Below are 257,743 nucleotides of genomic sequence, written 5' to 3'. Positions count from 1 at the left end.
AAAAATGAGCAAAGAAAATGGGTGCCTTGACACAATTGTAGTGTTGCAAAAATAGTTGTCTTTTATTTTTATTGCAAAAGGTCTCCCCATGCAGCCGTGTGGGAATTAACAGAGTTAATTCCTCTCTTTCACTACATGAAACATGAATGACTCCATCAAAATTGTGTCCTTTTCAGCAATTGCTCAGAGATCTTTTTGCCCTGTTTTGTTTGCCCTGAAAGAGATCTTTGTTTGCTTCAGGTATACATTTCACATCTCATGATGAAGGAATCTGAATTATTGTATTCCCCGAACAGAGTTCGTAGGATACTATGGATTTGGCCTCGTTGCGCCGCGTCCGCGTCCACCGCGTCCGCCGCATAGATTTTCTTGTGAGCGCTCTACTGGCAGCAGTTCTTCTTCAATCATCTTCAAATTTGGCATGAAGGTGTATTATGGTAAGACGAAGAAGCCTATTGTTTTTGGTGATGGCGCCCTCGCTTGTTCCGTCTTTGTACATGAAAAGGTAAATTTGTAAGGGTCTGCTTGTGTGTGCGACGCTGGCCTTGTTTCTCGACCAATTTTTTTTCAAATTTGGTATGTAAATGTATCATAGTCAAATCTATACACCTATACACCTATATAATGCTGCCCTCACTGTTCCACCTTTTACAGGGTCAAAGGTCACCCTGATCATGTCAAAATTTGCTGAAGTGCTTATTTATGCAATAACTTGATTGTTACTCAATGGATTTTATTCAGACTTGCTAAGGAGATGTATGGGTGGTCATTCTACTGTACATGAAGGACACAACAGTTTGTGGTGATGGCGCCCTCAGTGTTCCGACTTGGATGCCAATGGACATTTCTTTTGTGTGCTCTATCAGCTACATTTCATATCAGATTTTCTTCAAATTTGACAACATAGTGAAATGAGGATGCCTATATTGTTTTTGGTGGTGGCGCCCTCGCTTGTTCCGCCATTATACATAAGGTAAATTTAACAGGGTCTGCTTGTGTGTGCGACGCTGGCCTTGTTTCTTGACCGATTTTTTTTTCAAATTTGGTATGTAAATGCATCATAGTCAAATCTATACACCTACACTATTGATAATGCTGCCCTTACTGTTCTACCTTTTACAGGGTCAAAGGTCACCCTGATCATGTCAAAATTTTCAAAAATGCATGCTTATTTTGGCAATAACTTGATTGTTACTGGATTTTACGCAGACTTGCTGAAGAGGTTTATGGGTGGTCGTTCTACATGAAGGACACAACAGTTTGTGGTGATGGCGCCCTCAGTGTCCCGACTTGGAGGCCATGTCACATTTCTTGTCGGATTTTATTCAAACTTGCTATGGAGATTTATGGGGAGTTATTCTAGGTAACAAAAGTTTTCATTGCCAACGCTCTCATTGTTCAAACTTTTATAAGTTGACATGTCATATTCCTTGTATGTGCTGTATATACAAGCCTCATATCTCTAGTGGGATTTTATTGTATCCTGCGACAGTTGCCATATTATACAACATTCTGGCCTAAAAAGTAATCCAGATGGGGTATGGGAGACGGGTTCGGGGGATACATGTGCTCGATTGCGAGTGCTCTAGTTTAAGATAGATTTTGAATATGCCTTGTGCATCAAGTGTGATGAGATGTATACGTAGGCATAGTAATATCTGTTTATTGAGAATCTTGATACATTTTGTACACTACATTATGATATCATGATATGCCAGTCATTTTATATGCCTCCGCCATGAAGTGTTGCCAGAGGCATTATGTTTTTGTTTTGTTTTTTGTTTTTTTGCTGGAGTATGTCAAAGGTGATGGCAATAAACTTGTGGAAATGACACAGGAGCAAAATGAGTTATAATTTGTGTCTGTGTGTTATTTTTGTGCATCTTTTCATAGTGACTGTAGGACTATGCTAGTATTAAACTATGGTTTTTCTGCTCAGGGATTTTAAAAGAGCACAAAGAGACAAGGGTTAATTTAACTCTGTGAGAGAAACAAACTTAAGTCATTGGAAGTTAATCTCTCACTGAATGTCATTCACCCTGCACTCTCTCTCTGTCTCTCTCTTTATATGCATACATACTAAATGTGTATATCTCCACCCTTCCGGAGTCTTGAGTGTCTATTCTATTCGGACTACCGTGGTATTCATGTTAATACACATACAGTATAATACATTAAAATTACAGTCAAACCTGCCTTAGCGGGCCACCTGTCTATAGCGGCCACCTGCCGTATATGGCCATTAGCAACAATTCCCCCGAGAGATAACCCATTTTGATGACCCTGTGTATAGTGGCCACCTGGCACCTTTTTCATCTCCCTTGAAGCAGGTTTGACTGTATGTGTGCATGTACAATTGTGTGTGTGTATGTGTGTGTGAACATAAATTGACAGCATGCAAGACCTATCAGTTTCAAGAAAGGTCGAGATATACTCATTTTGTATGTACACATATACTGATGTATAGATATTTCCTCTCCATGACATTTCTCAATGATACACACTACACAATAATCTTGTCATCCTGGGAAAGATTAAACCCTACATTGACACCCCCCCCCCCCCCCCCCCCCCCCCCCCAAGATTTCGGCCATCAGTCGCACGATCGTGGCAAAAATCAGCATGCACGGTGCCTATCAATAATCTCAATAATCTCTGAATTACGCTAATCATGCTGATTTATGTACAATATATTATATGCATCATATTTCAAGCTCTAAATCGCTAAATGAAGCCTCAAATAGGCTATTTTTTTCTTTAGATATTCTTAGTAGTAATATTAGCAAATTTATGTGAAAAAATTACAGTATCAAAATGAATTTCTCATGTATTTCATTGGGTTTTTTTAAATTTCTTAGATATTTCCTTGTTTCTAATTTGTTATGTATTTTTCTTTTTTATGTCTGTTTTTCATTGTTTCTGTCTATAGAATAGTTGATGATAACCAAAGGGATGTTATCTGAGAAAAATCAGGGAAAAACATTGATCTTGCACTTCTCGTAAAATACAAAAGTCATTGGAAACTGCCATTTTCGGTGACATTGGTCATGAAAATGTGCTATATCTCTACAAGCGTCGCCCCGATTTTCGTGAACAGCATCCCAAAGTGTGTATGTGAGAGAAGAATTCTCTCACATCTCTCTCTCTTGGGTTCTATGTACAGACATGAAAATGTCTTGAAATTGTTATTTTGTATAATAATAACATTTATGGAGTAAACATTTGTATATCCAGATAAACAGTGGAGAAACATTGAGTGAATCAAATTGATGTCTGTGAAAACTTTGCTTTGAACAATGATGGGAGGGTTTGTAAACTGTTTTTTCTCCACCATCAATGCAGAACATCTTTAACCACAGACAATTATTATTACATGTATAAGAATGCAGCCTTCCCCACTCTATCAAGACACATAAACTTATTACTAATTTTTGTGTCTAAAGAAATTTGAAACCTTAACCATTTTTCTCTTAAAAGAAAGACATGCAAGCTGTTCTGAAAGCATACTACAGTGCAGTGTGTGTTGAACTCAAACTGATTTGACCAAGATGATTAGAAAGAGAATGCTTATTATACATGTATTTGATGTAACTGGATTTATGTTAAGGTACTGAATTACCAGGACAGTGACACACAATGAATGTGTATCCTAATATTTTGACAATTTTGCACATGAGTAAAATTAACTTCTGTCATGATAACAAATGCAACAAATACTTTTGTTTCATTCTGGAATAATCATTAAGCAAATATAAATATATGCTTGATACAACTGACTTGAACACTACATACTAGTATGTTGTGATTTACAGGAACCCCGTAACAGTATACAGTGTACATTCCATTCAGGTCCTTGCTTGTTCTGAACACTATTCTATATCATCAAGTGCATTGCTTAATGTGGAAATTCAAAGAAAATTATAAATCACCCCTCATTATTTGCTGTGTTTATGGTAGAATCAAGTTTTACTGAGGTAATAAAATGGAACAATCTAACAGCAGCAGACGACATGTAACTGCTAAAACAAATATGATAAGTGCATTCATTGCTACTGAAGAAGAGTTTAAATTACTTCGAATTACGAAGTTTTAAAAGCCCGCCTAACAATGGTGACTGTGAATGAACAGCAAACCACCCAGCGCGGCCATGCGGTTGAATGCATAACTCAAAAAGTAGAAAGGCCAAGCGAATGCTGACAATGACTTTGGGCAAAGTATTCGGGGCGGGCAAGTGCATGAGAGAGATTAAATTTTACCTTGTATGTGATAGATTGTCGTTACTGTTGATGTTTTCAAATGACAGGGAAAAGCATTAGATTCACTTTGCCTTGGTATGGCATTTACCCAGGCTAAATATCAATACAACGCTCACCTAGGAAAACAGTTACACCTTTGAGTCTCTGTATTGTCTCTTAAATTTGATAGGATATAGTCTGCTTTTGCTTGCTGAGTCCATTCAGTTACGTCACCGACTAAATACTGGTTAGTGATATGGTTAGAGTAAAGATTAGGGTTAGAGTTTGGGTTAAGGTTAGGATTAGGTTCAGGATTAGGACTAGGGTTAGGATCAGGGGAAGGGTCTGGGATAATTGCCCAGGAGGTAATTGCCCTATACCCCCTTCTGCACCACCTTCAAACTTAATTTTCTGGAGTATTTTATGAAAGACTTGCAAAATGAGATGCTTCATCAAACTCGGGCAAAAAATAATATCATTGAAAATCTAGGCTACACATGTTTTCATGAAATAGAGATACAAAGAACAATATAAGCACTAAGACTGAAGGTCAAAAAACTTGATCGTAAAATGTGACAAATTCGAGGGACTGTTCATGAGACTTGTCAATATGAGCGCGTGGAGCTATGCATATACCCTAGCCTACGACTGTATGGCTGATCGGAATAGATATTTCATGGTCGAGATCCTTACTGACAGGTCGATGCCTTGGAGCCACGCCGTCGACAAGATCGTCGATGATGTCGGTAATGAACGAGGGATTAGATCCTCTCTTCTTGCCACTACGGGCGCGGTTAGTCACTTCATTTCGCTCTCCCTGGCAGTCTTTTTCAGGGCTAGGAACAGACCCCTGAATTAGCGCGTCGATGATCTCCTGTACGAAAGAAGAGGATCTCGTAACTTTTTCACTTTCTTTCCCAACGTCACTACCGCTATTGTGTTCAGCTACATCTCTTGACGACTTAACTTTCTTTGATTTCTTTTTTCGTCGGCCACTTCCCGAGTCATTCCTCTGAGGCCGTTCTTCACTGTCAAAAACTCTGATTGTCTTAGCCTCGAGAGCTTTTACGTCACCAGACGTATCGGAAGTGGAAAGATCCTGTTTCCAGTGCGATGTTGACGGTGAATGGTAGTCCTCCTGTACTTTGTCAGGTCCTGCAGAGCATGATCTTTCAAGCTCACTGTCATGTCTTTCAGGATGTTCCGGAATTACCGGAAGCTCCAAGTTGACAACGTTCATGTTTGAAGCAGATTGACGGTTATGGTCAAATTTCGACAACAGTTTGTCTTGGTCATTGTCATCTATTATTGCAGCAGTAGCAGAAGCTACACTTGGTACATCAATGAATTGTGCTTTCACCGCGTCCCCACATAACGATCTAGAAGTCATACCTTTCGGTCCCTCTTTTGTCCATATTTTATGTGTTAACAAGCAATCCGGTTTGTTTGTTATCTTATTAGCCTCACTTTGGGTTTGAGCAGCCTTTGCTTTCCTAGGAAGAAGGGTAATCTTTTCTCTTGCTAGGACTTTAGCTAATTCAGTTTCGGTGTCGTATAGTTCATCGAGCTTTTTCTCGATGTGCGTCATCTTCGTTCTCGTGTGTTTGAGGTCATCTGTGAAAGACCTGTTAGGCAGTTGTTCCAGCAGCTCCATGGAATGCGCTGGGAGAGGTCGTGGAAGCTCCAGTTGGTGAAACTTGACTTTGAGGTCAGACTTTTGTTTCAGAGAGTAGATGTAGAGACTTGTCAGCGGCTGAAAGGGTTCAAATGTGGGGAGGGGCTTGAAGTCATTTGGTAGTGACATGTGCTTGTATTGGTTGGACTGGTCGTATCGAGCATGGCGCTGTCGACGGTCAGACAGCACATTTGGAAACATACTGTCGTCTTGTTTTAGGGGCTTGGAACCATATTCATCAGGGAAAGAAATCCTCTTATCCAGCGGTAGTTTCCTGATCCAGTGCTCGACGTACGAAGTGTCGTTCGTCCGACTTGAAGGGATGCGTGCGGGGGTTGTCTGCATCGCAGCTCTACGTCTTTGACGCAGAACTCGATTACGTTTCGGTTCCACGGTACTGTCATGTGAGCGTTGGGCTGGATCCGTGGGATCATTAGCCTCTACACCAAGGACCCCTATTACAGGTAGATTTCCATCCGATTTCTGCGCACCACCCTTACCGGCTCGCTTTTCGATGGGTAGGAAGGGATCCATGATTTCAGGAAGGTAGGGTAGCTGTTGAAATGTGTCGGAAATGAGTGACGTTTTGGCAGGAGATTGAGAAAGTAGGCCTTGCTTGGACGCTCTGTAAGCTTCCATTGCTAGTGTGTTGTAGTCTTCATCAGAGGATGTAGATCCCTCTGTTCTTCCAGTAAAATCCTTAGTCTGGTCTTCCGAGCAGTCGTTTGTTTCTTTGGAGTTGTTCACGTGGAATGAATTACTGGTTAGCTGAAAGTCTGATTGATTGGCTCGAATGTTTTGTTGATCAGCTTTGCGCAAAAAGTTCTTCAAATATGTTTGTGTTTGTGTTTGTGTTTGCGAAGTGGAAGTGTCCAGTCCAAACTGGACTGACTCCCTTTCGTTCTCTTCCTGTAAAACAATATCATTTGTCCCATTTCGCATGGATACCAGACTCGTATCATTTGCGTCATTCTCGTTTTCATGTGTCACACCCAATGGTCCAAATTTGTCGTGTTTCCGAATGTCCAGCAGATCTTCAGCTGTCTCAGTCGGGACGTCTACAATCAGTTTTTTCTTTCTCTCCTGCGGTCGATTACTTTCAGCAGCCGTCGATGAATTTCCTTGCCTTTCCAGAGATTTCCCTTCTTGTTGTCTGTTTCCCGTGAGTACTTTCTCGCCAAATGCGGACCCACTGTTTTGTTTCTGACTCTCACGCATAATGCCAATGAGGTAGTCGTGCGTCGCGGAGTAATACCATTGTCTGGGATCGGTGAAGTCGGCAACGATTTGACGATGGCTGCGAGCTAGTATGTCGTCGGGCTTCAAATGGCCTTTACTGACGGAATCAGAAAGGCGACGTCGTAAGCTGTACTTCAGATCTTCAGTGTATCGATCCATTTTGGACCGCCTTCTGAAAGACCGTTGCTGATTGTAGGTAGACATTGCGTTCGACTTTTGCCCCGCTTGGTGAAACAACGTTTATATTAGCAAAGGAGATACCTGCAGAATAAAAACAAACAGATATACAGTGATTGAGAAATAGAGAAGAGTGGCTCCAGTCAGCTCATATGTATTTGAAATTTGTACGATGTACGATTACTATTCATTAAATATTGTAACATTTTCAGTTCTTCCTTTCATTCTCTATGTAAAGTTTTCTGTGATCAACACGTGACAAACGTTTCTGCGATATGCGACACAATGCCTCATCCTACTTTTGACACCATGTGATCGATGAATACTCTGGTATTTAATCTTCAGTAGTCTTGTTCTTGTTAGCTCTTCACAAATAGACAGGTTGGATGCTTAAGTGATAAACATCTTGTATTCCTTTCCTAGTCGTATTTATGTCTCAGTGATTATGTTCAGTGTTTCATGTTCACAGCTTCCAATCAAAAGGGTCTGCAAGTAATGTAGATTTTCCATCCCTATTGCATCAGATTTGCATTCAAATTCCTGAATATGCGTTCAAGTTAAACCGACTTTCGTCAGCAATCTGCTCCCTTGATTCATTTTAATTCTTTGAGCATTCAATTTTGTGTCGTATCATCCATTTAAATGCCATTTCATTCAAATTAGAAGTTTTTTTTAGGTCTGAGAAATATACAAATGGTGTACTGTCAGAATCTGGTGGATGTCATTATCTCTTTATGCTGCAATAGAGGTACAACCGCGTAGGCCACGTCTGAGAAGCTGTAGTCCTATAACCGCAATTAGACAGGATAATTCTGTCGTGTCTATATTGTTAATTCCGTAAAATCCATTTTCCTTTGTTCTGAAAAGGACTTCAACAAGCATATGATTGTAACTGACTTATGAACTGGTATCGTATCATGTTGAGTTAGATATTAATGACGTGAGTACAACAACCCGAGTAAATAAGAATTAGTGAGTGTTTATTGTTTGGATACTAATCAGCACTTCATTGGCGTTGCTATGTACAAACCTATCAAGCTATATTTTACCGACAGATTATGAGCGCACATCGATACATGCATGTACATGTAGTATATATTAATATCATATATGCATACATATACACACGGCACAATGAGGCCAGACACCCCAAGACCACGCTCAACCGTGAACAAGACCAAAGGCCGAAAGCTTGGAAATAAAGTGCTGTTGGCAAGCTATGTCACTGGATGACATCTACTTTATTCGTACGCTTTCATGCATTAATATAAAGGTATAGATATACAATGCACGTATTATATATGTATAATCATATGTATATACATATACATATATGTAATTGTGTGTGTGCGTGTTTGCGTGTGTGTGTGTGTGTGTGTGTGTGTGTACTGTAGCTTCCTTGGTATGTTGCATTTTTATTTCACCAAACTAAGTGTATTTTCATAAGTGCCCATCCTGCTTGAGTTTCAAATATCTCATAGATGTACAATAATATCTTTTTTTCCCCTTCATTTTTGAAGTGAATTCTTAAGAATCCCTGCAATGAAAGAATGAGAAACATACGTGCATGCATTCACCTCGGGCTCTGCAGAGTCGCGTTGCTATGCCGACTGGTGTGATGGGTGGCGTGGACTGGGAAGTACCACAGGGTAGCGCCCGATCGAGTCAACCCGGCTTGGTAAACACTCAATAGCGTCTGCTAAAGAAAGAAGGTTTAGAGAGCAAACATGAACGACAATAGAATCGCTTTCAAGTCGGAAAAAACTAGAAATAGCCCTAATGTCCTTCACACGATTACACTCTAGCTATACCCAGCTATACCCATGTAAGATAATGCCGGAGCTGAATCTTTTGATTAATCTTCAGAGTAATAAGTCTTGCACTCACACATAATACATGCATAGGGCCTACATAAACACATACACGCACGCAACCACGCACACACACACACACACACACACATCCACACATACGCAACATTTTTCTCGTACTTTTTTTTCTTCACAATCCTAGACACTCATCTACACAAGTATAGATAGTAATCAAATTTCTGGAGTTGTTTTCATAGATCTTCGAAAGGCATTTGATACTGTAGACCATAATATATTTTTACAGAAATAATAGGTTGCAATCATATTTAAATGATAGACAGCAAGTGACGTAGTTCAAAGGAGCCAAGTCGACCATCCTTCAATAAATTATCATATTTTTAGGTGTGCTACAAAGGTAAAATCTTGGTCTGTTATCTTCAATTTATGTTAACAATCTACATGAGTTTACTCCAGAAGGTGTCATAGATATCAGGTACGCTGACGATACGACCCTCACTGTCCGTGCTAATGATGCAGCAGTTTTGGAAGAAAAATAACTCTTGCACCAAATGAAATTATGACGTGGATCAAGGAAAATAGTCTCGTCCTTAAACACTGACAAAACTTGTGCCATGATACTAATCTCGGGAAAATTGAAAATTTCAGTATCTCATTAAACGATAGTTTGACTTAAAAGAGTTCAGTTCACAAAATATTTAGGAGTCTTAATAGATGAAGAACTGAAATGGTCTAACTAAATTGAAAATGTAAGTGAAATTACCCAGAGAAGTATTTGCATGATAAAGAGAACAAGAGCTTCTTCTTCTTCTTTTCTTTTCTTTTTTTTTTTTGCAAAAACAATCCTTACAGTTACTCTATAACAGTCTATAGTGTTACCACGTTTTGATTACTGTTCTGCTGTTTGGTCGAACAGATTTCAATCCCCATGCAACTAAGCTACAAAAAATTCATGACAAAAAATATTACACACCGTCGGCTGACTTATTCAAAAGTCTTAAATGGATGACTCTAGACAAACGTTTCGAGTTCAGTCGCGTTATGATGACAATTTTGCATAAATGCGTTCATGATTTAGCACCTTCTTACTTCAGGAACACTTAGTTAAGTCTAATGATGTACATGCACATCACACAAGGCAAATACTAGTAGACAAGTACTTGTGCCAAGAATTTGCTCTGATTATCAAAAGTGTAGCCCAATCATATCTTCTTTACTTGAATTAAACAAGCTAGATTACTCAATCAGATCAGCTTCTTCCATAGATTCATTTAAAAGATTGTTTTAACAAAGCTGTTATTTGTAAGTAAACACAACCAATTATATATATATATATTATATATATATATATATATTATATATATATATATATATATACATATATATATATATACATGAATCATTCCTGCACAATAGCAACTTAATTGATATTTCGGCATTCTGGTTAACTCTTGTTGTGGCATATCAATATACACTGTATCTTTTATGTCACTTTGCAGTGTATACGGTATATATGATATCTACATTTTCTTCTGTATACGTTTGGCACTTTAATGTACATAATACAATTATGTTCATCAATATCATTCAGAGCTCCATCGAAGACAACGACGTATTACCCTGACAAAAGGTGAGAAATAAATGAATAAATGAATGAACGAATGGATGAGTAGATGGATGGATAAGTAAATGAATAGATAAATAAACAAACAAACAAATAAATGAATGAATAGATAAATGAATGAATAAATAAATCTGAAAGAAACTATTATGTTCACTTCTTGTCCGTACATGCGAGTTTTGGGAATGCAGTACCATTCACGTCACGGATATACATGTAGTAACAAATTATAGGCATCCTGTATAATCGTTGCCACAAAACTGAAATAAGTAAAGATTTGGACTAAGATATTCAGTATGGGCGAGTTTCCGATATTATTGTTATTATCATTATTATTATTATTATTATTGTCATTATTATCAAAATTATTACGATTGTGTTAGAAATTCCTCATACATGCTTGATTCATTATAGAGGGGAGATGACTACAGAGATAACGGTGTGGTAATTAAGAAACTAGTAGGACTTTTTTAATCTGTAATCACGAAAAAGCCATACAATATGTCGATAAAACAAATCCTTACCTTCCAATATTGAAAAAAGGGATTATTAAATATTTTCATTTTGTATCGAGTGATTGAAATAATTCTGATGGCGTTATTCAGAATATAAGGAAGCAGGCACTTCACAAATTATCTAGAAGACTAGAACTAGAACGTGACATCATTGCCGTAATTACGTTGTCATGGAGCTATTGAAGTGAATAAATGCAATCCACGTTTAAAAACGATATGTATCTGGGATGTTGTACATACATGATGTAAGAAAAATCGGATGATATTCATTGAATGGTGACATTACAATGAAAGACATTGTGTCCATACTCATTTCTGTGAAGAGAGCAATTTATTTGTTATATAATTACTTGTATATTTAGAAGTTCATTCAATCAAATTTGGTGAGTCCTAATATACCCAATATTATTGTGTTGAAGAATGTTCTTTTTTACAACGTACCTGTTTCCGTTGATATATCACGAAGTCAAAGACAATAAATACGGATGGCATTAATCGCTGTTAATACTGATGTGCATGTGGATGAATCACCGACAGCTCCAAACAGACTGAAGAAATATCACAAAGATGTCAGCTGGCGGAACAGCAATTCTTGTTGTAACAATTTTTGTTAATCCTGGTGTGCATGCCTTAAATCGCCTTTCTCACATAAGGAACGAAGTCTCATGACGTTTTTTAGTTAATAAATATAGGGACACGCTTGTACAAGATCTACAGCAAAGCTCCGTACGACATTCCCTATAGCCGCCATATCATCCGCTGATCTTGTCCTGTTGTTAATGGTCGAGATGCCTCTCTACAAAGAGTAGCTATAATCCAATATTAAAGTCTTGCAGAGCACAGGCGATAAGTATGCACACCGCATTACAACAGTCCAATCCAGCATGACGTTTAAGGGTTGGAAGTTATCCCAACTGTTTTCAAACTGTGATTTGATGTGATTAAAATGCCGCGAAACCGAGCCTCCGCAGATACGCCTCAACAACTAAGGAGTTAGTTTACCAGTTTGTTTAGGATAATGTTACAAGGCATTTCTTTCCAGCGTAAAACCCCCCCCCCCCAAAAAAAAAAAAAAACGCACTATTGATTGGCACGATAGCTGCTCGAGACAGTGTTCAAAGTTCATCCTTTATATCAGCAAACGACTGTAACATAATTAAATTATGTTCCAACCAAATCCGTGATGCTCACGGGTACTACTTGAGTATGTAACTTATCAACAAAAGGGCGTAAAGAAGCATTGTTTGGCGAAGATACGCTATCAAAGAGCTATATTCGATGAACACGCTCCTTTAGTAGGCCTACATGTAATGTAAGCGGTATTTCGAGTGAAAATGCAAACAAAGGGGGGGGGGGACATTTGAAGGACTCTGCTACGACGACGAAGAGGGGGCTCTTCTTGGATAAAAGTATGCATTCAATCAGCACCGTACAAATAGGCTGGGGGAAAATATCATGAATCTGTTATTATATGGGGGCCTATGTGTTTCGTGTACAATGTATAAATTGATAGCACCCAGACAAGTATTTTCACATGAAATACTGGGATTTTTGAATGGGCAGGGGGGGGGGGGGCGTCAAAATCGGAAATAATGGAGATTTCTGAGGGATAAAGTGAAGCGATCCGATCGCAGGTACTGTCTCGGAGGGGTATGTATATAGAACTGTATGCGTGTAAAAATCAGTTGACACATAATCAGCCATGAAGAAAGAAAGTCTCCTTTGTGCCGAATACTTTATTTCAGTATTATCCTTCTGTAGGATTTGTGTTGTAAAAGATGCCAACCATGCACCTCTTTCCAATGGATCAATCTCTGGTAATGAATGTGAAGGAGTGCAAGCTAGAGACGTTAGTCAAGTTCATAGGCGTACGAAGAAATGTGTTTTATTTTGGGGTGCAATAATGAATATGTTCAGTATTTTGGGGGAACACACAAAACGAGGTGTATAGCGCAGCGACGGGGGGGGGGGGGGGTGGGGGGATTGGAGGGAGTACCCCACACTACTGGCGAATAATCCGTACCGAAGAGTGGGGGATGATCAGCGATAATCATCACATTGTAGCACGAACTTTACAAGCCCACAATACATACACGCTCGCGATGTATACGTATAGCTATGAAATTAAATTGAATTACAAAAATAAAGTGGTAAGGACATTTATTTTTGTATAATAATGTAGTATAGTGTTTTATTTCTATCAGATTTCCGAATTTGCTTAAATCAAGTCAATTACAACGATCATCCTCATGGGCGTTGAACTATTTTCCCGGGGGGGGGGGGGGGGGGACTTTGAAAACGTACAATGTGCAAGGAAGCGGAGGGACCGAGTTTGGGGGGGGGGGGGGAGGGTAGACTTGGAAAACAATTTGCGAGGAAACGAAGGACCGAGTGGAGAGATGGGTACCAACTCCAACACGAGGGAGATTTTGCATTTTCAGACCTTTAATTCAGAGATCTTGTGCACAGTTTTGGTGAAATATTCAATTTTTGTTTCTATCAAAAAAAAAAGTAAGAAACATTCACATTCAGGGCGATGTGCGGGGAGAGGGTGGGGGTAGGCCCCCTCCCACAAGAGGGAGATTTTACATTTTCAGACCTGAAATTAAGAGACGTGGTGCACACTTTAGTGAAACATTTGATAAATTTTCTGTCAAAAATACATGGTAATGATTATTAAGTTATAGTCAGGAAGATGTGCGAGGGAGGATGTGGAATATCCCCTCCCACAAGAGAGAGATTTTTGCAAGCGCTTTAGAAAATTATGAATACAAACCCATTAACCCTATAAAGCCTATAGGGGGGCACATTGTGCCCCCCCCCTACCATAATAGATTTTCGTTTGCCACTCCTACACCCTTTACCCGATTTCAACCAAATATGGTGACTTTTCCTAAAATCTTATTGAGAACATTTTGATATATGATAGCTATGTCCGATATCGCTGGTTGCCATGGCAACCGTAAACTGACAACCATGTTCGTCAGATTTTGCATGATTTTCTGTTCCATCTTCAGTTAACAATATAATAATGGATGAAATGGGGGTTTTCTTGGCTGTAATTTGCTGAAGGAGCAGAATGTGAAGTAATTATGCTTGTGAATTACCGTCAAATGGTCTTCTTAGTATTTCCTTTATTTTGTATGTTACATAGGCATCAAACAATTATCATGATTGAAATAATCGAAAATGCAGCATTTTCCAAAGACTACTCTTTTACTTTATGTTATTTTCACACAAGCTTTGCCTGTAATATCATGTTTTTATCATATTATCAATTTGCAGACTCAAAATTTCAATATTTTGGAAATATGAAATGTGATACCAAGATAATAATGTACCCATTCCAAGCAATACATCATAGGTTTTTTATATTTCTTTATATTGTAATGAATAGCGCCCCACTTCATGTTGACATTGAGAAATTTCAACCATAACCAATAGTGAAGGTTGACTTGCTTTTCCTTTGTGGTAAATATGAAAATGATTGATATAGAATAAAAACATATATACTGGGGATAAAGAAATAAAAAGAAACAACGTGATTAGCATATTTCCTGTGTATTTCTTTATAATTTGGTAAATAGCGCCCTCAGTGGATGACCTTGAGAAATTTCAAATGTTGGGTCATGTAGAGTATGAGTTGCTCCACCCATGTGCCAAATATGACGGTCATCCATCATGTAATAAAGAAGTTACATAGGAGGGCACAATGTGCCCCCCCCCCCCCCCCTTGGGCCTGGAAGGGGTCAAAATAGCTTGGGCTTTATAGGGTTAAAGATAGAATAGAGTGGCTCTGTTTAGCTCTCACTATAGACGGGCCTGCAAATGTAATATGCCGAAATCAATACAATCACGTTTCTCTTTTTCCGTTCTATTTTTTTTTTTTCATGTCAGGGGAGGGGGTTGTTTGTAAAGGCTATACCACCTCCTTCAGGAGCGCCGGGGGTGGGGGGGGGGGGAGGTGCACCCTTCATTCCTCCCCCCCTTTTTTTTACGCCCATGCCCCACACCCACACAGGGAAGATTTAGCATTTTTAGCTTTGAAATTTGATAAGCTGGGGCACACTTTTATTGGAATATTTGGAAAATTTTCAATCCAAAACGTAAGACGATAGGTTAGTTCCTTATTCAAGTTGAAAGAAAACCCAAACAAACTAAATTACGCAATATTGTTGCGTGATCGTCTCGTTTACTGACCATTCCTTTCTTTGAAAATCTTTATATGTTATCGGCAGCAGCCGAGTTGGGGATACCACCTCACAAACGAGGGAGCTTTTGCATTGTTATAGAATTAGAATCAACCAGGTATACTGCACACTTCTGGTGGAATATTTGGGAAATGTTCACTTAAAGAAGTAAGAAAAATACAGTAAACATTCGGGGGGAAATGTGAGTGGCTATTGATTGTTCTATAACCGCTGTCACCTCTGTGTGCATGTGCGCCTTCACTGTGCTAAGTCTGTATAGATGAATCTGACTTCAGACTGTCAGAGCAAGGAGGTTCGAGAAATGGAGTACGTCACAACAGTCTGAGACCCCGTTTACAGTGCGAGGCTCGTCCGCGGCGAGGCCCAGCCCCGCTTCAGTGTAAACGCGCAAAAGGCCAAATGCGAGGCCAAAATCGCATTTGGCCTCGCTCTGAAGGTGGTCTCGGCCGCGGCCTTTTCTCAGTGTAAACGTAAACTGGGCCAAATGCGCGGCCAATTTTAGTCTTGCTTCCAAACCCTCTGCCTTTACTATTTCGCTGTTCAGGATATTAACCCCCTCAACGTCGAAAACTAGTATAGTTTAAGGTGGCTTTGTCCTGCAAAGGATTTTTTTCCTTCGGCTAAGGCCTTGGCCCGAACGGCGACTTCGTCGCCACGGAATTCATTTGGCAAAGGGTCTGAAAACCAGACAATACCAAATTGCATTTGTTTACAAGTAGAGCGCCACTACGACAACATATTGAAAGGTTTGAATCAAAAGCGCGGCCGAGCATAGCCTTTAAACAAGGCGACTCGCTCTGCGTGCCCCCGTATAGCGCGTTTACCCCACAAACCTGTTGGCCGGCGAGTGGACTCCACTCGCCGGCCAACAGGTTTGTGGGGTATACGCGCTATACGGGGGCACGCAGAGCGAGTCGCCTTGTTTAAAGGCTAGGCCGAGCCCGGCAGTGTAAACGGACAAAATTGCGGGGCCCGGCCTCGCACTTGAGGCTGGGCTCGGCCGCGGCTACCGGCTCGGCCTAGCCCCGCATTGTAAACGGGGTCTTATTCACTTTGATCCCATGCTCGAAGCCGCCACTCAAAAATATTTGAAGTATGTGTCAAACTGGATCTGCAGCTCAGATGGGAAGACAATTGACTCGTGTCTCATTGCATAATCACCAGCCACTTTCCAAGGAAGATATGTCTTTGTGATGGTAATTACTTTCGCTATCCCTACTTACAAACGATGGGCGGGAGACAATGGTAAAGGCACGGGGGTGCGCGAATAGAAATTGCTCAAATATTGCTGGAATAGATATCAAAATCACTCGACTGTACGTGCCTGTACGCTAATCTGACATATTAATTTATAAAGAACTATACTTGAAGATGATACCATCATTTGGCGGAAATAAGGAGAAAAGTGATAAAACCGGCTTTCCATGAGGGTAGAATATCAAACACTTTCACAAAATACAGCTCAGATTTACACTTTTGCACATATTTTCGAACGGAATTGACTTTTGTTTTATTATCATTAGGTGAAATTTCATTGCTTTTGATATATAAACGAGCAGCATACCCGATATTATGTTAGCCAAGGCTCGACACTAACGGTGCACATGGCCCGGTGGCCCGGGGCCACCAAAAATGAAAATCGGACCACCAAATTTCAAAAAAGGGCAAATTTGGTGGCCCGCCTCGGGCCACCAAAATTTTTTGAAAAGTATGTCAATAAATTCGTAACTTTTTGCGCCGGAAATTTGCTGTTAAATTTGTTCAAAGGATGGATGAAAAGGACTGAATGAATGTCTGAGAGTGAGTGTTGCAAGTTTGTTGAAGTTTATTTATGAGTAGATATGTCCAACTTCTAATTCTTACTATCATAAATCTTAAATATTTGACTCATTAAAAAAAAGGACTTTTAATGTTTTTTATTGGGGTTTTTTCGGGACACCAAATTTTTCTCTCGGGCCACCAAAAATTTGAAATTTAGGATTTTGGTGGCCCCATCGGGCCACCAAACCAAAAAGTTAGTGTCGAGCCATGTGTTAGCGTTAAAAATGAATTTTCAGATTGCTCAGAAAGATGGCGGCTTCAAGCATCGAACATCAAGGCACAAATGCACCTGTGAAATTATTTTGTCCATCCATAGAAAACTGACAGCTGATTGAATATAGTCAGTTGTAACTCCATCTCTCGAACCTCCGTGGTCAGAGCACTGCAACTTGTGGCGGCCATAACTGGTGGGCTTCCAAAGAAGTTCAAAAACACTTTCAATGGGTTATGCAATGAGCCAGGTGCGCTGCTATGTCAGTGCAGAAATTATCTTTTGTTAGGCAAAAAATAACCTTATGAATGGGGTGATCCATTCATTAACAATAGGAAAACGTTCATGGGCCTAACTCACTAGTAGCAAATAGAAAAGGGAAACAGACGAAATTCTGGGGGTTGAAAATTTCTGGTGAGCAAACTGCCTGGTCATTGTCCAATTTGGATCATACTGGTTCTTTTGTCAGTGACGATGCACGATTGCACAATATTGTCATTTTTCCAAGAACCTGAATGTACTCATTAAGATGCATATAATCAGCTAGATATTTCGCTCAGCCATTTACTCGGAGTCAGACTTATTTCGTGGTTTGTTTTGTTTCTTTTCTTAATCTTTTCTTATATTCAATCATTAGGCGTTTTCACACCAGACCGATGTTTCGAAATAGCGCGCTATTTTGCTGACTATTTTCAGCGAAAAATATCTCGAGCTTGGATTTTTATCGGGCTGATGTGAAAACGCCTTCTGGAGACTGTCTCACTGCAGGTTTGAGTAATTGTTTTCTCGAGCATTTTTCCATGTCTATATGTACGGCATATTGACAAGGGAATGTGGGACCCTGTGAAAGAACAATAATAGGCCTGCATTTTGTAAATACGGCTGAATGGGCAGATGGGCTGTTCCTCCGTTTCTTTGTATACTAGCTGTAAGTATCTCTCTCTCTCTCTCTCTTTTTCTTATATTGTGCACATGTCATTGGATAATGTTAAAAAACAACTAGGCCTCCAACAACAAGACTCTTTAACCAGGCGATTAAACCTTCAAGGTTATAATCGTACGAATTTGACTTTGACTTCGAATTAAAAAAAAAAAAAGAGGCTGATTTATAACTCAATTCGACCATTCATAAAAAAAATTAAAAAAAAATTGCAGGCCAGATGATAGTCGTCTTTTGGCATGAACAATGCATGGATGAATAATGAATAGTAGTAAACCATACGTCGCCTCACCGCTAGGTAATTCAACTTCATCAGTCCGTATCGCTTTGGACGGTGGGTGTAAAAGGTCCTGCATGCATACGCAAAAGAAAGTCGAAATTAAAACCTCGAGATTATTGGTGAAGCGTTCACACGTTCTTGGGTTTAGAATCGCGATGATGATCGTGCTAATTTGTGGAGTTTTTGTGTCCACACGTGCATTGCGATCACGATGCAAATCTCAAAATTTGCATCCCGCTATGTATCCCGCAGGCACACTACACGACTTTCGGTCGCTCGACTGACAGACTTTGGATCCGAAATAAATCTTAATAGGCCTGCCTTCAAAATAAACACACTTGTTCATTTCAGGGGACCGTTTCATTAAACTTTTTGTCAGTGATTTACACTGACAACTGTTAAAAGCTACTGAAATCATTGCGTCTGATTGGCTGATACAGAGATGCCAAGTTCAAAAAACTTTTATGAGTGAGATTTTTATGACTCGGCATCTCGGCGAACGAGGGGGGTGTCCCCCTCCCATGGTAGGGAGCTTTTTTAAATTATTAGCTCTTAATGATGAGATCTGGTGCATACTTAAGTGACTATTTTTTACTAATTTTGAAAAGCAAAAGGGAAATATACCTTCAATTGCAACTATCACTTTAATCCTTTGAGCTATATGCTCCTTATTTTTGGCCCAAATTGCAGACTTCACCAGATGCGTGAGAAAAATTAGTGCCATGCGTGAGATCGTGAGACAGACCCTAAATGCTTGAGTCTCACGCAGAATGCGTGAGACTTGGTAGCTCTGCTGATAGCAAATTTGTCGGTGAAAACCTCCGACGAACTCGTTGATGAAACGCCACCCTGGGGACCGTTTCATGAAACTTTTTGTCAGTGATTTACACCGACAGCTGTTAAAAGCTACTGAAATCCTTGCGTCTGATTGGCTGATAGCAAATTTGTCGGTGAAAACCTCCGACGAACTCGTTGATGAAACGCCCCCCTGATCCGAAGTTGCTTAGTCAGGCGAGTGTTCTTATGCGACGCGACCGAAGGCGGGCTCAAGTTGTTGTCTGGTAACCAAAGAGTATAAAAGCTAAGAGGGCGTACTCTCGCGATTTCGCACGCAAACGGGTGTAGTACGCACAGAACTCTAGAGTTCTGTGGTAGTACGCCATGGAGCTCCACCACAGAACTCTAAGAGTTCTGTGAGCTCCACATGGAACCCAACGGCGGCCATTTTAGTAATAATACGGCGAGCTTCTTAACACGTGAGCCTATGGAGAAAACCCTACCCTCCTTACATTTTCTTCATTTTAAGGAAGCACACAGCGGTAGAATTGCGTTTCATACCTCAAAACATCACAAGAAGTATATTTTCTGTCGATACGTTAAAAAAAGATTGAAGTAATGTCATTACTTTTTAATATGTAGTCCCTCAAAGTTTGTGTTTGAGGTGACAAACGCCGTCTATCTCTCTCTCTCTCTCCCTCCCGAAGCATAATTTTGTCTACTTCAGCTCAAACTTTGTGGGACAGCAGATTGGAAAATGAATGACATTTCTTCAATTGCATTTCATGGTTAGACAGGAATGATACTTCTGTATGACAAAACGAGATCCTAAGTACATCTCTTCCCCTGTATGCCCCCTAAAAAGGGAAAAATTGAAAGGGAGACAGAAATACGAAGGCCCAGTGATACGGACTGATTATGATCACGTAAATTTACCCACGTAAATATACGCCCTCTATCGGTATGTTGCTTTCAATGGCGCAATGGCGTCCGTTTTTCGCCCATGAGCGTACTACAATGTACCAAACTCCGCGAATTCGCGGGAGTAAGCCACAGAACTCAACGTAGCTTGCATACTCTATGCTGGTACATGGTAACCGTGCGTTTGTGCGAGTTCAAGGACCTATGTTACACTCTATGTAGCTAGGATCAAGTTGATTATATGATCCTGCTCTGGGATGTCATGCCTCGACCCTACTTGTGATGCTGAGTGTCCTTTCAGACAACGTATAATACAGCACCCGTGTTACAATTACACCCAACCCAATATCTTATTTTTAAGGACACTTGTAGTTGTTCTCATTCAGCAGCAGCAGGAAAAGCCGGTAGTCGGCTACCTCAGTCCCACTTGTGTAATTTCCTGTGGTGTACACCGTGCACAATTGTCTAACACGAATGGCTACAAACGCTGATGTAGGGGATCACGCAGGTGGCTCCGGATCCGGCGCCGGGTACATTGGGCGAGATACAAATACAGATGGCGATGACGGTTTCGTCGATGAAGATGTAAGTCTTGTGTAGTACATGCTATTTATTAGTCTAGATTCTAGTAGGTAGTATCATTACCATGATTCAGCATCATGGCATGAATGATTACGACTTACGTAAAGCTATCCAGAATATTAAGATTTAAAATTTATATAGAGTCTACTAATAATATAGCTTAGGCTTAGCCCTAGGCAGCAGTTGGAAACATTACAAGCTTCAGTAACCGCACCGATGACCCTAATCCTGGGGCGCTCCGGTCCGTTGTACACAATAACACTGTGGGAGCTTCGCGTTTGCCCTGGTCGCATCGCAGTTACGGTGACCCCAACATGTTCGTTACTGGTTACAGCACCCCTGGATTAGGGCTTCGGCTTTCAGTCTAGACAGCGGGTAGAATTGTTTGAAAATAAGATACTAGTAATAGACAAGACTTCCTTATACCCCACCACTTGACAATGTTTGTGGGACTGTTAGTGTGTGCATTTATGCGTAAGCTAGCAAGCAAGGGTAGGGTAGTGTAGTAGTAGAGTGGTATGGAAAATTAGTGGGGTGGGGGACATAAGGAAATCTTTCTTAATTTAGGGAGTAAAGACTAAGTATCACTCATTTTATTAGATGATCAATGACAAAACAATGTGAGACACAAATGACCAATTGCTAGATACATGTACTACATATGTGTATCTTGGTTTCCTCTCTCCATATATCATGCTCTTCAGGAGCTATTTGACCAGCTTGAGAATGAGGATATTCCTGCAAGTATCCGTGAGGCCAGAATGAATCAACTAAAGCGGGAGGTGGATGCAGCTAAGGCCATACAGGAGCAAGGGTTGGGGCTGTACAGGTAAGAGCCATCTACATTTTATAATTATTTATTGTATAAGCTTTTTTTTGTGCAGGTATTTTCACAATTGGGAATGACAGAGACATTTTCGCGAGATGTTGTTTTGGGGGTTGTGACACTAACTAAGGCTATCTTAAGTGTCTGATGTCTGTCTGTTCATGATATTTTTGTGTGTTGTTAAAGTGTTGATTCACAATATTTGTGAAAATTAAACCCTGTGAAATTAACAGTTTTTATGCTGCATTGATACAGCTGCTGCACTTTTTTGAAAGAAAACACAAGACTTCATGCATTACGAGTGTCAAAGTCAACAAGAAAACCTACCACCATGTGATGATCATGCTGTAATCACTTCTGTGATTTGTAATTTTGCATAATAAAGTGTGACAAGACCACTTCCAATACCACCACTTCCAATACCAATGTGTGTGGGACTGAGTTTGTGCATCTGTGCATTTAAAGTTGTCGAGGATAGGGCAGTGTAGAGTGGTACACATGTATGGAACAATAGTGGAAGGGGGAGACATAAAGTCTTTCCTTAAGTGCATTTGCAATGCTACCAAAGCATTTTTTTCTTTAAAAATGGGGAATAGTCTATAGAAAAATATAAATAGAATAAAAATGAAATGGTAAATCATTATAATGATAACATTCTGCAGTATTGGGAACACTGCCCAAAGTGTGTGGGTGGGTGGCAAAAATATTTCAGTGGGATATCCGTATTGTGACTATGTAACTAATGTGTCAGTCATGGGTTGTGGGTCAGTTATGGGCAAGTCCAAGATAAGGTCCCCTCAGAAGGCAAAATTTCATCTTTGTTGAATATTGATATGTTTGGTATCATTTTGAAGCTTATGAGTTGAAATTTTGATTTCCAGGGAGGAAAATATGATATTATATAAATTTATGCAAATTTCAAAGGCTTCATTTGCATAAATGTAAAATACAGCATTATGTATGGGACATTTATAAAAATTCATATTTATTCAAAGGAAAGCAAATTGTATTTGATTAATATGTGGACATAAGAAGTTCATCAGATAGTTTAACTTGGTATGAAAATTTAGGGATTATGCAAATGATTATGCAAATTAGCTAGTGTCCTATCATGAGATGTCCCATACGTAACAAATTGAGGTCATTTTTTTAGGTTTTTTCTTAAATTTTTGAGGTTATTTGAATGCCCTTTTGGGAAGTTCTAATTTATTGTTTAAAGAAGATAACAGAAAGAAGAAAAAATGGTAAAAGAAATATTTTTTATCAGGCAATTAAATAATGTTACGTATGGGACGAATGCATTGTGTACGTATGGGACATCCTCATACATATTGCATGTGAATGCATGTAGCTAGCTAGGAAGGTCTCTCAGTACACAAATCGTCAATCATCCTGCAGAAAGCATCCCAACTTTGCAGCTACTTGACACTTTATAGACACTTGAAACAATACATGTACTTGACTGAACAATTTTCAGAAAAGGAGAGGGGGAGATGCCAAAATACACAATGAAAATCAGCATTAAAGGGATGGTATAGTTTTCATAGAAATGGGGTTTCAGTTTTCAACATTTTACAATATGATTGGAAACTACTTAATGAATTATTAAAGAGCATACAATTCTAAGACTAGAGAAATTTAAAGTTTATTTGATGAAGATCCAAAATGAAATGGCTGAGATATCAAAAAACAAACAAATATAAAGTAAAACGAAGTGGTTGTAATGAAAAATGTGACCAGCTTTCATTAGGACACCACGTTTCTGGATATCTCAGTTATTCAGTTTTTAGTAGTAGCCACAACAAAAATCCTGGGTATACATACTGAGGTATGACTTGAATCAACAACCTGATTTCTAGACAGACATCATACTGGATCACTGGGGTTCTATGCAGCAGGTATTGCATATTTATTAAAATTAATATTTCTTGTGTCAAGTTGTTTTTTTATTGAAACTGAATGGTAAACTGCCCTTCATCAGTGGAAGTAAATGCTTTACTATTCAATTTTTTAGTAGTAACTATCCTGATAAAGATACAGGGCATGCATACTCAGGTTGGTCATAAAAATATAAAATATGATTAAATATGATTATGATGGTAAATATTTGGGGAATATTGATTCCCATGACAATCTGAATCAGTATTTGAGTAATTTCAACTGATTGTACTTCAATAATTATGCAAAATACCCATAAACATCGTTCTCCACACACTAAAGGAATGGGGGACAAAGGGCGTGCATACTCCGGTTGGTCATAAGAATTATAAAATATGATTGGATATGATGATGATGGTAAATATTTGGAGAATATTGTTCCCTTGACAATCTGGATCACTATATGAGTAGTTTCAACTGATTTTACTTCAATAGTTAATGCAAAATATCCATGAACATGGTTCTCCACACACTATGAATGGGGGACAAACTGTCCCATACGTAACTGTCCCATACGTAACACGTCATGTCTGTCTTTAATTAGAACCTGTAATTAGTGCTTTTTGTCTTATGACTTGAAACTTTCCTCTGATGATCTTGAGTGTTGTGACTTTCATCACAGTGAGTTACAAGTCGTAGAATGAAATACTTTTAGAGAGTTTTGAGGTTGAAAAAAGTGTTCAAAAAAACAAAATTTTTCTGTTCCCATACATAACGGCACATATTTTCTCTTCTACAATTTAATTGTCATGGTCATTTTTCTCCATTTTTTACATGATTATACTTCTCCTAGATATCAGTCACCATGGTAAAGTTCAATATGATCAAAGGCCATTAACACTATTTTTCAGGTCATAGAAGTCTCTGAATGTCCCATACGTAACGCACGCATTATCTTGGACTTGCTCTTATCTGGTTTGAGGGGGCACATTGTGCCTCCAACCATATTTTCATATTTTGTCACTCCTACCTTTTTTAATCCAATTTCACCAAATCTGTTGATTTTTTTGTAATCTGATGTAGGCATTATAAAATAGATAAAATTGAAAAATGTATTTTCAAAAACAAATTATTTTGTGTTATAAATTTTTCACACAAGTTTTACCTGTAGTATCATATCATCAGTTTGCAAACTCAAAATTGTGGGTTCTGGGAAGTCAGACTGGGAAACTCAGACTGTTCTCTTTGGTGTCTGGGTGGCAACTTCTTTATTAAAAGAAAGAAAGATATTATTCAGAGGGGTGAAGGTTCAGGTGCAAGTTTCTTCACTTTGTCTCCCTCTACAAATTAGATTTGTTAAAGGCAGCCGATCGCCATCCCTAATGGTACGTAAACTCTGAACGACCGAAGTTTGTGCATGCAATTGCGCAATGCCAGACTCAGTGCCCTATCCATAAACGTGTGGAACAATGCTGCCAGTGAGACACGTGTGTGTGTGTGCGTGTGTGTGTACGCATCATACACAAACATTGTCACCGCGAGCTGCGGTGATTGGAGGAGAGAGGCCAGAAGACGTGTGTGTGTGTGTGTGTGTGTGTGTGCGTGTTTGTACGCATCATACGCAAATATTGTCACCGCGAGCTGCGGTGATTGGAGGAGAGAGGTCAGAAGCCGCGTGGCTCTTTTGGCCTCTCTTCATGCGCATGCGCACTGAGAGTGTGCGTCCATTCGGAAGCTCCCGTGGCTCGCTCGGACAGCCAGTTTGGGTTAGGAGATTAGCACAGAGAGCTCTCTTGTAGCCCACAGAACTCTTACGTTTTGTTCGCTGACCCATTGAGCCAGCGCTATTCTCATTCGGGGTCACTACATTTGATACAGAATGGGGGAGGCAGCGTGTTGCGTTCGTCTCCGTGCCGCACAAACCACTCACCACGACTGAGTGTCTTTAAGATCGCAACTGCTGATCTGTAAATTAACAAACATGTCGGGGGAAAAAAAAAACAAACTTTCCTGGTGGTAGTGTCGCTGCCCGCAAAGCAGTAGATGACAGGTTCAATCCCACTGGTTCCTTTTTTCCGACATGTTTGTTAATTTACAGATCAGCAGATAATACATGTGTGTTGTCATGCCATCCCATGCTTGATTTATGACATGCTCTTCACTGAAACAAAATGAAACATCCTGTTGAGTATTTAGTACTCATGTACATTGTGTCTTATGTGAATTACAATATTCTTATTGTCATCACTATTTGCAGTTTCATTATATAAACTCTCCTGAAATGAAATCCTCTGTGATAAAACTGAGCTTAAAATAAGTGAACAGTTGTGACAATTAATTACTTCATGCATTGTTAGTAATGACTCAATTGCTCACTCTTTTACACCAATCTTGTTCTTTCAACAGTGAAATAGAGAAGGAGGAGGATGTGTTAAAACAGACCACCAGCATCCCACGCATCATAATCCATTTTTACCACACAGACTTCAGGAGGTGTAGCATTATGGATAAGCATTTAAAGGTATCTATCAGTGGATGGAATCCAAGTAATGCTTAAAGGGTGTGTACAGTTCTGGTCGAGGTGAGGATTTAGCTTTTAACGTTTTGCGAGATATTCAGAAACCACTCTATAAGTGCCAAAGAGCATGCGATTCTAAGGGGTATCAAAAGTTTATTTGATGAAAATCGGTTTTGAAATTGCTGAGATATCCCAAAACAATGTGAAACAAAGAGATCCCAATAAAGTTGTGGCATGTCGCCTTTTATTATTATCACTTTTTTGGATATCTCAGCCATTTGAAAACCAATTTTCATCAAATAAACGTTAAATCCTTCTTAAAATTACATGCTCATTCATATTACATAAGAGGTTTCTCATTATCTCACTTAAGAATGTTCCAAACATGAATCCCCACCTCAACCAGTACTGTACAGTCCCTTTAAAGTCAAATGAATTCTTTCCTATGTGTTACAAAGAAAACTAGATAGATAGATAGATAGAACAAATAGATAGATAGATAGATAGATAAATGAATGAATGAATAAATAAATAAATGAAATAAAATAAAGAAAATTATGCGAAAGTCACATTGAGAGGTTTTTCTGTTAATTTTTATTCAAAATGTGAATGTTCGAAATCAGATGAAAGTTCCATAATCATTTAACAAAATTAAGAAAAAAAGTGCAAAATACGATAACATATACTTACATGAAAATGAACTAATTCATGAAGTATGTCTGAACTTTCAGATGTTGGCGCAAAAGTACCTGGACGTCAAGTTCTGCCGGGTGTGTGTGGACATTGTCCCCTTCTTCATTCAGAAGCTTCAGATACAGGTCCTTCCAGCTGTTTTGTGCTTTATTGATGGAATCGTAGCTGACAGGTAGGAAGTTGATTGATTAAAAAGTCATTCATATCTAATAGTGATTTGCTGTGAGATTCCCTGCTGAACAGAAACCAGGTTCTGATCATTCACTTAATCTAGTCAGAAATTATGGGGTCAAATGAGCCTAAAATTTATCACAAACTTAATACTTGATGACAGCACGAGGCAAGAGACTGGATTCAAAGATTTGTCAGTCACTATGATCGAGTAATGTGTGCAAATCAGTCAATTAACTACAATCACTGAAACAAAGGTCTAGAAGACAGGTACAAATTTGTACAGTACTGGTATATTCATCAAACAAGTCAACCTGGGTATTACTGTGGTGAATATAAGATGTCCACTCTTTCCATTAAAACAAACAAAAAAATAATAGAGAAGTATTAATCAAGTAATAGTGGAGAATGAAAGTCTACTTTGTTGTAAATGGGCTTCTTATATCTTTGAAAGAGCAAATCTCTAGCAAAAAGAGTGAATCTTCAGTCTAGTAGCTGTTGTAGAGTTTTGCACATTGAAAATCAAGTATCAAAATTGTCTTATGTCAGGAAGCACAGAGCTACCAAGTCTCACGCATTGTGAGTGAGACTCAAGCATTTAGGGTCTGTCTCACGATTTCACGCACGACACCCATTTTTCTGACGCATTGGGAGCATAGCTTAAAGGACAATTTCACCTTTATAGACATGTGGGTTGAGTTAATACAGCAATAGATTAGTAGAACACATCAGTGAGAGTTTGAGGAAAATTGGACAATCCATTCAAAAGTAATGAAATTTGAAGTTTCTGCTCAGTCATGGCTGGATGAGAAGACTACTATAGCTTGTGATGTCACATGTGTACAACGTTCTTAGGGTAATATGAGCCATTGGTCTGAAGGTGACATTTGTGCAGTTTTCTTTAGTCTTTAAAAACATTGCGTTGGATAGAAAACATGTTAACAGTATATGTTTTTATAATACAGTAATATGCTTGCACAAACTGGACTTTCTCTATGTAATTGTTGCTGAGGGAATTAAGTTAGATAGCATTCACAAAGTAAATTATAAAACAAGTGCAACCAGATGCATTGGTTAGAATTCTACATACAAGTGTATTTGTATCATTGTTGCTCTTGTGAATATGCATATGTAGGCCCTACCTGTAGACTTCATTATGGCAAGAATAACATGGTAAGTAATCTGGGAGTCCAAATCTAAGGATCTTCCATTGAAATAGCCCACCTTCAAAAGGAGAAGGGTATATGGAATTACAGTACTATAATCAGCAGGTCTTCCATACCACCCCAAAGGAACATGTTTTGTATTATGTACCAGTAAAAATGAATATGGACAGGATGTGTGCTATGTTTGTATCATCAGGATTGTGGGATTCGATGAGCTTGGAAACACAGACAACTTCACCACACCAACACTAGAGAAGAGAATGTCAAAATCTGGTGAGTCAAGTCTTTGTTGTAGCCACAATGTTTGATGTTGAAAATTCCTGAAAAAACAAAAAACAAAAAACAAAAAACTAACTGGTATATGAAGGAATGTCAAACCACTGGGCCATCTAAAAATTTTGATGTGAAAATAATTTGATTTTGTACATTGCGTGTGTGAATATGTTGTGGCATTATTGAAGCAGAAATTATGTGTTAGGAGCAAAGTGATGAAGGTGGGCAAGAATGTGATCTTTTCTTGATGACCACTCTTCTGTCTTGATAGCATGAATCATCTTCTCATTACTCAGTCATTTTTAGTGTACAATTGTACTACAGCAGCTGTACCCACTATGCAGTGACATACATTGGAATGGCGAACCAATTCAGTACATCCATGTCTGTGATGATTTTGTACAATTTGTCAATAACATAACCTTTCAGTATGTTTTTGTTTGATCTAGGAAGACGGAAACAGATATGAATTAACTTGATTATTAGAACTGCTTTGTCGCATGCAGAAGGTAGCATCTTTTCTAAGTTCAACAAGATTCTGTCCACATACAGTCAAATTTGTCTATAGTAGTCACCCAAGGGAGATGAAAAAAGTGGCTGTTACAGACAGGGTTGTTAACATGGCTTTTCTCTTGGGGGAATCGTAATAGTGGCCGCATACGGCAGGTGGCTACTAAGGCAGGTTTGACTGTATTAGCTAATGTTAACTTCCTTGTCGTATCTTGCCAACAATACAATAGCATGAATGAATTGATGTTTTTAGGTAGTACATGTGTATAATGCGTTGCGATGTCACCACATTAGAAATCAGCATTTTAAAAAGCTGTTGCACTCTTAGTGTAAAATTCATGGAAGGTGAAATAAAAGGTGAGAGTTTGCATGGCAGGTACACTTACATAGCACAACTGTTGTGTTAATACTTCATGGAATTATACACTGAGGGAATACCATACCTGATACACTATACTGCTCTCTGTATTCATTCACAGGAATCATCAAATTACAAGATAGCATCAGCTCCAGCAATAAGACCATTTTTGGCTTTGACAAGAGGAGAGGAGATGACAGCAGCGATGAAGACTTTTGATGACTGCCATGTTGTCAGTCTCTTTGTACCACTTCCAGTTCCTATATGTGCTGCTGTATAAAGTATACCATGAAATGACTCTTGGTTAGGTGTGGGCAAATGTGCTCTGGAAAGATACATGTATGTGTGGTACACTACAATTTGTATGTTCTGAAACTTAGCCATTGCGATCATTCATCATTCAGTGTTTGTCGTCTGTTGTGTGTGAACTTTTTACCTTTTCAGCTTCTTGAAAATCCCATAATGTATTTTCACCAAACTTAGCAAGTAGCATTCCTAGGGTGATTGGACCTCAATCTGTTCAAATGGGTGTAATGCTCCCCCACCACCCACTTCCCCTTTCAGTGTATTGCAATAGAATATATACAAATGGATGCCATGCCCCCTGGAGACCCCCCAAATCCCCCCAAATTTGCTAAGTTCTTCCTATGTAATACTCTGCATAAATACATGGAAGGTGAACTATAAAGCTAGTTCCACTGGGTCTCTTGATTTACATTTACCTAGTAAATGATGTTTATCAATGAGAGTATGCCAAGTTTTAACATAAATGCCTGGCACTTGATGTTTGGAAAGGTTTTGTTTTTGGTATGACAACAGGTACTGTGTACGGTATGGTATGGCCCAATGTTTCTCCGAAAAAGGTAAATACATGATACAGTGCACTCTCATTATAACAAACATGGTTATAATGAAATTTCCGTTACAACAGAAGTAAAAATTAAGGCCGCAACATTATCCACTCTATGTACTTTTATTGTTTATTTGTTCAGTTATAACGAAATTTTGATACAATGAAAGAGAACTGCCGGGCCCAAAACTTCGTTCGACTAATTATGTGCCATGCTAGAAATCCCCTGTGTGCCACGTTATTCTGAGACACCAAGGCTGTTATGCTTTGAAAAGAACATTCTGTTTTTCAAATCGATGTCACTTTTACATTTCTGTCAAAACCTGGTCATGTAGCAAGCAAACTTGTAGAGTAAATGGCAAGCCTTGCTTTGACGTAAATTGTGTGACAAATCTATGATTGTTTTACTTTCAAATGACCAGTAACTTCATTACTGTAAATGCATGACTTTTGCGCACAAAACAGTGATAGAAACTTACAATTTACGCGCAAATCCAGTAGGGAACACTGCGTGCTGGTCAGTCACCACATGAAATGCTACCTATATGTGAGGGGAATGGAATCGCGACAAACGCTTTCATTGTACTGCGGCATTTGGCAATTTATCGATCTGTTTTGGCGGTTTTGTGCATTTGAGCAGAATATGCGAAGTTGGCACGCCGTCAATTGAGTCTGGCGTGTGAACGTGGCACACAAAGAGTTAACGGGAATCCACTTTTCACATGGTTCACAAAATGAGCTCTGTACATTTACATGTAATATTGTATATAAAGTTTATTGATCAGGAAGCCTAGGTGGTAATATATTTGCCTGGCATCTAATGTTTGGAAAGATTTTGCTTTTGTTTTAGGGCAATAGTGATATTGTATAAGCTAGGTATACATTCCCAATATTTGAGTATGAAGTAACTCTTCTATTAGAGCTATATGACAATGTTCCCTGCAAAGGTACATGTATAATATAACAGTAGCTTTAGATTTTCGCGACGGGGACGTTCGGAAGAAAAAAACATGTTCTGCGCATGCGCAGAATAGTATATCAAAATCGATCTATTTATAGCTCGCGTCATCTGAGTTTAACTACGCATTCTGTGCTAATTTTACATCCGCTCAGTTCACGACGTAGAAAGCTACTTCATGTACCAATCATATGGGGGCCCCATTTAGGTTGCGTCCTAGCGTAATATAAAGCTACTTTTCAGCACGACGCAGGGATAGAGGAAATCGTCCAACACACTCGTCTCAAATGTCTGCGCCGCAACTCTAAAGCTCCCTAATGTTTCAGATGAGCTCATGTTGCATTTAAATGAAGTTGAATGTATTTATTATGCAGAGGATGTTCGAGTCTTGATGCTTGGGAAGATATGCTTTTGTTATGGCAACAGGTACATTGTGTGGGCTTGGTATTCTCAACATCTAGAACATGTAGCATGAAGCATGGACCTAGTACACTTGGACATACATCGCTCGTTGATTAATTCAAACTCGGGTTTCTGTCAAAAGCATCGCAAAAGCATTTTAAACATACTTACCAGCTTTGATCTCATCATGACCGCCGACAGCCAGCCTGGATAAAACAAGACGGCACTTTGAGAAATCTACAAACTACATGCGCAGAAGAAAATAACTCTATCACATCAAGAAAAGTGCATTATGTGCTGTTGTAGTTTATATTGGGAAATCATCGCCCAGCTAATTTCATTTGCAAAATGCACGTACATGTACTTTACTCGAGAAAGCAAATATTTTTACAGACTGATTGTGATTTGTAATCTAATTTTCCCCATTTTTTGCACATTGTTTCAGAGTAAACATGGACAGTAACGGTAGACGACATGTATGTATTACCATTAAGCAACATTACGTGCGTGTCCACAAGTACGTATCCACTTCAGTAACTTTGGAACACAAAATTTGTCATATTTGGAGGTTTGCTACTCCCCATCATCGATGTTGATTCAAAGCCAGTTGAGTCTGAAAAGACACCTCAGCCAAAGAAGACCGAAATGAGGGAAATGCTTCTTTTGTCAGTGACGATGCACGATTACACAATAATGTCATTGTCCAAACATCTTAATGTACTCCGATGCACATAATCAGGCGGCAGTAGTGATGATGGGACCAAAGAAAGACCTGCGTTCGTCATCGGTATGTGTTGTAGGTCCATGCATGAAGTAACTGTTCGCATGGTACGGACCAGTGTTCTCTGGAGAGATACACGTATGTACTGTATGATATATGTTGTTCTCAAAAAATGAACTGTTTTTACATTCAAATTAATTTATTCAAGCAGAGTATGTGTATAATGCCAGGTCATGACAGATTTACCTGACACTTGATGTTATGAAAGGTTTTTCTTTTGTTATGGCAACAGGAAATTTGAGCTCTTTCTTTTTTACAACCAACTTCCCTATTTCTTTTTTGTTTCCTTCTTGTCTACTCATGTGCATGCTGGGGGGGGGGGGGGGGAGGGGGAGGGGATGGGGAGTTGTGTGAAGGTGCTTGTGGATATTGTGGTGTAGGTCAGTGTGTTCGTGTGTGTGTGTGTGTGTTTGTTTGTTTGTTTTTTTTTTGGGGGGGGGGTCCCAGTAGAGAATGGTTATGTACATGTAGTAAATTTATCAAAGAGTCAGTCTATTTTTAGGTGTGGGAGCATGTGTGGGTGTTTTGAAGACGGCTGAGCTTACTTGAGTGTAAAATTGTAACTCCTCCTTACGCTCTGCATTACTCAATTGCAGAATCAGCTCTTGTATTGTGGATATGGCTGCCATAGTGTGTGTCATGTCATGCCATGATATCCAGTTCGTATTTTGGGTTTATGGCGATTGGGGAAGGTATAGGGGCCGGGTATCTTTGTTTTGTTTGTTTCATTTTGTTTTGTTTTGTTTTTTAATTAAAAATGCAAATCCCAAGTTATGGTATGTACAGTGTACGTATGTATTAAAGGGACTGGGGATGAGTGTTCGGTTGTGCAAAACATGCGAAAGAGAAGGTGCTTTGGGTATAAAATGAAAGGTAGATATGTAACTTAACATGTGTGAAAATATCTTGGAAATCGGAATCTTCTCAAATGTTTTAAAAAGCGAAAAACAAAACATACTTTTCTGGAAAAAGACCCTTCGATACGATGGCGATACGTATTTGAATTGCGGAATACTGCTTGTTGACTGCGAACATCAAGCCAACTTACAGCGAAATCAAGCCAACATGCCGAGTGAGCTGCGGAACTACTAGTAGTTATACGTAGAGCAATTGTGGCTAGCTCTACGGCTGGCTGTGCTATGGGCGCGGCGAGCGCTGGCCGCACTTCACTTGCCATAACTCGCATCATCATACACAGTGTCCAGTGCTAGTGCTTCTAAGCTCGAGCTGCTGTACGATCTTGCGTGTTTTCATTTGATGAGAGCGCTAACCTAAAATCAAAGGACTCCTCCTTTTCAGATTCACATGTCCTTCTTCCAAGATATTATGAGAGCTAGTTCTATCGTCAGAAGACTCGGTAGGCTACGTATCCTAAAAGCCATCAAACTCCATTTATTACAAGATTCTTCGTTGAGAAGTACCGAAAGCGGGATAGGTGAATGCGGTAAAGTAATACGTAGCCCGACCAGACGCCGGGCGGGCCTATATGTACAGCGACTGGGCTGTGCGTGTACGTACATATAGAAACTTTTCCGGGTAAGGACGGACACAGCCGGCCCAGCGCTAGGTCGGTACCATGTACGCAGTAACTGCCGTGCTTCGCACGGCGTCTGGTCGGGCTACGTAGAAAAAAAAAAAAATCAACGAAATCTCAATTTACAATAATTTACAATTCATGTAATTATTACATGAAACACAAACGGGTTGTGTTATTACATGTACATGCAATTCAATGCAATCTTCATGGCAAACCCATTTTTTTTTTTCTTCAAAGATTTGAAACACAAGTACCGAGTAGGCCAGAGAATTCGAAGTATCCGGTACAATGTTATATCTAAACTTGCATTGGAACTAACTAATAGTTCATTTTTATTACCGGTACAACTTGTCATGTATTTGTAATTTCATGTGACTTTAATAGTTGTAACATTTATTGTGGATGATTTTCTTCACAATTGACACATGCACATACTAGGTTAGAAAGTTGGTCATTGGTATGGCTTAGGCCTTACCTATTTTCTGTATAAATAGGGTTAATTGGAATTATTTCACAGATACACACAAAAATGTTGGGAATCAGATCATTTTCAGTCTTCTAGACTGAATAATGTGACACCTGTAATAGTCTAATAACCAATCCAACAATTTCTGAGGCTATCTTATACATTTTCTTATTTATCGTATGTACAATGCAACCATGCATGATGCAATGTCTTGTTCACCTATACAAGGAGAAAATCAAGACACAAGGAATAATCTGTTCAAGTCAATTATTTCCACATAGGTCAACAACATTCACTCAGTTTTATCTAGAACCCTGATTGGGTTTTTATCATCAGAACACATTTTTTTCTCATTGGTAAATTGACGCTTAACAATTAGCTAGGCCTGTATACACAGGTAATATCTTGTTGTGATATTTCAGTGAATTTAAATCTAACACATTACTTATGTAGGGCTAGGGTTCACTTAGCTCTCTAGCACTCATCACACTAAAAGCAAACTAGGGCAGCACACATGTGTTACTTGGAAGGAGTCCCCTGGCTAACTAACTTGTAGCCAGTTTATTCTTCACATAATTTGGCATGGGTTTACATGTAAATGTGGGTTGTTACATAAATATGCATACACAAAATCAACATAACAAAACATGCAAATAAAGAAACAAAGGTTAAAACTAAATATTCATAATAATATGTAAATGATGTGCAGGCTTGGGTGATTTAGGCATGATTTCAGTATTACAGGGAACAATGGGTGAGAAGTGAAAGAGTGGAAAATGTCATGTGATATGTGGTGTGTCTGTGATACAATTGTAGGTGGGGTGTGTGGATGCATGTGGATGTGAATACCGGTACTACTGTATGTGTGGGTTGACGTATTTATGTGTAGAGGGGTGGTACCTGTAATAAAAGAAGGGGGGATATACTTATAATAAAAGGTTCAAAATAAATCCCTACACTTACGTTATACTACCATGCATAAATACAAATTTCATGTGCACATATAAATTGCATGTGTACATGGGACCTACATTAGAAGTTGTGTGTACCAGGGTACACTGACCTTACATTTTCTTTTATCTTTGCATGTATATTTGCATTTGGTGTTGCATCATGAGCACAGGTTCTAATTGCAAATGTGCTACATGTATTTAGAAACTGCTCTCACAGTAATGTGATGTGATATACAATGTAGAGATAACAAATGTGTGCTGGCTACTTGCATGTAGGCCTATATCTTTTAAATATAAAATGTCATAATAGAAATAATTGTAAAGCAAAGATTGCCAATTGACACAGGTAAGGTAATCATTTGCAGAAAAAAAAAGAAAAAAGAAACTGCTCAGCATTCTGTCATTAGTCAATTTGGGCATCTACACATTATACTCCTATCATATTGAACAATTATGATAATAATACTATAACATGTAAATTAAAAGAACCTTACAAATGCAACCACTTTCAAATAACTTGTACATTTGCAGGGAAAAAATATTGAAGTGAAAGTCCAAGAATCAATGTCACAGGGTTAATGACTTCAAGTACAAAGAACACTATACCATTTCAGTGTGGAGACCTTCTACATATTGCATTGTCAAACCACAATTGGTTTAGGGTTTGAGCATATACAATTATATCAGAACATCATGTAGGGACCTACCAAAATGTATATTACAATGTATTTTTATATCTATGTGAATGAAAACTGAACATCTTGTTTGAAGCACTTCCAACACATTTGTTTATCAAAATTCATACTTTTTTTTTTTTGGCCACAAAATATAGATGCAATGAATATTACAAGGGCACAAACTCCATTTACCACAAAAATATTGTCCTCATAATAATGTGATTTGATAGAGTTATCACAAAATTTTGTGCTGAAAAAGTGTCTTCCAAAATGCTGATGGACAATGCTACTGTGTAGGACCTGCTGTGCCACTTGAATGTAACACATGGCATGATATCAGTGATCACATAAATGATGAGGATAATAATCATTATGAAGATGATGATAGTAATAAAAAATTAGCAACAACAACAATAGTAGTAGTAGTAATAATAATAATAGTTAGAGCAATAATGAAATGTGTGAAAGGCCCTTCAGTGATGTACACTGTTGTGCATGACAGCCCTGCTTAAGTTCACTTTAAAACACTGATGCAATATTTTATCGTAACGGAGTAATTGTAGTTTTTCACCTCTGAAACACCTGGGAAACACCGGGGGAAAAAAGACCAAATGAAAAACAAGAGACCCGCGGGTCACGCGCTCACCTGAGTATCGCAATTTCACCTTCCATGCATTCTTGCACACTCTTACCTGAGAACATTGGAAACTTTAGGTCTGCATATGGATCCCTCCCCCCCCCCTCAACTCGGGGGGGGGGGGGGGGGGGGAGGGGGCAGGCAGTCCTGGATCTGAATCTGCAATTAACAAACTTGGAACTAAAGTCATCAATGTTCAAACTCATGGTATTAACTTTGCTTTATCATTTCTGGTTCTAGAGCAGAAGATTTTAAATATTCCTCAATGTGGGGGGGGGGGGGGGGGGGGGTGGGCCCCCTAGGGGGCCCCCAAGAGGGACATGGTGCCCATTTGAAGGAATTGAGATTCTATCCCCCTAGGGATGCTACCTGCTAAGTTTGGTCAAAATTCATCTTGAGGTTTTCAAGAAGAAGATGAACATGTACAATTCAGGCTCCATTACAAGTGTTGGACTTCTCCCCAGCCCTCTCCTGGGTCCTAAGGGCGTGGGGGGGGGGGGGGGGGGGGGGGGGGGGGGGGGGAATGAATCCGCCAACCCCATGAAAAAAACTTGAAACTACAGTCATCAATGTACTAACTCATAGTATCATCTTAGCCCTATCATTTCTGGTTCTAGAGAAGATTTTTAAAGGTTCCTTAATTTTAGGGGGTTTGGCCCCCTAGGGACCCCCAGGTGGGCAATGGTGCCCATTTGAACAAATTGAGATCCTATCCCCCTAGGGATGCTACCTACCAAGTTTGGTGAAAATCAGATATGGCGATCTCAAAGTGAAGATGAAAATGTACAATTTAGGCCCCATTAGGACTCCTCCCCACCCCCCTCCCCTGGGTCCCAAGGGGGGCACCCCTGATTCCCCCATGAACAAACTTGAAACTACAGTCATCAATGTACTTACTCATAGTATCAATTAAGCCCTATCACTTCTGGTTCTAGAGAAGAAGATTTTTAAAGATTCCTTAATTTTAGGGTGTTTGGGCCCCCCTGGGGCCCCCCAGGTGGGCCATGGTGCCCATTTGAACAAATTGAGATCCTATCCCCCTAGGGATGCTACCTGCCAAGTTTGGTGAAAATCGGTCATGGGGTTCTCGAGAAGAAGATGAAAATGTAAAAAGTTTACGCACGACGGACGACGGAAGACGCACGACGGACGCCGGACGAAGAGCGATCGCAATAGCTCACTTGAGCCTTCGGCTCAGGTGAGCTAAAAAAGGACAAAACACTTTGTGCCTGGATATTGCAGCCCTTTCAGTTTCCAGTAACAGTTTAACGCACATGCAGTTTAGGAGTTTACAGGATTTATTTTCCCTACTTGCTACATGGGGCAAGAACAAATTTTCCAGGCAATCAATTCACTGTTTCATTCTGATTCACACATTTGAGTACTAACATGTTTGTTGTTACCTCACAGGAAAGACAGAAATAGAGAGTTCAGAGATATAAATGTAGTGTCATATCAGTTATCACTGCCATCACATGAATGTAGTCTATGATTGGAATTGATGTTATTCATGTTCAATGCGCATTTATCAGAATCCCCAACAATCCTGGTACAAAGGTGCAGCTTTTTCATTACTAACATGTCTTTTGCTATAATACACAATGAAGGCATAAATTGACAGTAGGCCTACAGGAAGAACTGGTGTCAGAGCTATTATCATTGCCATCACTTGGATGCACTCAACATAATTATGATATTGAAGTCATCCAAGTTCAGTTTTCAAACATTTGCCAGCCACAAAGAAGAACATGAGAGGGGATGTCACTGGCTTCATGGAGCTAAGTAGTTGGGAGGGCTGGTTCTGATTGATGAGAGGGGATGTCACTGGATTCACTGAGCTTGGTGGCAGAGAGGGCTGGTTTCCACTGGCGAGATGGATGTCACAGGTCTCACCGAGCTGCGTAGCCTAGAAGAGGCAGTCTTATTTGGCGAGAGGGGGTGTCACTGGCTTCAACAACCTGGATATCTGTGATGGCACTTGGATGTGATGCTAGCTGTTCCACTGCAATAGAGGCCAACAAGCACATTCTATTGATCTCTCATCTAATGACTGAATGTTGGTAATAAAGTAACTACTACACATTTACAATGAAAAATTATTTTACTACTCATATAGACTCAATTAACTATTCAGTAATACACATAGTAAATATTCTCTTTAAAGACTATCATTCAAGCAATGACAAGTTTAGTACTGATGAAAGCAATTATGTTATATGCTGAAAGTCCAATGAAAATAGCTCATTTTATTTATGATATTTACATAAAAATTCCCTAATATGCATGCCAAAGGGACGTCTTCATCATCTACTGTAAAAGTGGAAATTTCTTGCGGTGTTGGTTGAAATTTTCACGCATTTCGCGTAAGCCGAAACTAGCGCGAAAATAAAAGCATGCGAATATTTTTGCTCGCCATTTGTTCAAGTAGTTGATGTCTTGATTCCGCGGAACTATAAACATGCGAAGCTCTTCTTACCCCGCCGACCGCAAAAAATTAGTCGCGCTAAAATATCCACTTTTACAGTAACCTGTTATCTCCTTACATCTGCCCAGGCTCTGATAAAATCAATATCTGTCAGCACTCTCACCAGGTTTTGATCCACTTCAATTTGACCCAAGTCCTTTCCTCAGAGTAGCATTTTCCTCCACAACTAATTGGAGAAGGCAACGGCATTCATGAACTTGTCCTTTTTCCATTTCACAGGGGCATCTGGACTGGAGTTCATCTGTATATCAGACACAATGAAAGGCATTAACACGGACTTACAATTAGGATAGTCCCGTTAGTTCTTCACCAATCAGTAAATTTAGTCACAGAACTTGCTATCCCATGTATTTCAGTGTAGAGTCTACCAGGTAGCTTTATCTTGTAGTGCTCACATACATGCAACAGAGAAAACTCCATGAAATATGTTAGAAATAGACTGTCTACTGTAGAACTTAAATAGCAACTAGAAATGTCGCTATGGCGACTGGTATGCCTCCGCCATAATGCATGATTTTCCTAATAGGTCTAGATAGTACATGTGGACAATGTGTGATTACATTTTCACAAAACTGGCAAAATATTGAAATGACAACTTTGTCACAAATGTGTTGAATGTTCACCTTCCTTGACCTTGGTTTAATTGGATGAATAGGAGAGCATGTATTTGGGGATTTAAGGACTTTAACTTGACTTTGACCCATTCATACATTTATGCATTGAGTAATTTTCATGGTACCGGTATGGAGAAAAAGTGCAATTTCTGTACTGGATAGTAAATTGTTACCATGTTCATCTGGCCTTTGACCCTAAAATTCATAAGATACTAGTAATCACTTTCAGGTAGAACATGCATAAATATGCAGTAAGTTTCACAATAAACTGAGCCACTTCTGAGATATGGAGGAAAAGTTAGTTCAGCACTTTCACTTGATCTTTGACATTTTGACCTTTGAGGCAAAAAAAAAAGAAAAAGAAAAAAAAAACTCTCCAGAGAATTTCTATTAGGTTACACACGCATACACCAAGTGTAAAAAAAAATAATAATCCTGCTGGCATTGCATGAACATGAGGGAAATAGTAAAATTTTGATGTGCTGCACTTGACCTTTGACCCCTGACCTTTGACCCCATGAACCCTACATTCTCTAGATAATCACTGCCAGTCAGTACATGTATATACTATGTTCCATGAAGATACCTTGAACAATTTTCCAATTTACAGAGAGAAAAAAAAGAAGTTTTAATACTTTTACTCGACCTTTTGACCTTTGACCTTTGACCTCATGACCCAAACTTTCACCAGAGAATCTAAATTGGGTAATACATGTATACACTAAGTTTCAAGAAAATATCTTCTGGCATTGCATAGATATGGTGGAAATAGTGAAATTTTATGTATTTGACCTTGACCTTTTGACCTTTGACCTTGAGCACGTGCACCCAAAAGTTGATAGGCACAACTTCACCCCCTAATACACATACATGCCAAGTTTCATTAGGATACCTCAACAGGTTTTGATAGTTACCTTGTCCACAAAATTCATTACGGACGGACGGAAAGACGGACGGACGGACGGAAGGACGGAAGGACGGACGGACGGACGGAAGGACGGACGGACGGACGGACAACCCGAAAACATAATGCCTCCGGCACCACTTCGTGGCGGAGGCATAAAAAGGAAAATAAGACCTACAGAGACCCTAGCCAAATTTTTGATGAGTTGACACTGCACATGACGTCGGGATGACCTCAGCCTCTCATTGTGCATCTGGGTAATTCTGTGAAGTTGGGGCACGAAGTGTGACATTTTAGCATAACTCAATACTAATTATGCTATACATGTATTGTTTATAGGCTTTGCAGTTGTATTGAGACCATACATTTTCCTGGAAATTTTGTGCCATTCCGACTCAATTTTGATGAAATTATTAAAACGATATGTAATGGTGTCCTGTAGCATCGTGACGTGTCCATGTAGCATCGTGATAGTAAACATTTGGTCCTAAAAGACAAATTAAGGAAATTAGCTTGACCCAAATTTGATATAATATGCATAATTACTAGATTAGTCAGATAGCTAAATATCTTAACTCTCCTTTCCACAGTTTTACACAAAAAAGGACACCGCATAGCATCGTGATACATTTTGTAATTTTCTTTTAAAATTGAAACTGTGTACAGGAAATTTGAGATATTTAGCTATCTTATTCATACCTTGTAAATATGCATATTGCATCAAATTTTGGTCAAGCTCATTGCCATAATTTGTCTCTTTGGACCAAATTTTAAAATATCACGATGCTACGTGGACACGTCACGATGCTCCAGGACACAGTGTTACATATTGTTTAATAACTTCATTAAAATTGAGTCTGAATGGCACAAAATTTCCAGGAAAATGTGTGGCCTCAATGCAAATGTAAAGCCTACAAACAATAAATGTATAGCATAATTGATATTGAGTTATGCTGACATGTATTTTGTCAATATCACGATGCTACATACATGGACACTGCCCCAACTTCATGGAATTACCCATCTACAAAGTAGGCCCTATTTATTTATATGTTGTGTATACAACCTCATATCGGGCCTATGATGTCTTTCAATCCAGCCACATGCAAGGGATTTGGGGGTCTGTATAATTCCACATACAATCATATAGTAGGCCTATATGTGGCTGCAATGTACAAACTATGTAACTTGTAACCCTAAAAGTAATGATCAAGACAACTATAATCTTATTAACCACTACCACAGCTTTGGGTTTAAAAAAAAAATGTTATAAGTTAAATTACAGCAAGAATAAGAACAGCATCGTTTGAGAACACAGAGTTATCTATTCAATTTATTGATGTTTTGTGTACTAAATATCAACATTAACTTTCATTTGCAGGTTCAAAACAGTTGTTGGATCTAGGTGTATTAAAAAAGTACCAGGTACCCAGGTAATTAAAGTTAGTTTGTACAAACCTTTTGTACCAACGGAAGGGCTGGTCTCAATGGGCAAGAGGGGATGTCACTGGCTTCATCAAGCTGGGAGGGCTGGTCTTGACTGATGAGGGGGGACATCACTGGCTTCACCAAGCCGGGTATACGCTAGCTGGTCGAAACTGACGAGAGGGAATGTCACTGGCTTCATCAAGCTGGTTAGCTAGGAGGGCTGGTCTCAATTGATGAGAGGGGATGTCACTGGCTTCACCGAGCTGGGTAGCTGGTCAAAACTGACGAGAGGGAATTTCACTGGCTTCATCAAGCTGGGTAGCTGGGAGGGCTGGTCTCAACTGACCAGAGGGGCTGTCACTGGCTTCACTGAGCTGCCTAGTCAGGATGGTCCTTGAATGCGATGCTGGCTGTTGCTCTACAAAAGATACCCACAATAATATCTGACAGACCTTTCTCAACAATTAGCACCTACTGTGCTACAAAGCATACACCATTAACCACTACACTGTAGAGACTGAGTGAACTGCGCTACAATGCATATACGCCATTAGCCACTTATGTATGTACGCACAATAGATACACTTCAATCAACATTTTTGCAATGCCATGTGTACCGGAGACAATAACAAGGTACTGGTACCTTACCAAACATGTGAATTCACGTTTTTGGTCCGATCATAGCTGTGATGACAACATATACGGTACACAGTTGAGTCTCCACAAAGTATTTTGTAAAAACCGAGAGTTACCAGATTCGCTGACACTTTCATTCATTCAGTGTCGTTTCGTAAAATTGGATTTCTCGCCTATCGCCAATTTGTAACAAACGTCAGTTCTGATGAGTGTCGTAACTTTCTTATTTCGACATTTTGAGACCCATAATTTGACATGAAGGTAGAATAGGGCAACATAATCCAGAATACGGTAAAATAGGAATTCGCGTATTTACATGCAAAACACAAATAGCGTGCCATTTCTTACTGTGAACAGCGATTTATGTGTAATAGAGAAGCACATTTCAAAAAGGAGAAATGTTGAGCCAAATTTGGGATGTCATTCATAGGCAAAAAAATTTCCATGTTAACTTATGGTAACTATACACAGCCCAGTTGCTGTACGTAGGTACAAGGTACGGGTACATAGCGACAGGATTCGCACAGCGTACCGTACTTACAGCGTCTACCACTCCTAGTCCGAGGCCTTTTTTCTCTGCCATTATAGCTGTAGCCCGACCACACGCTGTAAGTACACTGTGCGAATCCTGTCGCTACGTACGTACAGCGACTGGGCTGTGTATACAAGTGTAGTTACCATAACTGGAAATTTTTTTGCCTATGAATGACATCCCAAATTTGGCTCAACATTTCTCCTTTTTGAAATGTGCTTCTCTATTAATTACACATAAATCGCTGTTCACATTAAGAAATGGCACGCTAATAAAGTGTTTTGCATGTAGATAATACGCGAATTCCTATTTTACCGTATATCTACTGGATTATGTTGCCCTATTCTACTTTCATGTCATTAAATTATGGGTCTCAAAATACATAGGTCTAAGATACCTACCATACCTCAATCGCATTCTGAATACACCTTTTTGTGAATCTGCATGTAGCCTTTCTCCACATATGTGAGTATTAAAAATCTCAGGCAAACTCTGATAGGCCTACAAGTATATCTTTTAGTTTAACTGGTTAATAGAAAAATGTTAGGGTGTGGCATAGGACACCTAACAAAATTACTAATCTAGGCCTACTATCAGTATTACTAAATAGTAGGCCAATAGTGTGTGTAGATCCTCTAAGTGACATCTCTATCAATTAATGTTACACTAACAACACTAAACACTGTAACAGTTGTTATAGGTCCTACTCACACTGAACTAGTATGACTATGAGGTCTTCCGAGTTTCACAAATTTATTACCGATCCAGCCGAAGTGAAATGACATCTCTGTCGTTCAGCCCCTTATCTTCTAGTGTCTTGAGGGGAATTGGGACTCTACATTTTATTTTTCTGTCACCATCTCCATACTCTGTCACTGGTTTTCATGGTCTTCCTCTTCTTGGAGACAGATCTCTCGCTCTCCACCTGCGGCTCCATTGTTTCGAATAGTGTGGATGGTATTTATACGCAGCCAGCAGATCAGAGTTCAAGCGGACCCGTGCCAGCTACAAGCTGCCGGGCGGATCCCGGGAAATGCACCGATAACGCTCGCTAGCCAGTGAACAGGCACCCGGGTTTCGCCTCGCAATTCTCATGGTCGGACATCCGGGTATTTTGCGTGTCACGGGGTCATGGATAGCGTTGGAGTGAAAACAAACCACTCGCGTGAGCCTGGAGTGAACGCTGTACGTGTTTTCTGCCGGGGCGCCCCGCGAGCATAGCGCTAGCGCACGCTGGTACTGTAGCTGTGCGGGCGGCAGGATTAGGCCCTAGGCCTACTCTAAATTAGACCCTACCCTAAGTACTACAGTACTAACGTTAGACCTACCTGAAGTTTCTATGAGGTACTAAGTAAGCGTAGATATCGGGGTAGGGCCTACTCAAAGAGGTTCTACTGCACATCTGGCCATTTTGTCGGGTCGTTGATCCAGAGTCCTGCCGCGATTTCATACGGGCACAGGTCCAGTCCGGCCGCCTTAAACTTGGCAAAATACCGGGACCGATCGATCGACAGGATCCAGATTCTTAGAATATTGCTGGCAAGACATGATGCATGTATCTCATGAATGATGGCACAAATGACAAAATGAATAATGAAAAACAGTCCCCATGTCTGAGCTGCGTAGAGTTGCACATAAATTATACGCGTCGCACATGCACAGCATGCAGTATGCGCATTTAATATGCAGGCTTAGCGCTTGCAAGCTGTTTGTTTTCACTCCAGTCGACCGGAAGTGACGTGTAGCCGACCGCAAGAATAGGGGCGATATCTTGGGCTTGCTTTTCGCCGAGGAGAAGGCAATACATTAACGCTGTGCCAAAATCGGACAAAAGAGGGAGGCAAAAACAACACTTGAACGGAGAGCCTCTAAGCCGACCCCCCGTGATTTTGACAAGCGTTACATGTAACGCTCTTCAAAAAATCATAGATATCTTCATAATGCCGTATTTTTCATCGATTCTTTTTCATTGCTTAGTCCTTTCATAGACATTGGTCCTTGTTTTTGCCTGTTTCACTTCATGAAATAGCACTTTTGCATTTTGGGTTCCAACACTCATCCCCAGTCCCTTTAAGGTTTTTTTATGCCTCCACCACAAAGTGTCACTGGAGGGATTATATTTTTGGGTTGTCCATCTGTCCGTCCATCTACCCGTCAGTCCTTCTGTCTGTCTATCTTTCAGTCCATAATCAATATTGTGAACTGTGTAACTTAAAAACCGTTTGAGGTGTCCTAATGAAACGTGACATACTGTAAAACCAGAAATGTTTGCATCCACTTTAATTTCGTGAATTTTGCACAAGCCAAGATTCGTGAAATTAAAATGCATGCGTAACTTCTTTTCTATACTATATGCATTGAATGTCAGTGACAGTTCGCAAAAATTTCATGCCGCAAAAGAGGCTGTCAGCTCCCTTTCATGAAAATGTCATGCCGCAAAAATACCGTACATGTATCATGTTTTACAGTATGTACAGCCCGTATATATGAGTAGGATAAAATTGTGCCTTTTTGGTGCACTTGCTAGAGATCAAAAGAGGTAATTGTCAAGTTCTTAACATTTCACTATTTCCTGCATATCTATGCAATGGCTGGAGATATTATCTTGAAACTAGTGTGTACATATATATATTACCTGAAAAGATTCTCTTGGAAAAGTTTTGGGCCATGAGCCAAATTTCAAGTGAAAATGCTAAGTTCACTTTTTTCTCCATATCACGGAAATGGCTCAAGGTATCTTCATGAAACTTAGCACATTGTAGGGCTACATATGCATATACTACCTGACAATGATTCTCGTGGGAATGAGGGGGGGGGTGGGGTATGAGGACTAAAGTTAAATGCAAAAATTGTACATTGCGTATTTAATGCTGAAATTACTTTTCTCCATACCTCGGAGATTACTCAATGCAAAAACTTTATCAAACTACACACTGTATGTACAATATTATGTATACGTGCATTACTGCTTAATGATCCTGTATGGAAATATTATGTGGCCATGGGGTCAAAGGTCGAATTAAAGTGTTAAAAAGTTTTTAAAATCCCCATATTTTCAAAAACGCTCAAAGTATTGTCATGAAAATGGATGTTACCAGTTTAGTGATTAGTTGAAGAATTGTGGACCATGGCGTCATAGGTCAAAGGTCAAATGAAAATGTTAACAATTCCCAAATACTTTCTCCCTGATACAATTTAGCCATCCATCCAAATGAAACCTAGTTCAAGGAAAGTAAACATTCGACACATTTGTGACAAACATTTCACAAACATTGCTGGGAAGTACTTCTGGGATTACGATGTATTGTTTTTGTTTCTGTGTAGCTTTTTTTTTTTGGGGGGGTGTCTTGTTTTTTGTTTGGTTGGTTGTTGTTTGTTTGTTTGTTTTTAAATGTTTTTAATGATGGATTCCCGTTCCTTCATATTTTCCTTGTTGAAATAAAACATGAATGGGAAGACAGAGAAAAATCACAAATCACCCTCTCTCTCTCAGTTAAGGATTTGTGTTCTACGCGGAGCTTTAGCGTATCCCTTCCCTTGTAGGGGAAGTACGTGTGGGAGAGTTGAGCCACTTTTTACATTTAGTGATATTGTTCAATAACTATACACAATTTATGGATTATTCGTTCGCTGGTATATACTACAACTATTCAGGCATAATATGATAGCCCAATAAGACACCTAGCACAAACAACTTGGGGGTGACACTTCAACAAAAATATTTTGCAAAATGGCTCAAGTCTCCCTTGATGTGGTGAGAGTTGAGCCACGGGGTTGGGAGAGTTGAGCCACTATGCTATAGGCCCTACATATCATATTAAGAAGTTCAGACTTATGAAAGAAAATGACTATGGAAACCTATCTAAGGAAGAATGGTGTCATGGCAACAGAGGGGGCGGGGCGTCTGTTTGACTTACGGGTCATCGGATGGATAATGTGGGTGTTGTTGGGGTCCACCTACGATCACATGATCAGGATTTCTAGATGCACCCTGATTGGATTTGCGTAATAAGTCAACTGTTGGTGTTAGCAGGGAGGTGAGACAAAAGAAACCGCCTGTAGGGCGTCATTCCTGGCGAGAACACCACATACCTTTCCAATATTCCTCTTCTCATCCAATTGCAGACCCGTTTCTTTTACCAAAAAATGACACTCATTGAGCCACTTGAAGGGAGGGTTGAGCCACTTGAGGGCTGAGCCATTGGAATACAGGGTTTAGCCATGGCACAACTCTCCCTCGACACGTTGGCACAACTCTCCCCTCAAAACCTACGAAAGTGACCGCACCAAACATGTTGAAATTTGCTGAAAGGAACAAATGATATACAAACTATCTGCTACTCCAACTGATTCGCACTTATCCTCTACCATAGGTGTGAGAGAAAACCACATATCTGACAAGTGGACATTCACTTTTGGTGACCAAAAATGGTTTTTCTTTGACTATTTTGTCATGCTTCGTCCAACGTCGCTGCCTCATACACTGGTATATAGTTAAATAGGCATGAACAAGAAATGGCAGCAGCTGACTGCTGTCAGTCACTATGAAGATGTGAGGTGGCCTGGATCAGGGAGGTGACGCTGGCTTTCACCTCCCTGCCTGGATCAACTCTCCCAGTGGCTCAACTCTCCCACACTTCCCCTACCTAATTTTCTCGCCAACTTTTTCTCGCCCCGTTGCTAGGGCACGTGCTAATGAGCCTCGGAAATTGGAGAACAAAAGGCTGGCGTGCACGGTGGCGGCGAGACTATTGGATGCTCTTTAATCTGATTATCGTAATTGTTAAGGTTCTTTTCATTGTAAGCGGATTAAACTTGACTATTCGCTAATTTGCGATAGTGTGATGTATGGGTTTCCCGGATTTAAAAAAAAAAAAAAAAAAAAACTTTGACCATGAAGATAGGGCCTACCTCCTGGCTTTGACTTTCCGATTTGTTGGGATGGGTTAGGCGGCGACAGGAAGAGAAATTTGGAAAAACAAAAACAAATCATACCCACCTTTGGCTCTTGTTCCATTAACTGCAGGGTATTCTTGCCACCTGACATAACCCATTTCATTTTATATCCTTTGTGATGAAGTCTAACAGTATTAGAGAAAGTGTAGAAAGTGATGTTGCTATATACTCAACGAATTCTTGATTTTCTAGTCCAAACAGAACTATCGACGTTCTATAATTGATTGGCGGGAGGTCAAGTCTGGGAAGAGTTTGCCTCTGTAGCGAAAATGCTAGGAGGGGATAACACATACAGTGTATTCTAAATGAGGAACAAAAACACAGCCCACAGAGTGTTCAAGCCATGTGCTGACTTCAATTGACTCCCTCTCAAACAATGAAAAATCCTTGTGTCTACGAATGATAACGAGCCATTGGCGTAAATCCCGGAGGGGGGGGGGGGAATGGCCTGTACAATCATTCCCCCCCCCCCGAAATTTGAGGAAAAAATGGACGAAGCAGAAATGTGATTGTATCAATTTTGGCATATTGCATGACGTTCGTACGCCCGCCTTAAGACAGGTAACAGAGCTGAACAGTATTCTATCTTGTAGGAAATGTATACATAATTTTCTCAAGTGCCCGCTCGCTTCGCTCGCTCGCGAAGAAAGTATTATCGGCATAAGGTATGTACCAGACGTTGACAACGTCAAATAGCATAGGCTTATATGTAACACATGCTCTGAAGCGAGCAACTCGGGACCATCTGCAAATTACGTACGAAAACAAACAAACAATAACAAAAACTCTACCGCCATATTATTGAACCCCCCCCCCTCCAGTTCCTGAATCATTCCTGAAACGATGATGACTCTGATACATCTATGGGCTATGGGCAAGAGTGTGCAGCAGATCTTTCACTTACAAAAGCTCCCTCTTATGCAGAGGCGTCGATGGAGGGGGAGGGGGATGGTTCCCCCATAAGTATTGGGGACAAACAGATCATTTTGCTCCTCCTCGTAACTCCCGAGATGTGGAAATGTTCTTACTTTTTTGATAGACATGATAGAAAACTGTCTAAATATTTCACCCAAAGATGGCTGAATGTCAATTCTGAAAATACAAAATCTCCCTCGCGTAAGAGGGGGATAGGCCTAACCCGGGCCCTCCCATACCTTCCCCGTTCAGTCATTTCTACTTAATACCCTCAAGATTGACAGATTTCAAAATGTTTCATCTAAAGTGTGCACCAGGTCTGTTACTTCAGTTTAAAGAAATGCAAATGTTCATTGGGTGGGAGGAGATATCCAGATACTTTCAATTAATGGAGGGTTCCCCCCCCCCTCAAAAAATAGTATACACTTCTGGGATTGAAATTTCCCTAGATTACATCATAAATGTGTTTACGAGATATTTTCATCTGAATTCTAAAAATGCAAAAGCACCCTCGTATTCAGGGGCATGCAGTTAATTACGGGGGGGGGGCATGTACCCCCCATCCGCTGGTTGAAAAAAAAAAAGACTTACCAAAATGGTAATTCAAGGGTTTAGTAAACTGCTTTTCAAATCGACATGAAAGGGTGATCAAGAAATAAGATATTTTCTGAGATTTCTTTTAACTATAATTAAAGAGGTATATACTGCGAAACATCGTTCAAAAAGCCCGGAGCCGACAAAAGATTGTGATTCAGCGTGATTCCTGGTTGGCATTCGGAATATAAGCAGGATGTGCGCAGTGTACTCAAAACATCCGAACGGCAAAAAAGAGTCTCTGCAATGTTGCGCAATGATCAGGCCCGTAGCCAGGGGGGGGGGGGGGGGGGGGGGGGGGGGGTGGGCGGTGCGTCGGGTGCGTACGCACCCCCCCCCCCCCAAATTCTGAAAGGTCCACTTTTTCATAATAACGGTTTTTAGCAATTCTCAAGATAACAATCCAAATAAATATAAAGACACATTATATGCTACGTAAATGTGGAAGAGTACGTTTAAAGGGTGTGTACAGTTCTGGTCGAGGTGAAGATTTAGCTTTTACCGTTTTGTGAGATATTCAGAAACCACTCTATGAGATGTCAAAGAGAGTGCAGTTCTAAGGGGTATCAAAAGTTTATTCGATGAAAATCGGTTTTGAAATGGCTGAGATATCCAAAAACAAGGTGAAACAAAGAGATACTAATAAAGTTGGGGCATGTCGCCTTTTATTATTAGCACTATTTTGGATATCTCAGCCATTTGAAAACCAATTTTCATCAAATAAACGTTGAATCCTTCTTAAAATTACATGCTCTTTCATATTTCATAAGAGGCTTTTCATTATCTCACTTAGGAATGTTCAAAACATGAATCCCTATCTCAACCAGTACTGTACAGTCCCTTTAACAATGTTAAAAATAATTGTATGAAACCCTTTTGTTGTATGAACCTGTAGCAGCACGTACCCCGTTAGTTTACCAATAAGTCACCGGCCGAGAGAGGGAGCTATTTTTATCGGTATAATCATGTCACTCTCTCCGGACGCTCCCCGATGGCAAAAAGAAACAAAAGAGCTAATTTTTGCTGACCAGTCCTTTGACCACGGTTATGTAAAAAGGTACACGTAGGCTTATCCCATAATACTTGCCACGTAGCCCCCTTTCCCTAACATTAACCGTGGACATAGCTTTTTCTCTCACTCTGGCTCCTCAACCTCCAAAGGAGATGGACATAGACCATCGCTCTCCTGCGTCCGATACAAAAGGGAGATGTTATATTATACTTTACAGAGTCAAGTCCATCCCGTATTGAGTCAGTTTTACATTGTACTATAATTCTTGGAGTTCATACAATACACCACATCGGTGAGGTGCTTGTTTCAAGCAACATTAATTCTAAATAGTTGTGGAACAATTATACTACGAAGATGAGATGCCTTCCTGTCATATTTGCGGACGCTGCATGAGGCTTGCATCAAAGCTCATCATCTCGCATCTCCTCCCATCGACAACCCCGTCGTCAATGACTAAGGATGAACTTCATCCATGTCCAGCTCACCACGAATTAGCGTAAATTTATTGTGAATCTCCAAGTGGGATCGCATCCTTAACAATCGATGTCAACGCTATTGATGTGAGTGCCGGGCGATGACGAGGCGGCGAACACCGGTCCCGTTCCAGACAGTGCGTGTACACGTCAGCATCTCGACCCGGAGTTCATCGTGGCAGTGCGCACTGCAGTTCGCGATCGCGATTGAGGTCCCCTTTGGAGAGTGACGTGGCCGCTATTTTACCCTGGAAGCGACTTGGGACTCTGTTCGGACTGTCGCGGTGGTTCGTAACTTATGCACCCTTTTATTTGTATTACCGCTCCTAATAATTATAATCATATGTATGTCCCCTCAATTTTAAGACCTCCTTTTAAACGTTTTGACCACATATAATTTGGTGTAATTGCTCACGGAGAGTCGTATATAACCAATACACTGATTGATTCATATTCTGGGGGAAATACCCTATGATTATCACCTGCGTGTGATATAATGATGTACACGACAATAAAGCGGGTATAGTATTGAAACTTAAATATTCTGTTGTCAACGCCCGTTATTACAATTAGTAAATCGAGTGGAATCATAACTCGAGACGTTGGAATATGGCTGTATGATGAGAGTGTGTTTGGTGTGTAGTTTGTTACATAACGATAATGATAATTATCTTGCCACGTTTAACACGTTCTGAGGCCTATCTTCCAACAAACCATCGGATCGTCCCCATGCACACAAACACAATGTTATGTATCAATTTGTGCGAGCTATTACATATTGAAACTTTCGGTCATCTGCGAAGCCGCGCTTCCGCGCGAACGCTACAACACGTAAAACGGGTCAAAAATCGACGCATTTTTCCACAAAATCTGCCATAACTTTTAAACTGTTTAAGAAGCAAACTTGGGGCGCCCGGATTCTGAAAGTGGACACTTTAGGGATTATTTATGTGTATATATCTTTATTGTAACATTTGTAGCAGTGACGCAAATTAGATCAGAAAAGTACCTTATGAGTAGAACAGTCCAAATTTGACGAATTTGAGCATATTTGCCGTCTTGCAATTCTTCCAGACGGGATATCTCGAGAACGGAAGATCGCACAAACTTGGGGCGCACGGTTTCAGAAAGTAGAGGTTCTGCCCATTTTTGTGACAGAAGAATCTTGTCCATTGGTTGAGCAGTCCTGACGCAAATTTGCAGTAAAGCTAGACTACCCATTCACAATAGCTGTCATAGGGAACGTGTACAATCCATACAGAACTATCACGTGACGAGACTACCAACGAAAATTTGAGCCGTTGTCAGCAGTGTGAATTCCTGTGATTTCAAGCTTTTGTTTCTCGCCAAATATCATTTTCAACGCAATATCCAGATACAGTTGTATGTGAGACATTATCTAGATACGTAGCAGCCTTATTGACAACATAACTATTAAGTTTGGGAGCAAAAACGACCAAATACATTCCACATTCCATCTCATTTTTCGATGATGGCTGTAGTCGGACTGGTGCATTTCCTTCGGAGGTGGTAATAATGTAAGTAGTTGCAACGATCACCTTGCCACCTGCTGTCTGCAATCGGGCGCTTATATATATACACGTGTTGTACACAGGTAATCAACTGAAATAATGTTGTAAAGGAATGATAAGGTCATAGACTATATATCATTTCAACTGTAGATTTAACCCGATTTCTGTCACCTACACACACATTATGCCATCAGCGGAAGTGTTTCCGCAGGAGTTGTTCCGATGGAAGCACAAGTACCAAACAAAACCCCCCCAATGAACGTCCGTCTACTGCAGCGGAAACAATAAAACAGCGTGATGCAGACATGTTTCCAAATGTTTTTACATTGCTAAAAATATGCTGCACCATCCCCACAGTAACCAGCTGCGAATGCGAGAGAAGCGCCAGTGCCTTACGCAGACTGCACGATTATATCTGAGGGCCAGCATGACACAAGACAGGCTGTCTGCTTTGGCACTCATGCATATCCATTACAACTTTGACGTTGATAACGAGAGGGTGGTGAAATTGTTCGCCAGAAAGCATCCCAGAAGACTGGAACTTCAAACAATGCTTAAAGACTAGAAAAAGACTAAGCGAAGATCACACTGCACAAGTGCACATTCAAAGGACCGGCAAATGCTCCCCTCTAAGTCCTGTTATGTAATCATCATTTTCTATTTTGGATGATTACTTGCCTGTCTCAATATATTGTTGATTATTAGTTATACATTTCTCATGTTGTGACAGTTCGATTGGTTCTCATTTTGAAGTGAGCCAAAACCTACGAACATTCTCACTTATAATTTCCAAAGAGTATTATGCAGGTATGCAAACTCAATTTAGTTGTATTTCATTTAAATGTAATGGGTAAGAGGGTATGAGAGAGAATGCTGAGCTATGAAGTAAAATGGTAAAGTAAAAAGTTTGTCAGATAGTATTACAAAAGCCTGAATATCGCAAGAGCTCCGGAGTAAAAACAGTCAGGGAAAAACCCTATGTATGATAGCATTGTGAGAGCGTTAGACTGCATTGTGACGCATCGTTATTTAATTTACATTCTTTATTGATATATTTTCATAAATATCTCAGGTAATGAGTCGGATTGGATTACAATTCTCACTTACAGCTTTGTTGAAGTCTGAGTCAACAGTATCACACAGTACTTCAAGACGTATTATAGTACAAACGATTTCTTGAGCCTGCACCGTTTCAGGCTCTGTTCTGGATACGGCGGTAGAAACTCATTCTTTTTTGTTGTTTATTTTATCATTATTTACTAATCTCTTTTCTAACTTACAGGTAGCAGATTTCTTTGCAGGCCAAATTCGGAAATGTAGTGTTGATTATTACTTATACATTTTCTCATGTTGTGACAGTTCTATTGGTTCTCATTTTAAAGTGAGCCAAAACCTAAGAACATTTTCACTTATAATTTCCAAAGAGTATTATGCAGGCACGCAAACTCATTTTAGTTGTATTTCATTTAAATGTAATGGGTAAGAGGGTATGAGAGAGAATGGAAAGTGCTGAGCTATGAAGTAAAATGGTAAAGTAAAAAGTTTGTCAGATAGTATTACAAAAGAAACTCATTCTTTTTTGTTTGTTTATTTTATCATTATTTACTTATCTCTCTTCTAACTTAAAGGTAGTGGATCTCTTTGCAGCCCAAATTCGAAAATACCTAGAGACAGCTAGTAACCAAATATGCTACTGTAATTTAATAAATAAGAAATAACCATTCCAGTATGTATCTTAGTGTGCACAGTAAGACAGATCAAATCAAATAGGAAAACATCTGAGCACTAAGCCTGAGGTCTGAATTTGCACTCAACTTCTTCCAATGGCTAACGGATGTTTAATTTTTGAATTTCACTGACCTCCAAATTTCACAAAGAAAACCTTCTTAGCATGATGGTTAATATGACATTTGACTGATATTGGAGATGTTTGCGAATCGGATCTACTACCTTTAATATTATTAGATCTAAAATGATTATTTGAAAGTTCGGAAATGCTGGAAATATCCTACCACAAGGAGGCAAAATATAAATGGTTCACATTTACAATTCATTTTGTTTTAAAAATTTTCTTATTTATTTTCGTTTTTGACAAACTCGCATACCAACGGCTGATACTGTATAGTAAAGTGAATGTTTCATCTTCCAAACAGCATCCAATGGGATGGAAAACTCCAACTGAAAGGTGGACACCGTGACCATACTCGCTAAAGAAAACGCGTAATAGGGGTCGTTTTTTCTCACGGATTAGATGGAAAGTGTGATGTACGAGCGTATATAATCAAAGGGTATTAAAAAGGCCGAAATTTGGGAAAATGGTATATTGTTCAATCATGATGAAGTACTTCTTTAGGGTGCAGGAAACATTTAAGGAATACTTGTTTTTAAGGCCCGAAAAAATCATATGATCATCAATGGTTTAGGGGCCATTTTGAAAGTCCATGTATGAGCATGGTGTCCACCTTTTAATTGTCGCTAGCCCTCCCGGGACAGTATCAAAGGACAGTTTTGTAAATTAACGCCATCCCCCCTTCCTTTAAAAATCCTGGCTTCAGGCCTGCTAACGCGGGTATACAATAGAAAAAATAAAAGTTAAAACAACACCAGGAAAATCACTATTCTCAATTTTGCGGCGCGCTACGCGCGCAGTCTCGAACACAATTAAACTTTGCAACTTCCTGGCAAAATGAGTTTTTACTATTTCCTAGATGAAATACCGTAACGCGATTGCATGCAACAGACAAAAATACAAATTTCCTCGAGACTTTAAAACGTCATTAAAACAGTCAAAATTCACAATTTGCGGCGCGCTTCGCGCGCAAATTCTTATACAACTTTTGTAGTTCGGTCGTCCAAAGAATATATATATATATATATATATATATATATATATATATATAATTGTGTGTGTGTGTGTGTGTGTGTGTGTGTGTGTCATCATTGGTATTGGTACCGAAGGTCCGTTTTTTTAGTGACCGCACCCCCCCCCCCCCTTGAAAAATCCTGGCTACGGGCCTGAATGTGATGTAGAATGTAAACCTTTGTACCTTACGCTTCGTTGTATCAAAGCTAGATCATTGATTTTGCATTGTTGCTTTACATACTTGTCTATATTAAAATGCCTTTCATTGTCAATAATAAACTTGACCTGGGCTATTTCCCAACTTTTCCATGCATGTAAAACACACACACACACACACACAAACACAAACACAAACACAAACACAAACAATAAGTGGATTCTCTAAAGTGCAGATTTTCGACATCCTTCCCCCGCTTGGTCACTTCGACGCCACCTCGCTGATCATACCTCCCCCAATCATGAACATAGACCGACACCCTTGACTACCAGTGGCGATCCAGGGGAGGGGGGGGGGAGCGCACCGGGCTCCCCCCTTAATTTCCAAAGCAAATAAATGTAGCTACAAACGGCAGTTTTAGGACTGTAAAATTTTCAAGCTAGCTCGCTCTCCTGATATTGCTGCCAGTAATTGCCAGCAATTGCGCCCGGTGCGCCCCCATCCCTTGATTTCCAAAGCGAAAAAAGTATAGCTACAAACAGCAGTTTTTGGACGGAAAAATGTCAAAATTTTCAAGCTCGCTCGCTCCGCTCGCTCGCATTTAATCGTTATGTCATTCTCCTGATGTTGCTGCCAGTAATTGCCAGTAATTGCGCCCGGTGCGCCCCACCCCCTTAATTTCCTAAGCGAAAAAATATAGTACAAACCGCCGTTTTTGGACTGTACAGTGTTCAAATTTTCAAGCCTCCTTGCTTCGCTCGCTCGCATTTAATCGTCATGCCATTTTCCTGTTGTTGCTACCGGGTAATTGCCAGCAGTTGCGCCCGGTGCGCCCCCTCCCTTAATTTTCAAAGCGAAAAATATAGCTATACAAACGGCAGTTTTTGGACTGTAAAATGTCAAAATTTTCAATTTTCAAGCTCGCTCGCTCGCTCTGCTCGCTCGCATTTTATGTCATTCTCCTGACGTTGCTGCCGGGTAATTGCCAGCAATAAGTTGCGCCTGGTGCGCGCCCATTCCTTAATTTCCAAAGCGAAAAAAGTACAGCTACAAACGGCAGTTTTTGGACGGAAAAATATCGAAATTTTCAAGTTCGCTCGCATTTAATCGTTATGTCATTCTCCTGATGTTGCTGCCAGTAATTGCCAGCAGTTGCGCCAGGTGCGCCCACCTCTCCTCAATTTCCTAAGCGAAAAAAATAAAGCTACAAACGGCCGTTTTTGGACTGTACAATGTCCAAATTTTCAAGCTCGCTCGTTTCACTCGCTCGCATTTAATCGTCATGCCATTCTCCTGATGTTGCTGCCGGGCAGTTGCGCCCGGTGCGCCTCCTATTATCCCTATTATCAAGGTGAAACGCGCTTGCCCACTTTATCGATCGATGAACCAACAAAAATTTTGAGAAAAACAATGAAGGGTCACCAGGTCTGGTAAACATACGAAATTATACATGTTTACGCTTTTAGAGTAAAATGTCAGTGATAATGTCGCAATTGTAGGTCTACTTTTATCGTATGAGAAGAATAGTATTAACCAGATGTGCTCGGATTTAATGTAGTATTGTGTACTTGCAAGTTTGCATGTAGGCCTATGCTAGGCCTATATAGATCCGGGGATGACCTCTTCTTGGCCGGGAACGACTTTGGGGGCATTTTTTTAAGGTTTTTTTTTTTTTTTTTTTAGTTTTTCACGTCTGATTTCCGTTTGAAAACTATTTTTGAATTGATATTTCTGCCAGTGGGATAGAATACTTTTACGAGTTAAAAAAAAAAGCAAACAAACAAATGATCGCGAACATCATGCACATGGTCTGCCCTAAAAGCTGCCCCCACCCAAGTCAATTGCTAGTAGTCCGCCACCCCCCCCCCCCCAATCTCTTTTGTTTCTCACTTTTCTCGATTCCCCACTTCCCCATCGAAGTTCTTTTTAAGAGCCAAAAGTGTGGGGGACTTGCTATAATAGCTCCCCCCCCCCCCCTCATACACACACACACACACACACACACACACACACACACATACACACACACACCCACACACACAACACACACACACACAACACACACACAGGTTCACTTCCTACGTAATGAGCTAAGCTGACAAAAACCTTCAGACGTAGGCCTATAGACACGTACACTAGTCATGTCATATCAGTGCTTGGTATAAGTAGGGTCTACATGGTACAGACAAGAGTCACCTCCCTGTACAGACGCAGGCGCAAGCTCGGAACCGTGCTGATGAGACGTTACTTCTAATCTAAGTTACTTTAAAGGTTATTTGACGATCATCCCACGTGTAAGTTTCTGTTTTATGTTTTACATAGCCGAAATTTTCGGCTTTTCTTCGTCAATCCAATTCAAAGTGTTATTTTCCCAATGAAATGATTGGTATAAAAATTACGGCATACGATACAATATCGGGGCTAGTCCCATCCCATTATATTTGTGTTGGTGGAGTAACATCACACATCTCTATATGCATGATTATGATTATGGAATATGATAGGTTCTACAACCAATAACAACTTGGGCATTCATGCACTTTACGGCGACTTGAGAGTCTGTTATTGAAAAAGACTTTAATCTCTGAAGGGAGACACGCTATTTTACCTTCCATTCTAGCCTGACCAGACACTGTGCTGCGCACAGGGTCTGACATGTGTTAGTGTTTCAACGTTGTAAACGACCGTCACTATTGACGGCAAAATCACATAAAATACCTTTTATTTTGTATGATTTTAGGAGTAATATAATTTGCAACACTTACCTACAGCGTATTTTCCTGATGGTTGAGTTGAATTCGGCGTTTTGTTGGTATCCAGACCTTATTGTTGAATTTTTCGGAGTAGATTGTGCGGTGGCATCTTTTCCTTCGAGAGCTTCACAAAAACAACAAACTACCACGCATGCGCATTCAGAAGTGGTTGCTTTTTACGTACGCCCGTGCGCCCGTGCGTTTCATGTGTTACGTAAAGCTTGTAGTAGATCCGCGCGTGCTGCACCGGCAATGATTTGAACTTCTTTAGTCGGGGTCATCCGACTATCTCATCACTTCCGCCCCGACTACCTATGTTGTAGTATACGAGAGTGAATGCTATTCATATAACACGCAGATGAGGAGTGAAGCAGTAAGGACGTTTACAGACCTGATTTCAGCCATAGATTTCAGTAAGTTTTAGACGTAATTAAACAAAAAATCGCATACCGGTTATTGAATGATGGTCATAGATTACGATTATTCCTTATATTTTAGTTTTCCACGATTAATAAAGATATTCATGAAGGAAACAGTGAACAATAACAACGTCCGCGAAGGAATAGAGGTGCAGCGCTGTCGCTTCGCGACAGCGCTGCGTGTAGTTACCTTCCATTCCAATTTAATAGTAATACCCCACCTAGACAGAAAGATCCGTCTGTCCGGAGGACTCTTAATTTTGCCATTAACGCTGTCCTCCGTAGACAGCGGAGGGGATCCGTACGGAGGGGATCCGTGAAGCCAGACGCAGTCTCCGCGGAACATTCCCTGACGGACAGATACAGACCGATCTTTCGGTCAATACATTGTACCTCGCCTTGCCTTGCTGGTGCATGGTGGGTTGATGTTTTGATCTAGAACCTCGAGGTCTCAAGTTTCTAACGTTAATTCTAGGCTAGTTAATTCTTCTACATCCAACTCTCTAAGTATATACAGGTATGGACAGCATGGTAATTCCGGACAAGCACATTCTGTGTACTAATGGCATTCAATACGTGCAGGGCTGTGTAGACTAGCCTCACAGTCACACATTCACAGAGCGTTGTACTTGTATGGACCGAAATCACGAAAAATGCCACACAAAAAAGTAAAAAAATGCTAGTTTAGATTAACCGTTAGAAGAAGACATCGATTTTTCACATGATGTGAATATGTTTGAAATGTTCATGTTAGACATTTTCCTGTAAAATACAAAATTTGAGTCTCATTTGCCAATTTTTTCTTTGTCGTTCGCTTGGTAGGAGAGTGTGTACGGTGAATTGTGAGTATGAAATATGATTCTGGTGCAAGGACAATATGCAAAATGAGGTCAATTATTCCATTACAAACATCATGTCCGGAATTATAATGCAGTTTTTCACTGCGAAAAAAGACAACTTTTTGAAGAGGGGTATATTTGAAGTCTATTCTCCCCAAATCGGAGTGAATAATTTTCACAATTTTGCCGAATTTCTAATTTTCAGGAATTTGTGAATAACTCCTGCTATTTTTGGTCGAAATATCATCCTCTGAGTGAGTACGGAATTCAGAGCCACGAAAAAAAAAGCGTCTGGTTATACGATCAACTCTCCTACTGGTAAAATTAACTGAGTTTAGATGTCTGGACTTGGACCTTGGTTGGGGCCAATCCATGCCCATACAGCCATGGCATTGGAAAACAGTTGTAATTTCGTTGCAAGTGTGGTTGGACCTACTGCACTTGTTACTGTAGTTGTACTTTTTTTTTTAATGAAATAGCCATCTTACATATTCTTAGAAAATATTCCTCAGTTTCACCTTTTATTTCATTCACTATGGCAGAAAATAGACCTCTAGCTCTACCACAGATTCATATCCTGACCAGAGCTCAGATTTCTAGAGGTCAAAATAGTTCCCCCCCCCCCCCCCCCCCCCCGCCCTTTTAATACTAGTGTAGGATCTTGGTTGGAATGTGGTCATAGACATTTGGGTGTGTGTGCAGTGTGTGTTAGTGTAGTAATACAATAGTCAATATTTAGTAGTAAACTTAAATTTACTAGAGAGTGTACTATCAGGGAGTAATTACATGTAGGATCTTTACATGTCTACAGTGTAAAATGTTTTCAGTGCAGTTGAAATCGATTATCAAGGAGTTGGCTCAAGTACATCTGTAAGTTATCCATGCAGGCATTATTTGAGTGTTTGAAAAATGCTTGCTCATCTACTACCTGTAAGAATGTAGCCTAAGGGTGCATTTATCATCTCACTTCTGGCATAGAATTAAGGTTTCTAAATGACTTTCAGGGAGATATTTGCAGATGATAAACACAAAGCTGCTTTGATAATGAGGTTAGAAATTGCCTTCCTGTGACGCAGAAAACTGTGTGATCTGAAACGCTCTTAAACCAGAAAAGTGTTTCTGTCAGCAGACGATAAACGCTTAGTGTTTATAGCTTGGACATACCCATGCCAACTTCTGGAATTCCACCTGTTTCCAATTTCGATACATTATCATTGTAAATAGCGCATACCATGCTCATGTATACAATACATATACCTATCAATATTCAATGCTGGGAATCATAGCGAGAAAACAATTCTTTTTCAGAGAATGGTGATAAGATTTTGAGATGAGGGAATTAAAACGTATTTCAGCTCAGTTGGCACTCAAAAATCAGGTCGACTTACGCGAGTTGTCGACTTATAAATGTCGACTAAGACGAAGAAATTTTCATGGAATAACAAAGGCAAAAATCGGGACTTTTTTATCGTGTCTACTTAAGCGAGGTTTACTGTATTGCCAGAAGGATGAGTGTACGAGATGCCCTGCCAAAGTTACAAAATTACATGGGTAAAAAGGATATCGGTATTTAAAAAAAACCACAAAAAAAACCAAAAAAAACCTACCGACCCTCTTAGGTTTTGACAATTAAGGGCAAACAAACATTTTTTTTTTTTTGCCTAATGGTGATAATGATATGGGATATATAAGTTGCCAAATCCATCTTAATGATTAAATGCTCGTGGTGCAACTTGTACAAGATATGAATTACATACAGCATACATAAAAGAAAGAAAACTGCAAAGTGAAACAGTACAGGACATACGTATCAAAATAATGATAACCAATTGTTATAAGCCAAGTTAAACAAATGCTTCTTGAGATTATTTTTGAATACTTCAATGAATGGAATTACATGTCAATTGAGGGAGTGAGTTCTATAGAGAAGACCCTGATGCATGCTAACATGGTCTCTGCTCCGGCTCCCCAGGTCAAACTACTAGTACTCAATGGAACTGCACAGTGACAAGGCCTTCCTCTTGACTCGTGATAAAGATGATAAATGCACCAACTCCAGAAATGTGATTTGAAAGGCATTTGCAAATGGGTTTTGGTACTTGGTATTATTTCAAACACGGGAAAGATGGTAAACACAGTCTTGATAGTAAATTAGATATAGTATTGTAACCACCCTATGGTACAATAGGTTAGGGAGGGAGACTAGCTTCTCTTGGAATCTATTATGACGTAAATTTTACCTCCTTACATTTCCTTATCGTCTGCTTAACTGCTCATACTTATACTTATCTCCAACCTTACTACGTTTAGCTACTAGAGTGTATACGTCAGTGTCAAAGAACTTCAATTTGCCTTGGCAATCCAGGAAGCATAACACTACTTCAGACAAGGTATAGTGGCATCTATTATTACAACAATAGATGACATTGATCGATTTATCATTATTGTGTCTTACTTCAAAATATTCTCTGAAACTTAGCGATTATCGTTAGGTATCACTTACCAGTGTTGACACTATAGTCACTGTATCCAGTTGTTGTCATTGTTGATGAATAGACTTTTATAGGCTCCATTAGATTTCACGTCGATAACTTTGATAATTATTGTTATAGAGTTAGAAACTTCGTTGTGAGGTATTATCAGGAAATTCCCTTCATGATAGATCCATGTGTTTAACGGTTTGACATTTCCTTAGAATAACGGAACCGCTAGAAAAGTACGTGTTTCTCCTTCGGAAGTAACCTTGAAATGACAGAGTTTACGTAGTAGTCGTTTACGCATTACACATTACGCGCGTCCTATAGCGGACAGTGCGCGTAGACTGTACAGTGCGGAGTTTTATGCATGAAAGCAGAGGTTGACTCCGTATCCAAAACCTAGAATATTAAAACTCATATTATTGTTTAAATTTAATCTTATACACTGAGGGAAGTATCTGGTTACCGACATAAATGATAATTCCACGGAAGTTTTTGATTGGATTAACGTACAGATATTTCAATTCTATGAATTAAGACATGTTATGACGGATCGGTTGTAAGCCCGTGTATAGCTATGTATTAGAGGCATGTATTGACGCGCATTGTACGGTAGTGAGGTTCGGGGAAATTTCCTCGTTATTGGCCTTACAGTTTGAATTTGAAGATTTTTCGGAATAATTATAGTAATAAGCTGAGAAAGAATGTTTTTTTCTTCCCTTTGATGTATGTGTAAGCAGCATAGGCTATTCCAGTTTCTGATATTAAGGAGGTTTTGGTAGTCAAAGAAACACATTTTAGTTCGCACTGCCAATTCTACGCGTAGTACGTACGGACTCCGCGTCCGCGTAGGAGTGCTCTCTCCAACGTCCGCATAAGGTGTATAAATACCGTACAATTTTAGGCAGCTCGGCAGAGCGGGGGAGAGACGCCGGAACTAGAAGAACTCTCTAGAGACGTGGAAGACCAATACCAATGTACGCTCTTAGATGACTAAGATGACTAAGATGGGAAACTATGAAAATAGCTAAGAGTTAACCCCCCCCCCCCCATACTTTGCCAGATGAATGGTCCCTAATAGAAGATGTTATAACTCCTCGGACTTAGACGTCGGAAAAATCCAAGAAGACGTGGTACTATAGGAATTTACAGATATTAGACGCCGGAATGCTCCGATGAATAGACGCCGGAATGCTACACGAGACGCCGGATAAAACTCTGAAGTCCACTCCATAAATATTAGATGCCAGAACTTTCCCCCAATAGACACTTAAGTGATAAAGATTTCGCCATTTAGTGTATCCATTTTCTTGGCTAAGTTCGGCTTCTCTTAGAAACTCTATCAAGTTTATTCAATAATTCCTCTGGGCTAATATTATATCAATTATAAACTTCCGGGCTTATATAAAGCTATAAGTTTGATTTGTAACAGTGGCGCATTACATATGTTGTATATTCTGTGAATAAAGTGTACATTTTTGTTTTTGTGTTGAAACTGAAATCTTAGTCACAAACCTTGAATGATTATTTTTGTGTCCCATACTCAAGTTTGTTATTGGATTTATACTAATTCAATTCGAACTAGTATAAATCACTTTCGTTGAAGTATACACTTAGATAACACAGTCCAATTTATAAGTACTGAGTAGCGAAGTACCTCTATGCATCAAGATCATATACTTTGATCGAAACGAACTTATTCATTTGGTGGATAGTGCCCCCTGTCATATTGCGTGAATTAGCTTCAAAGATTAGTTAAAGTCTTTCCGCTCGGGACTTAATAATCTTACACTCGGCCTGATCACATGATGAATCCTGACAAACGACAACACAAGATAGAATATGATACAACACTAGCCAAAGATGGTATAAGCTACACTTCCGAACCTCCAATAATGATGAACGAGGAGAACAACGACGTTGATGACAGAGTAGAAGCAAGAGGAGGCCGCCACAAGTTTGGTGTCAGGAGTGGGATGATGTCATCAGAGGTAGAAGAGGCTACAGACGAAAGTGACTTAAATGACTCCTCCTCAGAAGAAACATTGAAATCCCAAGATTCAAAGAAGAAAAAGAAGAAACATGGCTTGCAAACACGCATTTTGGCTCAACTAGCCCAGCTCATGGAACAAATGGCGATGACCCTAACGAAGAAGTCTAGAAGACGCAAGTCCAAAAGACGAGCCGGTTCAGACTCAACCACTGAAGATATGTCAAATTCTTCGGGAGATAGCGAAGTGGAACTCAACTTTCACAGAGGAACAATAGTGAAGAATGAAGAACAACACTTGGAGGAAGAAGAAGAGATAAAGGAAGACGATCATGAAGTTCACGCCCCAACAACCAATCTACAAAATCATCAGGAAATAAGACAACCACTGACAGAAGTTGATCTTAGATTCGCCCATCAGATGAAGATGAGAGAAAGCAACATTCGTCCATCAATAATGCCGGACAAATATGATGGCAGCACCGATTGGAAAGACTACTCTTCACACTTCGAATCTTGTTGCGAAATCAACAAATGGAAAGACGAAGAAGCAGCAAAATATCTGGCAGCAAGTCTGAGAGGACCAGCTCTCCGACTTCTAGAAGAACAGAGAGGAACTAGATGGGACTTTGAAGAAATGAAGAAGAAGTTGTCCTTCCGTTTCTCCTCAGCAAAGCAGGCGGAAAGTTACCTACTGGAACTTAGAAATCGCAAGCGACGACCAAATGAATCACTCCAAGAATTGGGACGACATATCAGAGAGCTCACAACTAAGGCCTACTCAAACTTTGATTCTGAAGGACTCGATAGATTGTCTAGAATTCATTTCACAGATGCCATCCGAAGTCCCGAAATCCGTATGGGCATATTTCATGCCAAACCTACAAGTCTTGACGAGATGATTCAAGCAGCAATCACAACTGAGACATTCATACAGACGGAAACCGAACGAAGTGGCTGGAAGAAAACTTCGTATAACAGAGTAATAAACTCCGACTCGGATGTAGAGAAGACTATCAGAGACGAGGTTCAGAAGGCCGTAGGACGTGCCATGGAAAGTTTCATAGAGAAGAACTCAGAAGTGAAAAGACCATGCTCCTCCAAGTCTTCGGCACAACCTCCAGACATGACAGAGTATGAGAGAAGAAGTAGGAAGAGGGAAGATGACAGAACACAGAGATGTTTCTACTGCGACCAACCAGGCCACTTTGCGAGAAATTGTCGGAAGAAGCAGGAAGATGAGAGAAGACGCAACTACCGGTCAAACGACCAGTGGTCGCCCCAACGGGTCATGGTGCGGCCAAGCGCCCAAAATTACAGAAGACCCAACCAAGAAAGTCCCCTAAATACCCTGAGAGAACATGTACTCCAAGCATAAATCCAAGTGTAGAAGGCCTCTACGTACCAGTTAGAATTCATGGGAAGGAATACAAGTTCTTAGTAGATACTGGTGCCTCCGATTCTTACATAACAAGAAGAGTTTATGATGAGATTGATAAAGAAGTAAGACCTCAACTTAGGCACAGAGAAGGAAGAGCACACTTAGCTGATGGATCATCCTTACATTTTGATGGAGATGTGACACTCGAGATGACAATTGGACCAAATAAAGGGTTTACCACTGTGATAGTAGCTGACGTCAGTGGAGATGGAATCCTTGGCCTAGAAACCTTAACGAAAATGGGAGCAAAAATAGACTTAGAAACCTTTGAACTCACCACGAAATGGGGTAAAGTAGAATGTAAAACGGAAGAAGGAGAAAAGCTAGTCTGCCGCGTTAGTGCCTCAGAAACTACCACGATCCCAGCTGGTCATGAAGCCATCATACTTGGAACAGTGAATGAAGGAACCAAGCCCAACGCATTAGGATTGATAGAGTCAGGGACACAACTTGAGAAGAAGGGTCTACTAGTGGCCAGAACACTCATCAAGACAGGGGAAGTAGTACCTGTAAGGGTATTTAATCCGTCAAGCTCAAACAAAGTTGTTCAGAAGGATACTAAGATCGCTTCAATGACAATCGTACACAAAGAAGATGTAAATGAGGATCCGAAGTACATGACACTCAAAAACATAGAAGTTCCCAGCCACTTGATGGACTTACTGAAAAGGAGTACAGAAGACATACCAGACCAGTATCACCATGACGTAGCGAAACTACTCGCAGAGTTTCAAGATGTGTTCTCCAGTACAGACGACGATATTGGAAGAACTAATCTGGTACAACACAAGATTGACACAGGAACACAACGACCAATCAAGCAACGACCACGCAAACACCCTTTCGGGCAAAGGGAAGAAATCAAGAATCAAGTCAACGAACTTCTTCAGAAGGGTCTCATAGAACCAACTGACAGTCCATGGGCTGCGAACATTGTACTCGTGAAGAAGAAAGATGGAACTCAGAGATTCTGTGTCGATTACAGACAGCTCAACGCAGCTACAGTTAAAGATGCCTACCCCCTGCCTCGAATTGATGAAACTCTAGATGCACTTTCTGGAGCAAAGTGGTTTTCAACACTAGACTTGGCTAGTGGATATTGGCAAGTAGGACTAGACGAAGATGCGAAGGCAAAGTCAGCATTCTTAGCAGATGGTGGATTGTACGCTTGGAATGTAATGCCTTTTGGTCTTTGCAATGCCCCAGCGACTTTTGAAAGACTCATGGACAAAGTACTCGCTGGACTTCATTGGGAAACACTGCTAGTCTACTTAGACGATTTGATTATCTTTGGAAAGTCTGTACCAGAAGAAATCAACCGACTGCGACAAGTATTTCACCGACTACGACAAGCAAACTTGAAGTTGAAACCAAGGAAATGCCACCTTTTCAAGACTCAAGTAGCCTACCTAGGGCATGTAGTGTCAAACGAAGGAGTTTCAACCCAAGAAGAGAAGATTGAAGCTGTTAGATCTTGGCCAACACCAAAGACTGTGACAGAAGTTAGAAGTTTCTTAGGTCTTGCATCTTACTATAGACGCTTCGTAGAAGGCTTTGCAAGTATCGCCAAGCCTCTTCATCAACTGACAGAGAAGGGTCGTGCCGGACAGTTCGTATGGAGTCCTGTCTGCCAGGCCGCTTTTGATGAACTTAAACGAAGATTGATAACTGCACCCATCTTGGCATACCCTAGTCCCGAAGGAGAGTTCATCCTGGATACGGATGCCAGCAAGGAAGGAATAGGTGGAGTTCTTTCCCAAGTACAAGACGGAAAAGAAAGAGTCATTGCGTACGGTAGCAAAGTTCTGAGCAAGGCAGAACGAAATTACTGTGTAACTCGAAGAGAACTTCTCGCTGTAGTCACATACCTCAAATACTTCAAGCAGTATCTCTATGGAAGACATGTCAGAGTTCGAACAGATCACGGAGCATTACGTTGGCTCACAAATTTCAAACAACCAGAAGGTCAACTTGCACGATGGCTCGAGGTAATCGCTGCATACGACATTGAGATAGTCCACCGCGCTGGCAGGAGTCATGGGAACGCAGATGCCCTGTCAAGGAAGCCCTGTCGCCAATGTGGAAGAGAATCTGAATGTGTGTTAGATGAAGGACACACAAGTCACACTCGTGTCATTCAGATGACAAATGACACCGAGAAGATTGAAGTGAGACGAGCCCAACTAGAAGATCCAAACATTAGACCGGTACTTGAAGCTGTAGAGAAGAATACTCGACCAACTAAGGAAGAAGCCTCCTCATGGTCCTTCAAGAGTAAAGTGTTACTTGAACATTGGGAGCAATTGGAGATTCGACAAGGAATTCTCTATCGGAAATGGGAGTCCGAAGATGGAAGGGAAGTGCGGTGGCGACTGGTGTTGCCGAAAGAGAAAATAGAAGGAGTCCTGACTGAATTGCACGCAGGTTCCTTAGCTGCTCACTTAGGAACAACGAAGACGTTGAAAAGTGTTCAGCGGAGATACTACTGGGTAGGGATGAAGGCCGACGTGAGGTCGTTCATACGGAAATGCTCGGCATGTGCCCGACGCAAAGGCCCAAGTAAGAAGAGAAGAGCACCCCTTCAGCAAAGGCTTAGTGGAAGCGCAATGGAGCGAATCGCGCTTGATATTCTCGGACCGCTTCCAGAAACTGAAGAAGGAAATAGATACGTGTTAGTCATAGGAGACTACTACACCAAATTTGTCGAAGCATATGCAATGCCTGATGAAACTGCAAGAACAGTTGCACGGATACTAGTCGAAGAGTTCATCTGTCGATACGGAATCCCAAAGGAGATACACACTGACCAAGGAAGGCAGTTCGAATCCAAGTTGTTCAAGGAAGTTTGCAAGCTGTTAGGAATAAGGAAGACAAGAACCACGCCATTTAATCCCAAGTCTGATGGAATGGTCGAAAGATTCAACAGAACCTTGTTGAACATGTTAGTCACAATGCTGGAGCCTGAAAAGCACCAGCGCGACTGGGACAGGCATATCCCCTTTGCAACAGCAGCCTATCGAAGTACGGAGCACGAGACAACGAAAGAAAGCCCAAACATGATGATGTTCGGCAGAGAAGTAGTTCATCCCCCGGATCTCTTTCTTGAATCGCCTAACTACGATGAGGAGACAGATTACGTCAAAGGACTAAGATGTAGAATGGAGAATATCTACTCAAGAGTGATGGCACACAGCACACGGAATCTCAGACGACAGAAGCGGAATTACGACAAAAAGACAGCTGGGTTGTCATATGAACCAGAATGTTTCGTGTGGTTGAAAAATGATCTTAGGAGGAAAGGAGTAAGTCCGAAGTTATCCTTTGGATGGGACGGACCTTTCAGAATTATGAACAAACTGTCAGACGTCACATACAGGATTCAAGCTACACCACGATCTAAACCGAAGATTGTACATTTTGACAGACTGAAGCCATACGAAGGAGCTACACCGGATGAATGGTCCAATGTAACCCAGAATGATGAAGTGGCAAACACAGCTCTGTCGAGGGAAGCGCCAGATCAACCAAGTTCATCAGAAACAGAAGTACAAACTAAAGAAAAAGAACAAGGGGTTCTTACAGATTCTGGTTCAGGGCGCTACCCTAAGAGAAAAAGGAACCCTCCCAACTATTTCTGGAGAATCGGGGAATGATTCTTAGGAGGAAATAGTGGAATAAGTTTGGATATTTCATTAAAAGAAGTATATGTTTAATGTTTTGCTTTTTTTTGTCAGATGGGCCGCTTCGAGCGCAAACTAATGACAATCAGCCGGAGGCCCCCTGCCTACCGATGTCGTTACTGCAATTATGTATCGACGATCATCGAAATGGTAAAAGCACACGAGAGTTCTAGTCACAAGCAAGAGAGGGCACCTCTGACTAAGGTCATTCCCCCTCGGAGACGCTTAGAAGTAGTAACAAGGCGACCATCTGAAATCAAGAGGAAGATGTCTACACCGGATCTGACGGCAAGGAAGCCCACAAGGCCACTAGTGCCGTCCTGCAAGGCCAGGAGGCTTGCATCACCCACACCCGTGCCTTCACCGGAAAACAACCCCTCGGAAGAGGCAGTCTCTACCCCTACGACCAACCGAGATGTCCCGCCTGAAGAAGAGACAGCCACGTCCATAAGCCTCCACGAGGACGACTGGACTGAACTAGAAGATGATGTCGATGAGTCAACACAAACAGAATTCAACACAACGGAGGCAGAGACTCAGACAGACAACGAGACCAGGCTCCTCTTTGATGAATGCCACGAAGCGCTTCATTCCCACTCATCTTCTACCCAGTCTTTTGCCCTAGGGTCTACCCATGGTCGTGCCGGTACATACGTCGTGGAGACGGTCCACTTGCCGGAGAAGGGTGTCGTTTACACGAGACACACGTATCACCACAGTGAGCAGTAGAATCTGCGCGAATGATATGATATTATGACATGTTTTCTCCTTCTCCTCTTTCTCCTCTTTCTCTTTCTGATCTTCATCTTTGAGAATTGTAACGCCACTGATGTAAATATGTATATAGGGATTGTACTTGTACAGGGGATTAGTGGGAATCTTGTGGAATCGCTCATCTTCAAAAGTTTAAATGATTTCAATAAAATATGTCCTCCAGTGATTGGGCATTTGGCTTATTAGAAGATGATATTGTTGTCACATTTCACGATGCAAATGTAAATATAAGGTGATTGTGATGATTACGAGATGATTGACGGTGTTGACTTGTTCATGATGATGAAGACTAATTACATATACATACGTTCTTTGGATGGATACAGTGAAATGAGACAACGGTAGAATTTTCTAATTGCCAGAATCTTTCGGTTAATGATACGTTTTTCAAGTTCCGGTCAAGCATGCTGGATTGAGCATTTCAAATTGAGCATTCCCAAGATGTATTTTTATTTCATGGGATCCGTTAACATTTATTGTAAAATGCGAGGACGCATTTCGTGGGGAGGGAGGCTGTGTAACCACCCTATGGTACAATAGGTTAGGGAGGGAGACTAGCTTCTCTTGGAATCTATTATGACGTAAATTTTACCTCCTTACATTTCCTTATCGTCTGCTTAACTGCTCATACTTATACTTATCTCCAACCTTACTACGTTTAGCTACTAGAGTGTATACGTCAGTGTCAAAGAACTTCAATTTGCCTTGGCAATCCAGGAAGCATAACACTACTTCAGACAAGGTATAGTGGCATCTATTATTACAACAATAGATGACATTGATCGATTTATCATTATTGTGTCTTACTTCAAAATATTCTCTGAAACTTAGCGATTATCGTTAGGTATCACTTACCAGTGTTGACACTATAGTCACTGTATCCAGTTGTTGTCATTGTTGATGAATAGACTTTTATAGGCTCCATTAGATTTCACGTCGATAACTTTGATAATTATTGTTATAGAGTTAGAAACTTCGTTGTGAGGTATTATCAGGAAATTCCCTTCATGATAGATCCATGTGTTTAACGGTTTGACATTTCCTTAGAATAACGGAACCGCTAGAAAAGTATGTGTTTCTCCTTCGGAAGTAACCTTGAAATGACAGAGTTTACGTAGTAGTCGTTTACGCATTACACATTACGCGCGTCCTATAGCGGACAGTGCGCGTAGACTGTACAGTGCGGAGTTTTATGCATGAAAGCAGAGGTTGACTCCGTATCCAAAACCTAGAATATTAAAACTCATATTATTGTTTAAATTTAATCTTATACACTGAGGGAAGTATCTGGTTACCGACATAAATGATAATTCCACGGAAGTTTTTGATTGGATTAACGTACAGATATTTCAATTCTATGAATTAAGACATGTTATGACGGATCGGTTGTAAGCCCGTGTATAGCTATGTATTAGAGGCATGTATTGACGCGCATTGTACGGTAGTGAGGTTCGGGGAAATTTCCTCGTTATTGGCCTTACAGTTTGAATTTGAAGATTTTTCGGAATAATTATAGTAATAAGCTGAGAAAGAATGTTTTTTTCTTCCCTTTGATGTATGTGTAAGCAGCATAGGCTATTCCAGTTTCTGATATTAAGGAGGTTTTGGTAGTCAAAGAAACACATTTTAGTTCGCACTGCCAATTCTACGCGTAGTACGTACGGACTCCGCGTCCGCGTAGGAGTGCTCTCTCCAACGTCCGCATAAGGTGTATAAATACCGTACAATTTTAGGCAGCTCGGCAGAGCGGGGGAGAGACGCCGGAACTAGAAGAACTCTCTAGAGACGTGGAAGACCAATACCAATGTACGCTCTTAGATGACTAAGATGACTAAGATGGGAAACTATGAAAATAGCTAAGAGTTAACCCCCCCCCCCCCATACTTTGCCAGATGAATGGTCCCTAATAGAAGATGTTATAACTCCTCGGACTTAGACGTCGGAAAAATCCAAGAAGACGTGGTACTATAGGAATTTACAGATATTAGACGCCGGAATGCTCCGATGAATAGACGCCGGAATGCTACACGAGACGCCGGATAAAACTCTGAAGTCCACTCCATAAATATTAGATGCCAGAACTTTCCCCCAATAGACACTTAAGTGATAAAGATTTCGCCATTTAGTGTATCCATTTTCTTGGCTAAGTTCGGCTTCTCTTAGAAACTCTATCAAGTTTATTCAATAATTCCTCTGGGCTAATATTATATCAATTATAAACTTCCGGGCTTATATAAAGCTATAAGTTTGATTTGTAACAGTGGCGCATTACATATGTTGTATATTCTGTGAATAAAGTGTACATTTTTGTTTTTGTGTTGAAACTGAAATCTTAGTCACAAACCTTGAATGATTATTTTTGTGTCCCATACTCAAGTTTGTTATTGGATTTATACTAATTCAATTCGAACTAGTATAAATCACTTTCGTTGAAGTATACACTTAGATAACACAGTCCAATTTATAAGTACTGAGTAGCGAAGTACCTCTATGCATCAAGATCATATACTTTGATCGAAACGAACTTATTCATTTGGTGGATAGTGCCCCCTGTCATATTGCGTGAATTAGCTTCAAAGATTAGTTAAAGTCTTTCCGCTCGGGACTTAATAATCTTACACTCGGCCTGATCACATGATGAATCCTGACAAACGACAACACAAGATAGAATATGATACAACACTAGCCAAAGATGGTATAAGCTACACTTCCGAACCTCCAATAATGATGAACGAGGAGAACAACGACGTTGATGACAGAGTAGAAGCAAGAGGAGGCCGCCACAGTATACATAAATGCAGGGTTCCAACTTGTACAAAGTGAATCAATTGCAGACTACTGTTAAAATGGTACTTAATGCAAGATAAAAATATTATGACCTATGTTCAGTTTTCTGACTTTTTACATCTGAAATATGAAAATCTGAAAGTAACCATTGTTGTAGAATAAGTAAGATGATGTTTCATCTACAAGAAATACAAATGTATGCAATGTGGTTTAAGGATGTTCCTCAGTTGAGTTTGTGCGCATCCTAGCTGCGCAGGTTTCAGTGACGTAACAAAGAGCGTAGAAGCGCACGCACGAGTGATGAGCTGAGCTAGCTGAGCTGAGCTGCAGCTAGTAGATCAAGGTAGAGTGTCTACGGAGTGTACGGATACCCGACAGCTCCCCACCGCTGCTGCGCTGTGCGGCCTCGCTCGGCTCGCGTGCCGACTGTACGTGTTACAATCTGTATACGTACTATGCAAAGTTCAGCGGTCCGAGCCGCATACATGGTAATGGTAGCACAACACTGATCGACGGAATCGGGAAGCTTGGAAGTGGAACAGAGCTGTTTCCATTTTCAATCCGTAGATCTGTTTTGTGACTTGCAGATCATTATCTGTTCATCAACATGGTAAAGTGGAGTGTTAAAGGTACCAAGAGCCTATAGGCCGTAGTCAGGGTCTACGCACTAGTCTACTGGGCTAGGTGTTAAAACAACAACAACAACAAAACAAACATATGACACACATTTCATCTTTAGGTCTAGCAGCTAAAACAATCTGAGTATCTCTGTTAAAATCTAAATTAGATCTAAAGTTGTCATTACTATCACAAAATATTGTTGTTTTTATTTTTGGTTACAAAATATAAGGTTATGAAAGTATTATCAAACAAGTATTCATCACTTTCACCATTCATATATTAACTTTTGAGCTAATTTGGTGTAACAAAAGGAGAATCAAAGATTTTTTTTTTTTTCAGGGGGGCAAGGTACATCTCCATAGCTTACAACACGCACTTTACCAACCACTGCAACAACCAACACATGCAATCTACAATGAACGTCATTGTATTAAGATTTGTTTTTCCTTTGGAGGACCGTCAAAATAATGCCAAAACTCCCATTTCCTTATAAACTATATTCTTCTTCCTCCATTATCAGTTTCTGCACATGGTTACAGCAAGTGGGTAAAACAAACAAACAAGCGTACATATCAATATGGAGTTTTCCACGCTTGCATCCACATAATATCATTATGGCTGTGTAAGGGAAATAATAACAAAAACGCACATGGACCTTCCTTTCTGAGTATTTCTCACCATATCACTGCAATTGTGACACGTTTTTTGTTTGTTTGTTTGTTTGTTTTTTGTGGGGGGGGGGGGGGGGGGTTTGGAAAAAAAGAAGAAGAAAATGGGGTTTCGAGTTACCCGCTTGAGATTCATGCATCCTAGCAGGGTATATCCCTGCATTGGTTCCTGACAATGATTTCTGTCAGAAGGATTCTCTGCTAGAACTAAAATGAGCACATGAACCCCCCCCCCCCCCCCATTTTTACAATTGTCTGCATTACAATGTAAGTAACCCTTCTTCTACAATTTGATAAAGTTTTGTAAAAATGAGATGGGTTTTGGATGTACAGCATGACATTTATGAACCCCACCTAATCAGCCTGACAGGGCATCCATGATAGGTTTATAACCAGATTTTGGGGTCCTAGGGTGATTTCTGTCATCTGGGGATGCTGCCAGCACAAAAACTAGGACATAAACCCCCACTTTTTATTGTTTTTCTGGAATTAGGAAGCCTTCGTCTACAATTTGGTAAAGTTTCGTGAAAATGACATGGGTTTTGAATGAACAGCATAAGTCTTATGAACCCATCTTGTCAGGGCATCCCTGCATAGGTTCATGACCAGATTTTGGGGGACTTACGATGATATATGTCGCATGAGGGCACTGCTAGTACAAAAAAGAGCACATGAACCCCCTCTTTTGATTATTTTCCTGGAATTAGTAAGCCTTCGTCTACAATTTGGTCAATTTTTGTGAAAATGACATAGGTTTTGAATGTACAGCATAAGTTTTATGAACCCACCTTGTCAGGGCATTACTGCATAGATTCCTTTTCAGATTTTGGGGACTTACGATGATATATGTCGCATGGGGGCGCTGCTAGCACAAAAACGAGCACATGAACCCCCACTTTTTATTGTGTTTCTTGTATTAGTAAGCCTTGTTCTACAATTTGGTCAAATTTTGTGAAAATGACATAGGTTTTGAATGTACAGCATAAGTTTTATGAACCTTGTCCTCTTGCTCACCCCTAACAGAAAACGTCGATGAGAAGGATTTGAGATATTTTGGTGTTTTCTGCCATGTGAGGGCACTGCTCACTCAAGAATGAGAGTGTAAACCCTAACTTTAAAACCTTTTCCTCGTTTTAGGTACCTTTTTCTCCAATTCTTGCAAATTTGGAGAAAATAACGTGGATTTTGAAAGAATTATGGGGATTTAAGTTTGTCATTGCAGATTTTGTTGCCAATCATGGTCTTGATCCTGTAACGCTATTATTTTGGTACAGGACGGCAGATTAGTCATATTCTTCAAAGTCCCATAAAAGAAAATCAAGCACATAAACCTATGGTTTCATTTACATATTTGGGCTTCGGATGGGTCAAAGTTATACGGTATGGAAAGTTTGAAGAAAATGACATGGACTTCACTTTAAATGATGAACGTCCTTAAATGATGCTCACAAATAATCCACAGCAGGCATTTAGTAGTCTTTGAAGACATGTTTTTCAAGATGATGAAGAGTGGCAAATACATGTACACTGTAAGTTCTGTTCACTCTATGCCTCTATCATCAAGGTAAATCAAAGTAAAATTGCCTTGCGCCCATATAGGGCACTAGAGTTACTCATATGTCAAATGCAAAATCACACTCCCCTACAGTGAAAGATTAGTATGGCTTCATGGTGCATTTGGCCTCAAAGTTGGGCTTGGTAATGAATGGAAAAGTGGAATGTCTGAAGCTGTTTTCTTAACTTGTCTCCCCAAAAGCCAGCTGAATGCATCCATCATTATTTTAACAAGCCAATGTGTTGGAAATTTTGAGTGTAGGTATGTGTGTTTGTTTCAGATACATGCAAACTACAGGTGAAGTGATCTGCATTTTACTGCATACGCTACATTTCGTTGCTAATGACTTAAAAGACAATTCTGTAAGTGGTTGAATTCGAGAGTGAGAAACCACAGTAATGGAATGAGTATTCAGGCTTTCTTTTTCAAGAAAAAAAAAGTTGGTGTTTTCCCACCTATGCATTTCATGTCATAGCATTTCTCTTGTGCAAAGTAAAATACTGTCAAGTCGTTGATTTTCGGAATACCAGTTGACTAGTAAAATTCTTGAAAATAGAAATCAAAAACAGCATGATATATAGCACACACAGTATCACAAAATATAAAGGGAAATTATAATTTGTTTATTTACTTGTGAACTTCTTTTCTTTTTTAATCCCACCATGCAATCATGAATGCAGTGAATGCACCTGTAAGCATTGGATGTAAGTGATACTGTGTCTCAAGTAGCAGCCCAGGTCCAGACCAGTTACAGCTTCCAATGGACAAACCAGAGGCGGACCAGGCCCTCGTTGGGGACAACCCCACATCCACAGATAATGAGGAGTCTGGGTCAACTGAAGCTGATGCCAGGACAGGGGTATTGACTACCCTGTCAGCATCACAAAATGCTGCCAGTAGGAGTCGAGAGAGAAATCAAGAGATGGTTTTCCAATTTCCTGGGTACGTTTGTCTCCACGTTCTATTACTCAATAAGTCAGGTGGTTCCAGTTCATTCAGCAACTAGGCAATATATATGACTGCTGAGCTAAAAACCCACAAAAAGTAAATTTTGGAATTTTCTAAAATTAGACCATCCTTACCCATCCAAAAAGGGATTGACATAAGAGAAGGTTAGGAGATGCAGTTATCAGAGAAAAGGGAAAAAAGAGGATTTAAAGATTAGGGTCACTCAGGTGTGCTGTGCAGAGGTACAATGAAAACATGTTCTATTTCACAGTGAAATCGGCACCTGTCGAAATAAATAATAATGGTTCAGAAAAAAAAAATTATCTCAATTTTAGTTTTGTTTTAAGCTGCCAAATTTGGATAGAAAGTAGAGAAAAGATTACTCTCCCAAGTGAGATAAACTTTACAGATTTGAGTTAGTCAACCCAAATGTTATAGTTGGTTCATTACAGAGATTTCTTATCTGCAACTTTTTGTGGGGTTTGAGCTGGGCGGTCACATATAATAAGGATGATAATGAAGTTGCCTCATCTACACTATGTAGTCAGTATTTAAATCCATTCAGATTATAAATGAAAGTTATGTAGTGCCTGTAGTGACAAGATTTCCAATGTTCAAGGTGCATTAAATCTGTAGGCATTGTTCTTTTTCAGATGGCTTAATGTTCCACTGTACATGTTAAGCATGGATGAAATGCAGACAGTTCTTGACATGGGTGCAGTTCAAATGGCGAACACACTATTGAATCCAGGATTATGTGAACTGCGGAAAGGTTGTATTTTCTGTTGAAAGTGTTTTAAAATTGTATAGTAAGACACAATTTATTGACATGTGGGAAATGTTTCGTTCTTTCTTTTTTTTAGGGGGGGGGGGGGGGGGACAGTGTAGGATGCATTATTCAAGGGTGTATGATGGGTGACACGACATTTGTTCATGCGACAGTTGCTCCAGTCTGTTTTTAGCTCACCTGAGCCAAAGGCTCAAGTGAGCTATTGCGATCGCCCTTCGTCCGGCGTCCGTCGTGCGTCGTGCGTAAACTTTTTACATTTTCATCTTCTTCTTGAAAACCCCATGACCGATTTTCATCAAACTTGGCAGGTAGCATCCCTAGGGGGTTAGGAACTCAATTTGTTAAAATGGGCACCATGCCCCACCCAGGGGGCCCCCAGGGGGGCCCAAACCCCCCAAAATTAAGGAATCTGTAAAAATCTTCTTCTCTAGAACCAGAAGTGATAGAGCGAAGTTAATACTATGAGTTAGTACATTGATGACTGTAGTTTCAAGTTTGTTCATGGCAGAATCAGGGGTGCCCCCCTTGGGACCCAGGGGAGGGGGGTGGGGAAGGGTTCTAATGGGGCCTAAATTGTACATTTTCATCTTCTTCTTGAGAACTCCATGACCCATTTTCACCAAACTTGGCAGGTAGCATCCCTAGGGGGTTAGGAACTCCATTTGTTAAAATGGGCACCATGACCCACCCAGGGGGCCCCCAGGGGGCCCAAACCCCCCAAAATTAAGGAATCCGCAAAAACCTTCTTCTCTAGAACCAGAAGTGATAGAGCTAGGTTAATACTATGAGTTAGCACATTGATGACTGTAGTTTCAAGTTTGTTCATGGCAGAATCAGGGGTGCCCCCCTTGGGACCCAGGGGGGGGGGGGGGGGGGTGAGGAGGGGTCCTAATGAGGCCTAAATTGTACATTTTTATCTTCTTCTTGAGAACCCCATGACCCATTTTCACCAAACTTGGCAGGTAGCATTCCTAGGGGGTTAGGATCTCAATTTGTTAAAATGGGCACCATGCCCCGCCCAGGGGGCCCCCAGGGGGCCCAAACCCCCCAAATGAAGGAATCTTTAAAAATCTTCTCTAGAATCAGAAGTTATAGAGCTGAGATAATACTATGAGTGAGTACATTAATGACTGTAGTTTCAAGTTTGTTCATAGGAGATCCAATGACTTTAATGGGGTTACATTTGAGTTAAGGATGTGATAGGGTTTTAGCCTTAGTTTGATGTGAGGATTAGGATTAGGGCTAGGGTTATGTTGGTGGGTTCAATTTATGTTTGGCTTGCATGCAGATATTTCATGGGAGCAATTGTCCCAGGAGCAAATGCCATGGAATTGCATAACGACTGGATAGTAATGAGTGCATAATACTTTGCAAAAAATTCACAATACTTACAACTCCTAATCACATATCATTTTTGGTATTTCAGTTTCTTAGAATCATTGAGCCGTGATGATACAGCTCGGTTGCTTTACTACAACATGAATCATCCCAAACGAGGTATGGCTCTCATCTTCAACCATGAAAACTTTGACTATCAAACTGGTATGAACAAGAGGGTTGGCACTCATCATGATGTAGACAATCTCAAGCATCATCTTGCCAGGCTCGGCTTTGAAGTTCTCATCTATCAGGATATTTCCGCTTATGAAATCAGGAGGCAGCTCATGAATGGTTAGTGCAAACCCTTCAATTTTCTTCAAAACAAGCAGTTTGCACAAGCGCATTCTTACAATAATTGAATTATGTGCTACTGTATACGCAGAATATTTTGCGAGTCAGGTGCTATTCGCGAAATTAAAGACACACGAAAATATTGACTTTGATCCTAATATGAGTGATGTGAATGTGTACATTTCTCCGTACAGTACTGTACTCCACGATCAGGAATTTAATCACTCAGCGAAATTGTCAGGAAGTCCCCATTCACGAAAATTTAGACTTACTAAATATGTGGAGTATACAGTAATTATATTGAAACAGCATGTAGTATGTGTGTAGGCATATTTTGACTTAAATTTCGCATGAATCTCCCCTTCTTTATAAATGATTTGAAAAGGGCATTTATAATCTGTGCATTATTTACATGTATGTGTGACTGTCAAGCAGATATGTACATGTGTAAAATTTTGATCGTACTGATGATGTTGGTATAGATTTGTACTTGCAGCACTAATGTTGAAACTGTAAGGCTCACTATTATTAGATTACATGATACATACATTGTGCTTGAGATTCTTCATAATCAACCACAGGTGAATCACGTGACATTTCCTCACCTTTTCCTCGATTTTGAATGTCTAGCCGCTAAGACTAACCACACGGACAGTGACTGCTTCATGTGTGTCTTTCTGACCCATGGTGACGATGGCATCATCTATGGCAGGGACCAGACACTGGAGTTACAAGAGTTGTTTGACTTCTTCCGAGGAGAAAACTGTCCAACTCTAGTGGGAAAGCCAAAGTTGTTCCTCATCCAGGTAATGTAAACATCACAAATATGCCAGATGTAGTGACATCTTTCAAGTGAAAACCAAGTAGAGAGATCTCACAATTCTTTGGTTCAAGCAAGAACTAGGTCAATCCAGTTATCTTCTCTACATTGTCCTAATGTTGTTATTGATAGAAGTAGTAGTTTTGATAGAAGTAGTAGTTTAGTTGTAGTATTACTAGTGGTAAATGGCATAATTAATTTCATTGTTTTAATTCTTTTATTCAGCACTTTGTGTATTCACTTCATCTGGCAGATATGTGACTCTCTCGCTATGTTCATCTTGATATCACTTTAATCCAGGATGAACCACACTCTTGCTAAGACCTTTCTTTAATCTGTGTACTGTCTCCCAATACATATCAGAGACTCCAACCCCAAGTATCTCATAAACAGGAGATTCTCCAGCATGGACCTCTTAGCAAACTGGAGACTCTGACCACACACACATCACGAGTGTGAAGTGTGACGTCCCTCAAGGCCTGGGTCCAGGGACCAATTAAGGGTCCTGGCAGATAGCTCTCAGGTACCTTATCTTTAACATGACATCAAAGTGAGAGATCTCCCACTAAAAGCAGGAGAGTTAGAGTCTCTGACATATTGTCACTTTTTTTTTTTAATCATTCCAGCTGAATGTTGGAACATTTGTGCACTCAGACACAAAATGATACATTGTGATGTCAGTAGTCATACATTTTTGCCAGTTAAATATGAAAACGAAATAAGTGGTTATGTTTTCACCCTGTGCTATCTCAATTGTTCCTGTTTCCAGGCGTGCAGAGGTGAGAAGCACGAGATTGGGGTGAAGGGGTTTGACGCTGTGGATTCAGCCGAGGAGGAATCCATGACAGTTACAGACAGTGGAGCAAGACCCACCGTCCCTGCAGCTGCCGACATGTTGCTTTCCTACTCTGTGGTACAAGGTACAGTGTATATGATGATGTTGTCCGATGACCTCCAACTGAGGAGGGAAGGAGTTACGGGCAGCTAGGTCACGAGCAATACCCTGCCATAGCTCCTTTAAAGGGACTGTACAGTACTGGTTGAGGTGGGGATTCATGTTTTGCACATTCCTAAGTGAGATAATGAGAAACCTCTTATGAAATATGAAAGAGCATGTAATTCTACGTAGGGTTCAATGTTTATTCGATGAAAATTGGTTATCAAATGGTTGAGATATCCAAAAAAGTGATAATAATAAAAGGCGACAGGCCACAACTTTGTTAGGATCTCTTTGTTTCACCTTGTTTTTGGATAGCTCAGCCATTTCATAACCGATTTTCATCAAATAAACTTTTGATACCCCATGGAATTGCATGCTCTTTATTCACATCTCATAGAGTGGTTTCTGAATATCTTGCAAATAGTTAAAAGCTAAATCCTCACCTCAACCAGAACTGTACACACCCTTTAATGTCACATGTAATTGATTATATTTCACATACTAAGAATCTTGCTATAGGATTGGTCAAGAGCTGATCGCGTGATAAAGCGTAGTTTTGCCCATCGCATCACCTGAGAAGAACTAGGTCACTTGATAGTACACAGTGCAACGCACTTTCCCTTCAGTGTCGCGCGGCGCGGTACGCGCAGCAAATTCATTGTTTTGTCATCTATAAAGACAGCTGCTTGTTTTGCTGATCTCTGGCAGTCCATACAGTCTTAACACGAGATGAGTACGCGCGAAATAAAAGTGCGTTGCACTGTGGACTATCATTTAACTAGGTCACTTGATAGTACACAGTGCAACGCACTTTCACTTCAGTGCCGCGCGGTGCGCGCAGCAAATTCACATTGTTTTGTCATCTACGCGCACATGTAGCCTAAGCCCTAAGGATACCTAAAGACAGCTAAAACGGTTTCAGATGTGGAATAAAATGGGAATTTCTCGGACCCTAGATGTGGAATATAATGCAAATAATCAACTTTTAGTTTCAGGCAATGAGACAAACTATCACTTCCTCGGCGATCTGAATGTGTACGCTATCTTTCCTCAGCTGTGCTTCGGAAAGATAGCTACATCCAGATCGTCTCGGAAGTGATAGTTTGTCCCATCACCTTCACCGATGTTGATTATTTGCTTACTATTACCATACTGGTTATATTTGATTTCTCTCTCCCCCTCTTTTCCTCTCCTTTTCCTGTCTGGCCTATCATGAATATTTTGTGCACTGATTATGTGGCAAAGTTCATGTGACTGAAACATCTAAGTCAGACATGGCACAATCCCCCTCCACCTGGAAATGGAATGCCTTCAAAAAGAAGTCAAATATTCAACTTTTGTACAAGGCTGTAAAGTTGAAACTGAGTAAGAGAACTTTTGAGGATATGTAGATTATAGGCACAGGCTGTGTCCATGGGTAAAATTCAAGAGAGTAGGGTAATGTGTGTAAAATATGGTGTTTTTTGTTTAATCTCATAGCCCTTAGATTGCCCTTTTCTATGCCCATGTGTGGGGGCTACCGTGGTATGTGTAGAAAATATGTGCGTCTTTGACTGGTTCATGTCATCCTTGTATCACTCTACCAGTAATGATCAATTTGTCTAAACTCATGCAGAAATAGAATTTACTGATTCCTTCATTTAGTGGATATCAGTAATGCAAGTAACCTCTTTTTGCTTTTTGATGGGTGAATTGATAGTGCCAGAAATATGGTTTCCATGTTGTTGTCATTGTTGGGCACAGTTGCTCCATTCAACTTAAGAAAAGTGAAACTAGCCAACCCATTTGTTTCCTACAATACCAGGTTACTATTCACATCGTGACACTGCCTACGGGTCTTGGTATGTCCAGGCCCTTGCAAAGATCCTTAGCCTTCATGGGACTACGATGGAGATAACGGAGATACTCACTCTCCTCAACCAACTCATCTCACAGCGAGCCGTGGAGCGGTGCCTGGACTCTCGCATGATTGGCAAGAAGCAGATGCCTTGCTTTATGTCCATGCTCACAAAGAAGCTGATTTTCACACCCAAAAAATTATGATGTGACCATAATTTTGACACACTACCTGTGTCAGTGCCCACAAATTCGATATACTAGAATTTCCATTTGACCCATGTATAAATTGTGTGTGTCGTAGTTAATTCATATTTTAAGGATGAAGACATTTCCAAATGAGACGACTGTACCAGGTACTTTCTACATATTGCAACCCAGATATGTCATCACCCGAGACTTGGTCCAGGTAATTTAGCACAGGTGCAACACTTGTTCGTAATAGGAACATTTTTTGTCTGTAGTTTGCAGACTTCTATTTATTATTGCAGATTGTTGTCATACAGACCTGTGCACTTCTTAGGGGTCTCAGGACACTGCTTTGCTGCCATAACAGCCCATGTCACACACCAATGTAAGGAGCTACATGTCTATCCCCTCCTCCCTCCCCCCCCCCCCCCCCCCACATATTAAGCTTTTTACTGTGAAAATGATAGATCATCTCATGCTTCCTGTCTTTCTTATTTTGACCCTTTTGTTGTTGTTATTTTTTTCTGACATCTGATACTGATATTACCAGCACGCATTCAGAGTGATAAAGTTTAGATGGTGTATTCTCTGTCAAGCTGCAACATTTGAAGTTTCACAGGTGCCCCTGCATAAGATGCCAGTGTGCAGAAATATAGATACCAATATTTGTTTAGACCGATTGATTATTTGTATTAAAAATAGAAATTATGAGAATTTTAAAAAGACCCATGACAACTGTTGTGCCAAATCTGCTTTTTCTATACCAGTATATACTTAAATGATCTTGAGAGATATAAAACAGTCTTTACCCCACTTTTAATAAACCTTTTTAATGAATATTTCATGTTTTAGTGTGTGATCAGCAATTGTGTAATGATGTAGAAAGCTTAAACAAATATTGGTCATATTAGAAATCTGTCACAAGAAGTGAGTGCAAATTGTACTATTCCTTTGAGCTATATTAGTGTCACAGTTTTGCAGGTGTAGAGTAGCAGAGCATTACCAAGTTTAAGCTGTTGTAATTATGTGATTGAGAATGATCACCTGTTTCTATAAAAGTGCTTTATTTATTGTAATATTTTATATGCCTCTAGTTTTAGTTTATTGATGCATTGTGCACACTGGTCCTTTTGAGTCATAAAACTAAGAGTTCTTGAGGCATGTGTTGACTTTGAAGGGGGTGTGTCCATTTATGAGCTGTTGCTATGTGTGATGATTTTGTTGATGTTAATTTTAGCATGTGAGCTGGATTCTAGCAAATATCCCTGCATAAATTGAAGTAGAGAACATGCTCTAGCTTTTTTTGTAGGTCAAAATACTCAAGAAAATGATATAGTTGTGATTTATTTTGTTCTGCATTTTTGTCTGAATTTAAGCGCAATACAAGCTGTCTTGTTGATAGAAAGGAGTTATTATGTGTCATGTGCAAGTCCTGAAATCACTAGGAAAAGAATTTAGTTTTTTTAGAAAGTTTGAAATTTGTGTTTTCTCAGGTTGGTTGATTCTGTTGTTCACCACAGCCTGTGTGACAGAAAGAGAGGGAGCCCTGTCTCTTTGAGCATCAATAGAATCTCTATTTCACCAACATTTTCATTTTGCATCATCGACCTAAGTTTAAACTTTTAAGTATTCAGACTAGACACTTCTTTTCAAGTTTTATTCATAGCAGATTTCATACACTTACATGCAAGGTATTTGTGCTCTAGAAATACAGCAGGCAGTGTTAGGTTGTTGCAGTATGAGAGTGACTGCTAATCACATTAAATGTAATATCTAATCTTTTGTAAATCTGTGTCTGCTCTCATAAATCAGTCTGGTCTAAGATTTGAGTGAATAACATCCTTTGCCATGACAAAGTTGCAGTTTATAGCAAAACAGCTTGATTGTAATGTCTCACTTTGATTAAGCCAGTGCAATTTGCTTTGAAGCAGCAATTTTTTTTATTTGACATGGAAAGCATTTTGTTCATTTGGTCTTTTGTCCCTCTGACTCTTAAATGATATTTTGGTCAGGTATGAGCATTATGGAAATAAAAGAACCCTTAGAACCTAAAGGATTTCTCAAAAATCATGCATTGCTAAGCAAATTGGTCATACATGTATGTGCAGATACGAGGGATGCAACTACCGGTAGGCCCTATGTATTTTGTGACTTTGGGACTTGTAAGACAATTCTGTTCGTGGTCGAATTTTCAATTAAGATCCAGTGAGATCCATAATGAGAAATAAGTATTCTCTCTTTTTGGGGGGAAAGTTTGTGATTTTCTACTTTACAGTCAATATACAATGTATTTGTGTTACAGGAGGCAGATATGGGAGTTAACTTTGCAAATATTAGTTGCTTTGCGAAATGTATGAAAATAAAGACACTGAAATTTATTGTGTATTCAGTATGCTGAAACCGATCAATGGGCATATGAATGTGAGGGACAGTCTGTTAAGAACTCAGAATGTGCTCTACTTGTTTAGCTTGATAATTGTGGCATTGGCTCAATTTGTTTGTTTGGGGGTCTTTTTTTGGCTCTTTTGTTATGTTATCAACAATACTGTGGATCTAATCATGTCAGGAGTGATTCAATTGCTTTTTGATGGTGTTGTGCAATTTTTTTCATTCAAGTGTACATTTGTGCAGCAATTATGAAATGCAAAAGGCGGCACTGCCCAAAGTTATTTTTAACGTTTTAGGACAATCAAGAAGTGTTAGTTTGGATTCAGCTTCAATCATGAAATGATCTTACCTGTTTGATGGCACATTGTACAATTTGTAAAGGGAAATTCCATTCAAATGTTATGCTACTTTATATGAAAACATGAAATGCAGTATGTCCCCCCCCCCCCAAAAAAAAATAAAAAATAAATAAAAATAAATAAATAAATAAATAATTAAATAAATAAATAAATTACAATCAGATTTTGGCATTGATAACACCCAATGTGATTATACTGTCTAAATGCAACTTCAGGGTCCTAAAATATAACATCTTAGCTCTATTTTGCAGAAAACCCCATTCAATTTGGTTAAGCGGTCACAAAGAAATGTGGATTGTTGTAAATCATGTCATGGATCTGATTCTTCCAAGTTTAGCACTTGGGTGCTCTTGGAACTACTGCATAATGTGTGTGAACACAATAGACAGAACTTGGAGGGAAGAGATTCCTGATATGCTCTACAAAATTCCTCATTTCTCTTCGACCACTGAAGCAAATTGAATGGGGTTTTCTGTAAAATGTGGGCAATGAGTTATAGTTTCATACTCTGAAATTGTATTCGGATTGATTCACTATTTCTAAAGCTATCACTGCGGAGGGTCTCGTAATTTTTTTTTTTTTTTTTTTTTTTTTGGGGGGGGGGGGGACATGCGGTAGATTGCAAAAATTTAGGGGGGAAATCAGAAACATTACTGTGAAAGTTTAGAGAGCAAGACAAATTGACAACTCTGTGTAATCAAGCTGTTGAGCAGCTCTCCATCCAGTTTGTACCCCCAAATTTAATTTTTCTTCCAAGACATTTTTTTCTTCAAACCTGATATTGGTATGATATAATGAGAGTAAAAACTTGGCAGAGAAGTTGTCTGTACCTAAATATTTTAGAAAATTATAGTAGGTGAAAATTTGTGAACAAACTGAATGGGGAGCTGCTCAATACCCAGATCAGAGTTGTCAATCTGTCCTATTTTGAAGACTTTTACAGTTCATAACTCTTTGTGTGTCTGATTTTTTCCCTCAAATTTTCACTGATCTGATTCTCTCACTATTCTGTTTTCATACAAAACAACATAATATCACAATGTAATTTCCCTTGATTTTACTTTTAGTTGTTAGCCTGCGTGAAGCATAAAAAATGCATGTCATCAGTATTAGGTGAAGATACACACATGACTATGTTCAGTTCACCATCATGTGTGTAAATTATTCATCCTGGGGTGAATTATCCATCTTAAAGCTTAACAATATGTGGCTTGCAAATTTTTCTGTACAAAGCTTATTTGAACATCTGGTGTACACTTCTGAGTCCTCAAAATATAAAAATCAGTGAATGAATATTGCTTATTTGCCATTATCCTTGCAGCTGGTTCTAATGATAAGTTTAGATGACAACTCAGAATACATATGAGGCTATGATGTTTTGTTGGGGTAGGTCCAAAACACATCAGGAACTGAAATCATGTCATTTTCCAGCATAGAAAATCAATACTTGATAATGTTAATTACATTATCAAGTGAGGTACTTTAGTACAGCTGTCTCATTTTCTGTTCAGCTATTTATATGTCTTCAATTTGTCACACTACATTTTGTTGAGTACTCTTCATGCAAGAAATGGAATTATTTAGTTGTATTCACTTGCTGTGTATCTTTCACTGCCTGTTGTCAGCTGGGTTTATTGGTGTGGTTACCAATTTTTGTACATTTCCCTTTGTTGTGCTCTTGATATACTTTGTGTGTCAAATGTGAAACCAAGTTCTGTAGGTATTTTTATGCCTCCGCCACAAAGTGGTGCCGGAGGCATTATGTTTTCGGGTTGTCCGTCCGTCCTTCCGTCCGTCCTTCCGTCCGTCCGTAATGAATTTTGTGGACAGCGTAACTAAAAAACCTTTTGAGGTATCCTAATGAAACTTGGCATGTATGTGTATTAGGGGGTGAAGTTGTGCCTATCAACTTTTTGATGCACATGCTCTAGGTCAAAGGTCAAAAGGTCAAGGTCAAATACGTAAAATTTCACTAATTCCACCATATCTATGTAATGCCTGAAGATATTTTCTTGAAACTTTGTGTATACATGTATTAACCAATTAAGCTTCTCTGGTGAAAATTTGGGGTCATGAGGTCAAAGGTCAAAAGGTCAAGTAAAAATATTAAAACTTCACTTTTTTCTCCGTACCTTGAAAATTGTTCAAGGTATCTTCATGGAACAAAGATGTACTGACTGGCAGTGATTATCTAGAGAATTTAGGGTTCATGAGGTCAAAGGTCAGGGGTCAAAGCTCAAGGGCAACACTTCAAAATTTTACTATTTCCGTCATATTTATGCAATTATTTTTTTTAACACTTGGTGTATGCATGTATAACCTAAAAGAGATTCTCTGGAAACTCTTTTTTTTCTGCCTCAAAGGTCAAAAGGTCAAAGATCAAGGGAAAGTGCTGAACTAACTTTTTCCTCCATATCTCGGAAGTGGCTCAAGTTATGTTGAAACTTACTACATATTTATGCATGTTCTGCCTAACAGTTATTATCTTACATGAATTTTAGGGTCAAAGGCCAGATGAAAATGGTAACAATGTACTTTTCAATGCAGAAATTGCACTTTTTCTCCATACCTTGAAAATTACTCAATGCATAAACTTATGAATGGGTCAAAGTCAAGTTAAAGTCCTTAAATCCCCAAATACATGCTCTCTTATTCATCCAATTAAACCTAGGTCAAGGAAGGTGAAAATTCAACACATTTGTGACGAAGTTGTCATTCTAATATTTTGCCAATTTTGTGAAAATGTAATCACACATTGTCCACATGTACTATAGATCTGTTAGGAGAATCATGCATTATGGCGGAGGCATACCAGTTGCCTTAGCGATATTTCTAGTCTTTTTTGCGTTTATGAATTTTTCCAGTTTTCTCATTGTCAAATTCGTCTGCACATTTGCAACGTATGCCTGCATGTACAATGTTTGTGAACACATGGATTGTATTTACTATTCTCTCTAAGGGTATTGTTCCACTTCACACAGTAGGACTCTCGGCACAGGAGAGGCACATGTAATAGTTGGTTCATGTTACAATACCATTTATTTTTTGTGTATCATTCCTTTAGACCAAAGTGTAATTTTGATCATTAATTTAAAGTGCGCTATACCTTTACTGCGGCAGAAAAAAAAAACCTCATTATAGGCACATAATTGTCATTAGGCAGTTTTAAGATCAGTCCCAAAGATCTGTTGAGCCGTGGAGACTATTGGACAGTATCAACAACTTCTGACTCTGGCTCTGACAGTGTAACATATTTTCAGACTATTTAAAGAAAAAAAAAAAAACCTTGTGAAATGAGTTATTTAAAGTGCCAGTCATTTTGTTCTCCGTAAGCATTTGTGATTACTGTATTACGATTTGCATAGTCGAAAGGAAACATTGCATGCTACATAGTGTGTGCGAAGTAGACTTTTCTTTATTATTATTAAATGCTCCAGATAGGACACATAATCATGAAGCTGTATATACCTGATAACATATGCAACAGCTTGCCATGTCTTGTTCTGTCCAGACTTCAGTGAATTTTTAGCGAGTTCTCTACTTTGTGTATCAAAAAAAAAGGTGATTTAATTTTGGAGGGCTGCTGTTTCATAATTGTCATCTCTGAAGAGCACACTGCGTTGTGAAGAAAGAGTTCCATTGATGCCTAATTATGTTGACAAATGTCATGCATGACTGAGCACATAAACTTTAAAGACAACAATAACAAATTGCACTTTTTCCAAGTTTGAGCATCATCATGAAGAAACAGTGAATGCCTCACTGAATGGATTAGATCTGTCAATGAAACTGGCAAAATAAATAGGTCAGCCTTTATGAATGCAGGTTTGTGTTTACAGGTTTAGGGGTTGTGTGAAGGGTTTCATGTAATATTATGGTCCATAACCTTTTCACATGACCACCTGCCAAATAACGTGGTCACTCCATCAAAGGCCAATCCACACAGTCCATTTTTCTCTGTTCATGTTCAACACATAGCTTGCAGTGACAAACCATGTCTTGAATATGAAGAGAGAAAAATGAATAATGGGTTAGCCTTTGTGGGATTGACCAAGTCATTGACAACTCAGCCATGTTAAAGGTTATGGACCATAAAAGGTTAGAAGAAACCCTAAAAACACAAACCCGCAGTCATGCAGGCTGGCCTGTTAATTTGACCTCTTTCACAGATCTCACCGTTCAGTGAGACGTTCATTGTTCCTTCAAGATAACACTCGACTTGGAAAAAGTGCAATATGTTATTGTTGCCGTTAAAGTTCATGTGCTCAGTCATGCATGACATTTGCCAACATACATGTAATGAGGTATCATTTTAAAGAAGAGTTCCCCCTTCTTCACAGTCAACATTGCGCTGTCCATAGATGACAGTTATGAAATAGTAGCCCTCCAAAGTTGGATTGCTTGTTAGCTCACCTGAGCCGAAGGCTCAAGTGAGCTATTGCGATCGCTCTTCGTCCAGCATCCGTCGTACGTCGTGCATAAATTTTTTACATTTTCATCTTCTTCTTGAAAACCTCAGTACCGATTTTCACCAAACTTAGCAGGTAGCATCCCTAGGGGGATGGGATCTCAATTTGTTCAGTTGGGCATCATGCCCCACCTGGGGGCCCCAGGGGGGCCCAAAACCCCCAAAATTTACAACTCTTTTTCAGAATTCTTCTCTAGAACCAGCTCAAGGTGATAGAGTTAAATTGATACTATGAGTTAGTACATTGATGACTGTAGGTTCAATTTTATTCATGGCAGAATTAAGGGTGCCCCCCTTGGGACACAGGGGAGCGGGGTACGAGGGGTACTAATAGGGGCCTAAATTTTACATTTTCATCTTCTTTTTGAAAACCCATGACCGATTTTCACCGAACTTGGCAGGTAGCATCCCCAGGGGGATAGAATCTCAATTCTTTCAAATGGGCACCATGCCCCACCTTGGGGGCCCCAGGGGGGCCCAACACACCCATTCCCATTAAGGAATCTTTAAAGATTTTCTCTAGAACCAGAAGTGATAGAGCTAAGTTAATACAGTGAGTTAGTTTATTGATGACTGTTGTTAAAAGTTTGTTTATGGCAGAATCAGGGATGCCCCCTTAGGATCCAGCGGAGGGGAAGGGGTGGGATGGGGACTTAAATTGTGCATGTTCATATTCTTCTTGAAAACCTGTAGATTAATTTTCACCAAACTTGGCAGGTAGCATGCCTAGGGGGTTAGGATCTCAATTTGTTCAACTGGGCACCATGCTCCCGTTGGGGGCCGCTAGGGGGCCCACCAACCCCCCCCCCAAAAAAAAAACAAAAAAAACACAACAACAACAACAACAAAAAACAAACAACAACAACAACCAACGACAATAACAAGAGAAATATTTGCAAATCTTTGCTGTAACCAGAAGTGATAAAGCAAAGTTATTACCATGAGTTAGTACATTGATAACTGTATAGTTTCAAGTTTGTTCATTGTAGATCCAGGGTTGCCACCCTCCCCTCCCCCCCCCCCCCCTCCCCCCCCCCCCCCCCCCAATGGAGTTATGGGGAGGGATCCAAATGTGGGCCTAAATTTTAAATTTTTACCTTCTTGAAAACAGCATAATGGATTTCCACTAAACTTGGCAAGTAGCATTCCTAGGGGGATAGGATCTCAATGTGTTCAAATGGGCACCATGCTCCCCTTGGGGCCCCAGGGGGCCCAAACCCCTAAATAAGGAATATTCAATAATATTCTTCTCTAGAATCGGAAGTGATAGAGCTTTAAGTCTTTTCTTTTTCCAAACTGCATAGTCCAACTATCTATAAAGTGTACTTGGCAGTTATTTTTATACCAGTGTGATGAAATATGGAAATGGACACCATGCCTCAGCTCTCAAAGCTGCCCCCTGCCCCAAGTTTCCGATTTTCTCACATAACAGTCTGCAGGAATGCGTGGAGGGTGAACTTGCTATACTCAGGTGAGCGCAAGACCCACGGGTCTCTTGTTTTTGATATGCACTGTATATCTAGTGTCATTTACTTCATCCATCAAATTGTATAATGTGAACTATATGCTTTATACTGCAAAGAGAAGTTGGCAAAGACAGCTCATGTGACATTTGAGAAGTTATAGTGTTTTCCAGTATGTATAGTTAAATTTACTTATTCCCCTCTCAGGTGTGTCATCTTAGCGCATGAAACAAGTAAGGAAATATATGTTAACTTACATGTTAATAGTCGTGAATTTGTTGCTGATCTGTAGCCATATACAGTATATTCGATTATGCAGCAGGATGTGTTTTAGATGTATGTGATGGTAGGCAATTCTTAGTGTAGTGCCTAATACCAGTGAATTAGTTGTTAATCTGTATAGCCAAAGAAGCACAACTACACTATGTATGCAGCATGGTGTCATGTTTCAAGTTTACATGGAAGATTAGTAAATGTTAGGTCTGATGCTTATAAAATTTTAAGTAATATATTTTAACTATGAGTATCTGTTAGATGCTGTAATTGTCAACACTTGACATTAGCAGTGGCGCGGGACCAGCCTGAGGCTACCAGAAATAGATGTTGCGCCACCATTTTTTTTTTCAAAAAGTGATTATTTTAATGGCCCGGCCTGGCTCAGCCTGGCCCACCAAAGCCATCAATGATGTCTTGTTAGTGTGTACAATCTTTTTTTAATTTTTTTTTTCTTCCAACTCATTCAGAGTAGATGAAAATAACTCGCAGGTCAGTTCTTGATGACTGCGAGCATTTCAGCTAACTGCCATGACCTAGGGTTCCGAGATCGCCGCTAGTCTTTACGGGCAATCTCATGCAGTCTCTTTTATTGCCAAAGTTGGCCTTTTTTTTTCAGCACGACAAAATTTCTTGGCCAAGTTTTATCTATCAAATAATAGAACTACAGGTATACCCCTATGTTAAAAGTAATCATTTCATGAGCATGTGGTGCCACGGAAAGTCATGTTTTTGCCTCAATTCAGTATGGAAAATGTTCCGTGTGGAGAACGTAGTCACAGCCATTGGTATTTGAAGCCTTTCATCATACCTGCCAATTTTCAAATAATTGTCATGGTGTATGTTTATCAAAATATTTTTTTTTTTAATGATTTGCTTCCATATTTCTTAAGTTTAGATAACGTGGTATGTGAAGCTTTTTGAAATACATGCCAATATTTCATGACCGTAATTGTTTTATATCGTTTTGTTGTTTTATTACATGATGTTATTTTTGGAAGGCCACCAAATTTCATTGTCGGGCCTATAAGAATGAAATTTGAGGACTTTTGTGGCACGCAAGGGCCACCAAAAACAAATGATAATGTCGGGCCTTGTTGTAATTATACAGGTTGTAGCTTGTGAGAAGTATATTGGCAGTGTAATTTGTTCTTCATGAATCGGAACAGAGTGGTTTGCAATAATTATTTATGAGTTGGAATAAGTCAAACCGAATCTTTTTATGATATCTTTTTGACTTTTTCATTCTGAAGTGATCAGAATTGCTTACATGCATGCGTATATTTCACAAATATGTAGAAAGTGTTTCCAGTACATGTATAAATAAATATCTCGTGTTTGTAATATGAATGTCAGTACCATCCATCATAGTATTTATCAAGCTTGCTGTGTGTGTCTAGCGGAAATTCTTGCAGGCAATATAGTGTACAAATATACTTATGCCTTGAGAGTTTCTGGTTAGAACTATGAGCAGAGGTAACTCCAAAAGAATTACATTGTTTGTTTGTTTGTTTTTTGAGGCATCGAGGCCTATAGTTTAAATAAGAAATTTGAAATTAGGCAAAGTGTATTTTTATATTTTTGATCAAAGATTTAAACAAAAGAAGGGGAATGGGAAAAAAATGTGAGGCGAGAGATCGTGTGGTGGATGTGATGTTGTGAAGGGACCCACACTACACTGACCCTAGAAACAGCGCACGATGTCAGTGTTGTAGTCCGGCTTTCACGTGGGATGTTAAAACCATTACACTTTCACTCTCATGTAGGATATAACTGAATAAGCTGAATTTATTTACAATTTCATAACAACAAAATCTGGATCAACACTTGTAACACAAAGATTGCGATAAAGACTGTGTTGACGACTGCCAAACACGTGAACCGCTAAACGCGGTGATAAAGTCTGTGTCGAAGACTGCAATAAAGATGTGGACCGCTTAGACACTGTGGTAAACATGTTGACCACAAAAAAGATGAACTGTGATAATGACTGGTAAAGACGATCTATGTGCACTGAATTAAACATGACGACCACTGAAAGACCCCTGTGAGATTTAAAGAAACCAGAAACGGGGCAAAGAAACAGCGTGAGAATATGCTAATAGAACAGTATTGATTGATTTGTCCATACCATTTCAATAAAACAATATAGAACTTATCTTTTCTTCGTCCGTGAGATATTCAATGCATCAACAATCAATATTGCTTCCTTTGAATTATGAATTTCTGAGTACGATCAATACAACATTTTACAATTTAACATGCCTTATTATTCTGCATTCTGTCATATTCATTCTGCAAAAGACAAAAGCGTTAATTGTATTCTGTCAAGAAAGTAATTTCTATATACATATGAACATCGAGCCATCCTGACTCAACCAACTGTCTCCTCATTGCACTGGTTCTCCAACCAGCTGAGTGAGTAACCAAAGTCCTTTTATCTACAAAAAGATAACAATTTACATATAAGACTATATGTAGAATCTATACAGTATTACAAAACACATACATGTATTTCTTGTGTTTACATTTTTTACCTTAATTTCTCATCTAAACAGAAAATATTTGTTGAGAAATTATTCTCATATCACATATTCTCTAACAATCGTATATCTAGCAATGTGCAAGTTGTATAACCATTATGCATCTGTATATCCTAACAAACTTACTCAGTAACAACAATTCTAATAACATTGCAGTAGGTCTTTTCCCCCTCTTGTCAATATAAACATCCCAACAATTTTTTCCCACGCAGTCATCGCACTTTTTATTTATAGCTTCACACACTCTCTCTGATTATGAATATAGTGTATATAGTGTACTGCAAATTTCAAACACAAGCTGCAAGAATGCCTACATCTAAAATTGATACATTTCAAATTGATACATTTATGCTAATACACTCCCCTACCACTGTACAGTGAACCAACATTCGTGTGTGTGCGTGTCGTGTTACATTTCACAGTGACGGTACGAAGAAGTGCGCATTGTCAGAATGGCTTTGTGATGTCACAATTGCTTTACGTTTAGAGAAATGTACGGTACGACTTAGTGCGCGATGTCAGAATTGCTTTGTGACGTCACAATTGTTACATTTCACAGAGTAACGGTACAGAGCTGCGCACAGTTTTAGAATTGCTTTGTGACATCGTTTTGCAAATCGTATTGCATGGAGTGTACGTCAAACATGCCAACGTTCTGACATACTTTATAGCTGAAAATACCTGTAATCACGTGAAGCTCTTTCAACCTATCACTAGAGGATTAATTTTTTATCCAAAATATTTGTTATCAAACCCTTCCTCATAATTAGGACTGTTTAAACTATAGCAGTGTGAAATGAAGCAACAGATTAAACGTTAAACTGCAACAACATGGGAACAAAACAGCAAAATTGTACCCATAACTTCCTTGCTATAACAGCGGGCCGCGGAACGGGGGGAGGGGGGTTAAGGGGGTAGCATATATCTTGGGCTATTTGAAATACTTTTTAAGTATCGAAAAATTGATAGTAAAGTTAAATCACAGCAACACCCATACTCCTTCCCATCTTAAGGGGGATACCCACTGACGTTTGACCCCCTCCCCCCCCCCCCCCCCCCCCACCCACACACACACACGCATAGATGCTCTACGGCTTATGTAGCCCGACCAGACGCTGTTAGTATGCTGTGCGACCTACCTACAGCGACTGGGCTTTGTATAGTTACGGCTTATGATCATCATGTACACAAACCATACTATCCGTACATAATGTATTTGAGTATAATAAGCTTCGATGAACTTGGTGACGCATTCAACCAAAATAATGATGTAGGCCTATACTGGCGAATATCCAGAATGAAAAGAGAGAGAGAGAGAGAGGGAGAGGGAGAGAGAGAGTTCGCTATTCCGAAGGTTCTTTGTACATACCGTCTTTGGATTCTCGGATCAACGAACCTTTGGAAAAAAGAACCTTATTTCATTTTCAGACTAAGGAACCTTGGGAATAGCGAACCTTATTTTATTTTCGGATTAGCGAACATCTAGCTATCGGGAGTTAATTTGTTTTGGAATGACCAATCTTCGGAATAATCAACCTTGTATTATTTTCGGAGTAACGAACCTTCGGAATAACGAATACCACCAACGGGATACAGAGTAACACCTGTATAGAAACATAATGTCGAAAAGTTTATTTCGAAACTATGCTGGCCTTAGAATATAAATCATAAAAATTATGACCCGACGGAAGGGATGTTTACACTTTTAAGGACAAATCTGTGTCAAACATCATATTTTGTGATTGATTAGATTAAGCATTATTAGTTGTTTGGCTTCTTGAGAAGTTTACAACATCGGGCACACCCCTTTCTCTCAGTTGAACTTCGTATTCGTTGATACCAGTATGTTTTCAAATATTCATTTGGAAACTAGCCGAAGACCTGACACTGAGACAGAATTCGGTTCACCGTCTTTCGCAATTTTCAAAATTTATGAAAACTCTGACTTAAGAATGGCAAAGGGTATGAACTTGCGTTTTAGGCTGTAAGATTTACAAAAATCAGGAGTTGAATGGAAAGGTATACATGTATAAACAAGTATTGCAGATTATTATACAATTACATTCGATCATAATTATGAAAAAGAATCAAGGACAAAATGTTTTCAGATATTTCCCGCTGTGTTAACGTTATAGATGTTGTTGGCATCTTGCATGCAAGACTCATGATGTAATTTCTAGTCTGCATATTTCTTGACAATTGTTTTTCCATACCGCTCTTCTTTTTACCTGTGACACTTTCCCCTGACATTCCCGCCTAGACATTCTACCCTTGATATTTTCCCCGTGGCATGTTTACCTCTGAACATTTTACCCCTGACAATTCCCTCTGGAAGTTACCCTTGACGTTTGTTTGTGTGGGGTTTTTTCGCCCACCTATATTAATTTTTTACCCCATTTTTTACTCTTAACATCCCCGACAGTTTTATGCCTGCCATGTTTACCGTTAACATTTTTACCTCTGAAATTTTCACCCTTGACATATTTAGGCCTACCCTTGACACCTTTTACCTGACATTTTTACCCCTGAAATTTTCACCTTGACATTTATATAACCTGGCATATCTTATCGCGTAAGTAACATGTCATGTAATTTAATCAAGCAATCACATACAAAAGCTTTCTCTCATGTGCATATGTCTTTCCTTTGTGTGTGTGTGTTTTGTTTGTTTGTTTGTTTTGTTTTTACTACTTTAAGGGTTACATTCGTTTGACGCACGTAACATGTCAAGGACAATGAAAATGTCCCTTGTACACCATAAAAAACAACGTACTTATGTGATTAGATGAAAGTGAATAAGGTTCGATTGTTATTCCGAAGGTTTGTTTATTAGAAAACAAAATAATGTTCATTATTCCAAGGGTTCGTTAAATCCGACAACGAAAAGAAGATGTGTACTAACGAACCTTCGAAATTATATAGGCCTACGAACCTTATAGGTTTTCCTTTTTCGAATTAACGAACCTTCGGAATAACGAACTGTAACCAAGATTTCCATGCTTTACACACCCTTTTTATATCTTTTGTTGGGTTAATTAAATAGGTACTCTGCAAGACAACACAATATGCATCATTACGAATGAAGAATTCAATAATGAATAAATAGTCATCATCAAACTTCAGGGTATAAAATAAAGTCCTGTTGTTTATTCAAGTTCTCACTCTTCTCTTCATTATCTCATTGTAATTTTCTGTCGTCATCATCATCGAACATTTCAAGTGACTTCATCATGTTGGACAAATACATGTATAATCGAATTCAGTTAAAAGTAGGCCTATAAATTCTGTTTTTACTAGTATTTACTCTAAGTTCTCACTCTACAGTGTAATGGTGTCTCACCATTGTCATCTTCTACTCCTACATCACCCATAACACTGTCATACCATTTCAGGTTAATTGATCATGATGTATACAACTAAAATTAATCTTATTGTTTAAATTCTTCCGTTTTTATTTATCATTTTGTAGGCTCTAACCTTACTGTTCTCTCACTGACATCTTCTATCATCATCTTGCAATCATCAATAACCTGCCATCATCATTACACAGGTGCTTTGACCTATGAAATGTTATACAATAATCAAACCTTGCTACACAGGGTCAACAAGTGAAAGATCAACGTTAGAACGTCCTGTATATTTCGTAAACATATAAAATACCACACTATTCTACATAATCCTTCAATTCAATTCAAACTTTATTTTCCTTTTTTTTTAACAGAATATACATAGTAATAAGTGAAATTTACATTCATTTGAATAATACTCAGGAAGCAAAATAATACTTGAACGGGACTTTCTAATCTTCACGTGGTTGTGAAAATGATATATTATTATAGCACTAGGGCCTACTCGGTTCCCCTCAACGATGCGCGTTACTTCCTATCAAAGAAGCCTTAAGTGTGATAACAGCATGTGTTGGCTGTTTGTGTGTTGTCTTGCACATTCTGGTTGCAAAGGTGATTTACAAGCAATTTATCCCATGTCATACTGAATTCTGAAATCCCCATAGACTTGATACACAGGTCACCAGGTTCCAACAGGGAAAGGGTTAACTATTCTCCTCCAGTTGCGAAACCATTAGTCGGAGACTTGAGGAGACAAGATCAACCCTTGTGAACAACCTCGGCATTTTCACGAGAGCTTTTCACGGACTTCAGTTCATGTAGTAGGTTATACTTCTCTCTCCCTCTCCCTCTCTCCCTCTCTCTCTCTCTCTCTCTCTCTCTCTCTCTCTCTCTCTCTCTGTCTCTCTCTTCTCAGCAGAGTCTAGCACACGTCTTTCTCTTCTTTCTTTAAAACAACAACAACTACACACGTTATAATTTCTCTTTTGACGTATACGATCAATAACCTTAAAATCGAGTTCTCATTGACTATCGTGAATGCCAGGCCAACACGTATTTGAAAGTTTCAAGTCGCATTTATCGACCAATAACTTCTCGCCATTCACTTGCAGTATAAAGTAGAAAATTGAGACGTGACTATTATACAAGCATTCACACATTATACATGTAAAGTAGTTCCCGACCAAGAAAAATCCTGAATTTTCTTAATTAGATTCAGATTTACACATGTAGGGCCTACATGTATAAAGATGTCGTAAATGTTAGACATTATATACCACAGTCGTACAGCAATGGTTGAATTCATGCTTGTTTGTTTGTTTGTTTGTTTGTTTGTCTGTTTGTTTGTTTTTAAATTCTCGGCAACTATATCAAACGTTTGTGCAAGTTTTCGGAGTGGTATAGATGGTACGAACAATATCAATAATGATAATTGGCACCATTATAGATTATGATGGGATTTGATGATCCGATGTCCAGATGTTTTGCAACGTTTGTTAATTGCTGTAAGTCAGAGGCAATCAATCGATTTTCATATTTTAAGAAGGTAACACACACACACTTTTTTGTTTTTGTCAGTTGTTTTTTATTTTTCTTTCTTTTTCATATATACTATGATATACAAATTAGTTAATTGCAAAATAATACAAATTTCATTATGACAACATAAATTCCACACGGTCGATATTACGAATGAAAAAGACAGAATTTTGTATAATTCATTTTTAAAAAAGGACAAAGAAAGGGCAAACACTTCAAACAGAAGGGAACAAGGCACCCTCCCCACCCCCCCCCCCCCCCCCACCCCATGTCCAGTGAACCCGCTCACATTCTCACTCACTCAAAGTAATGCAGTGCTTGTATACTGCCAGGGAAGCATTAGTTGGGTGTATAGGAAGGTAGAACATACACTCACACACACACACACACACACACACACACACACACACACACACACACACACACACACACACACACACACACACACACACACACACACTGGTGGCATTCCCACCAGTTCAACTTGAACATCAGGTTTTTTTTGGGGAAAAAAAAAACCAACAGCGTTTTTTTACACACAGTGTGTTTATATAGATAATTGCATCTTCACTTTTAGTCCATGGGCCAGGCTAGATATTGGTACCACCTGAGGTGGCAAAACCTATTTGGTGTTAGTTTGTTTGTCGGGCATAGATATGCTTATCAAGCTATGATAGCATTTCCAAATGAGTAGCTTAGTCATTAAAAAAAATGTACTTTTAACCAATTTGGTCTCGTTTTCATATCCCTATACTTCTGAATTGAGACTAATCGCTATACAGAAGAGCCCTGTCTTCTGTACGTCCACCACTGACCTACGTAGGTCAGTGATGTCCATGGGTGTTCTGTTGTAAACGCGGTGCGCTTAGATATCCCTTTATCTAAAAACAAAAAACAAGCAATTCCTCGTGCATTTTGCCGTATTTTGATATTTTTTTCAATTATTCGTCATTTTCCGGTGAAAACGCGAATGCCACGCCAATGTCCTTTATTTCCATCCAACAACGAAAGATAATGCAAATACAATGTACCGGTACACTACAATGAATTATAATAGATAATATTGTAAATGAACATAGTGACTTAAAAAAATAGATCTGCTTAAAAAGAAAAGGCTTGTGAAGCTGCACCTAGTCTTCACAATATTCACCTTTATGTTTGAAGAAGGGGAGGGGATCTTTGTCCCTCGCTCAAACGTGAAGATGAAGCAAAAGTTGCTGCTTATATATAGTGCCGGGGGATACAATCACATTGCGCGGCAATGGATATTTCTAGTTTGCATACAGCACGATTGCTTATACTTAAAGTTACAGTGATGTATTCACATAAGTGTTGCTTAAATATGTTGTCATGTAAAAATTACATTAAAGTCACATTGAATGGGAGAGAGAGAGAGAGAGAGAGAGAGAGAGAAGAGAAAGAAAACAAAAACAGTGCTCTACGAAGCATAATATTCTGTGTGCCCTTTCAGGGCATGACGTTATAGAGAATCATGATTTGCCCAATATAAAATGAACACTGAACAACAGAGAAGAAATGAATCCCACTAAGATCAGAGGAGCACAGTATAATGCTGGTGCATCCGTAAAGACTCAGAATAAACATGATAGATACAACAATGAATAAAGAATGAGTTGTTAAGGGTTTCTACATAACGTATCACTGGTGCTGTGAGATCATCATTTTCTTTTACTGCTTTTTAAATGAATAAATAGACTTGGTGTTACGTAATTCAAGTGGAAGTTTATTCGAAATATCTGGGCCAGCATGTCGTATGGATTTGAGTGCTAAGATTTATATTTATATGTGAATGCCGCTATTAGGGTCGGATTATGTCACTTAAAGGACAAGTCCACCTTTATATACATAAGGATTGAGAGAATGCAGCAATATTAGTAGAACACATCAGTGAAAGTTTGAGGAAAATTTGACAATCCGTGCAAAAGTTGAGAATATTTTAAGTATCTGCGCAGTCACTGCTGGAAGAGAAGACTACTACAGTGTATGATGTCACATGCGTACAACTACTTTTAAAAGGAAAATAAAAAGATAATTTCACAAAACTTTACTTTTTGAATGAAGTGCACAGTTCTTTGACTTGCTACTGACGTATGTTAAGGGTAATATTATTCCCCCTGCCTTCTGAAAGAGAGAAGTCGAGTGTTCTTTTGTTATACGAGAAAAATGGAAATATGTTGAATTTTCTTTACTCTTTCTTTATAAATATCGTTGTACTCATGTGACATCACAAGCTATAGTAGTCTTTTCATCCAGCCTTGACTGAGCAGAAACTTCAAATATTCATAACTTTTTAACGGATTGTCCGATTTTGCTCAAACTCTCACTGATGTGTTCTACTAATATTGCTACATTCACTCAACCCACATTTCTATGAAGGTGAACTTGTCCTTTAAAGTACGTTGACATACTATAATGCATTCGTTGCTGAGGTTCTTATCCCATGATCTCCAAATTGAAAACAAAATTTGATTTATTTGTGTTGACCCATTCTGGTTATCACTGCAACCAGCATTCAAAATCAAGTTGTGAATAATTTATAGTGCTTTCCCAATGATGTATGATTTGGAAAAGTCTCTAGCATGGCTCGATATAATTTCGTCGCATGAAATAATTATGATTAGATAAGTTTTGTTTTTCTGTGCATTTGGTTTTACATTTTCCGAGGTAATATTTGTCCTAAATAATACTATTTTATAGCAGCGTCTCCATAACAATTGTGATAGCTCCTGCTTATCTGCTTCAAAGCAATACATACATCAGAACCACAACAAAGGTTATTTTAAGGAAATATTCATTAATCATTAAAACGATTATAGCGCCCTCTTTAATTTTGTCTTTATTTCTTATATGGTAAACACCACTTTCTTGCAAGATTTGGCCCTTTAAATGCTCTAAATTTGTCAAAATAAGGCTCAAAATATGTTCTTTTGTAGTTATTGATTTGAAATAACAGCACAATTAGATATTGTTTTACCTCACATGCCCAATTCATGATTTAGAACAAAGTAGTTGAATATTATTTTGAAATGTTTTCTTTGTTTTTAGCGTATCTTGACTGAGTGCACCTCCATCCGGCGTTTTGGTGAAATTTTGATGGTGTCATTTTTTAGAGCATCATATGATGAATATATGTGCCAAATTTCAGAGGAATTGGTTGAAAAACCTTGAAATTATCAAAGGTCACACTCTGCCTGTCTTTGGTCACAGAGTGTCAAAAACTATTTGGTATTGATCGGGTTAATGGCTGAAATCTATGCCTAAGCTACTACTCTGGAAATGCTATCATAGCAAAACATAATCCTTAGATATATGCCATTTCAAAATGCACAACTAGAACTTGCCACCTCAGGTGGTACCAAAAACCCATTTTTCGGGTCTTGGCCTATGGACAGATTTGACTTAATTGACGCCCGAGTTCACGCAAAGATACCTGTTCTACGTACATAGTTTGGCGCCCTCGTGGGAAAACGGCAACCAGCCGCCGCGCACAACGTGCTCCTTAACCTTTTGTTAAATGCTTTTAGAGGCATTGATACGGACTCGAACCTTTTATTTAGTGAGAGATTGGTATTTTATACCGTACCTCATTTGAGTTCATATGTTCGTATTGACAACCAGTGCCGCCATGTGATCTTTACAAGGAATAAATGTGAAACTTTGAACAATTATTTGTGTGTGCGTGTGTGTATGTGTGTGTGTGTGTGTGAAATAAACACACAAGAACAGTGATAAATCAATTCTAAATCAACAAATAAAGCACGATTAACAACAAATTATTTCCAATGCTGGTAGTGGTCTTATCCTTATCTAGGGTACACGTCAACGCCCCACGGATAAATGGAAAATTACGTATACAAATTAAAAACACCACAGAAAAAGAGGAGGAAAATGTTCCAACAAAAAATAGAGACCACAAATCATAACAATTCGAGAAAGGGAATGAACGAAATAAGTCTGTTGTGATTTTTGTGTGTTTGTGAGTGTCTTTGTAAGGGTTTCAGAGCAGACAACGCAGTTCATAGAGGCGTAGGATGATAATGCCTAATTCGCAATAATCTTCATGAGTTCGTGAAATGTTGAGTTTTTTTTGTTTCTTGTTTTTTTGTTTTTTTCATGTGGATGAGTAAACTGCACAGGTTGATAACTCTTACAAATGAGCCCAGCACTGGGATCATACCAATGAAAGCTTAATTGATCTTCGTTTGACAAAGGTAAAAACTCCGTCAGAAGGACAAGAAAGAGAAAGACTAAAACAAGCAACACACAACTTCCAAGACAATCAGCCGGCTTATGTAGCTTTGTCGAAATCGTTTCCATCAGGGATTTTTTTTTCTTAAAGATTTAGGTCTATCATGAAGAGAGATAAATTAAAAAAAAAGAAAGAAAGATGTACTACCCTCCCCCCCCCCCCCCATGCATCTCTCCGTCTTCTCGCACAAGTCATCGTGGAACATATAACAATTAAGACGCCCGCAAGATACTCAACAGGACCAATGACCAAAGTGAGCCTGTAAGACTGAGAACAAAACAAAACAAAACAAAACAATGCAAAAACGAACAAATACGTGTTAGTAGACACACAAAACAAATAATGATTGTTTAAAAAATCCAAAATGAAAAAAAAAGAAGAAGAACAGAACAGACTACAGTGGTAGGTTTATAACACATTGGTAAGAAAAGGTGCTCTAGGCCCTACTTTTATTACCTCGGTAGATTAACTTTTAGGGAAAATACAATAAGACGCATGATTTTGATCACAAACTGCCGCGCAGTGCACCTAATGAAATGTGCGGCGCTCCTCAGCCTCGTCCGATCAACTATCAAGGTCGGACGGGATCGTGAGAAATTAATGAATAATATCGTGACTCAACTGAACCACCAACTTGTTTACTCCAACCCAACAAAAGAGCTTTTCGAGTTGTTTTCGTCGGCGCTGAAAACCCGGAGCGAGTGCTCGCTATTGTGGTACGATTTAGGGCCACGGTTGAGCGAGTTATGGTTAGTGCAAATAGTAAAATGGCCGACACGCGGAGCACCCTTCTGGAGTGCTCCGTGAAAATACGGCAAGGAAGAAAGGTAGGTTGCTGAAATTTCTTCAAAAATTCGTTATCAGTGATGTTTAAGAATGGATCTAACCGTAAAACATCTTTTTCTCTTCCAGTGGAAATCAAGGTGGTGCGTTCTGACGAGGCAAAGTCCTGTGTCGGGTAAGTTCTGTTACTGTTCCTATAAAGTTGTTTTTCAGATCCGTATCATTATACCGGTATCTATTTTAATGCAGCGGATCGGATCGACACTGATCATATCAAGGTAGTTACTTATTTAGCGATAGAGAAAGGATCCACTAACTTATGTTGAATGATGTAAGCGAGAGAAGAACAAAAACAAAACAAATACTTCTGTGTACAAGTTCAAAATCTGCACTATGTTATTGTTATTGATGCTACATGGGGTGGCTGGCGTGATCGCGAGTTGCTGGTGGTGGCGGCGGCTTCGGACGTAGCGATGTGATGACCGTACTGCCCCAATAGTGAGCTTTAAGAGTGGGGTGAGAGGTGGGGGTGTTAGTGTCCTCATATCGATTACCTCAAGACATTGGCAGTTTCACACTTGAAGAAACAGAGGCATCTATTTCCAACCAGGATGATGATGGATTTGTATGTGTCATACTTTGGGATGATTTGTCAAGGTGTATTGTTAAAGGACTTACTTTCCAGGCTTAGATTCCGTTGCAAGGCTGGTAGGCCATAATATTAGAACCATCAACTTATGCTTTAATGGCTTTATATGGAAAGTGATAGGATGGACCATTAAAAAATCTCAGTTGTACCAACAGAAAAAACTGGGAAGTTTATGTTAGAAAACCACAGGGAAATCCCAGTGGACCTATGGCATAGAGAAGAATTTGTAATTACTAGTAGACCAGTAGAACCCACAGATAAATCCTGTTGATCCATCAAAATTTTCATGGGTCTCTGAGTGTTTGATAGAGATTTTTTAATGGTCCATCATTTCACTTTCCCAGTTGAATAATGAAACCAGTGATGGTTCTAATGGTCCAGCCTAATGGAATATGTGCTCATAGAAATTTGTGCAGTGGATCACAGAAACCCACAGAAAAATCCAAGTTAATAAATGTTAAATTTCAATATGGGATATAGTACACATACTGACAACTTAGTAAGTTGTCAACACAACATGGAACAAAAAAAAAAAAAATGTTGCAAACACATTGAAAGACTTGCCCAGTTCTTTAGTTTCATTTATTTACTTTTCAGTATCCATACATTCTACTGTATCACCATGTACTCACTGCATACCTACTTTCTTCATTAAATTTTGACATAAATATGAAATTGTATATCTATATTTAAATGATTCCTAACATCCATTTGTTGCTGCAAAATGTGTAAAAAAACAACAACTTTAGATTCAGTCCAATTTTTCATGTATTGTACATGCAAATTAGTTTCTAATGAACTGCACACTTCCAATTTTTGTTGGTCCTGTATAATGGTTCATAATGTTCTAATACATTTTGGTGGAGTATCTACTATTGGTCCTGTAAGTTTCTAGTGGCCTAATAGGTTTTAATAGAGTATAATGATATGTTGATTGTTCTAATGGTGTTTATTGGTCCTGTTGGTTTTTGATAGTCCAATAGGTTTTGATAGGGTCTGTTCTGATTTTTTTCTGTTGGTCCTGCTGAATTCTGTTGTTCCAATAGATTTCAATTAAATAATTTGAAATGGTGTCTATTGGATGATTATAATGTCATTAAGGACTGCCGTTGGTTCATCAAACTCTAACAGAAAGCATTAGGAACCATCAGTAATCTATGATGATCTTTTAAATAGTTCTAATGGAATTTTGACCTGAGTTATCTCGGTTCCATATTCATTGTTGGTTTTATTTTGGTGATGTTGCATCTGATTTGAGAATGCTCTTTTTCTTTTGCAGTTATAAGGTTTGTCCAACATTTTCCATGTTATGTATTGATAAGGCATTTATACCTCAAGCAGTATGCTTGTAAGTGCTATGTGCAGTTTAGCACACACATTTCCACTTCATCATCTTATCTGTAGATGAGTGACATGTCCACAAATTAATCATTTTATCTTGAGTAAAACAAAACTATGATCTGTAGCACAGACCAATTAAAAGTCTGTTGAAAATGTTTTTAGATCTTTTCCCAAACTAAATGATCATGCTTAGTATGAACTGGAACACATTGATATAAAGATCCCAAATAAAATATGTCTGTCTAGTCCAAGAAAACTGTAAAAAGACAGAGGGGTAAATTGTGGGTCCTTGTTGACTCCCTGAGGGGATATCAATGCTAAATTTGCTATTAACTCTACAAAGGGGATCACATTCGACTCATGCCTTTGGCTTTCTTTGTGAACTCCATGCCACATTTTACACTGTACAGATTTCTGACTTTATGATTATCAATAAAGTGAATTAAATGCAATAGGGTTTGTTACTTACTTCTGTTCTTTACCATAAGAACATTGCCACAAGGTGGAAAATTACACACGATAATATATGCTGTATAAGTATACATATACAGTGTATATGTCAGTTGTGGAAAAGATGTTGTAGTCTACAAAGGTACAAACTGGGGATACCAAGACAGCATTAGGTTGTGTCAAAAAAAAAATGTACACTCATGTTCTGTTCAATAGAAGATGATTTTTGAAACATTCATATATTGAAATTGTGTTCGATCTTTAGTGCACATCGTACCTTACTGTTTAAGATTATTCTCATTGCCGACTTTTATACAATTTTACATTTGTATGCAACATGGGTCTTGTAATCATTACTTGTTCTGAAGTGCTCCCCTTCTAATTACCCAATACAACACCACCACTTCATACTTTCATTGTACTTTGCATCATTTGTGTACATACTCCACTTTTTCTGCACATATTGTTCTCTTGCAAAAACTTTAGTCTTGTTTGCATGTTTACTTAAAAGTGTATAATCTCTCTAAGTACTAAAAAAAGATTATATCTTAGTAATTGTTAAAGTTATGACCATTTTAATGTAAAGATTAGTGTGCAGTATGAGCTTATATTGTGTTTGCTACTGATACCAAGAAGTTCAGCTAAGAATTGATACAAGGTGTAGCATTGATCGAATTTTCATCTTATTTTAGGGCTTGCATTGTGACATTCCATCGTTCAGATTTTTTTGAGAGCAAAGGCCATTTTTTCTTGTGATTGCAAGGAACAATACTGACCATGATCATCAGTGTCAGGTTAAAATCTACTGTGGATTTTGTTGTGTGTGTGTGTGTGTGTGTGTGTGTGTGTGGTCAACAGAGAAAAAGATATTTGTGTAAGATGGAAAGTTATTAGTTTTCATGGAATAGGAAAATATTTGGCAAATGACAGTGATCTGTGTAAGATGGAAAGTTATAAGTTTTCATGAAATATGAAAATATTCAAATGACATTCAGACATTCCTTCAGTGTCAAGAAAGCAGTAAAATCGAAGACTTTGTTTGACAAAGATATGTAATCAGGTTTTCAGTAGTAACCATAGACAAGCAACAGAGGTATGCAGCTATACAGACATTGTTCTAGTTACCAGTGTAGCATTTTCTATAGGTGAGGAAAATTCACTCAGTTACATATTTGGTCCGGAATTACGTCTCTGAAATCCATTAATAATTGTGATGCATTGTATGATGTCATATGTGCAGTATTTGTTCTACAAGGGTAAGCAGTTCTACCTACAATATAAGGAGCATTGCAAACACATGCCCATTTGCATGGTAGGCCCAGTGTCAGTGTTCAATGTCCCTTAATGATACTTTGATGTTACCATTGTAAGTCATTTGTCTTGCTGCCAGATTTGCTTGGTCAGGCAAGTCAGATTGTGTAACACCCAAAGGATGTGCTGAAATTTGGTTGTCTATAAATCTTTTAGGCCACCACCTTTTATCCAACTCTTTGAAGAATTAAAAGCCTGCTGGAGTAGAGGAGTTTGGCTCCTTTCAGTGCTAACACAATATAAAATTTTATCTATTTATTGAGCACACTTTGCAAGGCAGACATTCAGCTGTAGAGGTTCCTTTCCTAAGTGTAGGAAACACTTAAAAGAAGCATCTTGGCAACGTGCATTCAATTACTAAGATATCAAGAAAATGTGTTATATAACATATAGGATTGGTTCTCAACATATGACAGCTTTGTAAGATAAATTTTGCTTTGTTACAACAATCTAGTACTAAGTCGTCATTTATGTCTGAGAATGGAAATCAAGCAATAGGAATGGGATTCTGTATAGTCCAGGAAACATGAATTCATGAGGAGTCAGATATGTGGGCAAAAACAACAGACCATTCTGTTGAAAAAAGAAAAGAAAAGCTGTAATGGCTCTTAGAGGTTGAACAGAGACCATCTTGCTACACATTAAAGGACAAGTTCACCTTCATAAACATAAGGATTGAGAAAATGTAGCAATATTAGTAGAACACATCATTGAAAGTTTGAGGAAAATCGGACAGTCCAATCAAAAGTTATCAATTTTTGAAGTTTTTGTGCAGTAACCGCTGGATGAGAAGACTACTGCAGTGTATGAATAACTTAGATGTCACGTGCGTACAACAATATAAGGAGTATATAAAGAGAATTTCACAAAATTTCATCTTTTGAAAAAAGTACACATTCCCTTGACTCGTTACAGACATATGTTATGGGTAATATTATTCCCCCTGCCTTTAGAAAGAGGCAAGTCAAGTGCTCTTTTATTATGTGAAAAAAGTGAAAATACGTTGAATTTTCTTTACATTTTCCTTTTACTGTTGTACACATATGGCATCACAAGCTGTAGTAGTCTCCTCATCCAGTGGTTCCAACACAAAAAATTTAAAAATGTACGTAACTTTTGCATCGATTGTCCTCAAATTTTCCTCAAACTTTCACTGATGTGTTCTACTAATACAGGTATTGCTGCATTCTCTCAATCCTTATGAAAGTGAACTTGTCCTTTAAGGCTGCTTCTGAAGATATCTATTTGATGCTCATCACGTTTCCTTGGGAAATCATGACATACAGTTGTATGAGTGTATGTGAAGAATACTTGAGAATTGGTTGTTCTCTTTCAGATTCATCTCTTTCCTTGACATTTGGAGGCAGCTTTTTTGTGTTGGCTTTTGGTGATTTTGTAGCATTCTCAGGAGAAATGGGATAATTGTTTAATCTTACCTAGGCCACTATATACAGTGCACTCTCATTATAACGAAATGCTCGGGACCGGCAGTTTCTTTCATTATAACAAAATTTCGTTATAACCGAACAAATACAATATGGCCTATAACAAAAACAAGGAAACCATGCATACTGTTTGTTGAATACTCATCATGCACTGAAAAGCTATGTGAAATGGGATGTTACCTTTTTAATTTCATTTAATTTTACATTTAAAAGAGAGCATAAAGTTGTTTGTATTGTCACACATTTATAGGAAATTGGACGGTTAAGGATTCGGTTACAATTCTCTATACCAAAGGTTCGTTTCTTACAAAAGTTCGTTACTCCGAAGGCTCCTTATTCTGAAGTTTCGCCATTCTCGGGATTCCAAAGGTTTGTTCATTTGAAGCTTCGCTCTTCCGAAGATTCGTTAGTCCGAAAGCTCATAATGTAGATATTGATATATTGTTCGTTTTCCGAAGGTTCGTTGATCGGAAAATGAAATGAGGTTCGTCATTCCCAAGGTTTGTAAATCATAAAATGAGAAAGGTTCACTATTCCAAAGGTTCGTTATTCCGAAGAAGGTTTGTTAATCACAAAAATGAGAAAGGTTAGTTACATGTATTTCGAAGGTTCGGTTATCATTTAAAGACGATTATATGGTTTGCAATTCCTAAGTTTTGTAAGTGGAGTCACCTTTTTCACTTTTGGATTTTAAAACCAAACTTTTTTTCTTAATGTTCCGATTAACGAACGTTTGGAATTGGGCAAGTCCAAGATAACACGCGCGTTACGTATGGGACATTCAGAGACTTTTATGACCTGAAAAATAGTGTTAATGGCCTTTGATCATATTGAACTTTATCATGGTGATTGATATCTAGGAGAAGTATAATCATGTATAAAATTGAGAAAAAATGACCTTGACAATTATGTTCTAGAAGAGAAAATATGTGCCGTTACGTATGGGACCAGAAAAATTTTGTTTTTTTGAACATATTTTTTAACCTCAAAACTCTCTGAAAGTATTTCATTCTACAACTTGTAACTCACTGTGATGAAAGTCACAACACTCAAGAGTATCACAGGTAAGTTTCATGTCATTAGGCAAAAAGCTCTAATTACAGGCTCTGGTTAAAGACAGACATGACGTGTTACATATGGGACAGTTACGTATGGGACACTTTGTCCCCCATTCATTTAGTGTGTGGAGAACAATGTTTACGGGTATTTTGCATAATTATTGAAGTAAAATCAGTTGAAACTACTCAAATACTGATCCAGATTGTCAAGGAAACAATATTCCCCAAATATTCATCATCATAGTCATATTCAATCATATTTTTATATTTTTATGACCAACCTGAGTATGCATGCCCTTTGTCCCCCATTCGTTTAGTGTGTGGAGAACCATGTTTATGGGTATTTTGTAAAATAATTTTGCATAATACCCACAAACAAATTTTTGCATAATTATTGAGGTGGAATCAGTTGAAATTACTCAAATACTGATCCAGATTGTCAAGGGAACAACATCCCCCAAATATTTACCATCATAATCATATCACAATCATATTCTATATTTCTTATGACCAACCTGAGTATGTATGCCCTATTTTTATCAGGATAGTTACTACTAAAAAATTGATAGTTTAAAGTGTTTACTTCCATTGATGAAGGGCAGTTTGCCATTTAGTTTCAATAAAAAAGAACTTGACACAAGAAATATTAATTTTAATAGATAAGCAATACCTGCTGCGTGGAATTCCAGTAATCGAGTAGATGTATGATGTCTGTCTAGCAGTCAGGTCATTGATTTGAGTCACACCTCAGTATGTATACCCATGATTTTTGTTGTGGCTACTATTAAAAACTGAAGAAGGACAATTTGTGTATCACTTGCAATAAATAAAAAAATCATTTTACTTTATTTTCTTTCTTTTTTTTGTTATCACAACCGTTTCAAATTGGATCTCCATCAAATTAACTTTGAATTCCTATAGTCTTAGAATTGTATGCTCTTTAGTAATTCATGTTATTGGTTTCCAGTCATCTCATAAAATGTTGGAAACTGAATCCCCATTTCTACAAAAACTATACCATCCCTTTAATGCTGATTTTAATTGTGTATTTTGCCATCTTCCCCTCCCCCTTTCTGAAAATTGTTCAGTCAAGTACATATTGTTTCAAGTGTCTATAACTCAAAAAGTAGCTACAAAGTCGGGATGCTTTCTTCAGGATGATTGACCATTTGTGTACTGAGAGACCTTCCCAGCTAGCTACATGCATTCACATGCAATATATATGAGGATGTCCCATACGTAACGCATTTGTCCCATACGTAACATTATTTCAATGCCTAATAAAGAATATTTCTTTTACTTTTTTTTTCTTTTTTCTATGGTATTTAATTTCTCCAAACAATAAATTAGAACTTAAAGGGCATTCAAATAACCTTAGCAATTTCAGAAAAAAACCTTAAAAAATGACATCATTTTGTTATGTATGGGACATCTCATGATAGGACACGAGCTAATTTGCATAATCATTTGCATAATCCCTAAATTTTCATACCAAGTTAAACTATTTGATGAACTTCTTATGTCCACATATTAATCAAGTATCATTTGCTTTCCTTTGAATAAATATGAATTGTTATAAATGTCCCATACGTAACGCTGTGTTTTACATTTATGCAAATGAAGCCCTTGAAATTTGCATAAATTTACATAATATCATTTTTTCCTCCATGGAAATCAAAACTTCAACTCATAAGCTTCAAAATGATACCAAATATGTCAATATTGAGCAAAGATGAAATTTTGCCTTCTGAGGGGACCTTATCTTGGACTTGCCCAATTCCAATCACTTTCGGATCAACGAACCGTCGTAATAAGAACCCTAATTCATTGTCGGATTAACGAACCTTACTAGTAACGAACCTTTTGGAATAATGCCAAAACGTTTGTAATAACAAACCCTATTTCATTTCCGAACTAACGGACATTTAGGTATATCAGAATCTGTGTGTTTTTGTAATAAGAACCTTCGGAACAAAAAAAAACGAACCTTATTCAAATTTCAGATTATTGAATTACAGTAACGCAAGTTCCCTCGAAAACTCTGTGTGACACGGAGCGAATACACAGTGATTGAAGCGTTCGCCCATGCAGCGACGCTAGAAATGCTTGTTCCGCTATGTATTTACGAAAGCAATCCGCATTTCGTTATAACGGAGCTCATTTCTTCTGTTTTTCTTTGTAGGTGGTGCTCGGAAAAGACTTCGTTATAACAAAAATTTTGCTATAACCGTGTTCGTTATAAGCAAATTTTTTACCATAGACTTTAATGGCAATAATTCCGGGACCAGAAGTTTTACTTTGTTATAATGAAATTTCGTTATAACCGTGTTCGTTGTAATGGGAGTGCACTGTAAATTGGTACTTCAAGATGACAAAACCAACTCTTGTAGGGAATCAAAGATGAAAAGTCAGCATCTGATAGACCAAACTTGATCTGCAGTGTAATATTGATGCTGTTAAACTTTGATGTTCAGAGTTTGAAAGAAATCAAACCATTAGTTGTTACATGTATGTGCTGTGTGCATGTGACATTTTCATGTTTTGCCTTCACCAACAAATCATGATGTGTCATATTGTCTCTGAATTTCTTGATCTTTAGAAAGTCTAGTCAAACCAAACAGAACTTTATGATAATAATAAGGCATTAGTAATCATGCATTCAGAAATTGCTCTTTCTGTTTTTTCTAGTTGTCATCAGTCCAAAATGTATGTCTGTAAGTGGTTTATGTGTGTTGTGTTTGTGTATTGCATTTTACTTACATATATATGTAGCCCTCTGGATGGGACAGAAGGAGAATTAATCACTCTTCTTGTTCATAGTGTTTTGGTAGTATGGTGCACATACTGCAGTCTTCAAAATTTTGTACTTTGCATTTTGTAAAGTATCAACTATACCTCTGAAACACCACTCACCATCAGCATTTTCACTTGAATCTAGAGAAATGTGTAAAGAAATACAATATGGACGTACAGTACTGTACAGTTGTAGTTGATGCAAACATAAGTGTAGACATGCACTGTTGATACAGAACTGGAGGTTAGGCTGGAGTATTAGTCATGCCAGAATGCTACAAAGAGATGAAATTCATGATATCAAGTGCAGAGACTAAAATTCCATCCAGCTGTCCTTTGAAACATGAGTGCCAAGATTTTGTCAGACAGCTGAGTGATCAAGAGGTGGGCAATGATTAATTTCCAGCATATTTAAGAAGCATTATTAATGTACAAGTTAATTCCAAATCATCAGAGCCACTATGTTTAAGTTTGTACTGCAGTGCATATTAACTGCATCTATTAACATGTGTGCCGCCTGAGCGGGATGTGCTTTCTATATCCCCTTTGCCTGAACTCTGTGTGAGGTACCTCCAGCACCGAGGATGCACTGGCTCAGCCAAAACAGAGAATGAAAGCATGAGAGAGAGAGACAGAGAAAGAGAGGGAGAGAGCAGGAGGGGAAAAAGATCCTTATTTGTTAAAGTCCAATCCAGTGCATTTGGTAAAAGGCTCCCCTTTGAAATGAAGTGTATATGCCACAGGCAGTGGTTTCCAGTCATTGTTAGCAAAGCAGGGAGACTCGAGGGACAATAAAACACTGTTTTTTTATTCTGCACAGAGAGACAAATGTTGTGTTCCACAAAAATCAGTTTGTGTGGCTTTTTCTCAAATTGCTTCAGAGTATTTTTTGCAAATGTGTAGAATTGTAGGCATATTACATAACTGACTATTTACTCTGTTAACTGTTCTTTTCTAATAGGCTTTTGTACGGATACCAGTATCCACTTACAACATGATAGTAATTTGAAATAATGACATTCTCTTTTTTATTCTTTAAAGATTAAAGATTTAAAGCATGTGAAAAAGGTTTGTTATATCAAAAATAGAAGGTGTATGGTGCACTGTTAGACTTTTTTTCTTCATACATGTAGTTGGGCATTTATGGCGTAAATTTCATTGTTACTTTAAAAAATCCAGTATACCATCTAACTGCAACACATAAACTTGTAAACTCTGCATGTCTTTCAGTTATTACTTCCAACAATCCATTTTTCTTTTTTCTTTTTTGTGAAAAGAAAGCCATTAAAAGTGATATTATAGGGCCAAAAAGCAAGTTTGAAAAAACAAACACCCAGAGCAAAACATGACTGCTACAGTGTAGGTGAATGCACCCAGCATACAAATGAATTGTACAAAGTGAAGCCCTAAAAGTTTGGTAGTGGTTTCTAGATAACTTGTCCACCTGTGGTACATACAATGTATGTAGGAACATCATATAATGAAGACCAAGTTCTTGTTGCTTTTCTTGGTTTTTTTTTTGTTTTATTTTCAGACTAGCTACAAACAAGCATGGTTGCCTGACTATACCTAGATAGGAGGCTAAGGAGGTCCACAGATTTTAAGACTATGGAATACTGTACCTTATCATGAGGATCCTTGCAAAACTAAAGAGAAATATCCATGCCAAAAATTCTGGCCATTAGCAGAATCAGTCTGACACCATTTGTAAGGGCAATTATAATCAATAAGATATGACATGTTTTCATACTTGTATATAGCAGAAAGTGTAATGGTTTTCTTTTGTAAGTTTCAGAATGTATGCCTTAGTAATGAGAAATGTTAATAATTGTTGAATAACTTTTCAATTTTAGTACAGTTATATGAAAACTACTTCTGAATCTTCTGTAGATAAAGACTTCCTTTCTGGAAGGCAAAATCCAACTGACATGTTTTAATTATTCTGACCTAGGACAGTTGTCTTCTCTGTCTTCAAGTTGTTAGGCAGTCCATACCTACGTCTCTCACTCATTGTAATTGATTTGTTCTGTGACCCAGTTATCAAAAAGACATAATTGCATATTACATTATAAGGATGTGAGAACTGGGGGTGGGGGGTAACATCATTACATACATATATCTATCTATTTACTTCTTTTTCTCCAGGTTTGATTTATACCCTTCATGATATTGCTGTCCTCATCTCAAAATTTTCAGAAATCAAGATTATATACTTTGTAGAAATGATTTATGATAAATGATTCATTTTGAATGGTTTAGGTGATGGTATCAGAAACATTGTAGAAAACTCAAGCATACATAATGGAATGTTGATTTAATAGAATGACACAGAAAAGGAGAGTGTAACATTACTTAGAAATGTCTCCTGATATACCATAGTACACCAAGATGTTATCAGCTTACCTGAGCTGAAGGTTCAATGGTGAGCCATCTACCTAGTTTGGGGCATGGGGCCTAAAAGTCCCAGATTAATGGAATCTTTAAAAATCTTAAAGAAGTGATTGAGTAAGTAGATTGGTGACTGCACTTTCAAGTTTGTTCATGGTAGACCAGGGGTGCTGACATGGGGGTGGGGTTAGGGGGAGGGCAAATTAGACAAAATAACCCCCAAATTAAAGAATCATTAAAAAACTTCCTCTCTTAACCAGAAGGGATAGAGTTTGGGGTCGTGCTATGAGTAAGTACATTAGTGACTGTACGGTGTTGGTTTTGTCATTTTGATGATGTGCAAATGGGCACCATCACCCACTTTAGGGCCTCCAGGAGGGTCCAGAACTCCCAAATTAGAAAACCTTCAAAATAAATCTTCTGCTCAAAACCAGAAATACACTGTCTAAATACAGTGTATATTAATGAAATTATTTTCAAGTTTATATATGGCAGATCCAGGGGTGGCCCCCTTGGATTGGGACATGCATATTGGGTGACATAGTTTTCACATTTGATCTTCTCTTTGTACATTGTAAATGTATGGTCAAATTTTCTACAGACTTGGCAGATATCATTGCCAGTGTCATATACAAATGACAAAATCAAATGCCCTCCTGGAGGGTCCCCCAGGCCACCCCCCAAGTTTGCTATGTTCTTCTTGGGTAATTGTTCAATCTATCAATGAAATGTTTTACCTTCATTACCTCTGCCAGTAGGTGAAGCCTACATTTGGCGGAGGTTATGTTTTCGGTTCAATATGTTTGTTTGTCTGTTTGTTTGTTTTGCGTACAAGAAAACGAGAAAAATGAACAAATTTTTACCAAACTTGCAGTATGTATTCATAATAAGGTAAGAAAAGAATTATTAGACTTTGGGGTCAAAGGTCAAAGGTCATAGGGTCATAAAGAACATAAAATAAGATTATAAAAAGAATAAATAAGGTTAATTTCCCATAACTCTAGAATGGATAATCAGATTTTCTGAGTGTGCAGGATATTTTCATAATAAAGTAAGAAAGAAACAGGTGAATTTGGGGTCGTTAGATCAAAGGTCATGGGATCATAAAGGACATTAGAATACTTCAATCTCCCAATAACTCAACAGTGGATAATCAAATTTTCACCAAATGTATTTTGTAGATGTCCCTATACCTCTACGTTTATGAAGGTGCTGCCTACGAAATGGTGATGTATCATTTTAGTCACATGCTGCTTGGCAGAGTTCTTCTCTCTTGGAGAACTCTTCTTCAGGATGATTTCTTTAATCAGTGAAATCTTGAGTGCAATAAAAGGAGTGCATGGATTGACAAACTGATTATAATCAGATGCTTGTGACATGTGCATGCCTTGAATGGTCAGTTGAATAGTATGTGAGATAGTTACTTGTAGATTTAAGTCAAATGTCAAGATTAATGCATGTGTGAGGTTAGTGATGAATAAGGTGACAAATGGGTGACAATGAAGCATAATCTTTGAAGATATGTCACCAAGTCTAAAACATGTACATCAGAGCATTCAAGCAGTCATTCAATACAGTGTACATGCCCTGAGACTGCACACAAGCTTTGCACTGTGCTTCGTCTATACTGTGTAAACATGTGATCAGCATGGACTTATTCCACCATTCATTTTATCTCACAACTCTGTCCCAGAGTAGGTTAAACTCCAAGCCACAAAGTTTTTCTTTCGTTTTCTATTGATGCCTCCTTTTTTCACCTCTCTCATCTCTCCCTCTTTCCCTCTTAGGCAGTGGTGCATTTACCTGTTACAAACTTACCGTATAGCTAGTCTCTACCTCCAGACATTTGTGAAACTCCATTTTTATTTTCTCACATGAAAAAAAGAATGATGATTTGTTTATAAGTTCATGATTTACCATCTTTGTTAAATATGCTGCCAGGCCACTGACAATTTTTAATTTAGTTGGTAAGTGTAGCAGCAAAGGAAAGAAGATGGGAGAGGTTTAAGATGGCATCATCATGGCAAGATCCATATTTAGGTCTGAAAACTCAAGTAGAAATACTTTGTGACATACAACATTGTGAAGAACATTCTTCAACGTGCTCAGTCCTGATATGTGGTGGATGCTGACTAATGCCTGAAAGGAAAGTGAATATCTTCTAACATATAGCTTAAGCGTACAGCCCTACAACAACGACAACGACATCGTTGGAGCCAAAGACGGATAAAAAGTGGTCACAATGATGCCTAGTGTGTGACCCCACTTCCCTGTTTACCAGTGCGCTTTTGTTTGCCTCCATGCCTTCTATTGTTGTAGAGAGACTTGTGCATTCCAAGCATAGTGAGTTGGTTGTTTGTCAGTGGCGCTCGGCCCGTGGCACAGACTATTGTCCGCACCCAGAATCTCCATCCTCTCTCCCCACTGTTTTGAAAGCCCTAGTATTGAGCTACAGGTGCATGTACTGAGAAGCTGTGATTTCTTTCTACTTTGGTGCACGGACCAAACCGACTGCAGCAATCTAAAGCCATCCATTGGTTCCTATATAGTGCAATGCATGTCTGAGTCATATTCCATGATCAGGAAGCATTACAGATTGTACACAATGCTGAAAAGTCATGACCGAGGTATTGGAAGATCTCGCGTTCACATATATACCAAAGTTACAGTCTTACTTGCACAAGGCGTGCATTTATACACAATTCATGGTTGTAGAGTTAGCCAATCTGATGTTAGACATTTTTCCTAATCTGTCAAATACATTGTTGTTTGATTTCAAGTACACTGAGATATATTTTTAACACTCGAGAAGCTTCACACAAGCTATAGCACCAAGTGTGATGCCATGTCTCCTAGAGATATGAATGTAACTTTCACTTTTAACTACTGAACTGTTCCAGCTTGCCTAAAAGGGATCTGTAAGTACCTGTTTGTTTTTACAAAAAAAAAAAGCCCTCTCTCTCTCTCTCTTTAATGATCATAGGGAACCCTGGTTTTCATGTTGCTGTTTAAAGGCACCTAAAACGGTACATTATTTGTGTGCCGTCACCGTTCTGTGAATTGAACGGATTTGTCCTGCATGAGCACCTCAACGACTGAATGAACCCTCACTGCTTCTTCTCTTTCAAAACATTGTTGCAAATCCTAGATGGGCCACTAATCCTTTGCCTCCAGTGTTCCCCAAGAACTTTTCAATCATGTCACACAATGAAAGTATACCCATAAAATTCTAGGCCTTTTTCACTTCAAGATCATCAGAAATTTTGAAGACACTGGCCCATTAATCATTACATTATCTCTGCTACTCTCTCCTCCACTGTACAAGGATGTGCAAACCAATAAAAATCGCAAAAACATTAATGAGAGAACAAATTGGTATAACTAGCTGCTGTTTGTGGGACACACATGTGGCTTGCATTCTCCAGTAAATGTAGGTTTGTTGTATTACTTTAAAGGTAGAGTTATGGGAATAGAAGCTTGACTCTCTTCAGGGGCGGATCCAGGAATTCCGCAAAGAGGGGGAGCGTTTACAAAATTAAAGGGGGGTGCACGCACCCCTCCCCCCATTTTTATGCCTCCGCCACGAAGTGGTGCCAGAGGCATTATGTTTTCGGGTTGTCCGTCCGTCCGTCCGTCCGTCCGTCCGTCCGTAATGAATTTTGTGGACAAGGTAACTATCAAAAGCTGTTGAGGTATCCCAATGAAACTTGGCATGTATGTGTATTAGGGGGTGAAGTTGTGCCTATCAACTTTTGGGTGCACGTGCTCAAGGTCAAAGGTCAAAAGGTCAAGGTCAAATACATAAAATTTCACTATTTCCACCATATCTATGCAATGCCTGAAGATATTTTCTTGAAACTTAGTGTATACATGTATTACCCAATTTAGATTCTCTGGTGAAAGTTTGGGTCATGAGGTCAAAGGTCAAAGGTCAAAAGGTTGAGTAAAAGTATTAAAACTTCTTTTTTTTCTCTGTAAATTGGAAAATTGTTCAAGGTATCTTCATGGAACATAGTATATACATATATACATGTACTGACTGGCAGTGATTATCTAGAGAATGTAGGGTTCATGGGGTCAAAGGTCAGGGGTCAAAGGTCAAGTGCAACACTTCAAAATTTTACTATTTCCCTCATGTTCATGCAATGCCAGCAGGATTAGTATTTTTTTTTTTACACTTGGTGTATGCATGTGTAACCTAATAGAAATTCTCTGGTGAGTTTTTTTTTCTTTTTCTTTTTTCATTGCCTCAAAGGTCAAAAGGTCAAAGATCAAGTGAAAGTGCTGAACTAACTTTTTTCCTCCATATCTCGGAAGTGGCCCAATTTATCGTGAAACTTACTGCATACAACGTATCTATGCATGTTCTACCTGAAAGTGATTATCTTATGAATTTTAGGGTCTAAGGCCAGATGAACATGGTAACAATTTACCTATTCAGTACAGAAATTGCAACTTTTTCCTCCATACCGGTACCATGAAAATTACTCAATGCATAAATGTATGAATGGATCAAAGTCAAGTTAAAGTCCTTAAATCCCCAAATACATGCTCTCCTATACCAAGTTCAAGGAAGGTGAACATTCAACACATTTCTGACAAACTTGTCATTTCAATATTTTGCCAGTTTTGTGAAAATGTAATCACACATTGTCCACATGTACTATCTAGACCTATTAGGAGAATCATGCATTATGGCGGAGGCATACCAGTCGCCATAGCGACATTTCTAGTTTTCTTTTTTATTTTCTTTTGTTTCAACAAAAAAAATAAAGGGGGGGGGGGCGTGCGCCGGTTGCGGTCCTCCCTGGATCTGCCACTGCTCTTGAGTGCAAGCATTAGCATCAATAAGTTTTATTAGATGTCAGTAGAAGTTACAGAAGTGATTCCAGTAGGTTTAAGATGTCTTCTCCATCTCAGAAACTTGAGTTGAAACTACATTTGACTACTAGAACTTGCAAATTGACTGCTGTAAAGTTGTGTTTTAAAGTTGAATTAAGTAATGCAATATATCTTGCAATTATTGCACTACCAGTCTATGTGACATATTTGTAACTACTGCAGACAAAGCTGAGCTAGGTGGAAAAGAAACATTTTGTGTGTTTGTGTGTGTGTGTGAGTGAGTGCTGATTGGATCCATCATTTCATGGAACTTAGAGACCTCCTAATAATGGCAATTTGTTTATAATGAATACCAGATAATTTTTACCAATAAAAAGGAGGAGATAATGGGGGGGGGGGGGGATTATTAACATGTAAAGTATCATTTCAAATTGATTTCCAGGGAAACTGTTAAAGTAAAAATTTTCGCTGTGTTGAAATTTATCTGCATTTCGCATAGCCGCAAACTAGCACAAAAATACAAGCATGCGAATATTTTTGCTTGCCAGATACTTAATTAGTTTATATCTTGATTCTGCGGAATTAAGAACATGCGAAACTCATCCTACCCAGCCGAGCATGAAAAATTACAGAAAAATATGTTACATTTACAGTATTTTTCAATTAAAACTTTATTACATTAAAAGTTATTAAAACTGTACCATCTGTCATATTTGCTAATATTTTCTTTGTAAATCTATACACAGATAGTAAAATGCTTTAGAATGGTGATATTGCTGCCAGTATATAGAGCATATACAGTAAAACATATCATACTAACAGTTGAATCAACTGCTTACCACAGAATGTGTTTGACAGTCAAATAAAATCAAAGGCTATGAAGTATTCACAAATCTCTCCTTCTGGCAGAAACAAGGTTGACTTCTTGTAACCATCTTCTGTGTCATGCCACTCGGAGGACAGAGTCACAGGAAACCTAAGCCTTCAAATCCAGCTTAATTTTGCTGTTCTCCACGGCATAATCCCAACTACCCACATGATTTGCAAGTAGATCGGCCCAAGAAATGCCCTGACACACAGCAAAGAGTCAACAAACTTTAAGAGGATGTGTTTGTACCAGGAATCGTGGCCGACTTTACGGTATGAAAGCATTCTCATTTCAGGTGTGAGTGTTTCCACTCTCAGTTGGAGCTCTGATGCATCTGCTGGAAAATCAGTCATTCGTCCACTGGCAGCTCATTTGTATGTTACACAGTTGGCATGTTGAGATTGATGGTCATCCAAGACTTAATCCTGTTGTTACCACAGGCAACTACAGTGTACAATACAGCTTTTACATATCAGTAGTATTGTGAAGTAATGGTCTTTAAAGGGTTAAATGCTCCCAGCAGTCTTGGATTCATAACTGTGTTGTTTCTTCTTTCCCAGCCAATTAAGCTACAGCTGTTGCTGTTTTGTGAGGTTATATGGATGCTCATTACTGGACTGAGGTCACAAGCCATACAATCCTGTAACCATTTCTTGATTAAATCAAACTATAGGCAGTGAAATGAGAAAATTGTCATTTAGCGAGGAATGCACTACCTAGTTGTTGTTTGTTTGTTGCTGAGTTTGTTTATTTGTTTTTGTTTTTTTGTTTTTTTACAGATAAGTAATTATGTGACTGATATCTTGCAGCAATTTGATTATCTTTGTGAAGTCTTGGGCTCATGTTAGTTCCCATTTCCCTAGCTCTTTATCCTAAGAGTCAAACAAAACAAAAATAACCTCCACTCACTTTAATTTGAATGTTTACCAGTAATTCCCTTTAAATTGTTGGCATAAAAAAAGATAATCCTGAGGTATGTTGATTATATATTTGAGAAGTTCACTGTCAATTGATCAATTTTGTTCAACCCATTTAGGATGAGTCCCAAGTATACTCGGGCACGTGTCCATGGGAAATGCGTGTTGTAGCAAAATCAGTCTGTCCTCAACGGGTTAAAAAACAACCAAACTGTCACCTATGTTCCTTTTATGACATGAATGGAATGCTTGGATAGTAACAAAGAGAAGATGTGTATTGTATTGCAAACCAGATTCCAAGTATTGAAAAGTGTTTTAGACACCTATTAATTGAATAGCTTGTTGCTACGTCAGGAGGGAAGAATCATCCATAAATTTGAATATGTAAGTAAACTGGTCTATTTCAAACTCTGCGTGTGCTCTCACATACCTTGATGTATGATGGTTGTGACCATGTTTTTGTTTCAGTCTTCCATGGTTCAATGACATTCCAATCACATCAAACAGGCAAAAATACTTACTGTACACTCTGACATGAATGTGCCCACACCTGCTTGTTACACATATTAGGCAAACAGAACTCCCACGCTTCGTCATCACCTTTGAAAAACAAGGATTGCTCATTGTGAAGAGGATAGGAAAAAGTCATGTTTTCAACCACTTTCACTCACTTGTATAACAGTTTGGGTTGGCAAGAGATAAAGTTTTGATTGTGCAGAAATCATTTCAGTGTAGCTATTTACATATACAGTTTATACTTACAGAACCCTGAGCAACTTACATGTAATTTCTGTATCTTTTAAATGATAAGCAAGGCAACCCATACAAGCAATACATGTACGATTCATCCATAATGAAGTTGGGCAAATGAACAGGAGGCATATATGCAGATGACATGTTTTTGAGGGAAAAAAAATGCATTCCAAGGTTTCTGAGAGCCTTTCTCAGAGATTGCTATTGCCCCACAATAAACCAGTTAGGTTTTGTTCAAGTGCCCAAACAAACTCCCTCAACGTTTCTCCTAATTATCCTAAGGTATTTACGAGAGTCAAGAGTGACAAAAGCAAACTAGCTTTTACCCACTACACCTTTATCTAGATCTCTATTTCTTACCATGTCTTTGATACAACTGTCTGTAAACACTTGAATTAAGAGATGTCTGTTCATTAAAAGGTATTCAGTACCAGATTTTTTTTTCCTCCGAAGATACTCTCAAACGAAAGATTTAGTTGTCGTAGCATGGGTGATGAAGTGCACATTGTTTTCTACAAGTAACAAGTGAATCTATGCAAAAAGATGATGGGCTATATTGTAAAAGTGGTTTCTTTCGCAGTGGTTTTATTTTCGCGCTTTGAGGTTGAACCGCGAATTTAACATCACTCGAAAAAATTTTGAACTCGCCCCTTGTTACAACGCTATTGCGCACATGCACACGCAAAGATTATGCGCATTGAATGTATTGATGGTCAACACACAGCGATACCACGCAAATGTAGTTACAAGCATGTATACTAGTAGGCCTAGTAAAGTATTAGAGAGACGGGATTTCAGGTAAGCCTGCGTTTTATTTTAATTTCTATTTAAAGGACAAGATCACCTTCATAGACATACTATGGGTTTAGTGAATGCTGCAATATTAGTAGAACACATCAATGAGAGTTTGAGGAAAATCGGACAATCCGTTCAAAAGTTATGAATTTTTGAGGTTTCTGCTCAGTCACAGCTGGATGAGAAGACTACTATAGCTTGTAATGTCATATGAGTACAACTATATAAAGAAAATATAAAGAAAATTCAAGATATTTTCACTTTTCTCACATAATAAAAGAACACTCGACTTCTCTCTGTCAGAAGCCAGGGGGAATAATATTACCCCTAACATAAGTCAGTAACAAGTCGAGGAAATGTGCACTTTATTCAAAAAGTCAAGTTTTGTGAAATTCTCTTTTTATTTTCCTTATATCGTTGTACGCATGTGACATCATACACTGTAGAAGTCTTCTCCTCCAGCAGTGATTGCACAGATATTTTAAAAATTCATAACTTTTGAACGGATTGTCGGATTTTCCCCGAACTTTCACTGATGTGTTCTACTAACATTGTTGCCTTCACACAATCCACATGTATATGAAGGTGGACTTGTCCTTTAATAAATAAAAGAATAATTGGATTAAGTTATAGATCTAGTTTGGATTTTCATGTGCAAAATAAAACAGTTCTTGCCGACTGTGAATTCACAAATTTTGCCGATCGCAAATTTAAACACACGCGAAAAAGTCGGCAACGATGGAAACCGCGAAAGTTTCTGTACGCGAAAAAAAACACTTTTACAGTACATTGGGGCCATTATTTATATACATTTTTTTTTTTTTGCATTCCTTAAAATAAGATTTCGATATTCAACCAAACTTTGAGAACAAATATGAAAAAAAAGAATTCTAATTAAATGGTTCTAATTACAATTGTTGCCTACTAACTTCCTTGCTACTACATTACTTGTGTCCAGAGTTTCAAAGGGTGAAACACCAAGGAAAAGAGGTAATGTAGCCATCAGTTAGCTAAACTAGACATTGGGCATTTCTCATGCAACACCTGTCATCTTTTATAAGATACAAATCTAAGTGAATAGTGTTAACTTTTTTAAGAGAAAGGTCATGAGTGCATTCAAGCTCTCTCTGAATGCATCGCACACTATCGAACCTGCACTGTATTGTACTAGAGTATAAATGCTCATATGCTCTTGCAGTGACTGCACATGACAGTACAAAGAGTACCACAACTGGTGTAGGAAGGGTTACACAGAACCTAAAGGGGGAATGCTTCAATGTAAGGGGCATGATCACAGACTATCAAGGGATTTATGACTTCAAGCTAGAAAATACTGTATCATACCTCTTGTGCAGCAAGATATACAATAAAATGTCTCAGTGTTTTTGATAAGATAGATTGGTAGATTAAAAGGGATGGGTTACTATAGCTATTGAGTGGATTCTAATAAAAAAAAAGAGGTTATGGTTACAATACATGTTGCTATCAAGTATGGTTAAAAATAGTGGCCCGACAAAGTATGTAAAACACTTTATTTTTTCACCCCCACCTTCTCAATTTTGAAAGCTAAACATATCAGAATTCTGCTTCAATGTCAAACATGGCGCAACAGCATGGGAGCAATATGATTTGATATGGAAAAGTTCACTTCCCAAGTGCTTGAATTATGAATTCATGCCTTGTTTTTCAGTGACTGGCAACCATGACAATTTGATGCTGAATCAGTTGCAATTGTTTGAGAAAAAGAAGCTACAATGTAGCGCATGAAATCAATTTAGCTTTTTAGGCTTGCTTTAATGATACAGGCTACATACATATTGTATGTGGTCTTAATAAAGGATTTTAAAAAATGATCCTTCCTAAAGAGTGCCTGTGGTTTTTTTTTTTTTTTACTCATGGCCTGATGTAACCGTATGCTTGACCTTTCCCCTCCTTTAAACAAAGGAAATTTACAACACCACAAGAGACATTCTTGTTACAGTTAGTATGTGTTTATAGTCGTACCCTCAGTAAATATGTTTAATCTGATGTAGCGCTATATATAAAAACATGGCAGACCAAATGTAAACATAGTGGTGACCTGATATTTTGCTTTACATGTACATTGATACTAAGAGAATGAAATGTGTGTCTTTATCATGCTAAGGATACTGCTCTCATCCTCAAATTATGCTTCTGTGCTTAAAAGAGAGCTCCGGATGATTTTCAGATTTTTACATTTGAACAACTGTAAATTAGTAATACTGAGGACAGAGTTTCAGAATTTATGATAATTAGGATGAAAAATAAGAATATTTTCAAAATTTATAACAAATTGCAATGAACAAGGATGATGACATGGCAGGGTCACCATGACAATGCATGAGTTGGGGCTCAAGGAAGCATCACAAAAGAAGAAGGCATGCATAGATTATATACATAGGTGAACTCGCAAGTATTGTAATGGAATTACACTGCTGCATTTCTGGAATATTATGAGCCTCCTATGTCATCCTTGTTCAGTGTAATTCGTTTAAGGTATTTCAAACTATTGTTTCTCTGCTCAAGAACCACAATAAATTCCACAAATTATGGAGCTGTTGATTTATGTACTACATGATATGAAATCATGAAAATCGTCTGGAATGCCCCTTTAACTTTTGCAAAAGAGGATACCTGGTAATGAGTCCAACCCTTGGGTATGTTTGGTCAACATATTTACATTTTTTTTATACAGTCAGCACAAGTTGCAGAATGAATCAGTGTCACTACCACATTGCTATAGCCCTTCCTGCTTTATTCAAAGCCTGTGTCTATTCCAACAAAGCTAAACTGTTTACAGTGCTTGGTTATGCTCACTGCAAATAAGCACATTACAACTGACTTTGAGGATTTGAAACAGATGAAGTTCATACTTTATATTCATCATTAAGGCCAAATCTTCAGGGTGTTTTTCTTGCATATAAATGAACTTTATAGTAGTGACAAAATGCATTCAGGTCTTGACTGCCATTAGATTTGCAATGTCGTTTTTTATCCCTTTTTTCTTACAGACGACATTTATTTCACTGGAAACAGGCAGTTTGTGCTCTGGAAACCAAGGATAATTGTGATCTTGATTTCAGTTTCATTACCATTAATCTCACTTATGTTGTTTTCTCCTCTACTTCATTAGTAATAACCTGATTTGCTAATACAGTATTTGGTAAAATCATGCTGAACATCTCCCAAAATTTGGCCAGCCTATGATTACATAAAGACACCCTGTGGTTATAGCTACCTGCTCTACTGGTGAATATTTGATCCCTGATAGCGATTTGAAACTTTTACTATCTTATGATAAGGTTTAGTTGGTAACAAAATGAGTAAATAAAATGTGGATATCCATAAGAAATAATGATGGAAAAGCAAGAAGGATCACATATCAAAAAGAGTTTTAATGTCATGTATGTCATAAAATATAGTAAGCAAGTTAATCATCTATACTTTTCAAATGTGACATTTGATAGTAGTTGAGTTGGTGACTTGAAAGAAAGAAGTCAGCTTCAGCCTACAATTGTAAGCAGCCAAGCCCTTAGTTGCTCCTCAGATCATTATCCTCTGACTTGTCAATACACCACGTGAACATGATCAATGGGTAGACTTTGTACATGTTTTTCAGCCGTACTCTTTGCTCTTCAAACACCGTAAACAATCCCAGGAATAATCCCTTTATTTACTTGTTTTTGTAGCACTGAGTCAAAAACAAGTTATTGTGGCCCCTAAATAGCCTGCTGGATTTTGAAAAACACGATCCGGGGATTGGCAGTATACTCTTTTCTTTCGGAGAGGTATCAAACTTATCTTTGGAATATTTGCTCTTGGAGTTCTTTTACCTTGCCAAAACCTTTTTAATTGATATGGGCCCATTCTTCTCTAAGTTTTGTTGCCATGTTTTTCCCATTCGCTCTTCTCACAAAATATAGCTCCACAAATTTGTGAACTTTAGTCCAGATCCTGTTGTACAGAAACCAGTTCTTAAGAAGTTCATTTAACAGTGATCGAGTGCTGGCTTTACCCAGAAGATTAACTCTTAGGTCAAATTTTGTTAGACTGGTCCTCACCTACAGTGTTCAGTATAATATAGCTTTGCTGTGCACTGAAGAAAAATTGGCTGATTGTAGTACTCATTAGTATTAAAAACATAGTTTCATCTGTGTGCTACAAATTGTATGCTTATACTTGCCATTGATTGTGGGTGGGTTGCCAAAAATTTGCAAAGAGGAAAATCTGAATGGTGAAAACTTCTCGAGACCTTTTTTAATGGTTCTGTCTAGGAACCAAAAGGGTGATGATAATCAAAGAAGAGTCTATTGTCATAGTGCCTTTTCTGCTTTCTTCAGCCAATGAACCCACAACATGTTCAGTGTGAATCAAAATTTAGAGACTTTGACTGACAAGTGCATGGGCAGGTCATACAACAAGACTTCCATGAATGACTTTATCTCACAGTATACCTCATTTAGCTGGCCTGCTATTTTGACTTACATTATATGTAAGAAATTATTCCCAGATTTGAATCCACACGTAACTATTCACAAGATCCTGAAATTTGTTGTATGTATTGTTTCCCCTTTCCTTCCTGTGAGTATCAGCAGAGATCCCCCTTTACACTTTTGTTGTTTAGTAAATGTTTGATAAATCCTGTTAGAATCTCTTGAAATTAATCTGCTATTTCCTATATATTATAACCTGTACAAGATTGATTTTAATTTGGTAGTAAGTTCTGTGGTCATGAAATGCATCCATTGATTCAAATGAAGTTCCTTTTTTTGACATATTAATCCACAAATTAAAACAGTTAAGATGTGTGTGACCTTCCAATCAACAAAGAGATAATTCAAAGTCATGTCATGGAAAAATTTGGATTTGATACTGAAGACTTCATTGCTTTGGCAGGATTCCCAGATAGTGTACATTTGTATGTTCTACAGACATGTACATGGAGATCAACATCTGTATGAGAAAACCTACATGCTGTAAGTTTGGGTCTAAACGAAATTTCTCATGACCATTAAAATACTTTGTTTTTTATCCTATTCACCTGAACATTTTGAGAAACTCGGAAGATTAGAATCATAGTACCTGTGTTACCATAAATGTTGATTTAGATTAGTTGGAAATAGTGTAACATTCTTAGATAGAGGAGAGAAGTCCTAGCCTTCTTTAAATGTCCTTGTGTAGAATGCTGTTGAAATACCCCAAGCCCATAATGTCATGCCTACATTTGATCCTGCCTGAATTGCTTATTTTTGTGTCTTTGCCATTGGAAATCACTCAGCTATTGTTTGACATATATACCAGATATTTTGAAATTGGAGTATACTGACAAACATAGTCTCAATGACTGTCTTGGCTTCACTGGGTTGAAATCAATCTAGTTCAATTACTCTAAAGTCAAGTCAGTGTTCAAGGAAACATACTACCATATTACAAACAAAGCTAAAAACTAGTTCACAATTTGGCTTTCTGCATAGCTGATGCAAAGCTGATGCATGTGAGATGTCACTTGCATTATGTCTAGCAGCCCATCACCGATATGTCCACACCTTACAGTACAAAACCAAAATATCAATACTTTACTGGTTATTTGCAGTAAATTGTAATTCATGCCAAACTCTGGCTCTTTCATAGCCTTTAAAGTGAAGGCAGTGAGAGTTGAAGTGGAAAAGTGGTTGTATCGATGCAATTTTTAAAAAAAAATGGATGTGTGTATGCATGTTCAGGACTTGCAACATACATTATGAAAGTCCATAACAATTGTGTTTAAAAATTCTTCGTAAGAGAAAGAGAGATAAAAAGAGCAGGAAGGGGGTGGGGGTGGGGGAGGTAAGTGAACGGTGAATGAACACACTTCTTTCTGGAATGCGTAGTTATATTTGTTGAATGCCAGATAATGGGATTTGATACTCGTTCATAGTTTGACAAACAGAACCAGTATATTCCAACAGCAACATATGCTTCAACATATTTCTTGCCATCTTTTTCTTTTGAAATATTTTGAAGTACATAAACAAAGCGCTCTTAACCATGGGCAAAGTACAACACGATTTGTAGTTTGCATAACTTCAGGTGTGTCTGCATACATTTTAGAGTTAGATATTGAATTATGACTATTTTTTGCAACACATGAATTTAGAGAAGCATGGTGAAAGGGAAGAGTAATTTGTTGTGTGTGTGTGTGTGTGCATGTGTTTTGTTTTGTATTTTATTCAACAGATTTTGAATTTGAGAAGTGATATCCTGTTAGTGTGTTAGGTTGCTACCAAGCAATGAATGAGTTTGGTATGCATTTTCTTTTCTTGGTCCAAGGATGATATATGATGGGACAATTAGTTGAGTAGATTTTAGTGACATTGACAAGAGGTCAAAGGTCAAAAGGTCAAGGTCAAATGCTAAAAATGTTGCTATTTCCCCCATATCTATGCAATGCCCGCAGTTATTTTCTTGAAACTTAGTGTAGACATGTACTACTGCATAAAGATTCTCCAGAGAGAGTTTCATGTCATAAGGTGAAAGGTCAAAAGGTCAAAGGTTAGGTGAAAATGTTGCAATATCACATTTCTCACAAATGGTTCAATGTATCTTCATGGAACTTGGTACATATGCATATACTGACTGGCAGGGATTATCTAGGGAATTTAGGGGTCATGGGTCAATAGTCAGGGGTCAAAGGTCAAGGTCAACTCCTCAAAATATTACTATTTCCCTCATATACTAGTATATGCAATAATTGCATTATTAGTTTTAAAATTTAATATATGTACATGTATTACTTAATGGAGGTTCTCTTGGAAGTTTCTTTCTTTTTTTTCTCCCCCCCCCCCCCCCTCTCTCTCTCTCTCTTTGTATTATCATGCATGGCTTTGATGGCTATAACTTACAACATGTCATGTCTACCTGTTATTATAAAATGATCCTTAGATTTGTTTAAAATACAACTTAAGTGACTGTTTTATCAATAGTTTCTTGATTAAGGTTTTCCGTGTTTACTCAGGAGTATCATGTACATGTATATAGTGTCACTGATGTTTAATCATAATTACAAAGAGCTATCATGTACAGCCATGAGTTGATTTCTGTGGTACTTAATTACTTGACCGTGAAGTTCATGTACTTTGCCATATTTGATTCTGCATTTTGAAAATGTTTTCCGATCAGTTAGACATTCAGTAGGTGAAACTTTATCCACTATATCTGACAGATTTTAGTTGACATTTGCTCAAACTTAAGTGTAATCCCAATAAAAGTAGAATCCTTCAGTTTATCAAATGTTTAAAGTAGATTAAAAGTGACTAAAAACTAAAGGTTTATGTGAACCTTTGTCTGCACCTAATTTTCAAGTAGTCAGGTTTGATATGATTTCTGTGGCTGCTCAGCAACAAATGCAAAATTCAGTTGTTATGATTTTGTACATTGTAGTTTGTGATATTGACCTTGGTGCATACAAGGATGTCATCTCATGTGCTGGATGCACCTCCCAGAACTGATTTCACATCATTTGATGTATTGACTAATGAATAAAGTGATAGGGCCTGTGTGGGTGGTGTTAAAATCCCATACAACTGTACATGCAGGAGGTGTACACATATTATTTGTAAGCACTGGAGGAAAAACAAACTTAGAAAGAAAGAAAAACACACATCAACCAGGCATAAGTTTTTTCTTTTTACATTTTTAAGTTTAGGACAAAGGTTTTTTTTATACCCCCGCCAAACGAAGTTTGAAGGGGGTATATAGGAATCAGCAGACGGTCGGGCGGTCGGTCGGGCGGTCGGTCGGGCGGTCGGGCGGTCGGTCCGTTGCAAATCTTGCGTCGCGAACTACTTCCTCAGTTTTCAACCGATTCCCATAAAACTTGGCACAGATGTGTGCCTTGGGTTGTAGATGTGCAAGACGTATTTTTTGACAGTACCCAAAAGTACGTTGCCATGGTAACGGCATATTATGGGCAAAAATGGGTACAAATCTTGCGTCGCAAACTCCTCCCACAGTTTTTGATCAATTTTTATGAAATTAGGTACAGATGTTCATCTGAATATGTTAATGTGCAAGACACATATTTCCGCAGTGGCAAAAAGTGCGTTGCCATGGTAACGGCATGTTATTGGTAAAATATAGGGCAAAATGCTTCATGGCAAAACTGCTTCATCAGTGTTCTTCCAATTCTCATGGAATTCATATTGAATGTTTGTCTTAGGATATAGGTCAGCATGACACATTTCTTGACAGTGACAAAAAGTATGTTGCCATGGTAACAGCTCACATATTATGAGCCAAAATGATGGAAAATTTTGTGTTGCAAACTACTTCCTCAGTTTTTGCCCAATTTCCATGAAACTTGGTACAGATGTGTGCCTTTGGTTGTAGATGTGCAAGACGCATTTTTTGACAGTACCCGAAAGTACGTTGCCATGGTAACGGCATATTAATGGCAGAAGATCAAGGAAAGATCTTGCGGATTTAACTACTTCCTCAGTTTTTTGACCAAAGCTTATGAAATGTGGCACACACCTTGATCTTGGTGGGAAGATGTGGAAGATATATTTTTCGGACGTGTCGGAAGCTGCGTTGCCATGGTAACAGCATATAAATGGCAGAAGATCAAGGAAAGATATTGCGGATTGAACTACTTCCTCTGTATTCGACTGAAGCTCATGAAATGTGGCACACACATTGGTCTTGGTGGGAAGATGTGCAAGACATATTTTTTGGAGGTGTCGGAAGCTGCGTTGCCATGGTAACGGCATATTAATGGTGGAAGATCAAGGAAAGATCTTGTGGATTGAACTACTTCCTCAGTTTTTGACAAAAGCTTATGAAATGTGGCACACACAATAGTCTTGGTGGGAAGATGTGCAAGACATATTTTTCGGACGTGTCGGAAGCTGCGTTGCCATGGTAACGGCATTTAAATGGCAGAAGATCAAGGAAAGATCATTCCTTGGGTAAGACTGTCGTCACGGGGCGGGGGTATTAATCACCTTAAGTGATATTTAGGTGATACGCTATCAGCGTATCACCTATTGTGATTGTCAAAATTTCTCCTTTTTTTTATTCTTCTTTCTTTCTGCCACATTTTGTGTCGTCAATATCTCAACAATGACATTACGGAATAACATGACATTTTCAGTCAACATGTCTCATAACAATATCTGGGCACAATAAGGTTTTCATGACAGTAACATATCTATGACGTCATCTAGGCGCCATTTTGTGATTTTCGGACCTTGTCACATGATCGATCATAACTTCATAACTAGATATCATTTCTGTATCATTTTCGGTGGACATAAAGTTCAGGTCACGCTCTATCTTACTTTTTAACGCTAGTTACCCAGGTCTTCATTACGAGCGCGTACGCGCGCGTCAAAATTTTTAAAGGCTCAAAACGACTTCCCAATGGGAAATCTCGAAGTTTCAGACAATTTTAAGCGTTTCAAACATTTTTTCGCGTGCGCGTCCGTCCGCGCAATTTCGCGCGCAGAGGGCGTAACCAACATGAAAATGCGATTTTTTTGACTGATTTGGATTTCTGATACTTTGAGTAACAATATCCATTGATATCCCATCGATTTTGACCTATAACAAAGGAATGCACTGGCGTCAAAGTTGAAATTCCGCGCGCGCGTCTTTCTGCAAATATAGTGAAAAAACATGTCTTTGTTTATTTCGCCATAGCTCTTTAAATCGTCCATTGACCCTATATTTCTATTGCATATTACAAAAGCATATGAATTGGAAATAACGTTTCAAGTACCCATATTGCCAGGAAAACTCATGACGTCATCATATCATCATCTGAAATCAAAAAAGTGGAATTAATTTTTTTGAGGTACTGTTTCTGACATTCATTTACTCGTATCTCTGTTGTTTAAGCTAAATATTATCCCAAATTCAGATATGTTGTACTTTGAACATTTGCCTTTTAAGTCCATGTCATGCTTTTGATATTTGATGACGTCATCATACCTTAAATTGTGATTAAAGGTAAAGACGCAAAATCGGACAAGTTTACGTGTATTGTCTATGGGAGGTAATTTTTTTTTAAACCATGCATTGACTTAACAACGTTTAAGCACCTTTATCTCAGCTGATTTTGCTTCATTTCCTCTGAAACTTTAGTATGTTGTAGCTGAGACAATAAGCTGCAGTAATCAGGCATTTTATTCTTTGAAATCTTCTCATCAGATTGACAATTTTGCAGTTTAAAACTGAAAATGAAAATGGAATGTGGACAAAACGATTCCTCATGTATCTTTCACATACATAAGTTTACGTTCCCCATATTTTCTCGTCGAGACGTATGGCCGAGTGGATAAAGGCGACGTCTCAGAGACGTAAGGTTGCGGGTTCGAACCCCACAAGATCACGAAACAAAATACTTAGCTATTTTACTTTTTTTTTCTTCAATTTTGTATTACATATTCGTCCATGTAGAAATCACGTTCGTATAAAAACGCACCTATACACACACAGACACACACACACAGAGGCCATATCCCTCTTTTTTATGTGTTGGAGACCACATTGCTTCGACTGCAGCAAAATTTTGCAGGTTGACTTTGTCAAACCGATCATAGTATGTAATGACGACGACTGAGGTGTTGTACTTTGAACAATTGTCTTTCAAGACGATGTCATTGTTTTGTAATTTCATGACGTCATTACACTGAAAATTGTGATTAAAGGCAAGGTATCAAAACCAGCCGATTATAGGCTTTATGTCTGCGGGACGTATTTTTCCCAAGTTGCCAGAAATGGCATAGCGACCTCAGTCGTTACAAGGCCGCTTTTCCGTCTAGCAATGCAATAAATGTTCACGCGGCCACGTTAGTTGAGTGGGCATTGACTTTCCCCCTGTTATATCTATACATTGTTTTTTTTTTTTGTCTTACCATTTCCGTGGATGACCCGTGGCCGAGTGGTTACAGAAACGGTTTCGCATGCACGCTCAATATAACTTCAAGGTGCCTATATCACATTCTTTTCTTTGTCGATCACAGATGACTGTCATCTGATGACCACTTGTAAGCGTATCACCTAACTCGTCCTCAATGTGACGAGTTTTCATGTCTCGTTTTTTTTCATATTGCAACTACTGTATATCTTGTCATGTTTAAGTGTACTCTCCTCTTTGAACCAATGTAGAGCAGGTACAGTATATAAGAGAGTAGCAGACATGATTATATTATATCATTTCACCTTTCTCTAATATCTGGATTAATTACAAACTATACAAGTTATTTCAGGAGAAATACAGTTGTGTATAAGTATATATTCATCTTTAATTCATGATTTTCTCACTAAGTGAATATCTGGAGTTGTTCTTCCGTTGGCATCAGATGTACTGTACACGCCACTTCCATGTTTAGGTAAAGGACTTGTTCCCTGCTGCAGACAAAGAAAACATTCAACCCGAGGAGGAAACAAAGCTGATGTCTGTATCAGTTCTATACATATGCATGCATTCAGGCCCATCATAAATTCCTTGTGAATGAATTGATTGTTTGCCAGCATGGTGGGTGACTCTATAGGGGGTCGGAGATGACATCCTGCAAAGCTTCTTGGTAAAGAATAACTATCTAGTCATGTGATCTGCTGGCATGTGTTGAGTTCAATTTGAACCATTAAAAAATTTCTTCCCTCGTGGCTGGTTGTCTCTACTCACAGCTTTCCAAGCATTTCTTCTAATCATGCAAAACAAAACAAATGTACATGTACTGTCTATGAACCACATAAGTTGTGAGGTAGTGAAATGTATTTATTTCATGATTTTGAACGGCAAATTGTATACCAATTTTTGGATGTGCACATGTTCATTGTACATTCCCAAAGAAAGATTTTATTTTTTTTCATTGCTTAAATGTATGTTTCACAGATTTTTTTTTGAACCCAGTACTGTTTGTGCATGTTAGATGAAGGTTGTAACATCAGTGTGCTTAGAGACAAATTTTACTTTAAGAAGTCATGTTACTAAATTTTCACTTGTCAGCTGAAGCCTAATATACCAACTGTTTTATGTCAGTTGTGTTCAGATTCTTTCAATTTTCCTTTGAAATATCTAGTATAAAACAAGATTTTGTGTAACCTGTTACCTATATTTTCAGCATTTGTTATCCAATTTGACTGCATTATCAGAGCTGCAAAGTCTTTCTAATTCTGCAGGAGGTGCCAGGAAAAGTTTGATAAAAAATGTCTTCAAGTCCTGACAATAGAGTATAAAAGCAGCCTTGTTTTGCAGAAATTATGCATGAACATTAGCCTGTTGAAATGCATGCATGGTGCAGGTGTATCAAATTTCGATATAGTGGGCAGCTATGACTGCATTATAAGTTTTACGCTTTAATGCATGTGTTTGAAAAGGCTATCTAATCGTGAAGGTATGCAAGTGCTGTTATATATTACACAGGTCTGTAGTTTGTGGATTTCTTAAAAAGGAAATTGCCTTTAAGCTTGATGCAGAAACTTTGTTTACAAAAATATGATGTTTATGACCTAATTCATCTCAGCAGAAGAATACAGTGTATGCAAAGAAATCTCTTCCCATTGATGATGGAATAAGACACATTCAGAGAATCATGTTTACTTTCATATTTCTGCTTGGTACAATAAACTGGGAAGCAAGTATGCTTTTATACAATACTTCTGCCACAAGGGTGCCAAAAGCATTGTTATTTCTAACATTCCAATGTTCCCTTGCAATAAGACTGAAAAAGAACTAGCCTTTAAAGTAATGTGCTGGAAAATCTTTGTAAGATGTGGATGCATTTTTGTCTTTTAACCACCAAATTATGGACAGTCGCCCTTTTTTTTCAGAAATCATCTGAACATCTATACAATAACCCAGAAGATTTAACCATACTTAACTTGCTTGCGTTGTTGCTGTTTTTTACATTCACTTATGCATGTAATGTATTGGACTTTGATATATATCCAGTTACCCAGTAATTTTATTCAAATTCTAGCTGTAACATATAGGGCTTGTAAATATAGATGAATCTGACTTCAGGGCACTGTAAAATATGACAGCCATAACGGGGGGGGGGGGGGGGGGGGGGGGGGGGAATTCCAAAGAAGAACAAAAGTATACTTTCAATGAGTTGCATGTATGCAATGGGCCACGTGTGTTGCTACATATGTGTATGTCATTGCATAAATTATCTTTTGTTAGGCATACAGTTGTACTTGAATCCCCCAGTTAGAAAGTACCATTAAAAAAAAGTTCCCAAACTGAATTGGTCTATGGGAACGTATTGATGTAACACAGAGCTGCCCAACCCCAAGTGCCCTTCTGTAACAGTTATTCCATGTCATGTTGGTCATTGCTAAAATTGCTTTGTTCTTTGTTGGCAAGTACAGTTTTTGTCTTGGAAGGCTAACACCAGCCGGAGGCAGCTGGTCCATTCATGTTGTTTACCCCAGAGCTAAATCTCTCGGCTTTGCAGCCATTATGTTTATCGCATTTTAAAGACAACAACTTCTTTTCTTTCTTTTTTTTTTCTATTCTGCCTGGTATTCTTCCAGCCAAATTTTCTACTTTGATGGTCGTGAGGTATGCGTAATATTTCTTTTGATAACATATAGTACATTTGGCACACAAAAATAGCATATATATGTAATTGACAACAATTTCAAAACAGGTATTGGCTCAATGTCAACAGAATAAACACTCAGGAATGTCTGGCTTGTTTATGGAAGGAGTGAATCCATTGCTTGTTGCCAGAAGTTTGTTCCTGTTCAAAATTAAAAATGATGTCACAACAGCGACAAAAAATGAGAATAAATAAATAGAGTAAGAAAGATCGTCTTTGTCTGTTGTGCATCCCAAAATACCACTGTAAGAATTGTGTTGATGCTCTGTTTTATCAGTTAATTATCAGAGACTACTAGCATGCTTTTTTTTCTAATCTTTTTCTTTTAATACCATGTTTACAACATGTAGATTCCTTTGGGGTGTTTCTTATTTCATTAGTTTCCATCTTAACAAAACGGAGATCAGAAGTCTTATTGTCTCTGTAAGTAAGTCCATTACTTCGGACATAATTAAGACAAGTCAAGAGAAAACTATCAAACAGATTTACCATCTAAGACTATGAATTTGAATAGTAGCTTTAAAAAAAAATTGCATGTTAAAAATAAATATCCATGAAGTAGCACACTGTGTACTTTAAATAGCGGTATGCAAGTGAGTATAGCCAAGTGGTGCTGTTTTTATTTTATCTATTGACTGCGAAGGGAAATATATGAGGTATAGTACAACTCTCTAAGGGTGATTTAGATTGACCTAGAAAGCCTAAAATAGCATTAAATGAAAAATAGAAACCTAAGCTGAATATTTGATTTGCAGAAATGCCTGTGAAGATCTGTGCATGTGTGATGGTATTTATACAGGAATGGTAAAGGAATGTAATATTTATGTTTGTATGTTTTTTAGAAGGATGTGAGAGAGATGAGAGTCCTGTCTGTCATTGGAACAATTTTCTTTTTATCATTATTATTTATAATTCTTTTGAGGGAAAGGGATGATACTATTATATTTTTTCCTGGGCCAGTGACCCTGAGCTTCCCGTCAAGGAGTATTCATTCCATCCTCTAAAATACCTCAAGGTGAGGAACTGCCTATTTGCAATGTGTTATTGGAACTGGGATATCTAACAAATGGTACAATGTTTGCAATAGTAAATATGTACAGTAAGATAGATTTAAATAGCTCTATATGGTCACTTGACATTCCTGTCTGTTTCAAATAACAAACTTTTTTTTTGGTGGGGGTGGGGGGGGGGAGGGAAATTTGGTTATCATACAAAATTTATAGAGTATGGCGAGTACTTGCCATGTTATTGCAGAGGACTTTAAAAAAAAGTATATTTGTTCACTTTTCTTCCACTTCTTGCCCTCTGTCCCACAGATTCAATGATTGCATACCTGTGTGATTTTCCCCATGAGAATGAACAGTTTAAAAAAGTACTATCTCGCTGATCAGAACTGCACGTGCTTAAGAATACTTTGTCCCCTATTACTGCTATTTCCAGCATCTCAAATCATAGTATTTTTCCCCATTGATAGGTGTAACTTCAACACATTCAGAATGAAGAGATGTGTTTATTTTTTCAAGTGTTATGGATTGATGCCTGCCATTTGTCTGCGAGGGAGGACTGGTGTAAACAACCATGCTTGGATGCCGTTGACTGAGCCTGGGGTGTTGATGTAAACTTCACCATAATTTTGATAGAGCAGAATTGTTTACTGCCGGCAACGTTAAATGAGGAAAATATGTGGCGGATTTGTCAATGTCAGCTCTTTCCCACAATTTGTTCGTTCACATACGCGATGAATGATGACATTATTTGCTGCGTGGCAGTGGAAAAATGCTGTTATTATCATGAAATACCTCAAGGTTATGGAAGAGGTGTTTGATGCTTTGAGAGTTTGGATTAGGTGTGCGCAAGTTCATGGACAAAGATAGTGCATTTATGGCACAAAGAAATAATTTGTTTCCATTATCAAGATTCAACAGAGATACTATTGCACTTCAGCGCTAGTAGACAGTGATGGGTAGTGCGATTTATCAGATATTTTTTGATGGACCATTGCTTATACCGTGCTGAAACCTCTGCCTGCCTAATTTATATGAATGGATAATCAATGTTAGTAGTGGGCAGGTGTATTGTTACAGCTGCAATGGCTGTATGTTCTTTATATTTACATGTATATGTTCCTGCACACACACACACACACACACACACACACACACACACACACAAAACAAACAGGACAAATAGTGATTCTCAATGTTCTTCGCTATCGAAAAATAACCATTCATGATTTTTTTTTTCTTATATAGTGTTTCCTTCAATGTAAAATTGCAGTAATAGGTCACAATTTTGAAAAGTTTCGGTATCATTCTTTAGGCTGCTGAAGCTGTGTTCCATGGGTATAATAACAAACAACAACAACAACAACAACAACAACAACAACAAAAGATAGGTGCATGGGGAAATAAAGTCCTGGCTGATTACAGTGCCATTTTCTGTCAAAGTTTATGTATGTAAGTACAGTGTCTGACTCAAGGCTTTGCCACATCTATTCACACTGTTTAATCCTCTCATTCACTTCAAGTGAAATACCAGGATGTCAAGGTTCATAATATGCAATGTACTATTGTGTATGTGCATGTGTGTGTGTGTGTGTGTGTGTGTGTGTCTACATGTCTTGCTCATATACATTGTATCTATGCACAGATCAAAACAGGAGATTACTACTTAGTGTCATCAGTAGATTGAAAAGACTGAATACAGTTCTTTCAATAGAGAGAGTGATCTTGCTTTAGAAGTGAGAAAACACTAACTTTCTGCACATGGTGGTGTACTGTACATAAGGTATGGTCAAATATAAGTATACACCGTGTACATGTCTCAAACCTCAAAGCATATGAACAGTTCAGTCTTCTCGTACATTACTATATGTATCAGTGAACTCAGTCATATAAAATAGTACCCACTGGCCACTGACCACAGCAGGTGCAATGTATATGCCCGCTGCATATAGCTTGGTCAGAGTTATAATCCACTAAATGCACATAAATCATTGACCATATAATTCTTTCATCCTACTTTACAGTTTACAAAATCTCATCTCTTTTTGTTCTTCTTATGAAAGCTTAATGGTTATTTTAGCATGGTATGGCTAACAGGTATGATAAGCAGTATTGCCAAATGTTTCTTAACCTGAGAATGAATCTGCTTTGATGACCTATTCTGAAATGTCTCAAAACCATTCATAGCATTTCCTGGTATTGTACATCAAAGCAAATTCTATTCACCACATAATCAATATACCCAGATAAGCTGCAAAATATTTCTTTCATGAGCCAACAACATGAACAACAAAGATGAACATATCAAATGCTTAAATTGTAGATTTGCAGGTCGCAGTCATGAATACTATTGACATCAGAAAAAGGAAAGAAATGCTACTTTTAGTGTGTCCACACATTCTCTTTCTTATATATGTTTGTTTTGTTTTGTTTTGTTTCTTTCAGAGGAGGTCATTCTCCGCTTCTACAAGGATCAGAATGCACTGTTGATGAACAAGGAGCTAAGTCGAGAGCATGTGTGTGTGTCCCCACACAACTATTGTGGATTGGAGTATGGCTTGCGCTATCCAAAGAATGTCTACGTTCTGACTATTATTCTGATGGACTCGGTCATCCTACTCTCCTTCCCAACTCATGAAAGACTGCTGGATTGGTATCACAAGATCAAACACACAGTGCCTGCTGGTGAGCTATTGAATAGATGGCAGAAAATGTATCTCTCATAGCACAATCAGTTTTCTATAGTTCCTGCTTTTTTTTTTATTTCCATTGCTGTAGTGATTTACATAATTGCTGCAATGGTATTTAGAAGAGCAGTGATTCCATCCCATGCTGAAGTGACTTAATTTGATGTTGTAGTGAATCTATCTTCACTTTTTGCTGAAGTGACTGAAGCCTCGGTGAGTCTAATCTTAAATCCTGATATAACTTAATCCTGTATCATTAAAGTAACTCCATCTTATGCATTTGTTTTTTCAGCTCCAGTTGCTGAGTTCAAGAGCAGGGTCATTCTGCCAAGAAAGGGGAAGATGCCAGCAGGTCAAGCATCTTTGTATTTCTATAGCAACCACTTTGCCATCACTCCAGACACCCCACTCCGGTTAATTGGTGCCTGGAATCTCTCTATGGTTATACGCTATGGCACCTTTGAGGGAGGCTTTGCATTCGTTGTCCGGTCAAACAAAGGTCAGTGATGGTTGCCATCATCAAGCATCATATGTCATACATATTTAACATGTAGGTTGTAGGCATCACTGCTAATCTAGCATATTGAGGAGGACGCATTTGATTAATGTTGCTGTCTTTCAACCAGTCTGAGAAATTAATTGATTATTTAGATGACATGTGTAAGAGATTCATAGACAATACAGGAATCCATATTGCTTGCATCTTCATACTTTCTTCATGTAGAAGCCAACATCATTGTGAAATGATGGTATGGTTTTGATTTTTGAATGGTAGATATTATTATACTATGTTTTCAAAAGTTTATATCAAATAGTTTGCTGATATATTTTGTATCTAGATGGCAACTGAAGATGGCAGGATTGCTTGTAGGGAATAAAAGAAGTAAAGAAAGAAATAACTTTGCCATACATCACTAAATCCATATAGAATATATCTTCTGGTCACTTATTAAAGCAACGTCATTAGGTGTCAGTTTCCATTAAGTACTAGTAGTGTATCGTGAGGACTGAATTGTCCGTTGCCATTGCCTAATGTAGTCACATGTAATGGTCTTTTCCTTTTGCAGTGATACTCTTAACTAAGGACAAAATATGAGATACAATATAGTCTATTAAAGCTAAGTTGCTCCTTCATATATCTTGTCTTTTTTTTCCAGGGAGTGTCAATCATCTCCTGCTGTTGCGGGACCCAGATTACATCAAGAACCATTTTGATGCTGCCATGCAAGTACACTTGCCAATGCGCTGGTCTGTGCACTCTGAAACAAACCCAGGTACAGTTTTTAGACACAAACCTAGCGCTTTTATACCTTTTTTGAAATTGATGTTCAACTACCATTGACGAATATAGCACTTTATCTTGATTCTTTATGGGTAGCTTTGTTATAGGTAAAATTACACTAAAACTGTGTACACAATTCACCTGCAGATATTGGTGTAATGTGACTATGTTTTCATACGTATATATCTCTTTTGATATCTTTTCTATACCCCTGCATACACAAAGTGTATAAGGGGGTATCAGCATATGGTTGGTTGGGCAGTCGGTCAGTGTGGTCCGTTGCAAATCTTGTGAATTTGTTCTACAGTTTTAAAGCAGTTTAGATGAAATGTAGGGTACATGATGACATTGAGGTGGAGATGTGCAAGACATCTTTTTTGTTTGTTGGAGAAAGCGTTGCATAATAACCACAATTTTCCAAAAACCTTGTGGAGCGAACTACTTCCACAGTATTTAAGCAATTTATTTCACATTTTGTATGTGTAATGATCTATAGGTGTTGTTATGCAAGACACTCTTTGTGTTTGTACCCAACAAGGTGTTGCCATGGTAACTGCATGTTTTCATGAAAATCTTGTGGAGTGAATTACTTCCACAATTTTGAAGCAGTTGAAATCAAATTTGGTGGTTATTATGGCATTGATCGAGTTGTAGATGTGCAAGACATGTTTTCAGTGTTTGTCGCAGAAAGCATTGCCATGGTAACCACAATTTTCCCAAAAACTTGTGGAGTGAACTACTTCCACAGTATTTAAGCAATTTATTTTAAATTTGGTATGTATAATGATCTATAGGTGTAGTTATGCAATACACTCTTTGTGTTCATACCTGACAAGGCATTGCCATGGTAACTGCATATTTTCTTGAAAATTTTGTGGAGTGAACTACTTCCACAATTTTGAAGCAATTGAAACCTAATTTGGTGGACATTATGACATTGAGGTATAGATGTGGAAGACCTGATTTTTGTGTTTGTCAGACAAAGAGTTGCCATGGTAACCATAATTCTACCAAAACCTTGTGAATCGTATTACTTACACACACACACACACACACACACACACACACACACACACACAAGAACCTTTTATCAAACCCTGGTTCAATTCTTTTGCATAAGAGTCTGAGCTGCTGGAGTGGGGGTATTAATCACCTTCAGTGATAGTTCCTGTTTACAGTTGTTTGAAATGTAGCTGTTTTTTGTGTGTGCTCAGGTTAAATGTTAAAAGATCCAAGCACACCACAAGTTAGTTAGACACAATGCAGTATTTATCAAGATTTTTTTCCCAAGTATTTTTCCCAAAACAATATATTTTCTTAGTCAGCAATAAAGCCTCTAAGAGAATCTAACCTTAGTTGTGAAACATTCATTTCTATTCTTTGCTAGTGCTTTTGTAGTTTTTAGTGACTGTTTGGAAATATTGAATATCCTCTTTTTACACATTGCTTAAATAGAAAATGGTGATTTCCTTCATGTCATCAAGAGCAAAGAATTTCTACTAATTCTCAGATACCCTTCTTTCTTTCTCTCCTTTTATAAATCTATCTGTTACATTCTTGAATTACAGCAACAAGAGCTGACTTCCACGGTACAATATCTCCAGAGAGAGAAAGACTCCTGAATGAAATCAACAGGGATTCTGACAGATTAGAAGTGACAACATCAGTGGAGAGTAATGTGAAAAATGGTAACCAAAGTGAGGAGAGTGAAGTCCATGAGTTGCTGCTAACAAACTCTGCTGACAGGAACAGCAATACTCAGAAACAATCAGACATGGAAGTGATTACACAAAACACTGCCGCAGAAGATATTGAAATGACACAGTTTGATTCTGTGAGAACTGCCCAATCTGAAATTGATGGAGAATCAAATGCCAGTTTGCTACGGGCAGAGACTGCTTTTGATGAAATGATGCTGTACAGTCCGCAGAAGAACACACCTATCCGAGAGCAGGAGTATGAGATAATGGCATCCTTTGATCACTACCGCTCTTCTCTACATGAACCCTATGATTCTGGAAGCCAAATACCCTTGTCTCACAATGGAGAAGGAAGTGGAGTTAGTGGTATTGAACATTTGGTGAACATGGATAGGTTTAAACTAAACCTGAAGTGTGAGGAACGTGAATATGTCAACTTGCCAAGCCCCACAACTACTCTCCAGAGGAACACTCGCCCCATGAGCTATTTGAAGCAGGCGACATATGCATCATTGCCAATGTATGTTACTGATATCCATGATTTCTCACCACCTTCTTCACCCCCACCACCACCGCCAGTGTCCAGCAAGTTAAATGACTTACCCCGGGACAAGAGCTTCCTCCAACGGCTGAATCCAGGATTGGAATTTACAGACTCTAGAGGCCCTGAGTCGCTTGGCTCCTTGTCGCACAACTCAGACCCCATGGAGATCCCCATACCCTTTGCACATGAGACTCTAGTTGAACCCCAAGGACCAATTACAAAACTCAAAGTGCATTCAGAACATAGTCAGGACAAGGATTGTGTTGGTAGTGGATCTGAATACAGTGACAGCTCTCACTACTCCAGTGCAACCAGCTCCCGACACAACAGCTTTGACAGGGAGCCACCTCCTGTCCCACCTAAGTCGGTGAATCGTCGGCTTCCCTCTATTGAAGCTTTACTTTCCTCAGGCAACTTTAGGCATGACATGCTGAGCATCGATCTATCCAAGCTGCCTTCAGATACGTCTTCTTCGCCACCCATCAGAAGCTACCCTCCGCCTATCCTGCCACCAAAACCAGGTATGACTGTGTGGAATACACTGTGCCAAAAATGAGCATTTGTAGCCTTGCTTGTTGCTACAGCTCATGATTTTTTTTTTTCAAGAAAAGGCCAGTGCAAATTGATAATTTTTTGCAATCATTTGCAGTTTAGGTAATTGGCCTGAAGTGCAATATATGACAGTGCTAATTCAGCAAGTGATGTGTGGCATTGCCTTATAGTCTTTTTACTTGTTCACTTTGTCCTCTGCAGCCCATTCAATGATATGGTAGTATCAATAGTGTTATATGAATCTTAACAAGCATTTGTGTGTTTTCAGGCTGTATTTCATTTAAACAGACAAATATGAAGCAAAAGTGAGCAATTCTCAAATGTTATGGCTGATTTTACTGGAAACTGGCTCATATTTATGGTGCCTTTCCACTGATATGTGTAAGCAGCATGCTGACTGTGGACATTTCGGATTTGTATCTTGAACTTCTACTGTAAAAGTGGATATTTTTCGCGCGACTAATTTTTCGCGCTTGGCCGCGTAAGAAGAGTTTCGTGTGTTTTTAATTCCACGGAATCAAGACATCACGCACAGAAACTTATGGCAAGAAAAAATATTCATGTACTTTTATTTTCGCGCTAGTTTCTGGTTGCGCGGAATGCGCAAAAATTTCCACTTGTACAGTAAATCAGGAATATCATGTCATACACACACTTAGCATAACTTGTGCATCACTTTTATCCTCAAACAGACCACTTGAAAGGGAGACCTCTTAGAGAACCTCCCTCTCCACAAAGTCCAAACAGTCGGCCACCTTTCCTGCCTCCAAGGAAGCGATGCAATACCGTGCCCTCATTTGCAACAACGGATGGCAACACAGAATTAGTAGAGTCTAAAGATGAAGGGGATGATGGCTATCTTTTGATGAAACCTGTGTATGAGGGCAAACTGAAGGCAATGCATACACGAAGCAAAAGTGTGCCTGATGAAGAAGCCCTGCAGTTCCGAACTTTGCCTTCCCCACTCCGGTCTTGGACAACCCTGCCAGGGTCACAGCCATTGCGGACACAGGTTCCAGGGGCGGAGTCCACCAGTCCCCATCTGGAGTTCATCCCACACAGCCCAATCCATGATGCTGCTGAAATGAGGATGCAAATGCCAAGGCGATCTGCCACCATAGGTGGATACGGCTCACGGATATCCCGATCCCCAAGCTTCACTGCCAGAAAGCCTAGTTTGCTAAGAGGATCCAGTCAAAGACGATCAATAAGTCATTCGCAAACCCCAAGGCAAAGGACAACCGATATCTCACTCAGTGGGGGGCCAGTTCCAAGGCGCAGACGTAGTGACAAATATGGCTCACTGGATCATGGCACCATGAGCCTCGACAGGTCTAAACTGCAAAACTTTCAAGAGAGTGGCCAGGATCTGCCTGAATCTCCAACAGCTGCAACACCTTTCCTTGAAAGTGAATTTCAGGAGCTTAAAGGTATGTAGCGTGATTCATTATCCTAAGTTCCACTATGATGAGTAGGTCCCTTGGATTATTTAGGTAAACTCCGAGCTTGTTCCACTATTTCATTTTTTGAATATCTCGCAAAGGATATGTTTTTCTGCAGTACTATTTTGGACAGAAACAAGGATACATGTGTACAGAAACAACAGATTATTGAATATGTGAGCATAGTTGGGCAAATGAAAACTGAAATGTAATCATATGATTATCAGTAAGTTATCCTCCAGTAATGCAGAACACAAAAAGTCTATTTTATCCTTCAAATATCATTATAGTTAGTTTTGTGTTCATGTAGTTATCATGGTGGAAGAAGAAGTGACAATGACTGAAAGACTGAAGTGACAATGTCTGTTTCCTGTGGGAGTCAAAGTCAGATAATGCACTGGAATTTCGATACCATAACTCAATAGCAGTCCAAGATTGATTTTCACTTTCATTTCTTGTGTTAAACTACTTCCAACTTAATTTTCTTGATTGATTTATCCCTTCCCCTCCCCCCCCCCCCCCCCCCCCCCCACCAAAAAAAAAGTAGTCTCAGTAGTATGAAATCACAAATTAAAGAAGGAAAATCTGAGGAAGTATCAATTTCCAGACCCACAATCTGTTCTTTTCACATTCTTGAATTTTACTGTAATTTTGCAAAAATTGAGGAATGTAATGATATGTGAATGATATATGTATATATATAAAAAAATGACCATTATCCATTCCAGGACACTAGTGAACGCTTGTGAATTTTGATATGTGCATGATAGATTTCATGTTTTTGTGATCCTCCTGCTGTATATCAGTGTGATCTCTGGAATGCCTTGTGATTTTCCCTTTTTCTTATTAGTATTCCAAGAAACAGTAGCAATTTCGCTCTTAAAACTCTAATGAGGTTTTTTTTTTCACTAGACTTCATGTGACTTCTTGTTCTGTTATTCTATTCATCTTTCCTATCAATTTATTAAATCTTACAAAGTTGTAATGGTATTGGTAGTCAGTCAGTTGTCCATCAGAAACTTGAATTTCATGTAATTATTCCTGCTTTTTCAAAAACTTTCAGCCGACCTGGACAAATTTGCTGGCCCACTGTCGTTGTCTCCACCTAGTTCCATCAACAGTCCATCAGGCAGTCATCAGCTTACTCCAGCATCAAGTGTAGAAAGCGTCAATACCTAGCAGTTTAGAGGATACATGCTGCCAAAGATGTGTTAACATACCTCCTTCGTGTTTGTGATCACCTGGGGACACTTGGACTTAACTCATCAAGAAGACATTCCTCTAGGAGAGAGATAAATGCTGGCATGTATTTCTTTGTTTGGATCACATCTTGAAGTGTTAGGAAGTCTTCTCTGCACAGATAAATGTGTTTTAGCAGGCTGACCTCTTTCCACTGATGCAAACTTGTTTAGTTTGCTGGCTAGCTGTTTTCATAGCCACCAAAACTTGAGAGTGACTGCCTGTGTATCCTTTTTTTTCACAGCTCTCTCCTACACACTTTTTTGTGTGCAAACAAACTGTCAGTATTCATTGGGCATATTTAGTATTTCACATCAAAAACTGTTTCAATTAGGTTTTTACAGTATGAACATATGAATATAATGACAGAACTGAAACCCTAATCACTGAAAATTTGAACATTATCATCAATGTTTATACACATTGTTAATATAGCCTTATTTAATAATTTCATTTTTACCAAAGCCATTTTAAATCAAAATTGATACAAAGCAATGAAAATATTACTTAAAGTGTGTATGAGAGTGCCTTGAACTATCTTGCTGAAATGTTTTTATAGTGACTGCCAGATTGTGATATCAATACAGAACCGGTAGAAGTGGTATTAGCAGAAATGCTTAGCATTAATCTTTTAAAAGACATTTAAAAAAAGAAAAACTTTTTATCTTATTCATCACGGTTTACACTGTAAAGCTCTGAACTGTGTCTTGCATTTGAAATATGCAAAGTTTTGATTTATACATTTGAGCTTATCATGGTTTTTATAAATTTTGTAGTATCAATTTTTTTTTACTTGTAAAGATTGAAAAAGAACTTTGCCCCAGACCTTTCTTCCAAGGTTTCAGAAAAGTCTATTTTTATTGGTTGTGAGTGATTGACCATTTTCAAGTGGTTTTCTGTCATTGTATTTTGTCTTATGCAAGAAATAGGGTCGTGATGTAAGTCAAGTTCAAGACAGGTTTCAGTGGGATGATGTATATTTTGGCAGACAACATACGTGTCAGTCATCCTCTACTAAAAGAAGAAAGAAAAGGAACAACATACATGTACGCTTTGTTCGGAATGACTCAGTCTTTTTTTTTAACTCATTGTCAGGTCTTCACACAATGGATTCATCATTATTTATCAGTATTTAATGGAAAGTGAAACCACTCTACTTTATTACCTCGCCTATATCAGAGAAATCAATGAACACCAAGTAAAAACAAGAAAAATCAGAGTCAAAAGTGGTAGAAAAACTGTCAGTCCTAACTTCTGTATACTTAGCCATGCATACAAGTGAAACTTATCAAGATGAGGCGCTGTAAACAGTGGGGTAGAATAACAACTAAGAACTTTCTTCTGTTTCTGAAATCTAGCGTAAAAACACTTGAAAGGTTTCTTTCTTTTCATCAGTTACTCATCGTTTGCTTTAAGTTGTTGGGAAAGACATCATTACAAAATCATTGACAATTACAGTGTATGTGTGATGACAGGCTTTCATGGTTTGAGAAACTTAAAGGATGAAATCTTTTGTACATTTTCAGGCTGTGTGAAATGACATCTGCCAGCTTCAAGGAAAAATGCATGTTAGTGTTTCACATTGGGTCTTTTGATTTCTGTACCACACAAATTACTGTGCATAGGATTTTATCACTGGAAGAGCTAAGCACTTGCCAAGAGATGTAGTGTACAGAGTAAATGCCAACAAACTGCTGTTATTTCTTTTAGTTTATTGTATCTTCTGACAAAACTGCCACACCACGTTATTTCTTAAACTTTGTAAGCGGATTCACATTTGCAGGAAAGGGAATATCTTGCTTAGGTTCAATTTTCCACAGTTTTTGTTTTGTTTTCTTTTGTTTTGTTGTTTGTTGTTTTTTTTTTGGGGGGGTGTTAAAATAGGAAATGACACAGATCCTATCTTCGTGCAGAAAATGATGAGGTTTCATAACAATCTATTTCCAATCAGAAAAAAAAAATGATAATGAATCAGACACTTTTTATTTTGTCATTCATTCAGTGCATAAATGCTCATTGAAAGTGTACTTTGATTACACCCATATTTTCATATAAATTTATCAGGAAACTTTCTACCAAGTGCATTTATCATTGGGATTAGTAGAACTTGCAAGAAGTGCATTATCCGGACTGTCACTACATTTTAGTGCAAGTGCTCTTCTCAAGACCAAATGTAATGTGTAAACCTGCATCAGAAATAACTTTCTCTAATTAAGGAGTGTTTACTCAAAGAAGTATTAAAGAAATGAGATGGAGTGTAAAATCTGACAGGTTGGTAATGAGATGCCATCAGGAGTGACTTTTTCATGTCACATCGTGTTTCCTAGATGTTCGTAATGAGCAAGCTTTTGAGCATATTATGCAGAATAGCCATGTGCATTTTCTGCATAAGTGCCTTTACAGTTTGTATGTATTCTCTGTGTGGTGCGTAAGCTGTAGATTTACTGCCAAACATGATGTACTCAACACAGACTGCCTCATTTGATGTCGAAACTTTGTTTATACAGAGAACACTGTCTTTCAGTAGATTTGTTCAGTAAGCTGCCGAGGGTAGTCATCGCTTACTTTCCTTCTTTCTTAAATTGTAGATGCCTTGATTATTATGAAATTCACAAAATCCTGATAAAACTCACCAATCATTGACTGCCTGACTTTTGTATTTGTAATTTTCTGTATTTTGGACTTTTGAGGACCATACATTTTTTATAAAATTATGCTACAGGAAAGGTTGAAAGCCACTCACTGAATGAAAACATTGTTGAGAAAATCAGTTTTTGGGTTCAGCTGTAGTAAGGTGTGCAAGATTTTTCAGCGCTTAAACACTGCAGGTCAGTTGAAAGAGCCGAAGTAATATGCTTTATAAAACTGATGAGTTTCAACCTCTAAACATTCTTTGACATGCAAAGGCTGTAAACAATGTACAGGATGTAGTCAAAATGGCAAACTGTTGCATTTGTTAACAAACATCATATTCACCAAGTTTGTATAAAAGGTAACTTATTTTGATGGTTTGTAGGCTTTCATATTTGTGCCTTTATCAGGGTAATTAAGTTACAGGTTTAATTTCATACCTCCTCATCCTGAAATGATGCAATTACAAAATCAATTCCCTGTTTCAAGCCTTCATGTCTCTCTGGGTTTCAGATTGACAATACCAAGACGACCATGGTCAGTTCATATCGATGTCTACACTGTATGTGAAATAGTAGACATAAATAAAGAAAAAACATACTCAGCAATCACTCCATATACTGACTCACTTTGATAACACTGCAAGCTAGAGTTATTGCTAAAAGGTACCCTAAATAGGAAAAGAAAACATACATAGATGCATTACCTTGCAATTAATGACCAAATGCAATAGATTTACTTTCATGCAATGGCGTACGAAACAAGGTAGAAATTTTTACATTGTGTTGTTCATTTTTTAACAACACTGCAAAAAAAAGACAAAATTGTCTGAATGATAATGATAAGGAGGAAGATGATGCTCTCATACTATTTATTCAAAATATTTTATCCTGTGAGAAGAAACAGGATATAAGTACCAAAAGCATCTGCATGTACAAGTTACAACCCTAGAAAAGGTTTTCATTGAGAAGTTCAATGATTTTTTGTATACTTGTTTTCACATTCTTAGTGGTAGGTGTACAATTTACTCATCGAAAACCTCTTAATCATTTTCAGGTATGATGAAGTCTTCACATCAGAGTGTTTTGTGTCTTTCTGGTTGATCTTCTCAACTTAAATTTCATTCGAGATGCCATTATCCAGGCAACATATACATGTATGTACATTGTGTTGTTCATGCAATAGCCAAATTGTGTATAAGCATATGTTTCAAAACATACTGGCAATAAGCCATATGTAAAATTACTGCCATGTGCTTTGCAAGAATGTGCAGTTTGTTACTGCCATTTTCTCAAACACAAGGGAAAAGTTTTCCATAAAATGACAAGAAACATGAGCTGGAAAGCAGGTCATGCTTTACTGAAGGTCATACAAAGTCTAGAACTGCCCTCATTCGTTGTTGGAATGTTGAAACTACTCAGCGACTTTCCCAAGCATTAAATGGATAAATGTATAGATTTGAACAAAATGGGATTAATTTGATGAGCCTTAACTCAAAGTCAACAGTATAAATTGACTTTACATAGGTCACTTTAAAGTACAAGTAATGTTGGTGGATCATCAACAACATACATGTAGTATGGCACATGGTAAGTAAAAAAGACATTTCATAAGATTGAAGAGCACATGAAAATTTACCCCATGTACCCACAAATGTAAGCCTTTCATTTTATCAAAGGCATTTTTACAGAGTCCTTATTATTCACTCAGAGGTACATGCAAGTTTGCAAAGCAAAAATCAAAGCAATAATGTGTAAACGCACACACACACACACACACTTACACACACCAGAAAAGCAAGTCGCAACACTTTTCGCTCAGTGCCTGAAGCTGTCTCACGAGTGTTTATCTATAATGATGTTGCTGCCTTACATGTTTGCAAAGTTTTGTGAAACTTTATTATGAAGGACCTGATGTGTCTTCTGCTGTATATCTGTATCATTATTTGAAGAGAAACCAAGATTGACTTCCATTTCTTGTATATTTTGCAACAAATTTGTATTTTGTACATTTTTGTACCTTAAAGAAACAGAAAAAGAAAAGCTGAAAGATATTTGCAAATAAAGTATACAGAGAAGTATCAAGGAATATGAATGTGCTGTAACTCCTGTTTATTAAACATAAGATTGTTAGTCTTGTGTGAACATGGAAAACCTGTATTCTACTGCTCAGATAACAGTGCAGACGCCATCAGTTCGTATCAGTGAATTGTTTCATTTTAATTTCAATTTTTATGTCTCCAACAAAAGGTGTCACTAAAGGCATTATGTTTTTTGGGGTTGTCCATCTGTCCATGCACAATCAATTTTGTGACAATGCAACTTGATAACTATTTGAGGTATCCACACGAAACTTGGCATATGTATGAAAGAGGGACGAAGCTTGTGCTGATCAATTGTGGGCACATGCTCAAGGTCAAAGGTTTTAAGTCAAGGTCAAATTCTAAAATTTCGCTGTTTACCCCCCAAATCTCTACAATGCATGTGTATGAAAGAGGGACAAAAAGCATGTGCTTATAAATTGTGGGCACACATGCTCAAGGTCAAAGGTTTAAGTCAAGGTCAAAGGTTTTAAGTCAAGGTCAAATTTTAAAATTTTGCTGTTTTCCCCCAAATCTCTGCCATGCATATGTATGAAAGAGGGACAAAGCATGTGCTTATGAATTGCGGGCACACACCCTCAAGGGTAAAGGTTTAGGACAAGGTCAAATTCTAAAATTTCACCGTTTTCCTCAATTATATATCTGCAATGCCTTAGAGTACCTTAAATGTATACATTGTACATGTATTACCAGATAGAGATTATTTTGGAAAAGATTGGGGGCACATGGGGTTGATGGTCAAAGGGTCAAGTGAAAATGCTAAATCTTACTTTTTTTATCCACATCTCTCAAATGGCCCAGGGTACAGAACTTTATGAAACTTAGAACATGTGCAAGTATTGCCTGAAGTAGTGTATATATAAAACTATATATATGTGACCTGGCCCCAAAAAATCGACAAAGACATGGATTTTTAGTTAAGAGCAGATTCTGAAAGAGCATACTCTAAGCTTTAAAATGAAGTATGACTTAATTCAAATGGACTCTCCTAACCTATATAAATCTTGAGAAGTGTGGACTGAGAAAAGAGGCTCTGTAAAGGTCTATTCAAGCGCTTAATCTTGACCAAGCCATGCTAGCTGTGCAATAAATGGGGCAATAACAGGATGTTAATCACCATAGCAATAACAATGAAGGCATTATCAGATTACGCTGAAATTGAGCATGCTCCATTAGCACATTCTATACTTGATTAATGCCAACTTTCAAAGCAGTGGCATAATCTTTTTAAAAAGTTATTTGAGTTGAAAATGAAGAGTGTCGAGGATTCTCAAGAAATGAAAAGATGCCTCTTAGACATACCTGATATCACACAACTCAACCCCCCCCCCCCCAAAAAAAAAGGGTTGTAAAAAAAACTGCTGAAAACCCATGTCCCCATTCATTTTATGATCACAAACTTACAAATATCCTAGAAGAATAGCTCTTTCAGAAAATGTGAACAACTCAAAATTGACTTGGTTGACCCGTTTCACGGTTTGTGAGTTCTCGCATAAAATCAAGGGGTGCGACTTTTTGTTGGTTTTGTGATATATCATATATCTATATATAATAAACTCCTCAAAATAAGTTCTGCAATTAAAGTTTGATATATCATATTTCTCTAATACCCACACTATCTTCATTGAACATGACATCATAAGAAAGCCTGATTAATTATCTTTAAAGTGACACCTCACTTGCTATGACTGAATGTTCTTGGAATGTGCAAAACGGCCGAGTATGGGGACAAATCAAAAGTGAAAAGTCGCAACAATTCTGCTATTGATAATGTACAGTTTTGATGAAAAAAAGCCACTGGATTAAGCAATGCTGAAATGAGAGCACTTTCAAAAACTCCCATTTCCTAGACATTAGATGACTGTTTGGTCAACCTTTATGTTTAATCTTAATCTGCAAATAGTACTGCAGTTTTTAATTCATGGATGAAGCCTGGAATCTAATGATAATCTCACAATGCATTCTCTTCAAGCACATTCGTTCCCTGAAATGACAAAGCAAATGGGAATTATACTGTTTAACATAACACGTTTGCTCTGTTTTGCAACATTTCACATTTGACCTTTCCTCATACTCAGTCATACTGTGCATTCCAGGAATGCATAATGTAAACAAGTGAGTTGGCATTCTAAAGAAAATTAATCAAGCTTTCTTATGATGTCACGTTTTAATGAAATGACGTAGTTTGAAGAGAAATATGATACATCAAATTGGAATTGCAGGACTTTTTTTGAAGTTTAAGATAGCTAGACAGAACAAGAGACCCGCGGGTCACGCGCTCACCTGAGCATCACAAGTTCACCTTCCATGCATTCTTGCAGACTCTTACTGGAGAACATTGGAAACTTATGGTGGGGGTAGCTTTGAGAATGGGGGCATGGTGTCTATTTACATTATTCCATCACACTGGTAAAAATACCTGCCAAGTACACTGTACTTTATAGAATGTTGGATTATGCAGCTTGGGAAAAGAGACTTAAAGCCCTATCACTTTTGATTAGAACTAGAGAAAAATGTTATTTAATATTCATTAATTTAGGAGGTTTGGACCCCCTGGGGCCCCCAAGGAAAGCATGGTGCCCATTCAAACACTTTGAGATCTTATCCCTATGGGAATGCTACTTGACAAGTTTGGTGAAAATCCATTGTTGTTTTCAGCAAAAAGATGAAAATCTCGGCCCACATTCCCAAGGCGGTTGGGGGGGGGGGGGGGGGGTAGGGAGGGCACCCCTGATTCTCCCATGAACAAACTTGAAACAACAGTCATCGATATACTGACTCATTGTATTAACTTTGCTCAATCACTTCCAGTTCTAGAGAAAATCTGTAAAGATTCCTTACAGGAGGAGGGGACCCCTGCCTCCCCCCCCCCCCCCCCCCCCCCCCCCCCCCCCCCCCCCCAGGTGGCGCATGGTGCCCATTTGATGGGAATGAGATTCTTTCCCCCCTAGGGCTGCTACCTGCCAACTTTGGTGGAAATTCATAGTGACATTTTCAAGAAAAAGATGAAAATGTACAATTTGGGCCCCATTAGGACCCCTCCCCACCCCCCTCCCTTGGGTCCCAAGGGGGGCACCCCTGATTCCACCATGAACAAACTTGAAACTACAGTCATCAATGTACTAATTCATACTATTAACTTAGTTCTATCACTTCTGGTTCTAGAGAAGAAGATTTTTTAAGATTCCTTAATTTTGGGGGGGTTTGGGCCCCTCTGGGGGCCCCCCAGGTAAGGTATGGTGCCCACTTGAACAAATTGAGATCCTATCCCCCTAGGGATGCTACCTGCCAAGTTTGGTGAAAATCGGTCAAGGGGTTCTCAAGAAGAAGATGAAAATGTAAAAGTTTACGCACGACAGACGCCGGACGAAGAGCGACCACAATAGCTCACTTGAGCCTTCGGCTCAGGTGAGCTAATAAAGTCCAATATACCAAGGTATGTGTAAGCCAGAAATTAACTTTAGCATTGAGCCATATATTAGATGTCAAGCCACCACAAAGTGTCACTGGAAGCATAATGTTTTCAAGTTGCCTGTCTGTCCTTACATCCATAACCATTTTTTTTTTTTTTTTTTTTTTTTGAGAACATAACTTGCGCACTGCTTGAAATATGAAAATGAAACTTGGCATACATACGTATGAGCTGATGAATCTGTGCTTGACAACTCCTGGGCGCACATGCTCACGATCAAAGGTCATAGGTCAATTTCTAAAATTTCACTTTTTCTCTTCATATCTCTTCAATGCCTGAAGGCATTTTCATGAAGCTTAGTGTATATTACATTACATTATTATATTATTTTACATTATATGTATTACCAGGTGAATATTTGTTGGAGAAAATTTTTGGCATCATTGGGTCAAAGGTATCTTGGAAATGGCTCCCTTGGCCGTTTCATAAAGCTGTTCGTAAAGTTACGAACATCTTACGACCGACTGGTGATCAGTTCTGATGTGCTATACTAATCAGAATTTCCATAATTCAGCACAAGAACTGATCACCAGTCGCTCGTAAGTTGTTCGTAACTTTACGAACAGCTTTATGAAACACAAGATATCTTAATGAAACATACATGTACATGTCCTGCATGGTAATGAATCTCTCAGGAAGTGTGAGGTCCCAAGGTCAATGGTGAAAGGTCAGGCTGAAATGCTGAAATTCCTAGCTAAATGGTGAATTTACACAGGTCTGTATACACCTGAACTTGTTTATACAGCACAATGATTCTGTAGGGAAAGCTTTGAGCCATTGGGTCAAAGGTCAAGAGCATATTTCTGAAATTTCACTTTTTTGTCCATATTTTCAAAATGGCTCAAGGATTGTCATGATCACTCATTAGATCATAAGTTTGCCAAATAATCACAGTACACAATTCTTTCTTCTTCTTTTTTGAAGATTGGTTTATACAGATACCCGTAGTGATTATTTGCCAATGTTATGGCCCTATTTTCTCACATTGTCTCACCATTATCTTGATCATCAACAGTGTGGTTCAATTTTCTTTGGTATTGGCCTAGACCTTTGAATCTAAATGTTGTATGTACAGGTGTGGATACTCTCAAAAGGGTAATCAAATCCAAATATATATGTGAACTGAGTAAATGCAGAAATATTAGTAGAACACAATGTTTGAGGAAAATTGAACAATCTGTTGAAAAGCTAAAATTTTGAAAGTTTGGTTGCAGCAATCAACAGATAAGAACTAAGGCTACTACAGTTCTTTATGTCACGAAAGTAAGATATAAAGAAAATACTAAAAGAATCCAAAATTTCACAAAAAGTAGGGCCTACATAGTCCCTTGACTAATTTTTTTACATAGGTTTAGGGTACTGTAAAAGTGGAAATTTTCGCGGTGTTGTTTCGTGCGTTTCACGCTACCAGAAACTAGCGCAAAAATAAAAGCACACGAATATATTTGTTTGCCATACGTTCCAGTAGTTAACTTCTTGATTCCGCGGAATTAAAAACAGGCGAAACTCTTCTAACCCCGCCAAGCGCGAAAAATTAGTCACGCGAAAATATCCACTTTTACAGTAATACTATTCCCCTGCTTTCTGAAAGAGGTACGTCAAGGGATCTTTGATTATGCTACATTATACAAGTGAAAATATGTTTTCTTTATATTTTCTGTCAACATCATTGTGCAAACATGACTGTACAAAAATGTTGCAGTCTTCTCATCAAGCAATGGCAGCACAACTTAAAATTTCATAACCTTTGAATGAATTGTCCAATTTTTCTCAAATTAATGTGTTGTACTAATACTGCTGCATTTTGTCAATCAAATTGTACATTTGGGTTTCATTCTCCTGTAAGCATGTGACTGTGTGTTTCTGTCTGATACAAATAAGCATGTTTGAGTGTGTATGTGTACATCTCTCTCTCTCTCTCTCTCTTCACCTTGACGTACACTATGTGGTCAGCTCTTTCTGTCTTGTTGAAACCTGCTGCAATAGGAGTCTTATTAAAAGGTCTTTTTTCCCTTCATCCCTATTAATACCACAGTGTTAATGATCTTTAACAGTTAATTCTAGTTGAATTGATTTGATTACATGATCAGATCAGGATGTTATACTTATGCCACATCAAAACCTCTTAGCTTTAATGTTGCTTATTTATTCAATATTTGAGAGGCATGTGTTTTTACCCTGCAATGCAGTTTCAGTTTTCATTTTGGTGTCTCGCTCTCAAACATATAATGCATGTAACATGTCATCAATGCCATCTCAATAGATCCGATGCCACATGAGTTTCTATTTGTAAAAATTTCTTTGCCACTTCTATACTGTCTCGATGCCATTTTTACGTTAAAAACAATCAAAAACAAAAACAAAACAAAGTGGAAACACTGCAGGAAATTTAAACATTTTTTGAACATGTGCAAAGTACACTCAGAAAAAAAAAAAAAAAAGGAAAAAGAAAGTAAACACTTTTCCAAGTTCATAGAATATTTGGCTTAATGCTGATGTTTTATATACCATGTTAAAGGCGATTTCATTGGCTATCAACCTGGTTGGTCATCAAAAAGGGAAACTGTATGCATCAGCAAACACAATTTTTCTCTTCAAAGGCACAAAAGTTAAAGTTGCAAAAATTTACAAGTTTTCATTTATGCGTATATGCTCTTCCATGTAACAAAGACAAATTTAACACGAAAAGAAGCAAAAATTTCCAAAAATCACCCACTGATCTCTATAAAGTCTTTGTAGAGCCCAAAGATAAAGAAAAGCAGCAAATAACGGAGAAAATTAAGAATCTTCTGTCAAATCCAACTTCAAATGACATTAGAGAAGAGGCACTATCAACAAAAATGGTAGAAATTTGAAATGTTATTTCAAATTAAGAAAGCTGAAAATGATATTTAGTTCTTGAATTTGTCTCATGAATTTTTAAATTGCTGAATCAAAAGAATGAAATACAGAAATTCCTTCCATTTTATCATCGTTGCAGCTTACTCCCTATGTCATTTGCATTTGAGTTGACAAATAATTCTCATTTTCCCCTTTAGTTTCCCACACTATTTTTGTTTGAGGATACAAACAGATACAAGGGAGGAAAATCTTATTTTTGCTATTCATTCTTGTCTCTTATTGTGTTAAATTGGTCTTGTGTTATCAAGGATATCTTGAAGAGCATTTGCAAATGAATGACAAAATGCTAATTTCTGCAATTTTTACTTTTGTGCCTTGATAGACAAAAATGAATGAGTTTACTCATGCTTAAAATTCCCCTTTGTATTAACCTACCGGGTTGATAGCCTGAGCATTAATTATGACACAAAGCTTTTTACCAAAATGTTCTATGAAAAATATGTAATGGAAAAAGTGTTTACTTTCTTTGTTTCGCCGAGTATACTTTCTTTGTTTTGCCGAGTGTATTTTGGGGCTTTTGATCTATTACCCATGAACGCATGTGTATCATGGGCAGTATTGATGCCATTACAGATCCAGGTCAATTCCTTGTGAGCAAGAAAAGATTGTTGCCAGTTGGGACTGATCATACATTTTGGCATGTGAAGACACTTGTACACTAATTTTAACAGTTACGTGACCTTATGGCTGAATTTGCCTTTTGTGGTACAGCAGTTAAATGGTCACATCATCCTATAACTGTAAGTGACTGATGATACCACCAAATCTTTGTAAGCCAGTGTAATGTGCTAGGTCAGCATTTGCATAAAGTTGACAGACTTTCTCTAGTTTTGTGTATGTGTCAACTCACACAAGGTTTACTCTACATTCCAGGCATTTGAGTATATTAACAAATCTCATGTCCATCTTCTTCAGCATATTAAGCATTTATTTGAGTGTTTTTCTCTTGGCAAAGTAATCTTTGCCATTAATAAACGATATTTCCAATAATTATTCACACTTTCTTAAACATTTTTCTTGACATACACCATATACTCTTTCTCTGACCTGCAAAAGAGGATGAACATTTTGATATCAAAAAGCAAGAAATACAATGAGTAAAGCGTGAAAATATTACAGAAGCGATAAATTAAAAAAAATCAGGATTACAAATAATACGTAGGTTTAAAACATCTACAAAAGCAATTTCCCTTTATGTGTCAATTTCATGTCTATAAAAAAATGATATTTAAAGCAACATTGCACTTTCAATTACATTTTCACAAAATTGGCAAAATATTAAAATGACATGTTTGTCACAAATGTATTGAATGTTTACCTTCCTTGACCTATGTTTAATTGGATGAATAGGAGAGCATGTATTTGGGGATTTAAGAACTTTAACTTGACATTGACCATTTCATAAGTTTATGCACTGAGTAATTTTCAAGGTATGGAGAAAAAGCGCAATTTCTGTATTGAACAGTAAATTGTTATCATTTTCATCTGGCCTTTGATTTATAAGAGAATCACTGTCAGGCAGAACATACATAAATTCAGCATGTACTAGGTTTCAAGATAACTTGAGCCACTTCCGAGATATGGAGAAAGAAGTAAGTTCAGCACTTTCACTTGATCTTTGACCTTTTGACCTTTGACGTTCTTGGCAAAAAAAAAAAATCCCAGAGAATCTCTATTGGGTTACACATGCATACATCGAGTTAAAAAAAAAATCCTGCTGGCATTGCATAAATATAAGGAAAATAGTAAAATTTTGAAGTATTGCCCTTGACCTTTGACCCCTGACCTTTGACCCCATGAACCCTAAATTCCCTAGATAACCACTGCCAGTCAGTAGATGCATATACTATGTTCCATGAAGATACCTTGAACAATTTCCAAGATACAGAGAAAAAAGTGAAATTTTAACATTTTGCTTGACCTTTTGACCTTTGACCTTTTGACCTCATGACCCCTAACTTTCACCAGAGAATCTTAATTGGGTAGTACATGTATACACTAAGTTTCAAGAAAATATCTTCAGGCATTGCATAGATATGGGGGAAATAGTAAAATTTTAAGCATTTGACCTTGACCTTTTGACCTTTGACCTCAAGCATGTGCACCCAAAAGTTGATAGGCACAACTTCACCCCCTAATACACATACATGCCAAGTTTCATTAGGATACCTCAAAAGGTTTTGGTAGTTACCCTGTCCACAAAATTCATTACGGACGGACGGAAGGACGGACGGACGGACGGACGGACGGAAAATCTGATCTTCCAATCTGGAGAAACTGCTGAAAATGAAAATAAAAGTACTTCATACTAAAATAAATATGTGTACACCTTTTCACCTTTTAACATTATCCCCCACAAAAATAAAAATGCACAATAATTCCACATACCTTCATGGGGGGGGGGGGGGGGGGGGAAGAGGTGGTTACAAAACTCATGACAATGATGCATATTATCAAGCAAACAACTGTAACATTAACCGCAGACTACTAAGTAATGGTGGCACAAAGTCACCTTGAAATATAATAGAATTAAAAACTTGTTCCATTTTGCTTCCTGTGGGTGATACCGAGTTGTGAATCTACTGAAAATAGAAGTTTTTGAGCAAATCTAAACTGTATGCAAGCCATTAAAGTTTATTCCTGACAATCAGATATGCTTTAGTCTTGCCTCACATAACAACTAAACGGGCTTTCACACCAGGCCTGCATAGAGCTGTGTAATGTGGCATAGCAACTATGCCGAAATATGTTTGTACTCATTATTTAGATAAAAACAAAAATGTTGAAGGAAGCAAACTTTTAAGTACCTGGTATTGCAAAATTAGAAAAAGTGTTTGGGTAAATCCTTGGATCCAGACACAAAGGATTCTTTATTAGACTGACACAGGGTAGCGTAATGTTGCGTAGGCATTTATTAGCATACAGTAGCGTAGCACTGCACACTACTGTGTAGGCATAGTGTACAGTAGAGTAATGTTGTGAAAATTTGTGTATAAACTGCATATTTTCTGTGTCCTGTGCTGTATGCAAAAAAACCCAAAAAAAAACATGTTGGAATTTTTGCATCCATTTTGCATGCCCCTTTGCATCAATCCACATATTGCTATGTAGGCATAGCAGAGTCGGTGCTCAACAATATGTAACTTTATGCAGGTCCAGTGTGAAAGCCTCGTCATTCACTTCAAACTTGAAGTAGTGAAATGCTTGATGTGTTATACAAGTCCATGAAATAGCTTGTAACTAGGTCCTCAGTGGAAAACCAAATAGCACTAATAAATTTGAAGAGTTTAGTTCATTTTAGAAATTCCCTCTTTTTGCAGTAAACTGCATGAAGCCAATGACTGATAAAATGCTGAACTACATGTACTAGGATCACAAGCAAGGAGTGGAAGTAAGGATGACTCTTGTTGCACGAGACTCAGAAATGTGTGTGTAACTTTCATTCTACATACAACGAGGTACGTACATTGCAATAGCAAATGTTGATATCAGGCAAAAAAAAAAAAAAAAATGACATGGGTAACTGAAAATGTCATTGAATAAATCATCCTGAAATGAGAGTGCAATGATTTTTGTCCCTTTTTTAAGGCATGTTTGGAAGATTACATGAAGCAAAATAAAAAGAATAGTAATGTCCAGAAAACCTTTCTTTATCAAGTCTACCCATGAAGCTGGGATGATCCTCACATATTGGAGCGTCGTGTCGATGACGGCATCAACATCATAACATAAAATGTGAAGGAATACTGGGAACGTTTGCCTGAGAGGGATACAACCCTTAAAGAAGGGTAATATGCTTTCTGGGTAGGCCTGTGGGTTAGTCACCAATAGAATGTCATCCATATGGACCACACCTAATCTGGACTCATCTTCCTCTGCGCTTCCTTCTTCTCTTCTTCCCATGCTGAAACTCCTCGTCATAGTTTCCCACAGGTGGAGTGGAAGACTGCGTTGCAACAAACAAACCACTGATGCTGATGTCTTTTGAAACCGTCTCCCCTTTGGTCCTGCTCTTTCTCCGTCTGAATCTTCTCTTATTCCTCTTACCGTTCCCCTCTGCTTCAGCCCCACCTACTCCAAGCCTCTCCCTGAGATGTAGCATGTGGCTCTTAATCTTTTGACCCAGTTTACTCTTTTGGTGCCCTGTCTGGATGCCTTCTTCCCTCTGTCCCCTCCCAGATAACGGTATGACATCGCACTGGAAGCTGCTCCGTGGGAAGTCCTCACTGATGAATTCAGAGTTTGAGATACTTGTTTGAGTTGAGTGACCACCATTGTGGAGCAAAATTCTGTTAAGAACAAAGCCTCGTGTAGATGTGTGACTTCCACGATTTCTATCACCGTGCTTTGTCCTACCATCACCACTCCCATTTTTTAATGACTGCTGCTGTCTCTTAGCCAGCCATTTCTCTTTGCGAAGTCTCTGCCTCTCCTGCTGCCGTTTCTTAGCCAGCCATTTCTCTTTGCGAAGTTTCTGCCTCTCCTTATTGGATACTTGCTCCTCCCTCTGGTCTGCTGCTCCTGGATCTGGAAATGCATCATTAACCCCTCTCTTCAGTAGATTCTCTCTTTCAGTTTGGCTGGTCTTCTGAATCTTGTTTGACACGACACACTGGTGAGATTTCTTGCTCTTTTTCTTCGATTTCTTTCTTATGATGGGCAGACAAAGAGCAGCAGGATTTTGGTCATCATCACTTGAGCCTCTGTCAGCAATACTCTTGACGTTCTTGTCATCACTGATTTTATTCACTCCCACCTGTATTTCAGTAACCTTGCCTTGTGTAATGTGATGTTGACTCCCTGCTTGGACAGAAGGTGCGGTGACCCGCTGGCGTTTCTTACTTGAACCTTCTTCTCCCCTGTTTGTCTCCACCCCGTTTACACCATCTACTTCCCGTGCAACGAGCTAGAGAAGGAAGAGCATAGAAAATGACACATCTCATTAATACATGCCTTGAAGGGGGAAGGTATCCCTGAAATATATGTGCATGCAATGAATGCAGAAATAATGAAAGAAGGCCACATCAATTCATGATGTTACAGCAGCAAAATGATATGAAGGAAATAGGTACAGAGAATTATATAAAACTTGCATAGATTTCACCTACCTGTAATTGAAATGAGTTGACAATAACATAATTGCCTCTACCTTGTAAAGCAAGTCAACATGTTCAATTTTCATTATATCTTCTTGATGTCATTTCACTACTGTGACATCATAAACTGTTGTGACCTTGTTATTCAAAATAATGACACATACATTTTCCCCCCCAAAAAAATTCAAATTAACAACTTTTGAAGAGATTTGCTCCGTTTTCCGTATACATCACTTATGTATTTTCTCACATTCATACATTTACTGAACTACCTACTCGAGGTACATTCCCCTTAATGGTAAGGAATTGTTGGAGCATGATGCCATTACACCAAAGTGTTGTTATTCAATTATCTTTACAGCATGCAGCATGTACTACATATTTATTCAAATCAATGAAATTTTTGTGTCAAATAGTTTTCATTGCAACTGATTGACCTACATTGATATAAATATGCAGCGATTACTTAGTTCTAATCCAAGGCTGCACACTGGCACTGGTTCGACGGTCCCAGACCAGTAAAAATCAATGTTGGACCAGGAACTTTTTCATGAATGGACCAGAAAAATATTTAATTTGACCTTCTTGGCAAAAAAAAAATTCCCAGATAATTTCTATTGGGTTATACATGCATACATCAAGTTAAACAAAATAATCCTGCTGGCATTGCATAAATATAAGGAAAATAGTAAAATTTTGAAGTATTGCCTTGACCTTTGACCCCTGACCTCTGACCCAATGAACCCTGAATTCCCTAGATAACCACTGCCAGTCAGTACATGCATATATACTATGTTTCATGAAGATACCTTGAACAATTTCCAAGATACAGAGAAAAAAGTAAAATTTTAACACTTTACTTGACCTTTTGACCTTTGACCTTTTGACCTCATGACCCCAAGCCTTCACCAGAGAATCTTAATTGGGTAATACATGTATACACTAAGTTTCAAGAAAATATCTTGAGGCATTGCATAGATATGGGGGAAATAGTGAAATTTTAATCATTTGACCTTGACCTTTTGACCTTTGACCTTGAGCATGTGCACCCAAAAGTTGATAGGCACAACTTCACCCCCTAATACACATACATGCCAAGTTTCATTAGGATACCTCAAAAGGTTTTGGTAGTTACCCTGTCCACAAAATTCATTACGGACGGACGGAAGGACGGACGGACGGAAGGACGGACGGACGGACGGACGGAAGGACGGACGGACGGACGGACGGACAACCCGAAAACATAATGCCTCCGGCACCACTTCGTGGCGGAGGCATAAAAACTGGGTACCTACTCTTCCGACAGACAGGTCAGACAAGTAGAAAAAATGGGTTAGTGTGCAGCCCTGTCAAATCTGTATAGCATGAAATGGGAACTGCGTATTTATCAAAATGAATAAATTCTTGCATTGAGTTGTTGCAGTGACTGTCAGGTGGAGCTCAGTAGTCTTGTGGATTCAATGCCTGTCCAGTAATCAAGAGATGGTTGCTTTGAATCCAGCTTTCAAATAAGTATGCTGGTCCATGATTTTCTTTTTTTTTTATCATGGCTACTACTTAAACACTGAATAATCATTGCTTATTCACATCAATGTAGGGCAATTTGTCAATCAGATGCAATAAAGACATCTCAAAGTATGAATCCATTACTTTAAATAAATAGCAGTACATGTTGCATGCTATAAAGATTACAACCCTAATGTCGGGAGAAAGCTGTGGATATGACGCCTGTCCAGTAATCAGGAGATCATTGGTTTGAAACCAGCTAGAGTATGCAGTCCATGATTTTTATCAAGGCTACTTTATTAAAAAACTGAATAACCAGTACTTATTTACATTGGTGTAGGGCAATTTGTCAATCCGATGCAATAAAAACAAGAGACCCAGGGGGTCTCGTGTTCAACTGAGTAATGCAAGTTCACCTTTCACACATCACACATTCTTGCAGACTACTACCTGAGAACATTGCAAACTTGGGGGGCAAAGGGTAGTTTTGAGGGTTTCCATGGGGGCATGGTGTCTGTTTGCATATTCCATCACACTGGTAAAAATACCTACCAATTGCACTAAATTTAGAAAAGTTGACTTTGTAGTTAAAAAAAAAAAAGACTAAAAATGTAAAAACTGCCCCCCCTTTCAATCCCCGCCCAACCCCTAGATTTACCACAAATAACCTTGAGAGTGCATTCACTAATGTATTTGCTCAGAGTATTTCCAGTTTTAACATTTTTTTTTTTTTTTTTTTTTGGGGGGGGGGGGGTAAATTAATTCATTTTTTATCATTATCTTTTTTAAATTAGGGGTACTGGCGTCCTTGCATCCAAGTATATAGACTGTCAGCCCTGTGAAACTGAGTTTGGTGACAAATTTGACCATGTGTTTTCAAGAAGAAGATGTGTTGCTAACACTAATGCACCCCTTGATCTATTATAAACAAAATAGAAACTAGTCACATATCTACTTAATCATAGCACTAACTTAGCTTATCTTTTCTGGTTCTACATACAAGATTTGTAAAGATTCCTTAAATTGGCAGCTTTGCCTCCCCATCCCCCCCCCCCCCCCCATTTCCATGGGCACTGTGCCCTTTAGAGCCCCACGTGGGCAATGTTGCTCATTTGCACAGATACAAATTCTATCACCCTGGCAATAATCCCTGCAAAATTTGCTAAAAATCTGACAACACATTTTCAAGAATCCTCCCAATCTGCCTCAACAAACTTGAAGCTACAGTCACCAATCTACTGTATACGCTATTTATTTCGCGGGGGTTTTATTTTCGCGAATTTCGCGAGTCGGGAGCTATTCGCGAAATTAACAACACGCGAAAATATTACCTTCCAAAATGAATCCCTTGCCTTGATGATACGAACATTTCAGTACTAGTATACCATGTCACGGCTTACCTAACAGACCATACTGGCTAAGCTTGTTTACGCACGTCCACGTCTACTTACGAATACTGTAGAGAGCCAATCCATTATCGCAAGGGGACCACTCGTCAGAAATCTAGGGGACCACTCGTCAGAAATCTAGCGCGATGGACTTAACCACTTCAAAAATGTTGAATTCTAACTTACTAGTTCGCAGAGTTTGGCAAGTCTTTTCCATGCAGTGTATAACTAGTATCATTCTTATTTGCTAGTAAGTTGAAAATTCACACTTTCTTTGCCACTTCATATTTTCTCTGGTCCCCCAATCGCGAATTTAACCACTCGCGAAAATGTGTGACAGCGGCAATTCGCGAAAATTTATGTATGCGAAAATTATAGCGTATACAGTAAATCACACATAGGCACCGTGGCTTATCACTTAAGGTTTGCGAGAAGAAGATTTGTAAAGATTCCTTAATTCGGTGTGTTTGTCTGTTCCCCCCCCCCCCCCCACCCATCTCTCGGGCATTGTGCTCCAGGGGACCCCCAGGCGAGGAATGGTGTCCATTTGTATACATAGATATGTATTCTATCACCAAAGCAATAATACCTGCCAAGTATGGTGAAAATTTGACCATGCTTTCTCGAGATAATGAAAATGTGCAATTTAGGCACCTATTTGACCATGGGCTCCAAGGGGCACTCCTGAACAAACTTGACACTACAGTCATCATGTACTTACTCCTCGTATTATTTTACTAACTTTGCTCTATCACTTCTGGTTCTAGAAAAGAAGATTTTTAAAGATTCCTCATTTTCTTCTCTTTTTTTTGGGGGGTGGGGGTTGGGAAAAAATTGAGATCCTATTTCCCTATAGATGCTACTAGCTAAGTTTGGTGAAAATCCGTGATGGGGTTTTCAAGAAGGTGAAAATGTAACTAATTTACATGACGGCTCACGGACGACGCACATCACACGACGCATGATGCATGACAGATGCTGGATAATGAGTGATTGCAATAGCTCACTTGAGCCTACGGCTCAGTTGAGCTAACAACTCAAAGCAAGAATTTATTTAGTCGGATAAACATGCAATACACGTTGTATGCTTATTGAGATTACAAGCAGCACTTGCTGTTGGGTGGAAGCTTGGTGGTTCAGTGGATATGATGCCTGTCCTGTAATCAGGAGATCATTGGTTTGAATCCAGTTCGAGTATGTATGCCCATGATTTTTATCAAGGCTACAGCTAATACACTGAATAATCAGTGCTTATTTATGTCAATGTAGGGCAACTTGTCAATCAGTTGTATGAGATAAATCATGTCCATCTCCCCCTCCCTAAATGGACAGATTTAGTTTTTGATGGTCGTAATCTCATTTTACTAGGTTCTTTCCATCGGTCAGAAGAGCTTTGAAATATGATCATCGATCCCAAGTGCACAGGCAGCCTTCAATGTCAAAATTCATCTTAACACCAAATACTTCTGTAAAACATCAATCAAACTTTAAATGAGTGAGTTTTTATCTAATGAGTCTATTACACAATATTCTTGTCCAAGGAGGTTTTCAAAATTGTACAATTTGATACACTTGAAAACCTTCTCGATTACAAACCATCAATTTTAGAGATGACTCAAGGAATATCAGCTGAACAGCAAAAACCTATTTTAAACAGCCAAAGTCCCATAAAATCTCTAGCAGTAAATTCCACAACTAGATGATTGCTAAGAGCCTACAAAAGATTCAATTACAAGAAAAATTCAGAGAAAACCATTTACTACAAACCTTTCTTTTTTGACCTTGATGTAGCAAAGCTTGCCTATCCCGCAGTATGATATCTGTGCGTGAAAAATAATAAAACATTTTATTATAATATCTCTGTTCAAAGTACATCAAATCTATACATCTACAGGCATGACAAAAAATGGATAGTCTTAACCAGTTGTTAATCAGTCCGTCCTCAACGGGTACTTCACACAGATGAAATTCATTATGGATGTGAAAGACTCCACCTGCCATGATATGGCCTGTCAAGTGATTCACAGTACAGATGGTATTCTAAATGCAGCTGAATACCAGTAAGAATTTACTGTATATGCTGTCATTTTCGCATACAGTGCACTCCTGTTACAATGAACACTGTTATAGAGAAATTTTGTTCTAATGAAGTAAAACTCCTAGTCCCAAAATTATCGCCATTAAAGTCTTTGGTACAAAATTCACTTAAAATGAACATAGTTATAGCAAAATTTTCGTTATAACGAAGTCTTTACCGAGCGCCACTGACAAAGAAAAACAAAAGAAATGTGCTCCGTTATAACGAAATGCGGATCGCTTTTCGAAAATTTATAGCGTCTCTGCGTGGGCGAACGCTTCACATGACTGTGTGTTGACTGTGTGTTTGCTCCGTGTGTCATGCACAGTTTCCGAGGGGGACTTGCTTACTGTAATACAATAATCTGAGATTAAATAAGGTTTGTTTTATTTTTATGATGGTTTTTCATTACAAAACACACAGATTCCAATACATGTACACCTAAATGTCCGTTAGTTCAAAAATGAAATAGGGTTTGTTATTACGAACATTTAGGCGTTATTCCAAAAGTTTGTTATTAAGACAATGAAATATGGTTCTTATTTCGACAGTTCGTTAGTCCGAAAATGATAGGAATTCCAAATGTTCATTAATCGGAACATTAAAAAAAAAGTTTTTGTTAATCCAAAAGTGAAAAGGGTGAGTCCACTAAGAAAACTAAGGAATTACAAACCTTATAATCGTCTTAAGATAACCAAAACTTCGAAATAACCAACCTTTCTCATTTTTCTTTTGATCAACAAACTTTCTTCGGGATAACGAACCTTATTTCATTTTCGAATTAAACATCCTTCAGAACAACGAACCTTCGGAATAGTGAACTTTTCTCATTTTTTTATTTACAAACCTTCGAAATGACGAACCTCATTTCATTTTCTGATCAGCAAACCTTCGGAAAACGAACAATATATTTCTATCTAAATTATTAGCTTTTGGAAAACCTTCTGAATCCCAGGAACGGCAAAACTTTGGAATAAGGAGCCATCAAAGTAACAAACTTTAGTAAGAAACGAACCTTTGGAATAGCGAACTGTAACCGAATCCTAAACCATCATTTTCTATACATGCGTGACAATACAAACAACTTAATGCTCTCTTTTGAATGTAATATTTGAACAAAATTAAAAAGGTACCATCCCATTTCACATAGCTTTCCAGTGTATGATGAGTATTCAACAAACAGAATATGATATATGCGCGGTTTCCTTGTTTTCGTTATATGTTGCATTTACTCGCTTATAAAGAAATTTCGTTATAATGAAAGAAAACTGCCGGTCCTGAGCATTTCATTATAACAGGAGTGCACTGTACGGCTATTATTGAGAGTGAGGTCACAGACATTTTTGCGAGATGTCGTTTTCGCAATTGACACTGAGGCTATCGTAAGTGCACTATCACCCTACAAGTTGTAGCACATGTTGACATTTTCAGGTGTACATTCGCGGTCCGACACTGATTCGCGAAATACACGAAAATTAAACCCTTGCAAAAATAACAGCTTATACAGTAATCACACCAGGGACAACATTCACACAGGATCTACTACTAAGACAACATAAAGGATAGACAAGTAAAAAAACACATAATAAGTATTCATTCTCAACCTATTTGGCACACTGAGAAATGACGCACTGAAATGCTCCCTACAAGACCTTTTTCTTTATTAGAGTCTTGGACTACATCAGTCACACATCATGTTCTTTGTAGTATAAACAAAAAGGGAGTAGTGAAGAAATTGGTATATGGCTAAGAGAAAAGAACATTATTACACAAATTAATTTACACTGTGAGCCTCAGACTACCATTTTGAGGATTGCAAGACAGATATACTTCATCTCTCAGTGGGTCACACACAAATACAAAAAATAAGGTTAATCCCTAACCTGGGCAGTGCATGAGTTTGTACGTGCATATACATGCTATGTCACTATAGTTGCATTCAGACGATGATCCTTAACCTCGAGGATAAGCTCTATGGGGCGCTAAGTGTTGCATGGTTGATTTTGTTAGAAATCAGTCATTTCGACAATGAAATGACTGATTTTAAGATGAATTGTTGATGAGATGACCGAGTTTGTCACGAAATCAATCTTGCGACACTTGGCGCGCCATAGTTATGGATCACCATCTGAACGTAAAATAGTAATCTTCAACAGTTTCTTGGCAGATACATACAAGTGTACCAAGAAAAATTTTGAGATACATATCATACCATTTGACTACCTGCATACCAACATACCTCTCCAGTCTCCGTGGTGATTGTAATATGGAAAATTTCCCTCTGCTGTCTGTTTCCTCACAAACTTGGTGTCATACTGGCAGACCTCATCATAGGTAAACATGACGAAATCATCCATCCTCTCTGAATGGCAGTCCTGTCAAGAGAAATGTTCACAGGCAAAAGACATGGCTGACATCACAGGACAATAGGAACAAAGGCAAGTTTTGTCTAAATTCTCACTACAAGACCAGCACTGTGCCACTAGAGACAGAAATACCTTGGTTCAATATCAGATTGACACACAATTACAAATATCATCCTTTTCAGTTACAAGCAGATAAGCATACAGCAGGAAATAGTATGAGATGTGTTGCCAATAACAGGACAATTTCAAGCCACAATCCAACAAGACTACATGGTATGTGGGAAAGGTAAGTGAGAGACTTGGACCCTGTTTACAGTCCATGGCTGGGCCGAGCCCGGCCTCAATTGCAGTACTCTGCCCCGCAATTCTGTCCGTTTACAGTGGAGGGCTCGGCCCGGGCTTTTAATTCAAACCTTTCAATATTTCATCATAGTGGTGCTCTGCTTGTAAACAAAGTACATTTGTATTATTACTGGGAGAGCGCCGGTCACAATTTGGTACTGCATTTGGCCCAGTTTGCGTTTTCAGTGAGAAAGGGCCAGGCCAAGCCCGGGCTGAGCCAGGGCTGAGACTACCTCCAGAGCTTGGCCAAATGAGCGGCCGTTTTTGGTAACGCATTTGGCCTTTTGCACGCTTACAGAGAAAGGGAGGCCGAGTTCAGCCCGGGCCGAGACTAGCCTTTTTATTCACTTTAAACGGGGTCATGGAGAGTGAGAGAGAGAGAGACAGAGACAGAGACAGAGAGAGACAGAGAGGTAGAGAGACAGACAGACCGACAGACAGACAGAAAGTAGATGGGGAAAACCAACAATATGTAATCGTAGGCATTGCAGGTATGACCAAAAAAGGTCCCCCAAAACAAATGGATAAGAATGTTCATGAAGAACACTGCATGCATACTAACGTAAAACTTGTGTCCTTTTTCACTGCAATTGGAGCAATAGACATCTTTCTTTGTCTTCTTTTCAGACCTTGTTGCAGTCACAAGTGGCCCATGCTCAGTCTGAATATGATAGATTTAGAGAGAGAAAAAGATGAAAAGAAGAGGGTCATATTCAGCTAACAATCATCAGTATCAAAATCACCTTACAATAAATAAAGCTTCAAAAACTATGTTTATGCCATACTTTCATCTCATTTCATGAAACAACACAAGCTTGGAGTATTAACAGGAGACTTTGTATGTAATGGTAAATACTGTAAATGCGTGGTAGTGAGTGGTAAAGGGCACTATAAACACCCCCTATTATTATTATTATTATTATTATTATTATTATTATTATTATGATTATTATCATTACTATTATCATTATCATCATTATTATTATTATCATTATTATCATAACAATCCTTTTCAAATGATGTACAGTATTTAAACTAATATAGTATATTCACCTCAACAACTTGGAACACGTATAGATAACGCACAAGCAAATATTTCAAAATGGGTCAAGTTTTTGCTTTTTTGCACCTACACGCTTTTCATATTTCATGATCTTGTGATGCTCCCGCTTGTTACATATTGCCTTCACACAATGCAATCAAACATATGACAATTACTTGTTTTTCTTATGCACGTTGAGTTGCAGTTACAGAATTTCAAAGAATTTCATACGTGCAGTGTATGACAATTTTATAGAGACATGAGTGCGGGTTACTACTTTGTGATCCACAACTTTGATCTTTATCTCTGATATGAACTTGAAATGAAATATCTGTCAAGAAGGAAGAATCTTTAATCCATTAAATGTATCACATTCACTTTCCTTGCTAAATCCTTTTTGTATAAATAAGTATACAATATAGTTTGGTCTGCGATATCAGATGCTTTTTTATGCTTTTTTATTCTCTTCTATTTTTTTTTACCGTAAGATGATACTGTCTCCAAAGGTCCTGACACATCTGCATTTTAAAGAAAAGAGAAATAGAGAGATTATAAAAACAATATAGCTATCTAAACTGATACTGCTAACTACATGTCCATACACTGTTGCATTTTCAAAATGATTTCACATATCCCAGACTTAGTCCAGAGATTTTGATAATGATTGAATCTATTGAAATGCTGATATCAGGTGTGAGCTTTCCTCCTTGCTATGCCCAATGCGGAAGACAGTGCAGCTGTAGCTCTGAAATAAACCAATAAATCAAATGCAATGATATTGAAAAATGTACCTAAAATAGGCATCCTATTTTTTCCTCGTACAAAATGAAAATGCTGAGCACCATTACTCACCTCAGGATTATTTCCAACTCAGTTTTTTGTTTTTGACATATTCTGTTTGTTGGATATGTTAAAATAAACTTTGAAGAAACAAGACTCAAATGGCTAGAAAACAATATCTGAGTTCTTTGACTTCAGCAACAAAAATACTTGTGAAGATTTTATCTGTGTTACACTGTTTGTGTCAATACCCTATTTTTTTCAATTTATGACAAAATAAGTAACCAGAAATTGAAACTGTATCTCAAATACTTGGACTTGATTTGACTTAATCTTTTAGTTATCTGCTGCGGGAGGCCAGGTTCTTGGCAGGCAGCATGCACAAATCAACATTATGTTCCCGAGATTTTTGGAGAAGTACCACCCTTAAACTTACTATCATCACAATTCCATTGATTCTCACCTGTTGCAATCATAATTACATTGATCCTCCCCTAAATCTCCCTTTCATAGAGGAATACAACTTCTCCTAAGACCGTCCTAAGAATGTCAATCAAATCACTTTAGTATTAGGAAGCAAAACAAAATGTTCTGCAGCTCAGTTAACGAGTACTAGTAGATTTAGCAACGTAATAGAATATGAGCATCTCTTTATATAACAACCAGAGTCGGGAGAGTGTTCTTCCTTGATCAAACTTTAACACTGTCTTCAAATGTTTGTTACACAACAGATGAGGAAAGTAAAACGATAATTTGTGAGTCAAGTCTGACCTTTCTCAAGTGACCAGTCATCTGGCATCTGGTGCAAGAAGCATAGCGTAAGTTTCTCTTCACTGGGCAAGTCCTGGCCTGATGACCCGGAAGGGAACAGTTGAAGCACAGCGCTTTGGGGCATTCACGGTCAGTGTGGCCTGTACATTATGAACATGCGAGATAAAAAATGGCAACATACACACTGAAAAGAAATTCTAATACAGTACTCTACGCATAATCGGGTGGGCTCGGGCAGAGCGTTTCTTACCCGTTTAAGCGGAGTACCCGATTAACAGAAGTACACATCTCATTCACATTTGACACACACAATGTGCATGTACGTGCATTGTATGCTGTACCAAACACCTACACTGTATGCTTAACATGCGCGCTTGCACGGCACATTATACGTACCTTACACTTGCTCAGTCACGGGAAATAATTTACACTATTTTTTATGGACAAATATGTTTTCAGAAAACTTTGTAGTTTGACTATAGACTCAGCGCTAACACGCATTCGTTTTCCGAAACGAACATGTCTCTTTGCGAGCATTAGTCATGTAGAACGTCAGGTTACTTTTCGAGAAGTAACTGGAGAAAAGTACAGGTAAAATTATGATGCTGGTGCATGGCCTGATTTTCGTTGCAAACTTCTCGTATGGTGAGTGTTGCTGCGGAGCAAAGGAGGAGCACAAGTGTGTTCAACTCCTGTCCGTCTATGCAATTGTGAGTGAAAGATACATCCATGTTCGTTTATGTGTGGCAAGTCAGTACATGTACATGTGTTTTATGTTTAATCGCTCTCCAAATGATCGGTCTTCTTTGCAAATTAAGCAGAGCATGTGATTAGCCATGGACAATTTGACATTCATGATTGCTTAAAGTGATATGCCTGCGATAAAATGTGGGTAAAAATTAGTTTAGAAGAAAATTATTTACCCATTTATGCGGAGAGGCAACCCGATTATCAGGTAATTATAATGTGCATTGGAAGTGATTTTGACATTACTACCCAATTAAACGGAGTACCCGTTTAAGCGATACCCGATTAAGCGGAGAGTACTGAATGATCATGTCATGGCTTGCATTTACTAACTAGAAATGTCCCTATGGCGACTGATGCCTCCGCCATAATGCATGGTTTTCCCAACAGGTGTATGGTACAATGTCTTCACAATGTGTTATGACAGTTTCACAAAACTGACAAAATATTGAAATGACAGGTTTGTCAGAAATATCTTGAATGCTCACTTTCCTTGAACTAGTTTTGCTATAATTGTCTAAGAGTGCATGGCACCTGTATTTGGGGAATTCAGAATTTTTACTTGACTTCTGACCAACCCTTTTATAAGTTTATGCATTGAGTAATTTTCAAGGTATGAAGAAAGAGTGTAATTACAGTATAAAATATTTTTTGCATTTAAACCTGGCCTTTGACCCTTAACCTTTGACCTTTGACCTTCTGGCTGGAAATTTCCCAGAGAATCTCCATTAGGGAATACATGTATATATCAAGTTTTAGTTTTAAAAATAATAATGCAAGCATTGCATATAATAGAATATGAGGGAAATAGTAACATTTTGAGGAGTTGACCTTGACCTTTAACCCCCTGACTATTGACCCATGACCCCTACATTCCCTAGAAAATCCCTGCCAGTCAGTACATGCGTATGTACCAAGTTCCATGAAGATACATTGAACCATTTGCGAGAAAAGTGAAATTGTGACATATTCACCTAACCTTTGACATTTTGACCTTTGACCTTATGACATGAAACTCTCTCTGGAGAATCTTTATGCAGTAGTACATGTCTACACTAGGTTTCAAGAAAATACCTTCCGGCATTGCATGGATATGGGGGAAATAGCAACGTTTTTAGTATTTGACCTTTGACCTCTTGCCAATGTCACTAAGGTCTACTCAACTAATTGCCCCATCATACATCATCCTTGGACCAAGTTTGGTGAAAGCTGCTTCATCCAGTTTTGAGTTATCGCGTAAACAGATAAATTTTAGGATTTGACCTTGATCTTTGACCTTTGACCTCTGTCCAATTTCACTCAAAAACTAATCAAGTAATTGCCCCATCATACATCATCCTCAGACAAAGTTTGGTGAAATTTGCTGAATCCTGTCTTGAGTTATCGCGTAAACAGATACAATTTAATGATTTGACCTTGACCTTTGACCTTTGCCCTTTGGCCAATTTCACCCAACATCTAATCAAGTAATTGCCCCATCATACTTTATACTTGGACCAAGTTTGGTTAAATTCCAGTCAATGTTACTCAAGTTATCGCGTAAACCAATGCGGACGGACGTACTTACAGACGTACGGACGGACGGACGGACGGACGGACGGACAACCCGAAAACATAATGCCTCCGGCACCACTTCGTGGCGGAGGCATAAAAATATATACATAATTAAAGCAAAAATTTAGTATGAATGCCTTCTTAAATGAAGAAAACTAATGCTTTTCAACTCAAGAAACATTTTATATTATTAGATGCGAGTTCATCTGGACACACAATATTACTGTTACATTCCTTTTTCATGATGACTATACAAACTTAGAACTATGACCCCACAGATGGTCCAGCAACAAAAATTCAACATATTTCACTTTTCTTACATAATAAAAGGACACTTGACTTGCTTCTTCCAGAAGGCAGGGGAAAAAATATTACCCTTAACATATGCCACTTACAAGTCAGGGGAATGTGTACTTCAAAAAAAAAAGTAGAATTCTCATATTTTCTTCACATCATTCTATGCATGTGAGATCACAAACTGTAAAAAAAAAAATCATGGTTGTAACTTTGGATGGATTGTTGGCTTTTCTTCAAACTTTTACTATCAAATGTTTTCTACAAATATTACTTCATTCACTCAATCCACACATAGTAGACTTGCTAAGGGGGTAAATGCTGCATTTTTTAGTACAAATGTCCTACCTGGCACAGATGTTTCCTAGGGCAATCAGAAAATTTTCATCTAAAGAGACAATCTGTATCTATGCAAATTAGCCTTAATTTGCATAGTTTATGCAAAATATATATTAAAAATATTTTAAAATATATGTGCATTCAGCAGAAATACCTAATTTGGTAGAAGTATTTTCTAGAGTATGTTGAAACAATCCTGCAAAAATCCATTTCATACCTATGTAAATGAACATAAAATCATAATCATGATCTGAATGCGTACGCTTTCTTTCCTCAGCTGCGCTTCTGAAAGAGAGCTACATCCAGATCGCCTCGGAAGTGATAGTTTGTCCCATTACCTTCACCAACGTTGATTATTTGCTTACTATCATCATCACCTGTTTTTCTTGGCAGCTAGGAGACTAAGTTCAACTCTTCACCTTCTGAAGAATTCTTGACCGACATATATGCACAGCCATACAGTAGCAATAATAATGTATTACCAAGTACTCACCCCTGACACCACAAAAGATGCAGGCAGGCACATAGGGTGGCTTGGGACAGTTAGCTTTGACATGACCAACCTCCATGCAGTTGTGGCATTTGACATAATTCTGCTCTGACTGGACGTAGTAGCGTCCAAACTTCTCCTTGGACTGACCTTTTGCCCTGGTACCCTTCAGAAAAAGGTGAAAGTAGACAATAGATACCCATAAAAATGGATGGAAAATGACAGAAGGAAAATTAATATGAGGCAGAAAAATATCATTCTTTTCATGCTGCTGTAAATATGAAATAAAGTATCACCATACTGATTACTACTGCTCTTTAACATGAATGATATCACATGATACAATCTGCATAACTCCAAACCACATGGGCCAAAAATCACCTGACTTGAAGCTACCAATCAAAAAGTCTAAATTTTCCCCATGCAATCACATACAAAATATTTTGGTCAAGCCTAAAGCCCTGTTTTAACAGGGCCTTGTTACTACTTAAGGTAGCATCCAAGTAACTTTTTTTTACCCTGCTTGTTAAAATGGTCCTTGGACAATGTTGCTCAGGGCATTGTTGTGATAACTTTTGCAAAGTTCTACCCTAGCCAGCTAGGGTTATTACTGCAACGTTGTACCCTGACATTACTCAGGTAACCACTGATCTCCATGGACTTGAGATCAGTGACTGTAACCATGTTTTGTTTGCAGGAACGCAGCACTGGCCAGTGGGTGGAGTAGTCGCAAATGATTCTGCTGTCATAACGGAACACTGGCTCATGAAACAGCAATAATCCATTACTTAAACACAGTGACACATGGGCATTCACACACTGTAGATCAATGCTTGAATTCATTTGAGTATGCTCATCATGTTTTGTGATATTTAGCACATCGTGTTTCCTTTCAATTTCCCATCAATATTACTTCATGGGAAGCAAATACAATTTGCAGACAAAATCTATGTTTAGTTAACAGCGATGTTCAACAGAAACACACCAAAATGCCCGATTATGTAAATGTTAGCATTTACTTACAGAATAACAATAAGTACTATGCGAGGTATATTTTTAGTAAATGCATATTCAATTATTGGAATGTAGCAGGAATTATAACCAAGAAAGGTGCGAGGTTCATCAGAGAGCTTTGCACACATTTTAGTAGCTTACCTTTTCGTGGACCGATGTGCCTCTACCCTCAATGTGGACACTGATTCCTTCCTCCTCACTGCATGATTCAATCACCATGCAGTCCTCCTCATCACTGCTCCAGTGAACAAAGCCCAGCTCCGAGGCTTCTTTCAACATTTCCTGCGTTTTCTTCTTCTCTTGCCTCCAAGCTAGTTGTGCATCATTCTTGTCTTTCCTCATCTCATCAAGATGCATACCTTTGCTGTCAATGAAGAAATCCAGCGCCACCTCTTTTGTCCGCCTTGGATCAGAACTTTGAGTCTGCTTGCTGCTGGGTGAAGGGCTGTCTTTCGTGGTGGAGTCAGAGGAGTCATGTACCTCGATGACCTCTGCTGGATGTACTTTTTTAACATTCATGGAGCTTTTACGCTTTTGTCTCCCTTCTACTACTACTACAACAGACATGGCCTTGTAACCTTCTCTGTCAACCTTTGTAGCCTTGCGCTTGGGATTTCCCACAATTGGTGAATGTTTTTTTCTACAAGCTTCTGCATTATGACCACACACTTTGCCCTCTTTTCTACTACAGTTCTCTGCCACAAATATCACATCAGATTCATTAGTATCACTCTTAGTACTGCTATGCTTCTGGTGGCATTGGGTGTTTGAATCACTGGATGATGTGCCAAATAAATTGCTATGTATAGCCTGTTTACCATTGCTTCCTACTTTGTATTTGCTATTCTCTATTTCACTATCACTGTCACAGTCATCATAAGAAGTCATGCATATATCATTCTGCTTTCCTTCATCAACATTCCTTTTGGAGGAAGATATGTGTGCTTTGTTCTTACAATTCTCATCTTGTGATTCTCTACATGTCTTGAAATGTCTGGATGAACATGGAAGTTCCACAGCATCATTGGTGTGAAAATTTCCTGTGTCACTCTGCCCATAGTGGATGTGTCTGTACAGGATGGTCTCACTGTCAGTATCGTCTGACTCTGAGGGATGGCTTCCCTCCAGTCCGTAGTGTTCTAACTCCCAGTCCTCCTCTGTGCTTTCATCCATGTGGTACATCTTGCAGGGAAATCATGAGAGTGGCACCTGTCCTTAATCTCTGAGAGAAAGAATTATGAGTATTATGGCTGGAAGACAGGAGGTCAAGGGAATACCTGTCAAAATATTACTGTCCAATTAGTTATGAATCTTGTGAGTAAAGAAGTGAAAGATAAGAACAGATGCAGACCAACAATACATTCAGTTTTTCATCTGCAGTGCACGGGCTGACTGTACATCAGAGACAATGAGCCAGTGAACTACATACAATGTAGCTTTATAACACCATTGCATCATGAAACCTTGTCTATCCTTGAACGCAAAGTAGTGAGAGATACTTTTTTTTGGTGGTCACATCTTAGGTATAATTTCTATTTAGCATTAAACATAATTTTGAGGACAGAAGAAATACTTTATTGCTCTATCAACATGAGCATTTTTATAAACAAATGTTCGACAGTACGGCAAAATCAGAAAAAAAGGACTACTGCAAATAATCAAGATAATCCCCAATGATGAGTGATTGCAGAAAAAAAAACCAAACTTACAAAGGTTTACACGTACATGACAGACACATACATAAATATCAATTTGTGAACGTGTAATCATGACATATGTGTGATTCATGTTACACATACATGACTGAACCATTAGAAAAAAAAATTTTGCCTGACCAAGACAATGTTGGCATCTGACCAAAATCAAATAAAGAAATTATGCATAGAAGAAGAATTAATCACAGAAAAAATAAAAGCCATTGTATATAACACATAGATCCCTTGCCATCTGATTGGATGAATGTGGGTCACATGACATTCTGAAGAATCAGTTATTTCACACTCACTCTTAATGGCAGTGCAATAGACATCCCTTCAAACAGGTAAATCAAGTGGGCCAGAAGTGCAACAGATCCAAGGGCAAACTGAATTTGTGTATCGTTAAGCATTGATGCATACACACACACCCATTTCCGCTGCCAGCAAGACCTAAAGCCAGATGCAGATCTACGCCTAATTTTATCATTTGTGTGACAGTTTGAATATTACATTCAGTGGAAGTATAACCGTCCAATTCAACTCCGCTTTGCGTCATTGAATAGAATGGTTAAACTTGTAGGCTCATGATATTTTTGGAACCATCGCGCTCATAAACATTGAGTATTTGTATACTAATATGTATTAAGAGATTTAACTTGGGACAATGGCTCAAAGCAAATGGATATTTCGGAGTCCCGCTAGCTGTATCCCCAAATCAACTCTACAATGATACAATGAGGGCTTTCCCAACAACAAGGGGGTCACCATTCGTTGGCCTATCGCGTGGACACAGGCAAAGTTATGATGTTATACTGCACTGCACACACAGCTTCACAGCGTTACTTATGACAATGGTGTATTGCCAAGCATTTGGATGCAGAAATACAGTGGACTTAGCATCGACAAGACTTGTGGCAAGACTTCTAAATTCACTTTATCACATCCAAGAAAAGACCAGAGATCTGGGAGAAACTGGCTCACAGCTCAGAGATATTTTTTTTTCTTTGATGCACTCAAATTCAGTGGAAACTAGAATTATCACTGAAGGTGATTAATACCCCCGCCCCTAGTGTTGCTTTATAGTACATGTATGTGATGTCATGAGGGCAATGACGTTAATACCAAGTTTACATTTGTCGAATTGGAAACAGAATAATTTTAGTTTACTGTACAATTACAGAGTTGACACCAAGTATAAAACTTACAGCAAATGGAAACATGCTTTCCCCCAGCATCACTACACTTAAAGACCATCACACACACCAAATTTCACCTTCATAGATTAAATGGTTCAATTTGATACAAAAATGAGTGGTTACCATGGCAACACATTTTTCTTACATTTACACATTGGTGTCTTGCATAACTACACCTCCTGATCATCATACATACTAAATTTGACCTTAATTGCTTGAACGATGTGGAAGTTATTCAATCCACATGGCTTTGGTAAAATTATGGTTACCATGGCAAAGCTTTATCCGACAAACACAAAAATTATGTGTTCCACATCTATGCCTCAAGGCCATAATGCCTACCAAACTTGATTTCAATTGCTGCAAGTTGATTTCAATTGTGGAAGTTGTTCACTCCACGAGATTTCGAAGAAAACATGCGGTTACCATGGCAACGCTTTGTCAAGTACACAAAGAGTGTCTTGCATAACTGCACCTATAGATCATCATAGATACCAATTTTGAAATTGATTGCTTAAATGTGACCGTGCACCTCAAAACGAACATAAAGTCGCACACACTGATTTTGCATGAGGACTGAAAATAAGTGAAATGGGTCAACCTAGCCGAACTTGAATTTTTCATATCTTCTGAAAGAGCGGGTCTTCTTTGACATTATGCTAAAATTTGGTATCATAAAACGGGCAGGAAAGTGTGTTTTTTTAGCAATTTATCTCGAACATTTTTTGTAGAATAGTGTGATTAGGTATGTCTTTGAAATCCCTTTTTCATTTCTGAAAAACCTTGTCCACACTCTTCACTTTCAACTCTGATAACTTTTGAAAGGATAGCGCTACTGCTTTGAAAGTTTGCATTGATTATGGACAGAATGTGTTAATGAGGCATGCTTAATTTCAGTTTAATCTGATAATCCCTTCATTGTTGTTACTCCGGTGGTTTACTTCCTGTTTTTTGTCTCATTCATGGCACAGCCAGCACGGTTTGGTAAAGATTAAGCGCTTGAATAGACACTGTACTTCAGAGCCTGTTTTCTCAGTTCACACTTTTCCTGAGTTTGTGCTTTCTTTCCAATATTTAGATAGGTTAGGAGAGTCTATTTGATTTGAGTTATACATCATTTTAAAGCTTAAAGTCTACTCTTTCAGAATATGGTCTGAACTAAAAATTCATGTCTGGCGACTTTTTGTTTGTTTTGAGGTGCAGGGTCACAAATAATATGAAAGTTATTCAATCCACAAGGTTTTAGTAAAATTATGGTTACCATGGCAACGCATTGTCTGACAAACACAAAAAACATGTCTTGCACATCTATACCTCAATATCATCATTTACTCTAAGTTTCATTCAAATTGCTTCAAAACTGTAGGAGGAGTTCGAGACGCAAGATTTTGCAACAGACCGACCGACCGACCGACCGACCGACCGACCGCCCGCCCGACCAACATCACGGCGATTCCTATATACCCCCTTCACACTATGTGTGGTGGGGGTATTAAAGTTGCAAGTAGTGACCAATGTGCTTTCAAGATGAGGATCATGCCATGCAATACATGTCCGAGCTGATGTACATGTTCCAAACATATGTTAATTCCAGATGTAATAATGACATTCAATACGCGTCTCCGTGGGACTTTGCAGACTCTCTTTAATACTAAGCATTGTATGGGCCGAAATCTCCAAAATGCAATTACAGCTGTACCCAAATTTAGAAATACTAGGAAATTCACATTTTATCTTTGATTAACAAGGAGATACATGTATAGTAGATTACATGATTTCACCACATAAATTTTTGAAATGTTCATGCTTTACTTTTCACCATACAATACGAAATGTATGAGCCTCATTTACTGTTTTTTCTCTTTGTTGTCTACTCGGTCCCGCAAAAGAAGTACGGTATGTAACAACAGATTCACATACTCTGCAGAGTAGTTTTCTCAAACAGCAGCAGTCCATACTGTAATAAAGAACTAAACGGTTTTCAAGTTTGACATTGACTCTACAGTGGAAATTAACTGAAGTGGGAGGGCATTACGAGACAATTGTCTTTCCAGAGGCCTGACAAGACAGGTGAATGCAGGTGAATACAAGTATGAATGTGTACACTCATTGTATGGTGAATCACGAGTATGAATAGTGATTGTGATGCATGAACACGATGTGAAAGATGTCGATTATTCCAGTACAAAAATCTTGTCCGGAATTTGATATAATGTGATTTTACACCTCGCTATTAAAGAGATAACTCTTTGTAGAGGGATTGATTCACAATTTTGTGACATTCATAATTTTCAGGGCTTTGTTAATAATAGTGTTATTTTTGCTCAGAATTTTATCCTCTGATTCCTGAGGACAGAATTCAGAGCAACGAAAAATAAAATGTCTGATAACAGAATAGACTCTCCTACTTTATATATGCAGTAGCAATTGTGACTATGAACAGTATTCAGTAGGGTAGAACGATGACAGAAAGACAAAATGACAGAAAGATGATGTTGAAGTGAACATCTTTTCACATAGAATCACTACACTCTACAGTGCAGTAGAAGGTGATTTACAATTGTGAAAGCACTCTACATTTGACACCAGCACAAGAGACATCAGGATTATCACACGATTACCCCACAAACAGTAACGATATTACCTGCACATGATTGTTGTAATGACATGTTTCCTGTTTGCTCTGATATTTAAGTGATAAATTTAACTCAGCCCCACCAACTGAAGAGCCTCAGCCTCAGGGATGTGTCCATCTGTTCCTGGTAAACTTACTGTCATGTCATGACTGTGGTAGTGGTACCGGTAAACGAAACGTATTAGATCTACACCTTGGACCTTGATGGCTTGAAACTTCATATGTGCCTTCAAAAATTTATAACATTTAATTTAATATTTTAGACATATTAAATTTATAGGTCTAGTAAGAGTCTAGATAATAAACTGTTCCTAGGCTTCGGCTTAGATAGACCCTATGCCTTTACCACCCTAATACAAAATTTGTAGTACCCGGTAGGCCTAGACGTAGACTAGTCTACAAATGTAACTTTACATACACGTATAAGTGTACCGGTATATACATGTATTGCGGTAAATTACAGCAAGTAAACTTGGTCTTGTGATGTCAGCCACATTATGTACTGCATGAGTGCATAAATGCGAATATGTGGGACTACACTGAAAAAAATACTTGTGGGTTCCAGTGCATCCAAAAAGTGCGGTTTCTGCTCATCACAGGAACAGAAAAACAGTACGCTGCACTTAAAAATATAACCATACTAGTACTTCCTAATATCCTTCACTGGTGATAATTTCAATGTGTGGTATTGATAAGATTTTCACACTTACTGTAAATTACTGGAGTCTACGCCAGCCATGCCAGTTTTACACGTAGTCGTAAGTCGTGCAGCGGCGACACTACTAAACGTAGTAGGCAACATAATCATGCACAGCATGCACGGTACACGTTCGCTCACTCGCATCTATGGTTGGCCAGAACAGTCATAAATCGCACAGTCGACACGTATCTCCAAGCGATACTATTAGTTACCCCCTGCTTGTTCACGAAATACGGGCAAATATCTACGGTCTGGTGCCATATTCCATGAGGCCTATTAGTAAGAACAAGCAGGGGTAACGATTTTATCTTTTTAAGTGTAAGTGCTAACCTTCTTCTCGCTGATTTCCCCTCGTGAATGATGTTGAAATCGCCGGCTGTCAGCCATGACCATGTTGACTTAGGCCTACGTCTTACTGTATGATGCGCGCATATACAAATACACACGCCATAGGATACTGCAGTAGCCGGCCAGATATAAAGGCAAAGACAGCGCATCTAGCTAGCTCAGGCAAAGACGCCCATCACCTGAGACGCGCTGTCTTTGAAGTTGCTGTTGTCGTTTATCAAGTGTCTAGTGGTCTCAGGTTATGTGCGTAATACGCTTGAGGACCGCGCGCTGTCCATTTGTTTTGTACAGGATTAGCGCGCACTTTCCTATAAGTGTCTTGTGTACACGCGCAGCTAGATAGTTGTGTAATATCATGACATCATATCACGGAATACGGGATATAATCAGTGGTTGGTTGACCAATGAGATTACAGAATTGGCGATCACTAAAAGATAAGTACTTGTATCCAAAATACTACTGTACAACAGATAAGCATCCCAATATGACCGATCAGATGCTTCAGGTAACAGGGGATTTCACATGGGTTATGAATACATTGTCAGCAACGCACATAATTGAAGATTTCTGTTTGCGCATTTTCTCGCCAGACATAAATTTCACGAATTCGGTATCTCATAAAGATTTCTATAAATCAGAGATTCCTCGCACATTATTTTGATTGTGTCTCATCTTGTGTATGATTACTTTTTTACGCGAGGCAAATATGAAAGACTTTTTTTTCTGTGCATTTTCTTTCCGGACACATTTAATGACTTTGGTGTCTTATCAAAAATATCTGTCAATCAAAGAAATCTCGCAAATTCTCGCTATCGCCAATGACGTAAAAAATACCCGGATGTTGATTTAAGCGTCATTTACGGTGCATTATGGGATAGTCCGGTAGCAAAGTCACTTCCGTTCGTACGCGCGTGATACGTGACTAATGCTATTTACACACACAACCGACTGTATTCTACGTGTACTTCCGGTTTTCTCGACTTGAATTACAGCTTTAATATGATTTGAAATTTCTCCATTCTTAAGAAATTGCTGTTACTACAACTATTGGTTGTTGCTGCGAAGCGGCCATGTGTTGTTCGCACGACAATAAATGAAAAAAATCTGCAGAAGTAGGACCCTTACTGGCATGCGAGACGTGACGTGGCAGCGTGGGTGAAGTTTGCGGGTGACTCCACAGCGCAGTACGTGCACGCGCGACTTACTAGTAGTGGTAGTAGCACTAGGTACTAGTAGTAGGCCTATAAAACTAGTGCCTACGTACACTGTACGTACTTACTTGGAAGAAATTGCTTCGGAGACAGGATAAGTTCGAGATCACTGTTCGTTCCCGATTGTGTTCGCGACATTTCGACAGCTAAGAACAAATCAAGAACAAAGATGGGCATTCCATGACGATATAGTACTGTATATCCAGGTGGGTGAATATTTTCCAGCATATTTTCAGCGTATGCAGAGATGACTGATCTGTGATGTGCACATCGATCGCATGATCAAGCAGTACGCTGTACCGGTAGCGTGTGTTAGCTTATGCGCTGCGTGCAGTACTAGTGGTGCATGCTAATACAAGGCCGGCCGCCGGCGGGGACTACAGTGTACGAGTGAAGACAGGCCTGGCCACTCGCTGGCTCGGGCGGTAGAGCGGCCTACTGTACTAGTATCCGTGGTCTCGGCGCTGCGCTATAGGTAAGGTACACGTACGCGCACGCTAGCGTTGTGCAAATTATGCCCCGCGCCGGAAGTGCCCTTGCTACCAAGTGCACTAAATCTTGACGAGAAAGCCACATCCGGGTACTTTTTACGTCATTGGCGATAGCGAGAATTGCTTTGTTAAGATTTCATGTGGGGTATGAACACATTGTGATCAACGCCAATATCAAAGATTTCTATCTGCGAAATTTTCTCGCCAGACATATTTCATGTAAGGGATACCTTCAGTTAGAATATCTATCATTTGGAGACTTTTCGCATATTGCTTTGGTAATATTTCACATAGATTGTGATTACTTATCCAGAACAAAAATATGAAAGATTTCTGTCGGCATGTTTTCTCGCTAGACACATTTCATGCCTTGGCTGTCTCATCAAAATATCTCTTAATCGGATACAATGTATTTTTTTTTCGCAAAGGGTCTACGGCAATTGCCACTTGGGCAATTACGCAAGACCCTTCCTCTGACCCTAACCCTAATCCTAATCCTGGACCTAATCCTAACCCTAACCCAAACTCTAATCATAACCCTAACCGTAATCTTGAACTCTAACCTTATCACTAACCCAACCAGTATCTAGCCCGGAGGGGGGGGGGGGTGGGGATACTTGCCCTGATACGCTTACAAATTGCTTTGATATTTCACACAGGGTATGATTACACTGTCCACAACGAAATCATCAAAGATTCCTATCGGCGCATTTTCCATAGCTAGTCATATTTCATGTCTTTTCGATGTCTCGTCAAAATATCTCTTAATCGGATTTTTTTGCACATCAATTTTGTTTGATGAAATTTATAAGGGGTATGAATGCATTGTCCATGACACATAATTATGTCAGTCTGCGTATGTTATCGCTTAACATATTTAATGAAATGGATGTCTAATTAGAGTTATCTCTCGGTTGGACATTCTTCGCATATTGCTTCATTGATATTTCTTCATATGGAGTGTGAATAAGCTGTCCAAAATACAATTATGAAAGATTTCTATCAGCGCATTTTCTTTTATTCAATAGCCAGACATATTTCATGAAAGGAATATCTTATCAGAATATCTGTCAATAGGAGATTCTAGCATATTGTTTTGGTCATGTTTCACATGGCTCATGACTACTTTATCCACTAAAAATATAAAAGATTTTTGTCTGCGCGTTTTCTCGCCAGACACATTTCAGGCAAGAAATATCTGTTTGAGAGATATTTTCATGAGACATGCAAGTCATGAAATATATGTCTGGCGAAAAAAATGCTCAGAATTAAATATTTGCGTTGTGGACAATGTACCTCATACGAGCTATCATCCAAAGAAAATTTAGAGAAATCTTGATGAGACAACCAAGTTTTGACATTTATGTCTAGCGAGAAGATGCGTAAACAGAAATCTACAATTATGAGCATTGTGGACAATGTTTTCATTGTCCACATAAATTGTCCTACCCCATGTGAAATCTTATCAAAGCAATATGCAAGAAATGTCAGATTGAGCGATATTTTGAATAGAAATTGAAGCCATGAAATGTGTCTGAGTCGAAAACCTTTCATATTTGCGTTGTTTATAAAGCAATCATATCCCATGTGAAACATGATCAAAGCAAGACGTGAGTAATTTCCAACTGATAAATATTTTGATGAGACATCTTTATGTCATAAGATCAAAAATCACACACAAATATATATATATATATATATATATATATATGTGGTGTTGAAATGCTAGAATCTAGCATTGTTTGGGCTACGTACACAAGGCATGCATGAACGTTTCAACACAACTCTATTATATATTTGATTTTGAAAAGGGGAATTCGAACGGCATTTCTAAAACATACCTGTGTTGTGTGTCACGATTCTTCTGTCTGTCTTGTCTGACTTCGAGAAATGATCGGGTATAAAACGCCGCTTCTAGTTGGACCGCTGCATTACCAAACAATGCAATATCTATCGAGAACATAATGATACGTATCAGAAAGAAGACAGATACGCATTCCAAATGATGTGATACGTATCCAGAACAAGTGATACGCATCAGAAACATAGATAGACTGTGAAGGGATGCGTATCTGTTTCATGAGGTATCTGATTGGAATGCATTCTATCAGGGGCCCGTTGCATAAAACTTACCATTGAATTTCAATGGTAACTACCGTCAATATTAGGCGTCACAGCCAATCAGCATCAAGGATTATAAGATTTACCGCTAATTTGAAGACTTACCGCTAAAAAGGAGCGGTAAGTCCAGCGGCAAGGGTTTTATGCAACAGGGCCCTGGTGTATTTGGGATACGTACAATATATACGTATAGACTATGCGATTTATGACTGTTATGGCCATTCATATGCATCGCGCTGATCACACGCAAATACTCGCGGGCAAGGTATGGCGTAATCACTACGGATGAATCCTTTGGGATGAATCCATCGAGTAGATACAGCTCTATGGATGAATCCGACTTGAGAGCACTGTTATGGCGGTGTGGTAGGAGATAATGTCCGTCCGGAGAAACACTAGCAGGCATAAGGTGTGTGTGTGTGTGTGGGGGGGGGGGGGGGGGGGGTCCAAAGAAGAAAAAAAAAGCGCTTTCAAAGGGTAATGCAATGAGCCAGGTGCGTTGCTGTCATCCTTTGTTGTATCAATGCATAAATTATCTTTTATTAGGCATACTCGAAGCCCCTAGTCAGAAATTACCATAAAAAACAGTACCCAAGTCGAAATGGTCTGTAAGAGGTTAGACCTACAATGTACAACCCATAACCCTTATGGAACAAACACACGGTCACACAGTGTGGTTTATGTAAAAATAAAATGTCCCAATTTCACATAGTAACTACACGTATATGAAATTGGGATATTTTCACATAAACCACACCGTGTGACGGTGTGTTTGTTCCATAAGGGAATATAGACACGTAAATATACACTTATTTTTATACACGTCAAATAATGCATTACAATTTCTAAAGTGACATCTTCCATACGCAGAGCGCGTTTTGAAAAAGCACTCATCTGAGTGCATAGACAGGTATAGGGCTAATACACGCAAAGTCTAGTTCATGAGCCCAAAGCTGCGCAGTAATATCTCGGGAAGTAAAAGTAACTCATCAAAATGGAAATGTAGGTCGTACACAAGGAGTAGATGCAGAAATTTTACATTTCTGTACACATTTTACATAGGTACCTTTTGAGTTGAAAATTAGCTGTTTTTCACCTTAGGATTCAGTACTCCGCATAAGGACACACATTTTCGCGCGTTATATGAACGGCGCGGTGCGCGCGAACAGGCAGGGAGAGGTCCCATCAGAATGACCTACTTCGAGACGTAAAAGAACCACTATTCCTGTCGCACAACCAAAAAGTAACTCCTTAAAATGAATAATCATATTCTAATGAATATTCATGTAAAATATCTAGCCAATTGGAAAAACTTTCCCATAGGTACCTCTGCAATATTCATATTCCTTAGCTGCTGACGGAATCTGCCTCTGATACACTGTATTTAACGCGTGCCGCACTTTAGGATACCGCATTCTGATTGGCTAATAGGTTTTCGGGCAATCGGTCACCGCGTGATCATTTCATTAATATTCATCACTACTCACGCCACTGGATCGCTGTGATTGGCTTCATGTAAATGAACCTCAGATTCAAAAATAATGATCTCGCTGCATCGCGATCGGATACAGTGTACTTTGTGACCTCCACACTCTGTACTGTTCATGGCCGCCTTACTACATCGACACTCTTTCCTGTCCACTCATTTACACCACACACTGCACTGGCGTGCTCTGCATCTCCTGCCTTCTATAATCCCTTCCATACACTTTTTTTTGGACGTACTACTACTACTACTACTACTACGACTCCTCCTCCTCCTCCTCCTCCTCCTCCTCCTCCTACTACTACTACTACTACTCGTACTACTACTCGTACTAGTAGAGTATGACAAAATCAAAATACGGTATATATGCCCATTGAATATTAAAGACAGCTCGCACAGCTAGAAAAGTATTACATCAGTAATATAAAAAAAATATCAATTTGATCATTACAGAATTGACACTTAATCATTCGGATTAGATTTTTGTGTACGGCTATGAATAAACTTCGAACTATTAATCACTTTTCAATGTCGTTGTGTGGCTGAATTGCATAATGTACTTGTATGTCACTGCGCTCTGCACTGTCGTAATTACTTTTTGATTCCGTTGAGTTCGATCCCCCGCCACCCCCCCCCCCCCCCCCACTCTCTCTCTCTCTCTCTCTTACACACACACACACACACACGCACACACACACACACACACACACACACACACACACACACACACACACAGAGGCACACCTCTACCCAGCAAAATCGACACAAGCACATGCTGTATACACATGTCATACACTGACAAAACCTTTTGGACATAAACACAAAACAGTGTATATATGAAGGTAGACCAACAGCCATTTGCTTTTATTCAGTCTTTTTTTTTTTTAGTCATCTGCAAAATTACAATACGTGCAAATTCTCTAACAAGATACAGAACTGGTACAAATGCTCTAACAAGAGACAGAATTGGTACAAATCATCTATTGTCTTTATCAATTAAATATTTAGTCCTACAAGGTAGTAGATATCTGCAAAACTATGTGACGGTTTAGAAAAGAATCCAGCGCGTGTGAAATTGAATAACAAGTCATTGTGTCAACAATGTACGGATTAATTTCATGGCAGGATTGTACCTTTGCGCGTAAAACTTGTAACAAAAAAAACAGGGGTATATTTTTGCTTATACGAATATAGTGTAATGTATACATAATACACTGAAGTTTGGAAAAGCGCTGAACTAGGGGAGCTGTGTGTATAATTGCATTGGCTTGAATGGTTTAGCTAATGAGACGTACAGGATGTTTCACCATAAGGCTCATCAGTGACTGACCATTTGTTTGTTTTGTTTTGCTTCTTTCATTTATGAGGGAAGAAGACGGCACGAAGGGTTGTATCGTCTTCTCTTTTGAATGCAAAAATACTGGTCAGTGCTGATGAGCTTTCGGGTGAAGCAGGCTGCATGACTCATAAGCTAAACTATTCCAGCCAATACAATTATATTTTTGATGACTTTATCTTTAGGATATTTCGATTATGAGAGAGTCAATTTATACATTTCACGGAGGTTTGGAAAGATTTAAAATGAATTACATTATAATTCACCACATTCCCTAAAAAAAAAAAAATAACCTTATATAAATTTCATAATCTGCAACGATAACAAGGAACATCATGAAAATTTCAGTTGCTAATATAGTACAATGTATTACCTGTTTGTATCATCATTGTATCAGAGTGCATGTATTCAGAACTACCATTTAGGAATCCATATCCAAAACTCATTTCTATTTCAGAACAACTGGGCCATGTGTTCATTGCTTCTAAGTCGTTTAACTGATATACATGGATATGATTATGAACACTTTTTTAAGTGTGCACGACACAGCACTTTAGCATGTACTGTGAAGGAATACAATAGGTCCTAACAATGATACTGCACTATCATTTGCAAAAATTCAGAACACCTTATAAAAAGTAGAATTTGACCCAAAGCTGTACTCTATAAACGTGAGATATGTTTGAAAAAAATCAAATATAAACATTTTAAAAATTATTTCAAAATAAAGTTGAAGAAATACTAGTAGTTTGCATAGTTGCAAGCCGTTGTCATTATCATGATTATTGCGTAAAGACTTACGGCTCAATGAAGTGCACATAATGTTCAAGACATACCAGTAATTGAGACCTGCGATCATAGAAGCTAATGCATATTACATCAACGATTCTTTTACGGGCTTTTTAGATGGCATTGTATTCTTTAAATCATATACAATTGGTAGCATTTTGATTGATCCACGGACGGACGGACAACCCGAAAACTTCTCGGACCTCTTCTGGCGGAAGCATAAAAAGTTTGCCATGTACATCCATCATAGTAACATTATTAAACATGAAACGGTGACATTTGAAAATAGAACTTTATACCCTTATATTCTCAGGAAAGATACACAATTATGCAATGTTCTTCAAAGGGTAATTTTTAAGTTTCAAAAAGTTGACTTCCATCAGAACAGTACTGCTCTACTTTGGCAATTGGAAGCAAATGACATACCATCCAATCTGAGTTAGTGATATTTTCATACTCTATCTAGTGCGCTCTTAGTAGTCAATTCTTGTGCATGGACACTCATCCTACCAAGTGATGTGCTGGGCAAGACATCATGACATTACATTGGCGTCAATAAAGAATGACAGAAACATTTATCTTTTTTTTTTTACAATAACTGTCAGTTTTGTCAATTGATTCCTTTACCCAAAGTAGGGCAGAGTACCCCAAAGTTTAAACACCTGCGTTTTTCTCCTTTTTTTTTTTTTTTGGACATGCATACTATCTTGAACATCAACAACATCTCTGTACTATTATACAAAACGATGAACATAAAGATCCATATTAATTTTTCATTGCTTCTGTATGGTCTGGGTGACTGGATGTGCATGAACCATTTATGATTCATTGTGACATAATTCTACATTTGACAAGTAGCACTATTATGGCCAGCATATTTGCCACACTTTCCACACTTGTAGGATTTTCGTGGAAGTTTTATGCCTTTGTGTGCACGGTAGAGGCGTCTATTGCTCCTTCGCATGATCTGGACTAGTGACTCAACTCCTCTTCGATGATTAGTACCTCTAAAGTACTCCGTTGTTGTCATGTCATTTAATTTTTCTAGTCCCTGAGCATTGAATATGTGGATAGAACCTAGCCTTTCTATGATATCAGCGGCATGTACTACAAAGAGATGCATGTAGGGGGTTGCTATCTTCGAAGTGCAAGCATCTACCAGGTTGTCATACCACTCAACCAAGTCATTTCTCAACTTTGTCAATTTGGCAGGCCTGTCAGGAGACATGGCCTCAGCCTTCTTGAATGATCGAACATCGTCATACAGAACCCTAAACCTGCGCCATGCATTTACCACTACATGTCCGTGTGCATGAGAGTCAACAAGCTTTTCTATGTCATCCAAGACTTTCTCAACTTTTTGTTTTTCTGGTCCTCTCAGATCCCGGCATTTGACCATTTTGGCATCTTTGTCATAAGCCAGAGGAGCACCACGCACACCTGCTTTCTTCAAGATGTCTTCCATCTTAGCGCATCTTTTCATTTTTTCAGGAGCATAACACCTACTCACTGATCCAATTTCTTGCAAGTCAAGCTCGTTGATCATCTGAATAATCTTCTTCAGTAACCTGTCTGTGATTCTAAGATACATGTGCAACGTATCAAAAACTACGTTCTCCGTTCCGATCGACTTGAATATAGGATCTCGTACACAGGAATATCCCTTTTCACCGATTCTCCTGGGCTGTTTTGGAGCTGTAACATGCAAATGTTGACTATCAATCAGGCAGTAGATACACGGATATTTGGAATTGGCCGCTCCCATTCCACAGATGGTTAGAAGAAACTTGTAATCTCCTGATAAATGATATCGAATAGTGTACTCCAACTCGTCAATGACAACACTTGTGAAGGAAGCTACATCCTGCACTATATCCACCAAGTGTTCTTTCAACTGACTGTATTTCTCTTCATCGCAAAGTATCGCTATGGGATGATGTACACTTGCGGAAGTTGCATTGGCTTCATCGTTTAGAATTGTACATGTGACATTCACGTAATGCCAATGGCCTACCACTGTGCCATCTCCAGTTATCTTCACATCTACGTTCTGCTTACCTTTTCCAAGTATGCCCTTGTCTACAAGACATTCAATTTCTTTTTTCAAAAGTACCTTTATATCTCTTTGAACTCCTGGGTTAGACGACTTGGTTTTGGACAAAGGGATATCCATTTCGCATTCAGTGATTGTCATGTGGCTTTTTACTTTTTTGAGATTCGGGATATTGCTGATACACGCAAGTGCATTCCAAGACTCATCTGAGATGCCATGAGCATCCTTTACTAGCACGGCGAGATTTACCCTTTGTAAAATGTCCTCTTCATTACATCCTGTCATGCTACACAACTCTTCTGTATCTTCAATCAGAGAAATATCCTTCAGTTCTCCACTGTTTGTGTCTGTTACAGTGATATGTATGACACGAACTCCCCACGAATCAAGAAATTGCAACCTGGCCCGACACTCTTCTTTGAGATGCATTGAGAGTCTCCTGGCATGTCTCCTTGAGTAATGTTCTTTTCTCATCCATGCTGATCGCTTGCCTGATTGTCTATTTCTCAGTAACATAGAGAGATGCAGAGCACGTTTCTTGTACTTTTTCCTGATCAATTCAAGGCGTTCATTCTTTTTCAAAGCTTTTTCAAGCTTCTGTTTTATGTCTGTCAACTTCTCATTTTTTCTTTTCAGTTTCTTTATGGTATCAAGCAGACTTTTTTGCGGACATTCTGACTGCAAAATTTTAAGCTGCCATGTCTTTGTCTTTTTAAGCCACTTACTGAACAGAGCTCGCTGCTTCCCTCCACGTTGTGACTGCTTTATTCGAGAAAAAAGTCCTTTAGGTCTGATTAGATACGATTTTATTGCATTCAGTAGACGAGGAGTTGAAGAAATATTCATAGAATAATGTTGACATATAGAAGAAAACACAATGTTTGAAACCTGTTGTGGACCCTTATGCATATGTAACTTTGTAACTTCAGTAACAAAAGCCAAATCTACATTTAAAAAAAAGTATGCCATAGTTCATGAATGAATCAAACTGCATAAAAAATATGGAAATGACGTGTGAGTGTAAAATGTCTCAATAACTTTGAAACTAAGAAACTGTAAAACTCTTAAACAACCCTGAAACAAAACGTTGTTGTGTCTTGACTTCATTTCTGTTGTTTCCACTCTTCTCGAGTTCCATACGACCTTATGAACCTCAACATCAGATAGTGCCCTCTCTCCAGGTGATGTTCTTGCAGGGTACCACTACGTTCCACAAATTCGGTAATTGGTCTCATTTTCCTGAGCTTTAGGTAAAGGCCCTTTTCTTTCACGTATGCGAAATCCCCTGCCATATTGGTTATTCTTACGTTCCAGTCGGGTCCGAGGATGGCATTCAGCTCATTCATTAGGTTACGGTCTTGAGTATTTTTACAAAGTGCAAATACTTCCTCGAACACCAGTGGATCTACAGGGACACGTGCCACGCACTCCGGATTCTGGTTTATGCTGATTGTAAGTTTTTCCTTTATGGCAAGCCTGAGCGCAGTCTTGACATCACTTGCTGTTCCGCAGCTGCCTGAAAAATCTTCTTTGGTGATGAGATCCGCCTGAAATTAAAAGTCAAGTTCATACAATCTCTCTGTAAATCAAAGATGATAATACTAAGCACCCATCATTTATTAGAGAAGTGGTAAGTATACACACGAAGGATAAGTAGGTAGAAAGGAATCATGTACAATGTATAACTGAATTATAACAATGGCTTTATCCCTTCGGCAGTTTAATGTTAAACATGGGTTACATGATTAGGAATATACGTTTTCCTGTTCAATTTCGTATTAGTGCATGGAAGAGTATAGAGAGTCATTCAATTTCGATATAGGGCAACAAAAAAAAATTCATAATGGGCATTCAGTTTCACATTAGAGCAATCTACAGAGTAAAAACATTATTTAGATTCCATATACCATAGGGCATTCAAGTAAGCACGAAAAGACACGTGACTGAAGATTCCTGATAGATTATTTGAATTATGTTACACAATTAAGAACAAGCATCTCTACCAATTATACATGTTGATTCCTGGTGACGTGCAATACCGCATACATCTCATTTTATTGCGTTACTTGTTCATCTTCACATTGTATACAATGTATGACAAATTTTCTAACATTTTTGTCAATCATATCATTTCCTCAAATCTAAGCTTCCCCCTAAAAACAAAAATATAAATATAAACAACCCTCCAGATCACACTCTATAAGGTGACATCATTTGTCAAACGCAAGTCAGCTAAACTAAATTCTACAATTGACAGTGGAATTTAACTTCCCAAGAGCTTTTGGAGCATAGGACTTTTTTAGGGACTTTGTACAACACATTCACAGTGCCTTCATTTTCCAAGAGATGGACAGCATTTCTGACATAGGAATTCTCTTCTATGCTGGTATTGTATATAATTATGAAGAAGTGATCAGCTCTGGGAAGACAACATTGCAGTATCTATTGTACGTTCCTGTTAGTTGAACTGATTTGTGTTTGGCAAATGATGTCCTCTCCAGACTGTGCTCTGGAGTATTTTTTATCTTTATTTGAGCTTAGGTTTGAGAAAATGAAAAAAATGTTTGAAAATCTATTCAAGTACATGTGAAGATGAATAAGTAGCACAATAAAATGAGATGTATGCAGCATCCATGCACATCAGCAGGAGTCAACAGGCATTTGGCTTTCCATTGACCATAGTTTAAATTTTGGAAAATACATCTTACCTTTTCCAGCCACTGATCCCACTGATCCCCCCATCCGGTATAGTGAACTAAAACCGTGTGATCATCTTCCTCCAGAATCTTTCATGTAAAAATAAACAGAGCATCAATAATTAATTGTAAGAACTAGAGTTTCTATGATAAGTTATCAAATGAAATGATGAAAACGATTTTCTAGAATGAGATGAACAATCTAGCTAGACAATATACTTAATAAGCTATCACCTTGTGCTATAAGTATAGTATAATACTCACGGAAATAAGAAAAAAGCTACCCACGCACTACTGTCTCTAAAGTGTTCGATATTATTTTTTTACTGGGACTTTTATTAAATACTGCTGTGCTTCAGTGCTTTAATATGGTTGACAGTTATTAAACACTAACGTCAGATTTACAGTCGATGAAAATGAAAATGAAATGATGAAAAAAAAAATTAATCCAATTTTTTCCATTTTTTCCCCCGGGTCGGGGGGAGGGGGGGGGGGGGGGGAGACAGGAAGTAACCATGGTGTTACGATTACGTGGTCGAGGACGTGATGCGTTTCATGAAACGGTAAACTTTTTGTCAGTGATATACACTGACAACTGTTGAAAGCTACTGAAATCCTTGCGTCTGATTGGCTGATAGCAAATTTGTCGGTGAAAACCTCCGACGAACTTGTTGATGAAACGCCCCCCAGATGGGCGCTCATATCACCCGCCTTCCTGACAACTTGGTCCATGTTGGGGGACCTAATTTACACCCTAAGCCTGAGGCCTGCTCCCGAGACTGTAACTTGGCTAGAACAATTGAGGGACGTTATTTAACTGCCGCTGAATACGCAAGAAAAAGGCTCATTCGTGTTAATTACCGCTCACTGACCCTGGTGGACCGGGTTACGGTTGGTGCTGTTACTACGTTAATACTACGTACTACTAGTTACTATAGCTAGTACACTACAGACTAGAGTGTATACCTTACAGTAAGTGTTACCTTACAGTAAGTGTAAGTGTATACCTTACAGTATACCTTACTGTTAGTGTTACTGACTGTTTTTACTAGTGACTGTTTGTTGAATGCATAAATAGTTTTGACTTTTACTAGTTTAATCCCCTCTATAAATTACACTAGTTTGATTCGTTATATTCTACATCGGCGCTAACAGTTACATGAGACAATACTTAAACATGCTTCAAAATATTAGAATGATGTTTAGTAGAGTTTAACGTTAGGCCTACCTCGACATCAAATGCTGACTTTTTGTTCCACTGGCACTGCAGTTGTTTTCTCCTGGGTCTCCGCGGTAGGCCTAATTCTGGAAGTTCTTGAAGTTTTTTGAAATGTCCGATGCAATATGAAGCACATCTTCTCCTTGGTCTTTGGGTTGGGTGTTCATTCATTGGTTCCAGAATGAAGTAGTCTCGTACTTGTAGAATAGAGGTCTAGAGCCCTACTCGATGAAGTCCAAATATGAAATAAGTTCTAACACTTTCTTGTGTTGCATGCATACGTAATATTACGTATACAACTACATCTAGTCACATTAGCTATATTACTAGTATAGCTAGCTAGCTATCCCCTCAGTGCATGCATAATACAGCTAGCTGCGCGCATCGCATGCTGGTATTTCGCGGAGCGCGACCACGCTAGCCAGCCGTCCAGCGCTAGCTCGTGATTGGCTAATATCTTTGACCTGTGTTTGTATGCAAATGAGGTCAACGCGTGATCAATTAATGAATATTCATTATACACTACCAGCAACGGGTTTCAATTCTCGCTATCGCCAATGACGTAAAAAGTACCCGGATGTTGATTTAAGCGTCATTTACGGTGCATTATGGGATAGTCCGGTAGCAAAGTCACTTCCGTTCGTACGCGCGTGATACGTGACTAATGCGATTTACACACACAACCGACTGTATTCTACGTGTACTTCCGGTTTTCTCGACTTGAATTACAGCTTTAATATGATTTGAAATTTCTCCATTCTTAAGAAATTGCTGTTACTACAACTATTGGTTGTTGCTGCGAAGCTGCCATGTGTTGTTCGCACGACAATAAATGAAAAAAATCTGCAGAAATAGGACCCTTACTGGCATGCGAGACGTGACGTGGCAGCGTGGGTGAAGTTTGCGGGTGACTCCACAGCGCAGTACGTGCACGCGCGACTTATTAGTAGTGGTAGTAGCACTAGGTACTAGTAGTAGACCTAGTACAGTGCCTACGTACATTGTACGTACAACTTGTACGTGTACTTACTTGGAAGAAATTGCTTTGGAGACAGAATAAGTTCGAGATCACTGTTCGTTCCCGATTGTGTTCGCGACATTTCGACAGAGAACAAATAAAGAAAAAAGATGGGCATTCCATGACGATATACTGTATATCCAGGTGGGTGAATATTTTCCAGCATATTTTCAGCGTATGCAGAGATGACTGATCTGTGATGTACGCCGTACCGGTATGTGTTAGCTTATGCGCTGCGTGCAGTGAGTGGTGCATGCTAGCTAGCAAGAAAGGCCGGCCGCCGGCGGCGGGGACTAACGAGTATGCATGACAGGCCTGGCCACTCGCTGGCTCGTTACTCGGGCAGTACAGCGGCCTACTGTACTAGTATCCGTGGTCGGCGCTGCGCTATAGGTAAGGTACACGTACGCGCATGCTAGCGTTGTGCAAATTATGCCCCGCGCCGGAAGTGCCCTTGCTACCAAGTGAACTAAATCTTGACGAGAAAACCACATCCGGGTACTTTTTACGTCATTGGCGATAGCGAGAATTGGTTGTATGTTAATGAAAATATGACATCATACCTCATTAAGAGTTTGTCCGCCGACGTGTGTAGACTTTTTGTAATGGTCATCAAAATGGGTATCTAAAGCGGTGGTTTTCTTTTCTTTCTTTTTTTACTTTAATACCATAAATATATTTCTCGTCTAATTTTGCACTTTATGCACACAAAAGTGGTATGATGATCGCTATTCCGAAGGTTCGTTAATCCGAAAATGAAATAATGTTATTCCCATCGTGATAATGCTGCGTTTACACCATAATGTTCCCTTCGACTCAAGCAGTCCCGTTTCAAGGTCACGGAGGACAAAACGGGATGGACGAGAGACAACGCGCGGTGGGAAGGGACGGGCAAACGTGACACATGCAGTTGGTGTGATTGCCGTGGATGCCGCGTCAGAGTTTTAAACTGTCAAAAAAAAAAAAAAAAATCCACGGCGGTCCCGCTGCTGAGGAACCTTATATATGCCGTACTAAAACGGGGTAAACGCAACAAAACACGACGGCACGTAATAAACTATAATAGGCCGTAACAAAACTATGGGCGGTTCGTAGTGGGACGCGACGGAAAATATTTTGTAGTCTAGTCTGACCAGACGCCGTGAGAATGGCGTCTATAGCTACATGTTCACCGGATGGAGGACTGGAACAAACGAGACTATGGACACGATGGAGGGAAAAAACAGGAGAATATCCCATCTACCCACCGGCGCATTACGGGCAAACGGGGCTGCCGCGGCCGCCGGGAATATGGTGTCAACGCAGCATTACGTTCGTTAATTCCGAAACGCGCAAGCTTCCTTAGGCCCTATATAGGTTCGTTAATCTGAAAATGGGTAAGGTTGGTTATTCCAAAGGTTCGTTAAGGTGAAAATAAAATATCGTTATTTCGAAGGTTCGTTAATCCGAAAATGAAACAAGGTTCAGTAATCCAAAAACTGAATAATCTGAGTCCCCCCCCCCCCCATTTCTCTCTCTTAAGTGACCTCGTATATTACAATAAACTGTTTTACGTCATGCATGGCTCATCCTGATGATGATGTGGAGGAGAAGGGTGCCATACGGAGGAGGGAAGATTTTCATCAACAACAATTAGGCCTGCTCTGATTACAACTGTATTCCAGTTCGTCAGTATGTATCGTGCGTTATGTCACACATGTCTGTGGTGTGTTTGCGTGTTTTCATTGCATACTAGCCTAGTATTCTCCCACTTTTGAAATAAAAGCACAAAAATACTTGGTCTACAGCCACAAAATTGTGCTTTTTTCCCCTTGTGTTATAGAGTTAGTGATGTGAACGACCTAAATACTGTGAAGATTAAAGGACAGCCAAAAATTGGAAATGCAGTGTTTTTGTTTACAATAAGCTAATGCCTGGGCGGGTGTATTACGTGGTGTTTTATTGCTTACATTCATTTTTCCAATCCATACAACCAAAATCACATCACAAAGATCACAGTATTGGTGCCAAGGTAATACAGCAGGTATAGTTATCATTATAATTACTGCGTCGTTACCATGTATGTATATTTCTCTTGTTCTGTACATTGTTGAAAAGGTAAAAGAACTCGTACTACCGTTTTTGATGCAATATTGATATATAAGAAGTATGAAATAAATTGAAATAAATTGAAATAAATTGAATTGAAATGATAGTCTATGAGAAAAGTACAGCCCCTGCTGATTTTTGTTTATAATCAACCAGAAGATTCACAATGTCCAGTTCCGCAGATGTAAGTGAAGGAAAATGAACTCAACATCTCAAGTATTTCGAGGTCATGTCAAATCCGTTTCGTTTCCATGACAACAGAAATATGAGCAAGCCCCGACTCCCGCTGGTTCCCTCGATCCCTCAAATAAAAATGGGCGGGCCCTACATTCGTACAGCAGATGCAGCCGCGTGAGATTGCGTTGTTGGTTGCCGGGTTCTCTCCCCCCCCCCCCCCCTCTCTCTCTCTCTCTCTCTCTCTCTCACACACACACACACACACACACACACACAATAATTTTCAAATTGGAATTTACGAGTCCATATTACTCAAGATGTCTGAAACGGGTAATAATAATGATATGGACTGTCTACTTTCGGGGAATACGACATTAATTGCCCTCACTAGTATTGTATACAATTTTAGTTAAACAACTATGTAGATGATGTCAGCCGTGTCATGACCCCGGCCGGGGCATGACGTAAAAGAAGTTAAACATCTTCGGAAGGAGAGGGTTTTGGTGTCTGGAAAAGTTCCATGCCTCGTTGAAAAATAAAGGGGGAAAATAAATGACAATCTATGTTGAAGAATATATAGCGCATGGAAGAATAAAGAGATTGTACTTATAGGCCTATAAGAACAATCTCCAAGTGGGAGAGAAACCTGCGGAGTGACCATACACCTGGTGTTTAGGGTAGGACATGGCTTTTGACCAAATGCTTGGAAATAGTATCAGTCCCCAATCACTAATTTAGACCAATGGCTGAATCGTAAACTGGCATACAAGGGGCGTATCAGGGAGATGACTCTGATAACAGTGGCAATATTACTGTTTGCTGAAGGATTGATTACGGAAGACATGTATCGAAGCAGTTGAAACCAAGTGTCTTGCCAAGTAGGCCTACCTCCTTGTGGAAACCAGGGAGCTTCAATATCGCGAAACAGGGGAAAGGGGAGGTTTGTGCGTGCGTCCAGAAACGCGTCGCTATCAGCCTCTTGAATCAACAGTGCGGTGACAATAGTTGAGCGCGGAGTCCTGGCCGTGAGCGAAGAGACCGTAGTTCACCTGTTATTGAATCGACAACCGATACATAACTGAGTTCTTCTGGAAAAAGAGAGACAATCACAGGAATTATGATTGAGGATGACTTTTACCAGAAAAGTGGTGGCTACTTTCTCCGCCGTAGTCAGCTGATTGCTGCTGGAGTGCTCGTTGCGTGCCTCTGCCTGATGGTCGGGCTGCTATGTGGCCTCCTGCCCCAGTCACAGACATGCGAGGTAGAGGCGGGGGACGAGGTCCTTGTCTTTAATGGAGATGGCATGGATGAGGCTGGTTCTCCAAAATGGGACCAAATCCCAGAAGACACACCCGTAGAGAAGGCCAACAGCAACGAATGGGAGGAGTTACGGTTACCGGAAAATCTGATCCCCCATCACTACCACCTGAGGTTGCACCCAAATCTGACCACAGAGGACTTCACTGGTCACGTAGAAATCGAGGTTCGTTCCAAGCCCCTATTCTCAACTTAAGAAACTATTTGACAAAGTCATTATCGAAACAAGGACTTCTCTTCGCAAAGAGAAAACAAGTATTATGGAATGGACAGTAAATTATGACGTCATATATGGCTATCGGTACTGATTTTGTAATAGTAATTTTTGTCTGTCTATTTCCCGAGATAGTCAATAATACACCACAAAGATCATCTTATTTTGCATGCATGCTCACTAAACACATAAACATATAAATGTATGCAGTAATATGAATACAATAACAAACGAAAACTACCTCCTACGGACCATTACGAAAGAGGATTGATAACTAGTCTATAGTACTAGAATAGTCATTAATGAAAGCAGAAAAGTTACTTGTATACTTAAAGAAGAAATGACAGAGAAATCTGAATGGAAAGAAGCCACAAAATCCAAATCATATACCAGTATCCAATGCCTTAACTCGTAAGCCAAAGTTTCTTTCTGCTTGAGTCCACTACGCCGTCAGGAATACATGTAACGTATGTTTTTACTGTCCCCACAACCTAAGTTAACAGGCAGAAGTAAACCTGACGTTACCCTCCCCCTCCTGAATTCACAAGGTGACTGTTTCTGATTATGCACGCCTGAAACTGTTTTTGAGCAGTGCTTGACTATATACATCGACTGACTCTGAAATTTCTTGGCCCTCCTTCAAAAACGGAAGTGAAATCATTACCCAAAGCCTGAAACATCCCCTGGATCCTTCGCTTACTCACGTTAAAGGGATTAACTGCACGCGCAAAATTATTGGTAGGGCACATCATAATGAGGTCTAATATCTGTTCAAAAGATGATTTCTGGGTGCCGTTGAATACAATTATGTGCCATTTTGGCTGAAAATACGAAAACCGGCTGTCGCAGGAGTGGAACGATATACAGAAAAAATAGTAAGAATTGCACAAATGATAAATCATGAAAAGGACACATGCCCTCTACGCACGCGTGTACTGACATAGGATGATTATTATCGCTCCTTCTATAGAGGAGATGAGCCAAGTGCTCTTACGTGCTCGTGTTTTTCATGACTCAAGAAATACGAAAACATGAGATCGATCTCGTCTATATGTTTGATCGAAACAAACAAAGAAGAAATCTAGTTTCCATTTTCTTTCGTGTAGGGATGTGTTGCAAGAGTAATATGAACAGACGTGAAGTTTATGTTTACACCTGTGAAGGATATTCCACCTGTTTGCAGCATTTACAATCATCTTGCATCCATCACACTACACTTTGATAGCTGTTATCTTGTGAGAAAGGATTAGGGAGGATTCAGTGCGCTGGAAGGGAAATTGATGCTGAGTCATTCCACAACTATGTACCTGTGACTCGTACAGTTTCAGCCTGTAAACAGCATTCTTGTGTCATGGAGGTTTGCCCCTTTCCCCATCTTTGAAGAAACAGTCTTTCAAAAATGGCCTCGTTATGTTTGCACGGTCAATTGCAGAGTTTGATTTTCAATGTGAAATATCAAAGTTTCATTTGAAATGGTTAATTATATTTGAGAGCTGACTTCCTTTTTTTTTAAAGTGTGAGTTTGGGTGTGTGTATAGTTTGGGTTGTTTTCCAAACAACGTTCAGATCCGTGCACACGCATTTGCAGCGACAGAGCCCTTGCAACTGTTTAAAGAAGAAATCCACTCCAAAAGGCTATCAGTTTCATGCATAATAAAGTATTAAAGAGAAGAAATATGTGCAGAACAGTGCAAAACAATGATAGGAAATAAGGAAGTTATGATATTTTGAAATTTCAAAATTTTCGGAAAACACTTCCTGACCAGTCGTTATGAATATCGAAATCAGCAATATGAAGATAACATGCTCTCAATATTTTTTTTATTCATTGCATTTACGGAAGTGACAAAAATCTCATGTTTCAGCCGTATGAAAAATAAAACTTTCGTTAAACAATCCAAAATGAAAAAGAACAAATGTTAACTCTGACGTATTTTGGTATGGGAATATATGCCTTTACCTGTGTTAGCTAAAAATAAGAATTTTCCGAATTAGAATTCATAAGTAAAATACATAAGAATTGTTGCGGCACGATATCATCAACTCGCTCATTTGAATATTCGTAAGGACTGGTCAAGAAATGTTTTTCGAAAAATGTGACATTTCAAAGTGTCATATCTTTCTCATGTCATATCCGATTTTTGTCATATTGTTAACGTTCTGTAGGGATATTTCCTCCCTTTCTTGTAGATTTTATTTATTTGGGGGAGGATTTCTTCTGTAAAAAGGAAAATTATGACCAGTGTGCCTCGGCCGATCAGCTTGGTGTAATTGGGGCCACGGCTCTACGAAGATAACCACAAACATCGATTCAAACGCTCCCCTATTTATCAGCGGAATATTTCTGAATATTTTCTGATTGATAAACGTGATTACACACACACACACACACACACATTCTATGGCCCAAAGTAGGCCTATCTTCCTGAACCTCACAAACCATTTCATCATAATATAAACAGGCATTGACTGACACGACACCCGAGAAATCTTATCTGACACTTGACCTTTTCTCTTTTGGAATGATACCTTTTAACCCGGGATAAGGGTATAGTTTAAATTACAGTGTCGCCGATTTCAAGCTGTGTAGGCATACACATCGGGCGGGCCAATGACACTTTGCAGATAGCTTTATAGTGCTATAAATTTTCGATGAGATATTGCTTATCTGTACCAAATCCCAGAGTCACTGATCGTATACAGACGGATTCGGTTTGGGTGCCGTTAATATGTTTATATCTATTTCAACCATACCCCAATATTCGGTAACTCTTTTGAGGCTTAAGTATGCCTAACAATACAATTAATTTCATACACTGACATAGCAATGCACCTTACTCATTGCATAGCCCATTAAATCATCTTTTCTTCTAATGTTTAAAGCCCCCTGCAGTTATGACCGATGTAAGTGTTTTAAACCCAACGGATCTATGGGAAATGATCAGATGATTATCGTTGAGGAATGAGGTAGACATTCCAATATTTATTATAGATGTTATAAAGTGAAATGCAACGGTTTTCATAACATTTAAAATAAAGAATTTCAAAAAAAGTCACTGGGCCAAACATTTAAGATGTTTCGAAAATTGCATCAGTGTCAGAAAACAATAGTGTTCCAAATAAAACATATGCCCAGGTACGTGTTAAGTCACTGATGATAACAGAGTCAGATACATAAATAGGACACAGATATTAATTTAGTCACGAGACAATACTTGCAATGTCAGCAAACATAAACCAGTATGTGGCTAACAAACGGGGATGAAACGACCATAAATTGTGATTAGTATTACATACAGAGAAAAGTAAAAGATACCACAAGATATTCAAGCAAAGCCAATTAAAACTAGTTTCTGATTTTTTAATGCCATGTTTTGTTTCTTTCATGATAATGAGGATCAATAGAGACTTTGCAGCATCAAAATGGTTTATTTTGTAATTTGTTATAGTTAGTTATAGCAAACTTTCCTCTCCGAAATCTAATACAAGTCTGTGATAATGGAAAGCCAATGGATGCCTTCATCATGATAATTCACTCGATTAAAGGGCTGGTATAATATTATGGTACTGGTTGAGGTGAGAATTCAGTTAACTTTTTGCAAGATACTTAGAAACCACTTCATGAAATATTGAAAAGCATACAATTCTAAGACGAATTCAAACATTTATGAAAATTGGTTTTGAAGTGGCTGAGATATCCAAAAACAAAGTAATTTGAATAAAAGGTTATGGGTCCCACCTTTTGTTAGGATAACAGAGTCAGATACATAAATAGGACACAGATATTAATTTAGTCACGAGACAATACTTGCATTTCACCACCAAATTTCGTCAAATAAACTTTGAATTCCTCTTAGAATTATATGCTCTTTCATATTTCATAAGAAGTTTCTCATTATCTCAAAAACTCTTCATCAAAAAACGTTGGAAACCTCAAGCCTCATCGCAACCGAAACTGTACCATCCCATTACACTCTTTAACTCAATACTAATTGCCAATTGCATGAGGAACTTCGTAAACTTCGGCCATCGCTGAGTATCAACTGGTGTTACCTTTGCCTGGTCACGGGAAGGCTCTATCGATTTAGCAAACAGGAGGAGTTGCAAATAAAGATTAAACTTCTTATCATTCACCTCCTTATCTAACTTAAGACTGTTTGCATTCACATTTGAGTGTTTTGGTGTGTGTAAAGGACACAAGCTTTGTGGGCACGATGGCATGATAGGTTATAACTCAATTGGCAATTACTTGCTCATAAAGTGGATCACAATGTATAAAAGAAAATGAGACTTGCACACGTTCTCACTATTTGTCCCCGGTATTTGTCAGAAATCTAGAAATCAAAAACACAGTTTTGTCTGATAAGAAAAGAATGAGTTGTACTCTTAAACAGTGGCTGCAGAATTGTCCCTTTTGTCATTCATTCGGTAGAGGATAATTTCCTCTTATTTTGAAGTTTATTTATTTTTGGGGTAGATTTCTTCTTTAAAAGGCAATTCCAGTGCAGCTGAAAGGTAATCTGAAAAGAAGGAATAAAAACGTCTTGGCACAATGGTGAAAATTTTATCTATTAACATAGGATGAAAATTAAAGAAGCTATATATGACATTTTGAATTTTCGCTAATTTTTCAGGAAACAGTTCTTGAACAGTTAATATGAATATGCAAGTAGTGAAGTAATGATGCTCATCCCCTCACAACTTGTCATATACTTTGTAATTACAATTTTGAAATGTTCAGCAGAAATTAGGGAAACTTCACAATTTCATAACTTCCCTTATCCTTTCTTCCTATTCTAATCAAATTTCCATTATTGAACTTGTAAGATATTACTCTTTCTTTTCAGACTAAATTATTACTGTACTAGAAGTTCCTTTTAGTTTAATGCACTGAAGTCAAGCACCTGGATTGACTAACTTTGACCTGTTGTGACGTTTGCAGATGGTTCAAGTACTGCTTATCTTTGTATGCAATTACGGCATAGAGTGGATAGATATCTTACCAGAAGTGGAAAAGGGAAAAAACGCTACTACGATAGCAAAAACGATTTATCTGCACTCTATTTCTTTCTTTTTTTTTAATCTAGGTCGAAGTTACTGGAGATGCACCTGTCATGTTTCCACGCCTTCACATCAAAGCGATGACAATTTACGACGTCAAAATTACCGATGAGGCAGGAGTTGAGCAGACACTAGATGATCCATTTTTCTATGAGCCCAACGAATTTCTTGTCATACCACTGATGACCGGCCTGAACATAGGTAACGAACTATGCCATGACTACAGTAACTGTTATTCTGGCAGCTATCCTAATAGCTACGTGAATTCATAACTGTATCCTTATACCTTAAGCCATTTTAATCCCTACCTTCAGGAATATGTTCTTTTTTTTTAAATCTCAGATTGAATTGAAGAGGGTATCTGACTCATGAGTAGAGAATATCGACGTGTTTCGCAATGCCCTTGAAATGCCTAATGAAAGTACATAAGTGAGACGAAGATTTACGTTGGTTTACGTGTCATTGAAGGAAGAAATACAATCAAGAAACTGGCTCACGTCCACGGAGTTAGTACAATGTGAACAAGATAGTTTTAACCGTGCATTATTTTTTTCAAGCAAAACCTGAGAGAGATTCAAATCTGAGATATCTTAATCAGTCTACGTAGACTTGTAGAGGCTTTATCCAAGCAAGCCTTCGTAATGTGCACACAGATCAGATTGACCAGACTGACCCATGGAGCAAAGATCGAGTTCATCAATTTCAGGGGGCTGGGTGAAGGGGGTGGGGGCTGGGTGAAGGGGGTGGGGGTTGGGGGAGGGGGTCTTCTGACACATCTGGAGTTCTTTTTTGGCTTTCCGCGTACATTTACCCTATAAATGTATACAAATGATTATATAGACAATATTAATGTGAATGTTACTGTACGGAGGCTTACATAATACGGTCCCGCCCCCTCAAGAAAAACACTGGAAAATATGGCTCAATCACGATCGCAGATAGCATATTGTGGTTTGTTTGCGATTGATAGTTGAAAGAGTTTCATCGTCTGTGTAAGGCCCGGTAAACATGTCCAAATAATGAAGACCAGCCAGTTCTGAATAAAGACGAAGAATGAACATCAAGTGTCTACATGGTGTGCGAAGATAAAAAAAACCAGGAGCGCCACGTGGAGGGTTATGTGAATGTTTGAAAGCAGTAACGATTTCAATGGTGATGTATGTATCGCAATCAACAACAACAACAACAACAACAACAACAACAAAGAAATAAAATAAATCACATCTGCTTTAAAGAAACAGTGCATGGTTTTGCGTTTTGCGTTTTGCACATGTATTTTTTTTTTCTTTGTAAACCAAAGATTACAATTTTTCCTGAACACACTCAAACCGACGGACAAGTTTTTAACTGTTCATTTGAAAAGAGTTTCTCCAAGAAGATGTGTAATCAATAATCGTCTTTTACATAAACTTGATGTATAATTCCCTATATCTATAAGATAGATATTAGTATAAATGTCATTATGCACATTGACATGTGAATATAGTTAACAATCGTTATTATACAAAGAGTACCGAATCATAAATTTAGTTATATCATAATGCTGAAATGAATCGATAATAAGATAACTGAAGTGATTGGTTTGATTACACTGATATCACCTCTTTGACCTGATAAAGAATCTGATGTCATGGCACTTTGAAAAGACTTTTAGCTTGAAGTGATAATTATCGTGTTTTCTGCGAGAAATGCGGATTTGGGAGCACCTCTGGATATTCTCATTATTGCACTGCCTGTCGCAATCCAACTGCTGAGAAAATTGTCACTATTTCACCGCATGCTCTATGTTCATCATTATCATATTTCAAAGACTTTTCTTGGTGATTTTCTGAGATTGACCTTTAAAATATATATTAAATTGTTATGAAGATATTTTTGGTTCTGCTTTTTCTTTTTACCATACACGCATTGATTATAGTAACGAAAAATAATGGAGATAAAAACAGGTTCCACATCAACGATTATAATTAGGCTCAAATTTCGAAGGCCTTGCAAATGTGAAATTTCTCTCTCGTGACTATGAGTAATAATGGCAATGGTAGAGGCGGTATGATGAGGGAAATAACACATGGTAATATTAAAAGTAACTTAGTTCTCATACTAAATCCTTCACTGCTGCTTCTCTGAAACCCAGGCTCGAAAGATGAGGATTCGTCATCAACATCATCATCTGCATCGTGCTCTTGAAAACATATTCGACTCTGTTTGGTCACTACAGCGCCCCAAGTATTATTCCAATCATACAAGTTAATATTGTCACATTTCCACTGGTTTCACTGATTTCTCCCAGGTAATTACAGAATAATCATCGATTTCTACGGTTTGTTGAATGAGACAATAGTGGGATTTTACAAGAGTGTCTATCAGGACGCTGACGGTACAGACAGGTGAGTTTCATCATGGTCGCTACCACAATGTGCTTTCATTTTGAAACATGACCATTGTAATTACTACACAGTCATGTATGGCAATATTTAAAGTGTGTATGCCAATATGGATAGATGTATACATGTATATATATTATTCACACACAGAGAGGATAGTCAGATTAGAAGAGAGATATATGACACAGGGAAGTGCAAAATATTATGTCTAGGCAGGGAGGTGGTCCACCTCCCTGGTCTAGGTATCTAGTTTATATAACTCTGCGGAAAGCATGTCACGTGCATGTAATGGGCCTTCCTAACTGCATGACTTTTTCTTTAAAAAAAATCTTCTGATTCTGGGATGGCCAAGAGGTTCAAGATGGAAACAAAATCAAGATCTGTTTTTTGTGATTTTTTTTTCATTTGTGTTTTTTTCTTTGAAAGATTTTAAAGAGCCTCGTAATTGAAATGTTAAATCGTCACTTCCTGCAAATGTTTCCTGCAAATGTTTCGTGATGACTTTAAGTGGGCTGTGTTATTTCTTTTCACGCAACTTCAACTAATCAAACGATATATTTAACATACATTTGTGTGTGTGTGTGTGTGTGTGTGTGTGTGTGTGTGTGTACGTGTGTATGTGTGTACGTGTGTGTGTTCGTGAGAGAGTTGTGCTGTGTGTCACATCTGGCGTATTGATTGGGTGCATAGTATGTGATACAACTGTTGCCGATAAATACGTATGATAAGATTCCCACACCAAGCACGCCAACTATAATACTAGAACCTCAATTTCTTATTCCTCTTCATTGGATACATAAAAAGCTCGAGGTACAAATTCACTGCAACGAATTAACATTATCATATCACCTAAACATTTGTAAAAAAAAAAATCAAACAAACAAACAAACAAAAACGTTCTAATTGTCTTTCCATCTCAATGAGACGACTGCAAATTCAGCCATGCAGAGAAACTCATAGTCACACGGTGTAGATAGAATTGCAAAGGGTTGGATATAATCAGGATACCTTTCCTATTTCATTAGAAGACGATCTTGCAGATGCTCGTCACGAAGTGTAATTGTAGATCTATCGACCATACTATAAAAGGGATAAGGGAAAGTAATGATGATGAACAGAACACTATGTAATCTGCTATTTTAATGTTTGCATATTTCCACAAATTGGTCACATCCATATAATATCTCATTATTTTGCCAACACGTAGACAACCTACTCTTTAATATATATATATATATATATATTTATATATATATATATAAAATCATATATATGTTTATGTATGTATATGTATATATCAAAGAGTAGGTTGTCCACGTCCACGTCTAAATATACGTATATATGTATATATATATATATATATATATATTATTATTATTATTATTATTATTATCATTATTATTATATATACGTATGTTGTCCGCCTCAATGAACAGGTCTTGCTCTCTGCTTTAGGTGTATAAAAGATTATTCATCTGCTGGTCAGCTGCCATCGTTTCGTGAAAGTCAAGGTCACGTCTATAGTTCGGTTGGTTTGGGGATCATTGATTTTCAGTCAATCGATCAGCAAGATGTGACTTAAATTTAGCGGTAATCATGCAAAGTACACAGCCCATAATCAAGAAAATATTTGTATGTCACGGTAATTACTCAAAGACAACAGCATTGGTGCCGTCAACATTTGCTCACTGGTCGTCCCCTCCCTTCTTCCGTTTCATAACAAAAGATGTAAGATATTGAGCTAAGCTTATTGAGGTAGAGGAACTGAAGTTTAATCTGTGATGGGTTGCCTCCACTAAGTCATATCCCATCGATCATGTCGAAATCAACTGAAGCTATAGCCTAGACAGCTAGACAGCAATTTCGATGATATTGCAACTCAATTTTATCAGTTACTATTTTTTTTTAAACAGAGTTCTGAACATAACAGAAGACTCCTTTAACTTTGACAGTGCTATACGGCCTTGATTATTGTGCATGGTCTTTCGGTGTTCATGTGTATTTTAATGAACGACATTTTATGGACTCTATACCAATATACAGTATATCCAGGGTACTGGAATAATAACCATGACGAGAAGGAAGTCTCCCAACACTTATAACCAGAATGATTTCCTCTATATTATTAGAATTGTTATATAATGATTACGCACATGTACTTGAATGAAAGCTATCCGTTTTTACTAAGGATTATTTACACTTTCGCGTAGAGAATTAGGAAAACATAGTAACTATCTGGTTACTGTTCTGTACAAACGTGCGTATCATATCGTGTCATATGATGATAGGTATTTAATGTATTGTATGAAAAGAGAGAGGGAGAGAGAGAGAGAGTGATGGAAAGAGAGATGGTTTCAGTGTTACAGTGTACATGCTGACTGTGTGTTTTGTTGGTGTATTAGTTTGTAATAATATGTGACACCTTATGAGTTCTTGTGATTATCTGATCATGTATTCGTGTTTGTGTTTATGTATGTTTTTGTGTTCGTGTGCGAACAAGTGTATGAGCACAACACGCAGTATATTTTACAATATACACGTTAAACAAAATATGAAATAAAAATATGCTGTATTTTGTCATGTTGGGAAAATATGCGTTCGTGTGTGTATGTGTGTGTGTGTGTGTGTGTGTTTGTTTATGTGCTTGTATGTTTGTATGTCTGTGTGTGTGCGATTGCTCCGTCTGAGTATATAAAAATGATAAAATTAAATTCTAAGTGACGACTTCAGCAGCAGGTAATGCAGATTATATGATCTCGTCGTGATAGCTCTATAGCTATCTCTTTGTGCTCGCAGGTTGATAAGGTTATTAAGGAGCGTGACTGAATAGTTAATAACGTTAAATTAATACCATAAAATCTTAACCAAAGGGCGTTAGGTACAAGGGTATCCATACAGTCACCCCTGAGATAAAGGGCTACACCCATCGTCATGGGCTGTGAGTGACTGCTTTTTAAGTAGTCAAACTCACCAGAAATCGAGGCGCTTAGTTTCCTTGATTGCTAATTACACCTTCTCTGTTGGTTCGACCGGTGCGACGAGGGCAAAGTTAACTACACTATCTGATACTGGAAAGATAACTCTGCAACCATGTGATGCTTCAAGAAAAAGAAAATAAATATGCTTGGCCACGTCTTTGCAAATACAGAGAAGATACTCTTGTTATCATACAAGTTGCTAAACCCATTTTACTTCCCGTTTTGTAATGTCTTTCCACTCTGCATTCCGAATATCTGTCAACTCGAACTTATCAATAATTCTCTACCACATAGGCTTAACATACACACATTCCCAAATAATGTTTGTGTGTTTATACCATTTACTTGCAAAGAGAACACTGACACAACCGAACTTGAAAAAATAACTCCATGTAATTTATACTGAAATCACCAGACTTGTGTCAAGACCGTATATCGGCCCTAAAAATGTGGGTGATTTCTCTTTTTTTTAAGTGAAAAAACGTTTTGACTATCTTACTTCATAAAGTGTATGATTGCTGTATAAATGATATTTGTTATAAAAAGTTGATACACTTTTCTTGACGGGACATCTTGAAACAATATCATATCTTCAAACATTGTAAGCAAAATATACTTCAATTCTCTGAATCAACCAAATAAAACGCATATGTAGCATATGCAAATCATATAGTTGCTAAACAGCTTTTCCCAAAAGCTCTATCAAAACCTTTAACAAATATCTTTTTTTTTCTAACTGCTCAATAATAGAACCATCATCACCTGGAGACTTATCTAATGGCACACAGTAAAGGATTCCCAAACGTTGATCTTTAGTAATTTTTGCTTCACGCAAACATAATTGAAGAACACGAAGAATATCTCAGTTGTTAAAGTATATAATTATAATACATTTTACACTTCAACGCACGCATACACAAACACACACACAAACACGAACACACACACACACAAACACGAACACACACACGTACACACACACACACACACACACACACACACACGCACACAACAAAGAGAAATCCAAAAGACATGAACCGAGGACGTGTTAATTCCTCTGTTAAAGAGATACCTACGCTCTACTCACCACTAACTTTGCATGTTACGAAACTCCCGAACAATTTGACGATAACATCTTTCATCTGTAAGTTCTCAATGCAGAGCGACCTCGTGTTCGCACGGTGTACATGGTAAACCAAGCCGAAACCCAGGACTATGGTTTACTGCTTTCTTACCTAGTTTTTCTCCACTCCGTTCCAATAATATCGAGACGAAAATGTATCCGTGAAACTAACAATGATCGCAGAAACACAATCACACTTGGAAGATACACAATAAAGCTTTAGAAAATAATAGATAATGCATGAATTCATACATAAATAAACACACACATACGTACAGGACGTAACGCACGGGTTAATTAAAAAAATAATAATGACTTTGTGACTTATCTTCAGGCATCTTGAAAATTCATGTCGACATGCAAACATTAGCAAAGGGTATGTTTATGCGTTTTTTTGCTGCTCGCTATAATGATGTTTGATGATGCTTTCCAGGGCAATCGCAACGAGTAAGTTCCAACCGACGGATGCTCGCCGGGCTTTCCCCTGCTTCGACGAGCCCGCCTTCAAAGCACGGTACACCACCTCTCTTGTTCACCCTCCCGACTACTTTGCGCTCTCCAACATGGATGAAAACGTAAGTTCCTCCCCCGGTCTGTTTGTCAGTCTTTACTGTTATATCTTGAGTTCCCTTTCCCTCGTTTTTCTTTCTTTCTATTTCATTCTCTCATACTTTCACTTTCTCTTTCAATCTCCCGATCTCCCCACCCATTTGTCTCTCCCCTCCCTCTCCTCCTGCCTCTTTGCTTCCGTCGATTGGATTTGAGCAATGGGGAAGAGTGAGAATATTGTTATATTTGTTATGTTTAATGTTATCTTTAATTCAAAACAAAACATGATTATGGGCCGCCAATGAAGTCGACTGAAATAGGTAATCCAAAAGTATTTTGGTAGTGTCTGTTTGGGGTTTTGTGTGTGAATTGTCTGCGCATTGATTTTTGACAAACAGAAGGATTCTTCTCCTTGAATACTGTTTTACCCATCTCTTCCCTCTTCAACCCCCTCGAACCGTCGAGGGCAATAACTTCAATAGGTGAAGATTTGTATGCCTTGCGGGCCCGATGTACACTTGTTTGTATCAGGATAATAGAGAAACAGCGCCCTCTGGAAGAGCAATGACAATGAAGCTGTTACCCTCGACGGTTGCAATATTGCTGTCCAAAGTACATTGTATACATTAATAATTGAAATGTGTCTACTTCTGTTTCCAGCGCACCGAGACATATGGAAATGACCTACAGATAACGCACTTTAACCCGTCTGTTCCCATGAGTTCGTATCTGGCGTGTTTCATTGTCTGCCAGTTTGACTACAGAGAGATGAACCTCACGAGCGGTATTCCGGTAAGTTCAATACGTTGCAACAAACATTCGACTCTTAACGTTTATACCATGTTCCAGCAACACATTTCAGGTCATCGTGGACAAAACGGGATGGACGTGAGACGACGCGGGGGAGGGTTTGGGCAAACATGGCAAGCTGTGATTGTCATGGATCCCGGGCTGGATTTTTTAACTGTTTAAAAAAACAAAACAAAACAAAACAAAAAACAAAAAACAAACAAACAAACAAACAAACAAACAAAAACAAAACAAAACAAAACATAAAAAAGAGATTAAAAATTTCCACTTGCAGTCACGCTTCGAATTAGAAACACAAGGGGCGCGCCGAAGTAAAACAGGGTGAACGCAATAAAACGTGACACTTCGTGATAGGTAAATACATGAAAAGTAACATTTTACAAGCACAACAGCGAATATTAGATTTAAAAACCTATAAAAACTTTGGGAAGTTACGAAATTGTAAGGTTTCTCAAAACTTTGCAAACCATTTCCCGAATAGTTTATGTGAATATGCGTCTTAGCGAGTTGATGTCATCATCTTGCGAAAAGAGGATGAAAATTTTATTTTTTATCTTTATTTATGTTTTTATTCTCCTCTTCTTTTTTTCTGTAAAAGTGTGAAACATCTGGCAGAATAACATCAGAATAATGATTAGTAAGATAAAGGAGTTGAGACTAGGGCATGAATGTATGTAACTATAAAATAGAGAAAATGTTAAGATAATTATTATGTACAAGCCATATGGCAAGTTGTGAGGCGGTGACATCATCAAAAAAGCAAAACTTCACAATTTCACAGCTTCCTATCTGATATAGTAATCAAATTTTTACAATTGTGCTTACAAAATGTGACTCTTTCTTGCCATGAACCATGCTCATGATTCTTTTTCTCCTCTCTATCCCCTCCGCTCCTCTCTTTCTCTCTCTTTCTTTCCCCTCTTTTCCCATCGCTACCACTCCTCCTACATCCTCCTTCATCCAACATCCTCCTCCTCGTCCTCTTTACCTCATCTTTTTCTTTCTCTTCTCTCCCCCTGTTCTCCTCCTAGTTCCGTGTGTACGCCCCTCCCGATGTTATCGATCAAGTGGAGTACTCTTTGCGTATCGGTGTGAACATCACTGAGTATTACGAGTATTACTTTGACATACCATACCCACTTCCCAAGCTTGGTGAGTAAGCCATCAGAATCGCAAAGCCTCAAAGCAGACCAAATTAATTTTGCATTTCACATTTTGTTGAAAAAAAAAAGCTTGTATGTTCCTATACCGAGCAATAGCAATGCCGTTGTTAGAAGCATTGATATTCACTTGTATGACTTATGAATTAATACAATGTATAAAAATAATAATATATAAATTTATAAAGCACAGAACGTACAGACATATATTCTTCTGCGCTGCAAAAGCTTCTGATTTGCTAAGTAATGAACAGATTAAATGAAAAATGTGTTTTGAGTCGTAATTTAAAAACTGCTACAGTTGGGGAATCCCGGACTTCTAATGATAGATCATTCCAGAGTTTGGGAGCTACACAGGCCAGGGGCGGATCCAGGAATTCTTTGAAGGGGGGGGGGGGGGGGGGGGGAGGGCGCAAGTAATATTTCTGATGGCACTTCCGGGTTTCATTTCATTCTTTTTTTCTTTTTATTTCTTTTGTTTAAAGGGGGCGTGCATCTCTTGCGCCCCCCCCCCCCCTTGGATCCGCCACTGCAGGTAAATGCTCTGTCTCCCAATGTTATTTTTGTTTTAACTAAACACGCAGAGCATTTGCTTCTATAACTGGGTTTTCAGTACACTGATAATCTAAGGAGGCGATCATTTCAACCTAAGACATAAGCATGTTTCACCAATTACCATTGAAGTTTATGCCTATAACAAGTCATGAGGTCAAATCACAATTCTAGAATAATCCTATAATAGGTCAAGAAGACAATAACATTCTACGTTATGAATTAATACCTACCTGATTTCGAGGGACCTTCACTGCTTTGTTTGAAAAAAAAATACAGAAGTATAGGGCAAAGAATAAAGATTATTTTTTAGAGAGACCATTCAGCTCTTATATCATTTTATCCACAGACATGATCGCCATTCCTGATTTCAGTAGTGGAGCCATGGAACATTGGGGTCTGATTACATACCGAGAGACGAACCTCCTCTACGATCCCCTCGAGTCGGCAAACAGCAACAAGCAGCGTGTCGCTGCAGTGGTCTCCCACGAACTTGCCCACATGGTAATAATGATGATAATAATACACACATACGATTTTTATGGCGCCGTTTCTATTTTGAATGAACACTTACTGCAATCAGAAGCTGGTCCGTGAATTAGAGTAGGCGAAGCGAATGCCGTCAACTTGAGATCAAATGTTTTAGACACTCCATAATCATGAAGTCAAACAAAGACCAAACGTCTGTACATGACTTACTTTGTAAAATTCAGTTTAAATGATGTTTGAATGCTTGCGGATAATACAATTATTTCGGCTTATATGCTGCTTGCTTTGTAATGTATCGAAAATGTATACTGGCAATATAACTATTACTTAGTAAGGAATAAGCTGATAATTAGTCATCGTGTGCAACATGTTAAATACTGGAAAATTATGCAAGTGTTGTCCGTGCTAACCAAATCTTCAAAAAAAAATGGGAGCTGGTAATATCCTGCTCAATGACCGCTATGGAACATGAATGTAATCAATATTAATTATTGTTATGCCTCTCTGAATGTCCGCTGACAGTGGTTTGGCAATATCGTAACCTGTCACTGGTGGGACGATCTCTGGCTAAACGAAGGGTTTGCAAGCTACGTGGAATACCTCGGGGTCGACCAAGCTGAGCCGACCTGGAAAATGGTACGCTACCTACAAGGTTTTGTACTGTTGGATGTTGTAGCGTTGGGTGTTGTAGCCTAGTGGTTCTAGCATGGCCGTATCCAGCGTGCGGGGGCGGGAAGGGGGGGGGGGGTCGCTGAGGGTGGCAGTTGGAACTTTTGATGACTACCAACATTTTTTTTTTCCATGCATGTTGTTATCTTATTTTTTAATACATTTATTATTTAACAAATGTTAATTCTCAATGCTCAAATGGTCAGAAGCGATAGCAGTGTGTTTGGGTGTGACACACACGCACATACGAATTGAACCTGGCATAAACCCAAAGGATAATTCACCTTGGGAATAAATGCGAGCTATCAACGCACTGACGCAGCTTTTTGAGTATGTAACATACGTTAACAGAAGAAAACTGACTAGAAATGAATATAATTTATTAGTGGAAAAATTTAAAATTTTCCAAAATTAAATGTCACCCCTAAAGTATGCATCACATCGTTGTATTTAATTCCTTTGAAAAAATGCAAAAACTCCCTCGTATGAGAGGCAGAACAACTTCCCTCCAACACCCTCCACCGCTGGGTCACTGCACTTCCTCTTGTTCCTAGCTCCTCCAGACACTGACATATTCCTGCGTACGGCTCTGTGCTTTTGTTTAAATCTCAACCAAGAGATCGTGTACTACTAGGTAATTGGACAATCTCTTCGGTTGACACCCTGTACTCAGATACATGTTTTTCAATTCCTTTCAGTGCACTCTCCTTCGTTCTTAGTAATTTGCGTCATTTGTTTTTTTTTTTTTCCGCGTGTACCATCATTGTACTGCGAATGTAAAATGGAAGTAAACCCTCGTTTTACTTTCACTCTTCATCGCTGTTTTTCTTCCTTCCTTTGATTTGATATTGTAAGATTACCTTTCTTACTCAAATCACTTTGTCTTTGTTTCTAGTTAGCAATAAGTTTAAGGGATGGTAAAGTATTGGTGGAGATGAGGATCGAGCTTTCAACTTTTTGCAAGATACCAAGAAATCACTTTTGGAATGATAGAGAGTATGTCATTCTAAGAGTAATGTTCTAAGTTCATTAGTTCACTATAGATGAAAATTGGTTTTGGAATGACTGAGACATCCAAAACACAGTAAAACAAAGTGATCCTGATAAAAGGTGGGTCCCGCATTTTAGGATTGCTCTGCTTTGGAAATCTCAAGCATTTTTCCTGTTTTCCTCAAATAAACATCGAATCCCTATTGGAATTACATTCTCTTTTATGTCAAAAGAGGTTATCATTATTTCAACAAAAATGTCAGAAACCTGAAGTTAGGTATCAATCAAAACTGTAAATATTCTTTTCCATGCAGATCACAGACAGGGCTATGTATATGATGTAGTACTTGACCACATCGCGCTGATTACTCAGTATATAATATCGTAATTTCTTCCCATCGAGAAAAGTCTTCAGGGCATTTCTTTGAACCTTTCTTTCATCAGATGGAGCAATTCGTAACATCTGACCTGCATTACGTAATGGGTCTGGACCAGATTGTATCGTCACATCCCATTATTGTGGAAGTCAACCACCCCGACGAAATCAATGAGATTTTCGACTCAATCCCGTACAGTAAAGTGAGTCGCGGACTTACACTGTATACTTGCAATGTAATTTAGGCCTACTTGTTCAGCAGTGCAATCTTACGTATTTGAGACTTCAAATAAAGACAGAAATATAAATTTCGTACTCGCTTTGATTTTTTAACGCTATTATTATTTCTTTAAATTGAATAAAGGAAATGAAAAATATGAAGTTTTGTATACGTGTTCAAGATCTTGTGTTGACCAGTAAGATGGTGGCGACCCTTGGCACTTCAGAAACGCTCAAGATATGAAGGAGAAGAAATGAAATCAGCAAGCCACGATATCATATCACGCTTTATCGATTTTTGAGGACTGTAGCGGAATCGCCGTTTAATAAGATGGCGAGGGGGTCAAAGCACTGCTTAAAAATAATCATAACCTATGTCTTTTCAATGTGTATTAATTTCGACTCTAGGGGGCGTCAGTAATACGCATGATGAACAATATCCTGGGAGAGGACGTGTTCAGAGCAGGAGTCACGGTAAGCTTCAATAGTTCTTGAAAACTATCCGATTTTTTGTTTTGTTTGTTGGTTTCTTCGTTTGTTTTTGTTTCGTGCACGTTTGCATCGAAAAACATAAAAACGAATATAACGATGAAATGACTTGCAAGTTGACGGCAATAAATGTAGTTCCTAAACACATGATTACCTGAACTTCCGATTCGCATCTTCATTGATCTACTTCGAAAATACTTGCAAAATATTCATGACAAATTCATAGCATCTTGCCATCAGAGATAAAAAGAATGAAAGAATATCAGAAGTTATTCGAACTAAATATTTAGTGTCATTTGATTTTCCGTACAAGTTGTATATTATTGATAGATTGTTACCTGGCGTGTATATGTATTATATTTGTTTCTGGATATTTTTTATAATCTGATTTCCGGGATATATTTTGTCACATTGAAAAATGAATAAATAAAAGATTTTTACGCTGATATCGCCAGGCCATGTTGTCTTGCCAGGAAATCGTTCTAGTTCACTAGACCTTTTGGCAAGTCTTTCTTATTGAAATACAGATGTTCTCTTGAGTCATCAAATAATTCGTGACTTCTCTATGAAGAAAGAGCCAATAGCAAGGTCTGGTATGCAAAAATTGCAATCACTGCCACGATTACTTTTCATGATGATGGCATATGATGAAAACGTGATGACTTGTAGTAAAATGTAATTAATGACCATGATGAAGATAGTATTGAAATGGATAAATATGCAGGGGCGGATCCAGGAATTCCGTAAAGGGAAGGCGCCTTTACAAAATTAAAGGGGGGCGCACTTGCCTATTTTTTTTAAACACACACGCACGCACACACACACACACATACACATACACACCCACACACACAAAGAATCTCTGGATCCGGGCACACTCCCCCCCCCCCCATTTTTTTCCTCTTTATTTCTTTTCTTTAAACCAAAAAAATAGACAATAAAGAGGGGAGGCACGCCCGGTGCGTCCCCCTCTGAATCCGCCACTGAATCTGAACATACATCAGTATATTATAGTATTGTGGTTACACTGAAGTGGTTGAATATAATATATACCACCGATAAATGTTATGGCAACAATGATTGATTGATGTACGTCATACTCTTCTTTCACACAGAACTTCTTGAAAAACAACATCTACAGCACTGCAGTCTCGGATGATTTGTGGGCTGAATTGACAAATGTGAGTTGTCTGTAAGATCTAGTGCAACTTTAAGAATTCATACGACACACGGACACAAGTTTATACAGTCTTTCTTTGTCTCTCGCGTGACACACATTCGCACACTATCAGCTGACTGTGGTGATCTTTAGAGGTTTGATAACGTGATTCGTTTTTATAGGGAGATGAGAGTCGATAATCAAAACTTGCTTCATGAGTTGCTGCTGTTATAACAAAAAGAAAACCCGCACTTATTGTCAATAGACTCCGTATTTCAAGGTATATAAATTAGGCCTAAAAACTACAAGTTAAATGTAGTCCCTTTGTTATCAATGTTCCTGTCATTACATTGCTGTGATTACTATAGGACATGCATGTTTATCAGTTACTGTATTCAGAAAGGCGCCCCAGTGCAGTCGGGGATGCATATAATCAAAATGTTCTCATGTAGAGAACAAAGACCCTATCTATCAGCAATTCTATGAGTTTTAATCGTTTTAATTATCCATACATTCACAGAACTGTCATTAAAAAAATAAATGTTGACCTCCGTATCTCCGCAATAACAGTCGAAAAAAAAGCATGTTACCACATAAAAAAAAATCAAGCATACATACATGTACATAGCAAGATGGGACAATATTCAAAAAGGCATAGATCTAGACTGTTTCTGTGAATACAGTCTGATGTGGATAATGTTGATCATTATTCTCTTCAACATGCTTCTCACTATTCTGAGAGAAAAATCTCCGTAAAGTAAGCTTGAAGTCTTTCAGTGGAGTTCATACTTTAGCCATGTGAGTTGCCATTCCCCAAAATACATGTGAAAGGGCATTCACGGACGTAGCTAGTTCAACGTATAATCAATATGTAGTTTATTCCCGAGCTTTCGGTCTTTTTAAACCTTCATCAGGGCTGTGAAGTGATACTCAAAATGACTCACTGGTATTAATATGGATGCTCTCTTTAGCAGTATAAGTCTAACTAACATAAGTCTATAATGACCATTTCATCAATGGATTGGCAGTTCTGCAAACAAGATACAATAATAATATGAATAAATCATGTCATATATTATTTGGTACATTTCATAAAATATATGATTATATCAGACTGTAACACGGGAATTTTCAGTCTGATATGATTATACATTATTAACAAACATCCCGTTGCGAGACTATATCAGACCCTTTTAAACCTTTTCCCTCAGAGATTCTGAAGGTCAGGCTCATTTATTTCCCTCTCTTATGCAGGCTTCTATAGAAGCCAACACCTCTGTAGACGTGAAAAGAGTCATGGATACCTGGACGCTCCAGATGGGATTTCCTGTCGTAACCATGAACACAAATGGCAATGATCTTAACGGCTCACAAGAGTGGTTCCTTGTTGACCCGTCGGCTAATAAGAGCGCAGATCTCTACGGAAGTATTTTTGAGTAAGTTTAGAATGCTCTTAGCATTATGCAAAGGCAGCTCGCAGTGGACTCGCACGCACACAGCGATCGGAACGGAGCTCGCTCGCAGCTCGCTGGTCGCGCTCTGTGTGTGCGTGTGCTGAAATTGTAGCGAGTTGCCTTTGCAAAAGGCTACGATGCTCTTTGCAAAAAACAAACAAACAAACAAACAAACATCACTAATGACGATATGTATAATCTCAATATATTTGACTCGGAGCACGAGCTGCTATTTTATAAGCAAATTTCAGAAAATGTCCCCAACATGTTGAGCTCTAAGACCAATGCAGTTTGGTTGTGACAAGCAGTGCTGTTTTGCAGGTAAAAACTTAACTTTCTCCTCTTATGGGACAAATTCGTACAACGTTTACGCTATCCTGTTGTTGTTGTTTTTTTTTCAGTTTAACTCTATCAATTTGATAAATGTTGTATTGCACGTTCCACATTAATATAAAAAAAGGAAATCACAGTGTTAAAGCTCGATACATGCAGTATGATATAGTTTCCCGGGATTAACTCTCATTATCACAATAACTATAATTGTTCAGTATGGGGCGCCAAGTGTCGCATGCCCTATTTCGTAACGAAATGACAATATTTCGTGGATGTGATAATCATTTAATTCGTTACGAAATGACAACATTTCGTTCACGAAATAGGGCATGCGACACTTGGCGCCCCATAGTTCAGCAAAGGTAAGTTGAGGTGATCGAGGTTCCATAGCCCATTGCTAGAGTACGGTAAAGAGGGCATCGGATCATTAAGCAGAATTGTGCTTATTAGTTTAGTGATAACGGGATTTATTACTATCAGGGCCCTGTTTCATAAGATGGTTCGTAAAGTCACACGCAATTTTACAACCGATTTTAAATATTCCAAGCCAAGTGGGTTTCCTAATCATTATAAGTAGCTGTACATGTACATGTAGTTGAAATTTGCAGATGATAACGATTATTACATGTTTAACACATATTTTTTTCAACATAAAATTGTATTTTGCCCCCATGTAGATGAAATATTGACATGCAGTCGTACTTTGTTCAAACATAAGGGGGAAATGGGTACACATATTGGCAATCCATATTTCAGTCGTTCGTAAAGTCATTCGTAACTTTACGCACAGCTTTATGAAACGAGGCCCTGGTCATCTTGGAATAAGTCTTTATGACTGGAGCAAGACAAGAACTCAGAGTATAAACGGGGGGGGGGGCATTTCATGTAAGGAGTTTGGTCGGATGTTTTTCTGGCAAACTGTTACAGGCTACTGAAGTCCTTGCATCTGATAGGCTGAGAGCAAATTTGTCCGACAACTTTGTCGGACAAAATACTTCATGAAATGCCCCCAGAAGTGGAGCAATTCCATTGCACTAACCCTCTTTGAGTTAGTCTTACCTAGGCTGACAGACTGACAAAAATGTTGAAGTTAAAAATCTTGAACTGAAGGGCAGGAAAGTTTCAATGCACTTTCATTTTAATTCTGTCACGAGGCATCTGATGTGAATATCATGATTTCTTGGTTTCAGTCCGAGTTTTCATACAGTGCTATATCTTATTCTTTCGACTACAGCTACAGATGGGAAATCCCATTGTATCATAAATTCGAGAACGATGCTACCGAGAGGAGAGAATGGATGCTATACGATGGAGGAGACTGTAAGTAATATCAAGAGCAGTATTGAACTCCATTTCCAACGACATTATTTCGATAGTCACAAGAGTCACAGCATATGATAGGTTGTTCTTCCGTTCACTATATTTGCCTTTCTTGCAAAGTTGTACTAATTCTTTGTCAATAACATTATGCAAATAATTCACTGTTTTTGCCTTTTGTTGATTAAAAATGGAATGACATGAAATATGAGTTCAGTCATAGATAAAGTATAAGTATGTGATGAAGAGCTTTATGAGGCATGGACACACACTGCCGTGAAAAGAGAAAGTACTTTTTACACAAGAGCTAAGAAATTGAATCTGGTTTGAATGAATCAAAGATGAGAGTGGGTGTGAAGAAGCCTCTAAATGGTCAAGGTCTCCTATCGGACGAAGTTTGACAGTTTTGGTTGTATAGAAACATATATTAATATGCCTGAGAAAGATTACTTAAGAGTAGGTTTGGGGTTTCCTGGAAAGTAAGAAAATTTTCTCCCCCCCCCCCTCCCACAAAAAATAAAAGGAATCTAGATTGGTAGGGAGTGTGTGTGTGTGTGTGTGTGTGTGTGTGTGCGCGTGTGTGTGTGTGTGTGTGTGTGTGTGACTGTAGGTTGTTATATCATTTTAGGGAACCATGAGAGTTCTTTTAGTTAAGTATTAATATTCAGCATAAATATCGGTGGGGGGTCTTCTTCTTCTTTTTCTTCAGCGGGCCCTGCACAAGATTTTGGTACTAAAGTACGGCCGAAAAGTGGATAAATATCACATGATTTGATCCCTATAAGAAGAGAAATACAGAAAAATCGAATTTTTATTTTTTTATTGAAAATGATCGTTACAAAGGGAGAGCTGAGGACACATGTGAAGCGGCGCTTTATCATCAAACAGGTCCACGTCGTCCGCGGGGAAAGACAAAGTTTCCCATAATAAGAACTGTTCAAGAGATAATATTTCGTTTATTCCTATAAAAGTATTAATCTTGATGTACTATTTCTTTAATTACACAGTTGATTACCAGAAGACTGGAAGCGAAGGGAATTGGTTGGTAGTCAACACGGGTCGTATGGGATATTACCGTGTCAACTATGACACAGCCACATGGAACTCCCTCAGCCAGCAGCTAGAGCAGTTAAACACCGCCAATCCGGTAAACACACTACGCGAAAGTCGTTGTTCAACAATGTGGTCAAATAATTTTATGTACTGCACTACAGCTAGATTCTCAACATTCCGTAAATATCAATTAAAAAAATCAAACGCATTTTCATACATGAATGATTTAGTGATTCAGCATTTCCCACGCAGCCCATGTGTCCACAGAAGGCAAGTTTCAATAGTCAATAGTTCGTGATCTAATGTGATTTAGGAAATAATCCCGATTGTCTTTGGCAGACAAGACATCACATTGAATAAAGTAGTAATTTACTGGTTGCTTTATATAATCTGTCGTGAAGTCATTGTTGAAAGACAACATGTCTGTTGTATCATCGTGGACTGATTCATGATACGCATTAATGACATTTTACTCAGATAAAATGTTACATCATATCACACATATTATGTTCTGATCTTTCTATATTGAATTGAATATACCGAGTTACTTGACTCACAAACATTGTGGGTTTCTTTTTTTTTTTTCTGTCCCGTGCAGCCCCGTGATAGAGCTCGCACAAAACGCATGTTAGAAATGTTGTCCCAGTAAAATCCGGAGTGATACAGTCACGCAACCTTGTAGGCCCTGTTAGTTTCGTCTTGTCATTTATATACCAAACATGTGATTATATCTAGAATCACGTCGACCGTTATCCATTTAAATTGTAAATACAACCTTTATTGGCGTGTGGCAGTCAAAGAGGCAATGAATGGTCTAATGCTGCATTCAATATTGCCGCTAGTGATCACAGTCATGTAGGGTAGGTTACATAATTCCGAAGGACAAATAATGCTAACGCCCTATAGCTTTCTACAGTGGGAAAGATGTTAAATGCGATATAACATCATCTTCATGTTCACTTGAATGATTAGGCTGAAACCAAACGAACGAATGAAATGGTGGCGAGTTTGTTACAGTTGGATCTGAAATAAAAAGACTTGTGGAGTTTTGGAATTCACATGTTTCATAAACATCGATATTGGAAACCGTCATATACGGAAATTGGCGGAGTTGATGGTGTCATCAGTTAGTCTCCCATTGAGCTGGTCATACTAGTAAACGTTTTCTAGATTTCGGCATTATTTACATAGAGTCAACAAGAATAAGTTGTATCCTTCACATCGACTGATTGTACATAGCTATAGGCCTCCAGGCAGTTGTAAAATAATAGATCAAAACAACGTTTTTAATATTAGTTTGTGTAGAAAGCACAGAGAAAGATGGGAGGGGATGATACCATCACTTGCCTCGTCTTATTTATTACTTCTAGGAGAATATATGTGAAAGTTGGGATTCTAAAATGTTATTCACATCCGATTTTTTTTTGTATTTTTTTGTGTATTTATTTATTTACCACTTGTGGGATGGACAGCCCTTTCAGCAAATTGCTGTTTTTCGAAGGGGTCCAACACGGCTTAGATACACGGCTACCATAGTCCATGCTGTTCATTGGAGTTTGCTCTATTTATCGAAGTCAACATAAACATTATTGAGGAATTGCAGTTCTTCCACTCTTGAGGCTTAGATAATGTAAGTCCATTTTTATTTCTCCACAAAGGATATCATGTCAGTTGAACGAGCTGGTCTTATCGATGATGCCTTCAACTTAGCAAGGTGAGATATCCAAGTATATTCTTCGAAAGCGTAGATTACAGCCTCTGAGTCTAGATTCCTAATCAGAAGATGGGGCGATAACACTTTGCTTGTTTTGGGTTAAACCATTGTCAATGAGACTTATATGACAGACCGATTGTTTAGTTTTAGTTTTGCACCCAACACAAAGAAAAATTGTTGCAAAATCAAATGTCCGATATAGCATCTAGTAAGGTCTAACTTGAACCATTTTCCATACTTAATGTGTAGGCCGAAATGAATGCATAAAGATTTCCTATAGAGTTGAATCATTGTAATTTACAGACGCAGTTTTTGCAATATAAGATTTCGTTGTTATTTTTTTGTTGTTGTTTTCTGCTAACGTTAAGAAAATATTCTTTTTTCCTCATCTTACAGAGATACACACCAAAAACACTTCAAATAAAAGTAGGAGTCATTTCATGTTTGATGTGATTATGATTTGACTTGGACTGAAAGAATAGGTGCCATATCCATCATAAAGAGATAGTCGGAAAGAGAAACAGGCAGACAAACAAACCCGCGCGCACTATACTCACCTAAAAGGGAAAATCCAGTCCAAAAATAAGTTAGTCTGATAAAAACGAGTAAAATCTTACGAGTTCAACAGTAAAAATTTGACTGAAATCGGATGAAAAATAAGGAAGTAATAAGTTTTTAAAGTTTTGCTAATTTCTGCAAAACATTTCTTGTACAGTGGATATGAATATGCACATGAGTGAGCTGACCATGTCATAACCTCAAAATTTTCCAGTGATCATGTACTAAATATGACGAAAATTCAATGTTTCTGTTATTTCAGTGTGAAGCATGATGTTATTCCCTGTTGAATAACTTCAGAATAGTGATCGGTTAGATATATCAGGATTTGAGCCTCGGGCATAATTGTGTTTGAATGAAAAAAGCTGGAAATTTCATATTTTATGTACAAACAGTATGACAAGTTGTTAGGGCATGACATGCTTAGTCTGACATTTGCATATTCCTAATGACCGTTCAGGAACTGCTTCCTCAAATATTAGCTAAACTTCAAAATGTCATAACTTCCTTATTTTTCATCCGATTTCGATCAAAATTTTAACGCTGAACTCGTAATATTTTACTCTTTCTTATCAGACTAACGTATATTTGGACTGGACTTTTCCCCTTTAAAAGTTATAGATGCTTTGATTGCTGACGGACAGACAGATAGATAGGTCGGAGTATACACTAGACATGTAATAATCCAACCCTAAAGCTCTGATTGTCTTCCTTATTTTCCTCAACATTATTGAACGCTGAAAAGGGCAAACCTCTTGGAGTACAATATACCTCTTGACATGACCAAGTACCTGACACGCGAGCAGGAGTTTGTACCGTGGGACACAGCTAGGGACAGTCTTCTGTGGATGGGGGAGCTAATGCGATTCAATCCGGGCTACGGTCTCTACAGGGTAAGTGCATCCCATTGCCTGATGGGATGAAATCAATTTGGGCGAAAAACTGCAGGAGGAATTGGAAATGGCAATCGGGCAAGCTAATAATGTGTTTTCGATTTAAACCAAAAATGACTGGGCTATTTTGATGCCTAGCAAGACTTTTTTTTTTTTTTTTGGGGGGGGGGGTAATCCTTGATGTAATCCACAGAACTGAAAAGGGAATAGTTAATTGAATCTGTAGGTCTTGGTGCTATTTTTACAATTCTTGTTTACTGTACATCCAAAAAAAAAAAAATGGTTGTATTAAAATTTTTCTTATATATTTTATTGCTTTAGAATTTCTTACGTATTTCATTGTTGTCAATTTTTTATTTTTATTTTTTTGGTTTTTTCGACGGAAATCTTCGGCGACACTATTCTGATCATAGAGAACACGAAATGAATTTATTTTGATCAATAAAAGTAAAAATTTATGCATTTATGAAGTTTGGCTAGAACAGAACTTGCATTGGATTTGTACATGAAATCACAATTTTAGGTCTGAAACGCACTTACAAAATATTGCATAACTTCGGAACCGCTCACCCGGGGGTCGCGAATTTGGTCTCGGTATTTGCGCAAGAGTTAAAAGAAAAAAGTCATGTAACATCGCGGCCCGAGCTTTTTGCGTTACGGATTTATCGTGAAAAATGACGAGGGAGAGGGGGCTCAATCATCCTCAACCCCCAGGCTTTTGAGGGTTAAGTACATGTTATAGTGATATTCCCTTAAAGTGGTGGGAATAATAACCGTAGAAATATCACACAGAATAGTCAGGCCAGTAGTAGAGCAAATAGCACGAGTCAAGTAAGCAAATATATCATAATTTCACGAATACTTCTATTATCATTTTAAGAAGGATAAATATTCACATTCAAATATTCTTCCATCTCTACAAGGACTACATTGAGAACCTAACGAGAGGTGTATTTGAGGATCTAGGCTGGACTGACACGGGCTCTCATCTGGATAGGTAAGAGAAAACACAACAGGATCTCATCTCCACAGTAGGGCAGGGGCGGATCCAGGAATTCTGTAAAGGGGGGGGGGTACAACTAATATTTCTGTTGCCACTTCCGGGTTTCATTTCATTTTTTTCTTTTTATTTCTTTTGTTTTTAATGATAAATAAAGGGGGCGTGCGCCTCTTGCGCTCCCCTTTAGATCCGCCACTGGTAGGGGATTATCGTATGATGTAATCAGGGAGAAACAATTAGTGATGTATGACATGGGAACCCCCCCCCCTCTCTCTCTCTCTCTCTCAAAGTCAAGAATGATCGAAGCAATTATGAAACCAGCGAAGTAAAGTCGGTCGTGAGGATTTAATGTCCTATATGATTTCATCCAGCCTCTTTAAAAAGAATGTACAAATTCAGCATTATTCAATTTCGAGTTTTGTCACACACCAGATAAGTTTAATTTTGCGAATACCTCATGCTTTTTCATAGCACCTCAAACTCATAAGTTCATGATATCAAGCTATTGATTTTGAAATACATCGCAATGATTATGAATTTATAAGCTTTTTGTAACACTCTATTTGTCATTATGAAAATCAATCCCAAAAAAACTGTAGTGTTAGCTGAAAAATCTTACGTGTTTTTTTTTCTTTTATGTTTGAAATTACCCTCTTCAGTGAATACTAAAGCTAATTCAAACAAGAAAGTTGAAAATATAAGGAAGTACTAGTGATTAGGGAGATGATGCAACGGAAAGTCGTGTGACTTCACGTTTCTGTTTTCACCTCTGGCATTTCTGTATTTGTGAGTAGTAAGTTTCTGGCTACCACCCGAGATATATAGCTGGTTGCATAATGATAATGAATTGAATATCAACATCACGATAATATGGTGTGAGCCCATTTCTCTTCTCGCAGTGATTGTCAAATCAAGGTTATGTTGTCGTTGTCTTGCAGGTTCCTTCGATCTGACATTATCGACTTGGCATGTAAACATGGAAATCGGGAATGCATCGACCAGGCAGTCAGCCTTTTTAATGACTATCTGAATGGCTCATAGTAAGTGGATCATTCGTGCTTTTGTCTCATAATTCACGGAGAGTAAATACAATATCAACTTGGTTTCAGTTCCAGTATAACTGACCATTCATTTTCTCAAAATTTCGTCTTCAGGTATCAAATCAACAGCCTTCATAGATACTGACTCGTAGCAGAAAGTGTCAAGCCTCAATCTTCTCATGACTTCTTCATCTTTAGTGCATCGTTCCATCAGCATCTTTGTATTTTATAAACCTCGTAATTTCAGTAGATAACAAGAACAAACTCATCCGACATTTTATTTATGTTTAGATTACGCAGTCGAACTTCGAGCTGAAACTTTTCAGGTTTCAACAATCAAGGAAAATGTATACGTTTTGTTAACAGAGGATGGTGTTGCCTGCTCTGCATGGTAAAACTGTTGTCCGTCGGTGAGATATGCAAATTCAAAGTTCGACTGTATTTTCTACATGAACGAAAGCAAACATTAGACCATTTATTACGTAAAGGCATAACAAACTGTCTTGATGGTTGGTCAAGATCTTTGTATATAGGTGCAGTTATTATGTTGTCATTACTAATGTACTGATATTTGTTTCAACGATTTAATAGCAACTGATAATTAAATTTCGAATTCTTTGTCTATACAAAAGCTGTATTACTATCGTGTATCTCAAAATGTTGGAAGAGATTACTGGATATAAAACAAATTTTTATTTTTTGTTTCGTTGTCTTCCAGCGTGTCGCCAAACCTTCGTTCCGACGTGTTTGAATTTGGCATGCAGAAAATCGGCGGCCAGGAGGAGTGGAATAAACTGAGGCTGCGATACCTGCAGGAGGACGTATCTTCTGAGAGAACGAGACTTCTCTATGCCATGGCTCAGACTAGGATCCCCTGGATCCTGTCCAAGTAAGTCAGACCAGGGATTTATCACTTGGTCTACTCCCGCTCGCTCTGCATAATAGCCATTTACGTAGTCTCAACCCACATGGTCTCACTCCGTTTCGTCTACAACCAGCTCGTCTAACGACCATTATATAGTCCAATGGTTTATTGCTTCTAAGCCTCATTACCAGTTGATCTACTTACAGATTGACTGTGCCCATTTCGTCTCAGTGACCCAAAGTTTATTAGGCGAAAAAATGGGAAAAATCCAGGAGACAAAATTGCAGTTGGACCATCTGGTCATAAGACGAAACGATAATTAGCCAAACTGGGCATTAGACCAAGTAAGGATTAGAGCAAACGGCATTCGACGATGTTGATAGTATACTAAATGAGTTTAGACGTAGTAATGTTAGACGAACTGGAAAGTAGAGCATCTGATATTAGACCAAGTGGCAATAAACCAGCTAGACCATGTCCAACTCCCATACCCTACCGTACCTTTGAAGCAAAAGTAGCCAAAATCTTACACAAAAGCCGAAACAGAAATCAAGCACATTACATGCACGTACGAACATACTTTGGCACGCTTTTCCCTTTCCGTTTCGTACATGATTATACAAAGACGTATTTTTTATGTGCATATGCATGTGTGTGTACTCACAGAGCTCATTTTGTTGCCTTTCTTCTGTCCCAAGCGTGCCTCAGTTTATATACAAGAGAATGCAATGGCTCACACACAATGCTAATCAGATAGCCAGCCCAGAAGTGAGCCATATCTAGAGGGACCGGTGTATATCCTTTAATTGGAAATCAAATCATCAGTTATTGACAGGTCCATGTATCTAGCGGGTCAAACTTATACAATCTGGGTAGACCCATTGCTCTGTATTCCGTGTATTTCTACCACTCATGTTATAACCTCATAGCCTTATTTCTGTTCTTAGTACTCTTTTGCATCGAACGATTTACCTAGGATTTTTTTTACCTGTTCAAATAGTCAAACGGTACGATATATTCCAAATGACATTCAGATTTATGTTAATATACTAAAGCTCATTTTCAGCGTCTACCTATAAAATACAAGAAAACACAATTTATTGTAAGTTATACCAAGGGGTTAAACTGAGTCCTGCGAGAGTTACCAGAGCTGTAAACTCTTCTTCATTCATGTTGAAGCTTTTTCCTGCTCTCAGTTTGTGTCACTTCTAGATCTTACGTGCAAAACCATGAATCCATCTCGACAACGTTTGCTAGAACATCCACACCCCAAATAGCAATACCAAAGAGCAAAATTAAGTATCAAGTTGAAGAAAGCACACATTTGCTCCCCCTTTAGCTACCTCGATACACTCCTGTCTGAGGACAGCTTCGTGAGAGACCAGGATTTCTTCAGCGTAATTGGTTATGTGGGCGACAACCCCGTCGGAAACCCTATCGCGTGGGACTGGGTCAGGAAAAACTGGCCGATCCTAGTGGAAAGGTGAGTTTTAGCCATTAAAAAAAAGGCAGATTTTCAGCAATAATCTATCATTTACAAGAGGGTCTATTATGCTTATAAGTACGGAAATTGGATATCTTCTTGTAACATGCTGTTGTTTCTTTTGCAGAGGAAATTTCGTATTTCCGTAGATTCCATGACACATAGTAACATGAAAACATTGTACTGAAAATGAATGATTTACTATCAGATTTTTTCAATGAGTCCTAATTTCAGGCATCTATTTCCAAGCGATTTATCAGAGAGGCAACACTGAAACAAAAGGAGAGAGACAGAGAGAGAGAAAAAAAACCCAAAGAGACAGAGACAGAGGACAGAGAGAGGAAACAGTTTACATTTGATATTGTTTGAACAAAAAGCAAAAGTAGATAGAAAGAGACATATTATAGAAAATGAAAGAAAAAAGAGAAGTTGTTATGCCCTCAGAATTCTTTGTGGTGGTTGTCACTCCCGATGTCATACAGACTAAGGCTGTTTTTTGATATTTATTTGATGTTCGTATTTGTGTTTGCTTCAAGCCATTTCATCTTCTTGTACAATATTCGTCATTGTTATTTGATGATTTTGGTAATACTTTTTTATTACATCGGTATTTGTATATGGAAAAACAAATGAAATAAAATGAAATGTTGAAAAAAAAAACTTTTTTCTGAATACGTAATCAAGTTATAAGGTCAGCAGGACGCTTTTCTAACAGGTTTCATCCCAACATGTTGTTTGTTTATGCAAATTATGTCCGACATTTGCAAAGAAACCTGTCAAAACAAGGCAAAATTAAAAAAATCGAAATGACCACATTTGCTGGGTCTTTAATCAGTGAAAAAAAAAAGATGTGTGTAGATATATTAAAAAAATAGTAGGAAAGGTAGATCATACAATGCATCTAACATGTGACATTCAAAATAAAAAGTGCATATTTGCCAAAGAAGCTATATCAGCCAGAGAAATAAAAAAGAAAGACGTGCTTTTAATTGTTCTGACGTGGTCTTAAACATACATAAAACTCAACAGTCAGACCTTAATTTTCAAGATTGATTTTGCAACATCCGAGAATTGCATAAAGTGCAGTAGGCGCATACATAAAAAGAGGTGTTCATTGTGACAGCGATATCCAATTTAAATCATATCAGTGTTCACAATGACTTTAATAGGTCAAGGAGAAGAGATTAAACGTGATTTTGTCATGTCATTGACCAATAATGTCTCATGCTTCAGGTTTACTGTGAGCGACAGATATTTGGGTCGCGTAGTTCCAGGCCTTACCGAGTTCTACTCCACAGAGCTCCAACTTCAGGAGGTATGTGCTTTTTCTAATTCTTGAGGGTATATTCGCACCCACGCATTATAGGAATAGATTTAAGGACATTGAAAAGAATTCATCAAATTGGATTACAATCTGTTTTATCATCATCAAAACTGGCTCCATGACATTTTTTCCTGTGACCATTGCTCCCTTTAAATATCTGCACGCTAACCCAAACATAAATTCTACTCACAAACATTGCCCTAACCCTAATCCTAATCATATCAAACTAGATCTAAAAACCTATCACAACCCCTGACCCTAATTTCTTGGAGAATATATGACCTGAGCAATATTGTCGCAGGAGCAAATTTTGTGTCACCATCAATACTCTCAACTATGTATCAATATTTAACTATCAGTACTAAAGTACTCGCATAACGTCTTAATTAAGTCACTCAAGTACAGGGTACAGCAAAATGAAACCTATAGGTTCATAATTACATGTTACATAACATAATTACATGCAATCCGAGATGGTAATCTTTAAAGGTGATTTATGAAATACTTTTGTATTCATGACCTCTGTAAGAGCTTGTTTAGGGTAACACGTCTACGATAGAGTTGTTTGAATTGCTGAGACTTGCTTCTAATGGCATATAACTTAACCTTCTCTCAAGCCAAGTTGAACTTCATCTTGTAATTTTCAACAGGTCCAAGGTTCTTAAACAGTACAGAGCTTAAATTCCATATCTTAACAAAACTGATTTTTTGCTTGCTTAAATTGCTGTAGATGCTGGATTTCTTCGCCGAGTATCCAGATGGAGGAGCGGGAGCGCGAGGTAGACAGCAGGCCATAGAAAAGGTTCGGGGAAACATCAACTGGGTTGAGCGTAATGCCGACGTCGTGTACGAGTGGTTGCAGCAGAATGCGGCAGCGTAGCTTCCTCATTCCGTATTTGCACTGAAACAACTATCGGTCCCCCCCCCCCCCCCCACACACACACACGCAAATTCTACTCACTAGAACACTTTACAACTGTGTACCTATCTTTGAAGTTTTCCTCAGATTCCACTAAGTTTAATCTTTGTATTGTCTTAATTATCTTCTAAAGTAATACATGTAGTTGGTTTGCCAATGGAAAATAGGTATGCCATATCCTATCCTTAAAGGGTAAAATGAAACTTCATCCATCCCAGACCATTATGTTCGAATTTGTCTTGCAGAGTTTACATTTGAGTTACAACTCCATCTAATATCTTACAAAGATTATACAACATCTCCAGACGCCAGGAATGTTACGTCTAGTGCCATATTTAATGTTGCCCTAATAACATGAAATGTATACGACTGCAATAAAGTAGTGTCTCCAAGTGTACACAAAATAACTGAAAAAAAAGATAAATCACATTTCATGTTTTCACTCTGAGTAATGAACGTAATCATGACTTAATATCACTCTTTTTGAAATAAGGGAGTACATCATTGTAGGCTTATTAAAGAAGTATCCCGGCCGAGAACTGCCTGAAGATTCATATAACCATCTGTAACGAATAGGTGAAGGACAGTATATTGTGACGTCCCTTGAATGTGAAGGCCTGCTACGCAGTGTGACGATCTCTGATCCATGTTCTTGGCAAGCTGAGCCACATAAACAGAAAAATTAAAAGCGTGAAAGGCATGCTGAAATGAATATTTTTGTCATCTTTTGAGAATATTGGAGAGCAAACTGCGACTTTCTCAATATGAAAAAAGAAAGAGTGACAAATCATTGTATCTGTACATTGGTTGATTGCCTTACTAGCAGAGTAAGTTACATAAGTAAAGTTAACATGTCTCATATCTTGTAAGAAAACACAGTAGCACTTACAAGGTTCATGTCATATGATGCTGGTTGTACTGAACAGATTTAAACAAAAGATTAGAGAAGGATTTCATTGTAATATTGATTAGGTTTGAATTCCATTTCAATTGCGTTTGCATGCATAGACAACAATGAGCATATATACCATGCGATGTGCATATGTGTTTCCAATGTACTTATAATGCCTATGCCAGCATTAAACATGACGATTAAAAAAAGCACACAGGTACATGTGATGTTACATCCAAACATTTGAAATAATAAAATCACAATGCAGGCGAACACAATCTTCACCCCACCCCCATTTCGTTCAACAAGTGACATCGATTTCACGCTCGCGTATAACGACAAATCGAATTGATAAATCTGAGAATAATGAATCATAACTCATACACATGATCATTATTTTTCATTGATCGTGTACCAAAATATGGCGAAAATGCGATCGATTTTACTGTTCTTAAAGTATAAAACACTATGTTGTTCGTGGGCATACCTGAGTTTGATTTAAAAATGAAGTCACTGTTTGCATAAAATAAATTGAATGGCTTGATCGATTCATCCACTGATTGCCGCATAGTTTTCATGTCTGCTCTCTCGTGGTGTGATAAAATGAACGTTTTTGCACATGTATACGGGTGAAATGATTCGCTGCTTGATTCAGCGATTTCTCAGGTCATTTGATTCATCAAACAAAACCATGATTACTACATTTTACACTTTCTCCATTTAATGAATTATGCCTCATTTAAAAGATAACACCGACAAGGACATTGAAGGAAACTGACTAGTTAATTACTTTTCTGATGTAGTATAACATAGATGGAAGTTTGAAATGTACTTGATCTGCTGTGCATTTGGAAGGCGAAGGAGAAGATTAAATTTCATGCACACTTATTAACACTCAATTTATTCATTTTAGTCAGGCCGGATGACGAGACTCGTAATGGAAGACATACTGCCTGTATGGGATTTGGGGTCGATCTCACAGAGAAACGCCACTCCATGGCGATATTCAGTTTGACAGTGCCAAATTGACAAACAAGAAATGTTTAACAAAGTCGAACCAATAAGAAACAAAGACGAGAAATGTGAAATTCTGTCTTATATCATTATAAGTATAGCATTTTATATAGGTAGTTGTGTCTTTCCGTCTTTTTATATATATGATCTATTGGGATGCAAATTTAAAGGGGAAGGCTAGTAACTGATCAGTGGGAATCAGTGGAAATGCTGGGAGATGATTGTTCCAATCCTTATGGGATTCATTCAAGAGTTCATTGTATATCTATTGTTGCGTGAAAATGATTTGCTTCAGAATGGTCTCATATTCAAGTAATGTGCAGTTTAATGCTTCCAGGTTAGCGTCCCTGGTCAGTGACGGAGCATTAATCTGCACATTACTTGAATATGAGACCGTTCTGAAGCAAATAATTTTCACACAACAATACATATACAATGAACTCTTGAATGAATCCCATAAGGATTGGAACAATCATCTCCCAGCATTTCCACTGATTCCCACTGATCAGTTACTAGCCTTCCCCTTTAACACAATTTTCACAGTCTCATATTGTACTTAGAATCAATCTAATACACGTAATTGCAATATCTAAGCGAAGACGAAAAACCACTATCTGGGAAGATACAACTATCCATAAAGTGCAGAATTTGGCAAGAAAACGAAAAATAAATATTTGTCAAATCGAAATCAAATGCAAATTCAAATTAAAGATTCGTTGTTTCTTTTTCTTTTTTTTTAAACAGTTCTCAAATAGTTGGTAATTATACAAGGGTATGAATGACCACATGCCTGACCGAATTTTATCATATTACAATTTTCTATTAATCATGTACAAAAAAAAAATAAATTTTGCTGAATAGAAGTGTGAAATAACAGGTTATTCGTTGCTAACTTCGAAGTAGTAACCAGTCCGATATATATATATATATATATATATATATATATATATAAGCATTTCTAAAGGGGCCAATTGCATTTGAGCAAATATAGAAATCAAGATTTTATGAACAAATAAACCCCACAAACTAATTTCTGCAAATCAATGTTTGATAATCATATTTCTCTTATATAGGTATTGTAATCATCATATATTAATCAGTAAAATATATTTGATATCATAATCTATATGATTATAGTCTGATTAATTATCCTTAAAATGACACCTCACTTGCTAGGATTGGGTGTTTCTGGAATGCGCAATTGATGATGTACAGTTTACCATGGAAAGGACCACTATATACCAGAATAAACAATGCTGAATAGCACACACTTTCAAAAACTTCAATTTCTGTAACATTTAATTATTGTTTGGTCAACTTTTATGTTTAATTTCAATCTGCAAACTGCATTTTTTAAAATCATGGATAAAACCTGGAATGTAATGATAATCTCACAATGCGTTCTTTCCAAACACCTGCCTTTCTTGAAAAGACAAAACAAATGGGATTACACAAACCACTTTTGCTCATTTTGCAACATTTCACATTTGACCTTTCCTCATACTTATTTATGTCCTGTGCATTTCAAGAATGCATAATGTAAACAAGTGAGTTGTCATTGCAAAGGAAATTAATAAGGCTTTCCTGTGGTGTCACATTTGAATAAAAAGATGTAGTTCAAAGAGAGCTATGATACATCAAACTGGAATTGCAGGACTTGTTTGAGGGGTTTATATTGCAAATTACGAAGCGTTGATGCTGTCAATTTTGCACATTCATAGTTAATTCTCAGGAACTGTTTTGCGTCGAAATTAACAAAACTCCCAAATTTCATAACTTTCCAAATTTTTATGGGATCAAATTTTCACTGTTTTCTTCTTACTTTTTCAGAGTTATCACTGTTCTGGAATTGTCCTTTAACTGGAATAAGCACGTAAGTTGTGCCAGAACGTATAGTCAACTACCAACGCGAATCGCACCTCACAGGAGGAAAGCTGCCATCCACTCTGGATTATTAGTAGACTAAGGAACCGAAGGCAATCACAAATACAAGTTATATGTATTAAGCTCCACTATACATATAGACTCGGTTATTGATTCCTATGTGCTATAAGCCCATCTGCACTTCTAAGCACGATCTACGATTTTCATGTACATTTATCAAGTGTTGACAGTCCAGATTTGTGTTTTCTCCGCGCTGCTTTATCGATCTTTCACTTTACACACCTCCAGATGTTCCTCATATAGATGGGCTGACTTATTTCCACAAAACTAATGACGCGGGAAAACGACAAGAAATGACAACGAATAAATCTGAAACCCCTTTGGATGGTCTACTTATTTGCGAACAGAAGCATAATGGAGGGAGAAGAGGGAATCATTACACAATTCTGAATTCCTCTATCTGCATTTAGAATTCCTAGTATAAAGCAAAGAATTAATGTTCAAAGTTCGATATTACCCATTTAATCCAGATGTTGTTAGGTTAGATAACTAATAAACTGATTCAAATGTTGCTCTTTTAGTTTTCATTTTAATCCCTACAAAATAGCTTTGATCCTGTTCTCAACTTTTTTATATCAGTGTGTAAAACGGATGACGTAACCAGGCTGGTAACTGAGCACAATTATCAGCAGCATCTGCACGTGCAGCGCTTCTCGGCAATTAGCAATGTCATGTGCTACGTAACAAAGAACCAATTGAACCTGATCTTTACTCAACTTATGCTAACGACAGACCGTGCTGAGAATGGGAGTACATGTAACCATCTTTTGAATGGATGACAGCACACAACGAAGTCTCGGCAAGAAACATGCACCACTCTCGTGTCTGTTAGACTCGGTAATCATACCGGAGAGAATTAGGCGTTAACACTTTTTTCAGTCTTTGGTTGAAGTCTTCTCGTTAGAGAAGAGAATTCAACCCAATCTATGCTGAGGTGGGTGAAAAATGCTCCGAGTAAATAACATGAAATGTTAATATGGAAAGAAAAACAAAAACAATGGTCATATCAAAGGCGGTATTTCAGCTAGAGTTTGACAAATGCATTTTTGGGCCTGATACAATATGCCAACACAAGAGTAATAGGTTCGTATGAAATCACTCGGACGTGTCAGAGGACATAAAGAAGACTCTATATATACGACAATAAATATGATATCATGCTGGTGTTTTCAGTCTTTTCGTTTCCAGATGTCTTTCCTTATATTCATGATTATGATCACAATCATTTACTTTTGTTTAATCCAGAAAAACGTAAACACTCAAGAGTTCATAGGAACAACAACAACCTCGACAGGTAACAAAATATATCATTCATGTTATGAACCACGAGCCTGTTGCATAAAACGTTTTACCTGCAGGAGAAAAACTCGGGTGTATTTTCAAAAGAGTTTTTCTCAGGTTAAGCATTTTATGAAGCATGTCCCAGGTATGGGAGTACGGATCAAGAGAACATTGTCTCAGTCTTCCTTGAAATGGAAAACTCAGTATAGAATTATTGCGACTTTAGCAGGTCTTTACTACCTGTCCCAGGGTCATGGGAGTACTATGAAGTGCATGCTGTACTAGTATTTCGTACTGCTAGTAAAGGGCAGGGAGGAGAGAAGTATATCGAGAAAGAAGGGACGACCAACATAATGGGGGGGGGGGGGGGCGGGAGGGAAGGTCATGCATCTTATTACACTATTATACCAAATATAAAACATTACAAATTAGAATTATGTTTTTCATGTTGCACTTGAGTTGTTGGGTCACAATCATTTGTAACCAAGGAGCCTTATTTGTTTGAAAAATGCATGGGGGGGGGGGGCGAAACAGCGAACCTATTGCTGTTTTTCAGTTGTTGCGTAATTTTCGAGATGGTTCGCTCTGAATAGGCGTTTTCACATCAGCCCGATAAACATCCAAGCTCGAGATATTTATAGTCAGCAAAATAGCGCGCTATTTCGAAACATCGGGCTGATGTGAAAACGCCTATGGATTTGTGCAAGTGGCTGCATGCAAGCCAGAAGAATCACAACAATCGCACCTTCTGCTACATTAATGACAAGTACATTCCCTTCATCATCGAGGTACAAAGAACTGTTCAATTATTATTCAGTCTGCCTGCTGATGTCCTTATTCGTACGCGCTAATCATCGAGGCTGTGTCGGTGGATTCATCGATTATCACCTTACTCGATAAATTAAACACACGTGATGGAGCTGGGTGCGATGTATGACACCTGGACCATCGATGCATTTTTCCAGTCTTCTAACAGGCTCTTGGGGCTTCTCCTACAAGAAATGAGTAAGTACTGCCTCTTTCTGTTCTTGATATAGTACATCATGAACATCAACCGATGGAGCTACGTTGTAGGAAGTGATCAAGTTCAACCGCTTACACGTGCTGAACTTGCCGATCTATACTCCCGTTTTCGTTACCCTGCTAACAGAGATCCGTTTTAAGATTATGCGTATATAACTGAGATAGAGCTATAGATAGTATTATGACATGGCAATAATTCATACTATTCTTTTACAGAGCAGAATAATACACTGACGTATATGTATGATTGCCGCTAACGCATGACACAAATCTGCTGAAAATAACCCTGATGTATGCCTGTTTTCAGACGAGGAATTCAGCAAACCAGGGTAATTTCAAATTTTCACGGAAGTCAACGAGAGAAAATCTCTGGTGTTTATTGGCCATACCATCCAGCACGATGTTCGACATCTGTGTAAATCTTCGCCATCGATTTTCACTATTTTTCTTGAATGATATTTAAAACTGGCCTACTGTCAGTGTATACGAAAATATACTCTATATGAGGTGTGGAAAGTCTGAAAAGGCCTGCGGGACATGTATCACATTGACATACGTAGTACGTATACTTCTGCAGATCAGCATCATCACAGTACACCTCGCCTCAGAAAATTTCTACTTGTAGCATGGTAAGAAGATAACATTTTTGGAGGAATTGGTTGTAATTTCCAAATACTCGACCAACACATAAGTGTCGCAAAATTTTGTTGAAGAAACCAACGGAGTGAGGGTCCGTTTCATGAAAGTCTCGGAGACTTTTCGTGCGTAGGACACACTTATGAGAGACTTCATGAAATGAATTTTACTTCTCTTTGAAAGTCTGTCACAGCTGCATCTCAGGGACTTTGGCCATTCTGAGATTTATGTAAAGGCTTTTAGGTGATGATTTCAAGTGTGCGGACCCCGGGTTGTCGGATAATGACATCACGGTCTCTTCTATGTTTGTACACAATTGCTTCAACTATCACTGTTTTTTTTTTTTTTTAATGGTGGGAAACTTTAAGATACCAAGATTTTCTTTTATTAAGTTTGACTTTTTTGGAAACGTTAATGGATCTTTTCGTTTGATTTTGCTCTAGCAGAGTCAACCAGGATATTGAATTGAATCGCACTTAGAGTATTTCGTTTACTGAACTTTTGCACAAGAGGAAAAGCAGACAACGACAGCAATGTTGAGCAAGAGGAGACGACAGGGAGTCGTCATCGGATTCATCTTCTGCGCCTTCTTCATCTTCAAACTCCGTGACGGGTATCATTTCGTAACCAGGGGTAAGGAGCTTGTGATTTTTTTTAACCGGTATGAATCTCTAACTTCGAGAAAATTTTTGATTTATTGGGTAAAATGAAACAAACATAGGGAGTTGAAAAGTCTTCAAAATCGGACATTGTTGTGAAGGAAGAAGTTCTTGGAATTTGAATGTTCCTCATGTTTTTGCATGTGCAGTGATATCGGCAAAATTATTTCATGCGAATCTCTCTCTCTATCTATCTATATATCATATATATCATATATCATATTCTTAATTCTTAGTAGATAACTTAGCAGCCATAATCCATTCGTTCTGAGAGTCATTGTCAAATTTTAAAAAAAAAAGAAATTGTAGGTGATCTTTCGTTAAAAAGTAAGTCTATAGTAGAATCACTTGTGTGATGCATTCGTTGTTGTGCTAGTTCAATATCTTTTTTAATCAGGACCCTATGAAAATGTTCTGCTTGTTTGTTACATTTCAAGCAAGGATTTTTACGACGGTAGGAGTGCAGGCCGATGAGATACTTTTCTCTGCTACTTATAGCTAGCTGTGAAAAGTATCACTGCTTCGTTAAAACGAAAGATGTTGAAAGTGAATTTTGTAAGAACCGTTAGTTCTTCAGCACGTTTATTGATATAACTCGTTGTTGATTTATGCGATTTTGTAGTTTACTTAATTACATGTATAGTGCAATTTGGTGTTTGTTTGTTTTTTTGTGCATTTTCTTATGTCTACATCAATCGTACATTTTTTTCCCCAACAATGAGATTTATTGTTCATACTGAGTGATAAGTCACCGATCTCAAATCTTTCCTTATATCCAACGACAACAAAAAAAAAACAAAAAAAACAAAAACAAAACATAATTTATTATGAACCTTCCCTGTTTGACCAACACAATAACGATAATAACGATAATGACAACAACGGTAATGGCAATAATAATGCACAATGATAGGGGGAAAAAAAGAAAGAAGAAAATTATTTTACATCATCCCCGTGTATGAATACAAATTCGAATGATATAAATAGCTTGTCATTTTCCAAATACGACGCGACTTCCAGCCTTCCATTGCTTTTTCACGGGATTGATTACGGAAATGGAAGGTGCTCCCAGCACTACCTTATCCAATCCAAACTGTGCGGTCTTACTGTGAGAAATGAAGTATAGCGCCCCCTCCCTTTAAAGAAGAAATACACTCCAAAATTTTATCAATCCAAAAAAGAAAGAAAAATATTAATGACCTGCAGAATAGTGCAAAAATGATCAAAATCAGATGAAAAATAAGGAAGTTATGACATTCTTTTCTTCTTTTTTTTTTTTTTGGGGGGGGGGGACACATTTCTTGACCAGTCGTTATTGATATTCAAATCAGCAATTTGATGATGTCAAGTTATTACCACTTTTTATTCTTTTCACATACAGAAATGACAAAAATTTAATATATCATCCGTATGAATATAAAACTTGCTTTAAAACTACCCTAGAAATAAAGAACAAATGTTACATCTGATATATTTGGGTATGGGAATATATGCTTTTACCTGTATTAGCTATTTTTTTTTTTTTACAAATTTCATATATAACATATACATGAAATATCGTGAGGGCATGACAACATCAACATCCTCAGTTGAATATTCGAAAATTTTAACTTTAAAGATGTCATATTTTTCATATCTGTTATCTGATTTTGTTTTTTGTAATTTTTTTTTAACGTTCTGTAAGGATTTTCCCCCTCTTTCTTTTGGATTTTTTTTTTTTTTGGAGGGGGGGGGGGATGGATTTCCTCTTTATGTCTTGCGTCAAGGGGTATTCTGGATGTGACAACGTGTTGTGCTGTGTCTAATACTAAACATTTTAGATGAATGATGAGGTAGTCTCGATCATTATTTCGGAGTGCGTGTAAAATTGGTTCTGGAGCATGATTTCTGAAAGGCTGAGCTGCAAGCTGACTCAGTGGTGACTACTTGAGTATCTTACAAGCATAGGCTTAGATTCGAGACCCATGCAGTGAGTTCGGCTGAGCAATGTTGCATGTGATCATGCCATTCCAATGCGACTGTTGGGCAAGAATGCTCTGTCCCTTGGACAGGACGTAAAACGTACGATTATACTCAGAATATTGCTGTGAATTGAATACAATGTTTTATAAAATGTAGATGCCCATCAAAGTGTTTAATTCAACAGCAATGAAGAGCAGCTGTCAAGATGAGGGCCTATCGTTTTTGTTCTTCATTTGAAAACGAAATGAATATTAACGAATCTTACATATTTTCCGCTACAGACAAATCCGCCCAAAGAGCGTTTACAGGGTATAGCACTCAGCAGAGCCGATCAGTGACAGGTCATGGACATGTAGTGAGTACCTATAATTAGGATTCTATCAGAGGTGAAATCTGCTATTTCCAGATTAGGTAAATAGGTTATTACCCTTAAAGGTTGTGCATTATCTATCTCTCTCTCTCTCTCTCTCTCTCTTTTGCATTTCATTATGATATGATATGATATGATATGATATGATATGATTGTATATTATGTTATACTATATCATAACTATTATATTATATTATATTATATTATATTATATTATATTATATTATTTTACATGTATTATTATATCATATCATATTAATATATTGTATTCATCTTATTCTATTTCTCCTTTATCGTTTTTAAATGTTCTCTAATCAAGAGCTCTGGTATATGGATTAGACATAAAACTTAAAAGAAACTTAAGAAGCAACGCATATATATATAGAAGGTGTAGAGAAGAGGTGTGAAATAGGACTAAAAGGTATCACACGCCACATAAAAAAAAATGATAATAAATGTGAGTTGATACAGTATGTGTGCGCAAAACACGATGTATTTTTCACATAGAACCCCGGGCATGGAACGCATTCATCATATAGATATCAAATGACATCAGATAGTATTTTGGAGAAAAAAAATGTTGATACACGAACCTCAAATATGATTATAGATAGGCACACTATATCTATAACAATGGTTCATAGAAGGGCTTCTGAAATTAACAAAAGCAAATTCGAATGTTCGCGTATATTATGTGTACAATCCTTGCCACTCGAAGTTACTCCCTGTGCTGTTTGACTGTAAAAAAAAAAAATGGAAAAAATCATCTTCGAATACAGTAGTTTTCATAAAGATAGCATTGGTCTTTCTCTTACTGTAAGCAAACATATTTATGAGCTTCCCCAATGTAAGCATACACATACCGTTTACAAATTAAGGTCATTCACTTTTGGGCAAAGTATGAATAAGTATTACATTGAATAATGCAAGGACAATTCTTTACCCTAAATGAGCATTTAAATATAAGAAACATACTGTGACCTCCAACAAGGAAAGTTGATTTCTCGAACTTCTACGTTGATGTCGTATAGAGGTTCTGCGAGTTATCGCTCCAATTAAGTCTCTCACAATTCTCCAGGCACACACAGGGGTTGAGCCTACGAATGACTACAACCACGCCATCATGCAACTCCGTCGGAAGGAGACATTACGTCACGCCTGCAAATCTCATGGTGTCAACGCAACAGTCGATCTGCACCAAGACGTCCTACCGTACCTCCGTTTCCTAAACCATGTCATAGTAATTCCACAATATAAAATGTTTTATTGTGACATTCCGAAAGTCTGCAGTACAACTTTAAAGCGGTGGATTCTGCAGCTCACTAACGCCGATATCTTGGAGCATATGGACAAGACGAGTAGTTTAAAGTATCACATCCACGGGATAACGCATAAAATCTTCCCACCCCTATCCAGCTTTCCACCTGCGGAAGCATTGGACATTTTGAAAACTTACAGAAGCTTCATTTTCGTTCGTAACCCTTACAGCCGCGTGTTGTCAGCATATCGTGACAAGTTGACGATAGACCCGAATTCTGTGTGGAAGGACGGGTTTCTCGAGTGGATTTTACGCGCGGACTTCAACAGTGCTTCTGAGATTATGGTTTCAGGAAGGAGCCCATCCTTTGCCGAGTTCATTAAATACTACCTCTCCCCCGTAGACAAGAATCCGCACTGGAGAGAGTACTATCGGATGTGTATGCCCTGTGTGATCAACTATGACTTCATCGGCCTTTTCGAGAACTTTAAAGACGAGATGAAATACATTGCGAAGGAACTCTTCCAAGCAGAATACAATAGTAGTGTTGCTGGGCACATGACAGATAGTTCCGCAAATAGTTCATTGAATAAGTACTATTCCGAATTGTCGAGTGAACTTCTTGGCAAACTCTGCAGACACTCAGGAATTACCATCGACTTGGAACTCTTTGGATATAACATTCCAGATACAATAAAGATGCTTCTTAACCATACCGATTAAACTAGAGGTCGTGGTTACACTTGCAGTCAAAGTAAACTCTTTATTTCACTACACACTAAAGAATAAAGGTTCAAATTTGCGCCCTATTTGTCCCTGTAGCAGCACCCTGGGGGTGCCCATTTGCACCTTTTATTATGCAAATAGAAAATCAAATATCTTAATATTTGTATTCGTACCTACAAAGATGCAGACATATCCATCAGAGTGTAAGTATAATCTTACGAGTAAAACCTTGGTACTCGTCCAAATTTCCAATTCACAATGTATTAATGTTTATGATGCATGTTTGCACCCTTGATTAGCAAAAAACTGAGGGTGCAAATTCGCACCCCTTTAGGTTCAAAATTCAGCGTATTGCACCCCTAAGGGTGCAAATTGCTTATTGAGGTGCAAGGTTGCACTCGATAGGGTGGTTGTATAGCAACAATTTGGGGGTTTAAATTTGAACCCGTCTTTCATTTCTTAGTGTGTATCAATATCGTGCTAGGACCCCCTGGAAGAACAGCCATGTCTTCGTATACATACCTTAATGAGCAGTTTTTCCGTGTGTATCCGTTGCTTCGTTGTTGTTTTTTTTTCTTTTTTATGTATTTTTGATGTATATCCAGACAGGCGTCATCTCCACTAGACCACCGAGCTTCCGCCCGACAGCAAGTGTTGGTTCCAATCATTATAGCATCCTGCGGGTACTGCGTAATTATTCAAATTCTCAAAATTCTTCCGTCGAGGTGTTTTTAATGCAACTGATTGATAAACTGCCCTGCATCGACGTAAATAATAATCATTAAGGATTAAAACCAGTACTTGCTGTCGGGCGGACGTTCGGTGGTCTAGTGGAAATGACGCCTGTTCGGAGATCAGCTAGGTTGTCGTAGGTTCGAATCCTGCTTGAGTACGTACGCCCATGATTTTTTATCATGGCTATTACTAAAACACTGATCAATTCGTGCTTATTTACGTCGATGTAGGGCAATTTGTCAATCAGGACTTTCAAAGACGATTCCATGGGCAAGACAGTATGAAATCCTACGCAGTGATATAATTTCATACCTACTAAGTTATACTGATTCTGAATTCATTAACGCTAATTAATCCTTCCTATCACATATGCCAATGGGTCAAATGTGCACGATTAATTTCACCCACAAATCTATATGGACAGGAATTAATGTGATGTAACACGCAGACTGATAGTGTTAAAGAGTCATTGATATATATTGTTTGGGCGACTATACACGAAAAAGTTAATTGATCTAGACTTATTTATATAACTGTATGCACTTACATCTAAAGGTCGACTTCTTGTTTGGCAGAGGGTACAAAACGACAAACTGGAGCCGAACCCCAAACTTTCAATCTCGGCCTAAAGCACAGATACATCGTGGATGAATTAATTTCAATGCCTTTATCGTTGGAAGAAAAGTACACATTTCCTCCTCTTTATATTGATATACGTTACAAAGGCTACTGAAATTCTCCCTGTTTTCTAAAAGAGGTAAGTCAAGTGCTTTTTCATTGAACCAGAAACATAAGAATGTCGAATTCTCTGTGTAAATGCGGGACGTCACGAAAAGAAGTCCTCTCATCCAGCAATGGACGCACTGAAACTTTGAAAACATTCTGAAAAGTTTTTTAACACATTGATCGATTATAATCAAACTTCACTGACGTGTTCTTCAAATATTGCTGCGTTCACTCAATCCATGTTATATTTGCATTTCATTATCCTTTGCTGGCAGCCTATAGGCAATTACTGACGTTATGAAGGAATGTAGTCACGGAAATTAGGTTGATCATAGATTCTTCCTATTTTTGCGTGGGATTAGTTTCCTCAATGAATTATAGTGCATTTGAATAAGACAATGTGAAAAGTTTCCGCCTTTAATGACGAGATAATAACTTTCATTATAAAACAGTTTACGGGTATCATGGCCTTGTTTCACATGTTAAAGCCCGGGAATAGTTGTTGTTATAGAAAAATGTTTTCACAAAGGCGAATGGTTAAGTTTTTTTTTAGTTTTGCTGCGGATCAGGTTTCCATACCACTAAGAAGACGGTTTAATGCGTAAAGAGTAAGCAACCACAGAACAACTGTACGGAATGAGAATAAAGTGCCTCAGTTTGAGGGTTTGTATTCATATCCATTGTGTTCAAGCACTTTTAATATTTTATCTACTTACAATGTCAATTTTCATTAGGTGGTTATAAGCAAAACAAACAGAAAATCGAAATACGAAAAATGAAACATAAATGAACCAACAAATAGTAAACACGTTTCAGCATTGTTTAGATTTATAGTTGTAATCTTATCAAATCTTTGTCAAAAGCTATCAGCACGAACCTCATTTTCCACCATGTCATGTTTTCAGTTTCAGTTTCGATAAGTTTTATTTCTCCACTTGTACATAACAGAAAATAAGTATAACGATATCAAACATATTATTCACAAGTCATGAAAATACGAACAAGATTTCACGTGACAAGTATATAATCAAGTGAAATAATACATGAATTTCATTACAGATCTTTAAGTGTACAGGTGGGGGGAGACCGTTATCAATAAGCAATCGCTTGACTTGGACAACGGCCTCTGAACATAATCTTATATACCTTGTAACAAGCTTTTAACTACAGGAACGGAACACACACACGTAGAACAAATAACTTAAATCTTTTAAGTATTTCAAATGTCATTTGACCAAAAAGGACAACACAGGGTGGAATGTATGAAGACGAAAAAAAAAAAAAAAACACGTCCGTTTTAACGTCCGTTGTGACATTCCCCCTGACTCAGACAGTTCAAATAGCCTTCGAATATACAATAATTATGTCATGTCGAGAAATATTTGCTCTGTCGCGATTTTCCTCTTTCCCATAAAAGCAAGAATGTCTGCCAATTCCACGCAAAATGTGGCTAAGCAGACACGCCATAGGAACCCGTCCCTTACATGTGCCGTTCCACATTTGCCTTGTATTTAGATATTAAAATGTCGGGATGGTGATGAGATACAGTAAATCGCCTGTTTGCTTAACTCACAGTTTGGTCTAGAAATTTTCTCAAATTTGTAGTAGAAAGAGTTGCACGTTTATATATGACTATATTGATGTGTGTGTGTATATGTATACACACACACACACACACATATACATATATACATATGTGTATATGTATATGATATACACATACATAGAGTGTGTGTGTGAGAGATAGAAAGAGAAACAAATGTATTAATGAGAGGGATAACGGTGTGACTATATTGTACGTATGAGTGTGCGTGTGAGTATTGGCATTTACCTATTATTCAAAATGACAATGAGATTCAATTATCATAAGGGCTACATAAGCAGATAATGATATTTATGGCAAGGAATTGACGTTGGTTACCTTTCACCTTCACCCCTGATCGAGTCTGACATTTTCAACCCAAGTTCCTTTGCAAAAATCATGAACTTTAATCTATAATCACAACCATGTTCATGGAAATAATGCGATCGTCACTGCCAACCATGTCACATCGTCTCCAGAGTGACTTTTTGACCTTTGGGCATTCTGCCAGAAATCTTACTGCCAAGGAGATTCTCTAAAATTAAAAAAAAAAATCTAAAATCGCGATAACAGGAAACGAGATGGACAGTGAAAGGGTCAACCCGAAATCACAATGCCTCCCTTACCATTCTGGGCGGAGGCACGAAATCTCAAATCGCCAAATCATTACACATCTTGAACATATCCATGCATAGGACATGATATTTGTAAGCGGATGTGATCATCACGTAATGTAATTGGCATTCTTGATTTAACAGTTATCTCTGTATACCACTCTGCTAAGATTAGCAGCATTTTCACTGATGTGACTGAGGAAAGTATTAATTTCGTTTGACTGATGCTATTGCCTTGAACGTTGTAAGTAGTCACGCAATCTTCTTTTCAATCGGGAATTATACTGTAGAGCTGAAAGGGGAGCTACGTATTCATTGTTTGACTCAGAACTGATTTCCTCACAAACTCATGCGATAATGACTTTGGCACAAAGTTTGTGAGGTGATCACCAGCTCTTGAGACGAATCAGATTAAGCATTTCATTACCACTACTTTGCAAATTGAATGGTACCTAATCAATCAGGGAGCTAAAACGAAAACCTCCTTGTATTAAGTTAAGTCGTCAATGAAAACATAGTGGAGAGTCTGATATTTATGTGCTTTGCGGAAGGTGCCGCCAATGCATTGATCTTTTCATCCATTAAAATATACCTCTTACAACTGACACTTCTGCTAATTGTTTCTGAGCAGACCCATCCATCTGCCCCCCCCCCCCCCCCCGAATCAATATCATCTGTCGTAATTCTGTTTAGGCGTATATGTTTCGTCGCTCGGGTATTGATCTGTTGGAAGGTCTGTGTCCTATCTTTCTTACGATCTCCCCCCCCCCCTTGTTTTTTTTCCCCTCTTGGTTGTTGTCATAGATTAATCGAGAAAGCAGGAAAATCATTAAAATGCAGGATCTATATGGAAATAGCTCTGTGTTCGGCGGGAGATATTCGAGTCCTTGTGTTTGGTGCACTCGAAAGTTTAATCTGTGTGCGTACAAATAACTTCGAGTGCTTTTCACATTAATGCTTAATATTGGATGATTCGAAGGCTTTCTTAATAGTGAAGTAGAGCTACTGAAGTCATTCTGAAACGATCTCGCTTAAAATTGACAAACATTCGAACCTGAAGAAACATGGGTGTTCGGTTCATTCTGATAACATGCAGTGTCATCACCTGTGTTTTTTGCACTTTATCCAGTTTCACCGATGTCTTCACACACACCACATCGAATGGTCAGTATTCATGCATGTGTGTTACGTTTTATTAATCAGCCTGATTTGATCCGAAACTATAGTCTGAAGGTGAACCTGAATTCATATCACGCTTTCAGATGCAGATGGCGAATTTAATTATGCGATCATTGATTATGTGAGTACATGAGTATATTTTGTAAGTAGGTGTTTGTTAGTCTGCTTGTCTGTCTGTCTCAAACGAACTGTCTTATCCTCTCAACGTAAACCTCATGTGATGCCTATGGGAATATGTCCACTCTTCGTTTTACTTCATGTTACAAAGGCATTTCATTTCCGACAAAAGTAAAAAACACAATATTATGACATTTGCATACACGCACACACAAACTTAAACAGAGTACAATGTGACTTTTGCATATTCAAGAGAAATTATTGCATTTTTTGCAGCAAATCAAGACATAGTTAAAGGAAATGCATGACTGAATTATATCAAGGTAAAGATGTTTGAAATGGAGGGAACTACCAAAAAGTTTTGTGAGAATGCAATCCCCTTGTGAGTATATAGTAAGTAGGCCTATAGTGGTTTACAGTCAAGCGAAACGAAGTCTTGTCAGCAGTGCCAATCTAGGAAAAACAGGTAGGACGCAGTTTTTTTTAGAGTGTCCGGGACATAGTGTAAATACTGGCAAAGCATAAAGCAATTCACATTATATTAGATCACATCGGTTACGTTCTTCCGTGGGCAGAACATTTTGGGCATGTTCTCCCATCGGAGAGATTTTCGTGCCAACAAATGGCAAATGACACGAAGACAGCTGCGAATCGGCCACCACGGAATACCATAAGATATAAAGTACAGTGCATCCTCAAATTACGTTGACTCGTCCATCATTTTGATGAACTTTAGCTGTCGGGAACATCGAACTTTCAGGCCTCGTGGTTTATCATACTTAATACTTTAGGCTATTTTCAACCAGGACTACGTCAATGGCATATCAAACCTTCTACGGTTGGAATATTCTGTATGAATTTAAACTCCCTTGCACTCTAATACGTTGTTTTGTTAGATCTCTCATTGGTCTTCTATGATTTCTCAATAATCTATCAGTAAATTCTATAGTAGGCATGGTCTCCATTTAAAGTTTAACTAATTCACCAGAGTCTGCTAGTGATCTGTGAGGGAGGGGCTTTCAAAGAATGCACTCATAGGTCTCACAAGCCTTTCAGTAATCTTTCATGAGTTTGTGAGCAAACAAACAAATAAACAAAAACATATACTAGCATATATTTGGGCAAATTTTCCATTCAAGTGGTAATAAAATCAATGCTTAACCCGTTGATCGAGGACGGGTCCAAAGAACACCTTTTCCTATAGTGCACCATTTTGAATCTCGACAAATGGTGAATGTGCCCACCCCTGTATTTGGGAGAGAGCTTCAACGACCTTAATCAAATAATCAGATTGACCAGGATATTTGAAGGAAAATAATTAGATTGTCACGCACTGTTAGGGAAGATGCCTATGGTTAAACCACGACAAAGGTAGTGCTCACATTGATCTTACATAGAATAATGTGAGTTGTAAGATCAGATCATTTTTGTGACATCAAATCAATTCTGCTAACAGTTTCTGATCGTGGGACAGCATTGGCATGTCATTTGACATTGTTTGAAAGAAAGACTTCACAGTGAAAGGTGTTCATTCTACCCCGTCATACAGACACTGATATGAAAAAAAAAATGAAAATCAAAATCATACAATGCAAATCTGCGAAAATATGAGCAACTGCGAATAAACTGTCAAAGTATTGCTGATAAACCGTCCAATGTGCCAGCATTACAAATCAAACAAAAGCTGTCGAAGTGAGGTGGTACTCTCTACCCGGCATAAGCAGATAAGATTTTTTTTTTCAAAAGTTCCATTTGATTTGTGTAGGTGTGTAAGAAAACGTCTGTAATAATGTCCTCTGATCACAGTCTTTCTTGTCATGTATTGTTTTACGCAGTTTTCGGGTACGAAGAGAGGGCACTGCGAAATGCAATAGATCGAGTGAGTATCAACATCAGCTACACATTTGATTTTTACACACTAACATTATTTCTAAGCCTTGTTTTTTTTTTCAGATGAAACAAAACGAAAGAATATTTTGGAGGAGGAATAGTTGATGTTAACTGAAATCCTCATTTCATTTCCACGTCGTAACAGGATTTTGATGTTTTCGTATCACGATAAATCAGTAGGTGTAGCAACAGAATGATTCAATTGATTCAACTAATTAGCCGCTGACACGCCGTAATTATTTGGTTTGGTTTGTTTGCTTGTTTATTTGCAAATAAAGTATCCATCACTACATTGTGAAAGCATGAACGTCGTTTCAAGATGAGTTGTGCAATACGTTAATCATGTCACACTACTCTTCCATTGAGTTCTTCGGAAATATATCAATTACAAACAGAACAGGGCGTCATCGGGGGGAGGGGTAGGTGTCCCCCCCCCCCCCCCATGAAAGATGGGGAGGGGGCAAAAATATCATGTGCACCAGATTGTTGAATTCCAATTCTGAAAAAAAAAATCTCCTTTGCTACCCTTCCCAACCCCCTCCCGTCAACTTCTTTGCACTTATAGTACTGACGCACATGAGGAACAAGAGCTGAGATATCGCGATTTAGTCATTCACATAATTATGTGAATATATTTTCTTCCCTTCTCATTAAAAAAAAAATCCAAAATTTTCATCAAAAGTGTGCACCAGATCGCTGAATTTCAGGTCTTAAAATGATAAATCTCCCTCACGTTGAAATGAGATACCCCCACACCTCCCCCCCCCCCCCCCCCCCCCCACCCCGGTTGCTTTGCTCCCTTGTATAGACTTTACAATTACAAATTTTGTAGTCATGAAAACGGAGCGACGTCAGTGGTTACGCGATGCATCGGTTTCTTCTTTAAAATTACTTAGGATTTACGAGTCCCGTGTTGGCCAAAGTTTCAAAAAGTTATTCTCATCTTCTCTGTTTATTTTACTCATTCTTTATCTTATTCTTCTTCCTTCCAATATATTTCAAATATATTTTTGGTTTACAGCCATCCAGTTTCAAACACAGGAATGCGACTGTGAGTGTCGTTCAGACAACACGACGGCGAACGCTTTACAATGCATGCAAGTCAATGGGCTTCGATATAACCTTCGACCCCCGAACTGAATTACTGTCACTTGAGCAGCTCAGAAAATTAAACAACGTTTTGGTAATACCCCAATTACACCTGTTATACTGTTTTGTGCCCAAAGTGGGTTGCACCAGCTGGAAATCTTTGCTCTTGTCAATGTCGAAAATTGTTAGCAACAAAAGCGTCCACGCGACTGCCGACAGATCTTTCGTGCCTCTGTCTAAGTTTGATCCTGAAAGAGCGCATGAAGTCATTACAACATATAGGAGTTTCATGTTCGCGCGCAATCCGTTCTCGAGACTGTTGTCGGCTTATCGAGATAAAATCATGGGAGATGGTACAGACAAATGGAGATTGCTGCTCTTAACCTGGCTGAAAAGTAAGGATCCATCGTCTCCTGAGAAGGATAAACTGAAGTATCGGAATTTCTCATTCACAGAGTTTGTTCAGTTCTACACATCATCCTCCGAGAAGAACGCCCATTGGCGAGAAATCAACGAGATGTGCTCGCCTTGCCTGATGCACTACGATTTCATTGGCTTATTTGAAACATTGAGAGAAGACGCAGCGTTTCTCGTAGACGCTTTGAATGAAACCGCCCCCTCTACCGGGGGACTGCTTCACAAGCAAAGGGTCACCAATAGCTCGCAGGAGAAGTCATTACGCGAGAGCTACTCTCGACTGCCGAGAGAACTTCTGCAAAAGTTGATCCAAGATCCAGGTATTGTCACAGATCTTGCCCTCTTTGGGTATGACGTCCCACGTGTCATTCAAGAGTTACTTCATCACTGAACCAGTCACATTCGTCGAGTAAGAAGGAATGAAACAAGGTTGTACAGTGCTCCGAGGGAAACTGATAAAACATATATAGCGATGACTTGCAATTGCAAACGCCACCATAAAGGAAATGAATATGACATCCACTCTGCATATAATACCTCCAACATAACAATTCAATAATCTCATACTTTTTCGCCCTAAAGTCGGGAAAAATACAATTTATGCCTATAGCATTGTATAGCAAGAATATCGCTTTTCAAATATTAAGCTATCGGTTTTCCAAAATCATTTATGCACTCAACCAAAAAAGTAAGTTCCCCCGAGCATTTTTGGATAAATACTCAAAAGTATTTTACCGATTTTCATAATTCACACGGGGAATGGATAGGGAATTTTATTTCTTATAGCATGACTGGCATCATTGCCACCAGGCATCATTATTGGTGTGAAAAAAAAAATGCATTTCATGTCAGAATGCATGGGGAAAAAAGT

The 257,743-nt window shown here is 38.4% G+C and overlaps 6 protein-coding genes and 1 long non-coding RNA gene across 8 annotated transcripts; 5 read left to right on the top strand and 2 right to left on the bottom strand.

Annotated features, from left to right (window-relative positions):
• Positions 1 to 20,926: 20,926 nt before the first annotated feature.
• LOC139719420 (phosducin-like protein 3) lies at positions 20,927 to 29,844 on the top strand. Its single transcript, XM_071630835.1, has 6 exons — positions 20,927 to 21,037; positions 21,739 to 21,863; positions 26,145 to 26,259; positions 26,988 to 27,121; positions 28,483 to 28,559; positions 29,549 to 29,844. The coding sequence occupies exons 1-6, from the start codon at positions 20,927 to 20,929 to the stop codon at positions 29,644 to 29,646; spliced, it is 660 nt and encodes a 219-aa protein (XP_071486936.1). The 3' UTR covers positions 29,647 to 29,844.
• Positions 29,845 to 37,239: 7,395 nt separating this feature from the next.
• On the bottom strand, positions 37,240 to 44,339 carry LOC139719405 (uncharacterized). 2 transcript variants are annotated; one of them, XR_011710103.1, is made up of 4 exons: positions 43,999 to 44,339; positions 42,150 to 42,537; positions 39,277 to 39,414; positions 37,240 to 38,690 (listed from the first exon to the last, which is right to left on the bottom strand). It is a non-coding gene; the product is annotated as an uncharacterized lncRNA (long non-coding RNA). The 2 variants fall into 2 exon arrangements; XR_011710102.1 differs by having other exon boundaries at positions 37,242 to 38,690; positions 44,048 to 44,336.
• Positions 44,340 to 76,479: 32,140 nt separating this feature from the next.
• Positions 76,480 to 83,371, top strand: LOC139719391 (caspase-6-like). Its single transcript, XM_071630809.1, has 5 exons — positions 76,480 to 76,735; positions 78,958 to 79,202; positions 79,833 to 80,008; positions 80,792 to 80,942; positions 82,767 to 83,371. The coding sequence occupies exons 1-5, from the start codon at positions 76,554 to 76,556 to the stop codon at positions 83,003 to 83,005; spliced, it is 993 nt and encodes a 330-aa protein (XP_071486910.1). The 5' UTR covers positions 76,480 to 76,553; the 3' UTR covers positions 83,006 to 83,371.
• Positions 83,372 to 104,376: 21,005 nt separating this feature from the next.
• LOC139719419 (uncharacterized) lies at positions 104,377 to 148,455 on the top strand. The gene is made up of 8 exons (XM_071630834.1): positions 104,377 to 104,464; positions 104,550 to 104,595; positions 141,093 to 141,332; positions 141,627 to 141,833; positions 142,492 to 142,608; positions 144,185 to 145,381; positions 146,105 to 146,842; positions 147,918 to 148,455. The coding sequence occupies exons 1-8, from the start codon at positions 104,384 to 104,386 to the stop codon at positions 148,031 to 148,033; spliced, it is 2,742 nt and encodes a 913-aa protein (XP_071486935.1). The 5' UTR covers positions 104,377 to 104,383; the 3' UTR covers positions 148,034 to 148,455.
• Positions 148,456 to 162,515: 14,060 nt separating this feature from the next.
• On the bottom strand, positions 162,516 to 185,305 carry LOC139719417 (uncharacterized). Its single transcript, XM_071630833.1, has 9 exons — positions 185,243 to 185,305; positions 179,146 to 180,226; positions 177,994 to 178,156; positions 174,567 to 174,706; positions 173,498 to 173,533; positions 172,536 to 172,634; positions 171,505 to 171,640; positions 168,956 to 169,008; positions 162,516 to 164,104 (listed from the first exon to the last, which is right to left on the bottom strand). Exons 2-9 carry the CDS (start codon positions 180,184 to 180,186, stop codon positions 163,064 to 163,066), a joined length of 2,709 nt encoding a protein of 902 aa, XP_071486934.1. The 5' UTR covers positions 180,187 to 180,226; positions 185,243 to 185,305; the 3' UTR covers positions 162,516 to 163,063.
• Positions 185,306 to 203,383: 18,078 nt separating this feature from the next.
• Positions 203,384 to 236,719, top strand: LOC139719416 (glutamyl aminopeptidase-like). Its single transcript, XM_071630832.1, has 22 exons — positions 203,384 to 203,749; positions 208,885 to 209,059; positions 211,149 to 211,245; positions 215,777 to 215,918; positions 216,553 to 216,684; positions 217,734 to 217,854; positions 218,764 to 218,918; positions 219,426 to 219,539; positions 221,007 to 221,141; positions 221,566 to 221,631; positions 222,762 to 222,827; positions 224,060 to 224,241; positions 225,827 to 225,912; positions 226,917 to 227,047; positions 228,621 to 228,676; positions 229,980 to 230,127; positions 231,051 to 231,124; positions 232,066 to 232,167; positions 232,886 to 233,056; positions 234,372 to 234,515; positions 235,749 to 235,830; positions 236,570 to 236,719. Exons 1-22 carry the CDS (start codon positions 203,384 to 203,386, stop codon positions 236,717 to 236,719), a joined length of 2,895 nt encoding a protein of 964 aa, XP_071486933.1.
• Positions 236,720 to 256,798: 20,079 nt separating this feature from the next.
• Positions 256,799 to 257,263, top strand: LOC139719415 (carbohydrate sulfotransferase 14-like). Its single transcript, XM_071630831.1, has one exon. The coding sequence runs from the start codon at positions 256,799 to 256,801 to the stop codon at positions 257,261 to 257,263; it is 465 nt and encodes a 154-aa protein (XP_071486932.1).
• The last annotated feature ends 480 nt before the right edge of the window (positions 257,264 to 257,743 follow it).

Source organism: Diadema antillarum, unplaced genomic scaffold (genome assembly GCF_040938485.1).
Source record: "Diadema antillarum isolate AM-2024a unplaced genomic scaffold, OU_Dant_1.0 scf00000110, whole genome shotgun sequence".
In the NCBI taxonomy this organism is placed as follows: Eukaryota; Metazoa; Echinodermata; class Echinoidea; order Diadematoida; family Diadematidae; genus Diadema; species Diadema antillarum.
Note: the sequence above shows the minus strand (reverse complement) of the source record. Positions and strands in the feature narration are given on the sequence as shown.

Excerpts from the sequence above, each read along its gene's own strand:
- LOC139719420 (XM_071630835.1), top strand. The coding sequence starts at position 20,927 with ATGGCTACAAACGCTGATGTAGGGGATCACGCAGGTGGCTCCGGATCC. Across the intron at positions 21,864-26,144 it reads CAAGGGTTGGGGCTGTACAG|TGAAATAGAGAAGGAGGAGG; the intron begins GTAAGAGCCATC and ends TTCTTTCAACAG. Across the intron at positions 28,560-29,548 it reads GAAGAGAATGTCAAAATCTG|GAATCATCAAATTACAAGAT; the intron begins GTGAGTCAAGTC and ends ATTCATTCACAG.
- LOC139719391 (XM_071630809.1), top strand. The coding sequence starts at position 76,554 with ATGGACAAACCAGAGGCGGACCAGGCCCTCGTTGGGGACAACCCCACA. Across the intron at positions 79,203-79,832 it reads CAGGAGGCAGCTCATGAATG|CCGCTAAGACTAACCACACG; the intron begins GTTAGTGCAAAC and ends TTGAATGTCTAG. Across the intron at positions 80,943-82,766 it reads TTCCTACTCTGTGGTACAAG|GTTACTATTCACATCGTGAC; the intron begins GTACAGTGTATA and ends CTACAATACCAG.
- LOC139719419 (XM_071630834.1), top strand. The coding sequence starts at position 104,384 with ATGGTTAGTGCAAATAGTAAAATGGCCGACACGCGGAGCACCCTTCTG. Across the intron at positions 104,596-141,092 it reads GAGGCAAAGTCCTGTGTCGG|AGGAGGTCATTCTCCGCTTC; the intron begins GTAAGTTCTGTT and ends TGTTTCTTTCAG. Across the intron at positions 141,333-141,626 it reads CAAACACACAGTGCCTGCTG|CTCCAGTTGCTGAGTTCAAG; the intron begins GTGAGCTATTGA and ends TTGTTTTTTCAG.
- LOC139719417 (XM_071630833.1), bottom strand. The coding sequence starts at position 180,186 with ATGTACCACATGGATGAAAGCACAGAGGAGGACTGGGAGTTAGAACAC. Across the intron at positions 169,009-171,504 it reads TCACCACGGAGACTGGAGAG|ATATCATACTGCGGGATAGG; the intron begins GTATGTTGGTAT and ends TTTCACGCACAG. Across the intron at positions 164,105-168,955 it reads ATCAAGGTCAAAAAAGAAAG|CTCGTTGCACGGGAAGTAGA; the intron begins GTTTGTAGTAAA and ends TTCCTTCTCTAG.
- LOC139719416 (XM_071630832.1), top strand. The coding sequence starts at position 203,384 with ATGATTGAGGATGACTTTTACCAGAAAAGTGGTGGCTACTTTCTCCGC. Across the intron at positions 216,685-217,733 it reads ACCTCACGAGCGGTATTCCG|TTCCGTGTGTACGCCCCTCC; the intron begins GTAAGTTCAATA and ends TTCTCCTCCTAG. Across the intron at positions 230,128-231,050 it reads CGGGCTACGGTCTCTACAGG|GACTACATTGAGAACCTAAC; the intron begins GTAAGTGCATCC and ends CATCTCTACAAG.
- LOC139719415 (XM_071630831.1), top strand. The coding sequence starts at position 256,799 with ATGGGAGATGGTACAGACAAATGGAGATTGCTGCTCTTAACCTGGCTG.